At 31.8% G+C, this 207,766-nt stretch overlaps 7 protein-coding genes across 7 annotated transcripts; 3 read left to right on the top strand and 4 right to left on the bottom strand.

The window, feature by feature from the left end:
• Nucleotides 1-4,226: 4,226 nt before the first annotated feature.
• On the bottom strand, nucleotides 4,227-19,814 carry LOC129946794 (myosin regulatory light chain sqh). The gene is made up of 3 exons (XM_056057127.1): nucleotides 19,656-19,814; nucleotides 5,445-5,868; nucleotides 4,227-5,359 (listed from the first exon to the last, which is right to left on the bottom strand). Exons 2-3 carry the CDS (start codon nucleotides 5,862-5,864, stop codon nucleotides 5,255-5,257), a joined length of 525 nt encoding a protein of 174 aa, XP_055913102.1. The 5' UTR covers nucleotides 5,865-5,868; nucleotides 19,656-19,814; the 3' UTR covers nucleotides 4,227-5,254.
• LOC129946793 (checkpoint protein HUS1) lies at nucleotides 11,226-12,244 on the bottom strand. The gene has a single exon (XM_056057126.1). It carries the CDS (start codon nucleotides 12,216-12,218, stop codon nucleotides 11,367-11,369), a length of 852 nt encoding a protein of 283 aa, XP_055913101.1. The 5' UTR covers nucleotides 12,219-12,244; the 3' UTR covers nucleotides 11,226-11,366.
• Nucleotides 19,815-36,461: 16,647 nt separating the features above from the next.
• LOC129944105 (putative uncharacterized protein DDB_G0274535) lies at nucleotides 36,462-135,902 on the top strand. The gene is made up of 6 exons (XM_056053294.1): nucleotides 36,462-38,473; nucleotides 77,308-77,520; nucleotides 103,181-103,381; nucleotides 130,810-130,892; nucleotides 134,742-134,863; nucleotides 134,964-135,902. Exons 1-6 carry the CDS (start codon nucleotides 37,626-37,628, stop codon nucleotides 135,195-135,197), a joined length of 1,701 nt encoding a protein of 566 aa, XP_055909269.1. The 5' UTR covers nucleotides 36,462-37,625; the 3' UTR covers nucleotides 135,198-135,902.
• A 5,295-nt stretch (nucleotides 135,903-141,197) lies between these two features.
• LOC129946203 (phospholipase A2-like) lies at nucleotides 141,198-145,587 on the top strand. Its single transcript, XM_056056297.1, has 5 exons — nucleotides 141,198-141,609; nucleotides 144,638-144,716; nucleotides 144,773-144,904; nucleotides 144,966-145,272; nucleotides 145,331-145,587. Exons 1-5 carry the CDS (start codon nucleotides 141,478-141,480, stop codon nucleotides 145,410-145,412), a joined length of 732 nt encoding a protein of 243 aa, XP_055912272.1. The 5' UTR covers nucleotides 141,198-141,477; the 3' UTR covers nucleotides 145,413-145,587.
• Nucleotides 145,588-145,704: 117 nt separating this feature from the next.
• LOC129946202 (uncharacterized) lies at nucleotides 145,705-161,621 on the bottom strand. Its single transcript, XM_056056296.1, has 5 exons — nucleotides 161,542-161,621; nucleotides 157,556-157,770; nucleotides 147,043-147,162; nucleotides 145,979-146,977; nucleotides 145,705-145,922 (listed from the first exon to the last, which is right to left on the bottom strand). Exons 1-5 carry the CDS (start codon nucleotides 161,551-161,553, stop codon nucleotides 145,874-145,876), a joined length of 1,395 nt encoding a protein of 464 aa, XP_055912271.1. The 5' UTR covers nucleotides 161,554-161,621; the 3' UTR covers nucleotides 145,705-145,873.
• A 14,407-nt stretch (nucleotides 161,622-176,028) lies between these two features.
• LOC129947612 (protein FAN-like) lies at nucleotides 176,029-185,714 on the bottom strand. Its single transcript, XM_056058243.1, has 16 exons — nucleotides 185,315-185,714; nucleotides 184,979-185,248; nucleotides 184,732-184,909; nucleotides 178,986-179,171; nucleotides 178,847-178,918; nucleotides 178,602-178,795; nucleotides 178,333-178,524; nucleotides 178,126-178,177; nucleotides 177,762-178,045; nucleotides 177,589-177,692; nucleotides 177,353-177,535; nucleotides 177,150-177,297; nucleotides 177,003-177,092; nucleotides 176,815-176,943; nucleotides 176,282-176,760; nucleotides 176,029-176,210 (listed from the first exon to the last, which is right to left on the bottom strand). The coding sequence occupies exons 1-16, from the start codon at nucleotides 185,326-185,328 to the stop codon at nucleotides 176,104-176,106; spliced, it is 2,682 nt and encodes an 893-aa protein (XP_055914218.1). The 5' UTR covers nucleotides 185,329-185,714; the 3' UTR covers nucleotides 176,029-176,103.
• An 8,450-nt stretch (nucleotides 185,715-194,164) lies between these two features.
• On the top strand, nucleotides 194,165-200,280 carry LOC129947852 (uncharacterized). The gene is made up of 5 exons (XM_056058590.1): nucleotides 194,165-194,443; nucleotides 194,556-194,755; nucleotides 199,249-199,423; nucleotides 199,534-199,750; nucleotides 199,816-200,280. The coding sequence occupies exons 1-5, from the start codon at nucleotides 194,251-194,253 to the stop codon at nucleotides 199,931-199,933; spliced, it is 903 nt and encodes a 300-aa protein (XP_055914565.1). The 5' UTR covers nucleotides 194,165-194,250; the 3' UTR covers nucleotides 199,934-200,280.
• Nucleotides 200,281-207,766: the final 7,486 nt, after the last annotated feature.

Below are 207,766 nucleotides of genomic sequence, written 5' to 3'. Positions count from 1 at the left end.
AATGAAGGTTTAACACAATTCAAAGACAAAGACCATCCAATTTAAACATTTCACCTATTTTTGTAATTTTTTTTTAATTCAGCATCTTGCTGAAGGACTTTTGTATATACCATTTTTATGAAGTCTTGTAGAATTCCAACGCTCGTTTCCGAATTTGTACTGGGGAAATAGATACTTATTCAGTTATAAAAATTGCAAAATTTGTGGCCTCAACGTAGTGCTTAGCAGTGTAAATTGAAAAACTATTAACATATTGTTGAAAACCGTGATTTTTCAAAATTGGAGCAGATAGTTAAATTCGGCTTCAAAATCAGTACTTAAAAAAAAGTATTCAAAAGTGTAAATGAAGAAGTGAAATATTAAAATTATGTAAACAGTATCTAGAAAACGATTTTTACTTTGCAAAATCATCATACAATTTATTGTTGTATTTAATTTTAGCCTTAAAAAGACCGGTTTTTGTTGTCTTTTAAATTTTGATACAAAATTTTTAATTCAGGAAAACTTAATTCTTTAAAAAAGTATTGTTTTATATGTGGGACAGGTTAATTTTGTATTTTTGTTTAATTTTTAAATGTTTTTATTAGGAGAAAATTTAACTGAAAATATTCTTTTGTATTTTTAATAAAGTGGAATAATTTACTAAATTCTAAATGAATACGTAACTGTATGATTTCCACTTTAATGGGATTTGTAAAGCTTTAATTTCAATACAAAAATTGATTTTATTTCACGACGAATAGAACATAAAAATAAATGTCGGTTTTAAGAAATTGTATTAATTTCATATATTTTTGATGACAGACAATAGAACCGAACTCGCGTAGCACCCAGAGTTCTTCAATCCCTGCCTGAGCCATCTAAAGTTTTTGCACGCGTATTGATCCTTCCAAGGAATTGACAAAGTGCTTTCTCAAATTAGCTGTTTGGATTAGGCTTAAAAACTGTAGGTACCCACCATTCCTGATAGCAGTACTGGCACACAGGATTCGTTGAGAGTTGTAAGTCACAAGGCCCTAGTTCTCAACGGACTGTTTCGCCACCTAAATTATTTATTTAGTATCAAATTCGCATTCAAATTTGTTTTCGCACATTAAAAGAAGAAGATGCACTTAAATCATTTCCATTTTCGAGTCTTGCAACATAAACTTTTAGTTCATACCCAAAACGATCCACATTTCTTTCAAATAAAAAAATTTATCCCAAAATTTGTATTTCTTAAAATGTGTAACGGATTCGGTGTTAATATTTTGTTTGTGTTTGCCAATTTTTTTACACGGAACCACATGCTTATAGCAAGAAATATTTGCATTATGAACCTTTAACAAACCCTATACCAGTTTATGATATCCAGTAACCGATAACTGATATGGCAATGCAATTTTTTGTTTACAGGTTTTAGAAAGCTGCAAATATTTATACCTACTACTTTTTGTAATTTCCTCTTTTTTTCTTGTAACATTTGACTGGCATAAAATTAAAATATAAATATTTTTCTTGAAAAGTCCTGTTATAAAACTTATCTCATAAATATTCAACATTTTACAAAACAATTATTATTCTTTAAAAAAAATCGGTTTAAATCAGGCTAAGTATACAATAAATATTACTGACATAAAATTGCAAATAAAAAAACACAACATTAAAACATAAACTTAATTTGGGATTTCAACATTAATAAGCTCGAATTCAGTATTAAGAATTTGATATATTGTTTTGACCTTAAGGAAAACGTGATATCAAAATAGGATACCTTTCACCATTTTATCCGAAAGACACAGTGCAAGCAATTTGGAAAAAGGGATGGGGGTAATAAAAGAGCTATAAGTATGATCATTGTTTCAATTACTTGAAATTGCAATTAGTGGGAAATTTTGAGTCACATTCATGCAGTGCGAAAAGAAATGAATCTCTGTACTTAACAGTATAGTCAAAATTGGGCCCAAGGGTTAACTCAAGAGCATTCCTTGAAGTAAGGGTATTATTCGTCGACCTATTGACAAAAGAACAAAACTACATATTTTACGATTTTGGACTAGTTAGAACTTATCTTAAAATATAGCTTTCATTTTTTTTTAAATGCATAGATGCAAATAAACTTATGACGCGTTTCGTTTCTATAACAAACTTTAACAAATTAAGATCCAGGTATCTTTCTATCCTGCTTTAACTCTTAAATTTTCAATTCAATTTCATTGCTGAGTAGTGCACAACCTTAAGACTAAAGTGTGATTAGAATAGCGGTATCCAAAACGGTGTAATGCAAGCGTTATTAGATAATTCTTTGAAAAATCATCATTCATGCATAAGTCTTTGCAAAGTACACAATAAAATCAAGGTAGAGTGAAAAAGTTTTCGTTTCAACTAATTAGAAACAGTTAAATTACATGATTTGGGATAAATAAAAATAATGTTTTTATTTTGCATTGGTAAGTAAAAAATTCTGAATTGTCTGCAAACGTTTTTAAAGAATAATTTTTAAATTTTGAAGGTAATCGCAATAGGAAAATTAAAGAGTTGTGATCCTTCTACAAGGAAAGCGATTCTTGAGCTTTGGAATCTTAAAATGTCCTATAGAGCAATTGCATCTCAAATGAATTGTTCTGTAAAGAAAGTTTTTAATGCAATTAAGCATTTTCAAAACTTCGGGACCCGTAAGACAAACTGCTAAATAGATCGTGCAATTAGTAGGCTGGCCAAAAAAGACCCAAAAATAAGCTCCACAGAGATACAACACCAACTCTCGGTTGCATTCGATGTCCCGATAGGGCCACGCACAATCAGAAGATTGGTGGTAGTTAGGCTGCATGGTCGGGTTTCTCGGAAGAAACCATTAGTAACCGGAAGGCAACGTAGATTTAGAATAGCGTTGGCAAGATTACACGCCAACTGGACAACAAACGAATGGAAGTACATAGTGTGGAGTGGCAAAACTAAAATAGATAGGATGGGCCAAGATGGTGCACGATATGTCCGAAGGCCAGAAGGCACAACGTTCCATCCTAAATACGTTTTGCCAGTAATTAAGCATGGAGGCGGCTCGCTTAACGTTTGGGGTTTTTCTCGTGGTGTGGAGTTGGTCCAATCCATCGAATCGACGGAACGCTGAAAGCCTTTAAATACATTCAGCCTTATTTTGACATTCTTATTATGAATACATTCATATTATTTTGAATACATTCATTCACAAACATCAACAGATTTTCATTAAAATATATTACATTTTTTCAGTAAAAAAAAAACAGAACTTACATGTTTTTCTTTTAATTTCTCTCTTCAAAATGTGAACGCTTAAGAAATGACGTTTGTTTCGAATGATTAGAATGTCAAAGTTTGCTTAAGTTTCGAATCAAGTTTTGAATCGTTAGAAAGTGAAATCGTTAGAAAGTGAAAATAAGTATCGTACGAATTCGAATAACTTTCGAACGAAAGAGAGTGTCAAAATAAGGCTGATTGACATTCTTAAGGAACGATTAGTGGATTGGGCCGATGAAAACATGCCAGTGATATAGAAGTTTGAGCAAGACAACGACCCCAAGCACACTGCTGGAATCACGAAACAGTTTTTTAGGGACTAATCGATAAGAGTTCTGGAATGGGCACCATCAAATAATTGCAGGCCTACATTAGAGATACATAGAGCATCTTTTAACAGATGTTGCTCTCAAAAATAACTCCAACAATGATGTTCTTTCGAAGGTATTAAAGATAATAATAAGCTGCTTGGAAGGCTATAACCGTAGAGCAGTGCAGGCGGCTCATTTTATCAATGGAACGAAGATGTCGGGAAGTTTTGAAGCAACAAGGTATTAAAGATAAATATAAGGTAAATGATATTATAAAGTTATACATTTTATAAGATATGATTTTCTATTTGTTTCTAATTAGTTGTCCACCAATAAACGCTGTGTTTTCGCAGAAACTGCCATATGAAATAAATGTTATGTTTGGGAAACATTGTTTTAAGTTTAAAAAATATATTTTGAAAAACAAAATGCTTTGTACAAAAAAAAATACAGATACTGCTATAAAATTGAATTCAATTTGTGTTTCTAATTAGTTGTCCACAGCTGTATACATTGATAGAAGGGCTAAAAAAAACGTCGGAGAAAACCTTTACGCTTAGCCTTCGACAATAATATTCTTACTAATTGAAAAAAACCGACAAATGGTACAAAATCCCTATTTTCTCAAATACGTATTACGCATAGATTTTTGGTTATTCATTTTCTAATAAAAATTTATTAATTTTTTAAAAGGAGTACACTTCTTATTTCTTAGACTTTGAAGCCGATTTCTGTGCTGGCTTCTTTTAAGGAGCTGGTGGTGCAGCTGCCCTAACAACCTAACAGGTTTGACAGATTAATTTTTGCTCTTGAGGGCCTTAACCATATTTTGTTCCTAAGGAAGGCACGGATGATACGCTCGCGTAAGCAACCATGGCAAAGGACACCTAAGTATGTACGACGGACGGTCTTTTGGCGTTTTGACAAGCGGGAACGCTCACATGGGCGGGTTGGTCGGATACCCTTTAGTTTTTCCTTGCACTGACCGCACTTTTTTCAAAGGATATGAACATCAAATGGCACAATATCAGCAAATGGATTGTTTGGATATTATTTTAGATAGATTGTCTAACAAGAAAAAGATCCGTTTTGGGTTCTAAAAACGTTTCAAATTGTGTGTATTGATCTTGTATGTTATTAATAAAATTATCATTTTAGTTACGACGAAAACACAACACCATCTCCATATTGTATAAAAGGTTTTTTATATATGAAATTTATTTATGTAAAAAATGGAAAATATTTGACAAAACATTAGGACACAAGTAGAGGTTAGTTATGTTTTTTGTTTTGTTTTTTTCTTTTTTATTTGCAAATGTCCTAAACAATTTGCATATAAATACAATAATACTAAATTTTATATATTAGATGTTAATATTGATATTCGTTTCGCAGAGGACAGGGCACCAATTAATGTTTATTTAATCATATGTATGCAAGTATTTATGTACGGAGGTGTGTACTGTGTATATATATTATTACTTTTTAAGGATCGCATTAGGTGCAAATACTTTCTTTTTTATCGCGAGAATAACCAAAAAAAAACTACCATTTATATTTGAAAACATAAATAATAATAAATGATTTTTTAAATTAAGTAAATAAAATGCATTTTTTTAATAACCAATATTCGTCCAACAACAGCAAGATAGTAGCTGGTTAAAAATAATATTTTTGTTTTAAAGAAATTATTGTTCATCCTTATCCTTGGCGCCGTGCTTAAGGATTCGTGTGAATTCGATGTAGTCGAAGAGACCGTGTTTAATAGGTGCTTCCCGGTACATTTCATCAACCTAAATTGTGCGTATTTAGCAAAGAAAGAAGAGAACAAAGAATAAAGAAATTCAAATCAAAACAAATGTTTTTGTTTGTACTAACATCTTCGTCAGTGAATCGATCACCCATTGTGGTCAGCAACTCACGAAGACGATCTTCTGGCAAAACACCATTGTTCTCCTCATCAAAACAACCAAATGCATTTTTAATAACATCTTCAGGATCGGTTCCTTGCAGACGTTCACCGAATAATGTCAGGAACATAGTGAAATTAATTGGCCCTGGGGCTTCGTTCATCATTGCCTCTAGATAATCATCGGTTGGATTTTTTCCAAGAGAAGCAAGCATATCGTGCAAATCCTCCTTCTCGACAAAACCATCACGGTTTTGATCGATCATATTGAAGGCTTCTTTAAATTCGGCAATTTGTGCCTGATCGAACATGGCAAATACATTTGAGGTGGCGCGTTGGGCGCGTTTTTTGGTGGTAGCACGACGGCCGGCAGTTTTACGGGAAGACATTTTGCTGTAATAAATTGTAAAAAAAAAACAACAATTAGACGTTTAATCTCCTTAAGAGTATGGAAAAAATGTAAATTAATTTTAAAATCATCATAACTTTGCAATTGTGTGAATGAAAAATGTGTAGATCCTACGCAGAGTTACGAGTTTCTTAAAATCGTAGATGATAAAGAGAAGACAAATAAAACAAAGACCGTTCGTGCTGACCAAATTAGATTGTTAGGTTTTTTTACTGTTTAAAGACGCGTTGGAAATTTACTTTTTACAGTTTTAAGTCGTGTTAGAAATTTACTTCAACTTTTGAATTGAATAATTTATGAACATAAATTAAATAAAATGGAAAGAAACGTTAGATAGGTTTGAAATTTGAGTTGAATTTTTTTCTCAAAAAAGTAAAAGTATAAAATCTGCTCTATAAAATCAACTTTCTTGTTCATTTGACTCAGAACAGGGTGGACCAGTTAGTGATTCCTGATTCATAGGTTATTTTGACACTGAAATATGTTTCAAGCTTGAAATCTTAACAGAAAGTCCGAATCATACCTCTACGGAATGAAATGGTGATTAAAAACTTATTTGCTAAGTGAGTGCTTTGTATTCTAAACATCGTGTCTGTTGGCAAACGGTTCTGGTATCGTAGTGTAAAACACTAATGGTCGAAAAGAGAATGTGGTTGCAGTTGCAAAAAATTATTGTTTCTATTCATGACAATCAATTCAATCTCAAGAGCTTCACTTTCCATGAAACAGCGTGAAGAGAAATCTGCAAAAAGAACACGAATTATTCGCTTATGAGGATCTCAGAAAACTAGCACAGCCAAGTGAGAATTTGCCCATTCTTCTTCAACGTTTGTCAACGGTGGACGTAACAGGGCTATGGTAACCGATTTTTTTTGTAGAGAGTGAGTAACAAAATACGATACTTAAAAATGATTAAAACGTACTGCGAAGACTGTAATTCAAGTTCGCGCATTACAAGATGTCGTTAGGCCTGTTCATAGTCATAATGCAAGCTTAATGGAAACTATTGGTGCTGCAATCCCAAGTGTTGCTGATGATCCCAATTTATCGATTTCCCGGCGCACGAAGCAACTGAAAACAGTCGACCATTACACACATGCTAGACGGAAAAAAACTATAGCATTGTTTCAAATACACTGTTCGTAGTATATTTACATATGTTTAATATTAAATGCCTACGCTGATTAATATTGCATACCAAATTACCAACCATAAGGTTTCAGGTACATTGGTTGCGTTCAATCTCGAGTTGGATAGGGAATTCTGGATATGTGGATTTTAAGATTCCTTATTGAAAGAATTGGATACCTAAATTAGGATAACTCCCGTAAAATAAAATCAACTTTCAGAAGCAGACAAAAATGTAGATTTTAAGATACAAAATTCTTAACATTGACAAGGAACCCTTTTAGAGAAAGTATTAAATGAAGTTGTGCAGAAAACAATTAAATCATAGAGTAATAAAGTACAGCTTTCAGTTGAATGAAAAAAAATATGATCAACTGTCAGTTTGATAGAAGTAGACTTGACTTGATAGTTGGATAGATTTTTCTTGACTTACTTTCCAGTCAGTTGCCTTAGTTAGAAAGTAGTTTTTTCGCATTTGGCCAATCAGATATCAGAAACTTGCATTACTTTCAAGTCCCTTAAGTTGTCTGAACCTGCCCATTATTGTATACTTTTGGATTCCTTTATTGACATCTAAGCTGTTTTGGATCAAAAAGGTAACCGGATACCCTATCTGTCTGAGATTGAACGTAGCCATTGCATCCATCAAACATTTTCTAAAAAGATTTATATGAATTGCGTAATCTGTAAAAAGTGTGTTGAACTGCTTTTGATCTTGATCAATTCCTGTTATTTCAGCGCTTTTACCATAATCACCAAAAAATCTTTATGCTGTATTGCAAGTCGTTCGTATTTTCTACAATAAGGTCCATTTCAATTTTAAAACGGGTTTAAATATTTTTTGTTCTTGTTCTTGTTTTTTTTTTTATATTGTACGCACACTCAAGGGGATATGAATACCCCTATAATGATTATATACAGTGCGAGTAATTAGGAAGGGAGGATAGGATTTGAAAGGAGATACCGATGCACATTGGTTTTGAATGCCTGCACATTGTAATGAGTGGGAAATAGTGAGTCTGGTAAAGCATTCCACATTCGTGTAGTGCGACTAAAAAAAGAATCTCTGTACGACCGAAATTGGGCTCAAGGGTAAACTGATGGGCATTTCTAAAAGAACGAGTATTACGAGTGAATTGTTTGAGAGGAGGAATGCAACTGGCTATTTTATTAGAGCATTGCTAATGGAAGTAGCGATAAAATAATGAGAGACATAAAACCTTACGACAGTGCTCGAGAGATGCAAACGTTTCAGTTAGACAACGGTCACCTTTCATTTTTAGAGCTTTCTTTTGAATTCTGTCCAAGAGACTCAAGTGGGTTATAGGAGCACCTGCCAAAATATGTTAATTGAACTCAAGTTTTGGACGAATATAGGCTTTATGAATTATAGCCAAATCAGAAGGGGTACAAAACTTCTTGCATCGTCGGAGAAAACATAAACACTTAGCAGCATTTTTGGCGATGTCAAATATGTAATCACTCCACAACAAGTGGTTTGTAATGCACATATCTAGGACTGATAGCTGTTCAGTCTTCTCGATGCAAGTACCACTCATGGATAGTGGCATTGGGGGAGGGTTACGCTTTTGCGACAGTAGACAGCATTGAGTTTTCGAAGCATTAAATTCTACACGGTTTTTGATTCCCCATTGAACAATGCTATCAAGATCTGAATTTAATGAGCTTATCATACGCTGCCGTTGGTAGTCCACTTCCGAAGAACAAGGATGAGAATCTAAAAACGAATATGAAAAGCTGAGGGTACTGTCATCCGCGAAACAATTTAGTGGGCTAGAAGTTTCAGACAAAAGACCATTTATAAAAATGAGGAAGAGCGTCGGAGACAAACCGGAGCCATGGGGCACACCAGCGTTTATTTTGTGAATATCAGATTTGAACTCGTCCAATACTACTTGAATTGAACGGTCCGAAAGGTAATTTCTAACCCAACGAAGAAGGGATTCATCAATACCAAATGCACGCATTTTCGATAAGAGAGCTTGGTGCCAAACTCTATCAAATGCTTTTGAAATATCAAGAGCAATAATCTTACTTTCTCCAAAACGATGTAAAGATTTGTTTCACTGTTCGGTGAGATAGACCATGAGATCACCAGTGGATCTATTGCAACGAAAGCCATACTGCCGGTCATTAAGTAGCGTCCGTTCTTCAAGATATTTCTTAAGCTGAAAATTGATCAGCGTTTCCATGACCTCGGAAAAAAGGGATGTATGTAAGTGCAATTGGACGATAGTTGGATAGTGAGGAGGATTCACCTTTTTTAGGGACTGAGTAAATTAATTAATTAAAAGGGGTAAACAACACAGAGAAAACTAATCGACCTCTATTTCTGAGCATGCGCTCAGGACGAGGTGTTATCGTTGACATGGGAATATATAACAAAAACTTGTAAATTTAATTATTTTGACGTGTTCACTTCTGGCATGTGTGAAACGATCCACTGTGCGATGCAATAATGGAAGATCATGCCATGGATAATATGATATTCCAACAAGACTAAGACGGGACACTAAGCCACATTACACTACTGAGTATGGAATTATTATTTGAGAAGTTTCCTGGAAGTTTCATACTAAGAAAAGTCTGATTAGTCCAGTCAATGAACGAAAAAAATTGCCTTCACCTCCAAAAAAATCCAACAGTTTTGAAAGTTGGCACACTTACTAAGGGATGTTTAGTAATGACCCAAAAAAAAGACCCCAAGAATCCGACGTGAGCTCTAGCGGCAGCTAAGAGAAACATGGAGATTGTTTCAGTTTTTCACGTATATCTCGAAAACTATTTGTCGTATCAAAAAATTTGTTTCCACAAAATTTGTTTCCAAAAAAAAAGCTCATTAAATTTTATAAAAAAAAGCTTTTATGATTTTTTTCGTGTCTGTTGTAGTTTATAAAATAACTCTAGCGGAAGCACACGGTTTCTTTGGTTTTTCTGGTTTATCCTGAAAACTATTTGTCGTATCAAAAAATAATCCTCTACAAAATTAAAGCTTATTACAATTTCTAAAGAAATATAACATTTATTTGTTTATACTTCTTTTAGTTTGTAAAAAAAAATCTATAGGCATTTAAGGAAAACATGTGTTTTTTTTATACGAAAAGAAAGCTTATTAAATTTCCTAAAAAATACGGTATGCATTTTTTCGTGTCTGTAATTGTGCACAAAAAAATGTAGTATTCAATTCGTATGTCCCTTTTTACTTCTGAAACTCGTTAGCCCACTATATGGCTCATTGCATGCATGTCCAGAACAAGTTACGTTATCATCTCCAACGAAGCCACTCGCTATTAACATGATTTCATTTGTATCTGGAAATGGAGGATGACCTTGGAACCAGTTTGACAGATACGAAAAAAATCATAAATGCCTTTTTTTATAAAATTTAATGAGCTTTAATTTTGTAGAGAATTATTTTTTGATACGACAAATAGTTTTCGAGATAAACGTGAAAAACTGAAACAATCTCCATGTTTATCAAGCTGCCGCTAGACCTCACGTCGGATTCTTGGGGATTTTTTTTGGGCCATCACCAGACATCCCTTAGTAAGTGTGCCAAGTTTTAAAACTGTTGGATTTTTTTGTTGAGGTGAACACCTTTATGAACTGGACTAGATGAGCTTGTATCTAGAAATGATTCGGGTTTCCTAAACGAATACTTAATCAGGACTCTTATAAAAAGTACCTAGCTAGTTCTTGTTTTAAAATAAGTTCAGAGTGCTTGAGGTTAAACACTTCACACAAAAATCATTGAGATTGAAGCTTAATTGTAATATTTTATACACATATTTAAAAAAGCCGTGAAATAGTATTTCAGGTTGTGATTTTAATTTTTTTTCCAGATCAGTATAAAATTGGCATCATTTTATAACAATCTATTTTATCATCATTGTATCTTTTAAACACCTTTTAATCTGGTCACCCTGCTTGCAACGTAAGAGGTATACAAAAAAACTAACCTTATGATTTCATTTGCTAGAATTAAGTTCAAGCCAAAAGCTTCTAACAAAAATGACATAGTTTCATCTAAGGCTTGTCCTCATTTAAGTTCTTATAGTTTTAATCATTTTCAGGTTTAAGTACGACACAAGTTCACATCTGTATTGTTACATGTCTAAAATGATGGATGGATACTATTCCATAGATTTGAAATAATTTTATTCTATTTTATACTGCAGTTAAATGTTTTTTTGGAATTTTCCTAATTACTAAAGAGATTTATTGTCATGTTCATTTTTTTTATTTTGACTGAGAAATCTATTCGATTCTTACAAGGTACAAAAGTTACATCAGTTACTATATATTTTTGAGTGATTTCAATTGTTGTCTATTATTAAAAATAAACTGCAGGTATAATTGAATGAACTGTCAGTCCATTATTAACATCGATTTGTAAATGAACCAAACTGTCCGCCGATATGCCACACGACCATTCCGGTGTTGAGAGTTGCAATGACGAAAAGAAAATCGCCATTTTCTTACAACTAACCGTGCAAGAAGCCTCAAACGTCCCCGAATCACGTCTCTTCCCGGTTCCCCTTATTTTATTCACATCTAGATTTCTATAGCGAGTTGTAATGGTCATCAATTCAGTTTCCGTGGCCACACTCATTTCGCCATTACTTTTGGCATAGAACGTTATCGACGGCGAGTGATTCTTCAATTTATCAATATAGCTTCGAATTGTTCGATTCGATGAGAGTGTAAGAAAAATATCCGCATTCGGAACTTCAGGCAACGGAAACGAACTCCAATCGACCCGAGGTATAACATCGACTGGCACATCATGGACAATTTGTCGGTAGCGATCTGTGAGGCTTGACTGAACTTCCATGTCAATTGTTAGACATGGATATTGGACGTTTGTTAGTTTTATTTTGCAATATTTTGCACCAGTTCGCAGCGCCGTTATAGCTCGGGCCATATGGATTGGATTGAAGGAGAGCATAATATCTGGATGCTGGTCATTGACACCTTCCATTAGGTATTCAGTGAAATTTTGTTCGGTATCCACATCGGTCCAGACTAAAGGCGATGTGTTTCCTGTGTCTTCGTTGACGATGAAGTGAATTTTTTTTGAACTTATTTTCATTATGCATTTCTTTGTTAATTTTGAAAGTGTTAGGATGATGTTAAGCAATTCCTTCATGACGTGTTGATCATGTATTACGGCCCGAAATTTCATTGTGTTTTGTGTTTGTGAGTAACTTTGTTTTTTTTTGTTTTTATCAATGTCATTCATAAGGTTCAGAGAAAGAAAAATTGGAAAATAAAAAAAAACAAGGATTAGTATCGCTGATGTGGAACTTTAGGGGAATATGTCAATAAATGTACATTTTACATATTTAATTTAAACTAGTTAAACATTTTTGCATCTTTTCAAAAAAAAAAGTAGTGTGTAGCTTTAGTAGCGCTTAAAATCAACCTGAACTTATTATTTCAGCGGTTAATACAAATAAATTTTAAAGAATCATATTTTTCTTTCAGTTGTAGATTTGTCCACATAAACAAGTCACGAGATAGTCAAACCCTTATTTTCTACAAGTTTAAAAATATAAATAACTTGACTTTTCCGTACTTTTTCTTCATACATTCTACCTTGCAATTTGTCCCTGACTTTGTATTTAAAGAACGAAAACAAAAAGCAAACTGTACATCTTAGCATTAAAAGTTTAGCAGTAATAAAGGTCAGCAAAACCTTCTAAATTGTCAACTGTATAAAATCGAATATACGAAATGACTTTAAAGGTTATGAAAACCTTCAACTTCATGGGCTGGTCTTTGATGTTTTTATATTTGTTTGTTTTTTATGAGTTGATTATTTGAATGCTTGAAAATGACAACATTTACTCTAATAACAAAATTAAAATGCATAATACGTAAATAGGAACTAAGTTTCACATGAAAACGGAATGTTTTCAAATGTTAGAAAACTTTAAAAGAAGTCTTACTCTATATCTTTCTACCTCTAATAATTATAAAACCATTAAATAACCATGACGATAAGAAATGCTTCTAGATTTTGAAGCAAAGGGGTTTTCAACTTTCACCTAAAATGCATCCTTAACAATATGACTAAACTTTAAATGTCAAATATCAAAAATTCAGCTAAAACAAATTTGAGAGCAGAATGAAGAAATTCCTGAAGTATGCCTTCAGGGAAAATCAACATTTAACATAGCATATTTATAAGCAGTGGCGAGCAAAATAAGCAAGAACCTATAATTTTTCATAAATCAATAACAAAGCCACTTTTTCGCAACTCTACTGTAGTTTGGTACTCAGAGTAATTATATTTACAGGTGGAAGTGATGATTTAACGGTAAATTTTCATTGCTTTCTTTAAATGGCGCTTTGTGTAGTGTGATTCATTATTTTAGGCGAGCAAAATAATAGCAGTGATTGACAAATTTATTTTAAATAATTGTGATTGGATTTCAAAAGTGATTGATAAAATTATTGAATTTATGAATTTTAAGTGGATCGAGGAAAGCACTGTACACTGGAGAGGCGGGGGATTATAAAAAAGCTTGTTTTGGAAGGGAAAACCTATACAAAGATTCAAGAACTTCTTGGCTTTGATACGGAACGCCATAACCTTTGAAGAAAAAGCAGAAACCAGGGACGGAAACAATTTCCAACACCGTCTTTTAAAAAACGTGTGGTTCGCTTTTTAAGAAATAATTCTACATCAGCAGATACACAGATTGCAGACGAGCTTGAGGTTCCGTGCAGTGTGCATACAGTACGAAGAATACTAAGGGAGCATAACTTAAATGCTCGCAGTCCAAGAAAGGTTCCACTTTTAAAGAAGAACCATGTGGTTAAAAGGATGAAGTTTGCGCGCGAGCATTTAGGATGGGCTCCTGAAAAGTCGCGAAACATTCTCTGGACCGATGAGAGCAAGTTGGTTCTCTATGGTGGCAAAGGATCTCGGCAGTTTGTGAGAAGACCCCCGAACATGGATACACCACAAAAACAATTACGCATGGGGGATACAGTATAATGGTTTGGGGATGCTTCTCCTATTATGAAGTTGACCCATTATACTGGATCAAAAACATTATGAATCAGCACCATGCTGCCATGTGCCGAATACGAAATACCGCTCAAATGGGTCTTCCAGCAGGATAACGACCGAAAGCATACCAGCAGAGCAGCCAGGCAATGGTTCCAAGATAATAGGATTGAGGTCATGGAGTGGACTGCAATCCCATCGAGAATCTATGGACAGATATTAAAAAAGAAGTATTCAAGGTAAAACCAAAAAATAACAGAGTTATGGAGCGTTGCTGAGCAGGCTTGGCAATCAATAACACCATCAAGATGTCAGGGACTTGTGGAGTCAATGAAACGTCGCTGTGAAGCAGTTGTAAAAAATAATTGTCCTGCTACCAAATACTAGCTTTTGTTAAATAAAATACCGTTGAAAAGAACCATTTGTTCCCTTGTTTTATTTTAATTTAATAGAAAAAGAAAATCACTGCTATTATTTTGAGGTTTATTTTGTTTTTGGATTTGGAGTATTTAGCAATATATTAAATTCCATTCTTACTAAAATTTTAATTTTAATGAATCTTAAGGAGTTTTACTTAGAAACATTTCCAACACCAAAGCAATTTTTATGTTTTTTGTTTTATTTAAAATAATTTTCCAAGCACTGCTTTTTTTTGCTCGCAGCTGTGTGCTTTAAAGTCTATTTACGATATCTTAGCTAGAGTAGTTTAATAGCTTAGCTAGATTATTGCAGGTAAGAGGATCAAGAAGACTATAAAAAGCCATGTTAAAGCCCGATTGCTGTGTAGACCAATCAAAATAACATAGACGTTTATTTCCTATTGCAAACAAAAATTAAATATTTTCCGTCTACATTCCCATTAATTTAAGGGGTCGTCGTTCAAGTGGCAGTCTTAGATGGCTTACCAGTTACCACGAATTTCATCTTAATCGGAAACTTTTACGAATCCCTAAAAACTGTACCATTAAATCCGTTTGTAATGTAAGATTGGATAAGATTTTCCACTAAGAACGTGTTTTTTTCGTAATTCGTAACAGTTTTCCATTACGATGGATTTATTCATGGAGCTGAATATTTCTTGCTGCCACTCAATTTTTGTTGTAGCCCCTACATTGCTTGTCCTCAAGGCCCTAGGCGTCCAATTTAAATCACGAAGATGGCTGATAACACGATGTGAGAGCTCCAGATGCAACAATTGTTGGTAAGCGTAGCTACCAACACGAATATGCGTCTCGTCGGAAAAGATGATTTTCATTTAAATCGTTCCAACGCTCGTCCACAATGACACTCCCTATGTAAGCTCGATTGATTAAGCCAATTTGCTTGCAGCACGGTTTGCTGTTAATTCGACGTTACCGGAAAGTGTCACGAGTCCTCCTGTTCTTGAGAGCGTAAATGATTCTATGGGACGAATCTTCTTTCGCACTTGTGCAGTTGCAAGAGTACTGAAAGACCTTGACATACTGAAATCCGCAGGCCCGGATAGTATCTCCCCAATTGTTCTGAAAAGGTGTTCTTCATTGCTGGCAAACGTAAACTTTTTCATCTTTCCTACTCTACAGGTCTCTTTCCGAGCGGATGGAAAATAGCATTTGTACAGCCTGTCCCTAAAAAAGGCAAATCCGCCTCTCCTTCTAATTATCGTCCAATAGCACCCACCTCCCTTCTTTCCACGGTCATGGAAACGCTGATTAATTAACAGCTCAAGATATATTTCGAAGTACGGAAGGTTTTTAATGACCGATGTATGGTTTTCGTAGCAATAGGTCCATTGGTGATCTCATGGTCTATCTCACCGAACAGTTGAACAAATCTTTACATCTTTTTGAAGAAACTAAAATTATTGCACTTGATATTTCAAAAGCATTTGATAGAGTTTGGCATCAAGCTCTCTTATCGAAAATGCGTGCATTTGGTATTGATGAATCCCTTCTTCGTTGGGTTAGAAATTACCTTTCGGACCGTTCAATACAAGTTGTATTGGATGGTTCCAAGTCTGAAATTCATAAAATAAATGCTGGTGTTCCCCAGGGCTCCGTTTTGTCTCCGACTCTCTTCCTTTTATTCATAAATGATCTTTTGTCTGTCACTTCTAATCCATTAAACTGTTTCGCCGACGACAGTACCCTCAGCTTTTCATATTCGTTTCTAGATTCACATCCTAGTTCTTCGGATGTGGAACTGAAACGGCAGCGTATGATAAGCTCATTAAATTCTGATCTTGACAGCATTATCCAATGGGGAGTCAGAAACCACGTAGAATTTAATGCTTCAAAAACTCAATTCTGTCTCCTGTCGTTAAAGCGTAACACACCCCCGATGCCACTATCTATGAGTGGCACTTGGATCCAGGAAAGTAATCAACTGTCAGTATTCGGTATGTGTATCACAGATCACGTTTTATGGAATGATCATATATTTGATATTGTCAAAAATTATGCCAGGTGCTTAGGATTTCTCCGACTGTGCAAGAAATTTGTAACCCCTTCTGATCTGGCTGTAATTTACAAAGCCTTCATATATAATATAATTCACATATCTTGGCAAGTGCCCCTAAAGCAAGTTTAAAAAAGGGCTTTAAAAATGATAGGCGATAGGACTATAATCGAAACATTTACTTCGCTAGAACAAAGCCGCAATGTTTCATGTCTTTCGTTGTTTTATCGATATTTTTATAAACAAAGTTCTGTTGAACTAGCCAGTTGCATTCCACCCTTTTAACGATTCAGCCGTAATTATCGCACTTCCAGGAATGCTCATCAGTTTACATATTTAAACATATAATGGGTATTAATAACCCCTTGAGTGTCCGTAAATTTAAAAAAAAAATTAAGCTGCTCCAAGGACTAAACTGAGGAGCGTCCTGTGTCTTTAATTGCTGAGTCAATTTTACCAGTGCGTGGAATGTTGAGCTGTTGATATCGATAGCGAATGTAATTTCAACTACAACACCGACATTCTCGGCTATGTACACCGTACGATTACCGGGTTCTTAGTATTGTCCATACACTGTTTGGGCTTTACAAAACTCAATTTATAAATAAGTTTTTAATATTTCCAATTGTTTTTCAACTCTAAAGCGACTCATTTCGTTCCGAGGTATGAAAATAAGTTGTCAAGAATTGGAGCGAAAAACAGCTGCCACTAAGTGATGGGCCAAGTACGCAACTTATCTGGTCTTGGGTACAGAGATTCAAGCAAGAACGCACAATGGTCAACAGACCTATTACAGGATCATCAACAACGCCAGAAGTTCGAAATAAAATTATTCGAAATCTACATAAATCGATATAGAAGGTTGTGACCTCCATAAGAATTTAAACAATCAACAGTACTTACGCTTGAAAACATTCAGTGACGAAGCACATTTCAAAAACGTTTACATTACTTAAAAACGACAGTTTGGCGTGCCATATCAACGAGCAAGGTAATTGGTTCTTTTTTTCTAATTGAAACAATCACTGCTCTGGTGTATTGCCGTATGATTGATGAGTTTCTATTACCTTAATTGCAACTGTATCCAAGGTAGAAAAACCAAAAACAATTTCAAGAGAACGATGTCATAACGCACACAGTTAGGGTGTCTACAGAAAGGCTTAGGACAATTTGCCCGAATAAACTGATCAGCAAGTATGGACACATTCCATCGGTGCCTCGGTCGCGAGTCCTCCCAACTTATCGATTTCTCAATTCGAACCTTGCCTCAAGGGCCCGACTGCAAGAGTGCGTTGAAAAAAAACGGTCATCATTTGGATGATTTGTATTTAATTGAAATTAAGTCAAATAAAAATTATTTGTGACGATTCCAACCGGCGGGAGGTTCTTAAGTTACTATAGACGTTTTTTTAAAGCTAAGAGGAGAGAATTGAGCGATCAAAGAAGATCTTTATTTCTTTTTTGGAGATATCAAATTGCTCGGGTTCTGTATATTTATTTTTCAATCACAGTTACCTTGCACCGCACTCCTTGAGCTCAAAATATAATAACAAAGGTGATGGAGTTAAAACTTTAATTTATTGGTCAAATGAAAACAAAAACGGGCTAAACCTAAGCCTATTTACGCAGAAGGGACTACGAGACATAGGATCGTGTTTAAAACAGTTATTTTTGGGTTACTTTTTGTCATAGGGATATGCGAATAATCTTTTATGCTTCAGTTAATAGACAAGAACCATCAATATTCAACCTGACGCAAGAAAACTCGGTCACTTTGGTTCCTTCTTCATGTTTTTAAGCATCAGAAAAAGCGTTGTAAGTTAGTTGAAAATGTTTGGCTAAATAATAAGCTTTATTTTCAACCTTAAAACCTTTATAACATTATAAAAATGCTCTTATTGGGATAAAACGTACATTATCATAGAAAGTAAACAATTCCGAATACAAAGGGTGAAGTTAAATAAGTAGAGCAAAGGATGATATCTTATTTGATCGTTTTGTTTTTTTTTTTTTGTATTTGTATTCAAACTATTTTCATTCTTCTGGTGGATTTTATATCAGTAGGTATTTTTAAAAATAGCAATGTACCAACGTTAGAATTTGAATAGGTGCTGAAACAAATGACATTAAAAAGCTTCTTACACGTTAAGCACATCCGTTTTTATTTTTTGCAACCAACAAGTATTAAAAGAAACCACATTAAGCTTTTTGAGATACTCTTATTGCGATAACACACACCCAACTTCTTTCAGCTTGAACTTGAAGACACAACGCATACCCCAAATAAGCAAATTCAAACATCAACAGTAAAAAAATACAAGAACATTAAAGTGTGATAAAAAAAAAACAATGACTCATAAGCATAACAATGTTAAACATTTAAAATCGCTTTGCCAGCGAAGTTCATCGTCCAAAAAAACCTTCATAATTGTATGTATTTTTTGAACCTCAATCTAATTCACACTTTGGTGAATCACCAAAGAAAATAAACCACAAAAACCAATCGAAATATTATTTTCACAAAGAAATCTTCCAAGAAATGTTTTGTAAATAAATCAAAAGAAATTACTTATGAATTAGCTTTCGAAGAGGATCTCTGTTGTCCACAAAGAGGGCCAGCAGCGCCAGCTGCTGCTACAGCCCTGCTTTAGAGGCAACAAGAGATGACTCAGAGGTAAATCATCTCTCGAAATGCATTGATACGTCTTTTTTTTTTGTATATTTTTGGGTACGCGATGAAAATACCATATTGAGAAGCCAATATCTAGTTGGAGCAAAAAGGGGGGAGCCTGAACTGATTACGAGATCTTTTTTATTACCATAAATGGCAACTAAAAATATCTTGTAATGCATTTGCAGTTGATTGAATTGATTGACCGCAATAAATTATTATGCCATATGCGTGTTTCATAAGAGACAAATGAGAATAAAAATAGAAATTCGCAATAGCTCGGTAGAATTCACTTTGTTTAAATTGATAATTTATTGATTAGAATTCAATAGTTGTTCAGATAAAGAGGAAAACATGATTCACAGATAAAAAACAAATAGAAACAAAAAACAAGAAGTTGCAGAATGTTATGATGTTTTTTTTGTAAAAATGATTTGATATTAAGCAAAAGAATCTTATAATTAGAAATTTTATGATATAATTATTATTTAACTCACCTTATTTGTTAATAAATATCTTAGGAAAATAATTTAAATTGTATTTGAATTCGCTCCTGCGATGGGATTAATAAACTTTTCTTTGAATGGTGAATTTTTCACTACGTACGTACTAAGGTGAACGTCAAATAATTTATGACAGTTTGCCTTTGTGGGTGACAAAAGATAAATGTGGGATAGGCTGGAGAAATCGTTAAAAATGAGACACTGCTTGGAATCGCATGTGAAAGAAAGAAACGACAGGGTTTTCTGTAGTTTCGATACTCGATTCTCATTTTGTTTTAAATTGTACTAGAATGATGGAAAAAAGTAAAAGAGTAGGTCTGTTCGAGATATGTAGAGTAGTAGAGAGAACAACACCATTGGGTCAGTTTATAGATCTAAGATCTCTGTACAAAAACCATTATGACTAAATTGCAACCATGAGTTAGATCGGTTGGGCTTTTGACAGGCTTTTTACTGACTTGAAGATATTTTAGAATGTCATGTGCAATAAAGCCATAAAGTAATATATTTCATTATTATTTAATTTTTATAAAATTAACAGCAAAAGATTCTAAAGTAAAACAAACAAAATTGAAATGTTGTCAACTGTCAAAGCTCGACACAATAGAAACTATAAGTATTCGAGCTTTGAGCTTGAGCTTACGATATTTACTATCTAAAGCGAGTACAAAGCTTAAGGTATTATTGCAGATTGCCTCATAAGAATCTATTGTTTCTGTTATCAAGAACCAACGCATGATTGTGGTTTAACTGTTACACTTTGTTTCAAGGACATAAACTCTTAGAACAACGTTCTAACTGAGCTAGGAGTTCATAAGTATATTTTTATCAATAAAAAAGAAATTTTAAGCAGATTTATTTTTGCTTTCTTCTAGCTCCAATCAAGTCACGGAACTGTCAAAAAAGGTACGTTTTTTCAGTTCAGATATATTGGAGCCTAAAATTCCAACTGAGGTCTTAACCATTCAAAGGAAAGTCGGAGATTTCAAGAAAAGTCTTGGGAAATCAGATCAGGTTTTGAATTACCAATTGAGGCCTGAAAACTCCGAAGACTAGTCTTGCAATTTTTAACGAGGTATGAAGATTCCAAATTGAAGAACATATGGCTAATTCAAAAATGGTCATGAAAATCAGGACAAGTTTTGTAATATTAAGTGTGGTCCTAAAATATCAAAATACGTCTGGAAATTCTAAGAGAGGTCATATAATATCAAGGCAGGTCATGAAAAATCAAATAGTGTTGTGAAATATGAAAGAAGGTCTTAAAAGAGCGGGGGAGTTCTGGGAGATTCAAATGAGGTCTGAATATATCCATTGATGTGTGGAAATTTAAGGGAGGTCTGAAAAAATCAAGTGAAGTATTTAAATATCAAGGAAAATCTTGAAATATTAAGGAAGTCTTGGAAAATAAAAGGAGGCCTTGGAAAATCAGTGGAGATTTCAAAAAAGTTACTTAAGGTGGTGCTACAGTCCTATTTGAACTAGGGCCTCACCCAACAAACTTCTTTATGTAGCTCGATTTCTTCAGTTTTGCCTTTTAAGTTGGGTGAGGTAACTTTCCACTTGTGAGCGCACCCTGAACCGCGGTCTTCCTTTACTGTTCTGTCTGGTGGGCGTGGATTCGAAGACTTTCCGGGCCGGATCATTGGTTTCCATGCGCTCTACGTGATCCAGCCATCTTTGTCTTTGGGCTTTTACCATTCTGGCTAAGTCTACGCCGCTGTATAGCTTGTACAGCTCGTCGATCCATCTTCTCCGTATATACGGTGCAGAAGAAAACCAAAGGGCATTGAAATATCAAGGCAGGTCTTAAAAAATCAAAAGATGTATTCTGAAAGCAGAGAAGATCTGAAGATTTTAAGGGTAGTCTGTATATATCCAGGGACGTCTGGAGATTTTAAGGCAGGTCTAGAAAAATCAAAGAAGGCATTTAAATATCAAGGAAATCTTGAAATATTAATTGAGGTCTTGAAAAATTAATGGAGATTTTTGAAAATCAAGGTAGGTATTGAATTAATTGTAAATCTGTGAGATTTCAAAGAGATTTGTGACAAATCTAGCTAAATCTCGGTTTAGTGCCCGGTGGAAACGTAGTATTATCAAGATAAATATCGAGATTCCAAAGGAGTTATAGAGATTTTAAGGGCCTGGATGTGAGAAGATTCCAATGGGGGTTTTAAAACACAAGTAAGTAAATATTCATGCAATTCTGGAGATTCCTAAGGGAGGTCTTGAAAAGCCAAGCCAGGTCTTGAAATATCAAGACAGGTCTAGAGTTTCCAAAGGAGGTCTTGAAAAATAATGGAGGTTTTTAAAAACAGGGGGGTTTGAGAATTTTAAGGGACATCTTGAAAATCAAAGGATTATAATCAAAAAAAGTACCTGCGAACATTCTGTGATATTAAGTGTCAATTCTGTTTAATTTGATAGTTTTTCTTGTTAATGTCTATTATTTATTTCATATTCTTTTTGTTAATTTATTTTCAATTTTGTGTCAGTGCCGTCGTTTGGAAGGATGCAGGAATGGAAGTAAAATTAATAGAATTAATGTGATTTAATGAAAAATATTTAATAAAGACACCCCTGAAGAAGTAAGGAACACTTACGAAACGTTGGGAAAGAATGAAATAAGTTTTTTATTTGCATTCCAGAAACAAAAAGACCAAAAGAGCCAAACAAAGTATCTTATAATCAAAGGAAGTATTTAAAAATCAAGCAAGGTTTTAAAATGGAGGTCTAGAGATTCCTAATGAAGGCGTTGGGCAGGTTCAGACGACATAAGTTAATTGAAAGTTAGGCAAGTTTCTAGTATCTGTTTGGCCAGCTGTCAAAAAATGACCTTCCAATTAAGGAAACTTGAATGGAGAGTTTACTGGAGTCAAGAAAAATCTCTCTAACTATTAAGTCAAGTCTCAAAATGACAGCTGATCATGTTTTTTGCATTTAACTGAAAGCTGAACTTTATTACTCTATGATTTATTTGTTTTTTGCACAACTTTATTTAATGCTTTCTGTAAAAGAGTTCCTTGTGAAATTGGAAAAGAAATAAGTAACATGTCATTACAATACAAAATACAAATCGTGGTGGACTTGTAGGTTGCCTGAGGAGTGTTAAGTAGACAGTAATTTGTTGGTACTTTTTGTATTATGCACTTAAAGTAGAGATTTGCGTAGTAAAGTTCTGAATTTGAAATTCATGACACTTGGAAAACTAACTAGTTGCTCTGGTCAAAATGTGAGTTCAAAAAATGAAGTTGACTTCAAATGAAGTCCCTTATGTTGCCTGAACATGCCCATTGAAAAATATAAGGACTGGTCTGAAAATTCTAAGGAAAATAAAACACCTTTTCATATACATAATGTTGTGTACAAATATACAAATAAGTAGAACAGATGCCGCAATAGTCCGTAGAGAACTAGAACCTAGTGACTTACAACTCTAAAGCATTCTTATGTGCGAGTAATTTCACGGATGGAGGGCACCTACACTTTTATACCGAATCCAAATTTGAGAAAGCACTTTCATTGACAAGAATTACTTTAGAGAATTTGTCAATTCCTTGCAAGAGGTATTAAAAATGAACAAAAACCTGTGGTGTCGGCGGCAGGAATTATACTTAAGACCTCTGGCATGACAGTTCTACGAACTAATAGCCTGTTCACACCAAACCCAAAACCGGGTTTTAGCCAAAAAGTTTTCGAAAACCCGAAAATCGGTCAAACCGAACATTTACAGGTTTTAATTTGACATTTAAATTTGTTTAACACCGGCTGTCAAATTTTGTATTGATGAAAAAAAAACATTTCAGAATGAGCCGCAGAACTTTCGATATACTCTGCAATGAACTAATGGATCTGGAAATGCAAGAACTTTAGCCTTATTTAGGTACTTATCAAGTTGATTTTCAGGAAGACAAAGATCTATACGAGCTCCAAAAAAACGAAGGGATCCTGTCATTGAGTGGGTTAACAAACGTTTCGATATAATACAAAAAACTCCCAGTATATCACCACCCGACGCCTCGTAATTGCCTTTGCTCTCGACACCCTTAAGTCCATTATTCCTTTCCTGTGCTTTGATAGAGCAACACATCAGAGCAGACAAGGCCGTAACACTAGCTCATCTCAAAGAAGAGTTTCAACTGAAGTTCTGGGGACGGGTAGAATGGGCTTACGACTTGAACCAACAAGAACTACAAGCTCGCTTGTCTGCAGCAATCCTCTTTGTTCACTTCAACCGGTCCGAACAATTCACTAAGCTAATTGTCTAGAAAATTTATCATAGAATCAACAACACACAAAACTATTACAATGCAAATGTATTTTATTTAAAACATTTTCTTCTTCTTTAACAACAAATTCAATCCAAAATACTGAGCTTATGACTATTGCTTCTGTTGACCAAATATGCCTTCAGAATCGCCATATATTCTAGCCGTTCTTATAGGCGGGGTTGAGAAGATTCTGAACGATTTTGTGTAGGTCCTTATGTCAGAGGAGAAAAGGTCAATTCATAGTTCCAGATTCGTACCAAAATCACACTCATCCAGAGCGATCACTGATGCTTTTATGATAGTCTGCAATTTCTCAATGACTATCTCTTTGGCTGCTTCCTTTGAGAACTCGCCTGACTTATTTAAAGCACTGAGGATCTTCTTGATGTTGGGATCGCTGTCCATCAAGGGGCAATTTTTCCTAGCCCGCTGCGACTTAATGCTGTAAATAAAAAACAAAGCAATCATTCTTATTTTTTAAGGAAATTGTATAAATAATATTACTTACCACGAAATGAAATGTATAACAAAATTAAATATTTTTTTTTGACAGAAGCCATCAGCTGTTTTGTTTACATTAATTTGAGCGCTGAATGTTTCGAATTTAACTTTGAATTGCTGCAAGTTTTCCAGAGGTTTTATATAAAACTAGTGGTTTACCAAAAATGTATGTAAAAACTTGGGTTTATGATGTAGGTTTTCGGCGAAAACCGGGTTTTGGGTTGGGTGAAAAGCCTATAATCATCACACCACGAGAAATAATGTTGTTTATGTTTATCAAAATTACAAATATCCCACTCAATCCACCCAACACAATCCTTCACAAGATTAAAATAATACTTTTATCAACATAAACAATCATGTTGCGTATGTTCATAATGTGTACTTATCTAGAAGCCTAGATATTTAAGTCACATTGTAGTTGAGCCTACTCAAAAAACTTGACTTAATACGAATAAAAGTAACCTTGTTGCAATATATTCAATCAAAGAAACTCCCATCCTACTTTTACTCGTATGTGCAGAACTTGCGTGTTATCTTTCAAAGTGTTTTAAAACTTCCGGCTTTAAATGGAATGTGATTCTGGTACCGCATATAATTACGTTGGTTTTTTTATTTCTTAATTTAACCAGAGCATATTAAACTTCATAAAACTCCGACATCCGATGGATAATTAATCCGCTGCACTGAACCAAGAGCTCAGAACCACTTCTTACACAAGAAAATTCATCCAGCATCAATCCCAGGAGAAGTTTTCATTTCCTTAGAATGGATCTTACATCAATCTGAAGTTCGGGTCGGTTGGCTTCGGCTATATGTAGGTAAAGTGTGATTGGAGTTGGAGCTTACCTCAGAGAACAGGGAAGAGGAAAATAGTAAAACAAAAAACCTGTAGGATGCAATGCAATGCAATACTTTGCAACAGTATCAGTTCTACATTTGTATCTATCGTCGTCGTCGTCGTCATCATTTGTTGGCGTAAAGATCAATGATCGAACAGAAATCCACCAGTGATTTCTCGATTGACAGTTTTACAAAAGAGAAAATAAAAATTAATCATCATTGGGATGCACTCAGCCGTATCCGAATCTGAATCTGATTCCGAATCCAAATCCCAATCTGAATGTTTCTAGAAAGGAAGGGTATATTGCTTGACATCGATGTATCTATCTATCTGAAATAGAAAGGGAACATTTTCCACGTTGTGTCGGTCGAAGTCGTATAAAATTGGACAATGACTATGAAATTTAATACATCGATCATATATGTACATATCTATACTCGTACAATCATTTCTACTGTTGACAATATCCGGTATCTTGTGTTAAGCCTGTTGGAGCTTGGGAGTTTGTTTGCAGTTGTCTTTTTTTTTGGTGTAAGAGAACGTGACCGAGTTGAGTGCTATGATTATAACTAACATGTGTTTAATTACATTAATCACGTGATATTGCTAAGATTTTAGAGTAATTAAACTATTATTTTAGACTAATCAAGGAATTTTTGAAATTGTGGTTTTTCATCCGTATCCGCTTGTTAATCTATTTGTAATTCGTGTACCTTTGTTTAAATTTCAACCTTAAAGTTACCCAAAGTACATAATAGATATGTTTCTGCAGGCGTAGTTACATCACAAGATTTAATGAGGATTAAGAACTTATTAGAGAACTTACAATTATTGATCTTTGTAGAAATAGTCGAAATTGAACTAAGCAATTTTCGTTGAAATATCTTTTACGTCAGAAGTTGATTTTTCATGTTGCTTGAACGCCGTAGTTATTTGTGTCCCCTTGCCTCCAAAAATGTTCATCACTATTCCCTGGAGCCAAACTTCCGTCACTCGACCAAATACAGAGATTCGTTCTTTTGCTGTACTACACGAATATTAAATCTTTAACTTTATCTTTCTTTATCATTGCAATCTTCAGGAAACCAAGATCAATGTGCACTGCATTCCTTTACCTTTCTTGATGCTAATACTACCCGTGTTTTGTTGGAAAATCTATCCATAGTATAGTAGGATTTTACACGAATAACAAAAACAATATCCACAGTATGAATATCACTGATAAAAATTAGAGTAGAATCTTACTATGGATGGGTTTTTGACATTTATACGAGTCTTGAATTGATCTTATGTGATTTTGTTCTCAAATGTTGGTACGATTGATATTGCATTTGTATCTTGATGGCTGTGTATGTATGTGTTTTCCATAGGGGAACAAAATCAATCTGTTAATGTTGTAAGTACATATTTAATTTTGTTATTGAAAATGGATTAACTGGGCTTATTTTGCAAGAGAAAACAATAGAAAAGATAATTAAGTGTTGCTATGTTTGCACCAGAGGTTTATCTCAGTTTAGATTAAATAAATCGTTTTGGTGTTTCAATCGTACAAGAAGATTTAAAAATGATTAAATCTGATAGCACTCTAAAATGCAAATGGTGAATTGCAAGTGAGATAGTTTGATTCGTGTTGAAAAATAAAGAACTGAATAGTTCAGCACCATATAAGAATATGCTACGCACTCCAAGTCCATTTTTTTAATTTGATTAAAACAAAACTATATTTTTTGTACACAAACATGCAAATAAATAGACCATAATGCATTATCTTTTTTTTTATAATTAGCAGGAAGTCAAGGGTTTATTAGTACCCTTTATATGTTTATATTTAAACACAGTGCGAGCATTAGGAAAATAGGGAAGGATTTAAAAGGAGATACCGGTGCACATTGGTCTTAAAGTTCTGAACATCAAAATGGGAGGGAAAAACAGAGTTGGCTAAACCATTCCACATTCTCGATGTGCGATTTAATAAAGAATCTCTATACTTGACAGTACGCCCGAAATTGAGCTCAAGGGTAAACTGATGAGCATTCCTGGAAGTGCGAGTGTTACGGCTGAATCGTTTAAGGGGTGGAGTGCAACTGGCTAGTTCAACAGAACTTTGTTTATAAAAATATCGATAAAACAACGAAAGGCATGAAACATTACGGCTGTGTTCTAGCGATGTAAATGTTTCGATTATAGTTCTATCGCCTATCATTTTTAAAGCCCTTTTTTCTATTCTATCCAAGAGATTTAAACTTGTTTTAGGGGCACCTGCCAGATATGCAAATTTTATTTAAGCTTTGGACGGATGAAGACTTTGTAAATTACAGCCAGATCAGAAGGGGTGAAAAATTTCTTGCACCGTCGGGGAAATCCTAAGCACCTGGCAGCATTTTTGGCAATATCAAATATATGATCGTTCCATAAAAGGTGATCTGTGATAGACATATCAAGTACTGACAGTTGATTAGTTTTTTGGATGCAAGTGCCACTCATAGAAAGTGGCATCGGGGGTGTGTTACGCTTTATCGACAGGAGACAGCATTGAGTTTTCGAAGCATTAAATTCTACACGGTTTCTGACTCCCCATTGTACAATGCTGTCAAGATCAGAATTTAATGAGCTTATCATACGCTGCCGTTGAAGTTCCACAGCCGAAGGACAAGGATGTGAATCTATAAACGAGTATGAGAAGCTGAGGGTATTGTCGTTGGCGAAACAGGTTAATGAATTAGATGTGGCAGACATAAGATCATTTATGAATATAAGAAAGAGTGTCGGAGACAAAACGGAGCCCAGGGGAACACCAGCATTTATTTTATGAATTTCAGACTTGTAACCATCCAATACAACTTGTATTGAACGGTTAGAAAAGTAATTTCTAATCCAACGAAGAAGAGATTCATCAATACAAAAAGCACGCATTTTCGATAAGAGAGCTTGGTGCCAAACTCTATCAAATGCTTTTGAAATATCAAGTGCAATAATCTTACTTTCTCCAAAACGATGTAAAGATTTGTTCCACTGTTCGGTGAGATGAACCATGAGATCACCAGTGGACCTATTGCTACGAAAACTATACTGTCGGTCATTAAGAAGCTTCCGTTCTTCGAGATATTTCTTAAGCTGATAATTAATCAGCGTTTCCATGACCTTGGAAAGAAGGGACGTGAGTGCTATTGGACCATAGTTAGATTAGAGGAGGATTTCCCTTTTTTAGGGACAGGCTGGACAAAAGCTATTTTCCATCCGCTCGGAAAGAGACCTGTAGAGTAGGAAAGGTGGAAAAGTTTACGCAGTGGTTTTGCCAGCGATGAAGAACACCTCTTCAGAACGATTGGGGAGATGCTATCCGGGCCAGTGGATTTTTGTATGTCAAGGTCTTTCAGTACTCTTGCGACTGCACGAGTGCGAAAGAAGATTCGTCCTATAGAATCATTTACGCTCTCAAGAACAGGAGGACTCATGACACTTTCCGGTAGCGTCGAATTAACAGCAAACTGTGCTGCAAGCATTATGGCTTTATCAATCGATCTTACATAGGGAGTGTCATTGTGGACGAGCGTTGGAACCGAGGATGATGTGATGTTTCGTACGTTTGTTACAAATGACCAGAAATTTTTACTACCTTTGGGACATTGTAGTATTTTTTGCCTTAATTTCTGATCATGCAAAACTTTGTTTTGACGAATATGACCATTACATGTCTTTCTAGCTTGTTTAAACTTATTCCGGTTTTCCTCAGTCGGGTTGGCTTTGTAACAACGGAATCTTACATCTCTGATCCTAATAATGGATCTGGTTAATTAACTCCTCCAAAAAGGGTTTTCTTCTCAAATTTTGACTCGACTACGATCTCCGACGGGAATCGAGCCAAATGAAGCTCATTTCAACTCGATTCAAGTATACAAAGAATTGAGGCGATTTTCGTTTCAAGCTCGTTTCAACACCACATGTTAATGTAGTAGTCTACTAACAAACCCCCTCCTTGAAGCAATTGTTAAATAATCTTTTTTTGTAGAATCTCAATTTCCAGATGTTTTCTAACCATTTCTTCTTGAAAATTGTTCATTTCATTAGTTTTAGTTAGTTTTTGTTTGCTAAGCTAATTTTAACTTTTGATTTTCACAAAACTTTCTTCTATTTTTGTGTTTTTTTATTATTAATCTGACAGATCTTCTTTAAATTGTACCAATTTTTTAAATTAAAAAAATCTGGCTACTGCGGATCGTTTTGTTGGCAGTTCTTCACTGTACTGTATATGGAATTCCAAAAATCGCACTAACTGTTTTTAGGCATAAGGAGGTTACCAAAAGTGTAATTAATTAATCTATTATGATGTTAGAAACACAATCGTACTTATATAAATTTAATCAAATGATGTTTATAAAGTTAAGAGAACAAATTTAATAAAACAACATGCACGTATGTAGGTGTAACACAAATGTTGCATTTTATAAAAACTAATGATTTGGTCATGTACACCAACTACGCAAATTGCAAATATGTAAATATTTTTATTTTAAATTTCTAATATCTCTTCCAAAATTGTTTACAGCATCATTTTCAGCATAAACATTTAAGGTTAAACTCTTTATAAATCAAAAATATATGAAAGAAAATGTGTTCCAACTGCCAAGTTTTGAAAACTGAGAAGAAAGAAAAATCATAATATATAACAAATAAATTATGCATTAAAATAATTAATTGCTTTTTTTTGTTTGAGTTAAAAGGTGTTTCGCTAAGTTGACGTCATTTATTAGCGAAATAGCTCGTCAAAAATTAAGACATACGATTTGAGAGCAGATAGACTTTTATTTAAAATTAATCACTAGTTAACTACAGTTTCGCAAAAAATAATAATACATAATTGATAGCTTTTTTCTTACTGTTTGCAAATGCAAATTAATTATTATTTAGCTTAATAAATGATGATATAATTAGCTTATAATTAGGTGTCTGTGTGTTTTCATCTTGAACTCTTAAAAGTGTTTTTAAAACATGAGAAATCGTTTTTTTGTGGAATTCGCGAAAAACCTCATTTTGAAAAGCGTTTTACTCAAAGTGATGATTTCTATGCAAAAAATCATTTTTGTATAGTTTTGATTTCTATGTTCACTACAAAATGTTCCTCTAACTGAATTTCGTTATGGTGATATATTAACCATTTTCAAAAATATGATATATATTATTTTTCAGAAAACAAATGAAAACAAAAAAACGACTTTTTTCTTCTGTAATTTGGAGATAAGTTGGAGATAATATTGTTTAAAAAAAGAACAAAAACGGAGTTTAATTCAATAATTAGTTTATAATTAAAAGGCAACATATACACAAAATAAATGAGAACATTTTGGAGAAATAGGATTTTCTATAGAAATAACTCCGAAAGCTGAACAAACTATCAATCAGTTTCTTTTATGAAAAAAGTGCAAACCAAAGACCTTTAATGAACAGCTGAATAAACTACGCATAATTTATCATTTATAAAATTATGGTAAACCTACAATTACAACACTTTGTATTGATGTTTTCAAGTAAAAGCAAACTTAGCCATAAAAAAACTTTTATGTAAATAATAGGAATTCAAACTACATGACAAATGTGTTGTTCTTACGTTACTGATAGACATTATAGTGTTGTCTTCAAAAGCGTCCATTCTAATTCTATTATTTTTAATTCTGGTGTACCTCAAACTAGCCATCTTAGTCCGCTGTTATTCGTTGTGTATCTTTTTATAAATGACAGTCCTTCTAAATAAATAAATTAGATGGTGCAACAGTCCGTTGAAAACATGTGTGACTTACAACTCTTAACCATTCTTGTGTGCGATTATTTGTAGAGATGGAGGTGACCTACAGTTTATATGCCGAGCCCGAACGGCTAATATGAGGAAGCCCTTTTTCATGACAAGAATTACTCTCAGAGAATTTGACAATTCCTCGCAAGAGGCAGAAGCCGTGAATAAAACTTTAGGTGGCACAGGCAAGGATCAAACCCAAGACCTGTCACATGACAGTCCAACGCCCTAACCATCATGCCACGGGTACTACAGTCCTTCTATCTTAAACAATTCGATACCAATAAAATATGCAAATGACGTGAAAATATTTTGAACATTTGATTCCTTAACGGACTACGAATTATTACAAGATGATCTACTTAAATTATGAGAATTGTGCAATGTAGAGCCATTAGTTTTACATGCAAACATAATTTACGTGGCTATGAATACATGTTTAACTCTACGAACTTTGTAAAAACTCTCTAACTTCTCAGACATAGCCATCATTTTGGGGTAAAAGTTAACTTTTACTGATCATATTAACTTTATTTAAAAACAAAAGTAAATAGAACTCTAGGTTAAAAAAAAAGATTTGGAAGGGAATTTCAAGATCCTTATGTCTTTAAACATCGATTTGTATCATTTGTCTTATCAGTTTTTGAATACGGTTGTATAATCTTGGTCCCTTATTACTTCACTCATATTCATAGACTTAAATGCGTCCAGAGAAGGTTCTTAATGTTTACTTTACGGTTAGCTTGGCCTCCTTATCTTCATAGGCTTAAACTTATAGGTCTTCCAAACCTAAATAATCACCGAAAGTATTTTGGTTTATTTTAAAAATTCTGAGAGGGTCCATTTTGTCTTCATTAGCCTTGTGTCGATTAGATTCCATTTCGATGTTAACCAAAATAACATGAAAAAGAGTAGCAATTTGGATAAATTTTAGCCGATCAAACTATTTTTCTAACGGTCCAATTAACAAGTTAATAAACATATTTACATTTATAATAAAAATAATCTTCTTGTAAATTCTTTTTCTTATCAGTTTTTTGTTGTTTTTTGTAGATTTTCGTGTTTTGTTAAGAAAGTTGTCTGTTGAATTTTTCTAAAAATTAGCTACAAATTACCAGTAAAAATATTTTGCATATGATAAAACAGTTTGATTTAACAAGATTTTTACTCGAAAAATGTTCTACCAATTAAGTGGCATTTCTTGAAAATTTCTTATATAAAAAAATACAGGCTGAATTTATCTTTGCACATTTAGCACAGAATTACGTCATTTTGAAGTCAATAAAATAAATAAATAAATAAATTGGGTGGCGCAAAAGTCCATGAAGGGCCTGGTGACTTACAACTCTTAACCATTCCTGCGTGCGAGTAATGTTGTCAGGAATGGAAGGGACCTACAGTTTATATGCCGGTTCCGAACAACTAATTTGAGAAAGCACTTTTTATGCCAAGAGTTACTCTTGGAGAATTTGTCAATTCCTCGCAAGAGGCAGTACCCGTGAAAAGACTTAAGATGGCATAGGCAGGGATCGAACCCAAGACCTCTGGCATGACAGTCCAACGCACTAACCATAATGCCACGGGTACTACTTTGAAGTCAATACCTTCATTTATTCCCGAGATATCGAGAATCGAACATCAATGTTAACCAATTTTGCTAACTATTTTTTGCATAACTTAATTTTTATGAAAAAACTGATAAAAATTTTATTGTATGTCGAACACAACATTTTTTATAAGATAAAATGAGTTTAAATCCAATATATTTAGTTTTTAAAGTCGAAAATAAATTGTATCAACTTTAAGTTATGTTTGTTTTTGGGTTTTTATTTTTTATAAAAAAAACTGTCAATTCGATTTTTATCAAAATTTTACCAGATATGAAAAATGTTTTTCTTCGTTGCATAAAAATTTGGATTGTTTTGAAGATACAATAATTTTTTGTTAGAAAAATATTTGAGGCGCCAATTATTTTTTTTTTCAGTTTTTCAGACGACGAAAAAAACTTTCCAAACACACTTACACACACGCACAGCACTCTAGAAATATTTTATTTAGACTCTATGGACCTTGAAACGTCAAGAAATGACAAAATTTTCAATTCGACAAATCGGCCCGATTACAATAACTTCAATAATAAACATTTCCAGCTAAAGTGCAGTTTATTATAAGCTCAAAGATAATTATGTTTATTTTGTAAAATTTGATAAGAATTTGCGAGCACAAAAGGAGCTTAGGTATTTAGTTAAGTTTTAAAGTATATATGTATATGTTTTAAATATTATATCTGAGGCTAACATTATAAATTTAATTAGCGTTTAATGATGATCAGTAGCGGATGGTGTAAGAAGTATCATGCGTCCTTAAACAAAAATTTGGATTATATAATTTTCGTGCCTTAAATTAATGAGAATTAAAAGGAACGAATATCAATGAATACCACATTATTGCTATCCAAGTCTTCTAAGGTGGAGATAACGAGCAAGGACTTTAAAACTTTGTAATTGTTACTATAATTATAAACAAAATAAATATATCGCAGCCTATAAATAGCTCAACCTAGATTAGTTTTGGTTATTTCTTTTTAAAGAATTTGTCATTTACTCCTCACTGTAATAACAGGTTTCCTATATTCCAATAGGCAATGTAATTTCTTATTTTCGGTATAAACATTCCCTTACAAAAATAAAAAAAATAAACTTAAGAGAATTACTCCCTTTCCACTTACACCAAACAAAAATGAATATCTATAGAGAAAACCCTTTGAATACAAAAATCCAAAGAGAAATTAATTTAAGCTCTTTAAATGCTGCTTAAAAAAAAAACTTAGATGGTTGTTGACATTAAATTTTTTAAAAATCATCTTCTGGACTAACAATATTTTTCCCAAAACGTAAAAAATTATTATATTCTGTTTTACCTGTTATGTTATGCGCATGTGGCAAAATGCTATTTTATATATACCTAGGCATACAAAATTCTTGCCCACTTGAACAAATACTAACAAAAACCAAAATTCTTCTCTTCTTTTTTTAACTGAGTCAACATTCAATATAACCAAAAAAATAAAAACAGCAAGCAAACTAATTTAAAATTGTTCATAAATAATAATTTAAAAGTATCAACGAGATACTCGATTATGCAAACAGAGAAATACGTAATTTATATTTTGCCGCTTCGTTTAATCACAGATTTTTGATGGGTTATGTTAAGTCGTATATGAGTGTTTTAGGGAGGAAATAAATTAAGAGTGAATTAAAATTTCAAATAAAATGAGAGACGAAAATCGAGTATAATTGAAGGCGGGTGAAGATGCGCAGGGGGTTTTAAAATAACAACTTTTAACATCAATAAACAACTAAAGAAGTTAAAGAGTCTTCAAAAGAATAGGACTGCCAGATAAAACGTAAGGCTATAATTAAAAAAAAAAGTTTAAACAATTCGTATAAACACATTTGTATAAATGTGTGCATTTCTGTGTTTTGGGTTTGTATATATTCTGTAGGAAATAAAAAGAAATTTAAAAAGAAATAAAACTGACATAAGAGATAATTTGAAGAACGACCTAGATGGCTTTAATTTAGACAAAAATGTTACCAAAAATAGTCAATTTATACAAGAAACACATTCAAATGGGCCTGGAAATCATTGAGTAACAGTTTTTCTCGATTGATATTTTTTTATAATTATGTGAAAATCATCTTGGGTGTTTCAGATTTACAGAAGACACAAATTTGAAATTCTGTTTATTTTCAACGTATTATTTCAGGTACTGAACAAAATGAAATATGAAGGTGGTTAAGAAATAGTAGTTTAACACCAAAATATAGAAATTCAAAATGTTTTTCTTTCAGTTATGTGAAAGATTAAGTACATTCCAGTACGTCACAATCCATTTAAGACCGAATTTGTGAAGTTTTCAAGGCACAAATGTGCGAACTGGTCTTTGAACGTTTCATGAAAAGGATTTAATGTTTCATTAATAGCCATTCAGCTTATTTGGCAGATATTTACTTTGTTGTTAATGACATACCTTTTTTTTATGAAATAAATATTTACTGGTTTCTTTTGAAAAATACTCGTTTTTTTAACTTTAATATGAACCTTTTTATGGTAAAACCCTTTATTAAGACAAATACCAAATCAAATCTTTTTAAAACTAATTTTAGTCAGATGAATTTTGTTAGTTATTATTTGATTTAGCTAAATCAAATAAATCTATAACTTTTTTGAAATACAAATATGTGAAAGTTTGAAGTTTTAAAATAAACAAACATCAATTTGAAAGATATTGCAGATATGTACATAATGAATGTTTTGCGTCAGTTGCATGTTTTGTTTTATAATTACTTTGATTTTTTGACCGATATATGTATATTACCTTTTACTGTAATTTTAATGGCTTCAATAAATAAGTCAACATGAACTAAAAATAGAAAACTGAAAGACTTCCAAGCCATAAAAGAGATAGCAGTTGCAAAAATTAGCAGTTTACTTTCTTAAAATGGAAATAAATGCAATTTCTTTGTTAGGAGAAATTACTTAAGTCAAAAACTGTGTACTTAAGTCAAAAACTGTGTGCGAGTAATATGACGAGACCGAACGGGTAAATTGAGAAAGCACTTTTCATGACAAGAATTACTCTTAAAGGATTTGTCAATTCCTCGCCAGGGGCAGTACCCGTGAAAAAGTTAGGTGGCACAGGCAGAGATTGAACCCAAGACCCCTTGAATGACAGTCCAAAGCACTAACGGGTACTACAACAAAACTTAATTTAACTTAAACAAACTTAAGACGATAATACCAAACATGACTTAAAATCTTTTCAACATAATTTCAAGGAACTGTTCTACTTGTAAAGAAATGTCTACAGAACTTTTGTAATATATTACATTGTGATTAAAATTACACTTCAAATAACCAAAAATGATGCTCATTATATTTAAGACTGTTCCCTTACTTTAGAATTTCTTCGATTTTGGTCTAAAGTCATATCAAATTCATTAGAAAAAAATTAAAAACCTTTGACTCAAGAAAGTTAAATATTTGTAATTAGATCATAATATTTATTTAAATTCAAATAAAAAATAAAAGTCAGTTTTATTTAAGTGATGGTTATAGTATTTGTGACGAAAAGAGTGAATTGATATGTTGTCCTAAAATCGACTGCATAACAAAATCAGTACCCTGGCAACCCTCAAAAATAGAAACAACATTTTGAGACATAAAAGAGAAAACCCATCCCTAGTCGTTTCTAAATTTATTTATTTTTCTCTCTTCCATTTCCATACCACCGTCCCCACCAGCAAGAGTGCATCAGTTGTGTATAAATGAAAACAAAACGACAAAACGTATCACGAAAATCGAAAAACGAAAAACGAACCAAGTGAATTCCGGTGTGGTTGGTGCGCGCCGCGTCAAATCTATTCGCCGCATATACAAAACTATATCGAAGGCGAACCACGGCAAAAACAGCGCACAGCTCGGTACACCGTACACCAATTCGTACACAAGGTTCGAGATACACAAAATAATAAAATTAAAATAAAAAAAATATTTATAAATTATTTTATTTACTTTATAAATTTCTTCGTCGTCGTTCGGTCACCGTCACGTTGATTTTAAGTGCAATTTAATTTTCATATTATCATAATTTTAAAAGAAACAAAAAGATACAAAATTCGTTTAAGATGATATTTTGCTCTTGTCAAATGTAACAATTGCATTTTGAGTTTCCTAGCTTCATATACCAAAGTTAACTATCTGACACCTTGTCTGAGATCGACGTTCGCCGTTGCCGTCGTTGTACGTCGTCTTCGTCTCCGTCTCCGTCATCGTCGTCGTTATTCGTTTATTTGTGCAAATAGATTTTTTACTTGCTAACTTACCCGTACCCATCAGGTAGGTAGGTACTTCCTACCTGCAACAACTACTGTGCGCTTCCCCTTATATATTTTTTGTTGTTGTTGTATAATTATAATTATAGTTATTTTGTTTAATGTGATAGCGATAGGTAATAGAGACGGTTCCGGTAGCAGGCAATTACCTTAGCACCGTTAGATGCAATTCGTTATTCGAAAAAGTGCTTAATTCGATTAAAAGATACGAAAAAAAGGAAAATCAATAAGAGTGTATACAAAGTCAGTTTTTGAAAGAAAATATATTTTTTCCTTCGCTCGTCTGTCGGATTGCATTGCTATTTCATTGCTTCGGATTTGGATACCAAGGTTTTCTTCATTTCTTTTAATACCTACCTTTAACTGAGTTATAAGTGTTGTTTTGTTATATATTTGCATGGGCATCTTTTCTTAGGTTGCCTGCAATTTGCAAACCGTAGATACAGCTGACAGTTTTTCAGATGCAAAAGTGATTCAAAATCTTTAAGTCTGAACCCACAATAATAATTTGTGAATTATTATAATTTTGTTTTAAGTTAAGTTTAAAAAAAAAATCGTACTCTCGAATATTGTGGAAATTCAATCTTTGTGGAATTTCGATACCAACCACCGACCGACCACAGGAGTGGTAGAAGCAGAAGAAGGAGTGTTTTGTTCGCTATGCTCTCTTATATGCTACCAGTAGAAGAGAAGCCATCAGAGACGACAACAACAACGCCGCCGACGACAACCGCTATGACAGTGTCGCCCCCTTCTTTGCAAGTCGATGCTGTTGGTGCAATACATCAAGGCCTCCAAGTCCAAAAGACACCTGTTTCAATTGTTAAAGGATCAACCGCACCCACCAGCCAACGTCAATTACAACAACAACTCCAACAACAACAATATCCATCACAAACAATGATGAATGTAGGCGGTCGAAATTTAAATTTAAACTTAAATCTTAGCAATAAACTAAATCAAAGCGGTAATACGCTTCTATCTGCGATAATTGAAAAGAACACCACCACCAGCACATCATCAGCAGCATCACAAATGATGAACAACAGTAACAGCAGCATTGCCAGCGATGACAATGACGATGATGGATGCCACAGCTTTGACAATTGTGATGAGAACACAAAACTACTCGATGCAAGCGAAAAGATTTGTGCAAATGGAAAAACTTTAGCCTGCGTTACAGCCGCTGTTGCTTCCGCTGCAAATGCCGCCGACACGTCAGCCATTTGTCTGCATGGTAGTAACCACAATGGCAGCAACAATAAGACGGCGATAAGAAGTTGTAATAGTAACGGGAATAATAATAATAATAGTAGTATTAGCAGCAGTTTGAAGGGGGGCGGCAATAGTAGCAGTTGTCATGATTGTATTGAAGAGGAAGAGATTGGAGATACTTGTGATGAGGATACAGAGACTGGCGGTACAACAAGTGACGGTGATAGACGTAAGCAACTCAAGAAAGTCAAACTTAGCAAGATAGGTGCCACCAAGAGTGTCACGTTGAAAAGGTGAGTTTCATAACCACACGGTTATTGTTATTTTTTTGTTGGTCTGCTGTTGTGATGTTGTGTTGTGTTTTTTGCAGTTTAAATGATTTATTATCGTATACCGTTTTTAATCAAAATGTTTGGGCACGGCATATGTTTTTTGTCATTTTTATTCGTCACCGCAAATTATTATCTTTTTTATTACAAACAAAATCTTACCCTTTGCATTCGTTGTGTAAATGAAGTTAGAGTTGATTCAATTAAATGGCGCCCAACATGAAATCATTTAGATGGTAAAATTGATATAAATATGCTGTAAAGGTCTTTTTATAAAAAGTTTAAATTGCGTTTAAAAGAAAGTTTTACACTTCTAGATATAATATTTAAAAAGAATGAGATCAACTGAAAAATGGCGCCCAACATATGATTTATTTTTCTGAAAATAGAGAATTGTTCAAAATTTTTAGCTATATACAACGATCATGATGAACAAATGATTATGGTATGGGACAATTTGTGTAGGTTTTTAAAACAATAATACAAAAATGCGATAATTTGAACATTTATCAAAAGTCCATTAAATTTAATAGAACTTATTAAATTTAATGGACTTAATTAATAATTATTTTTAGACTTTTGAAATAACTCTTACTTTAAAAATATTAGTAAAGATGCAGTTTGTTAATTCTGACCTTTTACATCTTGGAGAAATAACACTGTCAAGAAAATGGTCCTTCAAAACTGCGACTGTAATTGCATTTTAAAACTTCCGAAATGTTGTTTAAGTATCTAGCCTTATTTTTCTTTCCCAAACGTCAAAAACGAAAGCTTCAAAAAGACAGCTGTATGAGATAGGCTATTTAAAATGAAAAGTCATATTAAAAATAAATAAATTGGGTGACGCAACAGTCCGTTTGAGAACTAAGGCCTAGTGACTGACAACTCTTAACCATTCCCGTGTGCGAGTACTGTTATCAGGGATATAAGGGACTACCAGTTATAAGCCGAATCCGAACGGCAAATTTGAGAAAGCACTTTTCATGACAAGAATTACTCTTGGAGAATTTGTCAATTCCTCGCAAGAGGCAGTACCCGTGAAAAAGGGATCGAACCCAAGACCTCTCGCATCACAGTCCTTCGCCATCATGCCACGGGTACTGAAAAGTCATATTATCTGGCTATTTAAAATGAAATGCTTTTTTAGATAAACCGAAATAGACAAACTTTTAAGTTTACCATTTTTTTTAACTGTTCCTCACCGATTAACATGATTTCATAGCAAAATTCAGGATCCACTTTCACCTGATCAATAGTTTAAACAATCAGACAGCTATCAACTGTCAAAATCTTTCAATTATTAGTTGTTGCTCGATTAAATCGTTAGATATAAAACAAAAGTTGAAGCGTCCATTTATTCAAGCTAAAATAAAATTCAACAATTAAATAAAATCATGCATATTCTATACTTTCTCGAGCAAACTTGACCGGTTTATTTTTTAATTTGTTTGACTTTATGTCACAATTAACTATTTTACTTAACGACATGTCTTAAAAAAAGCTCTAGATGTTACTTTCTTGTTGTATTTTATTGTCAAATAAAAACACATATAACTTCCCTCGAGGTTATTTCATACAAGCTATAAAATAAGATTAATTATTCCTGATTCGTATTGTATAACTAAAATAGCAATAGTTTTTAAACAAAAAAAAAAACAATCTTTAATTCTGGAATTTCTTTCTAAATAAATTAGAGAAGAGAAAAAGTAAAAAATTTTAGTATCTTTTTTGTTGTACCATACGAATACTCACCAGCTGCTGAAGAAGTAAGTGTTAATTGCTTCTATTCCATGGTCTTGAACTTTAAACATATAAATAAATTGTTTTTTTGTTCTTCTTTTTTTTTTGTTACTGCTCAAAACAACGTTGTTGCAATTTTCTTAGGCGCTTAGCACGTTTTTACTGAAGTGTTAAAAACAATTAATTTACTGACCCATAAAATTAAACAAATAAAATAAAACAGATAACCGAATGGCGATCACACATTTCTATCTTTTTTTCTTTCTTCCTAAATTCTTTCACAACTCACAGCTGGGCATCTTAATCCGAAAATTCATATTAAAAATAATCAATTTATCATTATTCTGCTTAAACAAAATCATTAAAACTAATTTTGCAGATTATTTCAAGTCAAATGGATACATATATGTATAAGAGATAGAAATGCCTTTTTATTTTGAAATAAATAAATCGCAAACTGTTACTCATTCATTTATTGAAATTGGAAAGATACAAAAAACAAACAACAACAAATACATAAATATATAATTGGTTTAAAGTAAAAGACAAAATGAATATAGCCATGGCATTGGCATTGGAGCATTTTATTATTTAAGCCAGGGGTCGTTGAGTCGCAAAAAATACTTTATCGGCGAATTTATTGAAAAAAGTCAAAAATAAAAATAAAATAAAAAACAAAAGACAAAATTAATTACTATGCACGGAGTGTGGTATTTATTTATTAATAGCAAAAGCAAGTCTGTATAAATATCAATTTTAAAAAACAAATACTTATAGGACAGTATGTTGGAATATGTTCAAATCAATTTACATGGCACTTATTTGGGATATGAATCACTATTGAAATTCTCCTCTATTGCTATAAGCATAGTGTCCAATATTTTTTGGCGTCAACATGTATCAAAATATGTGACATCATCGAATTTTGGTGTCTTATTTTTAAAAGCGGATCTATGTAATTATTTGATATGCTATGACCTTATTTGAGACTTGGAAAGTTTCGCTGGTAAAGGGCTTGGGATTTGACTTGAAATGTTCGGTCGGCCCTACCTAAACAGTTCTTTGGTTTTGATGGATAAGTAATTTACCTTAGAAACATTCTGTCGAACTCTTTAACGATATGTTCTGTGTGACCGGAAACATAAACTCAGAATTGCGGTGATTTCCTATACATATTAGTTCTAAGTTCTGTACATTTTATTTTGTTTATAAATTTGACAGGGCTTAAAGACAAAAATTCACAAAGAATTACAGAACTTGAAAGTTAAGGAACACACTTAACGTTTGCAATGTGACAAATTTCATGTGTTGTTAAATGAAGAAAAAGTTAGATCCGAAATATAAATACAAAAAAATAATACAAATATAAATAATATATATAATAAGATAGAAGACCAAACAACACCAAGAATTTTTCAATTTAAAAATTTTTTTATAAATTATGTGGACATTAAATTTATTAAAAGTTCTATTTCTTTAATTCTTTATCTTTGATTATTTTCTTTCCTGAATTTGACAGAAACAATTGTACGATTTGTTCTCCTCATTCTGTTTTTGTGGTGCCTAAGAAGTAAGTTTGTACATACTATAGATCAGGGGTCGCCAAATGTGCGGATTCGTGCGAGCACAGTAACTTACACTAAAGACAACTTTTAACTTTCGTGGCCCCAAAAAGATTGATGCGAGCTGAAATAAATATAACGTTTACCTACCTGCTTACAATAGCGAGTTTTGGCTGTTTATAGTAAGTTTTGACTATGGAACCGATGAAAAGAAAAGTTGAAGATGAAAATGAAAAAAAGGCAGTTTTTGCCGGAATGGACCGATTTATTTTGTTTTACGCTGCCAAATGTGCTTGATTTGTAACCAAACAGTGGCGTGAATTAAAAGCTCGAATATAAAACGACATTATGATACTAAAAACAAATCATTTACCGGAAACTTTCCACTTGCTAGTGATCTGCGTAGTTCTAAACTTGCAAGTTTACTATCAAGTTACTCATCTTCGACTAAGACCATAAGTCGTTCAATGACTGAGCAGGAAAAATGTGGTGAGGCTTCTTTACGTATTTCTTGGACTCTTGCTAAGCATTTAAGGGCCTTGCACATGAGAGCTGGTGCGAACTGTCAACTAAACCTCTATTTGCGTTCCACATACCATCCACACTGCAACAAATAAATTATTTGCGCCCAACTTAACCTCAAAGTTATACCACTCTTCTTTTATTTTTTGAAAAGGGTAATTATAAATTGACAATTCATTGCTTCTACTAGCAGTAAAATGATTGTGATTCGAAACAGCAGTTAAATAATGCAAACTATTACGCCTTGGCTATGGATGAATCATACGATGTCACTGAAACGGCACAGTTAATTATTTTTGTACGCTACCTGGACAAAATGAGAGAAACTTTTGTTGAGGAGATATTGGCTCTTTTGCCGCTCTTAGGAAGAACCCGAGGAGAAGACATGATCAAAGCAGTGATAGATTATTTTGAAAAAGATGAGTTAGACTAGCAGAAGCTCTTATCGGTAACTACTGACCGTGTGCTAGCAGTGGTTGGGAATAAAAAAGGACTAGTTTACCTGTTGAGAAACAATGAGAGATTTAATAAAAATTTGTAATGAAAATTTGATTTGATTCATCAAAATGTGCCTTGCTGTAAACTCAATCATGTCATTGTTTTCTTAACGGATACTTTCAAACGTATCAATGACCTAGAACCTTAAACTTCAAGGCAATGGAAAGCTGGTATGCTAGCTCATGTCAGATGTCAAAAGTTTTTCTCGAAAACATGATCACTTTAATAATGATCTTCGAAATGAATGCTTACACTTTCCCAATTTAATTAAAATAATCAGCAGTGACAACGAGACTCACGTCGCTCGGCCAATTCAAGACGTTCATTACGGATGTTAAATCGGGATTTCAAAAAGGTTTACAGGTTTTAAGAAAATTGAGAATTTTGTAGAAATCCTCAGCTGCATATACTCTCTGCATCCTGATGGTGAATGAAGCAATGAAGCTGCAGATTTAAATGATCGATTTCCAAGAAAACACAGTTTTAAAACACAAACAATCGGAAGTTTCCAGTGAAGAGTTGGTAATAAATATCCCGAATTACAAAAATTAGTTTTGAAACTTATTACTTTGTTTGGATCGACATATATTTGTGAAGCAGCATTTTCGAAGATGAAGTTCATTGCGAATAAATTTCGATCTCGACTTAGATCTGAACATCTCCAGGATCTAATGTCAATAGTTTGCAGCGATTTCACTCCAAACATTGATACCTATGTAACAAAATACCTTTGTTATTTCCTTAATAACATTTGTTTAATAAATATTTGTTCTTATAAATAAAATGTGCGGACCACGATGGTCATTTCATTTCTTAAAACGGACCCCGAGCAAAACTAATTGAAGACCACTGGTATAGATTGTTTAATCCCTTGTTTTTTATTTTTGTAAAACTCTTTTTGTTTGATTACAACATTTTTGGAAACATCTTCACAAAAATTTGTAAGTTCGAAACATTGTCGGACATTTGGTTAGTTTTGTTATCGACAAATATGACCATCGTAAAGTTGATCCGATTTGGGATCAAATTATTGAAAAAAACCTAAAAATCTACGAAATTTCATCGCGAGACTTTTTTATTAACAAATTAATACATTTCCAAACAAAATCGGACTTAAATATACAAATTAAAAAATTCTTAACAAAATTTTAATATCAATTACTTTTCTCTTTACTGAATCGTTAAATTTATATATTGACAAAATCTTTGCAAAATGGTTCCCATTATTGATATTTTGGTTTTTAAGTTGTTTAGTTTAAACAAATTCCCAAGTTTAGAAACAATTTTGTATTTTCTTTTCATATTTCATAAAATACCAATAGGCAATTATAAAAAGTACAAAATAATGAATACAATATTCTCTTCAACTTAAGAAACTTTAAATTTCACCACTTTTAATTTTTAGCAGGTTTAATTTCAACATATTACATCTTCACCACATTAGTGTCGAACTTTCATCATGGTAGAAAATTGAATCAATATTTTGACAATATAAACATGGCTTCAGATAAATCATTCAAGACGATTGTTTAACAGAATATGTTTTCTATGTTATCGAAGCTGCTTTGTATTTGTTGATTTTAGTTAAGGTTCTGTTGGCTTTCCATAAGTGTTTTGGAGTTGAGTTCACACAAATAGAAGAATAGATTTTCCAATTTTGCTGCTTGTGAGACCCTCTTATTTGAGAAACAAGAAATACCAATTCAAATGGGAATTAGTGTTGGTCTGGTAAATGTTTAATTAGTGTCCTTGAATATTGAAATGGCTGCAACTGTTCTGCCCTTTGTTATCTTTTTGCAGTCACCCAATTTTTCTTCTTCGTGTCTCTTTTATTTTTGTATTTAGTTAATAGCATTTTCAGCCTCTTTATCGCTTTGATCTGTATTTGGGTATTGGATATATAACGCTCCTGCAATTTTTAGAAAATAACAAAAGGGTGTCGAAGGCCGAACCCCAGTTGTATAGGCGTTCAATTTATTAAATAGAGGGCGGCAGTAGAGTTCAAAAAACGTGTATCTACACTACACATAAAATAAAACAGCAGGAGTTTAACTCGTAAAATACAAAATAAATATTATACCTAAAACTCATATTGGTTTATCTTACCAGCTAGAAAATAAGCTGCCCTCTATGCGATAGCCATATGAAATCTATTCCAAGTTTTCTATAATAAAACAAATATGTTAAATGTATACATCTCTTATTAAGCAAGGGGAGAGCATTTTCATTAGAACTTATAATGCCTAGGCTCAATAATATATAACAAGGGTTGACTGTAAAACCAAGTGGTGCAGAACAAAGTTGGATGGGGGAGTCAACAAAAATCCGACTGTTCATAAGTCGGTGTCGTTTATAGTATAGTAAAGTATAGTATATAGAGCAGCAGCTGATATATAATATGAGGCGCAATAAATCATGTAGTGCCTGGTTACAGTAAATAAAACAATTGTAACCATATTATTTTGTTCATGCAACTTGTCATCAGTTCATCAGTAAATGTATATTATAGCAAAAGTTTAATTTAAAACGCAAAAGCTAGACACAACATGACATATACCTAACCTATCAATGAAAAATAAAACTCGGTCAGTCTCCAGTTTGTATTAAGTTCAGTAGAGAAAGACGTCTGTCTAATAGTTTTGTTATAAAAGAATCGTATGTTTTAGTTTTTTTAGCGGATGCTGTAACTGAAACTCGGAAACAGATAAACATTTGAAAAAAAATGTTTAAACTCACGAGAATACAAAATTATTTCCATATATCAATAAGAAGTTCAGGAATTTCGTTTCTTTACAAACATATAAATAAATATAATGAAAGTGGCTCAAATAAAATTAAATAGTATGAATTACTACTTTAAGAAAGTAGATGGGACCAAAAATCACGAAGAATTTTTCTCTTGAAACATCCTAAGACGCTCTTATCTTTCTTGGATAAGATCGAATCCTCCGCGCCATAAATGAGGACCTTTAAGATGGTGACTTTATATACTCGAGAGAGGACTTTACCCACTCAATCGGCTTCTAAGTCTAAAGAAGAAGCGATTTACAAGAGTTATTCTCAGTTTGATTTCATCGCTGGTGTTAACTACCTCAAATTAATATCTGTTCATGGTGACGTTTTGTGCAAGACGTTGTCGTTCAATGTCCTTTTTTTTATGAAATCATATATTTGGTCTTGCCCTCATTTATCACTAAGCCCATCTTCTCCGCTTGCTCAAAAAATCACCACTGACATTACGCTTTAATCTTCCAATTATGTCCATATTATCTGCGTTTCGGAGTTTGAAAGATTGTGCCTCGAGGTTGCGTCTCTAGTGTTGACGGTTGAGTTTTGCACAATTCTTTCCAGAACGATGTTGAAGAAGTCACAACAGTGTATCGCCTTGTCTAAAACCTTTTTTGACATCAAATGCATCGGTAAAATCTTTTCAGCCCTTGATAGAGCAGTGTGCATTCTTAATCATCATTCTGCATATACGGACAAGTTGGACAGGGATGCCAAAACTAGAAATTGATCTGTAAAGCTCTTCCCTATAGATGCTGTCAAATGTGAATTTAAAATCGATAAAGGTTGTTGGGTTGTTTTCAATGTCAATGCTCTAATGTGAATGTTTGATCAAGTGTGCACTATCTTGGTCTAAAGTCACAAAGATATAGACATATTATACTACTAAATTATGCTGAGATTCCACTAACGGAGCATTCCTTCTTTCGACAATACTCCTTCCCAAGCCATCACCTGCTGATTTCAATAATTCGGCAGCGATGCCGTCAACTTCAGCAGCTTGGTTGGATGTATTTTATCTTATACAAAATATTGTGTTTAAGATTAAGCGCAACTTTATAAACAATTCAATTTACAATTTTTTAAAATAAAAATCTCGTTTTTCTCAGCAGAGAAGATGTAAACTTTAAATTTATTGATAACGTACTTTCTAAAGTTCTATAAATACAAATGTTGGCTTATAACCAACTAATATCAGATAGTTAATTAGTTTTCATATTTTACCGATTTTTTTAACGTTAATGTTTGTTTTGCTAAGATGTTATAGTGCTAGGTTAATATAAATAAAATAGACGGACAATATTTTAGAAAATTAGCCCTTTATTTGGTTTTGATTTAATTCCGGTTTCTGTTTACCATTTAAAAAAAAACACCCTGTTCATTGTAATATAGACTCATAAGAAATCTATTCCATTAAAAAAAATAATTATTTTTTCTTTATTTATTTTCAATAGCTTCATTTCTAGTAACTTAAATGTTTTATATTCTTTTAAGGTGCTATTAAATACAAATTTGATTTATCTGTGATTCTTATCTCAAGGGGCTACCAACTCAATTCCCATACATAAATCGTATACTATAGAAAGTTACAGTAATGAATTCTAAATTACCTCAGATTAATCGATACCTACTATCGCTGTGCTGCTTAATGTTGTGCTTTCCCTTTAAAAGAATTTCGCTTCTTTTCTTGAAACCTAATTGTCTAATTCTTCAACGTAGTATTATAGTAGATTATTATAAATGGGCACCATGCATTGCCTCATATTCACTTAAATTCACTTAGGCACGTCTCACTACATTATTTATACATACACATATATCTAGTATATATTATGTTCTTAATATATTAAATTCAACTTTCCCTATAAAATTTGTATTTCTGTACTTTTTTAAAGAGGAAGGCGGCACTGATAGATAGTATGAGTCTCAATCATTTGTTTCGTCATAACTTTAGTTTTTCCCTTTGATTAGAGGTTGTAGTTTTCATTTCATTGTAAAAATGGGCTTGGTAACATTTTCTTTTCTTTTTCTGATATAAGTATATGAAGGTATATGCTGAAAGTTTAGACTCACCTAAATTCAAAATAAAGGAAAAATAAAACGGTAAGCGGAAGTTTGCCCTTGATGCACTTTTAAGTTAAAAACATCATGGTGGGTATATAAACCTTACCTTTAGTTAAGTATTCAGAAGAAAGTTTAATTTTGTAAATGAGAGGAGTTGGCAGTTGAAGGATAGTTTCCAAAAAAATCAACTGTCTTTTTTGGGGAAGGTCCACCATTTTTTGTCACATATATGTACATAATTTTGCCAAGGGAACTTTCGTTAACTTAACCTATTTCTTTTTTTAATAGTCAATGAGGTAGCGTTGCATTATTTCTGATTTGTTGACTTAAAGAGTGGTTACATGAAAAGTGTAACAAAACTCAAAAAAAATTGTCAAAATTGTCAGCTGAAATATTTGTCAAACAAAGCTTTGCATTTAATGTGTTTATTTTATTTATTCAGCCTAATACAAGCTATAACTTAACATAACATAACTTAACTTAACTTTTTTAAGTTCTTGTTATCAGTTTTCAACATTAATTCATGTGGGCCAAAGGCCCACATAAAAGCTCTTTGGTGTACAAGAACTAACAATTTTGATTTTATTAGATTTAAAATTAAAAGAGACGAGGAATTTTGGCTCAAAAAGGGGAAAAGTAAAGGGTATCTTTCAGATGGGATTCGGAAATGTGGTGATGAGGGATATAGAAAAGAAAGACAGATCGCAGATTTCGAGGGTTGGTGTTAAGATGAATATCACTCAGGAATGCCGGGGAATAATATATCAGCGTTTTTGCGACTAAGGGCTGCAAACCTATTAGTTTTAGTTCATCGGTATAAGAAGGCAAGTTGGATGTTGGATCCTAGAGGAACCACCTAAGGCAAATCGAACGAAACGTCTTTAACATTTTTAATTCTGAGTGAATGATTTTCAAGTATGGGAGACCATACTTGGCATGCATATTCGTTGTACCCATTTGTGATTATTTGTGATAGATCGTCACTCCATCTTTTTTTAATGGGTGTTCCTGCTAGTCAATTGTTCTCTGATCTCCATTTTGTTGTAATTTGTTTCCAGCTGCGGTCCTGAAGTCCTGCTCATCTCCATTTTGTCCTTCTTGTTCTATTTATGAGGTCAATAATTCTGGTTCTATTGCGAATATCTTAATTTCTTATTCTTCGACTTGGTCGTATGAACAGAATGTTTCTTTTTATTTTGGTCTGACATATAAGGTATGAATGCTCAAGTGTTTAAGCAGTCAAGTTCATTGTTTGTACTCCGTAAGTAAGGATCAGTAGAATCGCAGAGTCGAAGATGTATTTCATTTTGTCTGCACTTTGATCCAATTGTCCAGAATTGTTTCCAGCTATTGGTGGCGCTTCTGTAATTTGTCTTTATTTTGTTCCTTAAATAATTTTAGCTGTCCCAAATATATGTTATCTTCTTAGTACTCAGTTTTGTTTAACGTCCAACGTTATATCGTCTTTATGTGATTTGTCATGACTTTAGTTTTCGATTTGTTTATTTGAAGTCCCTTATTTTTACACAAGGTATAGTAAGTTTCGTCAACATGTCTTCAATGTGTGTAGCTTTTGTAGAAATAAGAACTATACTGTCTGCAATGCTTAAATTGTTTAGAACTTGTTCACATATTCTTTAAAGTTATTTTTTTTGGAAAATGTCTTCCAGAACTGAACTACATAGAGGTGTTGAAAGCAGAACTCCTTATTTGGAGATTATTCGCTTAAATACGGTCCTTTGCACAGCCCCACAGACAAAATCTCTAACTTCTTGTTGGAACCACATATTGTTCAAGTCATAATCTTCCATCGATGTTGGCCAAAAAGATATTTTGGTATCATAAGCACCACTTCTACTTGCAGCATTCATATTTTCGGTTGTTATGTGATTCATTGTATTAATTGGCAAACATTGTAATAATATTATGACACTTCGAATGACAACTGAGTTTGTTAAATGCCAGGGCTACCAACTAGATACCATAAACTCTCTAATCCTTTAAATAATTACATAAATTAAGAGGTTATCAAAATAAACTAGAGTTGGAACATATTTTGTTTACATTTTCTTAATATTTAAGATTTAAAAAACTCCTCTCTATTTGTGCTTCACCTTCAGCTTGTGAGCAACTTTAACGAATTAAATAGTTTTATAAAAGTTTTCTCATTGACACCTCAAAGTACCACTATTTTTGGCTCAATTAATAGTAAGACATTTTTTGCACAGTGATTTGGAATGACTACCCTAAATATCATCGTTATGAGTCCCTGGGAGCTTTCTACCCATCATTAATGACAATCATCAGCCATCATCAAAACAAGTATCCCTTGACTCTAACTCTACCCGAGTCCAACGTTATTAACCAGGCTATATAATTCCAATTTCACGCTCGAATTAATGTATAACGAACAAAAAATCCATTTTAAATGGTCAAAGTAATGGGGTCGAGAATGAAACGAAAAAATATTAATTAAAAAAAATTCTTCAATCTCCTCAATCCTTATAGCTTTTGCTTATTAAAGTAGATACTAAGTATGTATGTGGCATATAAATTGCTATCTAGAGCATGGGTCTATGTATGTATACGGACAATAACTGACATCGAATAGCCCGAAAATTAATCGATTTTATCATGTGCACATAAATTGTTGTCTGATTCCTATATCAACAATGATAGTGATTGGAGTATAGGTATAAAATCCTAAAAAGGAGTGCTTTTGATTTGATGTTGTGTAAAAGATTGAAATATTTGGAACAATAATGCGTGGTAAATACGTCATATTTCTCTATGTAGTATGTATCATGTTATGTATAACCTACTTATTTTGAAAAGGATTTTATAAATATATTCAAGTAGATATTCATGGGATGGGGAATGATCTAGATAATTCATTATGTGCTGAAAATAGGTTTAAGCACGCAGAGCAGTATGTGTGAGAAATTGGGAATACCTTAAGAGGATTCGGACTTTCAACCAGACAAAAAACCATTCTACACTTGAGACTCAATAAAATGAAAACAATGATTCTGTTACCTGAAATTCATAAATAGAAAATCGGCAAAAGGTTGCTCCTCTATATGTTTTTAATTTCACTAAAAGCTTTTTTTGCCCACCATGTTCAAAGGTAGTATAGATTACCCTTCCAAAAATAAGGTTTAAAAAGAAAACATCAACGATTTATTTGTCGGCAAATATTTTTCAAGACAAATCGTTATTTTCAATTCAAAAAGAACTTTCGAAAATTATAACGAAATATCTGTGTCCTTTTTTGATATTTGAAAAAAAAGACAGAAACTTAATTCTGTAAAAAATTGGACAATGAAGCAAGAAAAACTTCAAACAAAAATGATCTTCAATAAAATTTGGGTCTATTTTCAAAATTTTGTTAATGTATTTTCCTAAAAAAAGAATCTATGTATAACGCGATTTCTTCCTGCAGAATGCTGTTAATAAATAGCCTGAAGAGGGCGCATGAAAAAAGCACATAAAATAATAGTTATATGCAAATTTTGTTAAAGAAGCAAGTTTTGATTGATTTTTCATTGATAACTTTTTGTTTAGATGTAGGCCCTCTTTTTTATCAGTTGTCTCTTTTGAAGTTGTCATCTTTCGACATTTAATAGGTTAATAAAACCTATTAAATGTCAAAAGGGTTACTAAAAATAAAATTAAACACCCTTTAACTAACAAGAAAGATGATCATGTATTTCTCGAAGAAGTATCACAATTGACATTACGATGGTAGAGACGCTGAAAAAGTGGGTCTCCCAATTCCGTCCGCCTGTCTGTCTGTCAGGCGTCTCGTTCCTACAGCTCAAACCATTATCTTCAGATCAAAACAACAATTTTTTTGTTTAAAAATCAAAAATTAACTTTTTTTTGGTCAAAAAGGAACCGTTTTTTTGTTTAACTTGGCTTCTTTTTATAAAAACATACACACTTGTATTGCTCCACGAACTCAAAAACCGATTTCAATAATTTTCTCTCATCTAAATGTCTAAAAAATATTTGATAATCAAAAATGCAGTTTGGGTCTTTCACATTTTATTCGAAATTCGATATTTAGAAAACAGATCAACATTTTCTACGAAAATCGAATATAAAAAATAAAAATTAAGTTTTTTTCGAGAAATTATATGGCTTTTAAATGTTTGAAACAAACGTATTTTGCAGTTGTATTTTATAATCTTAAACTATAGGCTAATGCTCTAAAAACGATTCACAATATTAAAGTAGTAATACGCTAATATGTGGATTGGCCACGGAAAATTTCATGAAATGACTATGTTGCTAAACCGTAGCCGTGGCGGGCACTTGACTGATATTAATTTGAGACTAAAGATACCAATTTTTATGAGCTTGAATTTCAAGGTACCCTAATATTTGTTTAGGAAAGAGATTTACAGTCCTGACACGGGTCTAAAAAAAATGTTTAAAGTGTCAGTACGAAATTACTACATTCATTTTAACCATTAAAGGGTTCCAAGGAATAAATTTCAAGACTGTATTACATAAGTTAATGAGAACTAATTCAACAGGATCAAATAATATTTTCATTTCATTTTCTCAAAGCTGTGCGGAATTTTCAAAATATTTATAATTTATGAAACCAAGACATCTTATAGTTGGAGCGTTTCCTTTTAACATGCTTACCAGGCTCTGAAACCTTAAATACGAAGAAGAAAAAAAAAAAGATTCTTTGATTCTGGAACAACTTCTTTATCCAGGATTTTTTTAATATTGTGTCCTTTGAGAATTAGGAAAACATATGTTACAAAATTCTTGTAAAAATACATACAACATTCACAAAAGAACATGTGCAACTTTGCGATCAAAGTAAAATAAACCTTTTTATGAATGAAAGAGAATAATTTGTCCGTCTTTATGTAACTTGGCGAGGACACCATATCAGTGCTACAAACGTCACAAACTCTTGTAAATAAACATCCTCCGGCCTTGTGTAACCTTTATTGCCACACTTTCAAGAGTGTCGTGTACTTCGTGACCTCTTTATGTATCTTTATGATGGAGATGATGATGATGAGGATGATGATGCTTTCACGTTATATATATTTTATAATTATTACATGTGTATCTTTTTTTGTCTTTTTATAATTTTTCTACGAGTTGTTGTTTCTGAAAAGCTAATTAGTCTTGTTTGCAGGAACTCACCAGACCAAAAGAGGCTGGAAAAAAGCACCAAGAAGATAAATATTTATAAACCAGCTGGTTGTTCGTCATATCTATCCAGTGCATCTTTCTGTCAGCAATTCAATTATTACCTGGTTGCCACAACATTCTTTCTTGTCGTTGTCATACACACCAGAATGTATCTTTTTGTTGCATTATGTATTTCTTTTTTTTTAAATGCATCTAGGCAATTATTAGTTTCTTCACCTACCCTTTTGTTCACATTTCATTCTATTTTGAGACTCATTATTTTGTTTTGTTTTTCTTATTTTTTTTTCTTTCAAAGTTTAAAAATAGAAAAAAAATTGTTTTCTCAAAACTGCTGATGTGTGTTATCACAAAGTAAATGGAGCAGATCAAGATGATTTTTTTATATTTTAATGTAGGACATTGTGATTATTGCTCTCTTGTCTGTGAGACATTTATGTTGGGCTATGTTGGGACTACCTACTTATGATCTTACAGCAAAAAGGGGGAATCAGAACACTATAAGATGAACGGGTTTTTTTCTTGTATATACTAATATTTCATTTAAGTAGTTTAACATGTAAAAACTCTTATCCATTATGAGGCCAGCATAATGCATAGGTACATTAAGTATCAAAATGTTTAGGTAAAAGCCTTTTATTCATAAAAAATGGCATGTCTAAAGTATTTCTCTACACAGCAGCTGTTTTTGAATAGACGAAAATTAACTAAATTATAGAGATAAATAATTGTTACTTAGAAACCTAACAACCAATTGTTTCCTCTTTTTTGAAACGAAAACCAACATCTTAATACTTTTCTTTTATTTCAACCAATGACGACTACGAACGACGCGACGCGACGCCCCAACAAGGTTTGTCCTTGAATGGGAAAATCAAAAGCTGAGGAAGGCAGAGCGCCATCTGCCACCAACTATCAATTTCACAAAAAACGCCCTGAGGTGTTGTTTCAATAAGTTGGATCTTTTGCTATGAAAACAACGTTTGTTTCCAGAATGGACATCTATTTGGGGTATTCGGCCACAACACAATGCACAGCGTATCCTGTTTAAAAAGTATTCGGTGTCACTTTTTGCTTTGTTTACATCTTTAGGAAATAGGAAGCCACTAGTGGTTAATGTTTCCTACCACTTTTGGCTATTTTGATTTATTAGTTTGGAATTTTTTTCGTTCTCATCAATCATTAAAAGGATACAAGGCAAAAAAGTATCACCGAAAGTGAGAAATGGATTTTGTTGTAGTTCTTGGCAGTTTGTGGTGGGTGGTTTCGCTTTGACATTTGCTAAAAAAAAGGGGGGTTGTATTACTATGGTAATTTTATTAAAGAAAGTTTAAGATTCTATATCAAGAATAATTCAAAAATTTGTTTTTTTGTAACCGAGGTTTGAATTATGTTCTGTTATACGACTGCTTCTGGTAACACTAAGAAAGATCTAACTACTTGTGAGCTATACAAGCCACTTGCCTAAGTAACTGCAAACAAACTGATAACATTTTTCTCGCTACTTTTAATAAAATGTTTTCCAATAAGAGGTTTAAATTTGAGTAGTCCGCTTTTTAGCCACTTTTGAAGCTTAGATCTTTTGACATTTGACAAATAAAAACTATGCCAATATCGTTGTAAATGCTTTATCAGTAACTTTAAGTTGTTAAAATGCACTGCAAAAATGGTGAACGTTTAGCAAACAGAAACGGCACTTTTCTCGGCTGGTGATATTTTAAGGTTAAGTTAGGTTAGATTAAAGTGGCTCATTGTGATACTACATGAATCTTGAGGCTTCCTCCTAAGCTCAATGGAACCAGTTTGAGTCCTTACTTAACGTGAGAGGCTGATTATGCTGATATGATTTAGATCGCTTAGATTAAAGAAGAATTATCCTAGGTAATTCTTGCGTTTTTGAGATAGAGCAGGGCATGTACAGAGAAGATGAAGAATTGTGCAGCTTCTGCAAAAGTCATTTGAGAATACGTCGCTTATGACACCTATTATCGAGCTTATATGCGATCTGCTTAGAGATAGCAAGCATCTTGAACGTTTTTTTGACCTGACACGTGGTGATGTTGTTTCACCTGGTGTTTGCTTTCTTTATAGCGTCTTGCATTAGCAACAGTTTACAAGTAGCGAATGGTATGCACTGTACCGTTCTTGGCGAGTTCATCTGCCTTACAGTTACCTGGAATGTCTCTATGGCCCGGCTTCCAGCAAAGGTGAATATGAAACTGTTGTGCAATCTACATAAGAGATGATCGACAGTTATAGACTGTTATAGAGTTTGTAGAGCCAGAGTCCAGAGATTTGATAGCAGCCTGACTATCTGAGAAAATACGGATATCAGATGTTGATATCACGTTTTTTTTTAAGCCAGGACAATACGCTACAATGATTGGGAAGGCGGAATGAGAGACTTAATATCAATCGTTCCACCAATCCCTTCTAAGGGAGGTTAGTGTTTGTGAAATATCCGTGTTTGTTGCTCAAACTGAGAATTTCACTGCTGTATACCGTAGTATTGACCAAAACCCAATTTTGTCAATTCCGTCCGTCCGTCTTTGGAATAAGATGTTTCATAAACGATATTATACCGTATTTCAGTAAATACAAAGTCAAACCGATCGATCATCAGGAACTTCGTATTTACGGAGTAAAATGATTTAGGATCTTCGTCAAAAAACCATCTTATATGATGACGTTTATTTTCACATTCAGGTAACAGTTCAGTCGAATTTAAGTTTAAACAAAATTTGCGCCATAGAAACTAATATCCTTCAAAAACCAAACATGTCGAACCTTTTGAAAATATAAATTTAAAATGTATCGATTTTAAATTGTTTAAGTCATGGCTATTACACTGCTTCGCTCTTACTTCTCATTTTAAATTATGTAGTCATTGAATCAACTACTACCTTTGTCTATCAAGGTAGGTAAGTTCTTTGTTTTTTCTTTTTACTCATATCTTGAACATTTTCTCTAGAAGCACATTATAAGGGTGAAATTAAATTAGAACAGCTAAGTAAAAATTTCAAAGAAAACTACAATGAAATAAGAGTGTATACCTTTACTTAACCTATACAATGTGAAAATATTGCGCAGTTAGTGATTTATGTATTGAGTGTTAGCTGAATTTCTAAAAAAAATTGAAAAAGAGGGAGAGTCACAAACTATAACAATACAAATCTCAAAGCATTTAGAATTTTTAAAGAAGTTATTTTTGGTTATGCTTTAATTTTTAGTCGTAAAGTAGAACTTCAAGTTTATAGTTATGAAATATTCAAATGCAACTTTTTTTTTTACTTTTAACTCGCTTGAATAAAAATGAGAATTTAAAGTAGAATATTGTTTTCGTTAATTGGTCTTCATTTCTAAAGGCTAAAATATTGGATTCAACCAAAAAGCTTTGATTCATTTCTAAATTAAACTGTTTTATCATTCATTTTTCCTTTGGTAATACTTATTTTAAGACTCAACCAAATTCCACACAACTGCTTATAAAGATTGTTTTAAATTTGTATTTGTATTACAAAAATGAGCGATAAAAATAATAAAATCACATACTTAGTGACAGTTGTCAACATATTATTAGGTCTTACAATTTCTAAAGAATGTTGACAAATTAAAAGTTTTGCATTTATTATTCATTATCAATTCCATTCCTTACGAACATTATACCTTTAAGGAAAAAGAGTAAGTTCATGCTATCAAGTCATGTATTTTACTTAAATAAAAAAACAATACAATTTTTAAATGAACAGTGGAATATGATGTCACCATCTTCGCCTTCACTTAATAAATACTTGAGTGAAACAAATCTTCAATTAATAGAATTAATTAAAAAATTTACTGCATTAAATTTCATTTCTAATTTATATTGAAAATTTATCGCACATTTCGTAAGAACCTTTTAAACGATAGAAACCAAGCTTTTACATACGTTACATTCATTGAACGACCATGACCGAGTTGTTTAATTTATATATATGGTTAGTGAAGTTATTTTATTAAAGCACCATTAAGTATTGTATCACATAAATAAGTCTGCTGGTCTATTTTCTAGATTTGCAAATCTATTTTGCATAAGTTTATTTCTTTGTAAACTATGTTGTTTTTTTTTTAAATAAAAGTACATGGACTTGTACTGATAATAGTCTGTCGGTAAGAGTTGCAAAATTTTGTTACGATTTGTTTTATATTTCATTTTTGATTAAATTGAATCTGTCAAAATTAAGGTAAATTTAAGTGATCATTTTTTAATTTTTGGAAGAAGCTTCAAGAATGATAAAATGATAACTTAAAAACATGGAAAAAATACCAACCATTTTTTCCATAATTTCATGATGTAAGAAAACGACACCAGAAAAGTATACAAGGGCGTATACGCACTTTTATTTTCTATCGATTTCCCTTCAACAAAGAAAAACAATTAGCTATAGTTTTTAATTTTAGTGGTATTAACTTAGATATTTTGATGCTATTTTGTTAAAAACTACAACAATAAATAAATTAATGATACATAAAATCGTTATGTACATATATAGAAGTGCAACATAATATCCTAATCTATGATTTAAACGACAGACGCACGCAAGTGTTCATAAATATTATCATACCACTAAACAGCTTTAGACAGACTTTATGCCTTATTAAAGTCTATTTTGTATAATTTGGAGAGAATTTGCGTGGTAAATTAACTCACTAATTTAAAACTATACAGGTATAGACATCAGACGAGGTGTGTCGAATAGAACAAGACTCTAAGGTCATCTAATATCTACCTTTACATCTTGTACCTATTGATGGTGATGATTCATTCTATAAAAGTAATTAAGAGTTTTATATGATTTTAAATCACAATTTCTAATGATAAAAAAAAACACTAAATTAAAAAATAAATCTTCAAGTTAATTATTATTATCCTTCTTTTATAGTCTCTTGTGATTAAACGATCACAATGATGAAAAGTATCTTCTTCAATTCTGCTTTTCACCTTTTTTTGTTTTAATTAATTTAATTTCCGTGTTGGTATCTATTCTCATAGTATTAGTTTCTAATTGGCTTTAAAGTTATTTTTAAGAAGAAATAAATTACTTGGCATATCTTATATATCTTATGTATTTACCTCTTATATTTTAATGAATTTATGAATGAAATAAAATAGTGTGAGAAAGATAAGAATTGTTTATCATACAATAGCCTCTGAATCTATTAAGCAGAAAAAATATATAATTATTTTTATTTTACAGAGTCCTCATAAAATTCTTCAGCTTTTAATTGTCTTTTTTAATTTCTATTATTTATATTTTAGTAACTGAAAAAAAGAGAATGGAAAGGGTCAAAATGAAATTATTCCTAGAATCCCAATACAAAAGGCTTCAATTCTTTATGAAAGTTAGTTTCTCTATGACAATTAATAAGGCGCTAAGTTAAAGACTAAGAGTACCGGGGTGAAAGCATAACATCAAAAATGATGACATCTGGAGAAATTTTTGATCTTTTATTCCGTAAATATGGATGATTATACAAAAGTTGGGTAACTTTTGAGGATATTTTGTTAACGATAGTTATTAAATCCAACTTCTGCAAATTTGGGTGTATCTCGTTATAGCTAATCTTATTAATATAATGCTCCTAATCGGGCCAGTCACTTTTTTGATTACAATGTGTGATTTTTGAAAATTTCAGAATTTGACTGCCAGGGTATACACAGTTTTGAAAGTATTATATTGAAATTTTATACAAATTAGTAAAAATATCTTAGGATTTATTAATGATAGCTTAAAATCATTCAGTAACAATTAAAAATAATTATTAATATGTAATACTATAAGAGAATACTATATCAGTTTTCAAAACAGACTTGACATTTAACGTAACGTTATTCAACTATCTTTTACAACTTTCACATAGTTTTATCAAATATTTCTAAGTAATCAACAAAAAATATGAACAAAATCTAAAAATATTCATCTTAAAAGGACTAATGATCTTTAAATGAAGAACAATAACTATATACCTGACACAGGACTGGCGCCATAGGACTGACAAAAAAGACAAAATTTGAGATTATAATCAAAACTAATGTTGTTTTTTTGTAATTTCGAATATCAACAAACCACAATTTAACAAATCAAAGCATAATATGAATAAATAAAAATAAACTTTAGATTAACAAAAAAATAACGACTCGCCATAGGACTGACATGTTGACTGGCTTAGCACGAGTATAGACAACAAACATAACCCAAACTCTGGTACAGTGTGGTGGTCGTCAAATTGTGCGACCCGCAACTACCTTTATTACCAACATCAAAATTTTAAGTGAGATTTGACGTTGAGTCGGCGATATTTCGCACGAATTTTAAATTTAAATAACACACAACGGACTGACGAATAAAACTGAACACAAAATTTGTTATTTTTTTAAATGATATTAATATTAAACTATATATGTACATCACAGATTGTAGTAAATTGATAAGTTTTCTCAAATCAATGATAAGTTTTACTAGCCAGCTACTTAATTGTTGGTCTTCAGGGTTGTGGCATGCCAAAAGACTGAGGTTTTAAGAACTATTTGTGTTTTTTTAATAAGTTGTATTCAAAATGAATAACTGAAATTGATTGACCAAATAAAGGTCTTTTTTACTTAAACCAGGAAAACTACCAAATAAAGCTAGTAGCTATCGACCAATAAGTCTTTTAAGTAACCTTAGTAAAATCTTGGAAAAAGTGATTAAAACTACAAGCTATTAAATTTTCTTGAAAACAACCATATTATACCAAACATCCAGTTTGGATTTAGACAAGGACATAATACTTCTCATCAAGTTTTACGTATATGTAATCATGTTAAAGATACATTTTCTGTAAAGCAATCTACTGGTCTTGTACTCTCAGATGTAGAAAAAGTATTTAATAGTATATGGCATGAAGGAATTCTTTACAAACTCAAACTCTTTGGCTGTCCGGATTACATTATTAATTGTTCAAAGCTTTTTGCAAGGGAGAACATTTAAAATAAACTTAAATAAGATTTGTTCTAGTTCCGAAAATATATGTTCAGGAGTTCCGCAAGGATCAGTTTTAGGACCTCTCCTATACATTGTTTATGTTTCCGATTTACCAGACCTTATTAACTGCAAAATAGCTATGTTCGCTGATGACACTGCTATATTTAGCTCAAATGAATTAGGGTATAATTTTGAAAGTTCTCTTCAATACGCACTTGATACTATACTTCAATACTTTGAATCGTGGAAGATAAAGATTAACGCAAAGAAAACACCAGAGAAAAAGAAATGCTTGTGCTTTACCGTTAAGTAATTTGAAAATTAATAATTCAGATATTCCGTGGGTTGATTCTGTCAAGTATCTTGGTGTATATTTAGACAAGACATTAACCTACCGAATCTATGTGAATAAAACATTAAATAAAATAACTTTAGCAACTAGAATGTTATATCCATTGATTTGTCGAATTTCATGCTTAAGTAATCATAATAAAATTACTATCTACAAGGTTATTTTTCGAGCAATTATTCTTTATACATGTCCAGTCTGGGGAAGGTGTGCTATGTCGCATATTAATAAACTGCAAATATCTCAAAACAAAACTTTGAAAGAGATGTTAGACCTGCCCTGACATTTCTTAACTTCAAAATTGCACGAAAATAGTTGTGTATTAAAAATTTCTGAGAAAATTGAAAAACTCAATAAACAATTCTTCTATAATTGTAAAGATTCTGAAAATTTGCTTATTAAGAACTTTGCAAATATAAACTGTTAAAAATTCAAACAAAACTCTGTGATGTCAATGTCACTTTTAATGTTAAATTATTATTTATTTATTTAATATCAATTAGAGTTTACAATCTCAAATAGACAAATGAAGTTTTTAAAATATTTGTTGAATCATTATAAAATTAGAGCTACATACAAAAAAAATTACAATTATTTAATTACATAATTCAATATGTTAAAAAGTACAAGTTTAACATATTTTTGAATGAGTTTCGACTCAAATGAAAATTAAAATCTATATTAAGTGATACATTATTAATCTCCCTAACACTGCGAGTTATGGGTTCATTAAACGCATAATTTACTCTATGAACGTTTTCCCGGAATAATGTTCGAATTCTTAGTTCTCTAGAAGGTGCGTAAAGATCAATAAGCGATAATAAATAAGGACAATCAATATGATATGCTAAAATATCTCTGACAAAATTTATGGCAAACATCTTACGGCGATTTTCTAATGTCTGCATACCAATAAGCTGACATCTAACAATATACGAAGGCATTTCAATGTTCCAGCCTAGTTTGTGTACTACAAATCTTGTAAATTTTTTTGGACATTTTCTATTCTTGTAATATGAACATTGTAATGAGGATTCCACACTACGCAGCAATATTCAAGGATTGATCTAACATAAGCCACATAAAGGGCTTTAAGTGTGTAGGGGTCCTTAAGACCAAATGAATTACGAAAAATAAAACCCAACATAGAGTTGGCTTTGTTCACCATGAATTCTGTATGTTGTACAAAATTTAGCTTGTAATCAAAAATGACTCCAAGGTCTTTTTTAATAGAAACTCTATCAAGGACATGACTTTGCATATTGTAGTCGTAAACAATAGGTAACAAACGACGTGTAAACGAAAAACATTGACATTTGGATATGTTTAGAGCTAATTGGTTTATATTGCACCATTTGATAAGATTGTTTACATCATTTTGGAGAAGTGTACAGTCTGTTAATTATTATTGTTGTATTTCTTTTGTTCTTTATTTATTTATATATTTATTTGTTGAATAATTAATTTATTAATTTACTTATTTATTTACTAATTTATTTATTTACTTATTTATTTAATAATTTATCTATTTATTTACTTATGTATTTATTTATCTATCTATTTATTCATTTATTTGTTTCTTTATTTGTTTATTTAATTATTCATTTATTTATTTGTTTGTTTGTTTATTTATATATTTATTTATTAATTTATTTATTTTGTTTATTTATTTATTCGTTTGAATATTTATTTAATTATCATCATATTATTCATTTGATTGTTAATTTATTGATTTATTTATTAATTATTTTTATCTTGTTATCTATGCATTAAATAATGAGCAATTTCATTATCATCTGGTAATTTCGTTAGTTTTGAGTCCATTTTATCTATCCAACAGATTTCTAAAATAAATAAATCCTTAGCTCAAGATTTAAATTTTAAATTAAAGTTTGTCTCCGTTGTTCTTCTTCAATAGTTTTTCATTCTACATCTCTATTGCCATACCGAAATATATATTTTTCCCAGTTGTAAGATATAAACTAAATATCATATCTCTGTGCAAGCTGTGTGTATTCACTTTAATTCATGTGAAATTTTAATGCTTTATTCTACACAAATAAATATATATCTATCTAATAAAGGTCTTTCCATTGTTTTAAAATAAATTGTAATCTCAATAAAATATAATACGACATTGTATATATTGGTTGATGACTTTGAGCTACCCAACTTTTGTATATTCACCCATATACTCGTATCATTTATATATAATCTTTTAGCCGAATTATAATTGATATAAATATGTCGAACTCTCCCAAACTGATTTTGACAATATTAAGGATATATATTATACAAAGCTTTCATTAATTTGGTATCAATACAATAAGTGTACGCACTCAACACCCAAAAATGAGACAGCCTATAAAGCTGTGCCAATGAAATTATTGTGCTATAAAATAGTCACACTAATAGTAACTTGATTGAAAAAAGTTATGACCATAACAATTTGAGATTGAAACAGTTTTTGATAAAAGTGCTAGCTAAAAAATGTAAAGTTAAAACAAAAAGAGACTAAAATTCGACCCCGCTTCCCATTGGTGCCCTTAAAAATTTCAACTTGATATTTTCTTCATAACAAATTTTGTCGTTTAAAACAATTCCAAAAGGATACTGTTGAAAATTGAATTTAGAGATTTTTTCTATCCATGTTTTTAATTATAAAAATAATATTTCGTATACAAAGTTGTTTCAATTTTGCATTAAAAAAAACGGAAAACAATTTTTACCAATTTTCAGACGTACGTATTTTGTAAATTTCAATTTTTTTATTTGTAAAAAACATTCAGTCGTCAATTAACCCACATCATTGGTGTCATTTCGATATTTTCTAAAATTTGATTGTCAACGTAAACTGCAACGGCTAAAATCTCACAAAAGATTAACTCTTGTTATATTTTGTTGATATTTGATATTTATTTATTTGTATGTCAGCTGTACATCAAGTTAAATCTATAAATAGTACAGGATATAAAACATTTATGTAAGATACAAGTGGTTTGGTGATCTACTAGTTGTTTAAAGAAATTTTCTATACAATTTTATGCAATTGATACTTTTGTAGAGCGTTTAATTCTGAAAAGACTTCAACTTAATGTCTGATATAAGACCATAAAAAAATCTAAAGAAATTGGAAAAAAAAGAGAGAAAAACTTAAGAACATTTTACTAGAATCTAGTGAACTAGGAGTGCGAATAGTTATGAAAGGATGAAAGGGACCTACAGTTTTACAAATCCGAACCGCTTATTGAAGAAAGCTTTTAATAACAAGAGTTAATCCTAAGAACAGGTAGTACCCGTGCAAAAAACTGATTACATTTTTATGATTGTGATATGTAACCCAAAGACGTCAAGTTATGTTGAGTGAATCCAATTATGTTTACTTACTTAGTTACTTACTTATTAAACTTAAAATCTGTCAAACTTTGTCAGGCTTGTCAATTCGAGAACCTTAACATGTCAGTGGAGCCAAAAAGAAATTAGAAAACAAAGCAAAATCTAAATTTTATTACAAACGATATTGTTCTATTTTCATTTTTCTGAAATGTCAAAGATTTCCACATATGGTTTTACTTACGAGTAAATAAATGCAAGTCTTCCCATTTTTTTTTACAATCTTTTGAATGTTTCAAAACTGTCAAAATTTGACATCGTCTTCAAAAATTCATCATTCATTGTCAAAATGTTATTCATTAAAATTCTAGATGCATGCATATGTATATAAATTTTGACAATTTTAAACAGATTGCTTTATAATTATTAGGAAGATTAGTTCCTACATATTTCGAATTATACATTTGTGCTTGTCTTCTTTGTCAAACTTGTCATTCTGCATGTATGTTGTAATGGCGCTGTTTACACGTCAGATTATAACCAATAACAATTTGACTTTCTTACAAGTCATGTTCTCGGACAAAACATTACAAAATACAATAATTATATCTTTACATATATTCTTAAACCTGCATAAATAGATGTGTGTACTTTGTAAAGCTAAACATTTTTAAGCAAATTGGTATTAGCGAAGTGCTTAGGAATGCAAAAATACAATAATTCCTTCAATTGCATTCATTACCACCGTGTAAGCAGCTTTCGACAATAATATATTTCTCATTGGGCTGGTCTAAGGCACTTGACTATACATAGCTGTGACTGTGGCAGTAGTTGTGGCATTCAAAAATGTCTTAAATAAACTTCAGGTGCATTGAAAAATGTAATAAATAAAATGAAAATAGAAAAAGTTTAATTATAAATTCCATAGAACGCAAAACATTCAACTACTACGTACCTTCTACCGAACAAACGGAACAGAAAAAAAATATAAATAAAATAAATAATAATAATAAATTTCTCGTCTTACCCGGCAGCGGCAATGGGTTGCTTTGGACGATCTACCCTCCCTTTGCCTCTAGACCGATCAGAAAGAAAGAACAATATTGCATTGGCCATCGGCCAATTGCAATATTCAGTTTCACCTCTGCTCTGCACAAAAACCAGAAGCTACTCGTCCATCACTGTACACAAAACAGAGACTGGGCTGGGCAGAGACCAAAGACCAGAAACCAGAGACCAGAGCGAGTGTAGTTATAGGTATAAGGTACAAATTAAATTATATATTTAACAAAACATTGAATTTTCTTTCGCAAATGTGGCTGGAATGCTAAATATAGAAGAAAATATATTGCCCAGAAATCGGGAAACTTAAATTTTCTTCGACTCTTTCCCTGGCATGGTGGTGGCGAAGGCGATAGCAATGGCTATGGCGATGGGTTATTCTAATCTCCACGCAAGTAGGCAAGATTTGTGGTGATGTTTGCTTGCTTGCTGGTGCTCGGTTTGGTGTGCACAAATATTGGCCGGGTGACGTCCGTCGGCGTTCTTCGGTCGACAAAATGCCCATACGGGACTGGCCCGTAAATATTTTTCGCAACAAGGAAGTCACGGGATGGCGATTTAATTCAAACCAAACAAAAAACCATTTAATGACACTCTCGTCGCCACCAGCCAGCGCAGGCCGCCGCTGTTTTCTTCGTTGTTTTTTTGACGATTATACCCGTACTTGAATACACAAAGTATACGGCCAGCAGCGAGAGTCATAAAACTGGGCACTGGGCTACCATCAGCTTCGCATTCCCAAATATACATTTTGACTCCTTCATACTTAGCGCGACTCAACTTGACTCTCCAAAAATATACCACACTCAGCGACGTTGAATTCATTCACCTAGGTCATTGAACCACGCGCTGCCGCATACTTAAATTGAAAATAATATACGCGCGCGTAGAAAAATTTTGCTGGTAAATTATGTCCAATCAAAAGGAACAAAACAATTGACTGTGACACACAAACAAAATGAATTCGTTCCGTATAATGCCTTAATGCTTCTGCAGCCCGGCCCGGATCCTCTTCAAATAATAATAAATATATCCGAACAATGTACATTCATACGAATGTCATGGCGGAAAGTTTAATTATTTAATTAAATACCGATGGGCCCCCGATGATCGCATTTTGTGTATACTGCAACTACAATAAAACCAGCCAGCGCCATTACCAGAAACAGATCTATGGGCGCACCAGTAGGGGAGTTATTGTGGTTATAAACTAAATAGTGATAAAGGCCAATGACTACCTATACTTTGTGATGAGGAAAAAAGGTCCACTAAATTTTTTACTTTCAATTTATTTATATTTAGGAATTTATAATAAGATACGCTTAAAAAAATGACGAATATTTAAAAAAAATCAATATGCACTTCTATAAAAGTGAATCCTTAATAATAACAAGCGATATCAGATAAATGGCGACCATGGGTAGGGTTGACCAATTTTCACATTAACACCTGTATACTGTCGACAATTTTGAAAATTTCTATATCTTCGATTTATAACGACTTGAATCAATTATGACTCATTTGTTTGAGGGTTAGGGTTAGGAAACTATACTTGCAAAACTGCGAGCTGTAACTGAAAAATGATTACCAATTACAGAAAAACAGAGTTAGCCAAAGCATTCCACATTCTCGATGTGCGATTGAAAAAAAAATCTCTATACTTGACAGTTCGCCCCAAATTGAGCTCATGGGTAAACTGATGAGCATTCCTGGAAGTGTGTTACGAGTGTTACGGCTGAATCGTTTAATGGGTGGAATGCAACTGGCTAATTTAACAGAACATTGTTTGTAAAAATATCGATAAAACAAGGAAAGGCATGAAATATTGCGGCGGTGTTCTAGCGATGTAAATATTTCGATTATAGTTCTATCGCCTTTTTTAAAGCCCTTTTTAAAGCCCTTTTTTGTATTCTATTAAAGAGAGTTAAACTTGTTTTAGGGGCACTTTCCCAGATATGCGAATTATATTCAAGCCTTGGGTACGTTACGCTTTAACGACAGGAGACAGCATTGAGTTTTCGAAGCATTAAATTCTACACGGTTTCTGACTCCCCATTGGATAATGCTGTCAAGATCAGAATTAAATGAGCTTATCATACGCTGCCGTTTCAGTTCCACATCCGAAGGACTAGGATGTGAATCTAGAAACGAATATGAAAAGCTGAGGGTACTGTCGTCAGCGAAACAGTTTAATGTGACAGACAAGAGATCATTTATAAATAATAGAAAGAGAGTCGGAGACAAAACGGAGCCCTGGGGGACACCAGCATTTATTTTATTAATTTCAGACTTGAAACCATCCAATACAACTGTATTGAACAGTTAGAAAGGTAATTTCTAATGCAACGAAGAAGAGATTCATCAATAGCAAAAGCACTCATTTTCGATAAGAGAGCTTGGTGCCAAACTCTATCAAATGCTTTTGAAATATCAAGTGCAATAATCTAACTTTCTCCAAAACGATGTAAAGATTTGTTCCACTGTTCGGTGAGATGAACCATGATATCTCCAGTGGACCTTTTGCTACGAAAGCCATACTGTCGGTCATTAAGAAGTTTCCGTTCTTCAAGATATTTCTTATGCTGAAAATAAATCAGCGTTTCCATGACCTTTGAAAGAAGGGACGTTAGTGCAATTAGACGATAGTTTGAGGGGGAGGAAGATTCGCCTTTTTTAGGGACAGACTGGACAAATGCAGTTTTCCATCCACTCGGGAAGAGACCTGTAGGAATAAGACAGATGGAAAAGCTTACGCAATGTTTATGCATTTTTGACATTGAAATAAAATCCAAAATACTTCTGGACTTTATTGCTACTTATCCTGCGATAAGTACTAGCGTACCTTAGAAATCTTCTTTGAAGAGTCATAATAATACGCGTATCTTCCAAAGTCCTGCAGCACTTCTTGAAATATATTATGAAAAAGAGCTAACAGAGATTTTGAATTAAGTGGCCATTTAACCTATAAGCACACACTCTAAGGAATGGTCTGTACCCTTTGCATGCCAAGGCACAGTGTGAGGCAGGCTAAAGAACGAATCCCTATACATAACAGTGGGTCCGAAATTCATCTCGAATTTCATTCCCCTTTTAACAATGATGTCTAGATCAGAATTTAATGAGCTTATCATGCATTGCCATTGAAGATCCATACATCTGAAGAGTAGGGTTGTAAATCTAAAACCGAATATCAAAAGCTAAAGTCTGCAAAGTGGGTTAGTGGATTAAAAGTTCCACATAGGAGATCATTAATAAAAATGATAAAGAGTGTCGGAGACTCAAGAGAACGCTGGGGTGATATAGCTTAAAAACACAACAATTCTATTTACATTAACCGTAGGCGCCTTAAAATTGTAGATCCCATACTGTTTAAAGTGTTCTTATTGCTCTAATAATTCTTTGACATCGTACATCGTGATGGGACTTGAGTTGTTATTCTTTCAAAATAAAAATTCGTTCTACAAATTCTATTGCGCGGGAGTGTCTTCCCTATAAACGTATCTGTCTCTGATGTGATGCATCAGAAACTATCTGCTCTGCACCTCTAGCCTCTAATAAAAACGGGAAATTGAATTGATTAGGCTTGGATAGTGTTCTTTTTATTTTTTCAAAATAGGAAAAGTACATTTATGATGCTGATGCGGCTTTTTGTATGCGCATACTGCACTGCACTGCACATCAACATCAACCAACAAAAAAAAACTGCAATAAAGTTTTTAGTTTAAACATTTTTATAAGCGTGAGCTCATATTTGCTCAAAGCAATTTTCTTATAAATTTGATTTATATTTATTTTTTTTTTTGTTAACTAAGAAAATCCGATTTATGTGATGCAGTTTGGGTTATTATGGTGGTGGGTCAGAGATACAATATTTATAAATATAGATTTTCAGCATTCTATGATATTTTTTGGTTTTGTTCATTCGAATATTTTGAGCACGACCTGCAGTCTATTTGGGATAAAAATAATAATTTTCATGTTCATTTATTTGCATGCATTTATCTAGATACTTTAATGAGCGAATGAGCAGCGATGTAATGCCTATTTAATTTGCGTCTTAACTTTTTTGAAGATATATACATTTTGAGAAGATAAAACATCAATAGCCGTCTTAATTTATTGCATTTCTGGTGTATCTTATAGAGGTTTCCTTTTATTTCTGGTGGTTTAAAATAAAATGCAACGGAGAAGGAGATTTAAAAAATCGGAAAATTATTGGGCAATTAAAGAAAAAGCTACCTATTAAGTAAAATTGTAATAAAACCCTCTGTGGTCTGAAACAAAATAAACCAAAAAACAGATGAACAACTATTCTTCAAAGTTAAAAAATAGGGAATATTTTTTCGTCTAAAACACAAAGAAGATTGACAGCTGCCATTTAAGAAATGCTTAATAAAAAACTAATTTATAAGACACTCTTGTGTTTCGGTTGAAATTTATAGTTTTGAACATTATCAAGCAATTAACTTCAGACAAACGAACAAAAAAAAAAACTGACTGACTGACTGAGGTCAGCAAAATAGAAAGTTCGTAAATATAGGCACCTTGCCAGAAATTGCCATTTCAGGAACATAAATTTAGTGAAAGTTGCCACTGCAACAAATAGAAAAACCAAAAATAGAGCAAAACAACAATAAACAAATAAAAATATATAAATGCCAAAAAACGTTTTATACAAATAATGAGACTTTTTCTTTCGGCACCTTTTTTATTTTTGATCTAAGGTTAAATAAGAAACTATTTTGATATTTAAGGTAAATTGTATTACCTCACTTGTGAAAAACGATAAATTTACTGCACAGCGGACAGAGGCGAAGATGTCAATGTTGAAGATGTCATTATTTGAAATTTGATAAGTAAAAACAACGTGTCCAGGAACGCATTCAGTCACAGTTTGGCAAGATAAGTTTTCTGGCTCTGTCATTTCTTGAAAAGGTGATCACACTTGGTCATCGAGATCTTGTCATTTAAGACCCTAAGATTTTTTTAAGGTCTATGCTAATGCTTGACTCAATGTCGAAATATGATAGAGTTTAAATATAATATTCCAATTATGAATTTGTTTATAACCTTTTCATCCTTAGAACTTTATGTACTAGTACATAGAAGTTTTTTCTTCAAAGTTTTGAGGTTTTCTGAAAATTTCGACTTAGAGTCGTTAAGGTTAATTTCTGTTTTTTTTTTTTATTTCGCTATTTTAATTGAGCCTTGAGACGTGAGAAAAAAACACATGATGTAGTCTTGAAGAACACAAAAACATGTCAAGTTGATGTTATGTAAATTAAATAAAGCGCCTATCCATCTATAAATCTACATAATGTTGCTTGTTGTAGATTTTGCTTTCTGATCTCCCTATTCTTTTGCCTTATAAAATTTAGTCTTTAATATGCAAAAAGCGTTTATAGAAAGGTAGATTGCTTACGTATACCGCTTTAAAAATTCTGAGAAATCTCTTTATTTGTGTCTGCTTTATTTTTATTTTGCATTTCTTTTAATTTTTTTGTTCAAACATCACGCAAATGACTTTATTATTGTAGACCTGATTAAAATCACAAGAGGTAAATATATGTAAATAAAGACATAAAATATTTTGGTGTAGTATTCACATGCTTACAGTCAAATAATGTGAAATTAAGACTTTTTTAGGTTAAGCATTTTTATTTAACTTAAATGACGGCGACAAAATTGCGGGCATTTATTGTTTTTACTTTGATTTAAAAATTACTGTTTTTGCAATTCTGTTCATATAACATTAACAGAAGTAAAGTTTCATTATTTTTGTATAAAATGTGTTTTTTTCTAGGTTAATAAACTCCCCAAAAAAGTATTGCGGGCTTAGATTTGACAATTTCATTTTGAAAATAATACGAATAATTCCTGTGCTATATGATCGTTGAAAAGGCAATTTTTTGATGTTATGTATATTTTGATCAAATTTAATTCTTGTAAGGATGTTTTCGTTATGAAACTAGGCTTATTTTCAAAATTGTTAAGAGCATTATTAAAAAAAGGTTGTCAACATAATCTGATATATACCAAATACAAATCACATGTGTTCCAATGCCCATTGAGCCTTAAGAATGAATTGAACCATATAAGCCATTTAATATGTAAATTAGGTGACACAACGGTCCTTTCAGAACTGGGGCTAGTGACTTACAATAACTCTCAACCATTCCTGTGCGAGTAATCTTGTCAGGGAAGAGGGGGCCGTCAGTTTTTAAGCCGATTCCGAATGGCTGATTTGAGAAAGTACTTTTCATGACAAGAATTACTCTTGGAGGGTTTGTCATCCCCGCAAGAGGGAATACCCGTGAAAAAACTTTGGATGGCACAGTCTCGGTTTGAACCCAACACCTCTGGCATGACAGTCCAACGCACTAACCATCACGCCACGGGTACACCGCCATTTAATAAGTCGTTTTATAAATACATTGTATTTCAAACTATTACATTACTGATAGTTTTAATTTTCTAAACATATAACAAAACAAGAAACTAAATTTTATAAAAATAAATAATATATATAAAATTCTCCCGTCACAGTGTTAGTTGCCATACTCCTCCGGAATGACTTAACCAATTTCAATGAAATTATCATATACATTAGTTACACCTGAGAATAGGTTTTTATTTATTTTTTATATTCCTAAGGGCTATGGTTTAATTGCATCAACATCGCACACGGTGCAAGGACGCTATGTAAAATGAAGCATTGGTTGCTATTCAGGATCTTTGCATTATCATTGCAACCTTACCATTCAGTCATTTCGGTATGCATTCACTAAATCGAAATGAATCTTAGTTAATAGACATTGAATTGAATCGCGAACTACAATATACAATACTGTAGAAATGGCAGCGATTGTTGCTCGCAATGTCCCACTAATGAATGAAGAATAAAGAACCATTTTTGACAACATCATGCTTGTAGTTTAGGCAGGACAAGCTGGATGCTTTTTTTTTGGAAGCAGCAGGTGACACTTGCAAAACACTCCCTATTTCCCTAATTCGGAGCCATAAGTCTAAATGGCAAAATCAGATTTGAAAATATATTCCTACCAAGAATCCATTTATACCTACAGAAGTGCCAATTCAATTCAAACGCCTTCAATTTCCAATTAGATTGGCATTTGCAATGATAATCAAAAAGTCTTAAAGCCAAACGTTGTCTGTCTTGTGCTTAGATTTGAGCACTTCACACGGACAATTATACGTGGCGTGCTCTCGGATTGCCAAACCTTCCAGTTTGTAATGTCATATAATGTTGTATTGTCATCAACAACGAACATGAGAGGTGCAATTGTTGGGCACGAAGACGATTTGCGGTGGACAGCTCTTCAAACACTGATATTTTCACATCTCCTGCAGACCTGGTTTGCTCAAATTTGTGCATGCTTTTTTCGATTGTACGCACTTTTGGACGATTTAAATGACTGAAAAAATCACGAAGTACACAATATGCATTTTTATTTGTACACCCATTTTCTAATAAGCCCGACAAAACTTTAATGCGTGCTCTATCCATGATTAAAATTGAATTAGTCTGAAATTGAAAAATGTCAAATGAAATGCAAAAAAAATATGATGTTTAAGTCTGGTTCACATTCAACATCGCCTTAAAATTTACCCACTCTTAAGAATCACACATTTAATATAAACGAACAAAAAGTGTTCATAAAAAACAAATAATTAATCATTTTGCTAAAAATTTCGTTAATCAACCAGTATTTTCGATCTTAAAAATGACCATTTATGTTTTCATGCTGCTATATTTCTTCAGTTTTACTTCTTCTTCTAAAATAACTCATTACTTTCTTTAATTTAGGTGTACTCTAGCTACTCTAATGGTTTAAAGTAGTTTTTTAACAGATTCAATTAAAATTAGAAACAGGTCTCCTTGACTTTGACAAAGAAAAATAATTTAGCACCTTTGCTTTAATTTTTTAAGTTCTATCACAGCCAATAACTATTCAATTTAAAAAACAAATACTTCAACTAGAAGTTTTAGTATTTGCTATAAGCAATTCGATTGTCATTTACTTTAATATCATGACAAACGGAATCACTTAACCAACAAATTATCTGTCATTATCAAGCCATTATTTTCAAGATGCACAAGCTTTAGCATCTGGATAGAAAATATGCACAGAGCCACGGAATAACTTGTTTTGTTTATCACTTTAACAAGTTAGCTCTTTGGAATTAATTTGTATTTAATTTCGAAAAAGAACGATAAATAATAATTCTTATAAAAACTATTTTTAAGCTGTTGCTATATGTATCGTTAAATAATACTAGATTTTTACATTAGTATTACTTGAACTTACATCATAGTTAATTTTTAAGACACTAACCTACACTAGATCGTGATAAATTGACAGAACTATGTTTATCAGAAAGACTGTAAAGTTACTACTAACACGTAATTTGATTCGTCTGTTTTAAAAAATCGTTTAAAAACATAAATATTTGTGATATTTAATTTCACTTTATTGTGTTAAAACTTTCAAGGTTTACTTATTACTCGCCTTTTTTTACTGTAGGAAATAATGTTTTCTCAATAATTTGCAGACATTATTTTGACAACTGTTTCCACTTTTAAGTTATTGTTGGTATTTCAACAATGTTTTAACTGTTTATCTTGCCCAAAAGCTTTGATATAAATAAATTCGAACATGTTTTTATTTGAGAAATTAATATTTGCTTATTAGGTTTGGTCTTCAAGAAAATTTAGGTGTATCTAGAGACTTTGATTATTGTAAAATTCTCAAATTACAGAACTAAGAGAGCTAGGTACTTAGTTTCAAAGAAAGTTCTGGTGTTTTGAATTGTATTAACTTCCCATTGGAAGTTATTGTAATGGTTCGATTTGTCGAATTGAAAAAAGAGTCAAAATAAAAGATGTCTATGTGTGCGTGTGTCGTACATTCGTACGTTCGCGAAGTTTTTTTCGTCGTCCATAGCTCAAGAACCACAAGAGATATTGACTTCAAATAAATTTTGTTATACACATAATAATGCAGAAAGATGCAGGAAGGGTTCTAAAGAAAATCGCGTTGGTGGTTATTTTACCATATCAGTTTAAAAAAAGGTGAACATTTTGGTTAGCGCTTAATATTTTACGAACCAAATACGCTGGAGACTTAAATTAAGTTATACATAATATATTGTAACGCAATACCAAAAAAATGTATTAAAAAAATCAAATTAACTGTTTTCTTTGAAATCAAGAAAACTGAAAAAAATGTGTCAACTCGAAAATTTTACGAACGAAATGATTTTATCTCCAAAACAATTTTGTGCAACGAAAAATGACTTTTTTAACATCTGGTAAATTTTTGAAAAAAATTAAATTTTTATAAAAAATAAAAACCTAAAAAAACATTGCTCAAAGTTAGTAAAAATTAAATTTCGAATGAAGTATCTTTTCCAAAATTTGAGATTATGGCTTACAACTTGTTTTATATTATAAAAAATATTGTTTTCAACATTCAGTAAAATTTTGAGAAAAATCGATCTAACAGTTTTTGTTTATAAAAGCCTAAAACAAATTACTAAAAGTTCGTAAAAATTGATTTTTGAATTAAATATCTTTTCAAAAATGTATGGCTTCAAACTAATTTCGTCTTTTTGGAATATTGTTTTCAACATTCGGTACAATTTTGAGACAAAACGAATTGGCAGTTTTATTAACAAAAATATATATCTAAAAAGAGCATTACTAAAGGTTAGTTCAAATTAATTTTATTTTAACAAAAATTTGGTTTTTATTGTTGCTTTTTCATAAACAAATTAGAATCTAAGAAAAATATAACGAACAATTGGTAGAAATTGATGTTCCGTTCCGTTCTCGATATCTCCTGAACAATAGAAGATATTGACTTCAAATTAAATTTATTCATCAAATTTGTATTTGTTTATAAGAAATGCTACTAAAATTGATAAAAATCGGTTAACGACTAAAAATCTCGTTCACAATAATAGATTTCGAAATCAAACTATTTCATCATATCCAAAACATTGTTGGTAATTTTTAGTTTTTTAGAATAATTCAACTAAAAATTTTTTTGAACTAAATAAGAAAACATACAAACCTTTAAAGCAAGATAAATCGGCAGACGAAATGGGAAGTTTTCAGTGTGGGTCGCATCACAGCTTTTTTTTTGTTCTATTAAAATTAAAGAGTACATCTTAGTAAACACTCAGACAAAAACGTTAATTTGGACTTTTTAGGTATGAACAACTTTTCAGTCTTAATTTTTGACAGAAGCCTTTGACTGAATTTAAGTCCCTTCTGTTATTTTACTTTGTATCAAAATGGTATAGCAATAAAGATTTATTTGTAAAATCTTCTAGTTTATGTTAGAAATGAGTTTTATCAACTATTAGTCCAGTCAAAAAAGTGTCTTTTCTTAAAAAATGTCCACAGAACTGAAATTTGGTAAATAAGCTTTATTTATGTGTCTTATTTTAAAAAGTTAAACAGAGACCAAAATCCTACATTCTAACCTTAAACTAAATTTGTATGAATTTATTTCAAACTCTGGAGAAGTTTTTACAGAGAAATGTAAAAATACTGTACTTCAATCTCAAGATATATTATATGAGTTCACATTTTCGTCAAAATGGAAACCGTTTTAAATGGTTGATACTGGAGGTATCTGAAATACAGTTTTTTTGTCTTGATAGTGTTTTAATTTGTCTGTATTCAATTATCTTTGAAATTACCACTGTACCATTAGTATTGGATTATTATAGCCAGGTTCCAGATCTGCCCAAACTTTTTCGCTGTTTAGTAAAATATGAATTCTCAATTTAATTTTTATCTTTCGCTGTTTACGTTGCGAGCGAAAATCTATTAGATGAGAATAAAGCTAATAAGAAAATATTAATTAATTGTTTTGGACTGATAGAATTCAAAAAATTCAATCACGTATGAGTTATGACTCGATGACTGATGCTACTCCGATTCTAAAAGTATTTTTTAGTTGTGCTTACAATTATAAACTACCATTTTCGTAGAATCAATGCCTGTTTTTTAATCATGGGATTTGATTTGTAAATCATCTAATAGACGAACAAACGAAGATTTCATCTTAACCACTCCCGTGAAAATTTTGTAGTTTCAATTATTGATTTTGTAAATTTGGTCAAAGCAAAACATACTGAAGATACGATTTGAAACAATATTTTAAATATAATAAATATCTTAAAAATAAATTAAATCCAATTTCATTTGATATTTCGGAAGATAATTACCTCCATGTCGAAAAAATAGTAATCAAAGCAAATATTTCTAAGTGTCTTTAAATCGGATAAAAACAAAATGTATTATATTCAAATGAAAACAACTGTCGGCTCTTTTTTCGTTAATTAAATACAACCAGTAGGTCATGTTGTTGTACTATCAATTAAAATTAGGTCAAAGTAATTACTGCTACGTTCCGTATTATAATTTTGTGACCTTAGACTCGTTTTGACTCAATTATGTTCTGATGGCTCTTAGTGAAAATTGATTTGTGTCGGTGTGTAGGCCTTAGAAAGGTACAACTTAAAAAATTAAATTAGCCCTTTAATTGTTTCGGCAACATCAAAAATGTTTAAAATACATGCATCAGAACATGTGGAATACTATAATAAAAAGAGTTATTATGAAGATAATTAAATCAATATATAGAGGAAACATTCATGAACATTTTTGAAGACAGCTATAAATAATTTAAATATACATGCATATGTACTTAAAAGAATGATTTTATTGTCTATGAAGTTTTTTTTATACATTTTTTAAACTCATCCGTTAGAAAGTAAAAGACTTTTGTGTCTTAATAATGATGTTTGAAGACTTTGATACTTTGAATTAAATGGACATAAGAATTGCGTTCTGAGTTATTGTTCATATTATATCTGTCGATGATGTCAAAGTACGAAGTACCTACCTTAAAAGCAACATCAATAATCAAATGCAATATCAATTTGTCGATAAAAGAAAAAAAGTACTTGTAGCTTAGATTAATTTCTTAAATGAGTTGAGTCATAATATATTGCACACGATTCGTACGTATTGAAAAACAGTTATAACCCAACCCTTGATAAATTAATTTGATAACTGAAAAACACTTTCAATGACATAAATCTTATTAAGAGGTTTTCGAAAATTTCATTGCTGTCTTTTTCAATAAGAGGTTTCATTTTGGTATTAAAGAAAATTATTAATTTTCAAAAGTAAACAATGAACGTTTAATTCTTTGTTAAAAAGAAGTTATGCTATTAACAATGGCACTTGGCTGATATAAAATTATATATAGATATTAAATGGTCACCATTCCTGCGGTTGCAGCATCACAAGCTCTTCATGAAATTTTACATGGCCAATGCACACACATTGGGGTTGTATATATTCGATAACTATACTTATTTTATCATTAAGGTTTTGAATTGATTGTGGAGCGTTGGCCTTATCTTTCAATCGGTTTCAAAGAAAAAACTCTAAAGATGTTAAATCATAAGATCTTAGTGACCAATTGTGCTCACACCTTCGAGAAATACCACGATCAGGAAACTTTTTTTCGCGCAACTACGAAATATGAATTGAGACTGCAATTTTTAATTTTAATTTTTATTTTTATTTAAGACTTGATAAGTTTTTTTTTGAAATTTATTTAATCCTTAATTCTTTCCATTTCTTTTCAGAGTTTCATTTGGCTCATCAAAAGGTTCCATGGTAGAAACATTAGTTTTTGAGACTCCAACTCCCCTCCCAGAACATGCCGAACGTGAGTTTGGATTTTCAATTGAAAATTCAATCAACACGGGCGCGCATTCGATATGTAATAATAACATAAATTCAGCTTGTAGTAGAATAAACTCATCATTAGATGACAGTGGAATTGAACTGCAAGAAGAGTAAGTAAAGTGATTTTCATAATTATATTTTATACTTAAAAAAAATATTCTGTGTACAATTTTGTTCTTTTGATTGTTTTCAAACAAACTCATTCAAACTTACCCTATTTGAAATGCAAACAATTGATCAGATGTTAAATTGCGATGGGACTAGGGGTGTTTTACCGATTACATTTGCATATAATAAACTAAAAACTCTCTTCCACCGTTAAATGCATTTACTTTATGTTGGGGTAACGGTAATATAAGAGAGACAATAATACAAATATTTTGAAAGAGAAATACTAAACTATTCTATTTCTCTTTTTTTATACATTGTAAATTCTCTTTTGACTGGGCTTTTCTCTTTACTTCTAATCTTTTATCTTCTTTAATCCATTCCATTCAAACATTTGCGAAAGAGCGGAATATAAACAATTTTTGTTTTGCTTGTCTACTGTCAGATTAACTAATACCTTTAACAAAGATAAACGAAAAGAAGTGGTGGTTGTGTTTCAATACCATATACATATTTAAACTTGTTCTTCGCATTCACTCTAATTAGAAAAAACCTCTGCTATCTCATATTTCGCCGGAAAAAGACTTCCAGTAATAGATACATACACATGACACAATGGAACGAACGGTATCTATGGAATAGCGGCAGCAAGCGATATAGTGGCTAAACTATCTGACACTGACAGTTGTTGTGTTTGCATTTTCATTCTCGCCGCAGAGTGCTATCTGTACCGTTCGTTCACCGTGTCCGTAACGTGTATGCTGTCATCATCGTCGAATGTCGATTGTCATCGCCTTTGCCTGCCTATTCCAACGCGCATGATTCCAATTCGACGTCGTCTCGTAGTCGTGGTCTTTGTAGATTTCGTACTTCGTCGTCTTCTTCTTCGTTCAATTTAATTTCCATTGGCATTCGCACTGTTCGCCATTTAAATTGTCGTCAATTTTTGTATACTTTTGGCAATATTCGTTCCAAAGAGTTGTGGATGTGGTGTGTGGTGTGCGATTCTGTGATTCCAATTCCACAAAAACATCAAACTAAACACAGATCTTTCGATTCCTGTTTCCTCCATTCCAGGGTGATGTCATAGTAGCAAATAATAAAAAAAAGATAAATATAAATATACATAAAAACGAAACCGAAAATAAAAACACACTCCATATAGGAAAGAACGTGAAATGAATTGTTTTTGAAAAGGAAAACTCTGTTGTTTTTCTAGACCTTGTCCGATATTCGTCCTGATTCTTCTATCCGTGATTGTTCGCGCGTGTCCTTTGACATTTCGAAACCAATTGTCCATAGTTATTATATTATTTTTGTTGTATTGTGTGTCTTTTTTTTTTGCTCCGAATCTTAATCTAATCGAACGAACACCTTGTTGCAATAGCTTGGCTGGCAATAGTCTTTTTCCAATCTAGAAAAAGCTAACCCCTCAATCAAAGATAAAAAATATACCTACTACCTTTTAGTAGATAAATGTTTTGGTTTGTAAATCAAAAGGAAATAAATACAAAAATTATATAAAGTGGATTAAAACGAATTTGCTAAAAAGTGCGCTCGAATACTATTTCCTTCCAAATATACCTAGCGTGAAATCTAGGAAGTGTTTGAAAAAGGTGTTAATTTATACAAATTGGATTGGAATCTCGATTCTAGTAAGTATTTTCCTTTTTTATTTTCTCACTTCTTTTGAAAATGTGCAATTTATTTTTGTAAAACTTATCGTTAGGCAGTGAGAGCAAAAATAAAACAATAAAATACAAAACACTCGATCTAATTGTTTTTGGCCTGAGCACAAGGTCAATCTTATTGAAGAAAGAATCTTTTTTTACTTTCGATTTTTGCTGTTTTACTCAAACCAACAACAAAAATGATGAAATTAAATGTATGTATCTTTATTAAAAAAAAAGATTAAAAGCAAATTCCTTCTATTTACGAGTTTATACGTCAATAGAAATTTGCATTTGGGGCATATTGTGTGTGCACATTGAATCCTCAAGAGGGTTTCTCGGTTAAATTTGGTTTGGGTGAGGGAATAGTACTCGTAGAGTTGCCAGATGATTTCCGAGTTTATTGTACTTGGTGCCTTATGTTATTGTAGCTGCTGTCGTCTTGTTTAGGAAAAAATAGGGTAAATTAACTTCTGTTTGGGAAAGTGCCATTTTGACATTTATAGATACTCATGTCATTAAGTATTGAAAGGAGGACATAGAAATTGAGAATAAATTAATTTTGTTGCGTTTGTTATTATTTGCTGTCATTTTACTATTTTTGGATTTCCTTTTGTCGACAGTTTTAACCTACCTTAAAGAGTTTTTGATTGAAACTACATATATTCAATTCGAGTAAGTGTAGATATACATACATAGATTGCATGTCGTTGAAGTCTATTTTTCAACTTGTAATAAGGGATGAAAGGTGTTGTAAATGCATAGTTAATTTTGTTTTGTTGGTTTTTATAATCAATTAGTTGCACGATTTTTGTTCATCATTAAGTAATTTGTTTGTATAATCAGCTCGAATTTATTAACGTGACCTTAAATTGAATTTCTGTCAAATTTTTAGAGATAGACAAATATTTTTTCACGCAATAAGGCTAATTTTACAGTATGTCTATTCAATTTAACGTCCTAACATGCTTCACCCAAATCACGCCCAAGCACAGTCGTAAAAAAATGTAGGCAATAAAGTTTTATTAATAGTTTAAGAATTACAGTTTAAGGAATATGAATTTTGTGAATGTTGCAAAGACATATTTTGATAATAGATGAGGAAACTAACGGGTATATGCTTTAAAACATTTCTGACATTCACCCAACAAAACAAATTGAACTCGTTTGGCGATTCGGAGGAACTTTTCATAGGTGTGTACCAGTAACATTCCATTTGATTAGGGGCCATTTATAGATATTATTGGTTTTCATCATTGAAACAAATCATGGATATTTTTTGAGAAGTCGTTTGTAGTTAAAAATGTCTGTAATTGAAAAAAATCATGATAGAAATCCACCGACAAATTTTTACTGACAGAAATCTGTCATTGAAACTGTGTGAAATTGGAACACAAATCAGTGGAACTGTTCGTTTTATTTTTGAAAATAAAAATATCAGCTGTTCAAGAAAATTAATTTCTGTCTAAATATAGAAATATATTCTTAGCGAAAAATAACCTTTTTTCTCAAACAAATTGGTGTATGATTTCCGATGGACAGTCAATTCAAATGTTCTGATCTGATTTAAATGATAGCTATAAGTAACTCATAAAGATTCAATTATTTTTTAGTTTGGAAAGTGTAGCTAAGGAAAAATTTGGGAAGACTTTATTTGAACATTTGCACATAATTTGAGTAATTTTGTTTTGCATGCATCTTGACTTTGTACAATTTGAACTTTTATTATGGCAAATATTATGAAATTTCAAAGAACATCTTAGTTTAGCATATGTCAAATACCAGTTCTACCAACTTCAAATCACGAAATAAATGCCCCAATATTAAAATTCACTTGTAAAAGTAGTTATAAAATAATTTTTTCAAACTGCCTAGATTTGTTTACGAAATTTATTGCGTCACAAATCGGTGTTTTAAAATTATGACAAAATTTTGTTAAAGCCTTTAAATCGTACATTGATACAATTTGCTAAATTTAAATTATTTTTGTATCTGATGCAGTTTTAATAAGAGAGTTAGTAAAAATTTGAGATGTTCACAATATGGACCGATTCGGGTGCCTATTCAATCATTTACTCTTCAATCAGAGATTATTTCATACATAAGACTCTAATGTCGAAAATATATTCACATTTCATTAAATTCAATACCCATGATACTATAATAACATATGGTTAAAATTATATATATCTTCTATGTGATTCTTGACGTTTGACCTACTGAATTTCGAAATTTAAAACCATCAAACAGAACTTGTTCTGATCTCTGTCTGCGGCAAATAAATAGACAAACTACATATTACTCAATATCAAACACGTGTTGCATTCTAGTGAGTTTTGTAAAATGATATTTAATCTATTTTTATATAATTTTATTTATATTTTGTGTGGATAAATTAATTAAAATGACTTTTCTTTGTTGATTTTAAAAATGATGGAGTTAAGAAAAAAAATAGATAATTTTATTTTGGAAGCTTTAATAAAATAGGACCATGTAACTTAAGCGGATTTAAAAAGATGTATAATCATATTAGAAAACTTTTCTTCACAGCATGTTTTTACCAAAATAAAGTCAATATATTTTTGCAAACTGTCAACAAAGTTCTGTTTGTTAATAATTTCCATGAAGTGTCACTGCTTTAGGCATGTTCCTATAAGTGTGATTTATGGAATTAGTTGAAATATGTTTAAAATTCATGGAATTTAATTAAAGTACTTATGAACTTCCAAAGCATGTAAGCTGTTACTTGCATAGTACATTTCATTGTAATACCGGCTTCAGTAAAAAGAAAGCATATTCATTATAAATGGTATTATATGCAACTGTCGCAACCTTTGAAGAATAAAAGTGATTCTTTTGCATGTAAAATGTTATAAGCTGGCTTTGAAAGTTGATAGCAAAGAGTATTTCTATGAGAAATGACTGCGTTTTTCTTCTTTGTTTATAATCATAAAAGGGATAATTAGACGAACTGTATACAAAAAGAACTACTATTCCCGCATAGTGGGTGGCCATTTCCATCTTGTGTGCTTGAATTCAGTCTCGTTGTCTTTCCTTATAAGCTTAAATCAAATCTTTCCTTTTATGTACCTAGTTGTTGCTTATTCGATTTTTCATTTCTGACATCAATCTTGATTAAATAGCAAGACATCAACCTATGATTTAGTGCCTGTATATAGGCTTACTTTGATATTTTTTCTACCAATAAGTCGCAGTCCAGATTGTTCCACTTTCAACTAAAAAAAAATATTGGCCTTCAATTAACTTTAAGTTAAAGCCAATATCATTTGACCAGTTGAATTTATGTTGTGTCTAGTCTATTTGGCTTTTTGCCAAAATCATCTGAATAAAAAAAACAAATTCTGGCTAAAGATACCTCTTTGTGTACCTAGAACTCATTCCTGATGATGTGCCACTCTAACCAAACCACTGAAAAAAAATGAGGATAAATTGCATGAGGTAGAATAAATCGTGTACAATGAACGAATGGCCATGGAAAGATTCTCGTTTATCTGACAGAATAATGTTAAAGGGCTTCTTCTTAATTTTTTTTTAAACAAAACAAAACAAAATTTTTTGGCAATGACTATTTAAGAAGAAAAAAAATAAAAATATTGTCTCGATTGAGAAAAAAGACAAAGGTTGATGACACTATATTCTGAAAGTGGTAAAATTAAGAAAAACCATGCGACAGATTTTAAAGCTATCCAAAAGATATAAAATAATTTAAAAAAATAAACAAAACAAGAAAATGTTGCCTATTCTCAAATTCAATTCAACATGAGAAAGACATCATCAGAGGGCAATAACCCTCTTCGAAGATCAAAATGATGACTTAATAGAAAAAGCGATGCCTTTATTATAAAGTTTTATTCAAAATATATTTATTTATAATAAAGGAGATATGAGTGGGCCTGTGATGTGATATTTGACCTTAAAACTAATGAAACATAATTTTGCAATTAAAGGCAAAGTATAGGTATGTTGTATAATCGCTTGTTATTTGAAATTGAGAAAAATTAATAATTTATTCAAATTTTGAAAAAAAATGATTAATGAGGTTTTAAAAAAGCTATAAATCAAACCGATTAGTTTGAGAAAATTTTTATTTAAAAAAAACATCTGAAATCTAAGACTTCCTTCTATAGGCAGGTGCCTCTAGTAACTATACCTTTCTATAAACATCACGATATTCTTATTCTTTTAGTCTTTTCCTTTTTATATTTTTCTCAACATGGGTTTTTATTTTTTGTTGCTATCAAGCTTGAAGGCAGATTGAATTACAATAATAATATTTAATTTATGTGTAGATATAAGAATCTTAAAACAACGACTCAGGTCAAGAAACTATATACCTTCGAGTTTAGCTTCTGTTGAAATAAGACAGAAAGATAAAAGGTAAGATAGTTAAATTATGACAGACACAAATGTCCTCTGTTGTTGACATAACATATTAATGCGTCTATAATTAAGTAATATTGATATACCTGTATACTCATCACACGCAGGGTGATGACCGCATTTTTTTTTTGATTTAATATTTTTTATTCAAGATGATTTCAGAAATAGATATTATAAGAGGTTTTTGCAAAAATGATACAAATGATAATTTTATGCGAACTAACAAAAGGAAATCCATTTCGAGAGTCGTGACTGATCGGCTGAGACTTTTTGAAGCTATTATTACATACCCCTTATTTTTAATCTTGAGATCATAAAATTCAAACAGAATGAAGAAATATTTTAATAATTTCTCATAAATTATTAAAAAGAACTAAGGCGCCAGTTATAGCTACCATTGAAATCGATCCGGAAAATTTTTTGAATCGATATTTGACGGTGCTTCCCTTTGATTACAAATGAAAATTATATACTGATCGATCGGAAATCACACACAAAATGTTGTTGAAAAAAAAAGTGTAATTGCACATTTATTTTTCTCTAAAAATGTATTTTTCTATTTTCCGGTATGCAATTCATTTTCCTCAACAGCTGATACTTTTATGTTCAAAAGTGAAACGAATTATTCCACTGATTTATGTTCCAATGACAGATTCCTGTCAGTAAAATTTTTTTGTTCGATTTCAATCAGGAAATTTTTGTCAATGATAGAAATTTTTAAGGATAGCTATAAACGAGCTGTCAACAAAATACCAATGTTTGTTGTCAATGATGAAAACCAATAAAAGCCTAAGACAGCAAAACTCTCGATAGTTGTAAATATTTAAGAGTGCCTAAATTTTTAATTATCAAATAATTAACAATATTTTGCATCAAAGTTGTCAGGACATCTTGCAATTTATTGCGTTTTTTTATAAATATTTTAATTGATTTTCCCATAGATATCAATTAAAATTCTAAACAATGTTTAAGTTCAAAAAACTTTTCCTTAAAGCAGCGTAAAGCAACATCTTTTAAAACTCACCGGGCCTAGAACAGATTATAAACGAACCTTTTCTGACTTTCATATAAGAGAAAAGGTTCGTTTGTTAACTATTTTATTTCAATAAAGGTTCGTTTAAGAACTGATATAAATTCATACATGTTCAAGCCACTATGATGTGTATGAAGAAAATTATTTTTATTTGGAATTTGCAAATAATAAAATATTTATTAATTAAAAAGTGTTTGAAAAGTAATAAGCTGTTTAGGTTGTATCAAGGTAATAATTACAAATTAAGTTATTTAATAACTCGTTGCAATTAAAACTGACGATCATAAGATATACCCTATTATTAAGCTGATTTTTCGACTTTTAAGAACATTATAAATGTCGGGCTTTTGAACCCAATAGTATTGTTACTGACATCTAAATGACACTTTGACGGAAGCAATAGTTTGAAAAAACTGTCTGCAGGAATCATACTTCATTTCGTGTACGTTTGTAGATTGAAAAGCTAAAGCCTTTGAATTTCTTGAAATTGCTTACTGTTAGTTGAGAACTTTCATTTAAATCGCCTATTGTAACAAAAAACTTACTTATTGTTATAAAGATGAGTACAGTAGCAAAACTGTACATTGCTTTTGTCACTTGGGTAAATATACCGAGCGAAAAATCTTAGCGCTGTTAAGACTTGGGAACTCGTAAATATTGTCACACCTCTCATTGAAGTTCGATCTTCAACACTTAGAAAACCAATTTTAAAATTTTCAGTTTTTCATCAAATCGATACGTTTTATAAAAAACATCATTATACGTTTCAAATAGGTTGATACGGGTTAAGTATCAATTTTTGATGTTTTATAGAGTTAAAAACAGCTTAAACATTGGTTATGTCGGGTTTATTTTTAGACTCCAAGCTATATTGTTTTAAAATGGGGTTAAATTGTCTATGAATAACATAAACTGGAGTTTAGTTTAGTGAAGACCGAACCAGAACTTACCAATGAACTATGAATATGGCCCGATGCATGCCCGGATCAAAGACGACTTTTTCAAATTTGTGGCCCCCTAAAAAGATATAAAACCCAAGCAAGCCAACCCCTCATTACACAGAGAGTCCTAAATCCCAAGCGAGCCAACCCCCTAATAACCCGGGGCGCTAGGAGACCACGCTCTCAGACACGATGCGCCGAAGTGTTGACGCATCGAAAATGCAAGAAACTATCCCCAAGTGCTCCAACCCCTGATAAGATTAAGAATGTTTGATACCCGGGGCTACTTATTTATCGGGGCTCTTTTTAAAGTTTTTGAAAAATCAAATGTGTTCATTTTGCAATCGCAAATAAAAAATCGTAAACCCAAAAGTGTTAAACCCCGATGTACTTTTATTAAGAAAAGTATTTCTATTTCAATTTTAAACGCTTTTGATAATTTTCAAAATAGCTCAATGAGATATCGAATGGGAAAACTAATAAATTATTTATTTTGATAGAATGTACAGAAACAATACCAGAATAAAAATTAATAATTTTACATTTTTCAATTTGTGGTTGTACTTTGAAGAATATTTATGCCCAAGTTTGTAGAACTCATCCTGTTTTCTTGGATTATTATAACGTTTATAAGTTCTTATGACATTCTTTAACAAAATGAAAATTGAGTTTATGTTCTTGAGCAACTAATAATTTTCGTTTTTTTTTTATTAAAGCTTCACTTTGCTTTGGATTACATTATTTTTACATATACATATGTATTTTCATCTTAATAGAAGTATTTCACTTATTGTTATACAAACGAATAAATTAAAACCGATATTCGTTTACAATTTATTGATCCTAATAACGTTCAGTAAACAATAATTAGTATAGCACTCCTTTTAACAATTATTTAGAGAACTTTTTCAAAATATTTCAAACAAACTGTGTACAACACAACAAATATTTCAGTTATCAGACTCATAAACATAAATAGACAATTGCCATCCATAGAAAAGCTTTACTATCGAACTATAATAAGAATGAGTTTTTAATCAAGTTTTTTTTCAAGCTGATCTCGTTAGTAAAAACTATCTAACTATTCTTATAAGGAATATATACGTATTTAGTTATATATGGCTAGACAATTTAATCTCAATTGAATCGATTTCATTCACGCAACCTTTCACCTATAAAAGCTGTTATGAAGGAAAAAACAGGTGATATAGTTTACACTGGTGGCATACCGCACCCTAAGTTTCGAAACAAGATGACCTCGAATGATACCATTTCTAGTAAAATAAAATAATATAAAAAAAAAACTTTAAATTTGCTTCTTCATATAATGTAGGTAGTAGTCCAATTTTACTAATGAGTTACTCTTTAACCTTTTTTTAATCTAGAAACCTCTCACCCAAGTTGCAAGATTGTCATACTTTCACTGCGCCGTACCGTTTATGTCATCCATGGCAATATAATTTGTTGCTATCACATAAATTTAAATAAATGTACTTGCAATGATGTCCAGAGTCGTCATATGTACTCATATACATATATAACATCCGCCATTCTCTACGATGATGATGATGACTGACTGAATAAAGCTTCCCTCGTTAAAATGTATTAAATAGCAAACTAACACGTAGAATCATTACGTAATGAGTTCATTAAAATAATAATAATAAAAGAAAAAGTGAAAACATAAATTTAAAACAAAATAAAACTATCTCATGGTGGATAAAACAAATCAGCGCCATTTTTGTTTGTGTCTAAAAAAGTAATTAAACCAACAGAGGGATGGATTATTGTATGTTCCATAACAATTGTGCGGAAATTAAATTCGCACCGACCGACATAACAATGGGAATTGGGAATGGGAAGGAGGGTATACAAGACAAAAAAGACTCTATTCTTCCCTGACAAATGTCAAATGAGCTTCGTGTTTTGTTCCTAAACCAAAATTTCAAAAAATTTCGTTGATTTAATGATAAGAACATGTACATAAATCAACCAATTGTGACCTTGCATATTTAGAAACATCTCTCATCACCATATCAACAATAACAAAAAGAAAAACAAACCAACTCGAACAACCAGTTTAATTTAATTGACTTAGTGACTTGTGACATTGACGCGATGGCGTCATCTTTCTGTTGAGTGTGATGGCTAATGAGGCAAAGTAGTTTCGTTTTTTATTTATTTTTTAATTTTGCTGCCGGCTAAGTCCGACAAATAAACGCAAAATAGCAACAAAAACAGAAATACCCTTTGATAAAAACCGGCGCGGCCGCGGCGCAGAGAAGTTGCGGCAGGCAGCCTTATATTACATTAAATACAAAAATAAATCATGCACTAGGATAGAAAAGTTTTTGTTTTTTTTTTTTAATTTCTATTTAAGAAGATTTAAAATTTGTAGAAAAGAAAAAAAAAAAGTTACAACATTTCATTAATTCAAACGAAACAAAATGTCAACTCGAGGTTAAGTTAAATGTTACCCAAGGTTAATTTACATTTGGACACGATATGGCGATGCGATGTGAGCTCAAGCAGATAGCACATAGCAAATCAGAACTTTAAATAACCTGTTTAATGTTGACAAATACGTTTTATAAGCGGCAATTAATATCATCTGGTTGAGTTCGGTGCTGGTAGTTGCAGAGATGTCAAACCAAGTAGATAATGTGGGCGCAGCAATTGAAAGGTTTTTCAATAAGATGTTTCAATAGAAACATTTCATTTGTCAAATTTGATAGACAAGTGAAAATTTGGAACCGTATTTGTCGCTGAAGAACACCAAGATATTTAGAATTATGCATTCCACAAACAAAATATGGATAAAGACCTAAATCTTAGGTTTTAAAGTTAATACAAAAAAATTAACCGATCGATCACCAGCAACGTTGATCTAACAAAATTTCCACACATCAAAAATTCATTTGAGCAATTCATAAGTTTCAAAATTAGTTATATATTCAAGAGTATGTAGGGCATAGATTTTCTTATAAATAAAAAGAAATTGGTGAACATTTTATTTTTGGTGAAGGGGGGTAAAATACTATGGTCAATGGTACGAGTAGGCATTTAGTCAAAAATGCATCAAGCATTTTTCTGTTTTAGCTCTGAACAGTGTCCGAGCATTTTGAGCATGTTCTGAACATCATCGGCACAAAGTGTGTTCTGAGCGTCAACATTATTTTTGAAACACAACTGAACACTTAGCTGTCACTATTTGACATTTGACAATTTCTCGTTCTTTTTATATACAAAAACATGAAATAAGATTAAAAACTTAAATTAAAATTTGATTATAAGCAAGTATGCAAACATGCAAATTTTGAAGCTTGTGTGTGTTCAGCGTTTAATTTGGTCCAAATTTGAAGTTCTGGAAGTTCAGAAGCAAAAAAAAGTTTGAAGTTCTGAAGGTTCAGAAGTAAAAAAAAAGAAACAATTTTTTTGTTTGATATTTCAGGCTTGCTCTGAACTAAAAAAGAAATATGCAAATTATAGCCGATATCCCACATAAGGTAATATAGAACGATGTAGATCCAAGTTTTTAATTGTCTGCCTCTTTTCTTTCAACTACAGTTCACACTACTTTACCAACAGCCATCGTCGTAATAAAAACAAGTTTTTAAGTTTATAAAACTATACCGTATTGGACGTTTTTCTTTTAAAGATCAAAGCAAAAAACTCAAGTATCAAAAATACATCTGCGTTTCTTTCTTAGCTCATTCATATCAGATCACTCGAGCTGTACTTGTTTTTTTTTTTCAATCAGAGCTAGCTCGGAGCATGTTAGAAAATTACTCATAAACTCATATGGTTCAATAAAAATAAGATATTGGTCGCGTTCGGGGATCAAAAACCAAAGCTATACGAAAAGGTTAGGAAAACGCAGTGGATAAACCAACCATCTTTTTCGAGTTACACAGGGCTCAGTTGAAGCTTGCATTGATTTTCATCATTGAAATCAATCATTTGATTTTGTTTTTGACACGTTGCTTATAGCTTTTAATACAAATGTGTGTCAATTATCATTCATTCATAATTTCCTGATTGGAATGAAGTATTTAAGGTAAGAGTTGATCATTGAAATCAAAACTGACAGGTGGTGGTAAAACTAAGAAAATTGATCGATTTTCTCCCTGACTATAAACCGAAAAATTATCTGTTCATTGAAAACGATTTCATCATTAAAATATTAAAAATGAGCAAAAAGAAAATTTCTTTGTTAAATAAAGTAGTTTTTAGTAAAAGAATTCTACAAGTTATTACCTTCATTGTAATTCCAAAAACAACAATTCTAAATCTCGAAATAAAATGTTCAATGATAACTATAACTGGCCCCTCAGCTGTTAAATTCGAAAGAGAGTTAAAAACCTTAATGCCTAAAATTGTATATTCGCCTTCCGTAGAAATATCCAAATTTGTCATTATTTAAATTCTCAGGATCTTAACTATCCTCTTAGGTGCTTTATCCCACTGACTGCTTACTAAAAGTGAATAGATTTGTCAAAAGTTAATGTTTTCCCCTTCTCGGGTTCTCAGAATACCGATTTCATCTCAAATATGGACATAAACACTAAAAGCGCAACAATATTGATTTTTGACCCGTATGCTTCTGACTCTGTACTTACATCATGGGAAAAGAAGTCCAACTAAATTCAAGTAAAGTTTTGAACCAGTCAGGTGGTAACCAAGTTTAAAGTCAAAAAATTGTATTTTAAGTTTTTGTTTTGTCGTAACGGCTTGTTTTTGTCGCTTTCATCTAACACCAACAAGTTAAGTCTAGAACAACTGTTAAATATCGTATATAATTTAGTCTTTAGATAATAAGGCAGACAAATTCTTATTTCCTTTAATATTATCGTCTTAAGTACATTTCGTCTGTAAGACTAGCTTCTTACTTAATCCTTTTTGCATATCGTCAAAAACTTCATTTGTGGACTTATAAATCACGTTAGCAAGTTCAAAGGCTCAAGCTTAACTATTTCTTATCATCCATCCATAAAAAATATTGCGTTCTTATGCTCCTTAACAAAGCTAATGTTTTTGAATTAAAGTTTCCATGCGTACAAAGGGGCGATTTACTATAAAAGTGTGTTTTCATCAATCCGTCGCTGACAAATTGTTAATTTTGTTTTGTAATTTTGTATGAAAACTATATGCCACAATAGTCGCAGGCGGTGTCAATGATGTAGGCTAATTTAATTGTCTTCAATTCGATAGATTCGATTATTGATTTGCTGGCTATGCGTTTGTTATAAAGACACTCTCGATGACATGCAAATGATGTCATGATGATTATATTCTTTTTTGTCTTGGCACTTTTCTGTCCGTCCGTCGTTCGTCGTAAATTAAAACTCGATTTTGATAAAGACTAATTGAGTTTTTTTTTTTTTTTTTCAAAATGAAACAATCAAAATGCGGTTTTTTCTTGATCACGTTCTGTGTCAAATGATTGTGTGCCAAGTAAATTGCATAATTTCAACGTAGACGCATTTATTTGCGATACTGATTCACGCCTTTTTTAAATGATATTAATGTTAACAATTATAGTAGATAAGTTAATATAAACGTATACGCTGTCAACGTAATTGATTATCATCAGTTTTTCAATCATGTTTTGTTTTTATTGTAGGTTTTATTATTGAAGCAAGGTAAAAGACGAACCAGTTTTAAAATATAAACTTTTAAATATTGATTAAAAGTTTATAATCAGTTGTAAGTTTACAGATAATATTTTACTCTTTCTTGTTGATGTTTAATTTATGAAGTTTAAAATTTGTGTGTATACATATAAAATGTCTCTTTGATAGGTTAATCCATCTAATCAAATAAGAAAAAGCTTATTTCTGTGAAGTAATGGCATTGATGTTTTTATTGACATATTTCAAGAACAAGCGGGGGAGATAACAGAGGTTAAAGTTTTTGTCATAGCTTTTCTGCTGTGACACAAAAACTTGAATATTTTGTTTCTTTAGATACTTGTAGTGTAATTTATTCATATTGATTTTGTTTCTGATTGAAGGTCAAATTATATTTACATTTATCAACTTCTCACAGAAAACTACTTTGAGTAAATATAAATAAACCAGTCTAACACGTGGCTTTTAAACTTATGAACATGACATGTCGTTTAAGTTTAGAATCTATAGCTTATTTTAATAAAGAATTATAGCGAATTGAAAATGCTGGTTTCGTGTCTAAAAATCTTAATTATTATTAAGTCATTCTGAGGGTTTATACCTTTTTGATCTCACTCTTTAGAATAAGTTAAATCACGTGTTTAATTCTACATCTGAGAGAAGGGGCCAAATGAATTTATACTTAATTACTTTTATTACCTTTAACAGTATATTTGAGTGAAACTTGAATCAAGGAAACTGGACACCTCAAGATTCTCGGTATGTGCTCTTGTGGCTTAAGATGTTTAGGTTTCCTAAGGAGATACAAGAAGTGTTTCTACCACTTCTTTTTAGCTATTGTTTATAAAACTTATATCCGCTTCAACGAAAGGCATTCAAATGAATTGGTGGTTATAATATTGTTGATTCGTTTACGTATAGGAAGTTGATGAATTTTAACAGTTCAACCTTAACCTGCGATCCCAATTTCGGTTGCAGTCCCAAGTAAAGAAGTTCGTTCTTTAGCCGTACTTCGCGAATGTGGACTGCTTTAACTCACTCTATCTTTCCTTGACATTGCAATACCTAGAAGTTTAAAACAAATACAATTGTTATTTTTTATTTTATCTTTTACCAAATAAACTAAACTAAAGGGGACAGAAGTAAGCATGTTCACTTCTTCCTTATTAGCTATCCATATTTTATCAATGAAATACTTTAACTTTAATCAAAGTCTCCTTATTAAAAGAAAGACATTTAAAAATTTAAAAGGAAATTATTTGAAACTGTTTTCCAGACGTATAGTGACTTCAATGTAAATGAAACCAAAGCAAGTTACGACCAAATTATAGTCTTATCTGGGTTGACGAAATAAAAATCATTTCATTTAAGTTGAAGAATTGTCTCACCAATAAAAGTTTAATCTGTAGAAGTCTGGGAGTAAAATAAGATTAACACAAAGCGACCGAACGTAATTTCAAAAAAAAAAAACTTTCAAAACCTCGCAAATAACGCCAACGCTTTTATATGTACAACAAAAATGCATAGAAAGTCTGATGTGAAACATTCCAACAAAAACGAAACGCTAACTCATTTGTACCTAATTGAATCGGTTGAATGCGTTAATAAGTGATGAGATTTATTGTATGTTTGCATTTCTATTGTTATATTGCGACTGAACTGAAGATGATGGTGTCTTCAGCACATGCAACTTGGCTGTCTGATGTGCTATTCGTAAACTTTTCAATCGGATTGCAGTGAATTAATATTAAACTTGCCAAGAAAAATTGTTTTCTTTGGAATTTGTTTTTTATTATTTATGTCGCAAAGTTATTTTTGAAAAATGCATTTGATTTTGAACAATGCAAGTGAGAAAATGTAATATTCACTTGCTTCACAGCATCTATACAAAGTCAGTTGATAGTGCATCTTATTTCTTGTGATTTTTTATGGAGAATGCATTGTGCGACATTAACTGAAACAAATTTATTCTATTACCAATAGAGTTTAAAAGTTCCAAAAAGTTGGAACATGATAAGCGGTCATACGATTTTGTTATAAAGAAATAAGGCTTAAGTTTCTACAATACCGGATAAAACTGTTTTACAAAAACGGCTACAATAATGGGTTCGGTACAAACAAAATTGAAGTTTTAGAAAAAAGTTATTTTAAAACTCAAATACGTTTTTTTTTATATTGCGCGTGCACTCAAATGGATATGAATACCCTTATAATGATTATACACAGTACGAGCAATAAGGAAGGGAGGATAGGATTGGAAAGAAGATACCGATGCACATTGGTCTTGAATGCTTGCTCATTGCAATGAGTGGGAAATATTGAATCTGGTTAAGCATTCCACATTCGTGTAGTGCGACTAAAAAAAGAATCTCTGTACTTTACTGTACGTCCGAAATTGGGCTCAAGGGTAAACTGATGGGCATTCCTAAAAGAACGGGTATTACGGTTAAATTGTTTGAGGGGAGGAATACAACTGGATATTTCACTAGAACACTTTTTATGAAAATAGCGATAAAATAATGACAATATGAAACCTTACATCGGTACTCAAGAGATATAAAAGTTTCAGTTAAACAACGGTGAGCTATCAATTTTAGACCTCTTTTTTGAATTCTGTCCAAGAGACTCAAATGTGTTATTGGAGAAACGGCCAATATAAGGGAATTGTACTCAAATTTTGGATGAATATAAGCTTTATAGATTATAGCCACATCAGAAGGGGTAAAATACTTCTTGCATCTTCGGAGAAAACCTAAACACTTAGTAGCATTCTTGGCGATGTCAAATATGTAATCACTCCACAACAATTGGTTTGTAATGCACATACCTAGAACTAAAAGCTGTTCAGTCACATCGATGCAAGTACCACTGATGAACCTGAGGGTACTGTCATCAGCGAAACAATGTTGTGGGTTAGAAGATTCAGACAAAAGATCATTTATAAAAATAAGAAAAAGTGTCGGAGATAAAACGGAGCCCTAGGGCACCCCAGCGTTTATTTTGTGAATATCAGATTCAAACCAGTCCAATACTACTTGAATTAAGCGGTCAGAAAGGTAATTTCTCACCCAACGAAGAAGGGATTCATCAATACTAAATGCACGCATTTTCCACAAGAGTGCTTGGTGCCAAATGCCTTTGAAATATCAAGTGCAATAATCTTACTTTCTCCAAAACGATGTAAAGATTTGTTCCACTGTTAGGTGAGATAACCCATGAGATCACCAGTGGACCTATTGCAACGAAACCCATACTGCCGGTCATTAAGAAGCTTCCGTTCTTCAAAATATTTCTTAGGCTAAAAATTGATCAGCGTTTCCATAACCTTGGAAAGAAGGAACGTAATTGCAATTGGACGATAGTAAGATGGTGAGGAGGATTCGCCTTTTTTAGGTACAGGCTGGACAAATGCAGTTTTCCATCCACTCGGGAAGAGACCTGTAGAATAGGATAGATGGAAAAGCTTACGCAGTGGTTTTTCCAGCGTCTGAAAACACCTCTTCAGAACAATAGCGGGGATATTATCCGGGCCAGCGGATTTTTTAATGTGAAGATTTTTAAGTACTCTAGTAACTTGACGTGTACGAAAAAAGATTCTTCCCATAGAATCGTGTACGCTTTCAAGTACAGGCGGAGTCATGTCACTCATTGGCAGTGTCGAATTAACAGCAAACTGTGCTGCAAGCAAATAGGTGTCATTGAAAACGAGCGTCGTAACCGATGAAGACGTAGTGTTACGCACATTTTTTACAAATACCCTTGGAACATTGTAGTATTTTGTACCGTAATTTCTGGTCATCAAAAAATGAATGCGTCGCATATTTTCGTTACAGGTCTTTCTAGCTTGTTTAAACTTATTCTGGTTTTCGTCAGTTGACTTGGCTTTGTTATTCTGGAAACTTGCATTTTTTTCCTAATGACCTCTTTACAGCTCGAATCAAACCATGAGTAAATAAAATAACATTTCTCATTCCACAAAGAATTAAGTTTGTAATCATAAGTGCACTGGAATCCACATCACTATCGAGGAAGCATAGTGACCAATTAAAGTTCCTGAAGAATTCATTGAGACCATCCCAGTTGTCTTCATATTGCCAAACGGCGTTTATTGGCATGATACATTTGCAGATATGACACAATGGTCTGATGTGCCTAGAGGCTATAATACACCCCCAATCATTTTAAAACTATGTTTAGTTTATAAATCTGGTTATTGTATGACCCTAATTGTACCATGGTTACTTTGTAACCCTTCGTTTCTTATAAACCTTGTCATTCCATATAAAAAGTTGTTCATAACCTTGGGTATTATCTTGGGTTACTACATAGCAGTGGTTATTGTATGACCTGCGAATTTTTATAACATGGCTTATCTTATAAACCTGGTTATTTTATATCCCTAGTTATTTTATTACATTGTGTGTTTTATACCCTTAATAATTTTGTCAACCACAGTCCTTTCTCAATCACGGTTATGTCTTAGCCTAGGTTATTTTTAATGCAGGTTATATTTAAGTCACGGTTATTTTTCGATCACTGTTATTTTCTAACCCTAGTTATTTTTAACCTCAGTTATCTTCCAACGTCGGTTCTTTTTAACCTGGGGTATATTTTAACCTTGTCATTTTTATGTTTAACCATTTTGATTTTATAAACTTGTTTTTTTATAACTTCGGTTATTTAATAGCCATGGTTTCATATTATATAATCATTTTAAAATAGTCATTTCTTAACCATGCTTATTTTGTAATCCTGTTTATTTTAAAGCTTCGTTTGTTTATAGCTTTTACTGTTTTATTCCAAAATCAAAAATATTCATCCAAAAATAAAATAGTATTTGGACTTAAAATGTCACAAAGTGTTGACAAATTTACAGATGTTTAAAAGTTACAAGTTTTTTTTCTGATTTTAGAGATTATAAAAACAAGAACTTAAACCATTTTGTCAAGAATTAAGATGAAGAATATCTTTTAAATCTGGTTTGCTTGCAGCAGCTTTTACTTATTTATTATTCACGACGAAAAATATTTCCATTCTTTTTCCTACACATCAGATTAGTATCCGAGTTTTGAGTACCTTTTTTGGTTTATTTATTTATGAAAGTATGATACCTCTCAAGATATCACAAAAACAAAATATTACTGCCCTTCTTTACTTAACTATACAAAAAAATAGACCCACTAACATCACTTTAGTCTAAACAATAAAAAAAAGGCAAATCAAGAGATTTCAACCTACAATCAAAGTACAAACCTTAATCTAATTGTTACTTTTTTTCCTTCTTTCTTTATAATAACTTAAGAGTAACCTGACCTTATTTTTATAAGTTTATCCAACACAATCCGATCCGAGTTCTTTGATAAAGCAAGCTTCCATTCATCAACATCAACATCAGCATCACTCTCTCATGAAATTATTCTTATATATTCTTAGAAAAAATTACTTGAAAAAACACATCTTTTTATCGTAACGACAATCAAAAGCAATGAAGCATGAACCCTCAAACATTGCTCTTAGTGCATTTGCACTTGAAAAAAAAGAAACAACATATTCTTGCATAAAAGATTTCTCTTCTCATCACAATAACAATGTTCGTTTCTCATCATCACAACAACAAACGAAAAAATTTAAAAAAGGTTCAAGAAGTTCTCGCTATACTTAAAACCTTCTTCCCACCGGTACATCTACCTTTTAAACTATTTTCATCGTGTTGCTGATTATAATATGCCATAGTTGGTAAGAGTTAGAAACAGGGTCGAAATATCTAGTGTAAAAAGTAGATATTGTAAAAAGGCCCCAACAACATTGAACATTGTACTGGAAATCATTTACACGTTTAAAATAGTTAAATACAAGAACATTCAATAAAAACACACAGCAGCCTGATATTCATACAACTACAGCAAGCTTAGTTATCATTTAGAAAATCTAATTTAATTCCTTAAAGCATGATGATGAAGATTTATACCTTTAGTTCATGTCACACTGTTTGTGCTCTAAGCTCTCTGTTTAATTTTTGAGTACATCGTGAAGAATGTAATTTATTTTATCCCACGAGATTTTACAAAATTGTTGAGCAGAATTGGTCAAGCCATTTTCATGTAACTCTCGGTGGGATGATTAAATTATTCCTCAGAAACTGCAAACTTCACGTCGCTTTTGCGGCATTCAGTCCTGTCAAGGCCAATTTAAGAAGCAATCTCCTTGAACATGCAGTTGAAGGTAGTATCCGTGGTGTTATGGTTAGTGCGTTGGACTGTCATGCTGGAAATCTCGGGTTCAACCCCTGCCTGTGACAGCTTAAGTTTTGTTTTCACGTGAAAAGCCTCTAGCGAGGATTTGACAAATCCTAGAGGACAAGTGCTTTTTCAAATAAGACGGTTTAAAACTGTGCTCTCCATCCATTACAACATTATTCGAACACAAGAATGGTTGAAAGTTGTAAATCGCCAGGCTCTTGTTCTCCACGGACTGTTGCGCCACATATTTTTTTAACTTGATCCAACTTTTTCGATGCACTCTTGAACATTGAGCAATGTGCAACATGCTTGATACAACATTCAACTCCCAACATTGAACTTTGAAAATTGAACATGAACCATTGAACATTAAGCATCGATCTTATATAAAATATTGCCTCAATACACGGCGCTTGTGTTCCTCGCATAATTCGGTGCAAAAAACCCGAAATTTCTATCACATTGTAATTAAAATTACATACATAGTTGGCTCGAAAACCTCAACCGCACAATACAAAAATAATAATGAACTGAAAGGCAAATTTCATAAAACCATAAACAAACGTTTTAAATCTATAAAGATGTATTTTGCTATCTTCTAAGGATTCTAAAATTGGCAAAAACTTGATTGCAAAGTTAATTTCATATTTGTAATCCTCCTTAGATCTTAAAAATGGTTTTATTAATAAAGATTTGCATTTTCGAATAATCCACTTGAATAGAAAGAAGCTTTCGAATGACAAAGCAGAATAAAGGCAGTTTATATACGAGTTATTTGAAAAATAGTATCAAAAATGTGATAGAAGAAGTACGAAGGAATCGAAAGTAGTATTGTTGCATACTACTAATTAACGCAAAAAATTTTTTTAAAAATATTATATTCTAAACTAATGAGACAGTTGTCTTGTTTCAAGAACTCTTGAAATTTTCTTTCACAAGTTGATATTCTAGAACTCGAATGATGTATGTTTTGAAAGTAAATAAATCCAATTAATTTTGAACTGAACATGACGTGTCCTTGGAAAAACTTTCAAAAACCTGAAGTGTTTCAACAATTATCTTCTTCAAAAAATTATCAAACTCAAAAACCTTCACTAAGTTACACTGTTTAGAGTGAAAGGAATTTTGAACTCTTCCAATTTTATTTAGAATTCGCAAGATCACGATTTATTAACCTTTTTTCAGATTTTATTTTACAATATTTCTGAAAAACATTGAAATTCAGTTTTGCATTCAGGCACTTTGAAAATTCGCTACGGTTCTGACAATGTAACAATGGTAGTTAATGTTGATCGTTCATTAAGATCAAAAAATCCTCTTCACTGTATACCTAATGCATGTTTTCTGCTAATTTACTTCCATACATTTCCAACGAAAACAATAAACCATCAGTCCAGAAGTCAGCATCAGACAGCAGGCAGAACACACGTCATCTAATGTATATACGATAGACACATCTAGCGATGGATGTTCCTCGTAGTTTACTGTGGTGCTAAGTAAATTATGCGTGTGCTATTGAGAGTAATTTAGGTTTCCTTTCCATTGTTTTATCACGACACGAAACTTAGCTAGTAGACCGATGGATGTGAATTAATGTCATCGACCTATAAATGCCACAAGCATCAGCTCACTTTAAAAAAAAATACTTCACTTCACAATTTTTTTTTCGTCTTGATCTTGCTCTCTATTCGCAAGCCAAGCTATGCCATTCGATATGAAGTACGTATATAAACCCCTTTTCTAACTTCTTAAGTTCCTTTTAAAAAAGATTTCTTTCTATTGTTTCTACCTAACTATCAACCTTTTTCTTCCGTATAAAAAGATATACACTGACTCTTTTCATACATACTATAATAGCCTATAAGTTATAAATATAATATAGCTATATAAAACAATGAAGATCTAATGCGAAGTAGCAATATGGCAGAAATCAAGTGGAATGCGATTATGTTATAGAAGTGAGGAATGAGTGCCGGAACTGGAAAAAATTAATATTTTAAGAACATAATCATACGTAATGAACCTATTTTGGATCTCTAAAAATTCCTTTAGAAGGGTGTTTTTTTTTAGCTGTATGAGAAGTTTTGTTGCTTGTTGTCTATACTCTGACAATTGACAATCTCAAACTTTGTTGACATATCAGTTCAAAAAGGTTTTGGCAACTCATCATTATTATGGCAATTTTTAAGAATTTACTTTAAAAGATATCAGTTTTCGAAGTTTTTAGAGAAAAGTAGTGTTAAGTGAAAAATCTCATTTCTGGGTTCAACGATAAGAAAAATTGCCGTTGATGGAGCTAATACAATTTTTAAGCCATTAACAAATCTCCATGACTGTTTGTTAACACGTTAGTATCACGCTGGTGCGCATCTGTCCTTTTTTCTTTCAAAATTCAACTTAAGCACCTCGATACTTTCATCTGCTGATATTGAAAAAGTAGTTGAGCATTCAATTCCCAGTTTCTTTCACTCTTTAACACATGAAACTTCAGAATTGATAGCTTTTGTGAGTACTATTCGCGGAATTCTTTCGTCACCCATTGCCAAAACTCTTGACACGTAGTTGAAATGTAATTGAAGTGTGTCTAAAAAGATGGGTCCTATTCCTGCTTCAAGATGTAAAATATAGTTGGTCGTCGTACTTGGCAACTTAAAAGTACTTTTAATAAAAAAAACGAGGAACTTTTCCAGAGCTTCAAACGATCGGTACCCCCATAATCGCGCTCCGTAAAACAGTAATGCAATTGCGGTAGCTCAAAATACTTGGTTTAGCTATGTGCGAAACGCTATTTCTCAGAATGCAACTTCTCCACACAGAACACATAGCACGCTTTGCTTCCGATAATTTGGATTGAAATAGTTTTTCTAGATTTAAGTTAGATGCAATCAAAACTCCCAGATACTTGTATTCCTTTACTATTTCTATTGGTTCCTCGTCAAACGTTCACTTCTTACTCCTGGAATATCTCTAACAACCGTTTCTGAATATCATCATTTTAAATTTAGAAGATGAAAGTTCCATGTTTTGCAATAAATTTAAAGCCTATTTATTTTATTTTATTTTAGCTGCATTCCGTCATAGTTTTAGCTAGGAAAACTATATCGTCCGCGAACATCAGTCCTGGAATATTCTTTCCTCTTATATCATAACCACCTTCCACAGAATCAGTTATGTCATTTATGTATAAGATAAAGAGAACAGTACTTAAAACGCATCCTTGCTTAACGCCCATTGACGTACCAAACTCATCTGAAAGAGAATTTCCATCCCAAACTCGCGTGACATTTTCTTCGTACATGGCTCTAATGACGGATATAAGTTTAGTTGAGATTTCATATTTAAAGCTTGTAAAAAAGTGCTTCCCGGGGAATTGAATGGAAGGCTGCTCGAAAATCCACAAAAAAAGCGTAAAGCTTTTTTCCTTTACTTTTATAAATATCAGCAATATTTATTAATGAAAAAAGTTGGTCAATTGTCGAGTAGTTTTTCCTAAAGCTAGCTTGGAGTTCGTTAAATATTTGTTCAGATTCGAGCCACTCGTTGAGTCTATTATATAATACCGAACCAAGGATCTTTACTGTTGTATTTAAAAATGAGATGCCTCTATAATTTGATGGATCTTCTAAATTACCTTTTTTATGTAGCGGAAAAATAATTTCCGAAAACTCTCGGGGACGTCAGCGGTATCGAAAACTCTGTTGTAATCCAAAGTTAGAAGCCGTAAGAAATCTGGTGTAAAATTTTTAAAATATACATACGGTATATTGAGCAAACTAGTAAAATGGATTTTCAATTGTTCAATGTATAGTACTTTAGCCGTTGGAAACTTTTTTCTACTCACAAGCCTAATTGCTTTCCAGAACTCCATAGTGTTTTTCGCGCTGTTTACCATTTCGATGTTTTTTCGTTAAAATTTCGCTTTTTGCGTTACAAAGATTTTTGATTTTTTGTTCGCTCTGCATAGAGGATTCTAAAATTGAGGTTATTGGTCGTTTTGAATAATTTCAAGTACGCAAAAGATAGGTTCCTTGTTCTCATGCAATCACTGTCAAACTAATTTTGCTTATTTGCCAAAACCTCCTTTTTTGCCGATGTTTTTTGGAGCGCTACATTCTTGATAATGGTCGTCAATATGTGCATGTGTAGATTAGCATTCAAAGTTTTATTATTTTTAGCTGTCTTTCCATTGAAGCTTTGGAAGAAGAGTAAGGGCAGGATCAGTTGTCTTCATACGAGATGTTTTCATTTTAAAGGATACCTTTAGCGGCATGTGATCCGAAAATATCTTAACTCCTACTCTAAAATCATCAAAAAATAGGAACCAATCTCTAGACAGAAAATAATAATCGATGGGTATATGTTAAGTCATTGGTCCACCTTTGCCAACAAACCATCAACTCTGTGCCTTGAAATAAAATAAAACTTTCAAAAATTATTTTTTAGGAATAAGATTAACTTATTTCTGCGTTGAGCAATGCAACCACCTGCTGGGACACACTATTTGAATTGAGGTCCGAAGTTTTATGCATTGTTGAAAGTGAAATAAAACCAATTTGGCTTTATCACTTTGCTTAAGTGTAATAAGACCAACTGTTAAAAGTTGGCTTTGTTACACTTCACAAAAGTAAAATAAGGCCAATTCTTTAAATTTGATATTTTTATAGTTGGATTTATTTCACGGCACCAACTCTTGATATATAATTATAATGACTCAATACGAATGATTTATTGGAAATTATAAGTTAAAAATTGGACTTGTGGAATGAACTCTATAAATCGTAACTGCTGAGAACATATGCACAGAAATCTTATACAAATAAAACGTTCTGAAGACCTTAACAAACAAGTGTAACAGATCATATTCTATATTTTTCGAAAAACAAATTGTGTGTAAAGACGTTTTAACATTTATTTTAAAAAATGTTTTCGATTATTTTTTAAAATATTTTTATGCAACTGCATATCCGTTTTCTCTTGTTAGCATATTTCCTCGCACAATGCCTAACTGTGGACTCTTTGTTAGATTATAGAGATCATATCTACACATCCTAAAGCCATTAATCTTTAATTTAATTTATTCGCAAATTTTTCTTGTTCCGACTATTTTTTGATTTATCAAAGAAATGCCATGCATGGCAGTCTGTCGAAATCATTTCAATTCTATTTTTTTTTTGTATTAAATTTATCTTTGATTTTTGATTTACGTAAATATTTCAATAAACATTGGCCAATATCCAAATTGATAAATAAACAATAGAAAAAATGTTTGAATTCCATTTGGTTAAAGGAAATGTGAGCATTTTTGAATGAAATAAACAAATTGCAAAAATAGAAATATCTAATAACTTTTCTGTTGCGGTCAAATTGATGTTCTTTTCTTTTTTTGTTTTTGTTAATTCATGAGAGCAATTTGTATGTCGATTTGAATATTAATTTTGCGGAAAATTCTTCAGTTTGAATGCATGTACAATACCATAGGAATATTGATTTAATTTTAGTGGAGCCTTGGCCTGCATAAGCTTAAAGCTTTAAGATGTTGTTAATTCGTTTGGTTGGAGTTTTTTTTATTGTCCCTGGAACAAGAAGAAATTTAATTAGTCTTTATTGGTTGGTTAAATAAAACCATTATTCATACATGCATAATAATATCGTACAATTTAGCTAAGTTTTAAACACTTAAACTTAATATTTTTAATTCTATATTTGTTGTAATATTAACAAATTGTTTTTTTATTTTTGTTATTTTAGGTTAGAACGTTCCAAAGTCCGTGTTTCAATTTACCAAAGTAATCAACCCCAACAAGTTAGTCCGCCCGAAAGCTATTCCCATTTCAAGGATAATAGTTACCTTCTTATATCAGATACATTTAGCACCGAGCCAAGTGATTTTGAAAACGACATCATGACAGCTGTAACGGCAACACCTACATCTTACGATAGACAACAAAGGTAAGAGAAAATAACAAACAAACAAAAATTGTATTTAAAATAAATCAAAAATATAATTTTTAAATAGAAATTGAATAATTAGAATTGAAAATAAGTTTTTGTTAAATTTAAGTCAGTGAGTTAAGGCCTTTTCAGAAATAGCTTTCATTATTTAAAAAAAAAACGATGTTTACACAGATGTCACTTTTGAAATATCATCTTTTTGACATTACGCCATTACAAAAAATTTAATGTTTTTTAATATTTTTGAAATTTACTACAAAAATGTTGAAAATTTTGCAGTTGAAATTTTTCGAAATGGTGATTTAACAGTTTGAGCCTTTTGCTTTGCTCATATAAAAGTTGCCAATGTCGCACAATCAATTCAAGAGTCTAAATGTAGATTTAATAAAGTTACTGAAAACATTGAGCCTTATAATATAAAAAAATAAATTGGAACAGTCCGTTGTGAACCAGGGCCTAGTGACTTACAACTCTCAACCATTCCTGTGTGCGAGTAATGTTGTCAGGAATGGAGGAGACCTACAGTTTTTTATACCGAATCCGAACGGCTAATTTGAGAAAGCACTTTTTCATGACAAGAGTTACTCTTGGAGAATTTGTCAATTCCTCGCAAAAGGCAGTACGTTTAAAGTTCAAAACATTTGTTTTTTTTTTTAATTTCTACTTTTTAAGTTCAAATTCAAGAAAAGAACTAAAATAAGATATAATTAAAATATGTTTTTGTTTAAAGATTTTGTTTAAACTTCAACTAGACAATTAATTTTTTTTAATTAAATCACACGTTTTATGAAGAATGCCTAAACTAACACTGTTAGTATTTGAAAACTTTCGATTATAGATGTGTACACTGTGAATCATTTGATTGGGTTCTTTTTTAAAATATTTTTTAAATACGTTTTTGTTTTAAATATATATCGTAACCCTGCAAAAACCAACTATTTTTATTTTGAATGTATACGTATTTAAAAATTGTTTAAAATTACAGATAAAGATTATTTAAAAGAATTAAATTTGTTTAAAAAAAAGAAGCTGGGATGCAACCCACACTGATAACTTCCCATCCCGTCTGTCGATTTGTCTTGCCTAAAAGTTTGTAGGTTTTAGTGTTGGGTTAAAAAAGTTGTTAATTAAATTATTCTTAAAAATTTTAAAATTACCAACAATATTTTTCATATAAAGAAGTAGATTAGTTTGAAAATCTAGTTTTGTTAAATAGATTTTTAGTCTAAAAATTTTGTTTTCCAATTTTAGTAGCATTTCTTAAATTTTTACAAATTGGTTGAATGAAATTAATTTGAGAGATATCAAGAACCTAACATCAATTTTTACCAGATTTGCGTACCTACTATTTAAAAAGAAAACTACTTAATATAGAAAACGATATTTACTGTAAAAAAGAAAGAGTTGGTAGACAATATGTTTTATTTTTAAAAGCTTTTTGAGTCGTAAGAAAATTTTTACCAACTTTTAGTGTTGCTTTTTGGTTAGGTTTTTATTTTTATAAAAAAAATTGCCAATTCGATTTTCTTCAAAACTTTACTGAGTGTTGACAACAATATCAAAAATAAAAGTAGTTTAAAGCCAATATCTCAAAGTTTTGAAAAGATATTTGAGTCGAAAATCAATTTTTACCAAATTTTATTAATTTTTTTGTTTACATTTTTATTTTTTGTAAAAAAACTGTCGACGCGATTTTTCCTAAAAATTGTTCCAAATGTTGAAAACATTTCTCAAAACTTTACTTGATTTTAAAAACGTTATTTTTGTTGCACAAAATTGTTTTGGAGATAAAATTATTTTGTATTCTCAAAATTTTTGAGGTGGCAAATTTTGTTTCAGTTTTTTTTTTTTGATTTATAAAACAACCGTTAATTGGGTTATTTTCAAAAAATATATTTATTTGGCATCACGTTACAATCAAATTATATAAAATTTTATTCAAGTCTCTAGCGTTGTTTGTTCTCAAGATATTTAGGGTTAACCAAAATTTACACCTTTTTCTAAACTGCTTTGGTAAAAAAAACCGTCTTTCTGCCTTTTTATCTGTATAAAAAAATGTATTTGAAGTCAATATCTCTTCTGGTTCTTCTTTCTAAAAATCTTTTAATTTGACTCTAGAGACCTTGAAACGTCGAGAAATGTCAAAATTTTCAATTTGACAAATCGGACCCATTACAATATCTTCCTATGGGAAGTTATTAATCGAAAACATATGTTTTAAATTTTCTTCGTAAGTCTCTCGGTCATTATAATATTTTATTTTTATATGGCAACAAAGGCTTGTAAATTTACAGTCCAATTTAAAAAAAAAAACCTATAAATGCTAAAACAATATATAAAAAGGCTAAACGTACTTGCAGACGTTTTATTATCAAATTTTTAATTCACTGGCACATGAACAAACAGTTCATAAACAGCTGAGTGGTTCAAAAATAGATATGTTTGATAATCGTGTCTGGCAAACTTTATGTGAAAAAAAAAAACAAATATTTGAATCTTTCAGTCGTACTTCTTCCAAATTATAGTCAATTTAATCGATTTTACTGAGGATGCTATTGTGACTAAATTCCGCAATAAATTTAAATTGTTGGGCTTTAAACCACCTACACGCTTACGTAAAATGCGAACTGAGGAGAATTTCGAAGCTGTACCGGTTAGCCTTATAGTGATGAACGTGAATTATAGATTCGGAACCGCCGTTCATAGCAATTGGCCCAGTTTTAAACCACTACGTTTACACTTTGCAGACAAAATTAGGTCTGAAGCTTTTTAAAAAAACAGCTGGTCCAAGAATTCAAACCAAAAGACCTGCCACAACTCCGAATTTTTGGTGAATAGGCTCTAGTTGTAAAAAAAAAAAACACTTTCAAATCGAAAATTTTGTTCAGCGACAAAGCTCATTGCTGGTTAAAAGGATACGTGTTAAACAAAATTGCCGCTTTAAAAGTGAAGAACAATCAGAAGCATTCTAAAAGCTACCAATACATCCAGAAATATAAATAGATGTATAAATAACTCTTTACATACTCTGAGTAATTATTCACCCATTAAGAGCTGTTTTCAAGACATATTTAGATGATTTAGGGTGTAAATTCCTATCTTTTTTATTCCTGACATAAAGTGTGGGGTTTTTTTAATAGTATAATTAAGTTGTTCTTTTTATTACAAAGCTTTTTTCGCACAATGGTATCATCACTTGACATCATTTTGACCTTGTTTTATGAAGTACATATGTAGATACATACATAATTGCATAAACCGATTTGTTTTCTTATAGCTCCATAAAAATATGTGTACTTACAAAATTAAGCGATTATGCTTGTTTGAGCTAAGTTTTGTATGTAATTATGAAAGATTAACGTAGGTTTTGAGAGCTTCTAGAATGGAACACAGTGAATGAGTTGAACTATGTATTTTGTTATGTTTTCAAGAAATAAACTTGGTTACTTAAATACTTGTCTGTTAAATTTCCATGCATTATAAGAGCCATTAAGCCAAAAAATCACAAAGACTTATTTTTTCGTATGTTTTATATGAGGAAAAAAGAAAGAAGTAGGTGGTATTAAAATTATATCTGAAAACTTTTTACCAATTCTGACATTTTGTAATTTAAAAAGGTCATAATTTTTTCAAAAAGAAAAACCTTCACCTTAAAGTCTATTCTTCGTATAAGGAAAAATATACTTGAAAAACACTCAAACTCACATTGGTACAAATCAGAAATTTGCAAGAAAAACTCGTCTGTAGCAAGGACAATTCAAGATACGATATTATGATACAAGTAGTATATGGATATTCCAATCTTCTCCGTTTTCAGTGCCTCATACAATTTCGCAATACAATGCGACTGCCCTTCATTCAATTTTCGTTCGTCGACTTCACTCTTGAAAGTGCTTGATGGATGAAAATGCACAGAAAAAAAGAACCAACGATATGAAGCAGAACTGTCCCAGTTTTGAGATAAATGCGCTGGGGTTTGCATATAATAAAAAATTATGTTTTTTTGCCTGATTTTCAATTTTTCTATGTTCTTCTTTAAGGATACAATTTTGTATCTTTTGTTGAATTTGTATACCTTCACAATACGTCCTGCCCATCATGTATGCATCTTCGTGTCATATAGAAGTGGATCCGTATCCGTTCTTTTTTTTTTTTTTTTTTTTTTTTTCAATTTTTGTATGGTAGACTCGACAAAACAAAAAATTATCGAGGTTGCATATAATTGAAAGAGCATCAGTTCCGTCGTCGTCGTCGTGGTCGTAGTCGTAGGGGGAAAAAGCTTTGTACTTAACATCACAGCAAGTATGATGCTCTTGTGATGTGATGTACCTATAACTAAAGTATAATAAGTCTCTATTGTCTGCTATAGTATATAGCCCTAAAATGTTCTTCACTTCATGTAAACTCGTACTATCCCTCGCATTCTTCGTCTTGTCCCTGCAAATGTCACAATCGCAATCTCATTGAGCGTAAATGTGCATTATTATGTCAGAAAATGCATCGTCATTTTTATGTTGCTGATATATTTTGTACTCATGTAGCTGAACATTATCACTGATGTCCCCATCATTTTACGTGCATTGAACATGAACAATGGTGGATTTGACAAATAACCAACATATTTATAAGAACGGAATATGTAAGGCACTAAACTTTAGGACAGCTAAATTTTTGTATTTCTCTATTTTGTTTTGAAATATAGCAAAATAAGAAATTACAAACATAAATGTATGCTTTTTTGTAGGGTAAAGATGAATAATATGCAGCTTAAAATAAAGCCTACATAAAAACAGGAGAAGTATTCGTATTAGAAAAGGTAGACATTTTTTTGAGTATCAGTCAATTGTCTATCAATATTTAAGCTTACTACAAAATGTAGGTTACAACAAAAAGACTTAACGCTTTTTTATTTTTAACACTCCCTTAAACTTAGGACTCTTAACTAAAGTTAGTGCAGCTAAATTTTTGTTTTACATTTCCAACCCAACTTCAATACAAATAGATCTTAAGACTTTCTAGATATTTATCAATGTTTAAGCTATCAGTACCCGTAGCGTGATAGTAAGTGCGTTGGATTTTGGGTTCAATTCCTGCCTGCGCCACCTAACTTTTCACGGATACAGTCTCTTGCGAGGAATTGACAAATCCTCAAAGAGTAATTCTTGTCATTAAAAAGTGGTTCCTCAAATTAGCCGTTCGGATTCGGCATATTAACTGTAGTTATTAGAATTCTCTTGCAGCGTGATTTCGACAAGATTCAGCGATATTGCGAAGACTGGAAACTGAAAATAAATGTCCAGATGTCGAAGACAATTCTGTTCCGGACTCCCTTAAGTAGGGCCACGAGGGATACGTGCAAGAATTGGCGGAAGATGGTCATCGTTGTTCTTCACGGGCAGCCATTAGAGAGCAAAACCTCGGTATCTGGTTAGATCAGTATTTATATTTCGACAGACACATTAATGCTGCTCTGACCAGGGCCAGAGGAGCCTTCGCTCTTACGAAACGGCTGTTTTTTAGCAGTCGGCTTGACTCCAGAGTGAAGGTAATTTGCTAAATGGCCCTCATATGGCCGATGATCGTTTATGGCTGTGTGGTTCAACGTTGCTCAAAGTGCTTTCTCAAATTAACCGCTCCGGTTCGGCATATAAACTGTAGGTCCCCCATCCCTGACAACATTACTTGCACAGAGGAATGGTTGAGGGTTGTAAGTCACTAGGCCCTGGTTCTTCATTTATTTTATTTTATAAGCTATTTCAGAATTGTTTAATGGGTTTTCCCTTTTTACTAACATGTTTAAAGGTGGACCGTTTTGGGAAATTTGATTTTTTTAATTTAATCAACAAATAGTTATCAAAATGCTTAAATCGTTTGAAATTAAAAAGTTATCGTTTCATTTCCGTAATTCGCAAAAATTAATACGTAAAACACACAAGCTATTGATAGTCTGGCGACAAAAATGTCAGGTCGTGCTAACTTTTCTAAGGTATTTTAAAAGATAGGTCTCGGGGTGCAGAACAAAGGCCACCAAGTCGGTCTACTCATTTCCGTGACGAAAATAGTAAAAAAGTCAAGTAATTTGCAAATGTTTCAAGCATTTCACGTAGAGAGATCTCATTCAGGTTATATCCTTAGTCGAAACAAAGTCGTGACAGAAGTGTTCAAAGGTGTGCAAAATGACCCAAGTTAAGTCATTTACAAAACAATAAGGCTACCACCATTCGTTTAAGACCAGTTTACCTGTCAAAAAGACAGAAGGGTATTTCTTGATAATCCCTCAATTTGACTTAGAAAAGTTGCAAAAGACTTGACTTTTTTGTCTTAGTCTATAAACTTCATGTGACCAAATGTTTAACTTTTGAAATAGTTTTTATTTTAACACTCCTTAAACTGCAGTTAATAAGTAAATTCGCCCCTGTATGTGCACAAAGTTCTAAGCATAGGTACATATTGTTTATGCCATCAAATTAACAGATACTCAAATTATGAGCCCATTTTGAGTTACACTATCGCCCTTTGCGGATCTCTTCCACTAGACTCGTCTCTTCATCGACAACGATGACGATGACAACGATGACGAGCAAGCGATGTTTTAAATGTTGCGTTTCATTGGATTCGAGGAGACAATAAACGTGACATAAAAATGAGATGGGCGGGTGGATTGGCTTTAACGTTCTCGTAATATTTTTTTTTATCATTTTTTACTTTCAAGTCATGTGTCCTACTAACTCTTTTTTATATTATGATGGTGTAATGTATCTGCGCCTTTGTTTTGCGGCACAGTTCATTCAACTTGTACATGTTTCTAGCGTTGCAGCTAGAGGCGGTGAAACGGGTTGAAGTAGCTGCGGGGTATTCTTCAGCATTTGCAAAGACTGAGCTGTGATGTAACCAAAGTTCTAAAATAGATCAAGAAGAAGAAAAAAAAATTAAACAAACGGATATGAAAATAAACTAAAACATATGTGGTGTTGAAATGAGGTCATAGACTGCATATAAATGAAAGTATCTATAAAGATACATATATGCAACTGTATCTATCTTCTATCTTTATGTATATTCATCAGCTCTTGTCCACGCAAATGACTGACTATACCTACAATCGAGCTCAAAGTTTGTGCATTTTGAAGTAAATCTAAGGAAATACGTAAACGTATAACGTAACGAGGAAGCAATCAGTTTTGTTTACACTCCCTAGGATTTTATATAAATCTACTATATCTACATTTTACATATACAAAAAGGCAAACAAAAAAAAAAAACACTTTTTAAAATTTAATATTTTTTCCCGTAGGAAACTGTTGCACTGAAAAAGTAATTTCCGTGAAAAGGCGCTCTTGATATATGGAGCGATAGGTTTCTCTCTGCAAGCTAAAGCCCATAAAATTGGCAGGTAGCTATACCCAACCAAGCTAAGTACATGTAGAAGCTTAATGAAAAGGATAGGCAGAGAGGAGTTTTGTTCCATATGGAATAATTTTTATTTATTTTTTGTTATTATTTGCTTTTCACCCAATTTGAAAGTTCTGGAGAAATGCACTACGAATGGATTATCGATTTTTTATGCTTTAGGAGAAATGAAACCATGAGCATAATTTGTATGCTAAAAATAGAAACGTATGGTTTGGCAATTAAATTCCTGAAAATATTAATCAAACCGAAAAAAATAGTTTTGTATTTATATTCATAACACTTGCAAAATCACTCAACTAAAATTCATAGGGAAGGTGTCGTTCTTATTGAAAAGGGTTTTAAATTTTAAATCAAAATATAAAGTTACTTTTTCTTTGGTTAAAATCAATATTATTTATAAGCATAAAGCTATAAATGGAAGTCCTTAAAATAGAACTTCCCCGGGCTTTTCTATTATTATTTTTAATTTATTTCTGTGGGTTTCTTAAAAGGGAGTAAAATTAAGTTAAATCGAAACGAAACCATGGCAATAGCCCGGAAGTTATTTCTGGATACGTTTATAACCCACATCAATATAGAGTTTGTTCAACTGATAGTACATTGTTCATTCATGTTCTTGCAGCTGATTTAATCAATCTTTTATGGACAGTTAATCGATAGATTGATATCGAAATAACTTTTATTAGTGTTTAGTGTGCCTATTTGTATACATATCCAACCCTATTCTACTAAGAGTTGTATCCTCGAATTTAATGTGCTATTGGCATAGGACTATAATAGAAGTCTTTTTCTTTCATGTAGTTTCTAAACAATTAGACGCATGCCAACTCCAAAATGTAATTACCCTAAACTTAAGGAAGGAATATTTAGTTTTATTTTGAAGTACAAGAAAAATTATAAATTATAAGCCAATAATATAAAAATAATGCATAGGATAAACCTTAAAGTTGTATAAAGTCGATAACCTTCTTTTCCTCCTTGTGGTATTCTGACATTAAGGGTTAGTATGTAGTGCTAAACATTAAACATCAAATGAGAAAAAAGTTATTTCCAAATGTGAGAGCATTGGCGTAGGTAGAAATTTTACGGAACAACACCTTTTATATGTGTGTTTTTATTTAAACGAACAATGCATATACTACACTGAACCATTTTACAAGTAATTGGTGGCTCAGGGTACTCAAGTCTCATAACAAAATTCCTTTTTTTTAATAAAAACTTTTTTATATTTCTCTTTTTTCCTGTAGTAAAATTAGGGCTTTAACTTTCTAGCTCCTTTAGACCCATTTCTTCGTTATCTTTAAAGGCAAAATGCATTTAAAAATTGTTAAATCAACATGAATTTTAAAAGTATGTTTTCTTTGTTTATTTTTATCCGGACATGAGTTATTTAAGATTCAAAAACAACTTCTTTTATGTTTTTTTGTTGCTACCCCAAATGTTAGATCATTTTTAGACTTATTTATTATTTACAATACTTTAGGGAGACTACATTAAAATCAAACATTATATTTACAAATTGACAGTGGTAAAAACATAGTTTTACAACAAATTCAATACATCTTTCTTAATATCTGGTCTATTTTTATTAAAATCAATTACAAAGTCAAATTCGTTAAAAGAACTACAAGAAGCAGTTATTGAATTATCTTTCGTATAATTTGCGCTATAAAAACGAACATGTAGAAAATTACCATTTCTAGGACGCAAATTCCGAGATGGAACATACATATTAAAACGAGACAACAAAAATGAACAATTTATGTTAGTGTTGAGCACATCGTAAGCAAAGAGTACTTAATACAATTTTCTTCTAGATACTAAAGGTTTTAAGTCAATTAAAGCACATCTGGTCTCATATATTTGAATAATTATAAAGCTTTCGTAAAAAAAATTGTAAATCTCTTCTAAACATTTTCAATCCTTAAAATTCTTGATTGTGTAAAGGGATTCCATGTTATGCAACAATATTCAAGAAAAGGTCTTACAAGGGATACAAAAAGAGTTTTAAAAGTATAAGGATCTTAAAATGACTTAGAAGTTCTTGAAATAAATCCCAACATGGTGTTAGCTTTTGAAATAACATTATCAATTTTAAGAGAAAAATTCATTTTCGAGTCAAAAATCACACCAAGATCCTTTTGATTTGTTAACCTCATTAAAAACTGATTCTCAATTTTTTAATAAAAACATATCGGATACTTTATTTTATCTGCACTTTTTTACATTAAAACTTAAACCATTTATGGAACACCACTTGGTAATATTATCAAAATCCAATTGAATTTTACCAGCTTCTGATAAAGAACTTACAGAACTAAAAATCTTAAGATCATCAGCATATAAAAGACACTTAGAACTTTTAATACAATTCTTTAAATCAGTTATAAATAAAATGAAAATTAGTGGACCAAAATGACTACCTTGTGGTACACCGGAAAAATTTTGTATTTCATTTGAAAGACCATCACCAATTTAAACATATTGTCTTAGTCCAACCAAATAGCTTCTGATTCATTTTAAGAGATTCGAGTGGAAACCAAGCAATTCAAGTTTTTTCAAGAGAACATTATGTTATACCCGATCAAACGCCTTGGAAAACCGGTGTGGATTAAATCCACTTGAGTACAATTTTATAAACAACCAAGGCAGTAATTTGTAAAAATTGATAAATTTTTCGGCAGTAGACCTACCACTCATAAAGCCATGCTGATGCAGAGAAATGTGGTTTTGAACTAAACTATAAAGTTTGGTTTTAACAATTGCTTTAAATAATTTAGGGATTAACTAAAGCTTAGCAGATGCTTCCACAGATGCTTTAGATCCAGATTTATGCAAAGGAGTAATCAGAGAATGTTTCCATGTATCTAAAAATACTTCTTGTTTCAAGGACAAATTAAATTGGTGGAATATTGTCCGCTGTGGCAGAGAAATTGTTATCCAGCGACGATAAAGCATTTAATACATAAACTGTCTATAAAGAAAGGTCACCAACATTAATGTTAGAATTAAAACTAAGTGTTTCAATATAATCTAAAAAAAAAAAAAGCAAAGTTATTACAAATATCTTCTCAATTTTCAGAAAAAATACTATTGTAAGAAATACTGAAGGGAATTCCAATATTGATATTTATTTCCTTTTAATATTTAGAAATGACCAAAAACACTTCGAATTAGTTTTTAGTTTTTATTTGTTTCAAAGAATTCAATATGATCTAAGTCGAAAAGACAGTAAAATAGAAGAATTTTCAAAAGTCCTTAGAATTACTTTAATTAAGGGACCATACCGGTTTGACACTTAAAATTTGTGTGATTTTTCAAAACAAATGTATTTATTTAAATAAAATGAATAATTTATATGTTTGCACTTAAAAATACTGACGCATAAACGACTTATGCGTTGCCTTTGGAGTTAAATATTGGAGGGTATTCATTGCACACTTTAAGTCTATCACATAATTATTTTTTCAGTTACAATGTTAGCAAAATTTACCAATAGCATTTCGATGAAAGTCTGAAAATGGCATTTCGATGAAAGTCTTAAATATATACCAATTCAAAGAGCATTACAAATACGGATTTGAAATATTCACAGAGAACCTATTTTAAAAAAAATATGTCCACAAATTAAAAAAGAAAAGATTTCTTTTATTTATATAATCCGTTAATTATCTAACGTTAATATAAACTTATAGTTATTTACATAATTTTTAATTTAAAATTTTAATTAACATTGAAATAAATAAATACTATAACATATTAAAAAAGCTTTCTTTAGATTGTATACTTTTAACATTGTCATTAACAGATGAAATTAAATTATAAAATTTATTGAAGACTGAAATCAATTGATTTAAAGGGCTATTCATACCATAGTTAGTTCTGCTAAAGATCGGACATAAAGGAATCTGTCTTTTTATGCTAGTTTGACTATAGCTAAAATTTAGACGATTCAGAGCTGTTGCGGATATAATAATTAATTAATTTTAAAATAAAACAAAATTGGAGATATTGTCTATATTGTGAAAGTATAGTGAGGTTTATTAGCAAAAGTCTCTGAGAATAAGGAGGAGGTGTGAATATTTGGGAAAACGGAAGAAAACGAAGACAAAAATGCATAAATCTTTTTTGGATACTTTCAAGTCTGTCATGGACTGAATAGTATGGTGCCCATATAACACAGCCGTATTCAAGTATTGGCCTGACAAATGATACATAAAGAAGTTTTAAGAAGTAGGGGTCACGAAAGTCACGAGAAAAACGTTTAATAAAACCTAGAATCTTGTTAGCTTTTTTACCTATAAAGTTATAATGGTCACAGAACGTTAATTTACTGTCAAGAATAACACCTAAATCAGAGAAAAAGGAAAGCTTACAAAGGGAGGAAGAATCTTATAAATAGTTATAATCTATAATTGTTTTTTTTTGCGTGTAAAACACATAGTTTTACATTTGTCAATATTCAATAAAAGTCGGTTTGTATTGCACCATTCTCTAAAACTATGAAGATCTTTTTGAAGCTGTGAGCAGTCATTAATTGAACTAATAGATTTGAAAATTTTAATGTCATCAGCGTATATTAAAATGGAGGAGTTTTTATAACGGATGTTATGTCATTTATATATAAGATAAATAATAAATTACCTACATGGCTACCCTGTGGAACACCAGAGTTGGCGTAAAATTGGACGGAGAATTCATTTCTGAATATAACGCTATAATTTCTGCTCTTAAGATAAGACGAGATCCACGTCAAGAATTTGTCGTTAAATCCTAAGGCCTTAAGTTTATGGACTAAAGTCTTGTGACACATTTTGTCAAAGGCGTTACTGAAATCTGTGAATATGCAATCTACTTGCTTACGATCTTCGAAGGAGTCAAGGCAGAAAGAAGTGAAGTGAAGTAGGTTTGTAATTGTTGATTTATTTTGGACGAAACCTTGTTGATTTTCACATACAATTGAATTACAATTAAAGGATAACATCTTACAGATAATGGACTCAAATAGTTTGGGAATAACGGCAATCGGCCGGTAATGCGTTATTTCATTCTTAGGCCCTTTTTTATGAATCGGAGTTAAAACAGTCATCAAGATCTGAGACACAACGAACAATTGATCCTCACATATTGTCAAGTCCAGTGAGTTAAGGTGTGGATAATTTTGGGCTGCAAAGAACGAGTCGGGAATTTTAAAAGAAGGAGGCACGTCGAAAGCATCTTTGAAGAAATTAGCAAACATATTTGAAATTATGACTTGTCATGACTTGTTGTGTTATTAAAAGACATAGAGTTTACGTAACCATCAGTTTTTCTTTTAATTTTCACGAAATCCCAGAAGTATTTTGGGGTTTCAATTCATTTTCAATTTTTATAATATAGTCAGAGTATAGAATATTGGAGTAGTCAATGAAAATATATTTAAGTTCGGAGTAAATCCTTATATATTTTTAATTAAATTAATTAGCAACAAAAGCCAACAACAAAATATTTGATTTCAAATGAACAAGAATGTGGTTCCAGAAATTTATAAACAAGGCATTTATTTATTTATTATTTTTATTATGCATGCCTTTAATTTGAGTCGTTCTTTTTATTTGAATAATTTCTACCTCAAATCCAAAATAAATATAAACAGAAGCAAAATAAATACACCTAAATTTAAACCCAAACAATTTTCTTGATAAAAATAAAAATCCTTCTAAGATGTAAAAAAAACCTTAAAGTGGTCTCAAACAAATAAAACCTAAAGAGACAAACACTGATAACTTCCCATTAGTGCCCTTTAAAATTGAAAAGTGATTTCAATTCAGTTTTGATCGAAATTCGGAAATTCGGAACATGGTTGTCATTGTAAAATTATAATTTGTTCAAAATACTAAAAACAAAAAAATATAAAAACAATCTAAGAAAGAATGACTTTAGCGGCAACCATGATGTGATAAGATTCAGTTCAAATTGTTTACTCATGTAATTTTTAATTCAATATTTTAATACAAAGTTTGAATCAAAAATTAATCAACGTGTTAGCTATTTGTTTTTTTTTTATAAATAGACATTCTTTACGTATGAAAATTTAAATATTGCTATATCAAATGAATCGCAACGTAATGAAACTTATCACGTTTTTGAGACTTCTGTTAACTGATTAACTTAAGTTTGATGGCTTTGACGTTGTCAATGTATGTATTTACTTATTTTCACTGATTTTCTATTTGTTAGAAATAAGATATCAGATTGAATAATAAAATAATTTGTTAGTTGATTTCGCAAATCTAATTTTTATTGAATTTTGTATTCACTTTAAGTGCATTTTATAGATTGGTCGTAGGTGTATGTTGAATAAAATGTTACTCTTGTCTTATCGGCAAACCTATTTAAATAATTTTACGATTGCGATAAGGTATACCTGTTTTTGAAGTCAAGCTATCATATCGGCGTGGCGTTGGAATGTAAATGATATATACAAATATGTTGCACGTACTAAAGCAACATGTATATGAGCGCCTTTTAACGAGGCTAAGCCATAACAAATAATGTTCGAAATGTGAGAATTTATATTCACTAAAGTGTCAATAAAAGACATATTAAGGCTTTTATGATCAGTGACTGTGGATTTCACTAAAGTGTCTTTAAATTTGCACGCAATATAAATGGAAAGAAAATCAATCATTGGTTGATTTGACCCGAAAAGAATTGTTAGCCAGTTAATCAACTGCAATTGATAATTTCACGAATTACACTTTTAAGGTCTACGTGGCTCTAAAGAAAAAAATAAAGGTATAAAGCCACAATTGTCAGCCGAGACAAATTATGGCCAGACAAATTTTCATGCAAAATTACGATCGTTGTAACTTGTGTATTACCTGTCAATTCCAAAAACATACAAAATTGTCAGATTTGTATTAAAATAATTTTCAAATTTCATTCATAAAGAAAAAAAAATAAGACTTTATTTTTAAAAGAGCATGAAGATAATACATCAATTAAGACCAAAACTCATAACGCACCTATTATGTCACTTTTTAAATCATCCTTGAGACATACTAGAGTCTATAACATGAAATCAAAACAAACTTAACTAGAAAGACCTTGTTAATGTGACACATTAAATCTAATTTTCTATCTTATTAAGATTCCATTTCAATGCGTTTTAACTTTGTATACTAAATAAACATGCATATATACAACACAAACTTACCACAATAGACTCAATTCTTAACTAATAAAAAAAGCATGAAAACCATTTACACATCCCAAGCTGTCTAGAAAGATGCTTAATGATGCCTACTAGCCTACCTATACCTATAGAATATAGATGCATCGCACAGCACAGTATATATCTATGGAATTTATTTCTTTAGAAAAGGAATGCATCTGTCGAATCGACTAAATGATTGGAAAATCTTTGCTATTTTAAAACATCACAAACTTTAAAAAAAAAAAAATACTTTAAAAATACTTCTTTTAGATACTATACTTAAAATGAACCATGTATGAACATATCTCTTAAGTTTTGTATGAAATGAGAAAAGAAATTTAAAAAAAACACAAGAGCGCCCCAAACTTCCAAATAATTCATAGAAATACAAGGATAGTTTGGTGATACAAGTGATATGCGAAACATATTTAAGTACAGTCAGGTTCATTTGATTAGGAATAGTTAGGAATTGTAAATTGTTTAATCTATACATTTAGAACTCATAAGTTGTCGATTTATATTTCGGAAGCAAAAATGATATGTATAGCCTGATAGAGATTCTTTTCAAAACATGAGTTTTATTGTAAAAAAAAGTTGTTTTTTTTTTATGTTGCAACTCACAAAGGAATAAAGTTTCAAAGAAAAAAATCTGTTTTATTAAAGAAATGCAAACCCAAGCAAACATAATTTCAAGAAAAATGTAAGTTGGTTTTGTAACTGGCATCGATAAAATTATTATGTTCTTTAGTTTTTTCATGGCTATAATTTGAATCCGACGTCAAAATGTATTTATGCTAAAATTCGAAAAATATTTGCAAGTTCATGAAATACTTATTTTTTCAATAAAATTCTTGATGCTTATCCAAATTATCATCACAATTTTAAATATTCCGTTAAGATTTATAAAGCCTTAAGAGAATGCTGAAGCATATATGGTAAAACAATATTTAACAGGAAAACAAATTAATAACAAAACTAACCCTAAACGATATTTTTCAAAACGAAGAAAGCATAAGTTAAGAATCTTAACAAATTTTTCATAGATCTCATAAAAAATGAGATTTTTTAAAAACTAAATAAGATTTTTGCTAAAAAAAAAAACTATGCTGTGGCATACCCTATCCTTAAAAATATTATATTTAATTTTTTTTTTATTTTTAAAGAAGTACCATACATAGATTTCTGAAAAAATTAACCTTATAGGGAAATAATAAACTGCGAGTTCAATACATCAAAATGCTTCGAAAAAGTCTTTTTGTCCTTTTGTTTTTATTTTCATATTAATTTTATTAAATGTAAACATTTTTTTTTTAAATTTCATATAGAATATAATTTTTGTATCATAAATAACTATGATTAATAATTTATTTATATGAATAATAATTTTTCTCAGATTTTTTTCATGAAGATTGATAAATAATTGCTCTTAAAAAAATAGAATATTGGCAAAGTGAATTTTGATACTTAATGCAGACCATTCTTACAAAAATCTATTTATGTCGACTTTGTAGTGATTTAATTTGTAAAAGAAAGTAATTTTTAATTTTAATTTAAAACTAATTAATTTTAAACTTCTCATTAATTCAATTCATGTAGAGGCTGGTCATTTTAATTCTTAACCATCACACATCATAACCAAAACGGCGCACTGCAGTGCTAATTGGATCTCAGGCTAGGTTGCCTTGAGATCGCCATTTGTACCTACACATCATAATACATTTTTCCCGCAATCAATGGATTGCAATTATTTAAGAAATCATGCACTCTTTTGAAATTGAATTGATTTTAAATCAGTTTAAGTTAAAATTAAAAAAATACACATTTAAGAATGGTCAAATTGACTTTGGATTCAACTTAATTCAACTCGATTGATCAATTTCAGATTCAAATTGTCAATATTCGTTGTTGTCTTTTTTAAATTTTAAATTGATTCTTATAAAATATCTAAATAAATGTTTCAAATTGGCGGATTTTGAATACAATTCTTACTTTTCTTGCTTTGTTTGAATGTCGTTAGCTTTGTCGGTCACCGGAATGTGTTTTTTTAAAGAAACAAAGTGAACTAAGTCGTTTGTGTAAGCCTCTGGTAGCTCTATTCGTAATAAACATATTTGTTTGAAAACGATTATCACATTTTTTTGTAACAGCTTTTTAGGTATCAATTTATGTAGATCAAATTCTATGATTTTGATTATCATTTGTCAACAATCACCTTAGCCGATTCCACCCCAGGGTCTAGTCACGTACAACTCTCAACCATTCCTGTGTGCGAGTAATGTTGTCAGGAATGGAGGCGACCTACGCTTTTCATGATTTGTATCACTTTTGGGGATTGAACAAAAGACTTTTGGCTTGACACCCCACGCATAAACCATGATTGAACGGATAATTCAATTTATTTAATTCCTGAAATTTTATATTTTAACAATTTTGCCAATTTTATGTTTATTACTTGAAAATAGTTCTAAATAAAAAGGTATACAATTTCAGAGATAAGAACTAATAAACCATAATTCATTTATTTTAAAGTTGCAGTGTTCACAAGTTATTAACAGCAAATTAAATTCAATAAAACCCAAGATTTTAGGTGCACAGAAAAACTAGAATCACAACATAGAAACTGTCACAATTAATTAACGACTATTTTCAGTCAAATTATCTACCGAACACCTTATCAATAAGTGGTTAAAGTTGTTTCGTAAAATTAAGTCTGGCCATAAAATATTTAACTGAAACTGTAACATTCAATGTTTCTATTCAATTGGACCGGATTGTATACCTACAGCACATAAAAAGAGTATCTTTTAACATAGACTGTTGTAATGTATCGAGTGTCTCTAGCTTATAGAGATGATGCTGCTTCTGCTGCTAGTTGCTTCACTATTGTAACTGAGGGATGACTTCATAGAAATTCCATAGCTCTAGCTGGCACAGGCGTACTACTAACGACGACGGCGAACGGCGACGACAACACGATGCGATGGTACGGCAAAATATTTTTGCCGCAGAGAGTCTCTACTTCGTTTGAGATATTTGATGAAAAAAGCTTTCAGTCGAGTACGCGCCTTAAAATAGTTCGAACGAAAATGAAAACATTGAGATTGAAAAACATTTTCGCAGAATAAATAAAATATTATAAATACTAATTTCGTTTTCAACAAAAAATCAAAACTGAAATAAAGTAAAATCTTTTTTTGACAATTTTATTTTAATAATAAAATGAAATATAGCTATATTTATAATTCTCACAAAGTTATAAATAAAATATAAACAAACACTTTATGAGCCGAAGTATCTATATACTTTTCTCCACCCTCTATAATAGATACTTTTTTTTTGTGTAGATAGAATATAGAGCTTTTTTGTGTGCATTTCCCGAATTCATCGTTGTTCGTCGTCGTCGGAGTCGTCGGCAATTAAGTGTTACTTGGGCGGTCGGATTCGTCATCTGTGTTCTGTGATAGGATTGAGTGTACCAAAGAGTCCCTAAACGAGAGTGTGTTTATGGTGGAAGTGCAAGCTTCGTATAAAATCGGGAGTGCAAGTGTTCTGACCTAATGACCCACTTCATCAGGCGGGGTTCCGGTACCAAGTATCCCTTTATACACAGTGTTTTCCCATCAAGCTCATGCAAAATCCTTTTTTTTAACTTTTGTCTTCTCTAATTAATTTGTGTATCTAGATATTTTTTTCCATTTATGACTCATCCAAAAACCAAATGTACATTTTTCATATTCCAAAAGTATGACGGTATATGACAGTACTCGTATGTGGTGTATCTTTCGGAATAAATTATGATTAAGGTCATATAAATTTGATCGCAATTAAATGAGAGGATTGAGTTTGTTTAGGCCTGCCTTCTCGGATGTTCCCTCCACATGTATTGCGACCAAAACAACAACGAAAATATATCGAATTATCTAAGTGAATGTTGTTTATGGATAAAAAAAAAACAAATGTTGATTTTCCTAACTACGCCTTTGGATATCCACAAAATGTTCATCATCATCAACATCATCATCACATAGCTCCTCTCTCACAAGTGCATCATTTATATTTTTAGGTTTTTTTTTTGTATTGTTGATGAAATATCAACTGAATATAGATATTCGTGAGATACATTCGAGTGGAAGAGGAAAATACTGACCAATATGTAGATACGTGTATCTATTTCGGAATTGTATTATTTTATTGATCGAATTCTGAGTGTGATGTGTTTATACTGTGATTATACATTTTCGTATCTATAGATATATTATTCTAACCTTGAACTACGACCATTACGGAAACGCAAATACGACACTAAAAAAACACACAGATACTCATACATGAAGAAGCATGTTGTACATAGATACGTTTTCTACTGTGTGATGGCAAAAGATTGTACCTCGCTCAGATTCAACTGCTTTAAGGGAGTCACTAAAATGTTTATACAAAAATAAAACTCGTTAAATTCAATGTGATTGATTTCTTTTTGTTATATTATTGTTCTTTTTTTTTTTCTTTTTTGTTGTTCATTGGAATCTCCCTTAAAGAAGTTCTTTTTTTTGTTTAATTTGGGCGGATAGAATCCATTTAAAATTGATTAAAACATTTGAACTCATCTAAATTTAAATGTGTGCCATGGAATTCGCGTGTTTTTCACCTCTCAAAAAGCAATTTATTTAACATTATTATTTTTTCTGTCTTGTATTCATATAATTGAATTAATTGATCAATTAACAAAATGTGTTTTTGGTAAATTAAAAAGTTTTTGCTCAGCTCTTGAGGTTCAATAGTTCAGTGTCAATTTATTTTCATTTCTGTTTTTCGTTATTTTTATCGTCTTCTTCTGAAATGATTAAGGTGGACTGAGAATACTGTGATTTCTTTTGATTAAAAATAAATTTGTATACATTTAAAAGTAATAAAAACAAAAAGAGAGAGTAACGAAATAAATAAATAGACAAAAAAAACATTAAAAATGGTAACAGAGGCTGTCAAAACATCACAAAGCCATGGAGGCACTTTGTATTATGTTGTGCAAGTTCCTCGGGATCAATATGAAAGGTAAATAATATTTTGTTTTAAACTTCCGCACTGTAAAATAAATAAAATAAAATTATAACAATCTAAAACTGATGGTAGTAGGAAGACAACCTTTTTTAATCGAGAATTTGTGAAAAAGAATTCAATATTTTCAGTTCTTTTGTTTTGTTTTTATAAAGAAGACTAAATGTTTTGCAATTTTAAAATGGATAGTCAATTATTAAGTATTTGAAAACTGCAAACGAATAAAATGTTAACGTTCAAAGGTTTTTTTTTTTTTTTCAATTTTCCGACATTCTTTTTATTCTACTTAAATCTAAAAATAATTTGTTTTTAATAACATATTTTTTAAATTAAACCATTATTTGAAAAACAGCTCATGAAATTATTAAATAACACCCTGTTCAAGTGATTTTGAAAGTTCGTGAACAAGAAGTATAAACAAAATATTTCTTAACATTTATAAATGTTAAATTGACATTTAGAGCCAGTGTACCGAATAATGACATCGTGAAACGGAAGCATTCAGTGATGGTTAAAAGGTTTTTAATATAAGTTTGTATAAGTGTTATACTGGGACCATAAGGCAATGCAAAATGTACTCGTATATCATTATCAAATAAAAAACAATTTAAATTGAAAGCTGTCATTTTTGACATTTGACAAGCACACCATTACTAAAAACAAAACGATAAACTTTTCAACAACAATTAAAATTCGTTACAAAAACGGTGAAAATGCTAATTTCACAATTTGTAGTTTTGCAAGAAAAGTTGCTTACCCTTTCTTCTAAAAGAGGTGATAACAATTTACCACCGAGATGCTATGATTTAACACCTCTTTTTTGTTTGGGGAATCGTTAAAGAGAAAGTCAATGCTCAACAAGGTCTCAAAGATGGAATTTGTGAAGTTATTCAGTACTAACAGCCGCAAATGTGCGAATTGGTCATGAATCACTTCATGAGAGGGGTGAGGTGCTGCAAACGTGGAGATTGTGCAAATTGACCTTGTTTTTCCTTGTTGAAGGTATGTTTTTCTCTTTGCGATGTACAAAAAATATCTATTGATCCATATCCAAATAAAATCTCTTTTTGGTAAACTCTATTCTTAACAAATTGTATCAGCCTTGTCTGACATCGAATTATTAGTCCGAATAAGGTTTCTCAAGAAGAATAACTTACAAATTAAGATTTACACAATTTTATACTTCCCTCGAGATTGGTAATACATTTATTAACCATTTTAATGATGTTTTGTACAATTTATCGCAACTATATAATTTGTTACTTGAGTGATTAGCTGGAGAGATGTTTTTAACAAATTTTTGAATAAACAATTTTTAGAGATATTCGTTAATTTACTACACTAAACAGCAAACTGATCCAAATAATAACTTGAATTTCATTTAGGTTGTTAAGCTTCAAAACTATATTGTAAACAAACTCGGTTATGAAATAAATGTACACCTAGGCGTATAAGTACTTTTTTCGCATCTAACCGCAAGAACAGAATTAAATCGAGAAATACTTATGTACTTATAAGCTTAAGATCCTACTACACAGATTTGACCCATAAGAAGATTCCATCGAACGATCATTATCTTAATTATTTGTTATAAAAAATGGTACGAAATAATTTCAGCTTCATTATGCTCATTCCTTCAAGTTAATGGCATTAAATCTCATAATCATTAGTTTTATTATTAAAATGCACAAAACCTATGTCGATATCATTTTTGCAAATAAGAAAGGTCACAAAGTGGTTTTTCAAGAAGTATTCGTTTTGTTTTCTTCAACTCTTTGCAACTGCTCTAATTCTATATTTGACACGATGATGATGCATAGATGGATGTATGGTCTCAAAATCTGATTATGACAACGATAAGTAACTTTATCAACTTCAATATATAATCTTTTCTTAAGCAAAAAAAAAACAACAAAAGAACCGCATGTCACTCACTCACTTGTCGAGTGTCGTTTTTGATTTCGAATAAATTAAACCTTCACAAAGAATGAACAAAAAACAATAAAAATAAAAAAAAAAAACAAATAACCCTTAAATGCTCTATAAACCACCCTCTTCCACGAAACACAAAGCCAACCCAACCAGTGCAGTGCCAGTGCAATAAAGCAGGTCAAATGTTCTTTTAGCGTTTCCTATGAGCAGCGATAAAACAATAACCAGACGGCAGCCCATTTAAGTCATTAAACAAAAAAAAAAACACTTAAATATTAATGTAAATATCCATTTTCACTCAACCATGCACTTTCAAAATGAAATTCACTTCAGTGTAATTAATTCACATAAATTTATATGCGAAGTTTTTTGTTACTTATTTTAAATGAACAATTTGCATCCTTTCTTATACATTTTTGCACATAAAAATAAGAAAAAAACCAAAATAGAAAGGTTCAAGTTGAATTCCCATCTCAGAGTTGCAGCAATGGTCTGATGATTCGATATGGATGGACATACTCAAGAGGTTTTAAAACTTCTTTTCAAAACACCATGTTTCTGGTGCTATTATTCTTTTGCAATCACCTTGAACAACACCTTGACACTAGCTGATGTCACGCATCGTGAGTCATTGTTGTTTTGTTTGTATACATGAAAGTATGAGAATGTATGTATGAGTAGTAAGCGTGTATGTATTATGTATAGAAGAATGCACCATAAGAGTGCGGCACTTTAGCCCCATTTCAAGGAATCCTTGAAGCTCTGGGAAAAAAGGGTTAGTACTTATATTTATATGAAGCGATGCAAGATTTTTTTTTAACTAAATGAAGTTTTAAAAAATCGATTTAATTTCTTTACTTTACATTTAGCTCTGTTTGAAAACATTTGCATATCTTAACTGCACAGCTTTGGGAGAGAAGTTGCTTATGTTTCAATGATTTAATTTTCTTTAAGAAGCGCTTAGTTGAACATTTTTAAAAAGCTCTAAACTATGGAGATTTTGACAAATGTAATTTGTTAATTCATGAAATCATGGTCGGTTTCAAAATAGAAAAGGAGTTATGAAAATATTTTAGGATAGCTTTGAGTATTGGAAGCAAAACATAGAAAAGCCATCTGATACGGAAAAGTATTGATTCGTTTAGTAAATTCTTTTTAATAATAGAAAAGATAAAAATTATTTTTGTGTTCGATTGGTATGTTTTGTATTGAAGTTTTGAAGCTTTGTAATTTTAAAGGTATGAAAATAAACACACCATTGTTCTAGAAACTCCGAAAACAAAAAGCCAACATTTTTTTTCAAGGGTATCCTAAAATTCAGTTAACGAAACAACCCCCTTTATACAGATGGATCAAAAACAAATTACGGGGTTTGGTGAAGGCATGTACTACGAACGGCTAAAACTTAGGCTCTGATTCCGATTTCCCAATTATTTTGGCGTGTTCCAGGCGGAACTTTTGGCGATAGAAGAATTTTTCTCAAATAGTCAGGCCGTTTAGTTTAGTTTATTTCATGAAACAGAACTCTTACAGACTACTTTAAGAAGTTAATATAATAAGTAATTTAAATATGTATGTAAATATAGAAAAATAATAATAAATATATATGGTAGCAACAAAGCATAACAAAGCAGACATAAATTTTTTTAAAAAAAACATTTCTTAAAATATTAGAAAAAATATATATATAACCTCAACAACAGGATTCGTTTCTTTTATGCAACGTGCAAACGGTTTGTTTCTACTATAATTTGTTCTATGAAAAGTCCCTTGATGTTAAGTAAAAAAAATATTCGTTCTAACAAATAAGAACATTTGATACGATGGCTTATTAAATCTTTTACAAACACTTTTCAAAAATATTTTCTCCTTACTTCAAGTGTTTAAAAGTCAATAAGCGTGCATCTAGGTGGATATGATGGTACTTCCATATTCCAATTTAATTTATAGAAAGCATACCTAGTAAAACTTTCAAACTATGCTGCAATATTCCAGTATCGATCTTACAAGTGCAAAACATAATGCTTTGAGGGTATAGGGTTCGGAAAAATCCCTAAAGTTTCTTCCGATAAGCCCTAGCATGCCATTAGCTTTACTGACTATGTAATCGATGTGCTTATTAAACGAAAACTTTTCATCCAATATAACTCCCAAATCCTTTTTTGCCGTAATCCTATCTAAACTAGTATTGTTGTTAGTATAATCAAATATAATAGGTGTTTTTTTCTATGGCATGTAAGGTTCTGACATTTGGCAACATTCAGGAACAACTTGTTAGATTCACACCATTCAGCCAGTATACAGACAGTCTGTAGAAGATTTTATGAGCCAGAAAATCTTGACCTCATCGGCATACATGAGATACTTCGAATATTTAAAATTTACCAGAATGTTGTTTATAAAAAGGAACAAGAGGCCAATATGACTTCCATGCGAAACGCCTGAAATTACATCAATGCCTTTGGATTTAATCTTTCCCAATTTTATAAATTGAATCCCATTTTTTAAATAGGAAGAAATACATTTTATGAAATTGTAATGAAAACCAAGTTTTGAAAGCTTAAAAATTAGTATACTATGATTAACCCAATCAAAAGCTTTTGCAAAATCTGTAAATATAATATCAGTCTGTAAACCATTTTCAAACTCGCAAAGTACAGAATTTACAACCCATCTGTCCTAAAATAGCTTTAAAGGGCTCAAGGGGCTTACTATTTAAAAGGACATAAGCTCGATAATCGGTGTCATAACCGGACATTTTTTAATAGGAAAACACGCCACGCGGCTAAACGTATTCTCAAATGACGTTTGAGGAAGCTATGTGGATGAAGAAGGGGAGGAAACAGTACTTACCTCCTCTGTACATACCCTGCTAGCTTATAAAGCAAGGCTTACCTAGGAGAAATTTGCTATTACGATCTAAATGATTTCAACCACAATAACATAATCAGTTTTTCAAGTTTCGTAAGTGACGTAAATCGGTATCTTTGAGCTCAGATGAAAGCCTTCAGATTCATGTAGTACCACAATGGGCCAACAACTGGCCATCCCGGACAAACACTTTAGTTTAACCTAACCTATGAATCTAAAATACTTAACATATTCTAAAAAAAAAACTTTTAAGCTCACAAATTTCACGAACAAAATATTATTTTAACTTAAGAATAGTTTAATGGGAACCTTTCAAAATATTCTACGAAACTTTATGACACTTTTTCGACACTTTATCTTAAAGTCTCCTTAAGTCTGTATTTAAAACTATTAGGGGTATTCACGCAATGATGTAAAACACCAAGTAAATGGTTAAGTTTACCCTTTTATAAATCAACTGTCAAATTGTTTGTATGAAAAACGAATTTAGTTAAATTTGTCCAAGGATTTTGGTGGGTAAAATTATCCAAAGTTTTCTGGTAAACAAAAATGCCATTGTGACTTAATTACAAGAACAAAACATTTGTTGAGGAAATGACACAAAACATCATTTTTTCCGAATAGTTCAAAAATGAGCAAATCATCAAAAGCCACTTGTTCATATAATTGAATACAATTATTTTAGTTGCTTATTTTTGACATCTTTGAATATTAAATTTTGTACAATTTTATAAAAAACGAAATATTTTTTGTGAGCGTAGATGTTGTTGATGTTTAATATTTGTAATTTTAGAGAACAGCTGATTTAATTAAACAGCACTCAATCAAATCAAGTGAAAACATCGTTCATTTTAACTTTTCTGTAAACTTATCATCTAACACAGTTTAGAAAATTAGCACATTGAATTTTTGCCATTATATACATACATACATATATACCTAAAAACTGTATGAAAAAAAACACTGTATCTTGCAATTTAGTATATTGAAACTTTTGGTTTCAAAATACTGTGCCCTTAAAAAGTTTGTTGTTCATATTTGTGATCATCAATAATTTTCTTTACAAAAAAATACTGAGCCGTCCTAGAAATACTGCTTTATGTTCTATACAAATTTTAAAGTTAAAATTAAATCCGACTAAGAGCTTAAAAAATTGAGTTGCTTAATACTTTTAATTCAACAAGTAGTAGATATACATACATACTTACTCGTTATTATATCATTTAGATTCCAAGACTAAATTTTGTAAAAAATATACAAATTATTATACAATTGCTATAAAATGCAAGTGTTTTTTTGGCATTCTATAAATAGTATAGTAGAAAATTCCCACGAAAACCCATCGGCAGTAGCCAGATTTTTGTAATTAAAAATTGGTACAACTGAAAGAAGACCTGCTCGAATAATAATTAAAAAAAAAAGAAACATAAATATAAGAAAGTTTTGTGAAAATCAAAAGTTAATATTAACTTCAGCAAAAAAACTAAATAAAACTAATAAAAAGACAATTTTCAAGAAGAAATGGCAAGAAAACATCTTGCAATTGAGATTCTATAGGTTGAAGTGGCTGTCCAAAATGAAAACGGGCCAGTTTAATGGCCCATTGTGATTCTATAAAAAAAAGTTAATTTAACAATTGCAGCTTTGACATAAAATAAAAACTTCAAGAAGGGGTTTGTTCGCAGACTACTACATTAACATGTAGTGTTGAAGCTAGCTTGAAGATCGTCTCAATTCTTTATATACCTAAATCGAATTAAAATGAACTTGATTCGATTCAATTCCTGTCGGTGAACGGAGTTGAGTCAACCTTTGTGAAGAAAAACCTGTGTGAAGAAGTTGGTTTTACAGATAATTCATTATGGTCTCCTTATTTGCATGGTTGTGTACAAAAAAGTTTTATTTTATTCAAATTAAAAAAAAATGCACGTGGAGCAGGTAGCATACTCTTATATGGTGCTAAACTATTCAGTTCTTCATTGTTCAACACGAATCGAACTATCTCACTTGCAATTCATAAGAAACATCGAAATACTATTTGCATTTTAGAAAGTGCTGTCAAACTTATTCATTTTTTAAATCTTCTTGTGCGATGGAAACACCAAAAAGATTTATTTAATCTAAAGTGCGATAAACCTTTGGATTAAACATAGCAAAACTTAATTATCTTTTCATTTTTACTAACAAAACTAAATAATATTAACAGTAATTTTTTTCCCAATGGAAAACACACATGATTCCAAATGCACAACTACTTAACGAACATAGCCATCGAGATACAAATGCAATATCAATCGTACCAACATTTGAGGACGAAATCTCACAAGATCCATTCGTACTCGTATAAATGTGAAAAACCCATCCGTAGTAAGATTCTACTTTAACTTTTATCTTTAGTATTCACGCTGCGGATATTTTGTTTGTTATTCGTTTAAAATCCTACTATACTATTGATAGATTTTCCAACAAAACACGGGTAATGTCAAACATTGTGTGAGCAATTAAGAAAGTAGGATGAAAAAGTAGTGTCTTCCATATTATATTAAGATGAACGTTAAAACATAATATATTCGAGGGAGATGAATCATTTTAAAGGAAACTGTTTGAATGCTTCTCATAGAACACCCTATACCTCATACAAAATTCAACACGTTTTCATGGGAAAATTAATTTCTGCTGGTTTTTTTAGAGAAAGCAATGGTTTTATTTCAAAACACACAAAAATTCTTATAAAATTTAACTATATATTTTGATGTTAAAAAGAAAAAAAAAATAATTGTCTTTATTTAAAAGGATATTTTTAAATTCTAAACTTTGAAGAAAAAGGTTATAAATATTTATTTATATTATTTAGAATTATATTAACTGATTCAATTTTGAGATAAATCTGAAAATAATATTTACATGTTTCGTACTTTTATGAAAAACAATTATACAACTTTTTTTCTATCTTTTTTAGTACCGATTCTGGTTGGGATAATCCATTCAGACCTGGTGGTGATTTATCGAGAGAAGCTGATGAAATTGTAAATATGATAAAAGGTATGTTTAAAAAATAAAACTTATTTCATCATCATTATAATTATAATTTCTGCACTTGCCATAAACAAAAGAAATTCATTGGGAAAAAAAAACTATTCCTATATACTTTATGTATACATATCTATGTGTCAAAAATAAAATGTTAATTCCTTAAAAGATATACTAAACTATAAACATTATACCTAATAATGTTTTATATATAAAATTATATTAATCATTCACTATTTATTTATAATCATTAATTACAAAAATACTTATACTCGTACAATATAATCAATAAAAATAATATTTATGTACTTTTACCTAAATAAGTTTTTCATGTTCCTTATTTGTTTAATTTTTGTTTTGTTGTACATTTATTCATTCTCCGCTTTGTAATACATTTTGTACATATCCACTTTACTTTTTGATTGGACTTAGAAACCTGTACTGTACATATATTGATTAAAAATGTCACTTATAAAAGGTTTGTTAATATTATGGAATAGGTAAGCTTTACATATTGGTTGATGGAAACTAACATCAAATAACAAAAACTCTTCATTTTATTAAGGTTTATAACACGAGTCAATTTGAAAAATTAGCACGATTTTGAAACAATATTAGCTAGGTTCGTATTTCAATACCTGCATTTCTTACAACTCATTTTTGGTCAATTGAAAAAATATGTCAACATAAGTATATCAAATATTCATAAATCAAAGTGAAGTTCAATTGACCTGAACTCTAAAATTAAATTTATTTAACCCAGATACAAAAACAAACTTAATCAATTAGATGTTTCCATGCCCCAAGAAGTTCTTATCAGATGCTTTTAAGACTCTTTGTCCTTCAAAAATAAATCCATTTAGATATCTCGTTTCTAAAAAAAATACAAATCATATTCAAAAGCGTTTTACCAATAAATCATATTTGTACACACAAATTGTGCATTATCTATCTGAATATATAATTTATAAAAATGTAGGTGCATACGTTTTTTTTTGGTATACTGTTTCACTTTCATCATAAACATTAGGTTAAGCTATGTCCGCCCTATAAATACGTAGTACACAGTTTCAAACTTCAAGAATATCATTGGAGCTAATTTTTACATGATGCAATTGAACGACTTTCGTGCGTAACATGATATAAGTTAGACCTTATTCAAAACACGTGTACTTTAATAGTCCAGTGATTACCTAATTACCTAATGCATATTTTGTATATGGCTATTAATTATATTTTAATGAATTTCACATGCCTGGTCGAAATTTCGTCTAAGTAAATATTGGTATTACTTATTTATTTAGATATGGTGCATGATTTTTTAGGTCATGATGAAATTATAGGTCAGACACTGCTGGGGTATAGGCAGTCATTTATTATTAGAAATACCACAGTAAATTCGACTACAAAGAATTTTAATTTATTGTATAAGGTAAAGGTTTTTGTTGCCTTTTAGTAGATATACAAATACGTAATGCTGATCAAAAGATATATTCCTTAATTGCTTCAGTGAAAAGAGAACAGCTTTATTATGGGCCAAGAAGCAAATATTTATAATTAAAATCCTTAACGAATTCCAAATTCATTAATACAATATCTTTCATGTAGCTTAAAAGAAAAAATTCTAAAGGTGTTAAGTCAAACCTCTTTGAGAAAGAAGACGTTCAGAACAATTTTATTGCAAAATTGTGTACTTATTTAATTGTAAGATCCAATCACATCGTCAGCCCAAAAACCTCACCAAACAGTGACACCGAGAGGATGGAGAAGATTTTCAAAATGTATTCTTGAGTCCCAAGTGCCACAATCCTTTTAAGATTCTAAAGGCTTTATTACTTAAGATGATCTGTCGATGAAAATCTGATCATTTTGATTTATTTCAAGGACAAAACCAGAAAAGATATGACAAGTTGCTGGATTGAGTTCTTGTTTTAAAAGAATTTGTTAAGCCTTAAGACCTTAATCCTTTTCAAATCGTTTCTTTACATCACTTACTTGTCATGAAAGCTCAATTTTGTCAAACAGTTTCACAATTGTATGTTTTTTCACCGTTTTTACGAACTAATGGCGTATTTTTAACTTGTCAAACGTCGAAAAATTACAAGTTCAAAAATGATAAAGTGAAAACTTATTGGAAAACTATTTACAACTCATGTATCCATAATTTTTTTGTAGTACACGTGGCAGGATGGTAAGTGCGTTGGACTGTCATTAGAGAGGTCTTGGGTTCGATCCCTACCTGTGCCACCTAAAGTTTTATTCATGGGTACTGCCCCTTGCAAGAAATTGACAAATTCTCCAAGAGTATTTCTTGTCATGAAAAAGTGCTTTCTCAAATTAGCCGTTAGAATTCGGCATATAAACTGTAGGTCCCCTCCATCCCTGCCATAACTCGGACACAGGAATGGTGGAGAGTTGTAAGTCACTAGGCCCTGGTTCTCAACGGACTGTTGCGCCAAATAATTTATTTATTTATTCATACATATTTATAGTACTAGAGCAATTTAGAGCTTTAAAGCAGTGAACAATTCTTAATCGAACAAATAAGGTTAAAAAAAGAGATTTTTTTAAACTATACCAATTGTTTTTTTATTGAATATATATTTTAAATTTACTGAACATTTTAATTTATATAATAATACAAATATAAAATAGTGGGAAAATAATATAAAGATATAAATGGTTTGTGTATTTGAACAAAATAATCGCATGCACAAACCATATAAGTTAGTTTCCCGGTATTACATATTTTGTGGGATGAGCTATTAGGATGAGTTCGTCCAGGATGTGGACTTTGCATAGTTTTGTGGTGGTGGTGTAAACGCAGCCCAACTCTCAGGGACAATTTAGACTAGAAACGAAAACTCATCCCAAACAAAATGTATGTCAATGTTACCAAAGAAAATGGTTTTATCTTTCTTATTATAATGTGGGAGAATTTCTTGTCAGATTTTTGTTTGGGAAATTTGGGTTACAATTCTCTATGTCTATGTTTTATATTATAAGAAACAGAATGTAAGACAAAATTTCTGGTGATAGGCAAAAATTATGTCTAAAGGGACATTTTTTGTTTCCAAATCTTGAAAATGGAAAAAAAAAAACTGTATATAAGCTTAAGCTATATACATATTTCATTTTGAATAAATTCCCTTTCAATACAATTTGGTTACGGGCTTTCACGCTCTAGTACTCTAGTTATTATTTATTTTTTAATACTTCCTTCATTATATGTAGTAGAAAAACTTCTTAGAAAAGCTAACATTTCGATTAAACTTACCCTGCTCCCAACGCCCTTTTCTTGTTGTGGTAGTGTATGTTTAAGGCACAGAAGCTCTATTTTTGTATATACATAAATATCACCTTTATTACACATATTAAGTTGACATAGTTAGCTACAACAATTATTTTAATTTTACACTTGAAGTCCTTTAAAACGACAGAAGAAGTAGGGTTGGTGGTATGAAATATCTTGCAACTACGTTACTGGGTCAATAGTTTTGGATATAAAAAACAACACTTTAAAATGTATGTGTATTAAATCATAAAAACGGATTGGAACGTTATGAATAATATTTCCTTTCTTTTTTAAAAATATATGTTTCTTATGATTTTGTTATGTTGATGTTTATTTTGAACAATGAAAATTTAGTTAATGCTAGTAATTTCGCACAATCCATTGTTCAAAGTCTTAATTGAATTAAATAAATAAATACTGTCTTTGTCAGTCACATAATCAGTAACCATCATCATTGCAAAAGTACATCTTTCTTTACACTCCTTTATTTATTTTATGTCTTATCTTATCAAAATCTTATTGTTTATATTACTATTTATGTTTATCTCCATTTTTGTTTGTCCCAGGTGGTAAACCAATTACACCAACCAGTGATATTAACCATGCAATTTCAAATGGAAGTGCACAAAAAGAAAGCCATTCAATTGAAAATGGAACGGCTGTAGTAGATGGAGCGACAAAAATACAGGTGATGAATAAATAAAATTTACATAAAATTTTAGCAACAAAATTGCAACAATATTTACAACTGTCAATTATTATTAACTTTACTTTTGTATCCACTTAAGGTTGCGCAATCGCAGTCAGCAGCACAAAATGGTACACATTCACCACAATTACGGCCAGCGACGACGACAACAACCGCAACATCAGCATCACCAGCAAACGGTGTGTCCGACACAAATGGAAGCACCACTCAGACCCAAGTGTCGAACAAGGTGGTTCCAGGTCCGACTTCAGCTAGTCACGTAGTTATTGACGACAAAAAGAACAAAAAAAAGGGCTGCTGTGTTATTCAATAGACGAGAATAATAATTTATTATTCAATCAAAATTATTTAAACAAATACAAACAAAAAAATTAAAATACAAAAAAAAACATAAACAAAAAGATTTAACAAAAAAAAAAGCAGTTAATTGTGTAACACGTAGACATTGTAATATATAAAGATGACATTTATTTTTCGCTTAATTTGCTTCTTTATTTTGTATATTTTATATATTTATCCCTTGAATATATATTAATTGTTTATATACATACATAATATATATATATAATAATAATAAAATATAATTTATTTTTACTTTTGGAATAAAAACAAAATATATCTTAAAAAAAACAGCATCTAGTTAGGAAAAAAGAATAAAATACAGAAAAAAATTATCAAAAGAAACGAAAAAAAATTAAATAAAAACACTATAACAAAAACTATTTAAAACCACAGAATACTATATAAACAAAAATATTTAACAAAATCATCAACAACAAAAAACAAAACACTTATAAAACACACCCACGACAAAGCAAAAAACAACAACAACAAAATAAAAATTTAATTATTTTAGGAGGAATTTAAAATGAGGCGTTATAGTTATTTAATTAACTGGATAAACACAACACTATATATATAAATATATATATTTACTATTAATTTTATTTGTATAAATATTAAGAACCAATTTTCCTCATCTATTGTGTTTAGACGACAAACAAAAACAAAAACAAAACAATTAGATTCAGAATCAAATGGCTATATTATATACTTTTTATATTAGGTATATAATAAATATATAGTTATATATATAAAAAATATCCATACATTACATATATATACATATATATTTATTTATATAACTATTTAAAGCGTGTGTAAACGTTGTGTAGTTTCTATTTAAAATCCTGTAATAATAACAATAAAACAAACAAAACAAAAATTATGATCACAAAATTTATTATTATCTATTAATTTTTTTTTTACAATTGTTTATTTCATGTTTAAAATTTTATTTTTTAAAGACTTGCTATAGACAAACAAAAAAAAGATAATTGAAATAATAAAAGTGCGAAAAATACAAAATTTCTAGTATTGCATGTAAATAACATAAAATTGGCTAATTTGTTGTGTTTTATTTAAATATTGTTCAAAGAGTTTTTTTACACTCTAAAAATTTTAACACGAAAAGCATTAAAAATAAAGGTTACATGGATTGAAAAAAAAACTTTACAGATTAATAGGTGTGTTAGAGGGTGAATTTAGTTAAGAGTCACTGAGCTGCTAATATTAAACTCCAGCAATTAATCGAAAGCACGTTTTGAATAAGTGACCTTCATACATAATGACAGTAAATCGATTTTTATGTTTTTTTGTTTGGAGAATTCGAAATTTTACATTTACTACATACGAAATTGGTTATATAAATTGAATTTTCTGACCTTCCTCTGGTCAAAATAAGTCAAATTTGGTCTTATTTCTAAAAACAATCACAGCACACAATGAACCAACAAACAAAATAGAAGACTCAATCGGTCTATCTGAATCATGACCCGTGTTTTGTTGGAAAATCTATCAATAGTATAGTAAGGTTTTACACGAATAATAATACAATATCCGCAGTATGAATACTACCGATAAAATTTAAAGTAGAATCTTACTACGGATGGGTTTTTTTCATTTATACGAGTCTCGAATGGATCTTATGTGATTTCGTTCCCAAATGTTGGTACGATTGATTTTGCATTTGTATCTCGATGGCTGTGTTCGTTGAGTAGTTATAATCATTTGTGTTTTCTATTGGGGAAAAAAATCGATCTGTTACTGTTGATATTATTTAGTTTTGTTAGTGAAAATGCACTAACTGGGGTTATTTTGGAAGAGAAAACAATAGAAAAGATATTTATGTTTTGCCATGTTTCCACCAAAGGTTAATCTCAGTTTAGATTAAATAAATCTTTTTGATTTAAAAATTATAAAGTATGACACCACTTTCTAAAATGGAAATGGTGTTTCGATGTGTGAAGTGCAAGTGAGGTAGTTTGATTCGTGTAAAACAATGAAGAACTGAATAGTTCATCACCATTCGATTAAAACAAAACTATATTGTTGTACACAATCATGCAAATTTTATATATGGAATACCAACAAAACATGGCTTTTGAATTTTTGTAGAAAAGAACGCCAAGTATTTTTCACTAAATTTAAAAAAAACTGTAGATCGAATATAGGTTTTTTATACTTGCATCCAAAATATAGACATAGAACTTTGAGTCTAAATGCATTAATTTTGGTCCTTTAGGATTTGGAAAAAAAAATTATGTGTTTTAGAAATAATGTGTTTTAGAAATTTGTTTCGTATTCTTAGATTTAAAACAATATATGTGCTTCCACAACTATTCTTTATCATTACTTTCATAACTAAGAATTTAAAGAAAAAGAGAGTCATTCAAAAGATTAAAACTATACCGACTTATATTTAAAAGCCATGACTTGATGAACAAGGAGATCGAAATTCAATATATAGTATTTTTTGGTGTGCTTTGAAAAATTATATTAATTTTGTTGAAATCGTGTAGTAAAATATAGTGATTGTTGGATTGCTTAATCATTTCAAAAAAAAGACTAACAAATATTTCTTTATAATGCCCACGTTAAGGGGCCATTTGCACAATTCTGGTAAATAAGAAACACAAATAAGTCTTCAAAACAATTTCACTACCACTTAAATAATGTTACACATGAATAAAGTTTTTCCAACGTATACATACAGTTTTATGGACCACATTTTGCCAAATTGTGTTTTAAAATGTCGGAAGTTTTATTTGTCGAAGTAATTCTATACGACAATTGAACAATCTACAAACATTAAATTTCTTAAATCTACATTTTCTCCACAAATCGTTAGCTTCAAGTTATATCACTGATCGACTTAATTACTTTTTTTCTATCTAGGTTAAGTTAGGTTGGAGTGGCTGTCAAGATGTTATTGACGCACGTAGACCTCCATTGTGATACCACTAATGAGATTACTCATGGGAGAGTAATGAACTTAAACAAACCATTTCGTACTTTTAATAAAGTTAGAGAGACGTTTTGTGTCAATCGTTGCCAGTTCACTGGTATTACCGAGAAAGTTATTCCTTCTAATGGAGAGTGCTGGACATGTACATAGAAGGTGTTGGACTGTTTTCTCTTCCTCCTCGTCCATGCAGCTTCTACAAAAGTCATTTGTGTAGACCCCTAGCCTCAGAGCATGCCTTCCTATTAGGCAGTGTCCTGTTATTACTCCAAGCCTCCAGGGATATCAAGCCTTTTAACTGTTTTAAGTCTATGCTTGGCCTTATTTGCTTGGTTGCTAGGCAGGTGGTACTCTGTGACCATCTAGCATTTGTTGATTCTAGAGCATAATTGTTTGAGAAGATATTTGCATGTAGCAAGTGGTGTTCCTATGTTATGTTTTTGTCTAACATTAGGCAGAAGTGTTCCGTTTTTTTGCGAGCTCATCGGCTTGCAATTTCCCAGAATGTCTCTGTGGCCCGGCACCCAAATGAGGTGAATATTAAACTGTTCCGTCATCTCATTCAGAGATGATCGACAACCTTGGACTGTTTGAGAGTTTGTGGAGAAAGACGCGAGAGATTTAAGAGCGGCTTGGCTGTCTGAGAAGATTCTTATATCCTTACAAGATGTAACGTTTTCTTTGAGCCAGGATAGTGCTTCTTTAATCGCCATTACTTCTATAGGATAGACTGAGATTCAGTTGTTCCGAATAGATACCACTTCCAACTCCGTGATCGGACTTTGAACCTGTCAGTATAGAAGTGTACCGCATCGTCTTCCAGGGGTCTCTCTTCTTCACAGGAGGGTCTTGAAGGGATGGACACATGGAAGCTTTTACCGAATACCATTTTTGGGGTGGTATAGTCCTAGCGTTCTGGGATAGAAATGAAACTGTCTAGAATAGTAGTATGTCCAGTATTGTTACTGTTCCATTGAAAGGTGGCTCCAAGCATCTATCAAACAAAAAAAACAATATTTTTTTCAAGGATTTAGTTGGCCTGAATTCGAATATCACCTTAAAATATGCAACTTTAAAATTACAAGAACGGCTAAGTTAGTGCAAAATATGTATATTCCTTTGTAAGAAATTGTATGATAATTTTTGAAAGTACACACTTTTTTCTTCTAGATGCAGTTTAATTCATTTATAGTTTTTGAAAATTCTCTTTTGTTTTAAAGTTTTAAACAAACCTTGAATTAAATGCATACATTATTTTGAAAAAAAACACTTTGTGAAGTAAATTTTAAGTGATGATTGCGAACGTGTACTTTAATACCCGTTTTCAGCATTATTTTTATATTTTTAAGTATATTTTAAAAACTTGATATAACAGAACTGTTTAGACGACTGATTCGTAAGAAGAACAAAAAAAAACCTTTAAACCGTTTCGCCTTTTCGTGTTGAGAACCGTTTTAGTATAGATTTTCAGATTTGTATAAAAAAGGTGGTATCAACTTATGAATATTTTTTGAAAGTTATATGAAATATTATAAATATTTCAACCAACTCGAAATTTATTGAATAAAAACTATTTAATGAATGTTTTTATTTGTTGGTTCATTCATATTAAGCAAAGGTATATACTTGAAATTAGTATAGGGTGTATTCATAAACGTCAGTCTAACTAAAAACTGCGTTATCTGCATTCAAAAAGTCAGATTTTCGATCGAACTAACCTGGTCGAACTGCAGTACCTACCGTTCATAAATGTCAGACTGTCGTAAGCGTCGGGCAGATTGTGCAACTGAATTTGTTTGGCTACAGAAAAAGCAGAAATTATTAAAATAATTTGTACAACAACAAGACGGACGAAGAGGGCCTGACTTGTAAAGAATGTATGTAATGGCAAATATATTGTTAATTTTTTGATAATGACTACGGAATATATCGCCAGGATACTCTGAAATCACCTTCATGAAGAATGCATTTTTTGGCAATATGCGATCATTTTTTAAGCTAAAATATTGTTTTGTTATAATTTTCTTTCTATTTTTTCTTTGGAAGATATTTGTGCTTATTATAATTTTATTTTATTTTTCGGTAAGAAAATCAAAAATCAAGTTCAACAAAATTTGTTTGCCAGCCATTTGACGTTTATGAACTCTGTTTACATACAAATCGGACTAAGTCAGCCCTTTTTGTTTATTGCAGACATCCTGCATTGGGAGTGTGTTCACAAATGCATCAGAAAAGAAATGCAATTAAACAAGCGCAGATTTTCGGCGTTTATGAATACATCCATAGTTTAAGGGTTTCGGATTGCATGCCTAAAGATCAAGAGATTATGACAACTACATAAAATTGATATTTCTTAGTGGTTATTAAAAAAATCTAGTTTCATGGGTTGAATTTAGTGTCTGTATTTATTTTTGTCCATATCGAGCATCAGGATCTTAACAAAAATGTTACTAAAGAAAGTCCAACAACCTAAGATATCTGTTAACACTTTTTATCTATATAACTGGAAAAAATAGATATTGACCCCTAATTTAATAATCTTCACGGTCAAATCATCATTAGCTTCTAAGTATTACTTGTATCTATATTAACGTTTATATTAAAATAATTTAGAGTTTGGTAAAAGTAGCTCATTTCCCAGTCACTTCGACTAATTAGACATTCAATCATCTCAAAAAAAAACTCCATATAAATTAAACAAAAAAAAATCTATTATATCAAAGTCAACCATAGCAAAAGATTCTTTTGTAAAATATTTCATCTTAAGAATTTTTAAATACGAACAAAAAATGAAAAAATAGAAAAAGGCGCTAATGAATTGAATTAACCAACTTAATACCCGTGAAGTTCCTCCACTAATTGGTACGATATTCAAAGATTCAAAGACCCCTGGGAATCTTTCAAGAGGTAGCATCTTCAAAATAAAAAAGAAAAGAAAACAACATTAGAATTTAGCCAATGATTAACACTTGTATACGTGAGTATATACCTTCTAACCAATTCTTTAATGTTGGCTTGGCCCCGCAGTCTTTGATCGAAGGTGTTCCTGACACATTGTTCGGTAAAAATTTCGATTATAATTATTGAAAAATTGAAAAGAAAAGTGTTGCAAGAAAAAAAGCCATTCAAATTTATTTTGTTTTTAAATTGCCGAAAGAATTTTATATTGCTTTTTTAGTTTAGAATAAAATGATTAAGTTAACGTATAAGTGATTTATAAGATTCTTAAAAAACTAGGTTAAAGAAAGTAAAAAAAATAAACTATAGTACCTTAAAAATTCAAAATCAAATGGGGACCGGTTTAATTAAAAATAATATTAATAGTTCTTTCTGGGCAGTAATAATTGTAATAACATCAAGTAGTGTAGAACAATGGAAAGTAATGAGTCAACTGATACTTGATTCCAATTCCCCAAATGAGGTAAGCATAATATTTGGACTAAATTCACTCATGACTGTTTATGTGTTTTCTACTATTAAATTAGAATAAACAAACTGTTAAATCGGCGCGGAGCGAGTGTTCAAATGTCTGAAATGTCCCAAATTTGTTAATTTTGTTTGTTTTAGAACTTGTTGCTTTTGCATATATAATTTTTTAACAGTCATTGCCTTCGATTTCCCAGGAAACCAAATGTTGGTAGATTTTGTGAATAGTCCTCTTGAATAGACGATTATTGTAAAATTGCTAAGTGGAAAAATATTGCTTTCAAATGAAACCTATTTTCATAAAATAATTAATCGAATCAAGCCATAAGTTTCTATTGGGTTTAATTGCATCTTCATTTAATCTTTTAGGAATAATATTTTTCATTCGACAATAAATTATGTTTGTATTCATATCTGGCCTGTAAGGCCAAAACTATGGATGAAGCATAGTGACCAGTTTAAGTTCCTCAAGAAGTCATTGAAAAAGTTGCAGTTAGTCTTCTCATATTGCCAAACGGATCTCGTAGAGGATTTTACTCTAACTGGGGTTTTTGGCATGAGAAATGTACAGATATGTAACAATGGTCTGATGTGCCTAGCGTCAGGGATAGAGTTTATACGCCAAATCAGAACGATTTGAGAACGCACTTTTATAACATAAAATATTCTTGCAGGATTTGTCTATTCCTCACAAGAGGACTTTTGGCATGACTAAACATCACGCAACGGATACGGATAAGAGTCACCCTTATAACCCTTATTTCCATTAAAACTCACAATATATATAACATATTATTTGGGATATATGCAACTTAAAAAATATGGTCGCAATCAATTGTCAAATATTTATAGCGATTATGTAAGACCAACACAGAAACAAGAATAAATTACAAAAATAGACTTCGTATTCCTCCTTCGTACCTAGTCCGAAAAAATATTATCTTTTCGAATCCAATTTTTTGAGTAACCAATTTGCATATACACATTGTATTAAATAACTTCTAAAATTTATTCTTGAAAGGTCTTAAATCGATTGTGGAGCACTGTTAAAGACCTTTAATTTCTCAGTGGTATTTTGTGATCACCTTTTCCAGAAATAAGCCTCATCATTGAAAACGATTTTTCAAATAAAATCTAGATCATTGGCGTTGCTGGGAACCAAGTGTTTTATATAAACTTAGGTTAAATCTCAAGTTTTATGACGTTAATCTTTTTCTTTTGATCCTCGTCTCACTAACTTTTCTCAACCAATAACTACGACCAAAAACTGCTTTGGTTTTGCGAATTGTGACTTCAAAATGTTCATCAATTTTGTAGTGAATCTGTACAATGAGTTGTCAGAGAGAAAAAAACTAATTAGTTTTTTCTCTCTGCCGTTGATGAAGCGTGAATCGTTGAATTTTAAGTCATTTTACTTGTCAAACGTCTAAAGACTACAGCTTCAAAATTGACAGCTGATCAAATAGGGGGTTATTCAAAATTGTTGCGTTCAATCTCAGACAGATTGGGTATCCGGATACCTTTTTGTTAGTGTTTGACAGCTGAGATGTCAAAAAAGGAATCCAAAAATATCCAAGAATTTCTGGGGTATGCAGGTATCTGACAGAACAGCTGATTCAACACATGGTTGAATTTCAAGAAACTTGAAAATTGATCTCAGCTTTTTGAATTTGTTGGTAAACAAAAAGATACAAAATGATAGTTGAAGTTGTATTTGAAGATGTTCTAAGCAAATAAGATAAGATAAGAAACTTTCTTGCTTACTCAAGATTCAAACAAAAAACAATAGTTTTTTCTCCAAGTTAAAAATTCTTTTATTTTGCTGCACTTTGTGCAAGAGATCCTAATAATTTGAAATCATTAATAAGCAATTCATTATAGATATCAAGACTTGTTTGTTCACATTTAATTGGTTATTCTAGTTGATGGTGCCCCTTGAATGGTTTTTAAAAAAGCGTTGGATATCCAAACGGATATATCATGCTCATGCAACAAAAATTCTTGCGTTGATCCCACCATTAGGCTAAAACTTTATCTATTGTGAACAAACCAGCTCAAAATCCAACTTAAAATCGAAAATGAGATCGAAATTCTTCCAAACTATATCTATGAAGGTATTGTCAATTCATAATAGTCCTCGTTTATGTTAATATAGTTTTCTGTTAATCGTAAATAATTTAAACACGGAGATTTTGCAAGTAAATTATTAATCGTATAGAATTCCAATTAAGCTAAGAGGAAATTTAAGCTTGAATGTTTCTCTGCTTTTTGAGAACAGCTGAAAGTTGTTTTTATTTTTTGACAGCTATCTCAATACAGCTATCCAGCTCGTTCAACAAGGTATCTAAAAATTCACCTATCCAAGATTTCCTATCCAACACGAGATTGAACGCAGCAAATGAAATTTACCAAAGAAAAGCCCTTCATAATACACTCCGTGACAACTTGAAAACTTCAAACTAATCCTAAAGAAAACCGAATTTCACAAAGTATTGAACAACTTGATTTTTTACATTCATATCTAGTTCACAATTTGAATTTTTTTTTTTTAATTTGTAATTTGTCTAGACAAGAATATTTAACTTATGACTCCTACCTTCCTAAGTTCAAAAACAACAACTTTAAATCATTTTTAACTTTAAAGTTTTGTTGTCGGAAATTTGGCAACTTTCATTATAAACGCATCCTTAAACTGAGGACAAAACTATTAGTCTTGAAAAATTCAATATCTACTAATAATATTAAGGTGCATGATATATTGTTGAATTTGCATGAATTGGACATTTACAGTATTTGGTTTTAAGAAATGGTTAGTTTCATTAGCCAACAATTCATTTATTGAAAACTTAATTCCATAAAACCGATTATGGTTCTTAGATCCTTATATGCCATATACAATTCATGGGCTTGAAATAAAGCCTAGAAACTGAAGTTTTTGCTATTTCGGTTCTTATATTAATAAGATGACTTTAAATGTGTTATAAAAAAGCTATTTATTCAATTATTGAATACACTTCTTACAGGTTTTTGATGAATCAATTTCAAACTACGATAATGGAAACACTCAATATCCCAATCCTACTGAAGATTCACTGAACACTAGTAAGGATCTTTTAATTACAAAATTTATCGAATAAGCAAAAAATAATTAAATTCAGATTTTTCTGCATTCCTTTTGTCTCAAAGTAGAATAAACTTTTCTGATAAAACAACACGAGAAGGTCTTGATATAACCTCACCACAAATGTTCCAATCGAAAACAATTGCTCAATTGAATGCAGTCTTTCCAGGTGAGTATTCTACACTAGAACCTTATTAACTATTTAACAATCTCTTTACTTTTGTATATAGGTACCGTTTGGTGTGGAGTCGGAGATGTAGCTACCGACAATAATATTTTGGGACATTTTTCCCAAACCGATAGTTGCTGCAGGACTCATGATAAATGTCGTTTAGCAATTCCATCTGGATCCATAATGTTTGGTCTAGAGAATACAGGATATTTTACACGATCACATTGTTCTTGTGATGAACAATTTTACGATTGCCTCAAAAGAACGAATTCATTTGTTTCCAACAAAATTGGATATACTTATTTTAATTTACTGAAACCACAGTGTTTTCGAAAGACGTACCCGATTGTAGCATGTTGGAGATGGTAATTACTAAATCCTATAGGAAAGTCAAACATTTTTAATTTAATGCTTTTCTTTTAGGTTCCGTAAACGATGTAAGATTTATATGCTCAACCAAAGCGATGAAAGGCGATGGCAATGGTTTGATAACAGTGAATTTTAATCTTAATTATGCAATAAACTTGGTTAAAAACAAAATAAATGAGATCAAAAATTAATTTCAATAATAAATGAAGTACCACAGGTTTCTCCACTTGGTCCACTATTTTTATGAATATTTTTTGATTCTCCACTAAATCTTACAGATTTAGGCTTTTTTACATTTGTTCAATACTTTGAACCAATTAGTAACTAATTTTTGTTCATTAAATTGAATCATATTGGTTATAGCCTCCTAGAAAACTGTCTTATGGAGGTTACGTCCCATTATGTTTTTCTCGAAATAACTACGCAAATTATCAGGTATACAAAATGTGCGTTATTATTATAAGTTGATGCGTACAGTATAATTACTATTTACTTATGCTTAATGATGACAAGTTTAACTAAAATTATTGACTAACAAATTTGTAAACTAAACTTAAGCTAAAATTAAAAATAATTAACTTAAGAAAGGTACATTTTTCATTGTCTTGCGGGCTCGCCAAATGATTGAGGAGGCAGGTATTGATTTCTATAAAAAAAATTGTTATTCGTATTTGTTTGTTTCGCATATCTTCATTTACTTACGATGGAGGTGAATAATCGTAGCCATTTTCTGCATGATTGGCATTAAGGTCTATTGAATAAATATTATCTTTTCCACTACCATTCGAAGATCCAGTTGAAGATCCTCCTTGGTACGCTCCTGCACCTTGTGAGGAGTAAGGTGCTTGAAGTGAACTGGATACAAAGTTATTTTGTTGTGAACCCAATCCTGACCCAGATCCAAGACCTGAATTTAGTGATGACCCAGAACTTGATCCCAAGCTTGATACGGATCCATATCCTGATGATTGTAAGACAGATCCTGAACTACCTAAGCTTGATCCAGAGCCAACTCCGGAACTACTACCAGAGCCATATTTAGATCCTGAGCCTGCATTTGAACCAGATCCTAGTCCTGAATTAGAACCAGAGCCGAACCCGGAACTGGATCCAAAGCTTGATCCTGAACCTGAACTTGATCCTGAGCCAAATCCTGAATTAGAACCAAAGCCTGATCCGGATCCTGAACTCGATCCTGAGCCATATCCTGAATTAGAACCAGGACCGAAGCTTGATCCTGAATTTGAACCTGATCCTAGTCCTGAATTAGAACCAAGGCCGTATCCAGAACTGGATCCAAAGCTTGATCCTGAACCTGAACTTGATCCTGAGCCATATCCTGAATTAGAACCAGCACCAAAGTTTGATCCAGAACCTTGTCCTGAGCCTGACCCAAGTCCTGTGCCATAACCAGAACCTGCGCCTGAGGAACCAGATCCTGAACCAAAGCCTTGTGCCGTGTATTGTGAAGCACCAGCTCCAGCTGCTCCAAAGGCTGAACCAAATCCTCCAGAAGTTGCTGCGGGTTTCTTTTCAATTGGCTTTATAGATATTGGCTTGATGAAAAAATCGTCTGTGTTGAATTTCTGATTTAAAAATTGAAATTTATTTTCTGTGACTGGAATTTGTGTTGCAAATGCTTCAGGCATATCAATATCAAGTTCAGTCATTGGATGATAACCAAGTTCATCAGCAGTATATCTAAAAGAGGAACATTGGTTTTAAACTAACAGAGTTAAGTTTTTGAAAATTCAAATTGTATTTACCTTGTCTTGTAACGTTTACCATCAACTCCGGTAAAGGAATACTGTCCACTAACAACAAAAGTCTTGTCATCCTTTAGCTTACCAGCTTGCTGGATGTCAATACCATTTTGAGTTTTGAGTCTAGAAAAAAAACCAAGTTGATATTTAACATTTAAGACACAACAAAAGTCGAATTCTATAGGTTCTATGGCCATCTCAAAATAGATTTTTGAGTTGCAACTTAGAAAATAAGTTTAAATAAGGTAACAATTGAAATCATTATACAATGGGTTAAAATTATGTTTAAATGGAAGATCAGATGGCACTGAAAAACTTCAAAAGCTTTAAGAAAGATAAGGACTTGCGAACATGGCAAACAGCGCTCGCAGAATTCTTCCTGCGCAAAAAAATACAGGCTTTTCTAATAAGGGGTTTCATTTTGATATTGAACAACTATTATTTTTGTAAAGACAAATTTATAGATTCTTAAAAGGCACTATAGGTATAAAGTCACAAGATCTCGGTGTCCTATTTTAACGTAGCTTTCAAGGTGAAAATAGGTTTTATTACTTTAGATTTTTTTTTCGAAAACCCGATCAAGGATCTAATAGGGAATATTTGACCTCTAAATGCAAGTTCTTATGTAAGATACCGTGCACTTAGAGGACTCGAAAAACTTTGGATTTTATCAACACTACGGGCTACAAAAATAATATTCTCTTATTCAATTCTTCACATAATTAACTTGTCTCAACAGCTTAAATGTTTTTAAATGTTGCCTGTTAAATTTCAAAATATGATAGCTTAAAAAGTGACAGCTGTTAACAGTGCTGTTAACAATTAAATCTCTTATTGGACCAACTTTTATATTTATTGATATAGTTTTCAGAACCAGAAGGTACCAGAAAATTTGTAAAGGTCTCTGATCTCTCGATACCATTTTAAATAGAAACTGTTGTGCAAAAATTCATAACGATTTCTAATTGAGTTCTTTTGAATTCATATTTTTTAGTTCATTAAAATATTTTTTAAATGTACATTAAATTAAACAAACATTTCAATTAAGTTGGGACAAATCCGTGCCAACCGAAATTTAAACTAAAAATAAACAATTTCTCTATTTTTTAAAATAAATTATTAAATTAGAGAGAGTTTAAAATATATCTTTTCTTAATTAAGTGAAAGTCCACTTCTTGTTATTAATATTCACTTGATTTCAAAAAATATTGAATTTGGTAAACAAACCATAAAAGAAAAAATGACTTATAAAACTAGCTCTGTCCCGATGAGGAATATTTCATATTCAATTTAAAACAAAATTAAATTATATTTTAACTAAGCATCATAAAGTATATTGATTATTTTTATTATTTTCACTAAAAAACATTTTCGACAATTTTAATGGACTACCAAAAAACATAAATAGTTAAACGTTTCTTTAAAATCTACAAATTGACTAAGGTCATGAATATGAATACAAATCTTGATAAATATGAAATATGCATAAAAGTATTTATTTATTAAAATAAATATCATCACTCCTACAATTTTGTAGCTAAAAAAAAAAGTGAAAACACGTTTCAGAATAATTATTTGAATTCAAAACAAAACCACTTTGGAGAGCTGTCTTATTCGAGAGATTTATAACCGGTGTATCTAACCAATTATCGATTTATTCTAAGAAGATTGAAAATATAAATATTTATGTGTATACAAATTAAAACCATCAACTGGTTTTTTTATTTTTGTTCAATTTCGGAGTAACTAACACACTTTGAAATAAATTTATGAAAATAGTGCGAAATTCTGAATGAATGTCAACTAAGGACATTTTTTTTACTTTATTTTGATAACAACTTGAAAAAACATCCAATTAAAAATGATTTAACATTAAAATTAATTTGCTAATCTTCATCAAGCTTTAAAAAAAAACGATAATAAGATACTTTAGCATCCAATTGAATGCCACTCCCTTACGCGCTTTTGTCAAAAACCTGATATTCGCGTTTTATATTATAATTTCTTAATTTGCAAAGATGCTTCATCAGGATTTCGATTTATCCACTCAACATAATAACACTTAATTTTGTTTGAGAATAAAACATGTTTTTTTGGTTTAATGTTGTTTATATATTTTTAATAAATACTGTCTTGCTGGATGAAGTATTAAAATCGATCTAAAACTAGTCACAAAACATTTTGTTATTTATTGATTAAACTAATAGGTTTCTAGTGAAACATGTCAAAATTAATTATTATAATTTTTTAATTTAAGATCTATAAATTATCGAATTTTAAAAATTAAATTGCAAAAACTTTTTATGTAGGTGTGGAAATGTAAATTAGTTAGGTGTTTAGATTGCTAAAGAGCCTAGAATATTTTGAGCAGACATTAAAGATCATAACAATTAATTAAATATGTATATATGAAATATTAATCTGGAATTTATAATTGTTTGTGAGTGTGATAAGAAATGAAAAAGGGGAGAGACTCAAAGACCAGAGAAATGAATTTGAAATTCGGGAACTCGTTCTTTAAAAAGAAAAACAACAGGAAATTGACGTTTATATAACCAAAAGGAAAGACTAAAAACAAACTATAACTCGTCCTCACAAAAGATAAAAGTTCACCATAAAACAAGAAGAAATCGACAAATATAAGTATTCCCTAAAACAGTTCCTAATCAAAAAATAATTATACTTATATAACGAAAATATAAAGACAAAAATCAATCAGCTTTTAGAACAGTCAAACACTAATAGTGACCTTCAAAGTAAACATGAAAATCTAGAAAATATTATAAAGACTACAGCAAAAAACTTCAATAATAAACTCAAAGACTTTAAAAGCAAAGTTATCCGACGATACCAAAGCTCTTATTTTTAGCAGAAAAACCTTAAGAACAAAACCACAACTACTCAACCAAGAAAAAATAGAGCTAAGCGAACTCAGAAAAACTATAAGTTATAAAATAAAGAAAGATATTATCAAGGATACAATTAGACAAACAAAATTAATTGAACACTTAAAATATATTTGAATAATAAAAAAGAATGGGTTACAGGTATGAAGGACCAAAACTCAGCTGTTATAACAAACCGAAAAAAAATCAATGAAAACGCAACTAAATTTTTTTGAAAAACTGTTCACCTCGACTAAAACTATCAAAGATACAATAGACAACATACATTGATTCAATATCTACACTCACTCCAATGTTCAGCAAAGAAACTATCTAAAAGACTATAAACCCATAAATAACATTTCGACAATTTAAACGCTCTTCTCCAAAACGCTTTACAGGACCATCAAAGAAGAAGACAATCAACCAAGAGAACAAGCTTGATTTAGAGAAGGATTCTCAACAACAGACCACTGACACCCAATTAATCAGCATACAGAACAATGCAATCAATTTAGACTACCGGTTTATACATATAATATTTATCTTTAAACTCTGTTGAACACGAAATAAATACAGAAGAAACGATTAAAAATATATGAAAAAAATAACAACGAATAAAAACAGAGAATATAGAACAAGAGTTTAATATAACAAAAGGAGTTAGACAAGAAGATTCGCTTTCACCACCTCTATTTAGCTCAGTTCTGGGAGACATTTTATACAAAGCTAACTGGAAGACAAAATATAGAATAGTGGACAAGTTCTTAATAATTTAGAATTTGCAGACGATATACATAGTTCTTATTTCTACAAAAACTACATACAATCAAGACATGTCGACGGTACTAACTACCTTGACGATATAACGTTGGACGAAGAAAAAATTGAGTACGTAGAAGATGACATATATTTAGGACACCTAAAATCATTTAAGGACCACGAAAGTAAAGAAACAACTCTAAAGCGTGAAACATGAACTTGACTGCAAAAACACTTGACCAGCTAAGGATATGTCAGATCAAAATGGAAAGAAAAAATCTGAGCTTACGGCCAAGTCATAGGGTACAAAACGAAGACAATCGTATAAATGGAAAAAGAAGACTGAAATGGGCTGGGCTGGACATGTTCCTATACGTCAGGACCAAAGATAAACACAAATTAGTTCAACGAAGCCAAACATAGAGACACAAGGATATATATGTGGGGAAGGCTTATGCCAATAGCCAATATCATTAACTTTTCAAATGTTACCTAACTATTTTTAACTTCCCATAGGAAGTTATTGTAATGGGTCCGATTTGTCAAATTGAAAATCGAAATAAAAGATTTTTGGAAAGATGTCTGTGCGTGTGTGTGAACGTACGTTCGTACGTCCGTACGTGCGCGACGTTTTTTTCGTCGTCCATAGCTCAAGAAACAGAAGAGATATCGATTTCAAATAAATTTTGTTACACAGATAATAAGACAGAAAAATGCAGAAAGGGCTCTCAAGAAAATTGCGTAGGTGGTTTTTTTACCATAGCAGTTTGAAAAAAAGGTGAACATTTTGGTTAACCCTAAATATCTTACGAACCAAAAAGGCTAGAGACTTGAATTAAATTTTATATAATATATTTTAACGTGTAATCAAAGAAGTATATTTTTGTAAATAAATCTAATTAATGTTTTTTTTATAAATCAACATTCAAAATTCTGAAAAAAAATTTGAGAAAAATCAAATTCACAGTTTTTTTTTACAAAAAATAAAAACCTAAACAAAAAAAATTGCTAAAAATTGATATTCGACTCAAATATGTACATATCTTTTCAAAACTTAAGATATTGGCTTTAAGTTACTTATTGCTGTCAACATTCAGTACAATTTTGAGAAGAATCGAATTGATATTTAAAAAAAAAAACTAAAAACTTAATAGAAAATTTAACAAAAGTTGTTAAAAATTGAATTTCGTCTCAAATATCTTTTCTAAACTTTGAGAATTTGGCTTCCAATTAATTTTATCTTATAAAACATATTGTTTTCAACATTCTGAAAAAATTTGAGAAAAATCAGATTGACAGTTTTTTTTACAAAAAATAAAAACCTAAACAAGAAAATTAATAAAAAATGATTTTTGACTCAAATATCTTTTCAAAACTTTGAGATATTGGCTTTAAATTACTTTTATGAACAAATCTAATTGACAGTTTTTCTAACAAAAAATAAAAACCTAACAATAAAACAATACACAAACTTGGTAAAAGTTCACTTTCGACTCAAACAGCTTTTCAAAAATTAAAATTATTGTCTTCAAACTTTTTTTATTTCACAGAAAGTGTTGTTTTCGAAATTCATTAGTTTTTTTTTTACAAAAATCCAACTGTCCGTTTTTTCATAAAAAAAATAAAATCTACAAAAAATAGTACGCAAATTTGGTAAAAATTGATGTTTGGTTCTTGATATCTCTCAAATTAATTTCATTCATCCAACTTGTAAAAATTTAAGTAATGCTACTAAAATTGGTAAAAACTTGTTTTTGACTAAAAATCTATTTAACAAAACTAGATTTTAAAACTCACCTATTTCTTTATTTGAAAAATATTGCTGGTAATTTTAAAATTTTCAAGAATAATTCAACTGATAACTTTTTCAACCCAGCACGAAAACCTATAAACTTTTAAGCAAGACAAATCGACAGACGGGATGGTAAGTTATATGTATGGGTCGCATTCCAGCTTTATTTTTATTTTAAACTCAAAGAACTCAAACACTTTACTATCGTAATACAAATTTTGGGTATTATTAAGAACTCTTATACTGCATTTTATTTTGATATTTCCCTTAGATTTGAAGATTTGGACAAAATTTGAATCTTCTGATTCTATATACATATGTAGGTGTGTATGTAAGACTGCGTGTAAAAAAAATTAATTATTGGATAGTAATTAAACTTTAATCACAGACTAAAGTGTTTTTTTAAACACCTATACGTGGGTGATACACTAGAGTGTGTGCGCATTGCTTAAATTAAATGTTTAATGAATGTATCAAGACGTGTTAAGATTCAACTTTAATATGAACTTTACTCAAGAAAAAACGCCAGGACAGCCTGCTAAATCAATTCTCAACTTTATTTTAAGATATATATGTACCTAAAACTTATAATATTGTCGTTAAATAATGATATTGAAACGAAATAACGATACGATTTACCTTGATTTTGTAAATAAACGTGTTATATTTCACGTAAACTCAAAAAAAATATTGTCACTTTAAACCGATTAAAATAACCAAACCTATGTATTAAGCAAATCAAAATATTACACAAACAATAGAATTACAAAAAAATTCGTGTATGTTCCACGTTCACTTTCCATTAAAAATAGATTTGTATTTTTAATTCAAAGATCAGTTTACTCTTCAATATTTATAAATACATACATATATTTTTAGGTATAAATACTCAAAGTCAAATTGCCGGCTTAAACATATGGAATCTTTTCCGTTAGAATTAAAGTCCAGAACAAAATTTATATCTTCCAATTACACTCTGTTAGAGGAAATAATTAAAATTAAAAAAACTTAATGTTTTAAAATGTAATTCTTATTCTTCAATGCCCTTTAGTTTTAAGTTCTTATCAGAATTGATTTCACCCTCAATTTATGTTAAACAGTCATTTTAATTTAGTGTTGGTTTTATTTATGATGGTTTTGAATTTTAATTATTTTGTTGAACTATAAAATACCATGTTTTACATTTTTATTTTTAATGTAAATGCCGGTAAATCACTAAAATTAACCTTTATTCAAAGGTTCAAGATTGAATAAAAACTGGAATTAAATTTCAGAAATACTATCAAATTTACACATTCATTCTTAAACTCAGTAACTCTTTACTGAATGAAATTGCATATACTTTAATTTAGATTCTAGTTTTTAGAGGAAGTAAGAAACCTGTTTTTTTAATTAAAAATAGATTTAATAAATGTATTTCGTCGATTTTACAGGAAAGTTTTGTTGCTAAATGCTTTTTTTTAATGTGTTATTGTTATAACATTATACAAGGTCTAAGAAAAATGTGTTTTATTTAAAGTAATTCTCACTGGGGTTAAAATATAAATATATGAATTACTTTTGCTACTTGGAATATAGTCGTAATATTAAAATGTCAAGAGCTTACAAAGTAAGACAGATTTACTATTCCCCGACTGTTGTAACAAATTTTGAATACTTTTGACTAAAGGCTTTTATTTAGTATAGAAAGACGAAATCAATTCTGGGGCTACACAATAAACCATATTTTGAGTTTAGGTAAGCTACATAAATATAGGAAGTCCAAAAGTAAAAATATTACAGATATGGAAAAATGACTGACCATATAAGGAATGCAGTTTTAAAGCTTACACATTTTTCATCTTATTTCGTTTAAAATATGTTTATTTGTCGAAATTATTACTTAAAATGCACAAAGATCTTCAAATTAATAACAGTAATCATTGTTTGTTATTGAAAAAGATCTCTATTCATGAGGTATTTTATCTTAAACAACCGTGTAGCTAAGTTAAACATTAGCTTAGCAAACGACTATTAAGATAATCTTGAGTTTTCTCTTATCTTAATTTATTCAAATTAATTAAATCTACAAGAGTTTTGATTTTTCTCACAAAGGACGGAAGCTTTAATGAACTATATCTATGTATAATTATTGTATTTAAAAATGTAATCAAACAATATTATGTCAACATTCGTTTTTGTTGACTAATTTACCTCAACAGACTTAAGTATTTTTATCTATCCGTTAGTCTAATTAATTGAATTTGTTATCTTTGTTTTGATTCGTTTTCATGTCTTTGGATTATTAAAAACATTAATTTGTCAAAGTGACAGGTGTCATGTAGTTCTATTGTCATACTTTCATATACTTTTGCTATAGCAGCGCTGTTTGTTTAAGTGGGTGAAAAGTTGTCGAACAAATTTTACAGGGCTTTTACTCCACAAATGTTAAAGGAAAATTAACACATTAGCCAACATTTAAACAAAAAAATTTATCATATAACGGAACGGAGAGGAATCAAGAACTAAATACACACAAAATAACAAAACTGTCAAAGTTATTGCTTTGACAAGTTAAACAAAATGGCTGCGTTCAATCTCGTGTTGGATAGGGTATCTTGGATAGGTGGATTTTAAGATTTTAAGTTGGATAGCTGTATGGAGATAGCTTACAAAAAAATAAAAATAACTTTCAGCTGTTCACAAAAAGCAGAGAAACATATCAGCTGAGAAGTCAAAACAAAAAATTTAATCTTTTCTGTACAGAATCTATTCTGTCCATTTTGTACAGAACATCCTCAAATACGACTTCAACTAACATATTGTAACTTTTTGTTTACCAACAAATTCAAAAAGTTGAAATCAATTTTCGAGTTTCTTGAAATTCAACCATGTGTTGAATCAGCTATTCTGTCAGATACCTAGATACCCCAGAAATTCTTGGATACCTTTGTATTCCTTTTTTGACATCTCAGCTGTTTTTGATCAGCTGTTATTTTACAAGTAAAATACTAACAAAAAGGTATCCGGATACTTTATCTGTCTAAGATTGAACGCAGCCAATGAATTGTTAAATAGATGGTTTATATAAGGGCCGGGTTCTCTAAATCATTTTCTGGATACTGGATAATGGGTATCTTAACAAATTCCCCTCCCATAATTGTGGGTGCTAACAGAATACAAGGTTTTATTTTTCATAGAAATACTTGGACAAAAACGTGAAAAATTTCTTGGCCAATGTTCCCCTTCGAGACATCTCTATAAATCAGTAAGATATTACAAGCACGATTATATTTACGTCGAAAGAGTTATAGTGTCAAAATGTCCCAGTTCACTATTATTTCATGAAATGTTCAAGAGTTTTGCTTGTGACCATGACACAGAAAAGTGTATCGGTAATATTTGCTTTATAAACACAAGCAGTGTCCAGAAGTCCTTAGGACTTAGTTAGATGTTCATGAAATAGTTCAGTCTAAATAAAAAAAAAAAGAACCTTAAAAATTTAAGTGGTAGAAGCATAATACAAATTTGTAAATTGCTCCAACAGCGCCTTATTGTTTTATGTCTTTCGTCATTCCATCAAAATTTGTATAAACAATATTTGTATTGTTTAAAAGTATCCCACTTTTAAAAATACTCTCGTTTACTAGAAAGCAAATCAGTTAATCTTGAGCTTAGTTTCGTACTTACTTTTAGGTGCAGAGATTCACTATTTTCAGTCTTATATTAAGAATGCGGAAAGCCACTTCTTTTTCGTAAGCTTTGATAGTCAGAATTTTAAGACTTATAAGCTATTGCATGAACCCTTTTCTATTTTCCTTACGATTGCATTTAAATATTTTAGTAAATATAAAATATCCACAACGATCTTGTAATTTAACCTCTTACTAGGAAACCCTATACTCATTTATATTCCTTATTTTTATGAAAGCCCTTTGTCTAGCATACGATTTATTTTCTCAAAATACCACCATATCATGTTAATACAAATATTAAAATAAATTAATGAGTTAAAACAAAATCCGTGGCTCGAACTATTTAATCAAATTTATAACACTATAAATAACCAACTCAATGTCAAGGTTTTGACATTTATTTTATATCAAGTTTGACTGGAATATTCTTGTCCAGTGACTCATAGTTTTTTGTATGTTTTCATAAAAAGAAATTAAATATAACAAACAAAAACAAATATTCCCCATTTTCAAAATTGACATCTGATAAAATACTGGTCCATTAAAAAACCACACAAGCTCATGATTTTATCTAGTTAATATACAAAACAAAATCATCCTGTTTTTTTTATAACTATTTAGTTTAACTATTAGTTCTACATAAAGGTTGGTCTTTGTCATAGGATAAAACCGGACCACTAACTAAGATAAAGTCTCCAAAAGAAACACACGCTGCCACCATAAAATTTGGAAAACAAAAATAAATGATCAAAGTATAAATATTATAACGTTTCATTTTTGCATTAAAATTAATTTTATTCTTTTGTTTGTTTATTTGTTTTCTAAAATTTTCGTTATAAATAAAGGTATAGGGAGTGTGTAATTTCTTTTTTTAAATATTGACACACAATTTGTATAAAAAATATACAAAATTCTATGGAAACATGCAAATTAATTTCATTAAGAAATAATATTCCAAAAAAAGGCGAAATTTGCTAATTTTTTTTAGAATATTTTATCATGTGTGTCGTGCCGTTCCAAAAGACAAGTTTTAAACGATAATGACTCTGTATATGCTAATTGGAATAACACAATGATACAAAATCTAAACAATTCTTAGATTATTTGGGAATCTCGCTTCATAAGCGAATTGATTTTTATCTAATTTATGTGAAAAATATTAAGATTTCACATATGAATTTCTTCAGATCTCATGGAATTCACTTTAATACCCCGCTTTAAAACTTCAAGAAAAAAAAAAACTTAAACACTTAAATAAACTGAGTAAATTATGGTTTTGCAATTTTAAAACTATAATATAAATATTTTCAAACCACACCCTACTATAGGTAGGTAAAATAAGTATTTTGATAAAATCTTGACATTTTATTATTAGAGATTTATTTAATTAATCTTGAACTTACTGGTATTTGAATTTTTTCCCCGCATTATAGTTTTCTAAAAGTTCTGTCTTTGCTTGTGTATTTTCTCCATTATAAAGTACTGGTGGTTTATCATCATCAACATCTTCAGTTAATGTGAAAACATCATTTGGAGAGTATTTGAATAAGTCAACATTGTTTTTAGTAATTTCATTGAAAGCTGCACTCGTCAGAGCTATAAGACTTATAAAAATTACCTGAAAACAAAAATAAGAATAAATTAGTTAATTAAAAACAAGCTGGATTAAAAGGATTATTAATAAATCTTAATAATACATAATTGTATTCTGTTCTCGTATCTAATGACCTGAGATTTGTAGTTCTAAGAAAGGAATAGTAATCCTCTTATAACAAGTTTTCAACTATGTTGGATCATTGGCTGCGTTCAATCCCAGACAGATAGGGTATACGGATACCTTTTTGTTAGTGTTTTACGTGTAAAATAACAGCTAATAAAAAAACAGCTCAGATGTAAAAAAAGGAATTCAAAGGTATCCAAGAATTTCTGAGGTATGTAGGTATCTGACAGAACAGCTGATTCAACACATGGTTGAATTTCAAGAAACCTGAAAATTGATTTCAGCTTTTTCTATTTGTTGGTAAACAAAAAGATACAAAATGTTAGTTGAAGTTGTATTTGAGGATGTTCTGTACATAACAGACGATGAAAAAGCTATTTGCCTCCGAATTTTAGAAGGTTATCTCTTATTTATTAAATTGTTACGCACCTATCAATTCATCTTCGTCCGACGAATCAGTTGAATTATCCATTAAATGGTTTATATTACAACAATTTTGACTTCGAAGCTTAAATGTTTCTCTGCATTTTGTGAACAGCTGAAAGTTGTTTTTATTTTTTGACAGCTATCTCATTACAGTTATCTAACTCGTTCAACAAGGTATCTAAAAATTCAACTATCCTAGATACCCTATCCAACCGAGATTGAACGCAGCCCTTTAATTTGTTAGCTCTCATTGGAATTTGACATCCGTCAAACTTTTCTGTCATTTGAAGTGTCATAATATTAGTTAAATGCTTGCAAGTTACGAAAACCTACCGCTAAGCATTCAAATTAGGTGTTTAAATTATTAGAACTTACTATATAAAAGTCATGATCAAAAGTAGACACTTTTCGCTTACTCCGCGTTGATCATGATCGTTATAATCGGCCACCCACAGAATTTGAGCATATTCGAAGTGACCGGAAACGTTATTGTTGTCAAAAGGTCTGGTCATCACCAAAAATATTGTTTCAGCAAGTTCGAGAGCTGCTGATTGTGCGAATGTATCGGTTTGCTGCTCATTCATAGCATTTTAACTTGTGGCACAACTCCTTTTTCGATGGCAATTAAATTTGAAGATCATAACTTGGATAATATATGGTTAAAAAAAGTCGAGACAAGAAGCAAGAAGAAGTGATTTTACGTTTTGTTGATACCAATTGGCTTCCAAAACTAAACGATCTAACAGCGTTAAATTTTCTGTGGTTATAAGCAAACGACGCTGCTTGACCAAATAATGAAATCAAAACATTGACACAGTTATGAACGAGATATGGCTTGAAATGTACGAAAAAGTGGTTAAAAACTCAAAACAATTGAACGCTGTGAATCTTCCCGGGAAGCCATTTGAGATTATCATTTATTTAAAAAGAAACAAGCACGTGCCTTGAAATAAACATAAACTCCAAGGATGCAATTTTTTTAAAGATTCGGAAGTCGAGAAATAATTGCTCTAGGAAATCACTGCTTTCAAAAAAACTTAAAACTATGACCTGATCAGCCTTGCCTTTTGACACAACCAATATATCAATCTTCTTGTTTGCTGAATCTGTTCATCCAGGGTTAACTAACTTTAGTGGATTAACTAAGGTTTAGCCTTTTAAAAACAATGACAACCAAAGCTTAACTATTAATCCTTTTAATTTGTTTTCAATTTAAATTTTATAGAAAAACAACAAACTTAAAACAAAACAAAAACAAAAATACAAAATCTTAAATCAGTCGTACGACACCAATGCGACACTACGACAGACAAAGCGCGTGGCAACGCGAATTGTTTATCAAACAACAAAATTTTACCTTTAAAATTTAAATTTATTCTCATCCGATTAAAATTAATGAACGGTTTTCCTATTTTATTGATTTTTTGACATGCCAGCCAAACAGGCACCTTTGTTGATGGTTGGTTGTTGCCATCATCATCGTCATCATCATCAGATTAAAATAATTTATTCAAATTAAAACGAAAAACATTAAAGTCTTACAAATAAATCAAACACACAATAAAACAAAATTATAATAAATGTTGGAAACAGCAATATACGCAAAAAAAAATTATTAATTATTGTACTTCCTAGTGTAAAGATAAACGTCATTTCGCATGTATTTTGGTGATGATGCGGTGGTGGTCTTGTGGTCACAGATATAAATTTGAATTAGTTTAAAATATTAGCATACGACTGATGCTCAGGTAAGCTTTTTTAGCTAATGGATTGACGTCAAATAGAACAAGTTATCCTCTTTTAATTTTATTAATAATCCTCCACATCATTAACTCCATTGTAATTGTAAACTTTTACAAATGAAGGCAAAAACTATCAAAAATGGTTGCAACGGATTTCTTGGAGACCCGTAAGAGTTCCCAACTACAAATACGTATCTCCTCGTAGGGGATATTGTAAGTCAATGTAAATACTTTTGTTAGATCTGTCAGTGTGAAAGTACTGATTTCATTGTCAGCCATTGTCAACACGAACATTCAAAACTATCAGGTTTTGATGTTTGAGACATATGTCAATTGCTGACAATTTCCTTACCGTCATATGTAATAAATCTTCTACGCGGAAGCAATTTAGATTCAGCTATCCATCTACAAATTAAATTTTAGGCCTTAGGGGAAAAATCTGCCAACTGTCAGAACATACAATTTTTAAATTTAAAATTAATTAGATTTCGAAGCGTTTTGGCAGCTATTATTAAAAAATCAGTAAATATTTTTTCCATTGAAAAGAGGAAGAAATTTCATCTATAAATTATAAAATCGACCTTATCGCTCACGTTCTTCTAAGAGTTAAAGTATTAAAAGATCTCATCTTTGTGGCGAAATGTGGTTATTACAGTCAGTAAACTTTTCTTGCAAAACTACCAACTGTGACTTTGAAAATGTTCAACAATTTTGTAGTGGATTTCCACAATTGCAATGCGTTTGTTGAAATATGAACGGTTCCATTTTTAGCAATGGAGTACTTTTCAGTTGTCAAATGTCAAAATATATGAGATGAAAAGGTGACAGCAATAAAACCCACTATTGGTTATATAGTCTAAATTGCTCTTAGATGAGATGAGACGAGTATGAATTATTCCAGCAAAAAGTGCGACTTAAGGAGTTTAAAAACATAAAAGAATGATTCACTGTAATTTTGTAACTCAACATTTAAGTTTGGTATCTGAAAATTCACATAAGGCAATAATTTCTATATATTCTTATTAGATCCAGCTTCAAAAATAGAAACTTAATGATTTATCATAAACTTCCTTCCTTTGCTATAATAGTGGGCAAATAAAAGGGTTTTTAAAATTTCTTAAACATTTAAAACCAAATTTATTGAATGGCTGAAATAAAAAATTGTGTTGAAAAGTCCAGATTTAATATTCTAGTAACCAAGATAAGGGTCATCCTTAAATTTTGATAAAACGAAGTTTTATAAAATTTTAATAAAGTTGGTTCTTAGAAATGTTTTTTTTTTTTGTATTATTTTTGCAGCAAACAAAAGTTAACTCCAGTGTCCTGAAGTTGGTTGAGTCACTTTCACTTTTTTTTTGAAAAACAAAAACACACACTGCTTACATTTCAAACCTTTAATACTAAAACCAAATTAATATTGATCAAAGTCCTTGAGAATACTTTTTCAAACATTAACACGCTTTTAAAATGTTAACAAAAGTAAAAACAAAATTTAACTTACAATATTTTGCATTTTGTACAACACTTAAATCACTTTTAAGTTATAAATCAAAAACAAAAAATATATTTAAAAATAAAATATTATTGACTTGAAGTGAACAGTTCAAGTTCTTAGGAACAAATAGTATAATCAACACCTAAGGTCTTTTCTTTTATATATATTTTTTTACGGTTCGTATTATGAACTGATCAATGCCCCCACCTTAATTATCATAAACTCAAATTTCAATGATATACAAAAATAAAAGTATATATCTATCTAAAATTTAACTATCTATACACATAAGTTTATGGATATATCAATAATAAAAAAAAAAGTAAGAAAATTTAGTTGAAAACCAAAAAACCTGATTGTCACTAATGTTAGTTTATTATATAGCACTATTCTATGCAAATCAGAATTTATCTTCATCTTCACGTTTAAAAGAATACCCCCGCATGAGTGTGGTTTGAAAACTGTATGGTTTCAGTTAATGAACTGGACATGCCAAACTTATCAGAACCACAAGATCTCAGCCTCTTGAATCACACTTCTTTTTGTTTGAAAGTCCCTTTTTATGGTGGTCATATCTTTAATGTTCTATAGTTTGAAAAAGGTTATAGATAATGGGACATCTTCATAATTATATAGTGTTGTTTAAATAGGCACATAATAATTAATTCATATGTTTTACTAAGCTACATCAGTTTTGAGATGAAATAGCCAATGAACACAATTTCTATTCATAAGCAAATTTTTTAACTTTGTTTAATTTGAATTTTATACAAAAGTCTATTTTAAATCTTGATATGTTGAACCGCATAAAAGTATAAAATTAATCTTGGACAGTTTATAATCAAACTAACTTTTTAGTTATCAACAATTTAAACGTTTATTGATGTTTATTGAATCATTGAATAGAGCAATAGGGAAACTTAATAAATATAATTAGGTGTGTTAACTTTAAAAGAAACAGATATCATAATTAGTAGCTACTAACAGATGTTGCAAAATGATTGCAAACATGTTTAGAATCAAAGCTTCGTTCGGTGAACTCGACTCAAGGTTGAACCAGGTAATTTAAACAACCCCCAAGTATTATCGGTTTTTAAAAAACATCAAGCAAATTAAAAATGTGTTATTTCATTAAACAAAAAGAATTGTATCCGTTAAAAGTAGTTATAGCTTGTTCCAGAGATCTTTTTTTCTGTCTCCTCACTTTTAATTTGAAGTACTTATTTGTTATCTTATATTGATAATTCAAAAATTTAAAAGAATTATTCAAAACGCAATTTAATGCTCTCACGTCAGTTCGACTCGATTTCTCATATCGCTAATAAAATAGTTTAAACTGCATTACCGATCTTGAAAAACAGAGAATTTGCTTACTACTATGAGTTTAATGTAGGGCTCAACTACCATAATGAATTTCATTTTTGGCGTTATGGTTAAAGTTCTGACTAAAGCCTCAAAATGTTTGTATTAAAATTCAGTAATAAACATTTAACTTTACAAAATTAAAGTTTAAATTTTTTTTAAAGATTTTTTGAAGACAAGACAAATATTTCTTACATTATTTATACATTTAAACTTTAGCATAACCGGGGCCGTCGAGACGAATTCCGAGCCCAGGATGGAAAAATCTCGCCTCCCCCTCTCATATTTACCTTTTTTTTCAAAGTTCATGCCTACCATCGGTGCGTTCTAATTTCAGAAACAAACGTAGAAGAAAAGAAAATTTATAAAAACAGAAAGGGAAATAAATATTTGTGTTTTGTTTTAAGTTGCCGGGCGCCTTATTATGACTTTAAAAAATTTTAAAATAAAATAAATTTGAAGTGCCCGTTAAATTAAATAAAACAGCGAAACAATTTATTATAACTCTCTTCAGAGTTGCCCAAGTTTTCATTAAATCTTAACAAAAATGTACGGCAATAGTATTCAGGAGCCCAGATCGTCAAGCTTGTGACTGAGAGATTGGCATACAGGGGCCCGATTGCGAAAGCATGAATGATTTTAAATTTTCGGGCCCTTAAAAATAAGCGGGAATATGTATGTTGATAATGAATATAGAGTACATTAAAAAAAACTCTCTTCTTATTGCTTTCAATTTTATGGGCCCCAAAAAAATCCCGGGCCCGGAGGGTTCATCCTCCTTCCCCCCTTGTCGATGGAGCTAAGCACAATTCAATTGTTTACAAAAATATAAGCATAAGACTTGAAATATTTCTATATTCATCTAAATCCTAATATTTGTTTTAACTTAAAATGTCCCTTTATTCTTGTAATCTTTCGTGGTGTGTTGTAAACCATAATGAAAGTGAATATTCCCAAGCCCTGTTGGTTTAATCAAGCGTATAGCTAAAAGAAAAGTAGCTTTAATTGCATTACGCATATTCAACCCCGTACATGATGGTTAGTGCGTTGGACTGTCATGCCAGAGGTCTTGGGTTCGATCCCTGCATATGCCATCTAAAGTCTTTTCACGGGTACTGCCTCTTGCGAGGAATTGACAAATTCTCCAAGAGTAACTCTTGTCATGAAAAAGTGCTTTCTCAAATTAGCCGTTCGGATTCGGCATATAAACTGTAGGTCCCCTTCATTCCTGACAACATTACTCGCACACATGGAATGGTTGAGAGCTGTAAGTCACTAGGCCCTGGTTCTCAAAGGACTGTTGCGCCACCCAATTTATTATTTATTTTATATTCAACTTACTTTAAAGTTGGTATAACAATTTTTTTATTTCTAATATTTAGTATATTGATAACCGAATTTTTTCTAAACCGAATACTATTTTTTACTGTATTTCCCTTATATAATGCAAAAACACCGTTAACATTAACTTTATTCTTGAACTTACTCCTATTTCCCTTAACTATTTAGAACATAATTTTTCAAGTCCTTTGGTTTTTCATAATTTTCGGGCTTTAGTTTTTTAACTTCCCATTCTTTGTAATCGGTTCGGTTTATCAAATTAAAATGTTTAAAATTTATCAGTGTTAGAAGGTCGATAGAATCGACGTTTGTACGTCCTTACTTGTGGGTATTTTTTTTTGTTGGCCATATCTTTAAAACTAGAAGATGAATCGGCTTCAAACATATTTTCTTTTGCAGATAGAAGCATTGAGAAAACAATTTAAAAAAAAAACATTAGCGACTTTAAAAAGTTCAATAAACTGAAAATAAATATTTCACATTTCGATTCTTTCGCGAGCAAAAAATGATAACATCTAAAATAATAGTTTGCATAGAACAACAACGTTTTTGACATCTTTTCTAATTTAAAAAAAAAATCAAATTGAATGTTTGCTTGCAAAAATTTAAATCGAAACAAATCCTTTGAAAAATTAGTACCTAAAAACGATTTGTGATAGAACAAAGACAAATAAAGGCATTAACCCAAAATGTTTCTCATTTTAAAAAAGTACAACCTTTTGTATTAAAATTAAATACCTACCTATACTTATAAATATTGATAAAAATATCTAACGTTAAACCAAAATATTAAAATCAAACTTATTTATTCATGCAAAAAATTGTTGTTAAAGTTATTTTTGTAGAAAATCCAGTTGAAAATAGTTTTTCCAAAAAAACGAAAACCTACCTTGGTTTTCGACTCAATTAAATTGAGAACAGAGAAAAATATTGGGGTATATTCATAAATGTTTGCTTAACTGTTGCTAAGTTGTTACTAAGCAAGTCCAGTGTTTCGGCTTTTTATAAATAAATTTAAGCCTTAATTTAAGGCTAAACCTGAGATTTAACTATAAACAGAGGAATTGCTGTGTTTAAGTAGTTATAATCACAGCCAAATGTCATATTTGATTTTTGTTTGTGAATTGAAAAGCTGAAAAAGTAAATTGTATCAAATAAATGTTACGTAAACTTGCTGTCCAGAAAAATGTCCATTGATATCGCAATTGAAGAAGATGGATATCTTAGAGGAGTTGGAGTTATTTGGTAATCTGCAAAATATGCCCCCAATCCATGTGAATTTTCCGACAAGGATTTCTAAGAATGATATTTTACATTATTATTATTTTATACACCCATTTTCAGGAACGACAGCACAAAATAACAAGTTTGAAAATATAACTGTATTTTTTTGGTTTTACCTGTCATTTGAAGTATAATTGTAATAGAAAACAACCTTAACCTGGGGTTTTACTGATCACAGCTAGAAAATTGACTATGAATAAGAGCTGTGTTTATTTAACCAAAAAGCCTTAAACTATAGATCAAGAAATCACGACTTTAGTAATTCTCTATGAATACGCCCCATTGAATTTAAAATTGATTCATCTCACATTAAGTATTGTTGAATTTTACGAATTTCATTTTTTTAATTTTTAACTCCTCTAATAAATGTCGGAATGTGATATGAAAATACAAAAATTGTATTCTTACAGAAAAATACCATTTATGTTATCAGCAATGTTATCAGTGCGGATCGCATCCCATTTTTTTTTTGGTTTTGATGTTACTTAAATTTGTATCTTTACATTAAAATACTTATAATACGTCTAGACCTACATGACTTTTATCAACTTCAATAAATCATTTCAAATAAAAGTTATTTGAATAAAAAGACAGAAATTAAAAATAAAAATTGAAAAATGTTCCGATTGACAGTGTGATTCGATTTTGTTTTGTGGAGACTCATTTAGCCGAAATTTATGGAGTTTAATATTTACTATATTTTCTAGTAGAATATTACATCTGTAACTGAATACAAATTCTTTTATTCTATAATTCAAGTTAAAATTCAAGTTACACCAGTTTAAAAACTCTTTGTTACACAAACATATTAAAATACATTTTTGGTTAATGCGCAATACCAATGTAAACGCTGGAGATTTGTTTCATTTTCGGAAATCATTTCCAAGAAAATTACCCAAAGCTTTTAAGTAATGTTAAGCTATAAAAAACGTATCTACCTCCTTAAGTGATTCAGGACAATTTAGTAGATGAAACTTTAAAAAATGTTCGTTACATTGGAAGTTAAGGTTAAGTTAGATAAATAGGCCGGCAATTGATTTAATTATAACCACACTTAGATCAATGTATACCTTGTGATACCCTGAAGGTTTTATAACTTTCCGAAAAACTTCAGTGTATAACTTTTGATTCTAATATATGTTATCATTTTCAAGCCAATTCGAGGCTTTAAAAATATTAAGTGACTGTTTCCTTCTGTAAGTTGTTTAAGATTACTGAACAAGTATTAACCTTAAAACGTGTATCTTGGGTGGCAATGGAATAGGACGTGTGGAGTGTCCTTGTGCTCTTCTTCATGTTTACACCGTTTGTTCTTCAATAAGCCACATTTTCATCCTGTGGTAGCCCAACAGGTTCTGACCATTTATTATGCTCACAAGCAATCGTAGAGACTTTTTGTGGAGGTATATTGTCAAATTTGAAAAATTAATTTCCATTTGTTTCTCGGAGTATTTTGTTTCCAATGATCTCTTTTAATTCACAGGATGGAATTCTAATGGTTAAGTCTATATTGGTTTGGGCAAGTGTTAATCAGGTCTCTTAATCTCAAACACATTAGATTGTGATGTGATCTAAGAACCCTTAATTTTTGGCGACAATAATTTACAAGCTTTGATTTGATTATACCTTGTAGCATTTCGAATTGCAAATCGTCAATTTATTCGTCACGTTTATATAGAGTAAATAGCGCAGAATAAAATTACATGTATGACTAGGAAGTTTTAAAAAATATTCTTAAAAGTATGAATTGTCCAAAAAAAAAAATAGATAATATTTTATAATTTTAGTCCATTTTTAATGTATTACTAATTTTAACTAATTTTTTGTTAATTTTGTTCTCACACGTTTGTAAATATGTATATCTTTTATTATATCTAGTGTCCGACCGAAGCTTCAGCTTCGGCCTTCGGCTCGGCCGGAATTCGGCCAAGAAAACAACATTCGGCCAAACCTTCGGGTTCGGCCATTTTAGGGCGAAGCCTAAGAATCTGTTTATCATATCGAGCATCTTACTAATTGCCGGAAAAATTTTAATTTTTTGAAAAGATTGTAATCTTTTCTTCGGTAGGTATTGAAAAATTAAAAAACACATGTGTGCCATCATAGTAGGCGCCGAACAAAATTTCAATTTTTGAATTTTGCCTTAGACCTTTTGCGCATCGTTTATGTTTTCTTAAATCGTGGTTTCGGTTTGGTTTTTGTTGTTTATTTTCTTTTTTCTTTATAATTACTAATTAGATAGTTATTTTTATTTAATTTAAGCAATAAATTTTAATAAAAATGTAATTATTATCCAATTGGAAAAGAGAATTCTTGAGAATTCTAGAAAGCTAGTGGCTACGTAGTCAAAATTCAACTAGCTTTCGCTGAGTTAAACCACCTAACTCAGCTGGTCAACGAGACCACTCGAATATCGAACGTGGTTGGTAGGTCGAGCAGAAAACACTCTTGACTTGTTTCTTACTTCTGACCCTGGTAAGTAGACTATTAGTGTTCTATCTCCTCTAGGCACATCTGACCATTGTGTCATATCAGCAAATTTCTCGTGTAAAAACTCTCCAGTTAAAGAAAGAGCTCCTAAGAGAACCGTTTGGCAATACGAGAAAGCCAACTGGGACGGTCTCAATAATTATTTTAGGATCTTTAACTGGTCACTATGCTTCCTCGATAGTGACGTTGACGCCAGCGCTGATATGATCACAAGTTTGATTCTCTTGGAAATGAGAACTTTTGTCCCGAATAGGGTTAAAAGCATCAGACCTAAGGAAAACGCATGGTTCGATGCGAGCTGTAAAGAGGTTACTAGGGTCAAGAAGGTAAGTTTCCGTTGTTTTAAATCCAATCCAACCGAAGAAAACCGGAATAAGTTGAAGCAAGCCAGAAAGGCCTGCAACACCCATATTCGTCGGACCAAATTTTTACATAACCAAAAATTACGGCAAAAAATACTGCAAAGTCCCAAAGGCAGTAAAAATGTTTGGTCATTTGTAAAAAATATGAGGAATTCTTCCTCGGTTCCTACGCTCGTTGTGAATGACACTCCATTTGTAAGCTCTTTAGAGAAAGCAAATTTCTTTGCTAGGCAGTTCGCCGCCAATTCAACGCTGCCAGTGAGTGTTATGACTCCGCCTGTACTTGAGCGAGTTAATGATTCTATGGGGCAAATCTTTTTTCGCACTCGTACTGTGGCGAGAGTCCTAAAAGATCTTAACATACATAAATCTGCTGGTCCGGATGGTATCCCCGCTATTGTTCTGAAGAGGTGTTCTTCATCGCTGGCAAAACCACTGCGTAAGCTTTTTCATCTGTCCTACTCCTCAGGTCTCGTTCCGAGCGGATGGAAAACTGCATTTGTCCAGCCTATTCCCAAGAAAGGCGAATCTTCCTCACCCTCTAATTACCGACCGATTGCACTTACGTCCCTCCTTTCCAAGGTCATGAAAACTGATTAATTATCAGCTCAAGAAATATCTCGAAGATCAAAAGCTTTTTAATGACCGACAATACGGCTTTCGTAGCAATAGGTCCACTGGTTCATCTCACCAAACAGTGGAACAAATCTTTACATAGTTTTGGAGAAGTAAGATTATTGCACTTGATATTTTAAAAGCATTTGATAGGGTTTGGCATTAGGCTCTCTTATCGAAATGGCGTGCTTTCGGTTTTCATGAATTCCTGCTTCATTGGATTAGTAATTACCTTTCGAATCGTTCAATACAAGTTGTATTAGATGGATTCAAGTCTGAAAACCACAAAATAAATGCTGGTGTGCCCCAGTGTGTGTTTTATCTCCAACACTTTTTCTCATTTTTATTAATGATCTCCTGTCTGCAACAACTAATCCAATACATTGTTTCGCTGACGATAGTACTCTCAGCTTTTCAAATTCGTTTTCAGATTCAAACCCCTCTTCTTCGGATGTGGAACTGCAACGACAAAATATGATAAGCTCATTAAATTCCGACCTAAACAGCATTGTACAATGAGGAATAATAAACAACCGCGTGGAATTTAATGCTTCGAAAACGCAATGCTGTCTTGTATCGTTAAAGCGAAGTATACCCCCCTTGCCATTATCCATAAATGGCACTTGCATCGAGGAAACTGGACATCTCGATATTCTCGGTATGTGTATCACCAACCACCTTTTGTGGAATGATCACATACGCGATGTCGCCAAAAATGTCGCACGATGTTTGGGTTTTCTAAGGCGATGCAAGAAGTTTTTCTCCCCCTCTTAACTGGTTGTTATTTACAAGACTTATATACGTCCAAAGCTTGAGTATAACTCCCATATCTGGGCTGGTGCTCCTGCAACTTACTTAAGCCTATTGGATAGTATTGAACGTAGAGCATTTAGATTGATTGGTGATATTACCATCATAAGATCATTTACGTCACTTGAACATCGTCGAAATGTTTCTTGTCTCACCCTCTTTTACCGTTATTTTAATGGTTTATGCTCTAGAGAAATAGCCAGCTGCATTCCTCCCCTAAAACAGTTCAACCGTAATACTCGCGCTTCTAGGAATGCTCATCAATATACCCTCGAGCCCAACTTCGGTCGTACTGTCAAGTACAGAGATTCGTTCTTTAGCCGTACTATGCGAATGTGGAATGCCTTGCCACACTCTGTCTTTCCCAGCTATTGCAATATTCAGGAATTCAAAACCAATGTGCACCGACACCTCCTTTCAACCCCTCTCTCCCCTTCCTAGTGCTCACACTGTGTCTTCATAATAAGGGTAGTTATCCCTTTGAGTGTGCGCTTATTATAAAAACAAAACTTTTAATTATGACAAATTTGCCCCATTTTTGTATTACTTTTATAATTTTTACGTTGAAATAGATCCATATGCCATATCTTTTCATACTATTTTAATTTAAAATGCTTTAAACTATAAAAGATGTGAGCAATTTTTTTTTTAATTTTTTCAATATGATAGAATTGTGTGGTCTTTTTTTTTTAAACATCACCAATCTAACAACATTTATTTACCTTGCCTGCCAAATTAAAGTTCTTTATTTCGCACTTAATTTTTCAACATTAAGCAAAAAAAAAAACTATTTCTTTTATGTTACCTACATCTCCGCAGACATTATAAAAACTATTTTAAATTTATAACCAGAACAAGTTACTAATAAGCTAATTTTAATAAATTTCTACAATCTGATGTTTACTTTTTGCTGTCGTTGTTGTTATTGTCTTATGCTAATGCCTTAACTTTCTGATATTGTTTTTTATTTTCTGCTTTTGTAAAATTCTGTATTTGTAAATATGTATCGAAACCATCAATTTTGCGGTGAAACGGTCAAAAAAATAATAATAATTAATGGTAATAATTATTTTTAAGCACGTGGAAGCAGTTTGAGCCTGAGGTGATAGTTATCAAGTGTTTTTTAGAAGTCAGATGTTTAAATTATTTGGCCAAATAAAAGAACTGAACAGCAGAACTTTTAGTGTATTTGGAATAAATTATCTATGAAGTACCTGGCTTAAAAATTTGTGCGATATCTCATGAACATTTTAATGATTTTTTATTTTAATATATTCACACAAAGTTAATATTAATTGAGGTTAACATATATTAATGTATATAGGCAGATCTTTTCATTGATTCTTTGTTTTTTGAGTCAAGTTTTATTAATAACTTTTATTTGTAAAAAATGTATATGTATGTAGTGCCACTTTAAGTGGGTAGATAATTTTAGACCGTTTTCGAGAAAGAAAAATTGGATGTTTAAATTCATCCTTGTTAATATTTAAATCATTTAAAATGACAAATCTGTGGGAAACCAAACCAGGCAGACAGTGTGGGTTCTGTAAATATTGGTTTCAGTGTGTTTCTTAATTCAATTTAGGTTTTGAATATCGAAAAAACTAATGAAGAACATTTTTAATGGTTAAATTCGACTTTTAATTTGATAATGTTCTTCAGATTTGTTATTATGTAAATAAGTATAAGAATAATAATACAACGTTTATGATTGTCATTCATAAATATACAAGATCGGAACCTACGCGAACGTAACTTGCCTTAGATGAGAGAAGTCGATACAATTGAGAATAGTGCACACAGGCAGTTACTAATTTGAATAAGTTGTCTACCTTTGCTTAATTTATGAATTAATGTGCCGGGGCTCTTACTACAAGGTTTGTTAACCTTATTTTGTTTGATTACACCGAAGTCAGAGGGTCAAAAAAGATTTTAATCGAAATAAACAAGTATTCCTTTCTAACCAAATAGAGGGCAGGTTTAGGCAACATAAGGGACTTTATTTGCAGTCAACTTCATTCTTTGAACATACATTTTGACCAAGGCAACTAGTAAGTTTTTCAAGTGTCATGAATTTCAAATTCAGAACTTTACTTCGCAAAGCTCTTTTATTGTCTACAGAACACTTCTCAAGCAAGCTACAAGTCCTTCAGGATTTGTATTTTGTATTGTAATAAAATACTATTATTCATTTTTAAATTTGACAAGGAACCATTTTACAAAAAACATTAAATGGAATTGTGCAGAAAATAAATAAATGACAGAGTAAAGTTCAGCTTTCAGTTGAATGAAAAAACATGGTCAATTGTCATTTTGACATTAGTTGATTTGACTTGATAGTTGGTGAGATTTTTCTTGGCTAACTTTCCAGTCAAAATTCCAATAAAATTGCCTTAATTGGAAGGCAATTTTTTGGCAGCTGGCCAATCAGATGCTACGAATAGAAACTTGCTTAATTTCAAGTCCCTTATGTTGTCTGAACCTGCCCAGTGTATCATAAATTTATAGGTTGTGAACATTTGTATCACTTTTCCTAAATTCAGAAGCAATATTTTATTAGCCATACGAAGGCAAATTTTTACGTAGCCCAAAAATTTTCACCAAATATATTAAAATGGACTGTAGGATATGTATATCTCGACAAAACTATCTGCATTTGGTAGGAGTAGGACCCTGAGTGTTGGGAAAATGCGTAGCTAAATGAACTTAACATAATTACCACCACGCTATGAAGCAGACAGAACAATTCTCTTACTAAAACAAATTTATTTTTGGATAGCGATTTAAAAAAAAATGTAGAGCATGAATTGACTTCTATTACAATATTCATATCTCAAAAACGTTTGTACCGATTTGACTGAAAAATTGGAAGTTAGATTAGAACCAATTTGACCGGTTACCCATGTGACGTGCAATATAGAATCTAAATTGACAATTTGATAGTTGAAAAATGAATATATGAGTACAAATCTTTATCTTCTTGATGCATTTTGAATAAATTTAGTATCTCACTTAGTTTTCGAAATTTCTGAGATTGAGATGGCTTATGTGGGTTCATTTGACTCTTTCTTAATTCGAAAAACCCTGAATGCAATTCCCTTATGTTTTCAATAAGTTTATTTGCACGTAATCTTAAGTGCTGATTTCGAATTTGGGGTTTTCAGTTAAGAACCGTTTTAGCTTAAACGCTTCGGCATTCTTTTTAGGTCAACGTATCGCAGGTGAAAATTTACAACTTATGATGGTTTTTTGAAAAATAAATATAATACTTGACATTTTTAAACACAATATAATACTTAACATTTTTTAACACAATATCGAAGTAATGGATTAAGGATTTGAAAAATCATTAATTTTGACTTTATTGAAAAAAAAACTACTTTATTAATTAACAAAGCCTCTAAAATCCTTAATTAATATTTTTTTTCGAATTACAAAAGGTGGTATTTCAAAAACCTGACGTGACAGTCTTATTCGAACTAAAGTAATCAAAAATATAAGTAAAATATAATTTAAGTGACACCTTCATTAACTTCATTTATTGACCAGTGTAATCATTAATTTGTATTCTCTTTAAATCATCATCAACAATGTCGCTACCAATCCGATCAAATCTTTCTCGACAAAGCCGTAATGAAAAGACAGAAGAAGAACAAACAATTGCGAGTGAGGAGAGCAGCGTTTTTTATTGGCTCGTCGTTGCGCTTCTCAATTACAAGGGCAAAGTGAGGCAGCCCTTGAAACGGTTAGCAACACTTACAATTTTTTTTTAAGGTTGCTCGGTACCTTCTCCAAACTTTAAAATAACGTCTGAACTCTTCTTTCTGAATTAAAGTATCAAGCTTCTTTTTGTTTATAATAAGCACACACTCAACGGGATGTTACTACCATTATTATGCAGAGCCACAGTTTGAGCACTAAGAGAAGAGAGGGTTTAAAAGGAGATGTCGGTGCACATTGGTTTTATACTCCTGAATATTGGTGTGGTAAGGTATTCCACATTCGCGTAGTACGGATAAAGAAAGAAAGAAAGAAAGAAGGTTGGTGATACACATTCCGAGAATATCGAGTGTTCAGTCTCCTCGATGCAAGTGGATAATGGCAAGGACTGTATAACTCGCTTTAACGATACAAGACAGCATTGGGTTTTCCAAGCATTAAATTCCACGCGGTTTTTTAATCCCCATTGTACAATGCTGTTTAAGTCGGAATTTAATGAGCTTATCATATTTTGTCCTTGCACATTCCACATCCAAAGAACAGGGATGAGAGTCTGAAAAAGAATATGAAAAGCTAAGAGTACTATCGTCAGCGAAACAATATATTGGATTAGAAGTTGCAGACAGGAGATCATTAATAAAAATGAGGAAGAGTGTTGGAGATAGAACAGAGCCCTGGGGCACACCAGCATTTATTTTATGGACTTCAGACTTGAATCCATCCAATACTACTTGTATCGAACGATCCGAGAGGTAATTACTAATCCAATGAAGCAGAGAGTCATTAAAAATAAGACTCTATGTTTTTAAATGCTTAATGATAATAAATAAATACAAAAATACAAATACAAAATTCATGAAAACCGAAAAAATTAGTGCAATAATCTTACTTTCTCCAAAGCGATGTAAAGATTTGCTCCACTAATCGGTGAGATGAACCATGTGGACCTATTGCTTCGAAAGCCGTACTGACGGTCATTAAGAAGCTTTCGATCTTCAAGATATTTCTTGAGCTGATAATTAATCAGCGTTTCCATGACCTTGGAAAGAAGGGACGTAAGTGCAAGCGGTCGATAATTAGAGGGTGAGGAATATTAGCCTTTTTTGGAATGGGCTGTACAAATGCATTTTCCATCCTCTCGGGACGAGACCTGAGCACTGAGCAGTAGGTTAGATGAAAAAGCTTTTGCAGTGGTTTTGCCAGCATTGAAGAACGCCTCTTAAGAACAATGTCGGGGATACTAGTACAAGTGCGAAAAAAGATTGGTCCCATAGAATCACTAACTCGCTCAAGTACAAGCGGAGTCATAACACTCACTGGCAACGTAGAATTGGCGGGGAACTGCCTAGCAAAGAGTTTAGCTTTCACTACAGAGCTAACAAAAGGAGTGTCATTGACAACGAGCGTAGGAACCGATGAAGAATTCCTCATGTTTTTTACAAATGACCAAAAATTTGTACTGCCTTTGGGACATTGCAGTATTTTTTGCCGTAATTTTTGGTCATGTAAAAATTTTGTCTATCGAATATGGGCGTTGCAGGCCTTCCTGGCTTGTTTCAACTTTTTCCGGCTTTCCTCAGTACGGTTGGCTTTATAGCAACGGAAACTTACCCCTTTGGCCCTAATAACCTCTTTACAGCTCGCATCAAACCATGCGTTTTCCTTTGATCTGATACTTTTAACCCTGTTCGGTATAAAAGTTCTCATTCCCAGGAGAATTAAACTTGTGTTCATATCAGTGTTGGCGTCAACGTAACTATCTAGGAAGCATAGTGACCAGTAAAAGATCCTGAAGTAATTATTGAGACCGTCCAAGTTGGCTTTATCGTATTGCCAAACGGTTCTCTTAGGAGCTCTTTCTTTAACTGAACAGTTTTGACACGAGAAATTTGCTGATATAACACAATGGTCAGATGTTCCTAGAGGAGATAGAGTGTACTTATCAGGGTCAGAGGTAAGAAACAAGTCAAGAGTGTTTTCTGCTCGACCTTCAACGTCCGATATTCGGGTGGGCTCGTTGACCAGCTGAGTAAGGTAGTTCAACTCAGCGAAGATTTCTGCATACACTCCATCGGGTGTTGTCTGGCCTAAATGTTGAAGCCATGACAAATTGTGTACATTTAAATCACCCGTAACAACGATATCAGTGCGAGGATAGGACGAAACTTGGATGGAATTAGACAGGGCATCAAATTCACGAGAAGTTGATAATCTGTCTAAATTTCTGCTTCGATAAAGAAAGCAGTAGTGAATAATTTGCTTATTTACGGAGAATTTAAACCGCATATAATTAAAAAAGAAATTGGTGCAAAAACCATATTGTGGTAAGAGCTGATAAGCATTGCCATTAAAACTTGAATGCCTTCAGGAGTAAATCTAAGCAAAATACAAGAAAAAAAATGTAACTACTATTTCATTAACAAAAATTCCAATCTAATGGTTTTTCTACACAGTGTGCTATTTGTCGAAAACTATACCTATTTAGGATTGAAAAAATAACACAACATAATTTACAATAAGGATACAGTGTATATTATTTAACTTTATAGGTTTTGTTAAAACACAACAACAATATATTTCATATTCATGTAGATATCACCCAGCATTTGATTTTATAGTCATTTAAATCTTTTCCAGCTGTAATTATAAGTTCATCGTCTTTTTTATGTGATGTAACAATTGTAATTGGACCTAAAGAAAACAAAAACAAGAACGAACTTATTTTATCAAATGTTTGTAAAGTAATTCTAGAATCATCGTACCTTTAAATATTTGTACATGTAAATATAATTTAACTTGTAATAAATCCCATATATATATAAATCCATCATCATTAACATTTATTAAATAATCATTTTCACTCCAACTCAACGCCAATGGTGTTGAGTCTAGTTTTTTCTTAAATAGATTCATTCCAGTTTTCATGTCTGTAACATGCATTGAACCATCTGTACTGCACGAAGCTAGTTTTGTTTGTTTTTTATTCAAACAAATACTCAACACTTGGTCGTAATGTTTTTGAAATACAATTGGTTCTGAGGGATTTGTTAAATTCGAATTATCCAAATCAAATTTCCAAGTCCATATATCTCCGCTTTTAGTTGCAATTATCACTAAAAATTCATCACTGGTTTTCTTTGTGCAAACACAATTAATATAACAATCGAATTCGTATTGGGCTATCATTGAATTCGAGAGTCTATACATTTTTCCATTAAGATCCTTAAAACCTTTCCAAACTCTAAGTTAAATTAAAATGATTAAATTAAATAAAATTCAAATGTTTATAATTTACTTGACACTGCAATCCCAACTGCCAGAAACAAGAATGCCTAAATCTTGATCAAGACTTAGACAAGATACAGAATCTTCATGAGCCGGTATAATGTCGGACACTATTCCATAATCACATTTATATAAATTTCTGCAAAAATTATGAATTCTTAAAGTCTTTGTTTTTTCTTCTATTTTTGACTTACTCACATGTTATTATCCCAGGAACCTACCATTAGTAAATTCGATTCAACCATCTTGACACAAGAACTAATCGGAAGTTTTCCAAATGAAATACTCCTAAAAATTGAAATTTCATTTTCGCATTAGAACTTTTAGTATTCTCAATAATTAAACCTCGTTTGTCGTTTATCTTTGAGTGAATAGCATTTTAAAAGACCATCTTTCCCAGTTGAAACTATGGTATCACCATCAACTAGAATTGATGTTATTGATTCCTTGTGACCAGAAAATGAATATTTAAGTTCCAAATGAGGTTGAATTTCTATAATAAAAATAATTCACAAAAATATGTATAAATGGACATTTGTGCAAATTACCTTTGTCTGCTTTTTCTTCAACAATTTTTTGAATTTTTGAATTCCTTGAAACATGAGGCTTGTCAAAAAGCTGAATTGGAATTTGTCCAAATTCGGATATTTGTACTTCCAAAGCGTGACGATGTACAGGATCATATATTAAATCTAAATCTACTGAGCCCTCATAGCTAAGATGGTAGAAAACTGAAATTGTGCAGCTAAAGTATTTGAAACATTTGATTTTATGTTAAACATACCATTGTCAGCTAAAATAGCTTCAGAGCCTTTTTGACAATAGCCAAAAATAAGATCAATCCAGTGATGTAAGTTTTCAGAAACATATTCTGACTCTAGTGCCTCTCTTTTTTAAACCGAATAAAAACAATGAATAAACCTTGTATCTTAAAAAAATACCTTTTAAACAAACTACCTTAGTTTTGTTATAAATAATGATGGTGAGTTTTTAGACCACGGTGGTAATTCGACATGATTTACAAAAGCCCCAGTAAATCGTTGTCCAAAATTAATTTTGTATGAATTTAAAAGAAAATCTCCACCTTGTGATGTATCATAAAATTCTGGTATAAGTTCTTTAAAGTCAGCCATATTGGTTATACAATTATTAAAAGTATCTTGAATGCTATTAAACATTCTATCCGGATGATCAAATCGACCATTTTGAAGACACAGCATTAAATGCGGATATTTTCGAACCTGTTAAAGAAAAAAATGGGAAGAAATGTTGATGATTTTCATTCTTTTGTTTTTAAAATAAAATGCAATTATGTACTAACTAAGTAAAATAAGATGAAGCCCGGAGTTGAGTAATGGGAACCATATAAATATCTGAAATTAAATTAAGTGTGAGGTAAGAAAATTATTTAGACAACAAATTGAAGATTGTGTATATTTGGAGCCGGAAAAATGAGACAAAAAAGTTTTTTATTGATTTAATTTAACTTTGATTATTTTTTGGCTTTATTTAAATTTGAATTACATACTTTGGGTCGTCCATCTCTTCATATCGCTCACGTAGTTGTTTTAAACGTTCAGCATTAAGTGCTCCAACAGGTTTTTTAAGATCCCGATAAACATTTACATCATTCAAATTTAACGTTTCTGATGTATAGTCAGTTATTATCCAAGGAAAAACTGGATATTGAGTTAAGTCCTTAAAAGATCTATCTGCCAATCTTTACGAAAAACATAATTAAACATTACAGTTATGGAATTATTAAAATACACAACAAATTAGTTTATCAAAACTCACTTATTTAAATAGAGTAAATATTCATAGTTGGATATAAGACGATTTTGCCACTTCAATGTCATGCTGTGTTGTTCAACGTTTGGTGGCTTAAAATCATTTTGTTCTTCAACTAATCTTATAAAATTATTGCGTTCTGTCACATTTTTAAATGAAACATATACATGATGATTGGTATCCCAATAAATTTCTAATCCCTAAAACGAATGAGAGTAAAACTTTGTTGAAAATTAAACATTTATAATTACTATTTGTCTCAATAAAAATCGTCGTTTCGTAAAACTTGTTACACTTTCCAATCTAATTTTTATCACAGGTTCCTGAAATCAAAGAAATTGATGAGCCAAAGTGGTGCCTCAAATAATGGAAAAGTATTGGAATACTTACTGATTGTATGTTGTTGAAATGCTGCAGGTAAATACATGAATTTGTGAGCAAAATTCTAGCAGGATTTAAGACTAGAGGATTAACCTCATTGACATTGTACTCAGCTACAATTGTTTCGTAAATATTATTCAACCAAAGTGGGTCGAATTTGATTCTTTTTTGTAGCGAGTATACAATTGCAGCTATCTAAAAGTTAAATTAAAATACAAACATAAAAATTAATAAATATTATTATTGAATAAGCTCTGTTTATGTGTCAGTTTTAATAAACGTACTCGAGGAACGATAAAAGTTGAACAGAACCTTGGCAATATTTACGACCAAAAAATTAAAGAAAACAGTTCCAAATCCGCCATAAAGAAAAACCAAATCTAAAATCTAATAAGCAAGGTCCGTTCTATTTTCAGTGAATCGGGGGACGTATTTCGGCGTATATAAAAGTAAGGAGGCTGGCGAACAGACTATTGAGGTTTTCTGTTAAGCACCACAGGTTTGCTAGTATCAGTGTTTGTATAAATTTTTAGTTGATTTAATTGTTATGGAGGTAGAAACAATGGGAACAATGTAACAACTCCTAAAATGATTACAGAAAGGAAAAAGCTTTCTATTTATTTTGCAGGAGTGAAATAATAAACTTCTGATAACTTCTAATCAGCAAAGTGAAACAATCTAAATAAGTATCCTTTATTCAGAAAAACTAACAAAGTCAGACAACCAAGAAACTCTAAATTCCATCCCAATTATACGCTGAAGGCAGTTAAGGAATAGAAATATGTTTTAGGATTTGAAGCTAGGTATTTGTTATGATAACAGAAATCATGGATTTTGCTGAAGAGGAAATGCCTATAATTGTGGATCCATCAATGTTCTTTTATTTAAACATAATGAAATACACATTATACAGGGACTGCAGATCCAAAGTACGCGTACTGTAGAAAAAATAATAATAATAAAAATAAAAAATTATTATTAAGAATTTACTCTTGCCACCTTCTTAGACATAGAAGGTGCTTTTAACAACGTTCTTACCGAATCGATAAAAGAATCGCTCGTTAAGTTCGGTGTAGAAGACTTCATTCGAGAATGGATTATTTTTATGCTCAGTGGTAGAAAGAGTAGAGGAACACCCAGGGTGATGTCCTTTCGCCTCTTCTATGGCTTCTGGTCATGGATACAATTCTCGTTAAATTAGAGAGATGTGGAGTGAACGCAGTAACCTATGCGGATGATTTGGTGCTATTGGTGTCAGGAAAGTACACCTCTGTGATTAGTGAAATCACGGAGTCAGCTTTGAAGAAAGTTAGCAGCTGGGCCACGAGTTGTGGACTAGGAGTTAATAAAAGTTAAACTGAACTGTTGGTTTTTTCCACCAAAACTAAAGTACCGCCCCTCACGGTACCTCGACTCAACGGTCAAATCCTATCATTGTCTGCCAGTGCAAAATATATGGGAGTTATACTCGACCCTAAACTAAGCCTTAGTAAGGGTTTTAAGGTTATTTTCCCATCCAGAGAAGATTGGGAGGATGACATCGTGTCGATAGGTTTAAGCTTCGACATAACCATCTTTACTGACGGCTCAAAGATGGAGTGCGGAGTTAGTTCTGGGATATTTTCTGAGTCCCTAAATGTAGCTTAATCCTTTAGGCTTCCTGACTTTGCTAGCGTTTTTCAGGCTGAACTGCTGGCAATAAGGGAGGCATGTAAGATACTTAAATAAAGCCCAAACCAAAACTGAAATGCGGCTATCTTCACAGACAGTCAGGCAGCTGTCAAAGCCAATTACTCGGCCACATCCTCATCTAAATTGGTCCAGCAATGTCGCGATGAGCTTGCGATCCTGTATATTAACCTCGGTGTCACCCTGATCTGGGTCTTGGGCCCTAGTAGTATCGTGGGAAATGAACGTGCTGGCGAGCTTACCAGGCAAGGATCGGCCCTTCATAGCTCACTTGCGGAAATGGTTAACATTCCTCTTGGTGCTATGAAGGGTAAAATCATTTCTATCTACCAAACTGAATCGAACCGAAGGTGGAGCAATTTACCCAACTGCATTATATCTAGGAAGATATGGCCCACCTATAATAAAACCCGTACAAACGATCTTCTATGCAGGCCAAGACAAGACATAGATAGGATTGTTGCGGTTTGTACCGGACATTGGCCTATAGGAGTTCATGCAGAGAAGTTGGGTATATCCTACAACACCTTTTGCCGTAGTTGTATTGACCAAAGAGAAAGTGAACCGATAATCCATTTCCTCTGCAGCTGTCCTGCTTTGTCAAACACTAGAATGAAATACTTTGTGAAAAGCATTCTTTCACCTACCTACCTACAGATCCAAAAATAGAACGTTCAATGGTCAACAATCGAAAATAAAAATGTATTATATAGTTTCCAAAAAAACTGTAATAGAACTTGTTCTATTAACAATAAAATTAATGTGATAAGTTGGGTTAGAAATGAACACCTATTTCCTTAAAAGTTTAGAGACGACAGAGGTTTCGCTGCGAAATACAATAATCAAATACATTTCCGATTCGTTTTTTCATTGAAAGTTATCGGTTGGCATTTTGAAGGGTTAAGGGTTAGGCTATTTTTCTTATACCAAAATGATAACTTATCAATACATATATTTTAAAACTCATCATTTCATCGTTAAAACTGAGAATTTTGTTTGAACACAAACATAACTTTACGTCGTTAATAGACAGAGTTAACAGAAAAGGTTCAAGATAACTTCCCTTTGGGAACACCAGATTGAACAACAAAGGTTGTTGAGAGACAATTTAAAAATTGCACTTGTTTGGATCTATTTTGTAGCAATTTGATCCCTAATTAACTACGATAACGGTTTGAAACCGAAGATTTAAAAAAAATTTGAATTGAATTTAAAATAAGATTTTAAAAAGTCAGTATACTCAATCAGATTGAAAAACTTACTCTAAAGCCGAGTTTCCCAAAGTGTGCTCAGCGGAGCACTTGGTAATCCGCGAAGAATATCCAAGTGCTCCGCTAAAATATTTGGAAAAAACATAAGACGGGCTAGTAACTAGTTAGTTTTGGGCATCTGATCTTGTAATTTTGATCGCAGCAGTCGAATTGAAATTTTTAGTTTTTAAAAAATCAGCATAAGTTAGTACAAACAAATTTCACATAATATTTTGATTTTTCAACAAAAAGAAGTATAATTTTGTAGTTGTTAGGAACACCTTTGCATCCGCGAAGACTAATGAGAGTGACGATTGAAATAAAAACAATTTTTGGTCAGTTAATGCAAACTTCTAAACGTAAAACGGTGAATTTAATAAGAAGTTGCTTTTAGTGCTCGAGTTATACTTTATTTTGTTTTTATACATTTCAATATTTAAATGGATCGCTGGCTTAAGTCTGAATCGTTGAAAAAAACCAGTGAATGCTCCGCAAAATGCACCCGAAGCTGCCGAATAATCACCAACTGACGAGTATCTTCAAACAAAATCATAATTTATGTACGTAAACTAGTAATCCCCGGTTAATAACTTCTGGAAAATTCCGCAAAAGAGACAGAGATGTTAGAGATTTCTGAAGGATTTGAGTTTGATAGTTTGCCTAGTACTAGTTCCACGGTGATCAATGTTACAGAAAAAAAATCAGTTAAAAGGAACAAACCTCAATGCGTTAATTGCGGTAAAGTGTTGCCGAACAGTGCAATATTTCCACAAAAATAGCGGTCAAATAACAGTCACATGGATGAATAAACGGATGTTGCAGGGTTGGCTGTTTTAATAGTATTTGTGGGCTACCAATATCTACAGTCCTTCCAAGAAGATCTGCTCTTCTGCAAGCCGTTGCCAATTACTCTAACTGGTGCTGAAACTTTTAATTTAATTGACAAATTGTAAATAACATATACCATGGGTTAACTTTGTGGATGTAAGCACGGACGGTACCAAGGCCAAGAACAAAGCAAATTCGTAAAGGATGCACCAGTAGCCATTGCGTTCTACACCTCCATGCCCTCGCAATGAAAAAAATGCCGGTCTCCTTTAAAAAAACTTTGGATAAAAGCGTTAAAACAATCAACTTTATTAAATCACGACCAAAAGATACAAGCCTTTTTAAAGTATTGTGTGATAACATAGGTAGTCTACATACGTCTTTACTTCTTCACGTGGAAGTTAGGTGGCTTTCTCGCGGAAAAAGACTGAAGCGACTTTTCAAAATGAGAGCTAAAGTTAGAACCTTCCTCATTGACGATAACTTTGTTTTGGGGGACATGTTGTGTAATGAGCGTTGGTTATTGAAATTGGCGTATCTGTCAGATATATTTAAAAAAAAGAATGAAGGCAAGAATTGTTTTCGATGCCGGTGACAAAATAGAAGCATTTAAAAAAAAAATCCAGTTTTGGGCTGAATCTATAAAAAATCAAAACCTAGACAGCTTCCCAATGCTCAAAGAATTTAAAGAAGACATAGATTTGGACATTCCCGATGATATTTTAAATGAGTTTCATAAACCCACTATTTTCCAGAGGAATGCCACTTGAACATTATGGAAAACGTGTGGGTAATAAACCCGTACTCTGCCGCGTTGGAAAAACCACCTTCCCTGACATCGCTACAGTTTGAGTGCTTGATTGACCTGGAATCAAAATTTTTCGATAAGGGAACTTTTTGCAACAAAAAGTCTTTATCAGAATTCTGGTCTATGTTGAAAGACGAGTTCATTTTACTGTCAGAGAAAGCTTAAATAATTCTTCTGCCGTTTTAACAACATACATGTGCGAATCAGGGTTGTCTGCATATTTTGGAACCCAAACAAAATATAGATTCCGTCTTGATGCAGAGCCTGATATATGGTTGTAACAAATTCAACCAGATATTTCAGCTTCATGCAAAAATAAGCAGGCATATTATTCCCACTAAAAAGGAAGGGATCTTCGTGAAATTTCCCATGCAAAAAGTTCTCCGCTTCTAAAAAAGATTGGGAACCACTATTCTAAAGAATTTAAGTATTTATAAGAGAATGTGAGAAGATTTGTAGCGGTGGATCTTTTCTCGCGAACCCTTTCTACTTTTCGCAAATGACACTTTTTTCTTTAAAAAAAAAGCTACATTCTCCGAAACAACTTGTTCAAAAACTTAGAAACGCAAGAAAGTTTTGCAATTGACCTGTAGTTCATTATTTTTGCCTTGTCCCCTTTCTTGAATACTGGTGTCAGAAATTATTTTTTCCATACACCGGATAATTTTCCTGTTTTTTTTTTTTTTGAAAAATTGGAATGTGTTAGAAGGAGGTTCAAAAAAGCATTTATAATTTTTATTAATGCCATCGGGGCAATACGATTGGGCCTAGCTAAACAATAAATTCATTTTTCAATACAGAAAGAAGAGCTAGGACCGTAAAACGTCCATAGGAACAACAGCTGGTTTGCGAAAAAGAAAAAAATACTTGAAGGATATTAGCGAAGGTCTCTCGGAAATTAGTCGCGTTACAGATATCAAGAGTTATATCTAAGGAAATGCCATTGAAAAGCAATTAAATTTTTTCTTTAAGTTGGAAAGTTTCTAAAATTGTTTAGGATGATCTTTTAAAAAGGTGCCTATATCAATAATATAACTAGAATATAAATATTATAAAAAGTATTGAGCTATTTAAAAAGTTTAATATGAGTTCTTTTCTGTTACCATCAAACCAAAAATAAATCTCCCTTCAAATATATTTATCTTTTAAATTTTAAATAGTTTGCTAATTTAAATCCTACCATACTATTTTGCTCCAGACTAGGAAGGCTAGATGCCCTTTGAAGTTGTTGCAACATAGGAATCACATCATCGTTCACATCAACATAATGAAAAACAAATCGAAAAGTTCTATCGCACGTAACGAATTTGTATGGAGCTATTATATTGTTTTCTAGGAGTTCAACAAACTGACTGCACCTGAAAAGACGTAAATAGAATTAAATATTTACTCGCACTCAATATTGTATAGCTTCTAAAAAGAAGTACCTTATATTTAATAAACTACGCTGATTATCTTCAAGATTTATAGGAGCAATAGTTGAGCATTTACTATAATAAATCTTAATCAATGGTATTTGTTTTTTGAATGGTTCAAATAGCAGCGATTTGGAACACATTTTTAAGCGGCCTTGGATCGGATTTATATCGCCTGTATTTATTGCATCACTGGTTTTGTTTTGTGTTAATTGTGGTAAAAGGTCCACAGAGAAATCCTCAAAGTATATTTCATTTGGATCAAGTAAAAGAAGTGAAAATCTAAGAAACAATTTATAGGTACTCTATGTAAAATATTACGACATTTTATATTAGCTTTTTATTCACCTTTGTTTATCCATGTTATCTAGAGAAATGGGAATTTTAAAAATCGTATTGGTAAATGTAAAAGGTTGAGCAAAATTTATAATCACAATTCAGAGTATTAGTCAGAGATTTAAGTCAGGTCAAGAGGGGACTTTTTAAGAAGATAAACACAACAGAGTCTGTGGTTTTTTCTGTATAGATAAGTTTAACCGGGTCTATCTACGCATTCAAAAAATTAGTCATTATACCCTTTTTGATTATTTAAATAAATAGATATCAAATATTTGTTTTACTATCACAATGTAATAAATTAAAGTAATATAATAATTTAAGAAGAGTACTTTTTTCATTAATTAAATTTTGTTTACTCTTTTTATTGTAAAAACAAATTTATATCAACAAAGAAGAGTATTCATAAAAAAGTGACAGTTGACAATGACATCTGACACCCATAGCCTGAACGGAGAAGCTGCGTTCAGCGAAAACTGGAGTTCACATTCAGCGAAAATTTTGTGTTATCAAAAAATAAGATATTTTTGCAAAAAAATAAGCTTGTGTACTAACAAACATAGACAAAATTAAAAACAACTAAACAAAAACTTTAACAAAAAACCATATTATTTCTTTTTTGATTAATTATGTCGTGCGCCAATAAAATGTGTGTCATCGTTGACTCAAACGCGGAACTATTAAAGTGCAGTGGCCTTTGTGGGAAATACTTACACCCCTCTTGTGCTGGCTTGGCCAGAAAGGCGAGTGTATACCTAAAAGACTATCTACGCAATTTTGCGTTTTATTGAGATGAATACAATAAAATATCTGTGTCGGATATTATGATTGCAATTCAATGTCTAAAAGAATCCCTTTCTAACGAACATTCCGTTTGCCAAGATCAAATTTCTAATCTCTCCAAGAAATTTGATCACGTCTGTAATAGTGTTGAGGACTCAAGCATCCAATGTTAACAATCGTCTACGCAGTGCCTTTCCACGATACGTTCTTTGGAAAAACAATACTGAGACGTAATAGGTGGGTTGAATTCTCTTCGTATTGACATTGACGGTAAGTTAAAGGTGCTAACTTGGTCGGCAAACGATCTAAAAAAAAAACTTGTCTGACCAGTTAAACCTACTGAAATCGGATAATGATTGCTGTTTGCAAAGTTCGTCATCCCGGCTCTCCCCCTCCTCCAATCAAATGAGTGAAGTTACAAACGTTAGACTCGTTAACGAATTTGAAAACATTAAATTAAAGTGTATACGGCGAGCTTGAAAGCCTAAATGTTAAATCTCAAAAAATTGAATCGGTTCTCTACGACATCATTAAACAACCCGGCATACCGTCACGTGACATCGGGAACGTATCCATTCGTAATGAAATTCATGCGGCAAACCTGGCTGCTGACTCTCTGCAACAAACCACCTCAGTGAATACCATTGCGGAGGACGAAATAATCAACAAATGTGTCCATTCCTGGAAGCTATCGGACTGGAATTTGAGACTAAGCAGGCTTGGATCTGCTAATAATACATGGTTCATGCTTTATAATTGTCCCGGATACGTAGTCCATTCTATTAGAGATCTTGGTATTATGTGTGACAAACACCTGAATTTCCATTCCCATTTTGACCATATTATTAATAAAGCTATTAGATCTCTCGGTTTTATTAAGAGATGGTCAAAAGAATTTTCCAACCCCTATGTAACTAAAGCGCTTTACATTTCCCTATTCCGTCCTCATCTTGAATATGCATGCCAAGTATGGTCTCCCTTTTATGAAAACCATTCACTCAGAATTGAAAATGTTCAAAGACGTTTCGTTCGATTTGCCTTACGTGGCCTCCCCTGGGATGATACATCCAACTTGCCTCCTTATGCCGATCGACTAAAACTGATAGGTTTGCAGCCCTTATATATTAGACGCAAAAACGCTGATATATTATTTGCTTACCAATTGTTAATGGGCAATATAGATTCCCCGGCACTCCTGAGTGATATTCATCTTAACACTAACCTTCGAAATCTGCGATCTGTTTCCCTTTTCTATATCCCTCATCACCGCACTAATTACGGGTACTTTGAACCAATGTCCAGAATTCTTCGTCACTGTAACGCTGCTATGGTAGTCTTCGATTTCAACATTTCCAAATCCCATCTGAAAGATACCCTTTACTTTTTCCCTTTTTGAGTCCGAATTCCCCACCACTTGTAATTTTAAGTTAAATAAAATCAAAATTGTTAGTTCTTGTACATTAAAGAGCTTTTATGTGGGCCTTAGAACTCAATTGAATTAATGTTGAAAACTGATAACAAGAACTGCAAAAAAAAAAAAATGTTAAGCTAGTGTTAAGTTAAGTTAAGTTATGATAGATTGTATTAAATAAATAAATTAATAAATTTTCATTAAGGCATTATAGAAATTAAATTTCTGACAGAAAAAGTGAACAGTTTGTACGTGCAGACGTTTCCGCATTCTCAAATATAAAAACATTTTTTTAAACGTGTGCTTTTCAAGAAGAAAAAAATAAACATATAATTTATTGTTCTGGGCAAGAATTAAGCTTAATTATAAAGATAAGGGTTTGCTTTTATGTATATTTTAAAAATAATTTGGGGAATGTTTAGGCAACGGCTGGCTATAATAATTTAAATATGAGAAGCCCAGTTATCGACCACTCTTTGCAACAGCTAAGACCGTATATTAGCAATAACAAGCCGAATATTTTCTTTCAAGGCGTCAATCGATGCGGGCAACTTCACATAACCCCACAAGAAAAAATCTAGCGGTGTTAATTGTAAAGATCTTGAAATCTGTCACACAGTACCACGAAAGCTAAAAAAAAAAACAGACTTTATAAACTGGCCAAATGATTCTATCATTTGTTGACCAATAGACACTATTTAAAAAAATTGGAGAAATAAAGCAAAATGATTTTAAATAAAACTAATGATGTTATTGTTTTAACATAACGGATATTTTAATAAAATTGGCAATTTATTCTACATTTATTTCAAAGGCTTACTACCCAAGAGTGAATTCAGATTTTATATTAACAAAAATCTTCACTTTCGGGATCAAAATGAGTCCTATTTTGTTTTCGAAATTTTTGAAACTGATTGTTCAATAATAGTTAATGGAAGCCAAATCTTAAATTGTTTCTTTAAAAGAAATTTGACACAATACGTGCGTTTTGTTCACATTTCATACATAGTAAAATGAGAAATTCCCAACAAAACAATCCGCAGTGGCCAGATTTTTGTGTTTAAAAATTGGTACTGAAAGAAGATCTAACACAATAATAATAAAAACTTCAAAAAGGGGGTTTGCTCGTAGACTACTACATTATATATACCTGAATCGAGTTGAGATTTATCTAAATCATGCAAAATAAGCCCAGTTAGTCCATTTTCACTAACAAAACTAAATAATATCAACAGTAATAGATTCATTTTTTCCGCTGTTTAAAACACACATGATTCTTAATGCAGAACTACTCAACGAACACAGCCATCGAGATACAAACGCAATATCAATCGTACCAACATTTGAGAATGAAATCACATAAGATCCATTCGAAGTTCGTTGTCAAAAACATATCCATAGTGAGATTCTACTCTAACTTTTATCGGTGTTATTCTCACTATGGATATTGTTTTTGTTATTCGTGTAAAATCCTACTTTACTATGGATAGATTTCCCAACAAAACACGGGTATTGTTGATTATGACTTAGCTTAGCTAAATTTTTAAGTGATTTAAAGTAGTTACTGCTATTAAGTAGATAATTTTGTTTTTTTGGTAACATTTTGCTCTTGTTTTAAGAAAAGAGATAATATTAAAAAAGTCACATTTATTCAAAAACAATTAATATATGTTATTGTCATAAACATTTTCAAAATAAGAGTTAATACAAATTCTTTTGATGCATTATTAAAAAAAAATATTTTGTTTTAAAAATTCTGTACTTCAAAGTGATGAAAATGGGCTAAAAAGAAGGATAATGATTTATATAGAGAAGGTTTTATAAAGAAGGATATTGATAACGGAGTATAAACTTCTTAAATAATCAAAACGATTTCTCTCTTTAGCCAATTTACAACAACAGAATGTTGACCAACCAGAGTTTTAAAATACAGAACTTTGCTTCATAGAATAAAATTAATTATTAATTAAAAATTTTTCAAATACAGTATTTCGACTCAAACCCTTTTAAATATAATTTTGCTGAAAGATTTAATAAACCTATTAGATCTTGCGTAAGATCCGGTTACAGACCTCACAAGTGCGAGTGTTCATATATGCGTTTCGCCCGGTGTAATGGTTCATGGGCTCATCAGAAGATGAACCAGAAGATGGTGCTATTCTGGTTGATTAGGAAAAGGCCTTTGACACCGTATGCCATTGTTGTATATACTTTATGATATGCTAACCGGTAGAAAGGTTGTTGTCAAAAGTGGAAATGTAACTTCTACCTCAACATTCTCAATTAAAAATGGTCTTCAACAGGGAGCGGTGAATTCGCCGATTCTCTTCAGCATTTACACCAGCGATCTGATAGGTAGTCTTACAAAGGCAATTGCGTACGCCGACGATCTAATTGCGTACAGAACGGCCCGAAAGGTTGAGGTTATTAGAATTCTATTGCAGCGTGTATCGACAAGATTCAGCGATATTGCGACGGCTGGAAACTGAAAATAAATGTTCAGAAGTCGGAGACAATTCTGTTCCGGTCTCCGTTGGCTAGGGCCACGAGGGATACGTGCAAGAATTGGCGCAAGATGGTCATCGTTGATCTTCATGCGCAGCCATTAACGAGCAAAGGTGTAGTGAAGTACCTCGGTATCTGGTTAGATCAGTATTTATATTTCGACAGACATATAAATGCTGCTCTGACCAGGGCCAGAGGAGCCTTCGCTCTGACGAAACTGCTGTTTTTTAACAGTCGGCTTGACCCCAGAGTGAAGGTAATTTGCTACATGGCCCTCATACGGCCAATGATCGTTTATGGTTGTCCTGTGTGGTTCAACGTTGCCCTTTCCCAGATGGAGAAGTTTCGGGTGTTCGAGCGGCAGTGTTTACGAACGCTTTACCGGTCCGGTACGAGGTCCTATACAACGGAGCTCGAATCAACAGAATTGACAATTTCATGATAAAACTCGTTCGAGGTCAACAATCTAATTTTCCGCGCGTTCTATCCAAACGACTAGTATTTTGCGAGTGCACGCTTGAGCGGCTTCATTCCACCAGAGGCATTCCTCTTTTTAGATAGATGCGGTCTGATACAGGATAGATTGGCTGTTCCGTTAATCTACCACGTCAGACGACGAACCTTGGATAGGCGACTCCTGTACAATCGGGACGTTATGGCACAAGGTGGAGCAGAGCTCCCTGGGTTCAGTAGGGCTGTGTCCGAACGGGACCGAATTGATAGGGTGAAGCAGGAGAACCAGTTTTGGTGGCTTCAATCGGCACTTGATAGTGGGTAGTCGGGATGGGGTTTTAAGCCTTGGCCGGCTTACATACTTGTTTAATAGTATTAGGGTTTAGTTTTAAGTAGAATAGGCATGGTGGCATAAAAAAAAAATACGAAAAAAAAACAAAAAAATAAAAAATAAAAATAAAAAACATTAAAAACAAAATAAAAGTAAAAAATAAAGACAACAAAATATAAAAAACAAAAATGTTAGATAGTTAGATTTGCTGCTGTGGTTGTTCTAGTTTTAAGTAGTTTAAAGGCAGAATAGATAGTTTAAGTTAGTTTTAAGTTTTATTTAAGGACCTTATTGTAAGTAGTTTGTAAGTAAAAATAAAAAAGGATATTGATATTAGTTTTTTTTTCAAATTTTCTAATAAATACAAAAATAAATAAAATTTAAATGAAGTAAAATTGATCTTCAAAGTCCACAGTTGATCAAATATTCACATTACGGCAGATCCTGGAAAAAACTCAAGAGCACCAAATCGACACCCACCATCTTTTCATCGATTTCAAGGCCGCATATGACAGCATCTACAGGGACGAGCTGTAAAGAACCATGTCTAGTTTTGGCATCCCTGCCAAACTCGTCCGTTTGTGCAGGATGACCATGGAGAATTCACGCTGCTCCATAAAGGTTGGAAACAACTTAACAGAACCTTTTAATGTCAAAAAAGGTTTTTAGACAAGGTGATCCGCTGTCATGCGATTTTTTTTCTGTCTGTCCAATTACTGGCATATGCTGATGACATTGACATGATCGGAAGAACTCAGCGTGATGTCAATGGGGCTTTTGTGAGTATTGAGGCAGAGGCGGCAAAAATGGGTTTAACGGTTAATGAGGGCAAAACAAAGTACATGCTGTCGTCTAGAAAGGACATACAACACCGACGTTTTGGTCAAAACGTCACCATCGACAGACGTAACTTTTAGGTAATCAAGGACTTCGTCTACCTAGGCTCCGCTGTAAACGCAGAAAGCAACACCAGCGCTGAGATCAAACGCAGAATAACTCTTGCTAACCGCTGTTTCTTTGGACTAAGAAAGTAATTGAGTGGTAAAGTCCTCTCTCGAGGGACCAAAGTGTTGCTATATAAGACCCTTATCATCCCCGTCCTGCTATACGGTGCAGAAGCATGGACCATGACAAAAGCGGATGAAAGCACCTTGGGTCGCTTCGAAAGAAAAGTTCTTGGTGTGATCTACGGTCCCGTATGCATCGAAGGGGAGTGGAGGAGAAGATGGAACGACGAACTGTACGGGCTGTACAGCGACGTAGACTTATCAAGAAGAGTAAAAGACCAACGACTAAGATGGCTGGGTCACGTAGAGCGCATGGAAACCAATGCTCCGGCCCGGAAAGTCTTCGAATCCGCACCCACAGGACAGCGCAGTAGAGGAAGACCGCGGATCAGGTGGCGCGCACAAGTGGAAGGTGACCTCACCCAACTTGAAGCGCGAAACTGGAGACATCTAGCTAGGGACCGAGCTAAATGGAGAAGTTTGTTGGGTGAGGCCCTAGTTCACACAGGACTGTAGCAACACCTTAAGTAAAAAAGTAAGTAAGTAAAATTGATCTTAGGGCCGAAAGGCATTAGTTTTTAGTGTTATAGTTTAACTTAGAGTGTCCGTATGGGACCATTAAGTTAGTTGTAAGTTATGGATAATTAGGCTAGTTTTATAAATTTTTGTCTAGCTTTAAGATAGGTTTAAGAATGAAATAATAAAAATGAATTTAAAAAAAAAGTGTTCGTCGACCCACACAATCTCTTCAACTTTTGGTTCAGTAAACAATCAGCGAACACCCGTTTTTCAAGGAACGCAAGATTGGCCGAGAACATCGCTGCGGCCCGTGGAAGTGTACAGCAGAACCCGAGGCAGTCTATTCCTTGCCATAAACATGAACTCGGCCTTTCGCAGAATACAACTCGGTGAATTTTGCGTCGAGACTTGGGCCTACACCCGCACAAGATCCAACTGACCCAGGAGCTCAAAGTTCATGACCATAGACAACGTCGACGACGCCTTAAAGATGAACATAACACAAGCCAACGCTCAAATTCAGCCGGTTATATGCGGAAGAGTCATTCAAAATTGCACCACTCGGATCCGTGCTACCGTAAGAAGCTGAGGTGTTCATTTAAATGATGTCATATTTCACATTTAATGGCAAACATGTACCTTTCAAATAAAAAAAAAATTTGATAATACCTCACGCACAGCTTGTTTTATCCCATTTCAACATCTACCCGCTCTTATTGAAAAACCCTTTTTTTAATTTTGTTGGTTTCTTAGTCAATGGTCCTGTCAATTATTTATTTATCAAACTCAAAAAATCAAATCTGAATATGATGAATATGAATTTTGTTTGGAATATAAATAATTAAATTCACTGTACTCTTTTAAAGGATGATGTTTGACGGTTTTGACCACAACTACCCTCTTGAATTAACTAAATCTTCTTGCAGAAAATATATATCAACTAGTTTGTTAATAAAAGTTATTCATAACCTTAAAAAACACCTGTTTTCAAAATTTTCAAAAATATATTAATGTCAAAACCAGTATGGCACGGTTTTATTACCAACAATATTAAAACTCGTGCAATCAAGGGGTGTGGCAAATAGAGTGTCATTGCTCTCTATTCTTGACTTTTAAGATAAAGATCGGATTTGTCTTGAAAAGCCATTGCACTTTAAATGTCCCAATAACCTATTTTTAAAAGAACCAATAAAAGCTGCACCCAAAGAGCTAATGCAAAATTTTAAAACTGGGGATCATTTGTAATGTATCCAAAACTTGTTCAGTTCAAATATCTGCCAAAAAAGAATAAATCCCTACTTGGAACTCGCAAACACACAGTTGTGGGAGTAGAACGGATGTAGTCTATTTATTTGACCTTACATAAGTTCTTTATTGCATATAATTTTATTTCCTCTTTTTTCAGTTTTGTTTGTATTTTTTTGTTTTTTTAAAAATGGCAATTCGATAAGTGGTGAAGCCAATTTACTCCAGTATCTTCTTTATTTAATTCTCCTTTTGGAATTAAATTGCGTATATTTTTTTATTAGGTAGCATCATCTTAAAGCTAATTTCATTTATGTCGTGAGAAGTCATAAAACAAATCAAGCGAAAACTATATATGAACATAGATCTGTATGTCTGTACAATAATAATTTGTTACAATTTTCTTTTAAAAAAATAAATAAGAACATCATATATTTAGGTATCGTTGACATTGTACCTACTTATAACTTATATTGTGTCTCATTTTGAGAGTTGTTAAGATCGGCAACCACGAGTAAATAAAACAATCTTAAACTCTGCCTCCTCTATAAAAGCTGATGGGGTTTTTAAAAAATTCTTAGATCGCTTCAAAGGTTGATCAACTACAGTGGATTATTTTTAGTTTACGGTGCGGGTTTATTTAATTTTAAATTTTAACCTTAAAAAAGAAAAAATACGGTGAATCCTTTTAGAAATGTCGTACTTGGGCGGAAACACCTCGGATATCGAACTGGAAAAAAACGAATTTCCACGTAGTCGACCACAATCAAGCTTGATCACTAAAATGGCCGCGCATAAATTGTCCTCGGAGCCAAAATGGACAGACAAACGCGGTGATGAGGATACTGACTCAGAAGTTTCAATGAATGATAATTTCTTGGCTAAAGGTAATTATCACAATTTCAAGGGATAGCAAAAAAAGTTCAAAATTTGAATTTAAAGAAAACAAATATTTGTGAAATGTGGTGATATATTACGTAATATATTGGTTATGTTTAGGAGCGTTTTTGTTGACACCATCATACGAACTATCTATGGAACGTGCTGCTATGATTTGCGAAAAGATGACTTTTAAAGGATGTTTTAGTTTGACTAAAACTGCAACGGGTATCCTTTTTAAGTTTTCACATCCAGAAGATTATCAAGCCATATTCAAGAAAGGATTTCATAAAGTCACCGGAGCCAGATTTTATCGAAAAGTAATCTATGAATTTTTTTTCTCACAAAAATTTAAATTATATTTCATAAATCTACAGACTTTTAACACTCATAAAATCAGTTTTTGTGAAATTTATTTATGTCTATTAATGATTAAAGTTGCACGAAAGTGGTTAAAAATATCGCGTTTCATTAACGTTCATAATTTTATTGTTTATCTACGTGCATACGCTTTGGAATATTGTGATTAATTCGCGAAATAACGTTTTTTAGAATTCATAAAATGTTCAAAAGGATCAGGAAAATCATTTAAAAATAATTTAATAGACTCATGTATGTAAATTAACTTATTTGATCTTAATGACGTGATATTCAAGCTGAAGTGATTTGATAGGGATAGGAAATTGGAAATCAAGGATCAAGGATGGTGCAAAATTTGTACCATCATTGGTATTATTTTCAACAGTTTTATTCAATTGAAAACGCTAAAACACCTCCCAACGGGTGAATAGTTACACTCCGATTACATATTGTATAAGCATTTATTAAAGCTCTATTCAACGTTGCATGTATTTCCACATCATTGTACATATGTATGCACATAGATGGAATGTTAGATAATAAACCAAACAAATTTGTGTGAAGGAATGCATTTTAGGAATGCGCAGAGCCTGCGTTTCATTACTAAATTTCGTTGTGACGCTCTACAAGCCTTTATTTCTTTACATAGTCTCTGTGCAGGGTTTATAAACCGTCCCATTTTAACCTTGTCAACCTTACATATTTATTTTTACTAATTTCTTTAATAAATAATAACTTTCAAACAAATTGGTTAACAATCCATGATTTGTCATGTTTTTAAATTAATTAAAATAAGAAATCTTCCAAGCTACTATAATTCCGAAGAAATCATTACTCTCAAAAAATACATTTTATAGATATTTACGTGATTTTCGCAGATGTGAAACAAAATACCACTGTTATTAATAAAACAAACCGTTATTCCACCTTTATTCCAAGGGCTTACCAAACTTTCATCCACACCGTCAGTATCGTGCCATTGATAATATTGTTCCATTGATAAAAAAAAAATAATCGTGGTTTGGGTTTTTACATATAATTTCTCATTGCCATCAAACGCTCAAATTATTGCTGATTCCAAAAATTACTACACAATATTTTAAAATTTGATTAAAATCCATTATTTGTTTGATCCAAATAAATGTTTGCAATCCTCACCTTTGTTCATTAATATTTTCAACAAAAAAAAAATTGTCAAGTCGTGGTTTATTTCTTTGCAATCAGTCCAAAGATTAAGACCTTGCCCTTTGCTTTTCCGCGTTATTACGCTGATTACACTTTATCAATTACCATAAAAAATGTCAAATGAACACGCCTAAAACAGTTCTTGAAACAAAAATGTCCACCATTTCTATCAAATATCTAAGCGTCGTATGGAGTTGGTATGATACTGAAAATTAAAATGGACGTTTTGTGGTGTTAGAATTTTTAAAAATATTTAAAATTAACAAAAACTCTTATTTAACAAAGTCTTAAATGTAAAAATGTAAATATGAATGTGTACAGGTAGAACTTCCAGTAGAAATAAACATAACAATAAAATAAAGGTATTCAAGCAAAAATATTTACAAATGGATGAGTTTACCATTTGGTAAATGAACTGTCAAATTCTGTTTAAGAAATAATTCACATAATTTAGTTAAAATTCTCCAAGGATTTTAGTAGATACAACTATGAACATTGCTCTGATAAACTTATAAACCAAACGTCATTGTGACTTTTAATTACAAGTATGTCACCGAACAGTTCTAAAATGAATAATTTTTTAAAAGCTATTTGTTCATATACCTAATTGAATAAATTTCGTTTTGTTGCTTATTTTTGGCATCTTTGAATATTAACTTTATTAAATTTTGTACGAGTTATTAAAAAAAAAACAAAATAATTTTTAATATTCAATATGTAAATTTTAACAAACAGCTGATTCAATTACACAGCATTTAATCAAATAAAAAGACCCTTACGAAAAATTTTCTGTAAACTTATGATTTTACATGTAGCACGAATACCATTATTATTTAAAAAAAATATGTAAGCAAAATTAAATATAATTTGTTAACGCTATTAATTTGATATTTGTGAGATTTAAGACCACATTAAAAGTAAATTAATTATTAAATAGTGGATAAAAAAAACCTATGTAACCTCGGCACTTCTAATTATGAGCGAAAGAAACAAAAATCATTTTATATCGAAGTTTTTATTTTATCAGCACATTTTGTTTAAAACTTTCTTCCAAATTATACAGAATAATAATATGTTTTTATATTTTTCCATGTCAAAAAAAGAGTTCTTATTCCAGGAGTGTAAGTATATAAAGCAAAAGAAGACCTATGTTATATTTGAATATGTTACACGAAATACAAAAAAAGCAATGCCTTTACACTTTTAACTGCAAAACATGCTTTATTTTTGAAGTTATACCAAAAACGTTCCATTTGCAAATATACTTACACTTTCTTGGGCAAGGTAGCAAATAAATAACACGTTATTATGAGTTTTACAACGATTCAACGTTCGCATTTTTAATTAGTTTCAATCATTTTGATGTTTTTTTTTAATTTTAATTTAATTTCCCTAAAAAGGTATCTTGTTATTCAGTGAAATTTAACTTTGAACCGATTTTATTTTATTTTTTTTTTTCACTGAAAGGCAAATTTACACTACATTTCGTTAAAATGTTTGGGACTACTTTATCAAACTTAAGCTCACAATATTGTTGTATTAGTCAGTGCTGCCACAATAACTTACAATCAACTGACAATAGTCCTAAATCTTTCATAAAAAAATGTCTCTTGACAGATTTTGTCCCAAAGCCTCATTCACTTTTTTATTCGATTTTTAGTTCACATAGAAGATTTATGTAGTTGGCCAGTATTCTTTTCTAAGATTTCATTTCCGTGTTCTCTCCTGCCGTCCGAAATCTGAGAACATAATTTGTATGATTCGATTTCCTAGCTTTCTATCGCACAATTCAAAAAGGACGAAAAGAAATGTACAGCTAATTTGATTACTACAAAATCAAGCATTTCAATAAATGTCAGATGTCTTAAACAACGACATTCTAAAATTTCAAACTTCATTTGAAAAAAGGTTGCGATATCATTTCTGACAATAATGTCACAAACAATGATAAGTTCACACGATATATAAAACAATTTCACTGATAGATCTTTTTCACTAAACTAGAACGTTTCAGTAAATCGATCTTGTAGAAATGTAGAGGAACAAAAATATTGCTTAATTTGTGTACAATTTCAAAAATTTCTGAAGAGAAATCGAAGATATCTACCACTTTTTAGCTATTTGCCCAATTTTACAAGAAATTCGTAGATTACACTTTCGGAAAAGTGTTTTAACAATGCAAGAATTTTACGAAATCCTAAATGGAGCACTAGGTTGGCTAAACGTATTCAAATTTCGTGGACAAGCTCTTTACTACCGGAACAGTTTCACTTATTAAATTAATTTTAAGCCTATCTCATTTTATGTTGCAAATCATACAAACTTGTCTTTTCTGTGTTTCAAATCACGTAAAAATTGTCAAAACTTTACTTTGAGTAAAGCCTACTATTCAAAAAATTGTATTATTTTTATAAATTGTAATTTTGTGTTTCGTTGTGAATTATTCTAATATTTGTATTTAAATAATATTACATTTTCTTTTCAATTTATATATTTTTGTATTACTTATGAAATGTCAATTCAGGCAGACGGCAGTCAATGTCATGTCCTTATTCTTAGGAAATTATATTGTAATCTTTTTGTTTAAATGAAGAATTTATCTATCTATCTGTCTTTATCTCTACAATTTCAAAAACAGGTTTTAATTTCAATTTTAATTGTAATTTTAACCACCAGCTGTCAAGAATTCATTTAAAAGCCCAAAACATATCTCAAGCATAAATAAATATGAAAGAGATTTCAATTATAGGATTTCGAGCCTCCACAGAATTTCGGGCATGTGGATTTTTAAACATTAGCACTTAAATTTTTGGTTTCATGGTATAGTTATGATTGAAGTCCTTTTCCTTTCGTGTGAATTACGAAGTCTCATTTCTCAGATGTATTGTTTAAAATTTTAACACTATAAAACAAAATAATACTACGGGATTATAGAAATTAAGCTTATTCTTAATATATCATGTTTGCCTTGAAGAAAAACACTTTTGTTGCATCACAAAACATTGCACTCATCGTTTTTATTCTTATTTTAAAACACACATCGTACAATGCACAAAATTAAACATCTTCTGTTTTGATCAACATTCTGGGTTAAATGTTTATTCTAAAAGCGTGCACCTGAGCACGTTAACATAAGGCATCTTTCTAAGATGCGTTATACAAAAATCGTTAAATTATATCCACTTTATAAATATCATATGAGTAAAAAAGTGCAAAATTTATGTTCTTGTCATTCATTTTAATACCTTGTAGTTTTTTTTTTTCTTAGATAGCAATTCCTTGTCGACCACGAAAAACGTTTACTTTATACGTTTTGGATGTTCCTGAAGACATACCAGTCGAAGATATTAGACATTCTCTCTATCGCTTCGATTCTGTTGTCGAAGTTGTTCGGATACATGTTCATCATTCATCTTCGACTCCACCTGAAAAAGACCCCGAAGGCAAGTGTCAAAGCAAAAATATTACCTACATAATAAAAATAAATCTGCATAATAATTTTTAAGTGAAACATTTAAAAATATTTATTACATTCAATTTATTACAACAATAGCTAATAATGCCACACCTAAAACTGAAGTAAGTACTGGCGAAAAAACCGAACGTCATATCAAACGAGAATTGGCACCCGCAGTCATCCGTGTCACGCTGGCATCAATGGATGAGTACAATATTTTGCTACAGAATGGTTTGAATTTCTATGACGCCACCTTCTTTCCAACCGAAGCTAATATACCCCTAAAAGGCGCAAAAATTGAATACAAGCGAAGGTAAAATAATGTCAATTATATTTTTATCAAAAACTTCAATTTATTTAATTTAATTTTCCATAAAGAATGTTAGACGGCAGTATTCCAGGGCGTGTCCGCGAATTACTTCCGGTCTTCGATGCGGCTGGATTCTGCAAAATACCGCCACCGTCAAGCAAGCTTATAAAACCACCAAGGTCATGAATACGGCTAAGTGGCGGCACTGCGCACCCATTCACCCCTGATGCCTTTTTATGCCTGATGATGTCTTACCCACGCACCTATTACTTAATACCTAATATAGGGGCGCCTAGAAAACAATATAATATACCTAATTGTTGATTATACAACTAAACCCACTAATCTATACCATTTTCGCACAAAATTTAATTTATTTTAAATTGGATCTAATTTATATAAACTTAACTATTAATTCACTTTTCATTTTCAAATATGGAAGCAAAATTAATTAGTTTGAAATGGAGAACGGACGGAAACGGAAAGTTAAATAAATTGTTTGCTGATTCTGGCGATTTATCTAAAGCGCTGAATTCATTTTTTCTTTGTTTAGTGTAGGTTTCTTTACAAGTATTTTTATTCAAAGTAATATAATTTCTAATTGGGTATAATTAAACAAAATTTTTTAAACTTATTATTTCTTTAAAAACTTCAGAAAAAGATTTCTTATAACTAAGGCGCGTATTACAAATCATACATTCAATATGAGGGCTCCCAAAGCATCGAAATCAATCGCCTGTAGTGGGTTTAATGGTTTGGCAGCTGTCATTTCTTTAACACGTGAAAAAAGTACATTATAGTGCTCGAATATACACCATATTACATTGCGAGCAAAATGAAACAAATAGTAAGTATACGCCATAGTGTTAGGGTAAAATGTAGAAGTCAAACTTCTTTCTAATGTTCTCTGAAACACTTAATAGTGCATTCATTCACCAATTTTTCTTTCAAAAGCCTGATGGTTGTTATGTCAGTAATTCGGAGTCAGTAATAAATGCGATAACTTTTTTCTGAATGAGTATCTCGGAAAATTTTGACAAAGATGTTTAAAATTAAAATTGGTCTACATTTATCACCATTTATCACCTTTGATGTTCAAATGGTAGACATATGCATTTAAGAGGACACAAGCGTCCACAGGTTTTTCTCAAAACCCACCTCTGTCTATCAACTCCTACTCTCACCTCCCCGCGGTGAACATCGGGTGCCTAGTACCTCAACTGGAGATTGGGTTCCAACCCCAGTGGAAAGTTGTTGGGGGCAGCAAAAGAGAGAGGGGGAGAGGTGTTTCCACTAAGGCACCTCTCCTTATCCAGGCGGCAGCGGACGAATTCTCGAGATGGAATCAACGGTGGCGCCTACAGTTCCAGTAAGGTTGAACTACTTAGTGAACACCTTATAGGGCTTCTTCGATATATTCGGAGCCCAGGCCTGTAAGGAGCGCTTCATCCGGCTCCCCTTCCTTGGACGGTGTGACTTCCTGGCAACGTAAAAATACCTTAAGTTTCGAAGCACCAACAAGCCTCGGATACGGACGGATTCACTGTTGACAACCCACGCAAACGAAATAAGGACAACGAACTTCGGATATCAGACCACGTGCAGCCGAACAATTAGCGGAAGCCCTAAACTGTAAACTGCTGCAAGGCAGATATTACAGCCATCCAAGCAGTGCGATGGGATGGACCGGGCAAACGCAAACTAAAAGACTGCGATATCTACTACGGCGACTGCTACCGAGAACAAAGACAGCGTCTATTTGGGTGTGAATTTCTTGTTGGAACTAGGCTCAGGCAAAAAGTCTTGAGTTTCAATCAACAATCCGCATCAAGGCTAAATTCGCCAACATAAGACTAATATGCGCGCATGCCCCAACAGAGGAGAAAGATGAAGACACCAAAGACATATTCTTCGAGCTCTTGGACAAGACATATGAGCAGTGCCCTGGCTATGACATTAAAATTGTCTTAGGAGATTTTAATGCCAAGCTAGGAAGAGAAGACATCTTTGGTGGCATAATCGGGAGATACAGCCTGCACGACACCACCTCCGACAACGGATTCAGGCTGGTCGATTTCACTGCGGGGCGAGACGTTCTGGTAGCTAGTACGCAGTTCACGCATCTCAATATCCACAAGGGGACATGGAAATCTCCTGATCAATCAACCGTCAACCAGATTGACCACATTGCGATCGATGCACGACACTTCTCCAGTATCCAGGATATCCGAACATTCCGAGAGGCCAATATTGACTCGGACCACTACCTCGTTGTAGCCAAGGTACGGCTACGGATATCCCGATCCAAGCCAAAACAAGAAAGTACTGTGAGAAGATTCGACGTTAGACGGCTACAATCGCAAGAGACCGCCATGTGCTTTTCCGATCGAGTCTCTCTATGCTACCTGCATTAAGCATTGAAAACCAGTGGCAACATTGCCTTGCAGCCATCCGAGATGCCGCCTCTGAAGTGCTAGGTTTCACACGGCCACCACAGCGAAACCCCTGGTTCGACGACGAATGCCGGCAAGCGGTGCTGCACAAAAGGACTAGAGCTACTCGCGAGATCTACGAGCAGAAGAGGAGAGAGGAACACTGGCTTCTTAGATGGAAAACAAGAGGATGAGAAGTGTGATTTCGAGGAGATAGAGGGATGTCACAACAGGAATGAGGTTCGTAAATTTTACCAAAAGGTAAAAAAAAACCTCCCAAGGGTACCAGCCACGAAACGAAGCCTGTAAAGATGATCAAGGGAACATCGTAGCAAAACTGCAGTCTATGTTGAGAATATGGAAACACCACTTCTCCAAATTATATAACGGCGATGACGAACCGAATTCCGCTGTAAGGAACATAGAACCACTCAACCTCGGCGACGCAGATCAACAATTCCGCCTACCTGACCTCGACGAAGTGAAGAGAGCTATATCTAAACTGAAGTCAAACAAAGCTGCAAAGGGCTGACGGCATCGCTGCCGAACTATTCAAAGTAGCAGGCGATGACTTGGTAGGGAACTTGGCACCAACTCATCTGCGATGAGTGGAATCCCAACATAGTGTGCCCGATACATAAGAAAGGAGACCCTCTCTGCCGTATTATGTGAACGTCTGAAGCCATTCGTCAACAACCTGATTGGTCCTTACCAGTGTGGCTTCAGACCAGGAAAGTCCACTATCGACCAAATATTCACACTACGGCAGATCTTGGAAAAAACCCAGATCGATACCCACCATCTCTTTATCGATTTTAAAGCCGCGTATGACAGCATTTATAGAGAAGAGTTCTTCCGAGCAATGTCTAGTTTTGGCATCCTTGTCAAACTTATCCATTTGTGCAGAATGAAGATGGAGAATAAGCGCTGCTCTATCAAGGTCGGAAAAGATCTTACCGATTCATTTGATGTCAAAAAAGGTTTTAGACAAGACGATGCACTGTCATGCGACTTCTTCAACATCGTTCTGGAGGAATTGTGCAAAACTCAACCGTCAACACTAGAGGCACAATCTTCCAAAGGTCCATCCAATTACTCGGATACGCAGATGATATTGACATAATTGGAAGATCAAAGCGTGATGTCAGTGGAGCGTTTTTGAGCATTGCGACGGAAGCGAAGAAGATGGGTTTAGTGGTCAATGAGGGCAAGACCAAGAATATGCTGTCATCAAAAAAGGACACTGAACGACGACGTCTTGGACAAAACATCACCATGGACAGCTATAACTTTGAGGTAGTTAAAGACTTTGTCGACCTAGGCACCGCTATTAATGTAGACAACGACACCAGCGCTGAAATCAAACGAAGAATAACTCTTGCAAATCGCTGCTTCTTTGGATTTAGAAGGCAATTGTGAAGTAAAGTCTTCTCTCGAGCATGTAAAATCACCATCTATAAGACACTCACTATCCCGGTTCTCATTAACGGCGCTGAGGCCTGAACCCTGTCAAAGAAAGATGAGAGCGTCTTAGGATGCTTTGAGAGAAAAATTCTTCGGGTGATTTTTGGTCCCGTACGCATAGATGGAGAATGGAGGAGAAGATATAACGACGAACTGTACGGGTTGTACAGCGACACTTACCTAGTTAGCCGAAATAAAGTCCAACGGCTTAGATGGCTAGGTCATGTAGAGAGGATGGACATCAACGCTCCAGCCCGGAAGGTCTTCGAATCCAATCCCGAGGGACGGCGCAGTAGAGGAAGACCGCGACTCAGGTGGCGCACCCAGGTGGGAGAGGACCTCAACCAACTTGGCGTGCGAAACTGGAGACAGCTAGCTAGGGACCGAGCTGGCTGGAGACGCTTGTTGGTTGAGGCCCAGGTCCGCTCCGGACTGTAGCGCCACCTTAAGTAAGTAAGTAAGTAACGTTACAGTATTTTGCGATGAGAAATTCGGAGATACAATATTATAACATACAATGTTATATTCACACAGAATCATGAAGTTAATAGTGTTTTGAAAAACTAAAGCGTTTCCTAGACGATTCAATATTTTATACAATAATTTAGTTGAAAGCTGATACTTGTATCGTGTAGATATCATGCTGAGTGATGCTTTTTTATGTCAATGTTTCCACCAATTTTCTAAGAAACTGCACTACTTTTTCCGAGTCCAAATTTTGTTTAAAATATTTTCTGTAGATGGTGCGCAAGGAATTAAATTTCTGTATTACTTGCTCGGGATCTCTTTCCCTGTACTTTGAAAGTCATTTTTTATATTTTTTACTACATAAAGTTGTGTTCATAAAAACAGCAGTGCTGGTCACATTTTATTAGATTGTCAATCAGGTATTTAAATAACGGAAATTCTTACAAAAAAAATTACCATGTTATTTGCATCTAACGATCTTTCGTTTTCATATTAGAGACTTTTAGCTTGAAGTTATACCCTACTTTTCCCGGTGAACACCCATTATTTCAAACTCTATGGATATAGAGTGTTCATAAAAATAGCAGTGCTTTTGATTTTATAAACGGTGATTTTTTAAGAGCTTGAGAACTTTTTTAAAAAAAAAAATGCATAAAATTTGCAAAATCTCATCGATTCTTTATTTGAAACGTTAGATTGGTTCATGACATTTACTTTTTGAAGATAATTTCATTTAAATGTTGACCGCGGCTGCGTCTTAAGTGGTCCATTCGGAAAGTCCAATTTTGGGTAACTTTTTCGAGCATTTCGGCCGGAATAGCCCGAATTTCTTCGGAAATGTTGTCTTCCAAAGCTGGAATAGTTGCTGGCTTATTTGTGTAGACTTTAGACTTGACGTAGCCCCACAAAAAATAGTCTAAAGGCGTCAAATCGCATGATCTTGGTGGCCAACTTACCAGTCCATTCCTTGAGATGAATTGTTCTCCGAAGTTTTCCCTCAAAATGGCCATAGAATCGCGAGCTGTGTGGCATGTAGCGCCATCTTGTTGAAACCACATGTCAACCAAGTTCAGTTCTTCCATTTTTGGCAACAAAAAGTTTGTTAGCATTGAACGATAGCGATCGCCATTCACCGTAACGTTGCGTCCAACAGCATCTTTGAAAAAATACGGTCCAATGATTCCACCAGCGTACAAACCACACCAAACAGTGCATTTTTCGGGATGCATGGGCAGTTCTTGAACGGCTTCTGGTTGCTCTTCACTCCAAATACGGCAATTTTGCTTATTTACGTAGCCATTCAACCAAAAATGAGCCTCATCGCTGAACAAAATTTGTCGATAAAAAAGCGGATTTTCTGCCAACTTTTCTAGGGCCCATTCACTGAAAATTCGACGTTGTGGCAGATCGTTCGGCTTCAGTTCTTGCACGAGCTGTATTTTATACGGTTTTACACCAAGATCTTTGCGTAAAATCTTCCATGTGGTCGAATAACACAAACCCAATTGCTGCGAACGGCGACGAATCGACATTTCACGGTCTTCAGCAACACTCTCAGAAACAGACGCAATATTCTCTTCTGTACGCACTGTACGCATTCGTGTGGTTGGTTTAATGTCCAATAAAGTAAACTGAGTGCGAAACTTGGTCACAATCGCATTAATTGTTTGCTCACTTGGTCGATTATGTAGACCATAAATCGGACGTAAAGCGCGAAACACATTTCGAACCGAACACTGATTTTGGTAATAAAATTCAATGATTTGCAAAGCGTTGCTCGTTAGTAAGTCTATTCATGATGAAATGTCAAAGCATACTGAGCATCTTTCTCTTTGACACCATGTCTGAAATCCCGCGTGATCTGTCAAATACTAATGCATGAAAATCCTAACCTCAAAAAAATCACCCTTTAATTAAAGAGGGTTAAAAATTTAATTTCTTTTATTTTTCGTTAAGTGAATATTTTACTATATAAAGTTTTAAGTATTTGTAACATACTAGTATATAAAAAATTAATAAATATTAGTTTAAAAATAAACAATGGGACGATCAAGACCCTGCCACGAAGAAATTCGAAAACTTATAAGAAAACTGCGTTTGGAGGGAAAAACGTACCAAAATATTCAAGACATCCCAGGCTACTCACCAAAAATGCTCAGTAACGCCTTAAAATGGCAAAATAAACCGAAAACGCTAGCCTCAAAAAGGATGACTACTGAAAGAACGACAAAAAAATATTCAGTTAGCAAAACAAAACCCGTTCATAGGCTCTAGGAAAATAAGAAATGGAAATGTTAACGCTGTCACAATACGAAGACGTCTTTTATAAGCGAAGTTACCAGCAAAGAGTCCACGAAAGAAACCATTCTTGACGAAACGGCATGTGGCCAGGAGAATGGAGTTTGTTAAAGCGCATAGAGATTAGGCAAAAGAGAAATGGAGGAATGTTCTGTGGAGCGATGAAAGCAAAGTCGTCCTTTTTAGGTCCAAGGGTCGTCGGGAATATGTGACAAGACCCTAAAATGCAGAAATCAATCCACGGTACACTATAAAAACAGTGAAGCATGGTGGAGGAAAAATGATATGGGCTTGCTTTTAATATTACGGAGTGGGGCCTATTTATCTTATGGGGGGTATAAGGGATGCAACCGACTATGTGAAAATTCTCGAGGAGGTTATGTTGCCCTATGCTGAAGACGAAATACTGTTGGATTGTGTATACCAACACGACTATGACCCAAAGCATACTTCGAAAAAAGCAAAATCATATGGTTTGCGCAGAAGAAGTTATCCGTTATGGAGTGGCCCGCTCAATCCCCCTACCTTAACCCCATCGAAAATTTGTGGGGGATGTTAAGAACGCAATTCATAAAGCAAAACCCAAGAATACGAAAGAATTGTGGGAAGCAGTGCGTGATTCGTGGAACACAATACCAGTTCCGAGGTGTCAGGTTTTAGTGCACTCGATGCCACGTAGATGCGAAGCTTTATAAAAACAATGGTCATACAACAAAGTACTAATTGTAAGCTAACATTATTTGTATACTTCCATCAAACTTATTACGGTTTTTTTTACTTCTAACGTAATAGATATGAACAGTCATACACATACATATTTAAAAAACTGTTTTTACTGTGACAAAGCTAACGGTAAAAAATCGATAATACTTATTTTCTGTTTTTATGAATAAAATATTTTAGTTTGTTATTAGAAACTTAATGAAATATATTATAACGTTGATATTGAAGGCCTTTTTGTTTTATTTGGAGAGCACTGCTATTTTTATGAACACAACTGTATATTAACTATATGTCAAATATTACATTCGTACAAAAAATTGTAACTAGATATTTCAATCCAAGATGAAATTACAGAAGTAAGGAAGTTGAAACCATGTGGTCGATTGACATCATATTTAGAAATTAAGGCTTTGAGCCGATTTGCATTGGACATTTTTCTTAGCCTACGGATAAGAGTAGGCCCCATGTAAATATTTTGGTTAAAAATAGAAAATTCGAATCTTAATACATTTTTTCTAATTTTCACTAATATTAGGATTTTTTAAATATGAAAAAAATGTTTTGTATTGCTCCAGAAGAATACCGTTATTTGGTTTTAAGTTTTCTCAAAAGCCAACCAATATTCTTTTTTTTC

The sequence above is a fragment of the Eupeodes corollae genome, chromosome 2 (genome assembly GCF_945859685.1).
Source record: "Eupeodes corollae chromosome 2, idEupCoro1.1, whole genome shotgun sequence".
Classification (NCBI taxonomy): Eukaryota; Metazoa; Arthropoda; class Insecta; order Diptera; family Syrphidae; genus Eupeodes; species Eupeodes corollae.
Note: the sequence above shows the minus strand (reverse complement) of the source record. Positions and strands in the feature narration are given on the sequence as shown.

Coding starts and splice junctions, on each gene's coding strand:
- LOC129946794 (XM_056057127.1), bottom strand. CDS start 5,864: ATGTCTTCCCGTAAAACTGCCGGCCGTCGTGCTACCACCAAAAAACGC. Junction 5,360..5,444: donor ATCGATTCACTGACGAAGAT/GTTAGTACAAAC, acceptor CGCACAATTTAG/GTTGATGAAATGTACCGGGA.
- LOC129946203 (XM_056056297.1), top strand. CDS start 141,478: ATGGGGACCGGTTTAATTAAAAATAATATTAATAGTTCTTTCTGGGCA. Junction 144,717..144,772: donor TGAAGATTCACTGAACACTA/GTAAGGATCTTT, acceptor AATTAAATTCAG/ATTTTTCTGCATTCCTTTTG. Junction 145,273..145,330: donor ATTGTAGCATGTTGGAGATG/GTAATTACTAAA, acceptor CTTTTCTTTTAG/GTTCCGTAAACGATGTAAGA.
- LOC129946202 (XM_056056296.1), bottom strand. Junction 147,163..157,555: donor GGGAAAAAATTCAAATACCA/GTAAGTTCAAGA, acceptor TTTTTTTTCTAG/ACTCAAAACTCAAAATGGTA. Junction 146,978..147,042: donor GGTAAACGTTACAAGACAAG/GTAAATACAATT, acceptor TTCCTCTTTTAG/ATATACTGCTGATGAACTTG.
- LOC129944105 (XM_056053294.1), top strand. CDS start 37,626: ATGCTCTCTTATATGCTACCAGTAGAAGAGAAGCCATCAGAGACGACA. Junction 77,521..103,180: donor GGAATTGAACTGCAAGAAGA/GTAAGTAAAGTG, acceptor TTGTTATTTTAG/GTTAGAACGTTCCAAAGTCC. Junction 130,893..134,741: donor AATTGTAAATATGATAAAAG/GTATGTTTAAAA, acceptor TGTTTGTCCCAG/GTGGTAAACCAATTACACCA.
- LOC129946793 (XM_056057126.1), bottom strand. CDS start 12,218: ATGAAATTTCGGGCCGTAATACATGATCAACACGTCATGAAGGAATTG.
- LOC129947612 (XM_056058243.1), bottom strand. Junction 177,298..177,352: donor TGAAGAAAAAGCAGACAAAG/GTAATTTGCACA, acceptor TTTTTATTATAG/AAATTCAACCTCATTTGGAA. Junction 177,093..177,149: donor AAAGATAAACGACAAACGAG/GTTTAATTATTG, acceptor TTCAATTTTTAG/GAGTATTTCATTTGGAAAAC.
- LOC129947852 (XM_056058590.1), top strand. CDS start 194,251: ATGTCGTACTTGGGCGGAAACACCTCGGATATCGAACTGGAAAAAAAC. Junction 194,444..194,555: donor TGATAATTTCTTGGCTAAAG/GTAATTATCACA, acceptor GGTTATGTTTAG/GAGCGTTTTTGTTGACACCA. Junction 199,751..199,815: donor AAAATTGAATACAAGCGAAG/GTAAAATAATGT, acceptor TTTTCCATAAAG/AATGTTAGACGGCAGTATTC.